Source organism: Prionailurus bengalensis, chromosome C1 (assembly GCF_016509475.1).
Source record: "Prionailurus bengalensis isolate Pbe53 chromosome C1, Fcat_Pben_1.1_paternal_pri, whole genome shotgun sequence".
Taxonomy (NCBI): domain Eukaryota; kingdom Metazoa; phylum Chordata; class Mammalia; order Carnivora; family Felidae; genus Prionailurus; species Prionailurus bengalensis.
The window spans coordinates 105,307,461-105,527,251 of NC_057345.1; the positions used below are offsets into that span (position 1 = coordinate 105,307,461).

At 40.8% G+C, this 219,791-nt stretch overlaps 3 protein-coding genes, 1 long non-coding RNA gene and 1 other non-coding gene across 12 annotated transcripts; 2 read left to right on the top strand and 3 right to left on the bottom strand.

Annotated features, from left to right (window-relative positions):
* Window positions 1–51,056: 51,056 nt before the first annotated feature.
* VPS45 (vacuolar protein sorting 45 homolog) lies at window positions 51,057–119,543 on the top strand. 2 transcript variants are annotated; one of them, XM_043576115.1, is made up of 15 exons: window positions 51,057–52,616; window positions 53,255–53,389; window positions 56,301–56,361; window positions 59,292–59,371; window positions 60,668–60,736; window positions 60,854–60,991; window positions 61,422–61,532; window positions 63,823–63,957; window positions 64,513–64,626; window positions 65,023–65,190; window positions 74,728–74,886; window positions 75,091–75,198; window positions 76,017–76,138; window positions 93,155–93,286; window positions 118,889–119,543. In XM_043576115.1, the coding sequence occupies exons 1-15, from the start codon at window positions 52,524–52,526 to the stop codon at window positions 118,974–118,976; spliced, it is 1,713 nt and encodes a 570-aa protein (XP_043432050.1). In that variant the 5' UTR covers window positions 51,057–52,523; the 3' UTR covers window positions 118,977–119,543. The 2 variants fall into 2 exon arrangements, with proteins under 2 accessions (XP_043432050.1, XP_043432051.1); XM_043576116.1 differs by lacking the exon at window positions 118,889–119,543 and adding an exon at window positions 107,399–108,316 and having other exon boundaries at window positions 52,403–52,616.
* A 5,144-nt stretch (window positions 119,544–124,687) lies between these two features.
* On the top strand, window positions 124,688–133,127 carry PLEKHO1 (pleckstrin homology domain containing O1). 3 transcript variants are annotated; one of them, XM_043576117.1, is made up of 6 exons: window positions 124,688–124,925; window positions 125,500–125,646; window positions 129,824–129,964; window positions 130,661–130,765; window positions 131,134–131,235; window positions 132,339–133,127. In XM_043576117.1, the coding sequence occupies exons 1-6, from the start codon at window positions 124,899–124,901 to the stop codon at window positions 133,041–133,043; spliced, it is 1,227 nt and encodes a 408-aa protein (XP_043432052.1). In that variant the 5' UTR covers window positions 124,688–124,898; the 3' UTR covers window positions 133,044–133,127. The 3 variants fall into 3 exon arrangements, with proteins under 3 accessions (XP_043432052.1, XP_043432053.1, XP_043432054.1); XM_043576118.1 differs by lacking the exons at window positions 124,688–124,925; window positions 125,500–125,646; window positions 129,824–129,964 and having other exon boundaries at window positions 130,662–130,765; window positions 131,050–131,235; XM_043576119.1 differs by lacking the exons at window positions 124,688–124,925; window positions 125,500–125,646; window positions 129,824–129,964 and having other exon boundaries at window positions 130,664–130,765; window positions 131,055–131,235.
* Window positions 133,128–173,669: 40,542 nt separating this feature from the next.
* On the bottom strand, window positions 173,670–181,013 carry LOC122481109. Of its 3 annotated transcripts, none has more exons than XR_006296755.1 (3): window positions 180,935–181,013; window positions 177,950–178,041; window positions 173,670–173,927 (listed from the first exon to the last, which is right to left on the bottom strand). It is a non-coding gene; the product is annotated as an uncharacterized LOC122481109 (long non-coding RNA). The 3 variants fall into 3 exon arrangements; XR_006296756.1 differs by having other exon boundaries at window positions 180,851–180,953; XR_006296754.1 differs by lacking the exon at window positions 180,935–181,013 and adding an exon at window positions 178,773–179,033.
* Window positions 181,014–184,718: 3,705 nt separating this feature from the next.
* ANP32E (acidic nuclear phosphoprotein 32 family member E) lies at window positions 184,719–201,918 on the bottom strand. Of its 3 annotated transcripts, XM_043576120.1 has the most exons (7): window positions 201,414–201,857; window positions 198,188–198,337; window positions 197,591–197,713; window positions 196,436–196,601; window positions 194,523–194,704; window positions 188,212–188,266; window positions 184,719–186,954 (listed from the first exon to the last, which is right to left on the bottom strand). In XM_043576120.1, the coding sequence occupies exons 1-7, from the start codon at window positions 201,465–201,467 to the stop codon at window positions 186,884–186,886; spliced, it is 801 nt and encodes a 266-aa protein (XP_043432055.1). In that variant the 5' UTR covers window positions 201,468–201,857; the 3' UTR covers window positions 184,719–186,883. The 3 variants fall into 3 exon arrangements, 2 of the variants coding, with proteins under 2 accessions (XP_043432055.1, XP_043432056.1); XR_006296757.1 differs by lacking the exon at window positions 194,523–194,704; XM_043576121.1 differs by lacking the exons at window positions 184,719–186,954; window positions 188,212–188,266; window positions 196,436–196,601 and having other exon boundaries at window positions 194,540–194,704; window positions 201,414–201,918.
* Window positions 201,919–204,650: 2,732 nt separating this feature from the next.
* On the bottom strand, window positions 204,651–204,837 carry LOC122482172. The gene has a single exon (XR_006297000.1). It is a non-coding gene; the product is annotated as a U2 spliceosomal RNA (small nuclear RNA).
* Window positions 204,838–219,791: the final 14,954 nt, after the last annotated feature.

Below are 219,791 nucleotides of genomic sequence, written 5' to 3' on the forward strand. Positions count from 1 at the left end.
CAGTTGGCTCCAGCCCTTTGGGGAAAAAGCAGAAAGCGGCGAATAGTTCTGGAAAGGTGAGAGGGGTGATAATACTTTGGAACGAGAACAGTGAAGTTCTAGTTACTCGGCGCAGTCATTCTGGACTGACCAGAGGAAAGTTAACCATACTTCTTCCAGACCAGTCTCCACCCAGTTTTGCAAGTCTCCTTAAATCACTCGTGAAGTGAACATACCCTTCCCTGTGGACATGTCCGCCTCCGACTGTTAGCCCGATGGAAAGAAGTCGAGTATAGCTGTTCTTGATAATGCCCTTTAACAGCATTCCAGCATAATTGTGCAAGATACTGTGTTGATATTGGGGACACAAAAATGTATAAGAAGACATAATTCCAGGGGAGCCTGGGTAGCTCAGTCGATTAGGCATGGCATTCCGACTTGGGCTCTTGTAGTGATCTCACTGTTTGTTAGTTTGAACCCGCCGTGGGGCTCTGTGCTGACAGCTCAGAGCCTGGAGCCCGCTCTGAAACGTGTGTGTAGGGTGTGTGTGTGTGTGTGTGTGTGTGTCTGTCTGTCTGTCTCCCTCTCCGCCTTCCCTGCTTGTACTCTCTCTCTCTCAAAAATAAATATTAAAAAAAATTTTAAAGACATAATTCCAGGCACCAAGGATCTTTCTTACACTTTAGTAAAACACATGCAACTATGTTTTATGAAACAGAACTCACATGTGTGCTCTGTGAGTTACAATAGGTTATGGCTATAAGAGCATAAGCTTTGTTCTTCAAAATATAGAAGCAGACCTTCCATATTTGTTGAATGTATAACTAAATATTAGGAGAGCAGAGCCATTGAATCAATACCTCTTTATGACAAACACAAAATGAGGCCAGCCCCAGCTGTAATCTGACCAAAGAAATCCTGAATTTTAATTCAGATTCCTAACATTGTGGCACCTGATCTGCATATTCAAAATGTTTATTGTCTAAATTGCGCCCATTAGGCCTATTTAAAAACAAACACTGTATTATACTCGACTTTCCCCCTCAGTACTTCCTGAAGTCCTCAGTTTCTAAATGGGAGGGTTGGAGCATAGACCTGTTGGAATTATCCAGCTCCGGACTAGAAAATGGACATCTGAAACAGGAAACTGCCCAGACAGGCAGCTCTATCTCCTGAGGACACCCAGGGTTTAGAGTTGATTCAGGGCTGGGCCTAAGGCCATACCAAGGCCAAGCAGGTCAGAGTGCCTTGCAGGAGGCACACCCAGGACCAACAGTACAAGTTGGCAAGCAGAGCCATTTGGCCTGGGCTTCAAGCGTGCGGGGACTACGAATTTTGGCTACTGTTCAGTGGCAAATTTGAGGAGGAAGGTAGAATGAGACTTGGTCATCTAAGTTGATTCTAACTGAACTCCACTGATCACGGCCACCCCTTGCTGGCTAAATCTGAGGTAGGAGAACAGAGTCACAAAGGAGCAGCCTCAAAAAGGTAAAGCGGTTTTGTTTCACCAAAGTCCTCCCAGGGTGAGGTTATGCTCATCTGTTAACTATTTCTTTCCAGTCTTAATTCCACTACCACTGCGTTATTAGAACCAGGTACGGAGTTCAAAGGCACTCTCCACCCTCATTACAAGGCAGGCCTTTACTTGGCAGTGACCACAGAAAGTTTCCAAATTTGAAAGCTGGGCCAAACTCAATTAAGTAACCACACTTTTTACAGGCTTGCCTGGAAATTTAGGGGCCAGGAAGTGATGGGGTTGCAGTTGCTCTGTGCCTGTTTCTTGCTCTGACCGTCCATCACTCATTGTTGTTTGTGCGATTGCTCAATGGGCTGCTTGTTTTGGGTCAGCCCAGGCTGTGTGGGTAGCGGTGTGGTCAGCCAGGATGGGAGCCAAGCCACCTGGGTTCTGGTCCCAGCTCAGCCAGCCCCTAAGCCATTAAGTGACTCTCTTCCTATTCCCACGTGTCAGGTCCTCACCTCTTCTGTAGTGATATGCACGGCCATTTGGGCAGTCAGTAAGCTGAATATTCGGAAGCAACTGTCTGATGTCACTGTCAGCTGCCAGAACACAGCAGATTATTTTTTGCTGCCAGGTAAAAGAATAGGAAAAAGATGAAGGTAAAAGCGGCAGAGAAAATCCTACCAGTGTACCAGCCACACACCCTCATCTGCCATTTAGTACCAAGTTCTCTTCCATCCTATGGGCATGTTTTTATTTACTCATCTTAGCAATTCACAGAGCTGCTCCAAGGAGTTCCCTGAGCTTTCACTTCACTTTAAGCAAGAACTGAAAATATAGAGCTTTGCATTTCACTGGAGAAACTAAAAGGAAGAGACTGTTTCAATACTGTGGCTAATGGATGGTTGGGGGGGGGGGGAGGGTAATGTTCAGAGAAAGCTATTTTGCAGCTCACCAGGAAAAAAAAAAAAACAGCAATTGTTTGCATTTATATGCTTTTGTGGTGGAACAGAAAACCAAACCAAAATAACTTCCGTTCCACTACCACCACCGTAATTTAGACCAGTGATTCTGTGGAGTTTCAAAACAACGCACAATATATGCCTAGGAACCTCAGACAGACTAACTCAGAATTTCGGGGACTGAAAACCATGAAACTGAGTATTTTTTAAATATCCACAGTTCTTTCTTTTTTTTTTTTTTTTTTTTTTTTTTAGATATATTGTCATACAACATTATAGCAGCTTCGGTTAACAATATAATGATTCAATATCTGTGTATGTTGTAAAATGATCACATGAAGTCTACTAAACATCATCAACACACGTAGTTACATGTTTTTTCTTGCGATGAGAACTTTTAAGATTTACTCTCTTAGCAACTTTCAAATATGCAATATGGTACTATTAACTGTAGTTGCCATGCTTTATATACAGTCCTGTAACTTGTTTTTTAACTGAAAGTTTGTACCTTGTGACCTCCTTCACCCTTTTCACCCATCCCAACATTCCCCTCTCCTCTGGCAACCACCAATCTATTCTCTGTATCTATGAGCTCAACTTTTTTCTTTGTTTTGTTTTGTTTGTTTTGGTGGTGGTTTTCTTTTCTTTTTTTTTTTTTTTTGATTCCACATATAAGTGAAATCATATCATATTTGTCTTCTCTTTGTCTGACTTATTTCACTTAGCATAATGACCTCAAGGTCCATCTATGTTGTCACAAATGGAAAGATTCCATTTCTTTTTTTTATGGCTGAACAGTGTTCCTATATATATATATATATATATATATATATATATATAACAGAGATTTGCATATATATACATGTATGTATGTATGTATGCCACAGGTTTTTTTTTATTTTTTAAATGTTTATGTATTTTTGAGAGAGTGCACGAGCAGGGGAGGGACAGAGAGAGAAGGGGACAGAAGATCTGAAGTGGGCTCCACGCTGACAGCAGAGAGCCCAATGCGGGGCTCGAACTTGCAAACCTAAAGAACATGACCTGAGCTGAAGTCAGATGCTTAACCCACTGAGTTACCCGGGCATCCCATATACCATAATTTTTTTATCCATTCAGCTATCACTGGACACTTAAGGTTGTTTCCATGTCTTGGCTGTCGTAAATAGTGCTGCAATGAACATAAGGTTCATATATCTTTTTGAATTAGTGTTTTCATTTTCTTCAGATAAATACTGAGAAATGGAATTGCTGGATATGATAGTTCTATTTATAATTTTTTGAGGAACCTCCATACTGTTTTCCATACTGGCTCCACAAATTCAAATTCCCACCAACAGTGCTCAAGCGTTCTCTTTTCTCCACATCCTGGCCAACACTTGTTATCTTTTCTTTTTGATGGTAATCGTTCTAACATGTGAGGGGATAGCTCATTGTGATTTTGATTTGCATTTCCCTGATTACTGATGTTGAGTATTTATTCATGTGTCTGTTGGCCATCTGTATTTCTTCTTTGGAAAAAATGTCTGTTCAAATCCTCTGCCCGCTTAACTAATCAGGTTATTTTTTTTTTTTGCTATTTAGTTGTAGGAGTTCTTCATATGTCTTGGACATTAATTCCTTATTGGATAGATGATTTGCAGATATTTTCTCCCACTTAGTAGGTTGCCTTTTCATTTTGATTTCCTTTGCTATGCGGAAGCTTTTTAGTGTTTATTTTTTTGTTTGGAGTCAGATCCAAAAAATCATTAAGACCGATGTCAAGGAGCTTATTACTTATGTTTTCTTGCAGGAGTTTTATGGTTTCAAGTCTTAAATTCTAGTCTTTAATTCATTTTGAGTTCATTTTTGTGTATGGCATAAAATAGTGATCTAGTTTCATCCTTTTGCATGTGGTTGTTCAGTTTTCCCAACATTTTTTTTTTTTGAGAGAGAGAGAGAGAAAGAGAGAGACAAGTGGGGAAGAGGAGCAGAGAGAGAGAGAGAGAGAGAGAGAGAGAGAATCTTAAGCAGGCTCCACACTCAATGTGGAGTCTGGTGTGGTGCTTGATCTGACAACCCCAAGATCGTGACCTCAGATGGTCAACTAACTGAGCCACCCAGGCGCCCATCCCAACATTTATTGAAGAGACTGTCCTTGCCCCCATTCCATGTTCTTGCCTCCTTTGTCATATATTAATTATCCATGGATGTATGGTTGTCTTTCTGGGCTCTCTATTCTGTTCCATTGATCTATGTGTCTGTCTTAACGCCAATACCTTACTGTTTTGATTACAACAGTTTTGTAATATAGTTTGAAGTCAAGGAGTGTGATGCCTCTAGCCTTGTTCTTCTTTCTTGAGATTGCTTTAGCTCTCTTCAGGGTCTTTTGTGGTTCTACACAAATATTAGGATTGTTTTTCTATTCCTGTGAAAAATGCCACTGGAGTTTTGACAGGATTGCATTGAATCTATAGATTGCTTTGGGTAAGTATAGACATTTTGCAATATTAGTTCTTCTACCCCATGAGCATGGAATATCTTTCTGTTTGTGTCTTCTTCAGTTTCTCTCATCAATGTCTTATAGTTTTCAGTGTACAGGTATTTCACCTCCTTGATTAAGTTCATTCCTAGTATTTTATTCTTTTTGATGCAGTTGTAAATGGGAGTGTTTTCTTAATTTCTTTTTCTGAGTGTTCATTGTTAGTGTATAGAAATGCAGCAGATTTTTGTATATTGATTTTGTATCTTGCAACTTTACTGAATTCATTTTGTTAGTTCTAACGTGCATGGTTCTTATAAAGTTAAACACATTTCTACCCTATTATCCAGCAATTCTACCGGGTATTTACCCAATGGAAATTAAAACATATATCCCAAAAAAGCTTATACATGAATATTCAAAACCACTTTATTCATAACAGACCCAAACTAGAAACATCTCAAATGTCTACCAACAGAAAAAAGAGGCAAATAAATTGATCAAGGAATGGAACACAAGTTAAAAAAATGAACTCCCTGTAAACACAACAACATAGATAAATCTCAAATCATTTGTTGACCAAAAGAAGCCATTTATATGAAATTTGAGGATAGGCAAAAGTAATAGATAATAATAGAAATAATACCATGATAATAGAAATACTAGAAATCAAACCATGGTTGCCTTTGTGGGGTGTGGGTATTGAATAGTAAGAGGGCACAGAGGAACTTTCTAGCATGATGGAAATGTGCTATATCTTGTTACAATGTACACATGTACATCAAATTATATACTTAAAATCTGTGAATTTTATCTCAACTTTAAAAAGAGAAAACAAATATCCTGGCTTCCTTTGTAACACTTGACCAGGTTATAAATTTACATTTACTTGTGGATTATTTTATTGATATTTGCTTCATCCATTAGATTGTGAAGCTCTATAAGTTCACCATTTTATCTTAGTATGTAGCACAGTGCTTGACCCATGGTAGCCATTCATTAAATATTGAGTGAATGAATAAATGAATGGACAGTTGAGAGCCGCTGCTTTGGGAGCATATATCAGACTCCTTTTATAGAGTCACATCCAGACTCATAATAGTATAACTGGGTCTCTGTATTCCTAGGCCCTCAATCTGTGCATCATTGCTAGATTATGCTTCCTAAAATATTTCATTGATATTTTCCATCCCCCCTTTTCCTCCTGGCTTGTAGAACACTGATTATGTTCAAGTAGCCACCCTTCAGTACATAACCATGGGCTTCAAGGGGAGATTCGCTCCAATGGAGGACTAGAGGCTGAGTGGGAAGGAGATGGGGAAACACTGATAGATCTAAGCCAATTATGAGGTTCCATTCCCCTTGTCAGTGCTTGGTTTAGGCAGGTGATAAAGTTCTGACCAATGTGAGATTCAAGGAAATCTGCTTGACCTTCTCAATCTTAAAAAGAGACTCAGAGAAATAAGAAAAGATTCTCTTCTGCCGCTGAATCTTGTTGAATCTGGAATGGCTGTTCCAGTTAAGGGACAAGCTGACATACTAAGGATGGCTGAGCAAAAAGATGAAAGGAATTTGGGTCTTGGGCAAACTGCTGATTTAGCCAATCCTGAGTGGTCTTCCTTGAAATATTTATTATATGAGATAATAGATCTTCCTTATTGTTTAAGCCATTTTGAATTTAGTTTTTCTATCACTTGTAACCGAAAGCATCTCAACTAATAAAAACCCATCAACAGCTCCTCAATATCTATAGGATGAAGTCAAAATTCCTTTGTCAGCCCTGTAAGATCCTACACAACCTGACCCCAGACTAGTCCTAACTCCAGAGTGTGGCTTGCTAATTTCCGTCTCTACATTCGTGTTCTACATCCTTTAGCACCACTGGTGTGCTGGTAAATACTAACGACCAGCTTTCCAGAAGGAAAAAATCCCGAGTTAGAACATTTACCAATTTCCATGGTGTAAATATTCCTGCCCCTGACAATTTCATGTGATGTCACTAATGTGATGTCACTGAACACAGAATTGGACAAGAGATGTGCGATCAAGTGCAAGCCAGTAAGAACACACAACCATGTTACCACTCAACTTTCTCTCTTCGGTCCATAAATGTTCTCCCTAGAGTTCAAGGCCCAACCCGTATAATCTCCTTTTAAAGACTTCCTATAAAATCCCAAGCTGTGAATGTCTTTACCAATTGGAATCTGAGAGTTCGGTTGAATTGTTAGTTTTCACAGGTATGTACCAGTAAGTCAGCTATTTAATCAATTAATGAAAAAACCTAGGAATAATAAAATAGCCAGAGAGAAGAGTTCAGTCACACTGTTTTTAAAGGGTTCCTAGCGTTAGGCATTAGGAGAACTTTCTGCTAGAAAGTCCCTGCTGCCAGGCCCTCTGAGCACCAAAGATCACTGGAGGTACTTTGTTGTTAAATAGGACTTATCAGCTCTCAATTATTGCGAGTGCTGGTTCCCAGGAGAGCTGTGTAGGACGTTATCTAAAGGGCTCTTGGCAAGATTGGGTGTGTTCCTATTCTGGTCCTGACAAATCCCCTGAGGATGTAAGAATGGGCTTCGTGTAGCCCTCAGAGGCCTACCAATAGGTAGGTAAGGAAGAGAAGCCAGTTCCTGAGGCTTTGAAGAGAGCAGATGCAACCTTACCTGATCAGAATGCCAGCCAGGTGGGTCAGCTTCATCTCCACTTCACAGGTGACACACCCTCAGGTTTGGAGGAAAAGCAAATAATTAGACAGCCAAAACATTGGCTGAGGCAATGAGGAGAGGCCGGGGAATGGAGTGACTAAGTCACTGTGTCCCCTGACTAGGTCAGCACTGGGAGGCAGGCCAAATTCAGGCTACTGGAAACTGACAGAGCATTCAGGGGATAGAAGATGTTGAAACTGCACCAAACTGCCCCTTTTTATGTGATTCACAGTGCACATTGAGCTCTTTAGGTACTGCATGCTACATTTTTTTTTCCTAAATTATACATATATGCTTTTATTCCTGCCTGACAGAACTCTGTGGTTGAATGACTATATCTAATTGGCATCTACTAGAATCTTCCTCAGTGATGTGCCCTCTGTCACTCTCCAGGTTACCAAGCTGATCAGCATTAGTTCCCACATTACTTATGGTCTATGAACAAGCCTGCGGATCATAGCAACTCCCCCACAGAGAAGTAAACAGATGATAGTTTTTTCAGCTGGAAAAAAACCTGGAATTGAAAAGTGTCGCCACGACTTAGGTTACCTTGGGTTACACTTACCCTCATGTGTTAGGGAACCTTCTCAGTTGAGGAAGAGATGAAGCCCTAAAGGCAGAAAAAATTGGTAGAACGAGACCAAGAACTCAGGAGGGATCTATAAATGAGTAAAGTACTATAGAAGCACCCAAGAGAAAAGTGTAAGACCCAAGGGACATTTCAACAGAAAGCATTGGCTATGGGAAGAGAAAGGAAGGCAAAATTGAAGGGCTGAATAACGAGACCCAGTTAGACAAAGGTCACAAGCACTAATCAGGGATGCTGGCCCTGCCATAATTTCTAAGTGGGCTAGCTCCCCACAGGAGAGCTCTGCTCTTACTTGCCAGTAAAGGATACTGAATAAAGCACCAGACTGCTGGCCTCCTTGTCTAGATCCTCCACAGGAGGGACAAAAGCTCAACAAAATGGGAATTAATACAATTCAGGGAATTCTGTTGATATTTTTAAGCCCCCGCCATGTGTAAGGCATGCAAAGATACAATCATTGCCCTTAGGGAGCTTTCATGAGCAAGACTAGACATTAGTAATCCAAATCATTCTCTGCTTGACACATGTCCTTTACCTTATACAGGAAGAAAGATGGAAGGTGATGTAGACTATAAAAAGACAATGTGACCTTTGACTACAGACATTCATTCCTGAAAGCAGCTGAAAGGGCCAATTATTACTGCCCATACAGTACACTTTGTTGTTGATTTCCTGCTTCCTGCAAGACTTTCCTTTTGATTTTTAGTTTCTTCCTCCCCTCCTTCACTAGATGATTAGTGTTTACAGGCGCTTACGCAGCAAGTAGCTTCTAACACTCAGAAGGTATGATGGTTACTTAACACCAAAGCACAGCCCAGTGGGCTGGCATTGCTCTGGCCTATTCCGGTGGATACCCTACCCACTGGACAAATAACAAAACTACAGTTAGATTACCATGCAGACTCAGCTTGTCACTAGTGTCCCTGCTTAAACTTAGGCTAGGTGCTTTTTGTTTTTTGTTTTTTAATGTCTGAATCCATTTGTTAATACCTCTGTGTTGAATCATTACATCTATTCTCCACAACCACAGTCTTAGCTCATTACCTCTGACCGAAAGTACTGTAAAATAACTCCACAACTGTTCTCTTGCCTTTAATCTCTCTCTTCTCTTACCACCCTTCAGGCCCTACCTAAAAACTATGGTCTGGTCAATCGTTCCCTTGCTCAAAAGCCTTCAATTGTCCTGTTCTTGAAGAAAAATTTATCTACTGCCAATAATAATTATTGTCATAATTATTACTATTATAAGTGCCTGATAATATAAAATAAAATATTTTATAATTACACTTATGTATTGTAATATGTTTATGGTAATAAGTATTATTATTATTATTATTATTATTATTATTTTAAATGTGGTTGGCCCTAAATACCCCTGAGGGACTAAAAGAGTTTAGAGAGATTACACATTACTTTAGGACCATTGTGTAAACTGAGAAAGAAAATACTGTCATTTAAAGTCCAAACTGAGGCACCTGGGTGGTTCAGTTGGTTAAGCATCCAACTTTGGCTCAGATCATGATCTCCCGGTCCATGGGTTCAAGCCCCGTGTCATGCTTCGTGCTGCCAGCTCAGAGCCTGGATCCTGCTTCAGATTCTGTGTCTTCCTCTCTCTCAGTAGGTCTCTCTCTCTCAAAAATAAACATTAAAAAAAATGTTAAACCCAAACTGACTATAGATGCTGCCTTTTAAAGGAGATGATGTAATTTATATAGCAAAGGAAACATTCCTCACACTGCCTCCTTCCCCTCACAGAGTTGGAATAAGGGAGAGGTGGCCATTGTAAGCCTCTGTCAGTTCTTCTGAGTCTCAGGATGGGAACTGAAACAGAAGATCCATAATTCAGAAGGACACATCAGCGGGTCCTTGGCTATAATACAATAAGGAAAATCAAATTATAAAAGGGAAGCCCCATGGTCAGGAAAATGAGAAGTCTTTAACGGAAGAGAAAAGACCAAGTAATACAGCAATATAAAACTTCCCCAGGACAAGTGGGTGGCTCAGTCGGTTAAGCGTCTGATTTTTTATTTCAGCTCAGGTCGTGATCCCACAGTTCGTAAGATTGAGCCCTGCATCGGGCTCTGTGCAGAGCTTGCTTGGGATTCTCTCTTTCCTCTCTCTGCCCCTCTCCTGTTTACACACACACACTCTCTCTCTCTCTCTCTCTCTCTCTCTCTCTCTCTCAAAATAAATAAACATTTAAAACTTCCCCATTGCCTCCAAATCTTCAGCAAAGCCTAACACATACACTAATATCCTGTGTGAGGAGTATTTTATGGGGAAAATTAAAGAAGTTGATTTGCATCTTGGGACAATGTGATATAAAACAGCAACAGCACACTAGAGATAATAAAATGATACATCCATTGAACCAATCAGTAACAAGGAAAAGCATAAGGGACACCCCCTACCCCCAGAATCCCTGGAGTCGGGGAGGGGGCTCTTAACCCTACTGGAGAATGGGTTTCAGGCAGTTTCCTTTGAATCTCATTGTAACCTTCACACCAACATGGGTTACAATTCGGTGAAACGTGTGTATTCCCTTTTTACTCTCTCACCCTGTGAGTATGACAGGGGCCCTGTGTGGTACTCTGTGCCCACTATATGAGTACTAAATAAATACATATGTGGTGATGGTATTGACGTTCATTTTTCATTTTCCTTTCATTTTTTTATAAACTTTATTTTTTTAAGTTTATTTTGAGAGAGACAGAGACGGCATGGGGGAGGGGGTGGGGGGAGGGAGAGAGAGGGAGAGAGAGAGGATCCCAAGCAGGCTCTGGTCAGCACAGAGCCTAATGCAGAGCTTGACCCACAAAGCTGTGAGATCATGACTTGAGCAGAAACCCAGAGTCAGAGACTCAACCAACTGAGCCACCCAGGCACCACTCATTTTCCTTTCATTATAAAGTGGTCTGCTCAGGGGCGCCTGGGTAGCTCAGTCAGTTAAGCATCCCACTCTGATTTCACCTCAGGTCATGATCTCACAGTTCATGAGATCAAGCCCCAAGTTGGGTTCTATGCTGACAGCGCAGAGCCCACTTGGGATACTGTCTCCCCCTCCCTCTCTGGTGGCCCCCCATCTCAAAATAAATACATAACTTTAAAAAATAAAATACGGGCGTCTGGGTGGCTCAGTCAGTTAAGCGTCAGACTTCGGCTCAGGTCATGATCTGGAGGTTCATGAATTCCAGCCCCACGTCGGGCTCTGTGCTGACAGCTCAGAGTCTGGAGCCTGCTTCACATTCTGTGTCTCCCTCTCTCTCTGCCCCTCCCATGCTCATGCTCTGTCTCTCTCTGTCTCAAAAATAAATATTTTAAAAATAAATGAATGAATAAATAAAATAAAATAAAATAAAATAGTCTGCTCAGAGGCCTGGTCCATCATGCATTTTCTTGTCCTCCAGCTGTGGCCAGCAGGCAGGATTCTCCTCTTCCTGTGTGAATGCTGCTAGGGCCACCGCCCCTCTACCCAAGGGGTAGAATCTGCCATCAACCCTGAGAACAGTTCCAAAGGCCTTCTCCTCAGTAAAAAGAAAACACCATGTCTCTGCCCAAGACTTATTGACACGCACACTCTTTCTTCCGTGACAGGCCTCCCATGGGTAAACTTTGCTAATAAGAAAGGTCCCAGATAATTAGTGGAGGGAATTGGAATCAAACAGAGAAATAATGGAAGACACCATTCTTGTGTCCTATTTTGTAAAACGAGTATCTGAGCGGAAGAATAGGTAACTTCTGTGTGTTCTAAGGGGAGAAAGTAGAGAAGAAAAGAGGCAAAAGACAAGGACAGGGTATCAGTAATAGAGTAGAAATTATAAAGGGTGATTCCCAGGTGACAAATCATACCACTCAGGCCCACACGAGGGGCATCTCTGCTCTGAGCCCTGAACTTGAAAAGGCATCATTCTGACCTTCCCCTGGCCATTATCTCTTCCTATAGGTTGAGATGTCCACAGAATCTGGAGACAGACACATCTGGAGGCCAGGAACCCTTTCTAGAGCAGCACCCTCTGGGTGCCTGGGAGTCTGGAATTCTCAGTCCCAATATTCTGAGCAAGCTTCCAGGGCCTATGAGGGCCTCTTCCCTAGGTCCAGAGTCCTAAGGGTAAATTTTATCAGCGATGGGCCAGCTCACCTTACGCTGCCATATTCCTGGCCATAACCCCAGAGCGCCTAGGTGGCTCACTCAAACATCCAACTCTTTTTTTTTTCTTTAAATTTTTTTTTTAACATTTATTTATTTTTGAGACAGAGAGAGACAGAGCATGAACGGGGGAGGGTCAGAGAGAGAGGGAGACACAGAATCTGAAACAGGCTCCAGGCTCTGAGCCATCAGCACAGAGCCTGATGCGGGGCTTAAACTCACGAACCGTGAGATCATGACCTGAGCCGAAGTCGGATGCTTAACCGACTGAGCCACCCAGACGCCCCACAAACATCCAACTCTTTTTTTTTTTTTAATTTTTTTTTCAACGTTTATTTATTTTTGGGACAGAGAGAGACAGAGCATGAACGGGGGAGGGGCAGAGAGAGAGGGAGACACAGAATCGGAAACAGGCTCCAGGCTCGGAGCCATCAGCCCAGAGCCTGACGCGGGGCTCGAACTCACGGACCGCGAGATCGTGACCTGGCTGAAGTTGGACGCTTAACCGACTGTGCCACCCAGGTGCCCCAAATATCCAACTCTTGATTGAAGCTCAGTCATGATCTCATGGTTCATAAGTTCAAGCCCCGCATCAGGCTCTGCACCAACAGCTCGAAGCTGCTTGGGATTCTCTCTCTCTCTGCCCTTCCCCCACTCATGCTTTCATTCTCTCTCAAAATAAATAAACTCAAAAAAAATTTATCTAACAACTTGTTAGTTTTTAAATATTTAGATATATAGTATATGTGTCTCTACTTATACTCTTGCCCCAGGCCCCACAAATGTCAGAGGTGGGCCTATTTAAAATAAAAAGTTCTTGGGTTTAGAGAACCATATATTTAAGGGAAAATATGATGGAGAGCCCCTCTACTTGCTAGGTGGGTTGCTGTCCAATTCGTGAATCACTTAATAAAACCAATTCAACTTTCAAATTAAAAAAAAAAAAAATGACAAGGGCACCTAGGTGGTTCAGTCAGTTGAGCGTCTGACTCTTGATTTCGGCTCCGGTCATGATCTCTCGTGGTTCATGAGATTGAACCCCATGTCAGGCTCTGCACGGACAGCACAAAGCCTGTTTAGGATTCTCTCTTTCCCTCTGTCTCTCTCTGTCTCTCCTCCTCCCAAGTGTTCCTCCTCTCTGCTCCTCCTCTCTCTCTCAACATAAATAAATAAACATTTTTTTAAAAAGACAAAATATTCTTCTCTGCTATTGATTAAAAGCTTTGACTACAAACCTAGATTTTTATTTACAGCTACTGACTTACCTAGAAAATTTTCTCTAAAACCAAGTAGACCCCTGTCAAATGATGATCTGTATCTAAAGATCACACTTTTCCTAACAATGCTTGGTGTAGCAAAATAGTTACTGGCACTTGTTGATTTCCTAGTTTCCAAACAGGGATGTGGATGCTGGCCTCTAGTTGGCCTTGTCTAGTGAAGCTCTGGTCTCTGCTGGGGCTGCTCCTCCCATCCTCCTCCCCTCACCTTGGCCTCAATCTCCCTCCTCCCATTTCCATTGACCAGCCTCTGGTAAGTCAAAAGTAATGTACTTTTTAAGTACATAGTTTAAAAGGTGTTTTATTCAATAGCAAATGAGTTGACTCTTATATTCCTTTCTCTCAAAAGGAAAAAAAAAAAAAAACCCTAATCATTTTTTTTAAGTGGCTCAGATTTTTTCCCCTATTGGCTTATATACTTTAACAGGAAATATGTTCCATTTTGTTGTATCAAATAGTGTATTGTTAAGGCTTTTAATGTCTGATTTTTTTTTTCCAATGGGGGTGGGGAGGAAGGCAGGCTGGGCTCAGGTCCTAGGGGCCAGGAAGACCTGAGTAAGGTATATACTCACAGCAGCTGCAAGGAATGAAGCCGGAGGGTGAGTGTAAAACTATATTTGGGGGAGATGTGGCAGGGGTTAAGTATTAATCTAGAGAAGCAAAATCTTGTCATGAAGTCCAAGGGTCAAATTCAGAGCCAAAAATAGAAGATGACATCAAAGGTCAGGAACACAGTCTATTTCATTCTGTAGCAGTGGACCCTTTCACCTCATACCTGCCTTAATCATTGCGCTGGAGTTTACTGAGTCCCAGAGGCCCTTTTATGGGATGAGCAAACATGGGCTAAGCCCACTAACCTTTCAGGTTTAGTGAAAGAGCAGCAACCTGCTGGTGCTCCATGACGGCACCAGCCCGGTGGAATTCAGACTCTGGTGCTCAATGAATACTTTCCAGATGATGAAATCAATCTATTAATTAGTCGACAATATTAATGAAAAACATGTAAGATTATTAAAACATGCATATTACCAGCAAACTCGGCTTTCCTCAAGAGAGGCAGAAGGGAAAGACGTTTAAATTTTAATTTAAATGTGGACATTTAAAATTCATCATTACAGACACAGTGGTTCCTCTAGACTTTCTTTTGCCACCAAAGACACCATCTAACAGTCATTTTGCAGCAACGACAGTTTCTTACTCAAAAATGAAGAAAAATCTAGCCTCTCTCTCTACCCCCCACCACCCACCCCTCCTCTCTCTTTACTTTTCTTCCTGCTTCCCAGACTGAGTCTAGAATTCAGAATGGAAGTGATGAGTCAGGGTTAGTCCACAGTCTTCACCTGTGACAAATCCTATAAAATCATATGCCTGAGTCTGAAAAACAACCGATCTGGCTGAGGGAACAATTCCAGTCCTTGGTAACTAGGATGGTCTAGAAAAGCCGCATCCACATGGGCTCACATGAGCAGAGCATGTACTTCATTGGTTCTCAGACCGGCAACAGTACATCACCTCAAAGCTCATTGGAAATGCAGACAGTAGACTTATGGGCATAAAGCGACGCCACAGGTCAGGGCGGCTGGCGGGCTCAGTCAATTGAGTGTCTGACTTCAGCTCAGGTCAGCATCTCACAGCTCCTGAGTTCAAGCCCCGAGTCCAGCTCTGTGCTGACAGCTGAGAGCCTGGAGCCTGCTTCGGATTCTGTGTCTCCCTCTCTCTCTGCCCCTCCCCCCACTCACGTTCTGTCTCTCTCTCAAAAATAAATAAACAACAAAAAGAGAGAGAGAAAGAGAGAGAGAGAGAGAGGGAGACAGAGAGAGGGAGAGAGAGAGAGAAACCACAGGCCATGCAATGACGTCTTATCGCCAGCGCTCTAGAACAGACTCTGCAAACCACTAAGGAGGGATGGGAGTCTCTCTGCTGGGCAAGCCAGGAGTCCCTCTCCATTTACCCTCAGTTTTATTCAGCTCTATGATATCTCGCTAGATGATCTTATGTCCAATGGTGTGTATTTTTAAGAACCCAAAAGAAAAAAGAGACATCTCAAGATGGTCTGTTACTGAAAAGTTTGAGGAGTCTCTTATCAGAAAGATCAGAACATTCTCATCAGTAGCAGCAGCAACAGCACGAGCCGCAGCTAAGAACACTGGCGTCTAATAAGATTTTATTGTTTGCCTTTGTTGTGGCACAAGGTTTATCACAAATTAGATGATAGCTGGCAGTGGGGAATTAGAAAAGACAGAGAGACTCCTCTTTCCTGGTCTATGTTCTAAAAGCAGAAGCAGAAAGTACTGACTTTAAATACTAAATGGTATAGAAGACCTGACCGAGTGACATCAACATTTCCTACTTCCTCCTCCACATTAGCGAGTGAAGACAAAATTTAACTCCTTTAGCTGAAAGCAATACTATTCCTTCCTAGATTTTTTTTTTAATTGAAGTGTAGTTGACAGCCAATGTTATATTAGTTTCTATTCCTTCCTAACTTTGACACATCAGTTACTGCCCAGTGCCAGGGATATGAAAGGCATTCATCTCTCAATGGAGCGCCACTATGTAGCATATTAACAAAAGCACTTTTTAAAATCTTTTTAATGTTTTATTTTATTTTTGAGAGAGAGAGAGAGACAGAGTGTGAGCAGGGGAAGGGCAGAGAGAGAGGGAGACAGAGAATCTGAAGCAGGATCCAGGGTCTGAGCTGTCAGCAGAGAGCACGACACAGGGCTTGAACCCACGAACTGTGAGATCATGACCCAAGACAAAGTCGGACGTTCAACTGACTCAGCCATGCGCCTCACAAAAGCATTTTTTGAGCAATGGAATAAATACTCCATTCTACAAATTAAATCTAGTCCTTGCTTAGCTTTTCTAAGACCCTTCAATTAGAGCCATTTTCATTTTTGTTGTTAAGGATGAGACCAGGGCAGGGGCATGTGGGTGGCTTAGTCGGTTAAGCATCCGACTTTGGCTCAGGTCATGATCTCATGGTTCATGAGTTCGAGCCCCACTGAGGTGTCTGTGCTGTTAGCTCAGAGCCTGGAGCCTGCTTCAGATTCTGTGTGTCCCTCTCTCTTTGCCCCTCCCCCTCTCACTCTCTGCCTCTTTCTCTCAAAAATAAACATGAAAAAATTTTTAAAAGAAATAAAAAGAAAAGGATGAGACCAGATCAAGTTATAATGCCTGAGGTAACAATTTTTCTGATAGGAGCTTGTCCCTGATTATTGCCTCTGCACTCCGGGGAATAAAGGATCTCACAGGCTTATGAGGGGACATTAGCTTAAATAGGAAGAGAACAATAAAGAGGATAAGGGTTTTGAGTACAAGGTGATAAAACCTAGGAACAGATGGCTTGATGAAGAACACTAAAGAGAGTTAAAGACATTGATCTATCTGCTGTTTTCCCTGGTTTTCACAAAAGCTAGAAAAATTATTCTTGATCTTTTAGGAATTTAGCTTGAATGACATTATGTGACAAGAGTTGTAAAAATATACAGAACAAATTTCTGTAGTAGAGGGATATAAATCTGTACATACGAGTGACCTCAAGAAGAAGGGACTGACTGAAACCAAGGACTGAAATGTTTCCAGAATTCTCCCAGGCTTCATCATGACTTCTTTCTACTTTTGAGCTTTATTCTCACACAATACACACTGGCTTCTTTCACACAAGAGGTAATAACAACTCCAGAGCCTCACATCTCCCAATGCTCTCCACCAGAGAATCCCTGAGACCAGCTTTCCATGTCTAAGTTAAAAATCTGGAGGAAGGGCTCTGATTGGACCATATTGGGTCAGGTGACCATTGCCAGAGCAATGAAATCTGTCCAGTGTGGGGGATGGGGACATATTATGTTTAGGTCGGGTGTCCAGGCCTAGAAACCACTGTGGTGGGAAAATGGAGTTATATAAGAACATGGAAGCTTCCATAAAAATTACATGGTTGGAGAAGGAGATGTGGTCAAGGGCTTGTGTTCATACTTGGGACAAAACAGCAGAAGGGAAGCAGAGCTGGGAGAGTCTAGTTACAGGCCAGCAAAGGGATCTGGAGAGATCTGAAGCAAGAGTGGCCTTGAGTGAGGCCTTGAGTAAGAGCTTTCCAGCGTTCTTCAAAGGCAAAAAGAAGGAATGAAGTACATGTTCCTTCCTTTTAGAACATTCCCTTGAAGTGGCACACAACATTTCCGTTTTTCACCATTGGCCAGAACTTGGTCACATGACCACATTCAGCTGCAAAGAAAGAAAGCTTATAAATGTATTGTTTATTCTGGGTGGCCATTTGCCAAGTTAAAATGAGAGATTATTTTTATTAAATTTTTTTTTATTAAATTTAAGAGATTATTTAAAAAAAAATTTTTTTTTCAACGTTTATTTATTTTTGGGACAGAGAGAGACAGAGCATGAATGGGGGAGGGGCAGAGAGAGAGGGAGACACAGAATCGGAAACAGGCTCCAGGCTCTGAGCCATCAGCCCAGAGCCTGACGCGGGGCTCGAACTCCCAGACCGCAAGATCGTGACCTGGCTGAAGTCGGACGCTCAACCGACTGCGCCACCCAGGCGCCCCTTATGAGAGATTATTTTACTAGGGCAGAAAGGCAGAACAAATAGAGAAAAACTAGAAATATGTGTCATAGGCCATGCAATGAATATTTATTGTTTTGTCTGGCTATAACAGTACTTGTTTACTTTGGGGAAATGTCTCTTTCCTACTGCAACCCTGTGATTTTGGAGGGACTTGCCAATAACAGTGTTCCACTTCCAATGTCACAGAGATGAGATCCTGACCCAGATTGTTTTAAACATAATATCTTATCCACCTTGACCTCAGTGATTAGCACAAAGATGACACATAACCCAAATTTGACCTATCAGAGCCACTTCCTGGGATTTTCTAACTGGATTTTTCTCAGGTTATGAGGTCTTAAGGGTATAAGCTCAGAGCTACTTAAGGCTGTGGTTGAAATATGTTCAGAGCAACTTAAAAGATTAAAGCCAACACGGAGAGAAGCAGAGGTGAGAAGTGAAGAGAAAGAAATGATACCAAAGTTCTTGCAGCCAGTGATCAATGAGAACATCTCTACTACTGCCCTTTCCATAGTTTGGCATTATGAGCCAATACATCTCCCTTTTTGCTTAAATTCATTCCATTGGGATTTCTATAATTTTTTTAAGCTTATTTACTTATTTTGAGACAGTGAGAGCAGGGGAGGGACAGAAAAGAGAGGGAAAGAGAGAGAGAATCCCAAGCAGGCTCTGCACCATCAGTGCAGAGCCTCATGTAGGGCTCGATCTCATGAACTGTGAGACCATGATCTGAGCCGAAACCAAGAGTCGGATGTTTAACCGACTGAACCACCCGGCGGAGGGGGTGGGGGTGGGGGGCTGGATTTCTGTAATATGCAATCAAAAATATATTTATATTTGAAAATTTTTTATTTAAGATAAACATTTTTAAATTTCTAGATTATATCATTATTTCAAAGCTATGCAATATGTACAACCAATGTATGCCATTAATCATATGTGCTTCTGCTTAAATGAACTTTGACTTTCAGTCTTCAGATAACATAAATCAAATGTATTGTAAATCAAACATATCATATTGAGTGATTTTTATATGTGATAGGCACCCCATGAGCTAGGTTCTAGGGGTACAAGATTGTTGAGGAGGTCATTGTTGAGGAGGTCATTGTTGAGGAGGGAGCATAAGGCAGTCTGAGGGCAAAATACAAGCTAGCACACCCCTCCCCCAGGTGGGGTATGTGTGATAATCCTCAGGCACTCCTGGGTGCCCACAAACAAAAGGAGGGAAAGAAAACAAATGGTTCACTGATAGAGATAACAAGTTCTGCAGGACACATTTACAAATATCTTAGTAAATTGCAAGAAAAAGGCAATCTTATCAATAGCCCAATCTCCAGAAACCTATAGACTCAGTTTCTTGGAGCCCTAATATCACCCTCCCCTCCATAGTGATGTAGGGAACAAAGGCAGAAGGAGATGGCAGGTAAAATTAAACTTCCTTATAACCTGCAGCCCATCGACAAATACTTATTTGAGGCAGGCAGAGTAAAACATTTCTCCAGGAACTCCTTACTGTCTTAATGCTAACACTTTGCTAGAGGGAAAAAGTCTTAGCCTGACAATAGCTAGGCCTCCAGTATCCTGGGGCACTCTTCTTTAGCATATGAAAATCCCTTTGGAAATTTGCTCTTGACTTTACCTCCCTGACCCCCAAGTATATAATCAGTCTCTCTTCAGGGTCCCAGGGCAGCTCTTTCTGCCCACGGGTCCTGTCCCTATGCTTTAGTAAAATCACCTTTTTGCACCAAAGGCATCTTCAAGAATTCTTTTTGGCCGTCAGCTCCAAACCCTACCATCACCACAAAACCTCATCTATTATCCCTAACTTTAAGGTGCTCATCCTCTGAAGGGGAGGCAGAGAGGAAATAAATAATCACAATACCATAGAGATATGTAATAGGTAAGCCATGGCACAAATGTAAAGGGATCAGCTCAACATTACCAGTTTCATTTACTACAGAAGTTTCCCTATAATAAATGGCTACTCGACTAGTATTCTTTAGTGCTAAAAGAAGAGTGCCAAGAAAAAGTGCATTTTCTTAAAATTCCAAATTGGAAATATTTCTTTTCTTTATACTTCCCTACAAAATATATTCTATCATGGAAGATTTCAAGTCGAAAAGTAAAGAAACTTCTTCAACTAATTTGGTAAGTTCAAATTATTGAGATGTTAACTAGCAAAAGAATTTCTCGGACACATTTCCATACAATTTCCTGTATGGACAGAAAATACTAGGAAAAAAATAAGCAGCTTTCTGAAGTAGCCAAAGTAATAGATCAATACCCAAATCACAAAACCATAACTTGACACAGAATTCCTTTAGATAGAAACATCTATTAATTTATTAGATAGTAGGTAATATTCAATAGCATTCGTGTTTTCACTAAATCCACTATACGTAACCATTCTGCCCCAAAGAGTTAATTGTTTTAAATCAAACAAGTTTGGCAAGGATGCAGTTGTCAATGATATCCTTGATATAATAGACACCATAAAATGAAACACAAGCAGGCATTACAAGCTCTAGAGACCCCTGTTTAAACTATACTAACTACTGGATTAAATTCTACCAAGATTATTTGGCCTGATACAAGGTTTTGTGATTCCCAGGAGGACCTGGGCAAAGCCAGATTAGGAGAAAATACTAGGTAAAAGAAAAATTAAGGATTGTACTGTTTTTATGAATTGAAATTATGTATTAGTAATCTCTAGTATCAGGTTTAGTCAATAAATATCATGAATAATTAATGATGAGTTAGGAAACCCAGCTTTCTTCCCAAGTCTCATCAAGATATGGGGGAAATGTATTTGTTTAGGCAGATCATTAAATCATCATTTTTATCAAAATTGTAACAAGTTGAACAAGAAGCTTTCATTGATAAAATAAATTCTGTGGCATGTTGAGAGGGTGACCGTCCACTCACAAACTGTCAATTGATTGATTAAACAAACCCATTGCCCCTGGTTCTGACACTGGCAGGCTCTGGAATGCTAACGATCATGTCTACACTTGTGTTGTAACTTGAGTGAGGTTATTCTTAAAATTCTAAAATCTTACCTCCAGCAGATAAGTAAATGCAACAAATGACTGCAGATATGATCCTATAACTCAAGGTTGTTTTAGATTTGCACTACCCATAGCTCAAGAATGGGCTTACTGAAGATTCCAGAAGTTTTGGGAGTTTAACCCAAAGAAAATCTAGGAATATATTTATTTGCAGCTGCCTACAGCAGAGGTCGTTCATTCTTTCAGGCTGCACAGTCTCTGGGGACAAGCAATTTGGTTGTAGCACTGTCCTGCCTTCCCATTTTTCATATAAAGAAAGAGGGTCGGAGAGATTTAAGTAACTTCTCCTAAACCATATAGCAAGGAAGCCACAATGGGTTCTCCAAAGCCTGTGCTCTTTTTACTGCACCACACTGTCGTCTCTGAAGTCTTAAAGTCTAGTAATCCACAACCTGCAGCAATCTCTTACCCCTCCAGCTGTCCCGCTCCCATACTCTCCACACCTGTCCTTTGCCACCAGAACAGTCTCACATTCTTACATGTCTTCTTCTGCTCTGAGTCCACCTGTACTTTCTTAGCAACACTTTCCCTCCAAGGACCCTGGGTCCCATAATGAAACCATTGGTACCGTGGCTCTCTCTTATCCCTATTTTATATGTAATCCCCAAAAGCTAGTTTCTCTGCTACTACATGTTAAGCATAATGGGATAAAATTAAACTTGTGCGGGGCACCTGAGTGGCTCAGTTGGTTGAGCATCCGACTTCAGCCCAGGTCATGAGCTCATGGTTCATGAGTTTGAGCCCCACATTGGGCTCTCTACTGTCAGCACAGAGCCCATTTCGGATCCTCTGCCCCCCTCTCTCTGCCCCTCCCCTGCTTGGGCACCCTCTTGCACTTTCTCTCTCTCTCTTAAAAATAAATAAACATTAAAAAACAGAGAGAAGAAAATTACACCTGTGGACCATGTAAAGATTTAAGTATCAACTTAAAATTTAGAACTTTTCTCTGATTCCTTCAGTCACTATGCCCAACACTCACCACCATCTTCCCTTTATAACTGTCACCTTGCTTCTTCTCAGAAGATGACCAAACTGCCCACTTCACAGAGAAAACTAACTGAGGCCTTGGTGTGAGTGGAAGGCATTTCCCTCACCTCCAGACCCTGAACTCACAAAACAATGCACAGCTGAATAAATCCTCATCTTAGACAAGTTTCTGGTTAAACGCCTTTCCTTCAGGGCTTAAAGGAAATGCCCCTTCTATTCAAGGTTAATCCCCCTAATCCTCACCCCTCCCACCCCCCCCCACCCCATTTTGTACAAAGTCCCATCCCCTGCTGCCTCCTCAGTGATATTTTACCATTAGTATTCCCTTTCTCCTCTTTCTTCTGTATCTTTCATTACTCTATCTCTCCTGGATCCTTCCATTCAGCCCATATCACCCTCATCTAAAAGCAAACAAAACAAAACCCAGCCCCATAAAACATTCTCTGGACCCTGCATCTCCCTCACAGGCAAGCCTCTCTCAAAGTGTTAACACCCCATCTCTTGTTCTCTCCTTCTTCACCTTCCATTCACTGGCAGCCTGCTTCCATTTGACTTCCCTTCCCACCAGTACATGGAAACTGCTCTTGCAAAAGGCCGCCAGTATCTGCAGTATCCGTAATTGATACCTTTTTTTTTTTTAATTTTTTTTTCAATGTTTATTTATTTTGGGGACAGAGAGAGACAGAGCATGAATGGGGAGGGGCAGAGAGAGAGGGAGACACAGAATCGGAAACAGGCTCCAGGCTCTGAGCCATCAGCCCAGAGCCTGATGCGGGGCTCGAACTCACGGACCGCGAGATCGTGACCTGGCTGAAGTCGGACGCTTAACTGACTGCGCCACCCAGGCGCCCCAATACCTTTTGATGCTTACTATGGCTAATCTATGTGGGTCTTTTTATTTATTTATTTATTTATTTATTTAAATGTTTATTTATTTTTGAAGGAGACAGAGCGTGAGCAGGGGAGGGGCAGAGAGAGAGGGAGACACAGAATCTGAAGCAGGCTCCAGGCTGCGAGCTGTCAGCACAGAGCCCGATGTGGGGCTCAAACTCACAAGCTGTGAGATCATGACCTGAGCCGAAGTCAGAGGCTTAACTGACTGAGCCACCCAGGAGCCCCTATGTGGGTCTTTTTAAATTGTTCTCATATGGGGTGCCTGGGTGGCTCAGTCGGTTGAGCGGCCGACTTCGGCTCAGGTCATGATTTCGTCGTCAGGTCATGATTTCGCGGTCCGTGAGTTTGAGCCCCGCATCGGGCTCTGGGCTGACAGCTCAGAGCCTGGAGCCTGTTTCAGATTCTGTGTCTCCCTCTCTCTGACCCTCTCCTGTTTATGCTCTGTCTCTCCCTGTCTCAAAACAAACAAACAAACAAAAAAAAACGTTAAATCATTTTCATGTTTTCTTTACTTTTGAGAGAGAGACAGACAGAGCATGAGGGAGGGGTAGAGTGAGAGAGTGACACAGAATCCGAAGCAGGCTCCAGACTCTGAGCTATCAGCACAGAGCCCGACAGGGGGCTCGAACTCACAAGCTGTGAGATCCTGACCTAAGTCAAAGTCGGAAGCTCAACTGAGTGAGCCACCCAGGCCCTGCTATGTGATTTTTTTTTTTTTTTTTTTTGTAGGGAACATAGTGGTTACTGCTCACTTAATAATTTCTTTTTTTTTTTTTTTTAAGTTAACTTATTTATTTTGAGAGATAGAGCACAAGTAGGGGAGGGGCAGAGAGAGAAGGAGAGACAGAATCCCAAGCAGGCTGCATACTATCTGTGTGAGGCCTTTTGCGGGGCTCAAACTCACAAACCTCGAGTTCAGGACAGGAGCCGAAACCCAGCCCAATGCCCAACTGACTAAACCACACAGGTGCCCTGCTCACTTAATTATTAAAGTATGTAGATTTAGAATATTAGATTATTATATTATACCTTTTTATATTTGGCGTGAAAGGAATTTTTTTACTATTTCATTTTCAAAGCGACGGCTACTGGTGTAGAGAAACATTATTTTTGTACACTGATCTTGTCAGCCTGGTCTGATTGGTTTCAATAGTTTGCCCATTTCTTTTCTTTTCTATGTAGATCATCATGCCATCTTCAAATAAACACATTTTCTTTTTCCAGTCTGTATACCTCTTATTGTTCTCACATTATTGCATTGGTTTGATTTCTAAGAAACGTTGAATTAGTGGTGATGAATTTTCTTGTCTGGAAATTCTTCTGAAGTTGCACCATTAAGTATAATGTCTGAGTATACATTAAGAACTCAAATCAAGTTAAGAAATATTATATTTCTGGGGCGCCTGGGTGGCGCAGCCGGTTAAGCATCCGACTTCAGCCAGGTCACGATCTCGCGGTCTGTGAGTTCGAGCCCCGCGTCAGGCTCTGGGCTGATGGCTCAGAGCCTGGAGCCTGTTTCTGATTCTGTGTCTCCCTCTCTCTCTGCCCCTCCCCCGTTCATGCTCTGTCTCTCTCTGTCCCCAAAATAAATAAACGTGGAAAAAAAAAAAAGAAATATTATATTTCTGGGGTGCCTGGGTCCTGGGTGGCTCAGTTGGTTAAGCGTCTGACTTCAGGTCATGATCTCATGGTTTGTGAGTTGAGCCCTGCCTCTGGCTCTGTGCCGACAGCTTGCAGCCTGCTTCGTATTCTGTGTCTCCCTCTCTCTCTCTCTGCCCCTCCCCCGCTCCCACTCTGTCCCTCTCTCTCAAAAATAAATAAACAATTAAAAATTTTTTTAGGGTTGGTTGAGCGTCTGACTTCAGCTCAGGTCATGATCTCGTGGTCTGTGAGTTCAAGCCCCGCATCGGGCTCTGTGCTGACAGCTCAGAGCCTGGAGCCTGCTTCAGATTCTGTGTCTCCCTCTCTCTCTCTGACCCTCCTCCCATTCATGTTCTGTCTCTTTCTGTCTCAAAAATAAATAAAACATTAAAAAAATTTTTTTTTAATTTTTTTAAAGAAATTTTCTATTTTTTTTTTTTTGCTAAAAATGTTTATTATTTATTCAGGAATGGCATTGCGTTTTCTCAAATCTTTTTTATCCAACTCTTAAAATGATCTTTCCCTCTTTAGTATATTAATATTCTAAATTCTATGGATAGACTTTCTAATATTGAAACATTCTATAAACTTGAATAAGTCCTGCCTGGTCTTTTAATACATTGCTGGTTCTCTTTGCTAATATTTCATATTTTGCACATGTGTTCATAAGTTAAGAATGCCCTATGATGTTCTTTTCTGGTGCTAATTAGTATGGTTTTTGGTATCCTGGCTTTGCCAGGTTATAATCTGAGCTGGAGCATTTTCTTTCTTTTTCTGTGCCTTTATGCGAGACTGCTTTGTAATTACTTCTCTGTCTTCAATGTTGGAATGTAAACTCTCTGAGGACAGAGACTATTTGTTTCATTATTTGCTATCTTCCCGGTACCTGGAACATATTAATCACTGGCAGGGGGTCAAAACTTTTCAGATAAATGAAGTTCTCCCTGGGGATCTAATGTATAGCACGGGGACTATAGTCAACAGTACTATATTATACAGTCAGACTCTGTCAAGAGAGTAGATCTTAAATATTCTCACCACACACACATACAAATGGTAATTGTGTAAGGTGACAGAAATGTTAACTAACCCTATGGTGGTAAACATTTTGCAACATACACGTGTATGAAATCATCACCTGGTACACCTTAAATTTACACAATGTTGTATATCAATTATACCTCAATAAAGCTGGAAAAAAAAATCATTAAGCTCTCCCCACTGGCAATGATCATATTCTAGTATTCCCTTATTTCCCTTACTAAGTTACAGGTTCCTTATATGATTTTTCATTGCACATTTGTTTGTGCCTAGCAAAGAGGGATCTAATGAATATTTATTAAATAAATTAAAGAAAATGTCAAGTGACATTAAAATGATACATTAAATAATATTACCATATTTTAAATGAGGTATAGGGCCAGGTCCAAACAAAACTTATCTGCAGGGACAGCCACCACTTTGCAGTCATTAACCTAGTCTTACTGTTTCTAGCTCAATGCTCTTCTGATGTCCCACAGAGCCTTTACTGATGTGATCTTCCTTCCACCTCCATAAAATGTATCTGTCCTATTTTTTTTTATTTCCTCAGGGCATAAGGTTTCAGGTAGCAGATCAGACAAACTAATTTTCATTAATAGAGAACAGTAATTGGAGAAGCCAAAGGGAACACCAGCCTAGGCAATAAGTGTACACTTTTCATAATACATGGTGCTTTTTCTGATTATAAAATACATGGTTATTGTAGAAAAAATTTAACCACCAAAAAAAAAAAGACCACATAAAGAAAATAACTATGCCAAAAAAAAAAAAAACCCTCAAACAAGTCAAACCCTTTTGGTTTTAACATAGCATAGTAATTAAGAGCTCAGACTCTACTGCCTCACTTTGAATCCCACCCCTACTTTCAAGCTGTGTAACCTTGGGCAAATTACTTAACCTCTCTGTGCCTCAGCTTTAGCATCTGTAAAATGGAAGTAGTGATAGTATCTATTATTGTTCTGAGGATTAAATGAGTTAACGTGTGTAAGGTGCTTAAAACAATCCCCGGTATGTAGTAAGGTCTATGTAAATGTTTGCTATTATTGTTTTGACAAATATGCTTCCAGATAGATAAGACAGACCAACCAACAGACAGGAGCGGGATATGTCTATAAACACACATACTTTAAAAAAATATATTGAAATCATCCTTTACCTGTCCTTTTCTTATTTTCTTTTGTCACTTAGAAGTATACCATGTAGGGGCCCCCCCAGGTGGCTCAGTCGGTTAAGCTCTGACTTCGGCTCAGGTCATGATCTCACAGTTTGTGGGTTCATGCCCTGCGTCGGGCTCTGTGCTGACAGCTCAGAGGCTGGAGCCTGCTTCAGATTCTGTGTCTCCTTCTCTCTCCGCCCCTCCCCCACTCACACTCTGTCTCTCTCTCTCTCTCAAAAAGAAACAAAAAAAAATTTTTTTTAATAAAAAAAAAAGTATACCATGTATATTTTCCCACACTTTAATATTCCCCACCAGTAGATGTTTCAAGCTGATAAGCCTGTGGGCAGAATTCAGACTTTGCCTTTTGTCAACCAGAATAGTATTGTTTTATAATTTGAATTTTAGTGCCATCAGGTGGAGCAGTAACTGTCCAGTTAAACACAGACCACTCACTAGCGGCCTTATACTCAGATGCACTGCACATTTAGTTTGCTGGCTAAGCACCTGAAGACTTTTGCGTTTTTTACCTCCAGTATGACTTTTAGTAGTTGCATATTCTTACATTCTATGACTAGGCCATATTTTATTTAAGCAATTTCTATTGTTACACATTTAACTCACTGTTTCTTTTTTTTTTTTTTTAATTTTTTTTTTCAACGTTTATTTATTTTTGGGACAGAGAGAGACAGAGCATGAACGGGGGAGGGGCAGAGAGAGAGGGAGACACAGAATCGGAAACAGGCTCCAGGCTCTGAGCCATCAGCCCAGAGCCTGACGCGGGGCTCGAACTCACAGACCGCGAGATCGTGACCTGGCTGAAGTCGGACGCTCAACCGACTGCGCCACCCAGGCGCCCCTTAACTCACTGTTTCTATCTCACTATTATAAATAATGCTGTGAAGAACACCCATAAACACAATTTTGCGTTTTCCACCAGCCCATTTCCTTAAACAGTTACTGGTACTGGCACACAGTTACATTCGTTTCAGGTGTACAACAGTGAGTCAACATGTACATATGTGGGACACCTGGGTGGCTCAGCTGGTTATGTGTCCAACTCTTTTTGTGTGTGTGTGGGTGTGTGTGCATGTGTCCAACTCTTGACTTTGGCTCACGTCATGACCTCAGTTGCGAGTCCCAGCCCCATGTCCGGCTACACACTGGGCATGAAACCTTCTTAAGATTCTCTCTCCCTACCACCTTTTAAACTTTTGCCCAGAAAAGGTCTACTAATCAATACTACGCATATTTTATACAGGGCCTTTTTGAGGACAAACTATTTTTTCCTCCAGCCATCAAACCTCATTCTTTTCCCTGCTGTCCAGACAAGTAAGTGAAATAGTTGGGGGAAAATAAGAATCCTAGCTGTGTCCTCAAATGATATTCAGTATCACCCAAGTGGCTCTATGCCTCAAAGAACTGGCTTGTGGTAAATAACAGGGCAGGATATGAGATATCTTTAGTCTCTGCTAACCCCTATCATTAAGGTATAAAATTAACATTAGGATAATTATTATAGGAGCTGTTGATAACAGAAAACTTTATTATGGTTAGGCACACTTATTATGTAATAAGCACTTTACTTTATTAATCCTCACAGTAGTCCATGAGGTAAATAGTATTATATATACTCTACTGGACAAAACTGAGGGTCACACAGGCTAAAGAAACTTATTTCAAGTTTCTTTACACGATTCTCAGTGGTAAAGCCAGAATTTAAGCCTTGATCAGTCTAACTCCAAAACCACAATACCAAAATGTCTCTAAGCATATTATTATTAATAATAAATCTTTCATTTAACACTTTTCATTTCTCAAAAGGTTTTCATATACATAGTTTGGCACTGATGATCATATGTCTATGGGATTTGATGAGGAGGTATTATGATCAATTCATAGATTAGGTAACCAAAGCAGTCTGTTGAAATATAATAATAAACACAAAATCTTACATTTCCTTTGCTATCCATTAAGGTCATAACCCATACCATACTTGCAGTTAGAACTTAAAAATTGCTCACATAAGCACTTTGGGTTTGATGTAGATGACAGGCCTATAGATCTCCCACATACTTAGGCCTCTCTGAGCTACAGCAGAAATGCCAAGTACAGAATTAAGACAGGAATTCTGGCCTATTCCAACCCATCCTCGTTCAGCAAGCTTGTCCTTTTTCTGTTCTCCGGCTGACAGAGCTACTTTAAAAAAAGAAATCATTTCTGCCAACATTTGAAGCGGCTCATCCCTCTGGCTTTTAGCATAATTGGACTCTGTCAGAATAATCTAGAAATCTGTGTTCCAATGCTTGAATGCAACCTCTTGAGTTTTTTGTATGTTTATGGGGTTGTTACGGCATTAGATCAGGCCAAAAATATAAATATAAATGTAGACTTCGACTTCTTTGCTGTAGCATATTTTGAATACTGCGGTTTCACTGTTTTATATTTACTTAACTGCCTTTAAAAAATGTCACCATGAGGGGCGCCTGGGTGGCGCAGTCGGTTAAGCGTCGACTTCAGCCAAGTCACGATCTCGCGGTCCGTGAGTTCGAGCCCCGCATCAGGCTCTTCTGGGCTGATGGCTCAGAGCCTGGAGCCTGTTTCCGATTCTGTGTCTCCCTCTCTCTCTCTGCCCCTCCCCCGTTCATGCTCTGTCTCTCTCTGTCCCAAAAATAAATAAACGTTGAAAAAAAATAAAAAAAAAATGTCACCATGATTTAAAGTACTAATAGTGTTCATTATGTAATTAATTTTAGCAACTTTCATCATAAGATCAGCATGCAGGGGTGCCTGGGTAGCTCAGTCAGCTGAGCATCTGACTCTTGATTTTGGCTCAGGTCATGATCTCATGGTTTATGAATTTGAGCCCTGCATCAGGCTCCACCATGACAGTGGGGAGCCTGCTTGGGATTCTCTCTTTCTTCCTTTCTCTCTGCCCCTCTCCCACTCTCTCTCTCTCTCTCTCTCTCTCTCTCAAAATAAATAAATAATCTTTTTTAAAAAATTATTGAGGACCTCAAAGAGTTTTTGATTATGTGGGTTATAACTATTGATATTTACCATATTAAAAATTAAAACTGAGATATTTTTAAACTATTAATTCATTTAAAATAAATTCATTATATGTTAACATAGATAACATTTTTTTAATTTTTTAATGTTTATTTATTTTTGAAAGAGAGACAGACAGAGTGCAAGTTGGGGAGAGGCAGAGAGAAAGGGAGACACGAATCTGAAGCAGACTCCAGGCTCTGAGCTGTCAGCACAGAGCCCAATGCAGGGCTCGAACTCACAAACTGTGAGATCGTGACCTGAGCTGAAGTCGGAAGCTTAACTGACTGAGCCACCCAGGAGCCCAAAATGGATAACATATTTTAAGAAAAATAACTATATTTTCCAAAATAAAAAATTAGTTAGAGAATGGCATTATTTTACATTTTTGCAAATCTCTTTAATACATGGCTTAGCGGACGATATCTGGATTCTCTCTCATATCCACTTCTACAATCAATTTTTTTTTAATTTTTTTTTTCAACGTTTTTTATTTATTTTTGGGACAGAGAGAGACAGAGCATGAACGGGGGAGGGGCAGAGAGAGAGGGAGACACAGAATCGGAAACAGGCTCCAGGCTCTGAGCCATCAGCCCAGAGCCTGACGCGGGGCTCGAACCCACGGACCGCGAGATCGTGACCTGGCTGAAGTCGGACGCTTAACCGACTGCGCCACCCAGGCGCCCCTACAATCAATTTGTTGTGATATGTTGTTGGAAAAGGTTGAGTATTCTTCTTTGATACTACCCCAAAACTCAACAAGTAGTAGTTTGTTTGTTTTTTTAATTTTTTTTTAATGTTATTTATTTTTGAGACAGAAAGAGACAGAGCATGAACAGGGGAGGAGCAGAGAGAGAGGGAGACACAGAATCTGAAACAGGCTCCAGGCTCTGAGCTGTCAGCACAGAGCCCGACGCGGGGCTCGAACTCACAGACCATGAGATCATGACCTGAGCTGAAGTCGGACGCTTAACTGACCAAGCCACCCAGGCGCCCCAACAAGTAGTAGTTTTTAAAAGGTTAGTTGCAATGTGGAATCTGAAAGCATATATAATGAACTTTTCACACTGTTACATTAAAACCCATGAGTCCATCTTGCTCTTTGAATATAGATCTTTTAGTCATGCTTATTTTGTAACATCATGCATTGGTCCTGTCAAAAATATTGGGTCGCTGAATTATGCAGATCTTCCAAATGTTAACACATTTCATTGTATAATAGCAAGATAATTCGTTTATGAATATGATCTGATTAGAAAATCTTTTTTTTTAATTAAAAAACTTGTTTTTATTTTTGAGAGACAGAGACAGAGTGCGAGTAGGGGAGGGACAGAGAGGAAGACACAGAATCTGAAGCAGGCTCCAGGCTCTGAGCTGTCAGCACAGAGCCCGACACAGGGCTCGAACTCACAGACCATGAGATCATGACCTGAGCTGAAGTCTGACATCTAACCGACTGAGCCACGCAGGTGCCCCTGATTAGAAAATCTTTAAGAATCAGGAAGGTCTCAAGTTCACAATGGCAGATACAATTTTTCCAAAATTGTTATATTTGAAAGCTCAGATTTTATCATTGGCAACAGATTTGGTCAGTTGTTTACCTTGAAGTGATAGGCTCACTGTGTTCATTTTCAAGAAATGTCCACCATATACCTGTCTCAGCCATAGTCCCATCAGGTGTTCTTTCAAGTAAAAATGGCATCCATGGCCAAAAATGTAGCTAGTTCAGCTCACGATTCAAGCAATTGCACAAAGGCTCTTCCACAAGACAATCATCACACTTTGGTATACAGCAGGAGTGTTTGCGTTCTTATTTCATGCCCCAGAATGTCAAAAACACACCTACCTCAGGGGTCAACATTTAATAAAATAGTTTCTCCTGCTTCATCAAGATCAGTCTTAAGTGAAACTGGCCTTTCTTTCTTTCATTTTCTTCTTTCCTTCTTCCCTTCTTTCTTTCTTTCCTTTTCTTCCTTTCCTTCCTTCCTTCTTTGTCTCTCCTCCCCGCCCTTTGTTTCTGCTAAAGAATACAATGACCACTGCATGGTATAGTTTGGCGCTTAATCTGTTCTAAGAGACTAGCGGTTTTACCTACCATTGCTTTTGCACCATCAGTATAATATCAACAGAGTGGGGGGGAAAGGCATATCATGTCTAAAAATTTGGGGGGGGGGTTGTGTTTTTTTTTCAAATTTTTATTTAAATTCTAGTTAGTTAACATATAGTGTTATATTGTTTTCAGGAGTAGACTAGGGATTCATCACTTACCTATAACACCCAGTGCTCAACACAAGTGCCCTCCTTAATACCCATCAGCCATTTAATCCTTCCCCCCACTCAACTTAAAACTTTTTGAAAATAATTTTTAAACTCATAACTCTCCTTAAAGGGTCTCAAGGAGCACTGCCCCATTTACAGCTTAGTTCAAAAGGATTTTGCTTAACAAATCACATACTAACTCAACACATACTAACTTTTTGGTTGTCATCAGAACTATTTTATCAGAATCAGTCATTCCTAAAATCGTTTCTAATAATTGGAATATTTTCCTTAAATAGCCACTTTTAAAGACCCTTGTGATTAGATTGGGCCCCCCCAGATAGTATTCTTGATATCTTTTTTGAACGGCAAAAATTTTATTTTTATGTTTTCCAATTTCATTGATATAGTTGACAGACAACATTGTATTAGTTTCAGGTGTACAAAATAGTGATTTGATATATATACATATTATAAAGTGATTACCACAATATAAGTCAAGTAATAAGTTTAGTTAACATCCATCACTTCATATAGTTACATTTTTTTCTTGTAGTGAGAACCTTTAAATTTTTTTTTTCAACGTTTATTTATTTTTGGGACAGAGAGAGACAGAGCATGAATGGGGGAGGGGCAGAGAGAGAGGGAGACACAGAATCGGAAACAGGCTCCAGGCTCTGAGCCATCAGCCCAGAGCCCGACGCGGGGCTAGAACTCACGGACCGGGAGATCGTGACCTGGCTGAAGTCGGACGCTTAACCGACTGCGCCACCCAGGCGCCCCTTGTAGTGAGAACCTTTAAGATCCACTGCTTAGCAACTATCAAATATATAATACAGTATTGTTAACTATAGTCACTGGTAATCTTTTCCATCTTAAGTTCAGCTGATTAGCAACCTTAATGACATCTATAATCTTAATTCTCCTTTGCCATCTAACACAACATATTCACAGGTTCCAAGGATCCTAATCCTAATGTAGACATCTTTTGGGAGGGGGGCATCATTCTGCTTATCACAGGGAGCTTCACCCTTGAGTTACTATGTCAAAATTAATTCCAAAGGTCACTTCTATAAGACCTTCATGTGCTTTGTAATTTCTCAGTGACTATTCTTTGTAACTCCCCATAGTGGTTCATAATAACATTCTTTTGTTTTTTTAATTTTTCTTTCATGTTTATTTATTTTTGGGAGAGACAGAGACAGAATGCAAGTGGGGGAGGGGCAGAGAGAAACCCCCATGAAACATCTTTGCCTGATATTTGCTCATCTATTGTTCTTCTGAGAGAATTTACCATGTTTCTATGTTCTTCATCGTTATAACTTTTGAGACTGTTCAATATTCTCAAGAATGAAGCCATCATTATGTAATCAATCATTTTTGTATTGCTGTCATTTTTATGATCCTAAAAAAAGCTGTGGTGAATATGAGAAAAATTGTTTTAATGGAATGATTCACGAGGGAGTGAATCCAGAAAGAAAAATATGAAATTAAGGTATGCTTAAAGTGATTTTCATACTGATTACAATCGTTAATTCATCTTACTTAACAAATATTTGTCCCACAACAATTTAACAATACCCACAGAACTGAAGAATTTGAGCTAATATGTCTTTAGTTCCTTCCTAGAATTGAATTATTCATTAGGTAAGATTTAAATGAAAGCAACATAAACAGTTCTGTCCAGGCCTTTGAAAATAATAGTGAACTGGGGTGCCTGGGTGGCTCAGTCGGTTAAGCATCCGACTTCACCTCAGGTCATGATCTCACGGTTCATGGGTTTGAACCCCGCGTCAGTCTCTGTGCCGACAGCTCAAAACCTAGAAACTGCTTCAGATTCTGTCTCCCTCTCTCTCTGCCCCGCCCCCACTCATGTTCTCTCTTTCTCTCTTTCTCTCTCTCTTTCTCTGAAGAATAAACGTTAAACATTTTTAAATAAATAAATAAAATAAAATATGACCTTTATCATAGAGTACCTTTCCATTTAAACATGGGTCTGTTTCTGTGCATTCTACTCTATTCTAATCTATTCATCTTACCTTTGGCATTACCAAACTATCTTAATTATTCTTGGCAGTCTAATATTTGACACGGCAAGTGCTGGCAACTTCATCTGCTACCCATTGCTCTCTGAAAGTAATTTTTCTTAATTGTCTATCCCTCTCTATATTCTCTCTTCATATGTCAAATCCTCACCCCCCCAAAAAAATTCCCACAGAGGTTTTGATTGAGATTACATTGAATTTACAGATTAATAGGAAAGACTGACATCATTGTAATATTGAATTTTCCCATCCAAGATTACATTATCCCTTTATTTATTCAAAATGTTTTAAATTGTCTTTCAGGAAATATGTACAATATTTTTCATATAAGTCAATATTTCTTATTGGGTGTATATTCTTATTATTCTTATAAATGGGATATTTTTCCCATTACATTTTTTTCATTAGTTATTGCTGGCATATAGGAAGATGTTGATTTATCTTATATGGAGCCATTTTACCTCACTGTTATTAATTCTAATTAGTGTTTCATTCGTTGCCTTAGATTATCTAAATAGGCAATCATATTGCCTGCATATAATAATTTTTGTCTCCTTTCTAGCACTTATTTCTTTTGTTTATTTTTTTTTACATTGGCTAAAACCTCTAGATCACTGTCGAATAGCAGTAGGTATGGCAGCCATTTTCGTCTTATTCATGAAAGGCTTCTAATGTTTCATAATAAAGTGCGATGTTTAATTAAGCTTTTTAACAGATGGCCCTCAATTAAGGTAACTTCCTTTTCCTAGCTTAGACTAGCTTTTATCCAGAAGGGGAGTTGAGATTTATCAAAAGAATTTTCAGTGTCTTACAAGGTTATCTTCTTATTCTTTATTTCTTTCAGTATAATGAACATCTTCCTTAATGTCAACCATACATTTCACATTGCATTCCTGGAATTAAACCTATTTGGTTAATTCAATTCACTCAGTTCAACAAAAATGTGTGTACCTAATATATGTCAAGCATTTGGCATGTATTAGGGACCCGGCAGATTCCTCCTGGAGCTTATGGTCTAGCAGATGTCTATGATCTATTTTCTTTTTAATCCACTGCTGAACTTAAGTTGCTTATATTTGCTTTAGAATTTTTATTTTGGTATTTATAAGTGAGATTGACATGAGTTTTTCTTTTTTGTGTTGTACTTTTTCCTTTCTTTGTCTTGGTTAGGTTAACCTAAGAAATATATTGCAAGTATTTCATTATCTTCCATGTTATAAGGACGTGTAAGTAACAAATGAATTTGTCTCTTTCTTAAACGTTTTCTATAACTTGCGCATAAAACCCTTAAGACCTAAGGTCTTTTCTTCTCCCTTAAAAATTTTTTTTCAATTGCAGTAAAAAAAATATGTAAGTAAAACTTACCATCTCAACCATCTTTAAGTGTACAACTCATTGTGCTCTTTTCCTTTTATTTATTTATTTTTCAATATATGAAATTTATTGTCAAATTGGTTTCCATACAACACCCAGTGCTCATCCCAAAAGGTGCCCTCCTCAATACCCATCACCCACCCTTCCCTCCCTCCCACCCCCCATCAACCCTCAGTTTGTTCTCAGTTTTTAAGAGTCTCTTATGCTTTGGCTCTCTCCCACTCTAACCTCTTTTTTTTTTCCTTCCCCTCCCCCATGGGTTTCCGTTAAGTTTCTCAGGATCCACATAAGAGTGAAACCATATGGTATCTGTCTTTCTCTGTATGGCTTATTTCACTTAGCATCACACTCTCCAGTTCCATCCACGTTGCTACAAAGGGCCATATTTCGTTCTTTCTCATTGCCATGTAGTACTCCATTGTGTATATAAACCACAATTTCTTTATCTATTCATCAGTTGATGGACATTTAGGCTCTTTCCATAATTTGGCTATTGTTGAGAGTGCTGCTATAAACATTGGGGTACAAGTGCCCCTATGCATCAGTACTCCTGTATCCCTTGGGTAAATTCCTAGCAGTGCTATTGCTGGGTCATAGGGTAGGTCTATTTTTAATTTTTTGAGGAAACTCCACACTGTTTTCCAGAGTGCCTGCACCAATTTGCATTCCCACCAACAGTGCAACAGGGTTCCCGTTCCTCCACATCCTCGCCAGCATCTATAGTCTCCTGATTTGTTCATTTTGGCCACTCTGACTGGCGTGAGGTGACATCTGAGTGTGGTTTTGATTTGTATTTCCCTGATGAGGAGCGACGAGCATCTTTTCATGTGCCCGTTGGCCATCCGGATGTCTTCTTTAGAGAAGTGTCTATTCATGTTTTCTGCCCATTTCTTCACTGGGTTATTTGTTTTTCGGGTGTGGAGTTTGGTGAGCTCTTTATAGATTTTGGATACTAGTCCTTTGTCCGATATGTCATTTGCAAATATCTTTTCCCATTCCGTTGGTTGCCTTTTAGTGTTGTTGGTTGTTTCCTTTGCTGTGCAGAAGCTTTTTATCTTCATAAGGTCCCAGTAATTCATTTTTGCTTTTAATTCCCTTGCCTTTGGGGATGTGTCGAGTAAGAGATTGCTACGGCTGAGGTCAGAGAGGTCTTTTCCTGCTTTCTCCTCTAGGGTTTTGATGGTTTCCTGTCTCACATTCAGGTCCTTTATCCATTTTGAGTTTATTTTTGTGAATAGTGTAAGAAAGCGGTCTAGTTTCAACCTTCTGCATGTTGCTGTCCAGTTCTCCCCGCACCATTTGTTAAAGAGACTTGTCTTTTTTCCATTGGATGTTCTTTCCTGTTTTGTCAAAGATTAGTTGGCCATACGTTTGTGGGTCTAGTTCTTGGGTTTCTATTCTATTCCATTGGTCTATGTGTCTGTTTTTGTGCCAGCTCTTTTCCTTTTAAATACATTTCCTTTACTATTCCTATTTTAAATACATTATTTTACTATTCCTTTTACTATTACTGTTTTAAATACATTCCTTTTGGGGCGCCTGGGTGGCTCAGTCGGTTGAGCGTCCAACTTCGGCTCAGGTTATGATCTTGCATTTCATGAGTTCGAGCCCCACATCGGGCTCTGTGCTGACAGCTCGGAGCCTGGAACCTGCTTCGGATTCTGTGTCTCCCCGTCTCTCTGCCCCTCCCCTGCTTGTGCTGTCTCTCTGTCTCTCAAAAAAATGAATAAATGTTAAAAAAATTAAAAAAAAATACATCCCTTTTACTTCCTAATTGCTTCTATGGTTATTGGCCTATTAGATTCTCTATTTCTTTGGGTTTTATGTCCCTAGAAATTCCTCTGTTCCATTTAGATTTTATATGTTTTGCTCCAAAGCATTACACAATCCATTCTTATGCTTTTTATGTCTTCACTATTTCCACGATTATGTCCCCCTTTCATCATTAACATCGTTTTTTTGGTATTTTCTCTCCTTCTCCATCGTTTCTTCTTTTTTGATCAGATTTGCCCAAGACTTGTCTATTTTGCCGGTCTTTCCAAGAGTCAGTTTTGGATACACTAGTCAGTGGACGTTTGATTGTTTTCGACTTCATTTTCTCTTTTCATTCCATCGCTCTGTTTTTTCAGGTTTGCTATTGAGGTTCTTTGTCTAACTTATTGAGATCAACATTTGGTTCATTAATTAACATCAACATCTCGTGTTTTCTAAGTGCATTTCTAACACTGTATGTTTTCTTCTCAGTACTATTTTCTGTATGCTGTAGGCTTTGCTGTGTAACATTCTTAGTGTTGTCTTTAATTTCAATTTTTATTTTCTTTCATTTCAACCCCAAAGTTATTTCTAAGAGTTCTGTTTACCTTACAAGCAGATAGTTTTGTAGGTTTTTTTTTTTTTAGCTACCTTTTGGCAAAAAAAATTAATAATATATATATTATTATTAATATATATACATATACACACACATATATATTATAAACATATATATATATTTCCTCCTACCCCTCCCCTCACACTCATTTCCACTCAGAGAACCATTCCTCCACTTCAGGGCCAACTTCTGCCAAGACCTGCCCCACCTGTTGGCCTAAAGATCAGCATGTCCTCTCCAGCCAGTGGACCTCACTTTCATTTCACCCTGCTCTGCCTTGTAAGGGTCATTTTATACATTTGTCTTTCCCACCAGCTGAGGCCTTTTGGGAAGGAATTCAGAGATGTTAGTATTACATTTTGAAATAATATTTCTCAAAGGGAAGTCCGGAGGCCTTTTGCATCAGAATGACCATGGGGTGCTAATTAAAAGTATAGCTTCCAGAGCCCCACCTCAGATCTATTGAGTCAGAATCTCCATTTTTAACAAGCATCCCAAGTGAATCTATTGTAGCACACTGAAATTTAACAACTACTGCTTGACATGATACCCTGGTAAACTTCAGTAAGTTCAGAGGATGTCAGCTAGGTAGGAAGGCCTTAAGAACCATTTCATATAAAGAATATTGAACAAACCTAAGATGTTCAAAGCTAGAGAAAAAATTAGTTGGTGGGAAGAACCTGAAAGTTGCTACTGATATGAAAGATGCTTAAAATTTACTTCCTATAGGGGCGCATGGGTGGCTCAGTCAGTTAAGCATGTGGCTTTGGCTCAGGTCATGATCTCGTGATTCGTGGGTTCGAGCCCCTTATCGGGCTCTATGCTGACAGCTCAGGGCCTGGAGCCTGCTTTGGATTCTGTGTCTCCCTCTCTCTCTGCCCCTCCCCTGCTTGCACTAAAATTTTTTTTTAATTAAAAAAAATTTTTTTTTTTAATTAAAAAAAAATTTTTTTTTTACATTTACTTATTTTTGAGAGACAGAGAGAGACAGAGCATGATCAGGGGAGGGACAGAGAGAGGAGACACAGAACTAGAAGCAGGCTCCAGGCTCTGAGCTGTCAGCACAGAGCCTGACGCAGGGCTCTAACCCACAAACCGCGAGATCATGACCTGAGCTGAAGTCGGATGCTTAACCAACTGAGCCACCCAGGCACACCTAAAAATTTTTTTAAATTTATTTCCTATAGCTTCTATAATTTTTTTAAGTTTATTTATTTACTTTGAGAGAGAGAGAGCTGTGTGCACGAGTAGGGGGAGGGGCAGAGAGAGAGGGAGAGAGAGAATCCTAAGCAGGTTCCACACTGTCAGCTCAGAGCCTTATGTGGGGCTCCATTCCATGAACAGTGAGATCATGATCTGAGCCAAAATCAAGAGCTGGATGCTTAACCGACTGAGCCACCCAGGCGCCCCTATTTCATGTAGTTTTTAAAGGACAAGGGCAAAGGGTAAAAAGTAGACAGAGATAGATTTTAGCTCTAATATAAGGAATAGATTTTTAGCAATTTGAACTCTTCAAAAATGGAATAGCTTTCTTATAAATTAGTGACATCACTCCTATTTGCACATATCTAAGCAAATAATGAATGATGTTGTGCCAGAGATGAAGAGAGACTTTTACATCAGAGCAGGTAATTTCTACATTCCCTTCTGACTTATAGGATTCTTAAGATTCTCTAATTTTAGGTTCATGAGCTCAATGAGAGTTATAATCATTATAACATTTCCAGATGATACCAGAAGCCCATTTCTTCATAGTGAAGGATCCAGGTGCATTTGGTGATTTAAAACAATGTATACAAAAATTGGTCTGAAGAGGGGCACCTGGGTGGCTCAGTTGGTTGGGCGACTGACTTCAGCTCAGGTCATGATCTCACGGTCTGTGGGTTCAAGCCCCGCGTTGGGCTCTGTGCTGACAGCTCAGAGCCTGGAGCTGCTTTGGATTCTGTGTCTCCAGCTCTCTCTGCCCCTGCCCTGCTCACTCTCTGTATCTCTCTGTCTCTCAACAATAAATAAATGTTAAAAAAAATTTTTTTTAATAAAAAAAATTGGGGGGCGCCTGGGTGGCGCAGTCGGTTAAGCGTCTGACTTCAGCCAGGTCACGATCTCACGGTCCATGGGTTCGAGCCCCGCGTCGGGCTCTGGGCTGATGGCTTAGAACCTGGAGCCTGTTTCCAATTCTGTGTCTCCCTCTCTCTCTGCCCCTCCTCCGTTCATGCTCTGTCTCTCTCTGTCCCAAAAATAAATAAAAAACGTTGAAAAAAAAAATTTTTTTTTTTTAAAGTTTATTCATTTTTGGGACAGAGAGAGAGACAGAACATGAATGGGGGAGGGGCAGAGAGAGAAGGAGACACAGAATCGGAAACAGGCTCCAGGCTCTAAGCCATCAGCCCAGAGCCCGACGCGGGGCTCGAACTCACGGACCACGAGATCGTGACCTGGCCGAAGTCGGACGCTTAACCAACTGCGCCACTCAGGCGCCCCGAAAAAAATTTTTTTAAATAAATAAAAAAAATTGGTCTGAAGAAATTAAATCTCACACAATTATATTTTTTCAAATTTGAGAGTTGTTAAAGGTTTAGTTAGATCATATTTTTGCACATGTATGTGATGGCTAACCCATTCTAAGAGTTAAAAACACAAAACTTATCAAAATCAGGTGTGCAGTGACCAAACTCATTCATTGCTTACATGAAAGTCAAGGAAATGCGACAAAGAAAACTATTTATAACAACCCAATATTGCAATGTCTATAAAATCACTCCTCTACTCTTTCCATCTTCATAAAGGTGAAAAAATGAGAGTTTAAAATGTGAAGAAGAGACAAGATGTATTAACCTGTGAAATGGTTCTTCAGTTGTGTGCCTTTAAATTGGTGGGGGAGGAAACTCAGTATTCAAATAGATAAATTATATATCACTATATTTATGTAGTATTTTTGTAGCCAATATCCTTTAAAAAAATTTTTTTAACGTTTATTTATTTTTGAGACAGAGAGAGACGGAGCATGAACAGGGGAGGGTCAGAGAGGGAGACACAGAAACTGAAGCAGGCTCCAGGCTCTGAGCTATCAGCACAGAGCCCGACGTGGGGCTTGAACTCTCAGACCTCGAGATCACAACCTGAGCTGAAGTCGGAAGCTTAACTGACTAGCCACCCAGGCGCCCCTGTAGCCAATATCCTTAACAGAAAAATTACCTAGTAGTGCCAAGGGGATCAGTGATAATAAGGATTTTTAGATTCAGATTTCAAATTCTCATTGAAAAAAAAGGTAACACTTTATTTGTTTTTATTTTAGAGAAAGAGAGAGCACAAGCTGGGGAGAGGGGCAGAAGGAGAGAGAGACTCTTAAGCAGGCTTCATACTCAGCACAGAGACCAACACAGAGCTCAATCCCACAACCCTGGAATCATGACCTGAGCTGCAGTCAAGAGTTGGACACTCAATCAACCGAGCGAGCCACTCAGACACCCTACACTTTGTTTTTAGACTAAACTCTTAAAATTAGAAATACTATTCAGCAGACACATACCAAGGTTGAGGGAAATTTTTGGCAACGTATAAAAAAAGGCATTGCGAATTTTATAGAGAATTTTGCCAATATTAGAATTAAATGTTTTAATCAGATAGTGATTTACTTGTTTCCTTCTTGTACCCTATACCATCCCCAGTTTGTGTTGTTAAGTCCTGCGTGTTAAATAACAAAAACAAACTAATTATATATCTTGCATAATCAGTATGTTACAACATTAAGATCAGAGTAATAATACAAATCCACTCCACTGCCAATTTTTAAACTTCCTGCAATCCTACAGCAAGTCCTCAAGAATATATAAATGTGAACAAAAAGGCTTTATATTTATCCTACAGAAGGTATAAACATCAATTACAAAGAAATATAAGGTAATATAATTAACATTACAAGCATTTTTAATAAAGCAGAGGAAATAATGGCTGTAGTTCTATTCCGAGTGTATCAAACCATTGAAAACAACTTCAGGGGCGCCTGGGTGGCTCAGTCGATTGAGCATCTGACTCTTGACTTTGGCTCAGGTCATGATCTTACAGTTGGAGAGTTCAAACCCTGCATCTAGCTCTGTGCTGACATCGCAGAGCCTGCCTGGCATTCTGTCTCCCTCTCTGCTGCTCCCCTGCTTGCCCTCTAGCTCTCTAAATAAATAAATAAATACACTTTAAAAAACAACTTCAAAACCAATCAAATACAAAGGCACATCCCTATTACAGAAATACAATACATGCAAAGTATGTTTAACCTTTGAATATTGATGTAGCCTTCGCTTTTCCCCAGTCCAAACAGCCTATTCTTAGTTCCTACAGTGCGCAGGATGGATGGGGAAAGGAAGAAGCTAAACCTTGGCTATTGTAGCATTTTAGGTGTGTGGCATATGTGTCATGCAGTAACAGCGGGATTGGAAGGAGTAAAGGCTGCTTTTCCTCAGTTAACGGCAGCTTCATCCTGCCGGTTGTTTAGGCTAAAAACCTGGCATCTTGCTGGGACTCCCCTGCCACATATCCTTCATCCAAACTCTCAGCTAATGCTGCCTCAATCTCTAGAATCCCTCCCCCACCTTCTCCATCTGCCTGGCTAAGGCCTCCCATCTCTCACCTGGGTTAATGTAAATACTCCTAACTAGTCTCCCTTTTTACCTTTGCCCTCTGCAGTTTTTTCCCAACCCAACAGCCACATCAATCCTCTCCGTGAAGCTCTCCAGTGACTTACAGCTCATTCAAAATAAAAATCAGTGCCCTCCCAGTAGGGTCCTGCACACACTGTTCCCCATTATCTACTTTGCCCCCCACGCCTCAGCTCCAGCTACACTGTCCACTTAGCGCTTTGACCAACAGGCCACTCCCACCTCAGGGGTTTTGCAACCACTCCTCCTTTTATTTGGAAGGTTCTTCACTTAGATACCACCTAGGTTATTCCTCTCACCCCCTTCAGGGTTTTGCTCGATGTCTACTTTTCAGTCAATGATTCTCTGACCATCCTGTGTATAACTACAAACCTTACACATGCCTACACTCCCCATCTCTTTTTTAAAAAGGTTATCATCTGGATAAAGCCATTTTGTTTTCCTCTATAGAATCATCATCTAATTGCCATAAATTTTATGTATTTTCTTTGTCTGATTGTCCTAAGATTGTAAACTTCATAAAATAAGGAAATTTGTCTGTTTTGCTCAATGCTATATTTCCATAGCTAGCACACAGTAGGTGTTCAATAAGTGCTGGTTGAAAGAATGAATACCCTCCACAAAACCTCTAGTAACCAGTGCTGAGAACTAAGTGCCTCCATAGATGCCTTACACGGTGGGGGGGTGGGGGTAGGGGGCTCCATACCAGTGCTAAGGCAGATGCATAGCATTATTAGATTTATATGAATATACTGCTCCCAGAAATTGAACAAGATATATACCATATGCAGATATAAAACAAAGAAGATGATTTCCACATTAAAATCTAAAACTCAGAGATTTATGAACTGAGGTTTTCTAGCCGATTCCCCTCATTTGAAAGACAGAGGTCTAATGAGCTAAAATCATTTCTTTTTTTTTTCTTTTTAACATCTATTCAATTTTGAGAGACAGAGTGCAAGCAGGGGAGGGGCAAAGAGAGAGAGGGAGACATAGAATCCGAAGCAGGCTCCAGGCTCTGCACTGTCAGCACAGAACCAGATGCAGGGCTTGAACCCACAAACGGTGAGATCATGACCAGAGCGTAAGTCAGATGCTTAACTGACTGAGTCACCCAGGCACCCCTAAAATAATTTCTGAAGCTCACCCAGATATTAGTAGTAAAATATACTATAAATCAGATTACCTGGCTCTCAATTCAGTGTTCTTTGCATCCTATCATGGCAAACTTGAGTGTTCCCAGGAATTGAGTCAGTCTATAGCATCTGAATTTAAATGACTATATCACCAGGAAATAAAGAGTCTGATTTCCCAAAATTATTCCTAAATTAAACCATGGTGAGTCTCGATGTTGCTGTATTCTTTCAATAATTACTGGAAATTAAAGGAAAAAAAAACAATTTCACCATTAGTTGTATATTTTGTGCCATGAATAGGGGAAACTGTCGTTTGCAATATAGTATTCTGGCTGTAAGTATGGATGCTGGTGAACCTCCAGGTTCAAATTCCAGTTTTGTCACTTCTTGATGGAAATCTTCTTAACCTCTCTAGGCTTCAATTTTCTCATTTTCAAAAAGAGGGTAACAGCACTACTTACGTCATTGAGTTGTTATCAGAATAATGCACAGAAAGTACTCAGCACATAGCCTAACACATACATATTCATATTGACAGATTTACTGTCAGTTGCAATCAGACATGAAGAGAAGTTGTAATCACTTTTCCAGCCTTCAAATTTAGATATGACTTTATATTTATTAAACAAATCTCCCAAATTGAATGCTTGTTGATTTGAACCCTATAGCAATTACTTTTGTCTAGTTCCTTAAGAAATGAAAAAATTGGAAAGCGGTAAATGTTTGCAAATCTTTCAATAAAATATAAAGCCAAAACCAGATGAAACTCAATACCAAAGCACTTTGTAATCTATTTTGACCAAAACAATATATTTTCCTTCAATCACGTAACCATTACTTAGTGAGCCATCATGCAATGTCAAAAAGCTGCTTTAGTTCTTGATACCTTCTTGGTGGTCCAAGGGTGCCCTCTGTCTGACTACTGAAAAAATTCAAAGCTAAATTAAACACTTTTTGAAAACTGATGCTTTCTCAAGTACTTAACAATTTTGTGAAGTTCATTCTCTTTAATCACAGCTAGCAGCTAGAAAAAAAGCAAAATTCATGTCATTTGTGATTAGAGTGCCAGAACGGTTAAGTCTACATCCTTGTAATGTACTTGGGAATTTAAAAAGAAAACCCATGATATCTTTCCCAGAATTTATTCCGTATCATTCAATAAAATTATTGGCATAAATCATCTGGATAAGTATCTTGATCTCTTTGTTTGGACTGTCCATGTAAAACTCTACACTTTATTTAACATGCCATTGTCGAAGTTAGTCCAGTGATGAGTATCACCAACATGAAATATTTATTGAGTAATTTCTGTGCACAGGACTGCACTAGGTGAAAAGGATGGGAAAAAAACAACCTCTATCCTCGAAGAAATGACAATCCACTTCCTAAAAAGGATGTGCGGAAAGGACATGTACAAAGAAATATGGTAAAATACCCACAGAAAAAGAAATATTTCTTTCAATTTGCTGCTGTGTCACCTTAGAAAAGTTATTTAACTTCTCTGAACCTCAGTTTATCTGTAATATCTAGACAATACCTCAAAGGAAAGTTGCAAAAATTGACTGAGATATTTGTAAAGGTCTCGGCACATAGTAAAAGCACAGTTAAAGATGTTTGCTTTTATTTATTAATATTATTAAGAGATCTTGGGGCACCTTGGTGGCTCAGTCAGTTAAGTGTACAACTTCACCTCAGGTCATGATCTCGCAGTTCCTGAGTTCGAGACCCAAGCCTGGATCTGTGCAGACAGCTCAAGAGCCTGGAGCCTGCTTCAGATTCTGTGTGTGTGTGTGTGTGTGTGTGTGTGTGTGTCTCTCCCCCTCCCCCACTCACGCTCTGTCTCTCTCTCTCTCTCTCTCTCTAAAAAATAAACATTAAAAAAAAATAAATCTTGAACAACCTCCTACATTAAATTTCATTTGTTTCTAATAGAAAGATGTGCAAACAAAATATTTTTTATCTTATTTTTTCAATATCAAATATTCTTTCTAGTGAAGAAAAACAAGTAATCCTAATCAAATGCTTGATCAAGTCAATAATGAGCCATCTCTAAAGGAATTATTTCAATATAAAAAATATAATTAAAATTCCTTTACCACTAATGAAATTTAAGGATTTATAAGAACATGCATTTTCTGGTATTTACTTCACATGGCTTGCTTATTGTCTTGAAACATCTAAAATGTTGAAAATGATTTCGGGGCATCTGGGTGGCTCAGTTGGTTAAGCGGCTGACTTTGGCTCAAGTCATCATCCCCCAGTTCATGGGTTTGAGCCTCACGCCGGGCTCTAGGCTGACAACTCAGAGCCTGGAGCCTGCTTCTGATCCTGTGTCTCCCTCTCTCTCTGCCCCTCCCCTGCTCAAGCTCTGTCTCTCAAAAATGAATAAATGTTAAAAAAAATTTTTTTTAAATAATTTCATCACATTTCATGGTCATTTACTTTTTTTTTTAATTTTTTATGTTTATTTATTTTTGAGAGCAAGAGAGATAGAGCATGAGTGCGAGAGGGGCAGAGAGAGAGGAAGACACAGAATCCAAAGCAGACTCCAGGCTCTGTGTTGTCAGCACAGAGCCTGATGCGGGGCTCAAACTCACAGAGTGTGAGATCATGACCTGAGCCGAAGTCAGGCTGCTTAACTGACTGAGCCACCCAAGCACCCCTGGTCATTTACATGTAATGTAAATGTAATCCAAGAACAGAATCATGATTATAAAAGAGACCCTACAATATTCTGGCTCAATCATTTTTTTTAAAGAAGAACTTATTATGCACCTTCTTAACAGTACACTTTTAAATTCATTTTGTGAATTTTAATAATATCTCAGGAGAGCAAGCACATGACAATGTATTTGTTTATTGCTATTTCACCTTCATTTCTTCCTTCTCTGGTGTTCTCTCTTTTTTTTAAATTGAAGCATCGTTGACATACATTACGTTAGTCTCAGGTATACGACACAGTGATTCAACAAGTCTGTACCTTACACTATGCTCACCACAAGCATGGTTACCATCTGTGTTTCAAGTATTTTTATATTCAGTTTGTAGGTGGGGAAATTTATAAACAGTAAACACAGTGCAAAATATTTGCTAGGAAAAAGTAACTAAAGTTAGGCTAACAACTGCACATATTAACTCACTTCATGCTCACTCCAACCTAAGGTAGGTATTACCTTCTCCTGTCTACAAATGAAGAAACTGAGTCCTGGAGGGGCTATGTAACTTGCCAGAGTCCTGCAACTAGTGTTCAGCAGAATCGAGTCCAGGTTGCCCAATTCCAGAGCCTGCACTCTCAAGTTCTATATATCCTTCCTATTACTTAAAAGCAATTTTCTCCATTTGCAACTATGTGGATGGAACTAGAGGGTATTATGCTAAGCGAAATTAGTCAGAGAAAGACAAATATCATATGATTTCACTCATATGAGGACTTTAAGATGCAGAGCAGATGAACACAAGGGAAGGGAAGCAAAAATAATATAAAAACAGGAAGGGGGAGGGGCGCCTGGGTGGCTGTCTGTTAAGCATCCATCCTCGGCTCAGGTCATGATCTCGAGGTCCCTGAGTTCAAGCCCCACGTTGAGCTCTGTGCTGACAGCTCAGAGCCTGGAGCCTGTTTCGGATTCTGTGTCTCCCTTTCTCTCTGACCCTCCCCCATTCATGCTCTGTCTCTCTCTGTCTCAAAAATAAATAAACATTAAAAAACAAAAACAAAAACAGGGAGGGGGACAAAACATAAGAGACTCTTAAATATGGAGAACAGAGGGTTACCGGAGGGGTTGTGGGAGGGGGGATGAGCCAAATGGGTAAGGGGCATTAAGCAATCTACTCCTGAAATCATTGTTTCACTATATGCTAACTCGGATGTAAATTTAAAAAAAAGTCGTTTTCTTAAATATCCATGAGTCTGACATAAATAAGTGATTGAATAAATAAATGGGGGGGGGGGGAGTATAGCTCTTTTTTACAGAATTCCAAACAATAACGTAGAAGAAATGAGGAAAGTAATTACCATCAGGTAAACACCAATGTTTGCAGGCAAGAACTGTCCATGGATTCCAGTTAAAATTAGCAGGTATGACAAGTATGAGGAGAAATGGGACACTTGCAACACATCATGGCATCTCTCCATATATTTTTGTTTATTTTTGCTTCAAGTATAGATGTTTTTAAAAAGACTTTATTTTTTGCCTGAAGACATCACATTTGGAAGGCAGGAAGAGGAGTTTGGGGGGAAATGTAAGGTTTATGTATTTTATAAAATAAAAAAATAAAATTTAAAAAATAACATAAAAAGATAATGAAAAGACTTTATTTTGAATTTGAATTTCTAAGAAGTCTGCTTAAAACCAAAGGTATTTATTTATTTACTTATATTTATTTATTTATTTATCTTTGAGAGAGAGCAAGCAGGGGAGGGGCAGAGAGAGTGGGGGATTTGAAGCAGGCTTTGCGCTGAGAGCGCTGAGAGCAGGAGCCTGACGCGGGGCTGGGGGCTCGATCTCACCAGCTGAGATAGATCATGACCTGAGCCAAAGTCGGAAGCTTAACTGACTGAGCCACTCAGGCACCCCTAGATTTTTTTAATCGAAGCATAACTGACATACAATGTTATATTAGTTTCAGGTGTACAACATATTGATTCGACAATTCTCTACATTACTAATGCTCATAACGATGTGTCGTCACCATCTGTCATCGTACACGATTACGTTATTATGAACTATATTCTTTATGCTGTACTTTTCATCTCCATGACTTATTTATAACTGGAAGTTTTAACCTCTTAATTCCCTTTATCTATTTCCACATATTTATTAATTACAAGGAGAAAAATAATTTTACAGTGGAGAAACCCAGCAGAGACCACTAACCAAGTGATCAAAGTTAACATCACCATCAGAAAGGTGAAACCATGCAAACTACTCAATGTGCAGACAGGACTCTCCGTGCACATAATTTTTACTTAATGATTTAAAGCAATTCAATGTTTTTGCTGCCATAAAGTTCAGTACTAAACTACCAACTGTGACAAAAACTTAACAAATGCTGTTTGATTTGAAGTGGGGTAATCACTAAGTAACTTGAAGCATACTTATCCTAAGTTTTCTCTCTGTGAAAATTGTATGGTTTACAAATTATGAAAGAGCAGCCCAATTCTTCCCATCAACACTTCTATTACTGTATGATAATGCAAGATAAACTTATTATGGAAATTATATTTGGAAGCTGTCGTTTACAAATTCTGAAATTGACCACATTTAAAAATTTTCTTGTCAAAGGGGAATAAAATACATCTTATGTAAAAAAATAAGCTAAAAGGTATGTTTACCTTTTGATTTCAAATAATTAAAGCTGATACTTACTGAGCATTTAGTATGTACCAGACACTTTTTTTCTGCACATTATTTCATTAAGTTCTCACAATTTCCTAAAGTAAATCATTACCATTTATCAGATGAGAAAATGGTTAGAGGTTAAAGAACACTGCACAGGGACTAGTTGTCTGACACTGGGCAATACTGTCATTCTTTCTCCAAATACTTTTTCAATTGCTAACAAGTAGGAAATCTAATACCTAAGTCTCACTGAATTTCATCTTTACTTCTCTCCTATCCAGGGCTTGTTGGGGAAATGTTAACACACAGTAACAAAGAACAATAGTAGATAATTAACAATCTAAGATAACTAAGAGTTAGCCATACAATTAATTATAATTATACTGAAGCTTATTTACATATCCTTTGTTTTATATCAAACTTTGAGTTCTTCTGCAGGAAAAACATGATTTTAATTAAATATCAAATGGGTAGTTAAACCTCTATATTTTATTATTACATTACATTACACTTTGTAGAAAGTTGGAGCACATGTAATTATTCAGGTAATCATTCCTGTTTATTTCACTTACATATTTACAAGTCTACACAAAATGTACAAATGTAAATACAGTATTTTTTAACTTCCTGTTTTGTACCCTTAAAGCATTGATTTCTTGGACCTAAGCAAAAGTAACTTTTAAGTAATCACATTAGAAATTTTTATATAATTAATGCAATCATAATTGAAGAATGTCATGATTTTTTAATTGAGAAGCCTTTATTATTGAAAATATTTGTTATTACAGTTTACTTACAGTGTAAATTTAAACAAAGAAATAAGTAAGGCACTTCATATTGGCTTCTGAATTTGCTGTGTCTTGCCTACAACCAAACAAATTACTCTGGGTATATCCTGGATGAGTCTCAAAGCAAGAGTTTGGACTTTATCATCGGTGCCAGTCCTAATTTTAGAGAGAGATACAAAGTTCTTAATCTGGAGACATTTAAAATGGCTTTTGTAGTTTTCTTCAGAAAGGGAATAGGCTCTCAAACTTTAGGACTATCACAGCATCCTTTAAATACATCACAACTTTGGTACAAAATGTTTACATTCCATATCTTATCAATGTACAAAATAACAGTGCCACTGATATCATGGAACTTCCTGGGCAATGGAATGAATTGCTAAGCCTTGTCAAAATAGGCATTTTCCATCTCCTTTAAAATGTTAGAATTGTCTAACTATAAATAAAGAATGCAGTTTCTTGCCATGCATTGCCTCCAGATTGACTACTGCCTAATAAAGCACAAATTTCATAGACAAGACTTTCCTTGTTTCTTCTAAAAAAAATGTATAAAATGGAAAACAATCTTATACTGAAGTCTAAATTATAGGTAAGAAAAAACAAAAACCGGGGCGCCTGGGTGGCGCAGTCGGTTAAGCGTCCGACTTCAGCCAGGTCACGATCTTGCAGTCCGTGAGTTCGAGCCCCGCGTCGGGCTCTGGGCTGATGGCTCAGAGCCTGGAGCCTGTTTCCGATTCTGTGTCTCCCTCTCTCTCTGCCCTTCCCCCGTTCATGCTCTGTCTCTCTCTGTCCCAAAAATAAATAAACGTTGAAAAAAAATTAAAAAAAAAAAGAAAAAACAAAAACCAAGGGACACAGGAAAGTGGTGAATTTTCAAACATTGATTAACTTACAAGATTTGCAGGTGTTTCACTGGTTCACTGTTTTCTATATTTTAAATTGTAATGTATTTTAAATATTTAATGTATTTAAGTTTTTAAGTAATATTTTAAATTAATAAATAGAATTTTCATGTTAGATTTTTCTCATTTGTATCCCTTTAAAGTTCACATGTTCATTTTAACTTTTCTTTCAAAACATAACTCAAAAATGGATAAAAGCCCAATGGGAAGTTTTATTTACACGGTAGAAAAGTTGAAAAGAAAATAAGACACATTCTTCACAATTTCAGAAGTGACAAACATCTAGGATATTTCAAGTGGCTTCCCATCTCCCTGAAAGGATTTGATTATCCGATATAAAGTTTTATAAGGTAATCTTAATAGCCAGATTAATGTTAACGTGCTCTGGGTCTAGTTGTAATTGAATCCTTCTTAAAATATAACGAAAGAATGATTGATTTGGTAATGTTGAAACTATTGATTAAACAGACCCCAACAATGGTCATTATTTTAATGGAAATATTGACAAGCAATTATAGTTGTAGATTCGTGTTGTTTCTTATTATCTTCCTGATTTTTCAATTCCCCAACGTAAAGGTGCGGGGGGGGGGAGGGGGGAAACTAACATTTTCCCTCCTTTTCGAGAAATGGCATGATAAAGAGAAGACCTTTGGAGTATAAACACAATTGATGGCTTTAAGATTCATTTTGCTGCTAAGTTTTTGTTTCTTAAATCAAAATGTGTTTTCCCTTACAATCCCCACGCCACTTTGCTGTAGCCCTAGTGCATACGTACCCCCTACCCATTTCTGACTGTTAACTAGGCTCCTGCCCTCAGTGTCAGCGTCACAGGTCCCTCGCTCCCCGCTCGAGCAGGAGCCCGCAGAGTCCAATCCCCCAGGGTGCCGAACCTGGGGTCGCTCGCCCGTGCTGCCAGTCCCCGCGGCCGACTCAGCTCCAGGCCCTCCGGGAGGATCTGAGGCCTGTCCTAAAACATCCCTCAAGGGCATTCCTTTTGTTCCTTCATTCAACAAATATTCAATTTCACGTGCTCCTCACTCTTCGGAAAACCAAGTCGGGCCTCACTTTGCAAGAGTACTGTCCTCGTCTGGTTAAAGACAGGGTGAAGCCGGGGAGGACGAACTTCGGCCATTCCTTAGCAAATACCTTCCCGATCGGCCGGGCGCATTACGCCATCTCTCTTCCCTTAATCCTTCACTGCCCCCAGGAAAATATTCGTGGCAAACAGCGACCACGGCCACACTCTGCTGTTCTTGCCTCCAAGCCAGCCTTACGCCAAGTTCCTCCACCACGCGAGGGGCTACCCTCTCCCCAAGCCAGCAAGAGAGGCTTGCGGCCGCAGCCGGGGCACCCCGGAACCACGGCCGGCAGGTCCGAGTCCAGGCCTCACACACCTCTAGGCTGGCGGTGGGTGGCGGCGAATCACTGCCGAGCGTCGCAGCCCAGGGGTCTCAGCGGGATTTTTCCGTTCCGCCGGGAGGCTGGATCGCCCGCGCCGCGCAGCGGAACTACAACTCCCAGCACCGCCGTTGCCCGGACTTCCGGAAGCCGAAGCCGGGCGGGGAGGAAGCCACCGAGACCCGGCCAAAAGGCCGGGGGTTAATTTAGCCAGAAAAAAGGGGGCGGGAAGGGCTGTGGGGCTAACCTGTCAATTCGCTACCATGAACGTGGTTTTTGCTGTGAAGCAGTACGTTTCCAAAATGATAGAGGACAGCGGACCGGGTATGAAAGTACTTCTCATGGATAAAGAGACGGTGAGTTTGCTTTGCTCAGTATTTGTGAGGGAACCCTCCCTCCCTTACGATAGCTACTCCCACTCCGCTGTAGGATTTAGTATTTATGAAAGGTTTGGAAACGAGGGTCAGTTCTGGATGGAGCTGAAAGGTGGTATAAAGCTTGTCTAGTAGGTTTTCGGTCTAAATGGCTCTACCATCTACTACCAGAGATTTCTTCTTGTAACCCGGAACAATTTATTGGAGTCAGGAATCCTTTTCTAAATGTCTCTGGCGAGAAATAATATGTGAGACAGAGCACTTGGAAGACTTTTATTTCCACTCAGCGTTGTGTTTTTAAAATAAAGCTATTAGTGCTCAAGCTGAGATGACAGGTTATTATTTGTTGGTCACAGAATTATTTTTCTAAAAAACTCTCTAAGGTGATGGGGAAAATTTTTTGTTTTGGAAATGTATGGATTGTGTTCAGAGAGAATATGTTGTTCATCCTGGTACCTTACCTATATGTTTTGGATGCTCAGTAAGTGTTATTATGTATGTTAGTATTTAAGTTATCCAGCTAAGTATTAATGAAAAATAATTTTTTAAGTCTTAAGTATTGTTGCTTGTTTATATTATTTCTAACTAGCATAATATTAGTTGATTCTTTGTCTTCACAGACTGGCATTGTGAGTATGGTATACACACAATCAGAGATTCTTCAGAAAGAAGTGTACCTTTTTGAACGCATTGATTCTCAAAATCGAGAGATCATGAAACATCTGAAAGCAATTTGTTTTCTTCGACCTACGAAGGTACTACATAAACTGAGCTGTCATCTGCCTAAATACAGAACACTATGATCTGAAAGCATTAAGAAGGCAAAATAAATTTGTATTATCGTCATTTGTGGCATCATATTTAACCGGCTTCATCAGAGTTATAACCTTGACTTTTCTCCTTTCCACATCTCAGTTCACTCCTTATAGCCCGTTTTTCCTCCAAGATGCCTTTTAGGTTCTCAGCCACTTCCAGAGCCACTATCCTGCCAGAGACGCACATCACTTCCTGGATTAATTCTTGGATTCACCTCCATACCTATTACACTGAACACCATTGCCACTTAATCTTGCACGCTTATATACCTACACCAGTATCTTGAGTCTGTATCATTTTATTTGCCTCTATGCACAGGAACATATAATGGCTCACTTTTACTTCCATGATTAAATCAATATCGAGTAGCTCCGTCCTTGAAATCCTCCTTTAGCTGGTTTGGTCTGCCCTTATGTATACAGCCTCCTGTGTCCAATCTCTGCTCCTCCACTACGGCCAACTAGGCCTTTTTATCATCCCTCTACATGCTCATTCCTGTTCTCTATTTGTTCCCCTCCCCTAATTCTCCATTTGTTCTTTAGCCTTCTGTCCATCTTCATCCATCATCATATAAATCTAGCTTGAGTCTTCCTGTAAAAATCCTGTACTATTCCAGGCTTATTTTGTATATTTCCCTTTTTTTTTTTTTCAATATTTATTTTTGAGAGAGAGAGAGTCAGAGAGAGAGAGTGTGAGCAGGGGAGGGGCAGAGAGAGAGGGAAACATAGAATCTGAAGGAGGCTCCAGGCTCCGAGCTGTCAGCACAGAGTCTGACGCGGGGCTTGAACTCACGAACTGTGAGATCGTGCCCTGAGCTGAAGTCAAACACTTCACTGACTGAGCCATCCAGGCGCCCCTGTATATTTTCTTTATATTCATGTTCGCCAACTCCAATGAGCTGTTTTACCATGCTTGTTTATTATGTACTTTCTGAAATACAAATCTGCTCATGTCATCCCCACTTGAAATCCTTGAATGACTTTTCATTGTTTTTATGCTAAACACAAAACTCCTTAATTGTGGTTCTGTATGGTCTAGTTCCTGTCATTTGTACAGCCTCATTTCAAACCACTCCCCCTTTTGCTCTTAGATACATTAATCTTTCAGTTCACTTTATTCTGTCATGCCACAGGACTTTTGAACAGACTCTTCTTTCAACCTGGATCTTACTCACTTCTTCCAGAAAGTCTTCCCTGGTTTTGCTGACCAAGCCAAACCCCCCTCTTACAAGCACTTACAGCACCGTCTTCTCCCTATTGCTTGTCATAGTCTAAGTTTCATATGGTTTGTGTGATTAATATCTGTCTTACCTACCAGCAGTAAGCTCCATGAGAACAGAGGTGGTATCTGTTTTTTCACACTGCTATGTCTCCAGTGCCTGCTACATAGTGGACCTCAATAAACAGTTCCTGAATGAATGAATGCTTTAATACTGTATTATAGTCATTTCTAGTTGTTTCACATTTGTAGGTCTTTTGAAATTTTGGTGCTGAGAGGGATCTTAGAGATCATCTAGTCCATTTCCTAAGATTTTTCGTGAGAAAACCTCTTTCACAGCTATATATATATACTCTCTCAAACTAAAAATGATTTATCCTTAAAATTATAAAGTTAACTTTCAATGTATTTTTTAATCTAAACGACAATTTTAAAAACCTTTTTCCCATTTAACAAGTAATGTGCATTGCTTACGTTATTTTTAATTCTTTAAAGAAATGTGTGATTTTTTAAACATTCAATACTATTTTATATCATGTCTAGATTGGGGACTAAATTCATATTGAAATTTAACTTGTTAATAGTTAAATTTCTATTGACAATAGATTAAAAACCTGCATTATGATCTTAAGTAATTGGAATTCTTATGTTTACTTCTAGATTTCATATTTATTTTTAAATAGTAGTCTTAGCCTACTGTGTGCAAATACTTCACAAACATTACAGTTGTACAATCTTAGGTCCCAATAAGTTAAAAGCCAAAGTAAATACAATTAAGTATATTTTCTCTTGAATGTTGGTTTTTAAAGAATTAGCTACATTTTGATAGTCTATATAAGAATTTTGATTAGGGGGCGCCTGGTGGCTTAGTCAGTTGAACGTCCTGACTTCAGCTCAGGTCATGATCTCACAGCTTGTGGGTTTGAGCCCCGTGTCGGGCTTTGTGCTGACAGGTCAGAGCCTGGAGTCTGCTTTTAGATTCTGTGTCTCCCTGTCTCTCTGTCTACCCCTCCCCTGCTCAGTCTCTGTCTCTGTCTCTCAAAAATAAACATTAAAAAAAATTTTTTTTAAGAATTTTGATTGGATGAATAATTTACAGGCCAGCAGCCTGAGGCAAATTTGCAGAATTACTATCAATTTTATGTTGTAGTTCCACATTTGTGTTTTTAATATTTTTTTAATGTTTTATTTATTTTTGGGAGACAGAACGCGAACAGGGGAGGGGTAGAAAGAGAGGGAGACAGAGGATCCAAAGCGGGCTCTGTGCTGAGGGCAGAGGGCCTGATGCAAGGTTCAAACTCACAAACTGTGAGATCATGACCTGAGCTGAAGTTGGATGCTTAACCGACTAAGCTACCCAGGCATCCCTGTGTTTTTAATATTTTTAAATCTTAATTTGGCCAAGGTAATACAGCTAGTTAATGTTATAGTTGATTCCTGAATACTTAATGTATCTCTTTTTCACTGCCAGCCCTCACCCCTGCAATATACAAACACTTAATCTAGACCTCAGCACACAGTAGATTCTCACTAGATACTGAAATAAATCAATGGATGATATTTATTAATTTTTTACTTAAATATATGAGTTCTCCTCATATATTATTTGTTTATTTATTTTTTCCTTTCTAGGAGAATGTGGATTATCTGATTCAAGAGCTCCGGAGACCAAAATACAGTATATATTTTATTTGTAAGTATATTATTTCACCTATTCAATCATGTAACTGTATCCTAGATAGTTTTTTCCTGTTAGGTGCTTCATATCATCAATAAGTTAAGTGAATCCATCTCTATATAAGTCTGATTTTTTTAATGTCCTTTCAAAGTATTAAAAGTCTTATGGCTAACATTCTATTTTAGAAAGCTGAGCGTGACTTTTTTCATCATTGATTAGGTAAAATTATTTTTTAAGTTTTCCTTTGCCTTTCAAGATTCTTTGCAAGGCAAAAGTTGTAAGTAGCCAAATTTCACATCCCACCTCTGCAAAAAAAAAAAAAAAAAAAAGAAGAAGAAGAAGAAGAAAGGGTACACTTATTCCCTATTTTGTACTTTCATGAACTGAGGCACAGAAGCTGAATTACTTGGAGGGAGGATATACTTGAGTGTGTTGGAAAAGCAAAGATTTATTTTACATACCAGATGAAAACATAACACTTCTTGCTACTTTATGTAATGGTTGAAAGAACAAGTTATTCAGTAGATACCTCTTATGTACATAATTTGTGGGGGGGAGTTTGGGGAGGGTACAGTCGTGGAAATAAATTAGGTTTGCAGTTACTATACATTTTATATGATTTTTTATTTTTTTTATGTAATACATTCTGCTTTAGAAGTTACATCCATTCTCCTCTAGATGTCATTATTGATCCTTATAGGATTAGTAGGTATAGTTTATCTGGTGCCATTTCCAAAACAAAAACAAAACTTAATTCTCAGTATGTAGGACATTTGAGAAATTTTAAAGCTTGCTTGAAGGCTTTTTAGGGTTTAGATTATACTCTAAGATATACATACTTTCTATGTAATGATATGCAACAATATGCAACAATAAATAATGGTACCAAAAATTAATATTTGTGGGGCACCTGGGTAGGTCAGTCGGTTAAGCATCTGACTTTGGCTCAGGTCACGATCTCACAGGTTCATGGGTTTGAGCCCTGCATCAGGCTCTGTGCTGACAGCTCAGAGCCTGGAGCCTGCTTCAGATTCTGTGTCTCCCTCTCTCTCTGCCCCTTCCCGGCTCATGCTCTGTCTCTCTCTGTCTCAACAATAAATAAACACTAAAAATAAATAAGTAAAATAAAAAAGAAATTTAAAAATAAAAATTAAAAAGAAATTAAAAAAAGAGAAACTGCTAAATGTTTTCTAGAGTGACTATAAGCCAGATACTTAGGAAAGTGTAGAAACTTGTACTCAATGACATATATATGTATATGAGAGAGATTCCCTGTATTGCTGAATTTAAGTAGACATCTAATGGAGTCACTCTTGTGCTGTCTCTCAGTTAAAAATTGAGTAGGTCACAAGATGAAAGGCTCCCTTTTCCTCTAAAGAGTTCTTTGATACAGCAGTTAAGACTAATAACCAATAATAAATCTACTGCCTAGTCTCTTCGTTCTTTTTTTATTTTGAGAGAAAGAACATGAGTGAGGGAGGGGCAGAGAGAGGCAGAGAGGGAATCCCAAGCAGTCTCCTCGCTGTCAGCACAGAACCCGATGCAGGGCTTGAACTCACAAACTATGAGATCATGACCTGAGCCGAAACCCGAGAGTCGGATGCTTAACTGATGGAGCCACCCAGCCACCCCTCATCTCATTTTTTTATAATTTCATTTTTGCATTTTTATGTCTACTATACATCTTGTATGATAGGGTCCTCCCTTCCTTTATTTAAATAAAAACTATTTCTATTATGGAAGTTTTCAACTATATACAGAAGTAGACAATAATATAATAAATTCCAGTGTACCCATCCCCCAGTTTCAAACATTGCTTTGCCACAGCCTGTCTTGTTTTAGCTATGGTGCTGCCACCTACTTCCACACCAATGGTATTTTGAAGGAGATCTAAGACATATGTCATCCCTAAATATTTCAGTGTGCATCTCTAAAAGATAAGGACTCATTTTTAAAGATACCATTATTATTCCCAATAATGACAAATGATTCCTGTTTTCAAATACTCATTCATTGTTCAAATTTCAAACTCTCTTATTTTTCCCCCACTGTTTTTGTATTTGAATTAGGATCACAGTAAGACCCACACATATCGATTGGTTGATATGTTGTTTCAGTTTCTTTAATCTTCTTTAGATGTTCTCTCTCTTCCTCTTTCTCTCTCTCTCTCTCTCTCTCTCTCTGTCTCTCTCCCTGCCTCTTCCCACCCACCCACCCCCCCTCCGGGCAATTTATTATTGAAGAAACTACATTGTTCTGTTAAAGTTTCTGACAGCCTGCATCTTGGCGATTGTATCCCCATGGGGTGGTTTAACAAATTCTTTGCAGTTTAAAATATTCCTCTGTCCTCTAGTTTTGTAAATTGGTACCTGGATATAGAGGCTTAATTAGGTTTAGATTTGATTTCTTTTTGGCAAGAATATTTGATAGTCAGTGTTGTGTGCTTTCAATGATTATCTCTTACTGTGATAAGAGTTGGTGCTCAGTGCCCAGGTCCATCATTGATTCATTAGTGGTTGATAAAAATGATGGTGTTTTAATTCTATCATTATCATTTTTTCTTTGTTTTTTTACTTGGAATATTTCCATAAAGAGGAATTTCCCCTCGTCTTCTCTCTGGTGGTACAATTTGTATTTGAGGGAAGAAGACGCACTTCTTTCCGTTATTTGTTATTTTCAATATTAAGGACTTGCTTCCTGCTATCCTCCAATGCCTACATAGTGGTCTTTTTTTTTTTTTTTTTTTTTAAGTATTATTATGGACTTATGGATTTAAACATATTTGTGCTACTCATTTCAATTTGAAGGTGTTTGACTTTGACATATACCACAATGTATACCAAACTTCACTTAGTCATTAGGCTTTAACTGTCAAGCCCATTTACGTCTAATTGCAGCAGAGGTGATCTCCTTTGAATCAGCCACAACTCATATGTCTGTTTCAGATTTCAGTAATGTGATCAGCAAGAGTGATGTGAAGTCATTAGCTGAAGCTGATGAACAGGAAGTCGTGGCTGAGGTTCAGGTAAACGTATTGGTCCTCTAACACATCTCTTGTTATTGGCCCTTTTTAAAGATTTGCATCTAAAATAAGAAAAGTGCTGTCTCAAGGGAGGCTGTTGATCAGACACAATAAATGTGCATTGCATCAAACTATTCTCATATTTAGAAAGTTTGTAAGAGGTATCAAATTGAGGGAAAACAAAATTAGAGGAATCAGTGCAAATAAGGAGATTACACTGGTATTGGGTCCCATTGCATGGATAAGGAGGGTTTCATAGGGTTGGGGACAGGGTCAGATATATCTTCTAGTTTTATGAACCACATTATAAGAATGTTCATCTACAGGGCTGTCTGATTGGAAAAGAATAGAAAGTAAAGGATGTGAGTGAGGTTTGTTAAATTTCTGTTTGTGATTATCTTGCTCTGTCTGGGAGGTAAAAGGCATACTTTTGTCATTAGGTTAAAACTTGGTAACTTCTAAATATTTATTCTGCATGGTATAGAATACGTGGCATTAGAACATACCATGTTACCTTTTACTTAAACGCTTTAGTGTTCTTGGATACATTTATCACAAATGTTTGAATACATTTATCACCTAAGCGAAGAATAGGGCAGCAAATAAATGAGTTTTGGATTTTCAGAAGGATGTGCTAGGTGGTAAAGGAATGAAAAAGAATGACCTATTTTATTTTTATTTTTTATTAAAAAAAATTTTTTTTAATGTTTATTTGTCTTTGAGAGAGAGAGAAACAGGATGCAAGTGGGTTAGGGGCAGACAGAGAGGGAGACAAAGAATCTGAAGCAAGCTCCAGGCTCCAAGCTGCCAGCACAGAGCCCAACGTGGGTCTCGAACCCACGAGCCGTGAGATCATGACGTGAGCCAAAGTCGGACACTCAACCGACTCAGCCACCCAGGAGCCCCAAGAATGACCTATTTTAAATCATGTTCTGCCTCATGAGAATACACTGGATTAAAAAAAAAAAAAAAAAAAGAATACACTGAACAGCAAAGTTCTTTTTCATCTGTGTGTGACATTGTATATCCTATAGCAGTGTCTTAATTTTACTAATTGATAAATGTGCACAGAAGTCTCCAGAAATGTAATATTTATACTTCTACAACTTTGTTTTTTGTTTTTTAAAAGATTTATTATTATTGCTACTATTTTATAATTATTTTATTCCCCCACATTGCTCCCCCTGCATTTGCTCAAATTTGATTATATCACATAGTATTATATTACATATGAAAATGTTACTTTATCATCAGTTGGAATTTATGAAATGAATGACTGATCTTGTGCTTCGCTTGCAGGAATTTTATGGTGATTACATTGCTGTGAATCCACATTTGTTTTCCCTGAATATTTTGGGTTGCTGCCAGGTATGGAATGAAAGGATAAAAAAATAAGTTTATCAGGTGGGAGTTAATTCAGCAAGTAATTGGACTTGTAAGAAAAAATTCAAATATTTTCTCTGATAATATATTTTTAACAAAAAGGGTCGAAATTGGGATCCAGCCCAGCTATCCAGAACAACTCAAGGACTGACGGCTCTCCTTCTATCTCTGAAGAAGTGTCCCATGATTCGTTATCAGCTTTCATCAGAGTCAGCAAAGAGACTTGCAGAATGTGTTAAGGTATGGCTTTTTCTATCCCCAGTTCCAAAGACCATTCATTTCCTTATCATATTTCAGAAACTATAGGAATAGTTTATCTATAACCAATGAGGTGATATGTTAGGTTTACTGGCAAAGAGGTAGATATTTGTAATAAAAAACCAAAAGCAACAAATTAGAGCTGAGATTCTAGGCTTAACTCAAAAAAAATTTGCAAGCTATTTAACCTATTTTGATCCAGTTAAGCCATTGGTAAAATAGAGTTTTAAATACTAACCTCTTAAACAGGACGCTACCAGACGTTGTCAAGCTTTTGAATCCTTTTCTGGAAAGCCTATGAAGATGCAAAGAACTGTTGTTAAATGTGTATTTTATGTATTAATTTTATGTTTATATCATCTCTGTCTGTAACTAATTGGTTGACCAAATCATCTTTCTGTCTCATCCACAGCAAGTAATAACTAAAGAATATGAACTGTTTGAATTCCGGCGGACTGAGGTTCCTCCGTTGCTGCTTATTTTAGATCGTTGCGATGATGCCATCACCCCATTGCTAAACCAGGTGCAGAACCCTTTATTAGCATAATACAAGTACAATTTCATGTGGTATTCATCAAAATGCCAATGTGGAAATGAACAATGTCATCCACGTATTCTCCTCCTTATTTTCAGCTTTTCTTTTTTTTGCCTTGTATTTCCTATTATTTTGGTATCAACCACGGTCATCTTCGATTCTTTCTTCTGCTTTATCCTTTCTGTCCCTTTCTACCACCACCTTCACCTCTAATCAAGGCAACTTCTAGGTTCTGTAGATTCTACTTTTCCAGTGTCTGTCTGCAATTTCCCATTCATACTGCTGTGTCACCTTGTCATAAACCCTTAATCTTTTATAAGATTACTGAAATAGTCATCTACTTGATTCCTCACTCTTATTTCTTATTTTCCTTTTTTATAAGAAAACAGATATACACTTTTATTTATTTACTTTTCAGTAAGTTTAAGTCCTTGAGGATACAGAATCACATGGATTCTGTGTCCAATGGCCTTAGCAGGTAGGTTGCTTTGGAATTGACATGAACCATGCTGCTGTTTCCTTGAATAGGAGCTGCCTTTTCCTAGATTACTCTGGTTTTCTTCGTTTCGCCACCAGGAGTCACTGTGTTGTTCTTTTCTTGGTACACATAAGTACATCTCTTGCCTAGATAGAATTCAGTTTCATTCTGAGCATAAACACCTTCAGTTTTAAGAAGAGCTGTATGCTCCCTCTGGTTCTGGAGACCCTGCTTATGGTCAGCAAAAATGGCATTGGACCATAGCCTTCCAGGCATATTTGTCATTTTAGGAATCCTGTTCCCAGCAGGCCTTCACAGGCTCCAAGATTGCTGAAACAGAAGGGGCTTGATTCTCCACTTTTAATTTCTTCCCACTCTAATATATTCCACAGCGTTGTTAAATTACTTTATTTATTTATTTATTTATTTATTTATTTATTTATATGTAGAGAGAGAGCACGTGCGCTAGCGAGCACAAGTGGGGAAGGGGCAGAGGAAGGGAGAGAATCCCAAGCAGGCTCCACACGGCCAGCACGGAGTCCAATGCAGGGCTTGAACCAACAAAACAGTAAGATCATGACCTGAGCCGAAATCAAGAATTGGATGCTTAACCAACTGAGCCACCCAGGCGTCCCTTAAATTATTTTCCTAAAGCACAGTTCTGATCTTTTTACTCTTGACTCAAAAATCTTCATTGCTTCCCATTTGCCTACTGGCTTAAATACAGACTCCTGAACTTGGCGTCTAAGAGCCTTGACAATATAGGCCCAACTTTATTTTAACCTACAGCTCAGGACACTTAACCGACTGAGCCACCCAGGTGCTCCAACTGATAATTTTAATTATAGAGTAAGTGCTAATGGTAGACGCATGCACAGGATGCTGCCTATGGAAGCATAAACATTTTGTTGTACTGAATTTACATACCCCAATGAAACTTGCTTTTTTAAGGATTCATTTGGCAAATATTTTCAGAAATTAAGCACCTTCTTTTATAACCTCTTAAGTTCTTTCTTAATAGATCTATATTGTTTAAGATGAAATGTATAAATCTTTCTAGCATTTAGATTCTAGAGTTAGAGAGTAATTGGCTGGAAAATACTTAGTTTTCTCTAAAGGACCTAGGACTAAAAGTAACCCATTCTCCATAAATGGTGAGAAGGCAAAATTTGGAGTTTCTCCTTTCCATTTTTGCCAAATAAGTTCACATTTTGTAAGAATGGAAACCAATCCTTCTTCACAATTCATGTTAAGGAAAAATAGGAAATAAAATGGATACAGAGGCAAGCTTCTGAATATGTGTGTTTTGATCAACTTACAAGGTTTTTTTCTGATAATATTAGTGTTCCCAGGATAAATATAGCACCACTCAGATCTGCAAGAACACACTTCTCATGCTGCAGAAAACCACAGAAGCGTACAGGAAATGGTACAGCTTGTAACTGCAGTACCAATATAGCCCTATCTGTGAAGCCAAAAATATACTCTTAATTCACGGGCAAAAAGTAGAGCTAATGATAGATCTAATTTGTTTTCTTTCTATCAGGAATATTAATCTCGCTGCCCCTCTTCCAAAAGTGTAAACTCTAAAAGTATTTTGACTTTTAGTTTAACCAACTACAGTAAGTCTTAATGCTTAGTATAACACAAAGTATTAATAAAACTTGAACTAAATAAAGAGCCTCTGTGTAAAGAAGACTAGTTGCTAAGAATGTTACCAGTTTTTATTTGTTTTCCTGAACATTTGCTATTTCCATGTTTTACCAGTTACCAATTTTTCTGTCCTACTTCTTCGTTTAGTGGACATATCAGGCCATGGTCCATGAACTACTGGGCATAAACAACAATCGGATTGATCTTTCCAGAGTGCCGGGGATCAGTAAAGACTTAAGAGAGGTGGTCCTATCTGCTGAAAATGATGAATTCTATGCTAATGTAGGTTAAAATTTTTTTTCATTGTTTTTCATTATTTTTCTGTAAGAAGGCCGGTGTTGACTAATGTAGGTTAATTTTTATGTAAGAAGGCTGGTGTTGACTTGTTCGAATGAAAACAGGTATGGGATTTCATGGGGAAGGTTGTTGAGGCATCCTGTAGATGAACTGCATCTCAAGAGAAGGCAGAAGATTTGGATTCTGACCCTTTAACAATTTTTTTCCCATAGAAATCACATATTTAGTTTTATACTCTCAGAATTAGAACCCGATTTATTTACTTCCTTCCCTTCTGTAGCCCTTTGTGAGAATAGTAATGGCATTCATCACCCGTGTCCTGGCCAGTGTCCAGATTTGGTCATTACAATGGAATTTTCTTGCCTTTCAATTCTGTCTTTGGGATTCTTTCTCACTTCTTTTATTTTATTTTATTTTATTTATTTATTTATTTTTCAATATATGAAATTTATTGTCAAATTGGTTTCCATTTCTCACTTCTTTTAAATGATCTGGAAGTCAGACTCATTGCTGGAACTGTTTCCAACTTCCTTTTCACAGAATATGTACCTGAACTTTGCTGAGATTGGTAGCAATATAAAGAATCTCATGGAAGACTTTCAGAAGAAGAAACCAAAAGAACAGCAAAAACTAGAATCAATAGCAGACATGAAGGTAAATTGAACATGTTCATGGATGACTAACATGCAAGACTTTGGAACTATTCATGTAAGCAATATTTCTAGAATATTCTCAGTCTGATTTCTGCCTACATTCATTTGTTTGGTTTGAAATAATTTTCTGTACTATTTCTCTTTAGGAAACAGTATAGTGAAAACTTCATAACAAGCCATGTACTTTTTTCCATTCTTCAGTCACATTTGGACTATTTAAAGAGTCAGTGTATTGACATATACCAGTTCTTAACTTCTTAAGCATAAACAAAATACCATGTGATTGGTAGATGCCTTAGTCTGGGCAGAACAATTCCTGCTTATTTTTTCCCTTCTTCATACATATCTATCCTCAGTCAAATAACAGAACCCCCAATTGATGTCTTTCCCATGGCAGGCATTTGTTGAGAATTACCCACAGTTTAAGAAGATGTCTGGGACGGTATCAAAGCATGTGACAGTGGTTGGAGAGCTCTCTCGGTTGGTCAGTGAGCGGAATCTGCTGGAGGTTTCAGAAGTTGAGCAAGAACTGGCCTGTCAGAATGACCATTCTAGTGCTCTCCAGGTATCTATTCAGTCCAATTTGATGAGCACCTACTGTGTGTAAGGCACTGTGCCAGGCAGAACAAGAGGTACAAAGGCAAAAGTAATCCTTCTTCACTAACGTGGAATTTATTGTCTAACAAGGAGTTGAGACAAGAACACAGATTAATTTGATTTTAGATACAAGAGCCACAGGAGAAGAATAATGTGCAGTAGCAGAGGGTTCAGGCAGTTAATGAGTATTTAGGAGGGCATCCTAGGCTACTAGAAAGAATTCTAGACCAAAATCAGAAGATCTGGATTTTGGCCATTTGCCACTTACTGGCTTTGTGACCTGGAGCCGTTGGCTTATTTTCTGAGCCAGTTTCCTCATCTGTAAATGATATTTATCTCACAATGTTGTAAGGAAGATTTAAAGATGCAATATATATTAAAATGTATTATCTAAGTTTTTTATTATTGAACACTTGCTCTTCAGTCCATAAACATGTGAATGCCTGCTGCGTGTACATAGTGCTATAAGGATCCAGAGGTACGAAGAGGAAAAAGATACCATACTTTTCCTCAAAGAGCTCACATGATAGTAGGGGAGAAGGAAATTTAAACCAGGAATTACCATATGATAAGTGCTGTTATACTAAAGGTATTTACAAAAGGATATGGAAATACAGAGGAAGGACAACTGTTTTCCCTAAGGATGAGGCTTCTTAAAGAAGATGACATTAGATTGGGTCTGGACAAATAAGTAGGAGTGCACCAAACAGAGTAGAAGTGTACCAACCAGAGACAAGAGGGGAAATTCTTAGCAGAGATAATGCAGGCATGGAGATGGCGGGGGGCGAGGGGGGGTGGGTTAAGGGAACAGAGAATAATTCAATGTAGCTAGTGCAAGGTACAAGATGAGGAGTGGTCTTAGATAAGCCAGAAAGACTGGGGCCCAATTATGGCCACTGAAAGGAGATGGGGCTTTAATCTTAAAATGTTGAGAGTTACCAGAGGATTTTAGAAGAAAAGGGACATAATCAGACCCTGGCCTTAAGAAATTTGCAGCATTGTTGAAGGGACAAAACTAAAACACAAGAAACGCTTAGTGTTTTAAGGTAATATTTAATTAAGTCAAAATTGTGATGCTGACTATAATAAGATTGAGGTTATTGAGAACAGTTCCTTAGAGAAGATGATATTAAGATGGACCATCAAGAATGAACAGAATCTGGAGGAGGATTTCATTCAGGGTTAACAGAAAAGCAAAGATGCAGAAGTATGCAAAAAAGTAATAAGCAGTGTGAGAGTGGGTGTGGAAGAGAAATAGGAGATAAAATTGGATTGGTACACAGGAACCAGTTTATGAAGAAGCCTGTAAGAGGAATTTGCACTTGCTGAGATAAGCAAAGACATCCATTGTGGGGTCATTTGTAGAAAGTCGATATGATGAAAGCAGTATTTTAGGAAATTTAATCTAGTAAGGATGCTTTGGAGGTAAAAAAAAAAAAAACAAGTTAGGGTGGTAGACTCATAGTGATAGTACTAAAAATGTACAGTAAGGGCAAATCTGAGAGACAATTCAAAGGGACAAAACAACAATTTAGCGACAGATTGGATGTAAGGATAACAAGACAGAACTAATCCAATAATTCCAAGGCTCCTGAGAAATGACAATGTGGTATCACTGGCAATAAGTCACTTGGGAATGAGAGTCCTTAGGGAGATGGCCATTTCTAAGGCACTCCCCATAAGAAGTACATTTCCTTATTTATAGGGCCCTGTATTCTATAACTTAGTCTCTCTCTTTCCCGGCTGCAATTCAACTTTATAAAATAAAGCCAGTGTGGTATAATGGAAACAACACAGGCTTTGGAGCCAGACCATCCTGGCTTTTATTCTGTCTCTACATACCAGAGGGTTTTTTTTGAGGAAATTACTTATTTTTCCCAAGCCTCAGGGATAAAGATTTGAAACTTTTAGATTTGTACCAGGATTCAGTGAGATATGCAAAATCCTTCACATATGATAGGTGCTTTGTAAATGTTGTTTCTTCTTCTCTAAGCATGTTTTAAACATATGGTACAACCAGAACAAAGAAATCCATCCACCTGTGGTTGCTTTAGTTATAGCAAAGTCTTTACTGGGATTTATAGTTGTTACTTTTTAGTGTTTATTAAGATTTCCTCTGAAAACACCATCATTTTGAAAATCATAATGATGCTATTTGCTTTATATTTATGAAAAGTACTTCCGTCATCACTTTGAATTTTATCCCTTAAATCTTTTCAAAGAACTTTTAGGCTGGCTTTATTATTTTTTAAATTGTATTAAATTCTAATTCTTAAATAGATAATATAAGTACTTGGTTCACCAAAAGGAGTGTAGTAAAAACTGAGTCAGTTACCAGCCTCACATACACCCTTACAGTTGTTCTGTGGATGCAAGTCTGCATGAGTGAGTGTATCTCTCTCTTTGTTAAATTCAAATGATATCATACTGTACACATAGTTTTGCATTTTACTTTTTCACTTAACCACGTATCTTGGAGACTCATTCTCTTTTTATTTATTTATTAAAAAAAATTTTTTTTAACGTTTATTTATTTTTGAGACAGAGAGAGACAGAGCATGAACGGGGGAGGGTCAGAGAGAGGGAGACACAGAATCCAAAACAGGTTCCAGGCTCTGAGCTGTCAGCACAGAGCCTGATGCGGGGCTCGAACCCACAGACCGCTAGATCATGACCTGAACCGAAGTCGGCCGCCCAACCGACTGAGCCACCCAGGCTCCCCTCATTCTCTTTTTAATCACTAAACAGTATTCCTTCATAAAGATGTATCACAATCTATTTAACTTGACCAACTTCTTTACTTTAAGCAATACTACTAATAATACTTCACAGTTGTTTTGTGGGTCTAATAGAAGTATTCCTATGAAAACTTTTTATTTTTCTCAATAAAATGAATTTTCTTCTCTCATTAAATAAAAACAAAATTTTGTCCTGTAATTAAATTTAAATTTCCTTCTGTTTCTTGGGGCACCTGAGTAGCTCAATTGGTTGAGTGTCCAACTCTTGACTTCAGCTCAGGTCATGATCTTGACTTCATGATCTTGACTTCAGCTAGGGTCATGGGATTGAGCCCAGTGTTGGATTCCATGCTGAGCATGGAGCCTGCTTAACATTCTCTCTCTCTCTCTCTCTCTCTCTCTCTCTCTCTCTCTTTCTCTCTCTTTCTCTCTCTCTCTCCCCCCTTTCCCCTCTGCCCCTCCCCCCACTCATGCATGCTCTCTCTCAAATTAAAAAAAAAAATTAATAAATAAATTTCCTTCTGTTTCTTTATCATTTTATTTTTCTCTTTGAAACAATAGAACCAAACTTAATCACTAGCCAGTTTTAGTATCTTTATTTGTATCTCTCTACCATATGGAAAGCAGTTGGACAAGGTTACTATAATTCCTTGCCTGAAATCTTATTTCTTGTTCACTTTAAGAGATAAAAATAGATACTTTAAAATATGAATTCCATTTGTGGTCCACTTTATATCTTAAAAAGTTATCCTTTGAAGGTTTTCTTGCCCATGTTGTTAGGGTTTTACAGTGAGCAATTGATTTGGACTCCTCCACCATAAAAGATTTCTTTGGCAACATGATTTAAATAGTCTATGAAGGGAGCTTTTGTTTGGTAATGAGTAGATGCCAGGGGCCTGACCCCTAGATGGGTTATAGCATTCCTTGGCTTGACCTTGGACGATAATACATCATGAAGCAATGAATTGAGGTTTTTGAGTAGAATGGGGTTTGCTTTATTGAATAGTAACTATATCATAGTGAAGGAAAAAAATTCATATATTGCTAAAAATTAATCTATAAATTGCTTCCACTTCTAACCAGTTATCCTACAGGCTAACAAAAATTTGATTTAGAAGAATTTTCACTGGAACCAAACTGTAATGTACATCATTGAAACATATCCATAGCCTCAGTAAAGACTCATTTGATTAGTGAGAAAGATTTATTTTCATGCCATGAAGAGAAACATCTTCAGAAAGTAAGCAGTCCTCCAACTCCATGTCTCATATCATAGCTTTCATTTAGAAGGAGGAACTAGTCAGGGCACCTGGATGGCTCAATTGGTTGGGCGACCAACTTTGGCTTGGGTCATGATCTTGCAGTTTGTGAGATCAAGACCCACGTCGGGCTCTGTGCTGACAGCTCAGAGCCTGGTACCTACTTCGAATTCTATGTCTCTCCCTCTCTCTACCCCTCCCCTGCTTGTGCTCTGTGTCTATCTCTCCATAATAAATAAACGTTAAAAAAATTAAAAAAAAAAAAAAAGAAGGAGGAACTATTTTATATCCTTCTTTCCTGACCTTGGGTAAGAGATCTCAGATCATCCTATTACTGGTATAAAGGCTCAATAAATGCTTGTTAGAAATATGAAGAGGACAGTTCTGTTTGAAGCAGTATAGAGTAGTGGCTAAGAGCTTAGGACTTTGATGGCTTGGGTTTGAAAATGATAACCACTCTAAGGCTTAGTCTTTTTGTCTGTAAACTGAGGAAAAAATCACAGTGCTTACTTTAAAGATTTTTCTGAGGGTTCAGTGAGCTAGTACATATAAAGCACTTAATATTGTACCTGGTACTTACAACATTTAGTAAGTAGTAACTGTCATGATTATCAGTATTATCTGATGACACATTCTATTTTCTTTGTGGTATCCAGGACATGTTTTCTAGTCTACTCATCACCTCAGATCTCTCCCTGATTGCAGAAGGGTTTTTCTGCTTCTCATTAAAATCATAAGAAAATTGTTTGGAACACCTTGAGGTGACAATTTTACTTTCACCAATTAAGAATAAAAATGATCTTTTTCTGTATAAACCAACATTTAACTAGTGTTTCAGAAACTGTGGAACAGCAAAAGCTAATTTTTATATTGACTAGATATTAAGAAAAAGAATACTGACTCAGATGTATTACCAATCACTAGAATTGGGTCCTGCCTACTTTCTATCATTTTTCCTGGATAGTCCACAACACTGTTCTCTCAAACAGATTAGACTGATTTTTTTTTTTTTTTATCATATCAGCATGTTGAAGGCTTCTGCCAATTTCATCTTGCCATTCTAATCTGCTGGCTTATAATGGTATTCATTGACAATTTTACTACAGTTTTGTAGTTTTATAGTTACTTGAGTATCTCAGATTTGCTGAAAAGTATAGAAATTGAGTAGATTTAAGATGAAAAAAGAGATAACAAGGTAGAGTTCTTACTCTTTCGGTTAAATTGAAGCAGAAATTAAGGACTATTTTTAGTTGTTGACTTCATCTGTGATTTGTACAGTGGTTTAACATGTAGCTATGCCATTATAAAAAACTTTTCTCATTGTGTTATGTCATCCTAGTTTTGGTGGAAGAAAATGGAAAAGTAGCCCCAAACAATGGGAAGGATCTTTAAATATCAGAAAAGAAGAATTGTTTTTTAATTGATTTTTTTTGAGTGAACATTAGCTACTTTTTGAAACTTGACCTTCAGAGATAGTGCTTTTGCTTTTCTTTTCCTATTCCTTCATTAAACCTGTATGAATGTTAGAATTCAGTGAATTTTATGTTTGAATCCTGTCTTCTTAAGGGGACAATAGTTTTCTGTTTCTCTCGTTACTCAGCCATTGTTATTATGTGATGTATACTTTTCTCTCTTGAAAGTCTCAAGACTTATGGAAAATTTAATAAGAAAAGAGAAACCAGAAGTTCATTATGTAATTCACTCATATTTCCAGCATATAAATACCACCATGTAGCAGATAACCTTCTATGTAATTAGAAGTCTCTCAGAATGTTTTCTCCTCTTCTCTGGTTAGTACCCTGGAATCTCAGTATAGTGTATGCCACTGTCAGTCAAGTTGATGAGTCAAGTAGCCATGAGTGAAATAGTTCAAAATTAAGTCAAAGGGTAACCTGGGATCCAGGCAGACAAAAAGGCCCTGCTTCTTCAAGGACTTACACAGCTGAAAGAGAGGAAAGAGCTGTACCTACAGGTTTCTTCTCATGAGGAAATAGATAAGTCTAGCTGGAACACTGACCTGAGTCATGGGTTGCATCCTAAGGGCTCAAAAGTAAACAAAGTAGTCTACTCAAGTCATCCTGCATCAGATTCTGGCCCATGTCCTCAAGGGAGAACTAAGAGTCAAGCCAGGAACTCTAAATACCAGCACCAGATCTCAGGGAAGAGAAGTGGATTCTTTAATGGGAAAGAGCCAAGAGTCAGGATGCAAGTGAAAGTAATTAGAAAGGGAGCAAGTGGGAAGGGTACAGGCTGATTGCTGCAGTCTCTGTCCCGTACCAGTTCTGTGGTTTTATAGTTACTTGAGTGTCTCAGATTTGCTGAAGGGTATATAAATTAAGAAGATTTAAGGTAAAAAGACAGTGACTGCAAAGGCACAGAGTGAAACATTGGCCTATGAGAAAAGTGACAACAGAGATCGCAGATGGATGTTTTAAGCTTATGCTAAGTTGATTGAGATACATATGAAATTGGCTATTCTTACTTGATGGTAATTTGTACTCTGAAATGTCTTCGTAGTATGGTAGAAACTAGTGGCAAATTTGAACAGATATTCTAAGTAGTCTGTATTCTGTGACAGCTCTGGAAAGGGTACCACAAAAGAAAAAAAAAAAAAGCAAGGAAATTCTTAATGGCTGCAGGGTTTAAGTCTGCAGAAGAGAAATTTCTTCCCTTTTGATCCCTTGAAGATGATGCTAGTGAAATCTTCACACAGAAAAGCAACAATAGGGATCCTCCCCAGAGAACATTCTACTTGGGAGACACCTGGGAGATCCCCCGTGTCATCACAGTCCCTCTTTGGTGTGAACAGAAGAGTTCTTAAACATTAGACCTGGTTGTTGTGAAGTATTAAAAAGATAAGGTATGTGAAAGCATCTCATAAGTTTGTAAAGTTCCATTTGGATGTTGCTATGTCCTCAGAACCCAGTGTCCATCAAGGCTTTTGCCAGATTTTCAACCCAACCCATTTCTTTCTCTGATTTCCTTATTCCCATTAAGAGCATCTCCTCTTTTAGTCTCTCAGACTAATTCCAACACTTACTGATTGTTTAAGGCCTTTGGCAAATGTCACCTCCTTCATGAAGTCTTTCTTGATTTTTCAGCAAGCAGATGTACTTTTCGTCACTTTGTGTCCCCTTCCCCCCCCCCCCCCCCCACTGTGCTGATTCTCAGTTTCTGTTTCTTGTTTTGCTTTTTATATCTGTTTCTGTATTAACAGAAAAACCTCCCACTGTGCAAAATCATGTACTAAAAATAAACCAGTTGGGGCACCTGAGCGGCTCAGTCAGTTAAGTGTCCAACACTTGATTTTGGTTCAGATCATGATCTCACAGTTCATGGGATCAAGCCCCACATCAGGCTCTGCACTGCCAGCACAGAACCTGCTTCGGATTCCCTCTCTCCTCTCACTCTGTCCCTCCCCTACTCACACTTTCTCTCTCTCTCTCTCTCTCTCTCTCTCTCTCTCTCTCTCTCTCAAAAATAAACTTAAAAAAATAAAAATAACCAAGTGTTCTGGGAAAATAGGGTTATAAGCAGGTCACTTAAAATCTGCACAACTAAAAAAATCTATATAACTTTGTAATCAAAGCCCTAATAAAAACAATAACAATCCTAATAAAAATATTAGCACGATTAAATCTCCACAGGCATTTGCACCTATAAATACACTCAGCCCATCCTTTGTAGCTTTCCTTATTCCTGGGGTTCATGATTTAGTCTTCACGACGTAAGGTTACAAAAACTTTTGTTTCTCATACAAACTAGTTGAACCAAAATTAAAAATATAATATGAGGATATCTGTCAGTTTGGGGCTGTTGTTTTGTTTGCTTTTTAACTCAGAGAAATATCTTTGCATCCTTTTCATTTGCGCTTGCCCTTTCCCCAGATAGCTTAATACAGTGGAATGTACAGCAGTCTTAAAGCTACAAACCAGCTACTTCTTGCAGAAAACACTTGTGTAGGATTTACATCCTTTTCTTAACATAGTGTCTTTATTTTTTTTTTTATGAAATTTATTGACAAATTGGTTTCCATACAACACCCAGTACTCATCCCAAAAGGTGCCCTCCTCAATACCCATCACCCACCCTCTCCTCCCTCCCACCCCCCATCAACCCTCAGTTTGTTCTCAGTTTTTAACAGTCTCTTATGCTTTGGCTTTCTCCCATTCTAACCTCTTTTTTTTTTTTTTTCCTTCCCCTCCCCCATGGGTTCCTGTTAAGTTTCTCAGGATCCACATAAGAGTGAAACCATAGAGTATCTGTCTTTCTCTGTATGGCTTATTTCACTTAGCATCACACTCTCCAGTTCCATCCACGTTGCTACAAAAGGCCATATTTCATTTTTTCTCATTGCCACATAATCCATTGTGTATATAAACCACAATTTCTTTATCCATTCATCAGTTGATGGACATTTAGGCTCTTTCCATAATTTGGCTATTGTTGAGAGTGCTGCTGTGAACATTGGGGTACAAGTGGCCCTATGCATCAGTACTCCTGTATCCCTTGGATAACATAGTGTCTTTAAAGAGGAAACTTGTCCCTATTCCTTTCTTAATATTAAAACACTCAAAAAACTACCCATAAAGCAATATGCCCTCTGTGTTAAACTGACACTATTCCCATATTTCAATGATCTCATAGAGTTAAGGTGCTTTCAAGAAAATGCTCCATAGCAGAATAGACTATAAGTGTTTCATTCCCCTCCACCTCCTTGTCTGAACTCACTGAGGACAGAAACTGGGTCTAGCTCTGTATCCCCTCCAGTGCCTGGCATAGTGCCTTATGCTTAGAGGGAGATCACAAAGTATTTATCGGCCTGGATTAACTTATTCTGCTGCATAATAAATATAAATAGATACTATAGGGAAGTCCCTTAATGTGAGCATCAGCAAAACCTAAATGACTTTGTTGAGCTCCCTTTGCTGTCTGTCAGTACCTGCCCTCTTAAAATCCTAAGTGTTCCATTTAAAGATCCCGTGCTCTACATACTTGTATATCTGAAAGCCATGTTGAGATATAGCGTTCATCTGGGCTTGGAGATTAAGCCCAGTCCCCCTAGTCATCTCCATGTCACTGGTCAATCACTAACACTAGGCCATACTTGTTCAAGTCACCGGGTCAGTTCCTTTGTGAGCTGTATTGACTGAAATGGTACAAGTAATGTGTGTTCCTTGTTTCAGCAAGGAAACTGCAACCCTTCCTACCTGAGACCACAGATCAACTCATCAAAGGAAAGAAAGGAAGAACCATCCATTGTTCAATTCACTATTGTCCTAAAGCAATTACAGTGGGAATTTTTTTCTTATTTGCTTCATATCTTAGGCAAAGGCATTTAATTTTCTGTAGTTGAAACAATGGCAGAACCTAGACCTGTACATTGCCATAGTGGTAATCTTAGTCATAAACTCAGATGCATCACTGCCATTCAATAGTTATTAGATCTAAGATATTACACCTGACTCAAGTGAAGGGGAGATAAATGTCAGCTCTCTCTTTTTTCAGAATGTAAAGAGGCTCCTGCAGAACCCCAAAGTGACAGAGTTTGACGCTGCCCGCCTAGTGATGCTTTATGCTCTACATTATGAGCGACACAGCAGCAACAGCCTGCCAGGACTAATGATGGACCTCAGGAATAAAGGTGTTTCTGAAAAGTATCGAAAGGTAACCAAATCTGTATGTTAATCCCACCAAATAGGTAGTAACATTCTTAGCTCTGACAGAGGAGAATTAATACTGTTTTACTTAACAAAAATGTATAATTCTGTCCTCTCATGTCCTCATTTCCTTAATAAAGGTATTTTCTTATGAAATGGGTCTCCTCATCCCCCAGCAGTAAGAGATAGTTTCTCTTTTTTCTCCTTATAGCTTGTGTCTGCAATAGTTGAATATGGCGGTAAACGGGTCAGAGGAAGTGACCTCTTCAGCCCCAAAGACGCTGTGGCTATTACCAAACAGTTCCTCAAAGGATTGAAGGTATGGCATGTCCTCTGGGCTTTCCTAAAGGAGAAACCGTTGAAGCCCCTACAGCTGAGAGCGAATAAATACAATCTTCAAAGCAACTTCAGGATTGTTGCTGACTTAGTACTGTATCAATTTAATGAAATTAAAGCAGACATCCTCCTGAAAGCCTTTTCTTCAAATACTTTCTGTATTGGAGCAGCATCAGCATTGGACCAAACAGCCAAATAGGGAATAACGAAATATTTCTAGGAAATACCCAAGAGTAAAAAGACAGACAGTTCTGTTAGTCATGGCCATTTTACTCCATTTGTTTATAATTCAAGGTTTGTTTGGTATCTTTTCTTTGAACGAAGTTAAAGATAAAGGAAACAATTGTAGATCTTTTAAAAATACTAAACCATTTTCTTAAGATGGTAACAAATTAGTTTTAATCTGCAAGCCTTTCTTAGGTTTCCTGAAGTGTTTCCGTTTTCCTGAGTGTTTCTAGAAAGGAAAACGTGTTTTCCTTTTATTTGCTCTACCTGTCATATAACATTTTCACAAAAGGATGAGAATCACTGAAGAGATGATAAAGGATTTAAACCATTCCATTTTTTAAATTCTTCTTTAATAGCTAGGTTTAAATTACAGTATTTTTATGAGATTGGAACATTTCTGATTGATGAAAAGAAATTTTTTAATGATTTAACCATAGCATTCTTTTAAAATTCCTATTTGAATCTATCCCATGAAAAACCTATTGAATGCATGTCCTTTTCTGATGAGTATTATTAACTCTTATATTACACATTTCCCAAAAATGATATAAGAACCATCTTTCCCTGTCTTAGGGAGTAGAAAATGTGTATACTCAACATCAACCTTTCCTACATGAGACCCTGGACCATCTCATCAAAGGAAAGCTTAAGGAAAACCTGTACCCTTATCTAGGCCCCAACACACTCAGAGACAGGTAAGACAACCAAGATATTCATAATAAAGACCATAAACACTAAGAAAATAGGAAATGTAGAGTGATGTAAGAGACTACAATTAAGATTATATTGTGCCACTCCTCCTCCCTTGTTGTTTCAGTTCTGAGATTCATTTTGGTTTTATGTGTGTCCAAGTTAGCTATAAATTCACTTGCTAGGCCTGAAACATTATTTCCTTTGGAACAAAGAAACAGGTGTTTTAGAGTACCCCAAATACTTGTATTCTGTCCTTTCCTATCAGATGACTGCACTTATGCCATTTAAGGTTCAGTTCCATGGCATTTCACATTTGGACTTTCAAACATTAAAGCCAAAAATAGATTTGCGACTTGATTGCCATCCAGAGCAGGTTGTTACTATTTTGGGGGAGGACTGGACTTTGCCACATGTGGCCAGCATACAAACAGATCTAATTAGCAAAGGCCATTTGTTACATAGAAGAAAAGGATGGCTTGCTTTGGGGGTATTAACTGAAGGAAGCAGTTTTAATCCAGTGGTTTGTTAGTTTTAATAAAAACAAAACTCCAGAACAACTTACTTAGACCAACCTGAAATTTGAAATATACACAAAGTCTACGTTGTTAGAAATTATATTCTTGTATATTTTTTCTATTGGAACTTCATGTTATAAAGAGCCTGATATATGTAATGGAACCCTATTGGATAGATTGATGTGAGAATTGTTACTATTGATAGAATTCTTCTGTTATTTTAGCTAATCATAATCTAAGAGTCTTGGAAGAATAGTGTTTTATAAATACAATAAACTTCTGAAAGGAGAAGAATGTTTTGAGGTACATAGATAACTCTTTTATATGATAAAATGTATTCTTTTTCCATTTTGTTCCTTTAAAATAAAAACTGTAATTTGGTAACAACAGAAAAAAAATCTTTTTAAAAAAATCCAAGATTGAGAGGCAGAATATCTGGGCTTAAATTCAAACAGTACATTCATTCAGATAAAATGTTTAAGGACCTTGACATCAAGATGTAGAACTGTCAGCTAAGTGGAAAGAATGAAAACCAGCCTAAAGCTATTCACCTATCTTAGAGGCTTTCTGAAAAACAGTATAACTCTGGTGCCTGGGTGGCTCAGTTGGTTAAGCATCTGACCCTAGACTTCGGCTTGGGCCATGATTTCGTGGTTCCTGGGATCGAGCCCTTCGTTGGGCTCTATGCTGACAGTGCAGAGCCTGCTTGAGATTCTGTCTGCCCCTCCCTCCCATGCATGCATGCTCGCTCTTGCTCTGTCTCTTTCTCAAAATAAATAAACATTTTTTATATAAAATTAAATTAAAAATAGAATTTAAGATTCTCTCTCTCCCTCTCCCTTCCCCCACTCATGTGCACTCTCACTCTCTCAAAAAAGAAAAACAGTATAACTCTATTAAATAGCTTTCTAATTAATATGATAAAAGTAAAAATACTACTTTTTTAATGAATTTCATATAAGAATTATCAAACAGGAGCGCCTGGGTGCTCAGTCAATAAAGCCTCTGACCTCGGCTCAGGCCATGATCTCATAGTTCATGAGTTTGAGCCCTGCATCGGTCTCTGTGCTGACAGCTCAGAGCCTGGAGCTTGCTTCAGATTCTCTGTCTCCCTCTCTCTCTCTGCCCCTCCCCTGCTCAGGCTCTGTCTCTCTCTCTTTCTCTCATAAGTAAATAAATGTTTTAAAAAATTAAAAAAGAAAAAGAATTATCAAACAAGCAATTAGCTACTTATTGTTAAAGGGACACTATATACCACCAGAACAGTATATTGTGCATGATTAGTTCATAACAGCAAACCTTTCTAATTTGGGTGATTCACTTCCAAACAAAGCTCAGAATGATGTTCTGCCAACAAAATGAACATTTCTGAGTTGTCAGCCTCTGTTAGCATTTGTCACTATTACCTAAATACAAATACAGTTAATAATTCAATTGCTCCATCCTTTTATGTAACAATATTTATTGAGTGCCTTCAATATGTCAAAAACTGTTGTAAATGCCGGGGAAATAGAAGTGACAGGAAAGACAAGTTACCTGCCCTTAAGGAACTTACATGCCAGAGACAGTAAACAAATAAAGAATATAATTTGAATGAGACAAGTGCTACGGAAATGAATAGGGTAATAAACTACAAAGTAACTTTGTAGAGGTGAGGAGGGCTGCTTTAGATGGAGAGAACCTCTCTGAGGCAATGATATTTAAGATTAACTTTGAATTATAAGACAGAGCTAATCACAAAATGATTAGGAGAAAAAGCATCCCAAGCAGAGGGAATGTCAGAGCAAAGGCCTCGAAGAGAGAACTTGGCAAGTTGATGGAACAGAATGAAGCCCAGTATGGTTGGAGCAAAGCGAGGAAGGGGGAAAAAAGTGGAAAAAATAAATGGGGGCTACATGACATAGGGTCTTATAGGCCCTGGTTAAGAGGGGTTTTAAATTTTAAGTGTCATAGGGAACTGTTGAAGAGCTTAGCATGTAAGTGACATGAACTGAATTACTTATTAAAGATCACCTTGTATGAGAATGGATTTTTTTTTTTTGAGAACAGATTCTTGAAGGCAAAAACAGAAGCAGGGAGACTACTTAGGAGGCAGTTTTAATAGTCCATGTAAGGAGTGAAAGAGGTTTGGATAGGAGGCTGGGAGAGAGACTCAATGGACTTACTTAATGGAGTAGATTGATGGGACAAGGTAAAAGAGAAGTCAAGAATAACTCTCAGGTTTTGGGGGGGAATCAAGTTGTTAAGTTGCAGATGCCAATTAGATAACCAAGATGAAATGTTAGATACCAAGTTGGGAGTCAACAGGGTTTTGGTAATATTTAAAGCTACAGGATATAATATATATAAGATCACTTAGGGAGAGAACATAGAAAGAGAAAAGAAGAGAGTCCAGGACTGAGCATTGAGTGGAAGACGTGGAGCCAGAAATAGACACTGAGGAGGAGACAGAAAGGTAGAAGGAAAACCAGGAGAGCATGGTGTCATAAAGACCAAGAAGTAAGTGGTAACCCAAGTCTAGTCTTCTGAAGAGGTAAAGCTGAAAACAGTGAAGAATCCATCAGATTTGGCAACATGAAGAAGGTCTTTGGGGACCTACTCCCCAGTTTCAGTGAGCTTGGAAACCTAATTAGGTTACGGGATATAAGGTAAAATAGAGATAACAAATGTATATAACACTTTTAAAAATTTTTTTCATGAAGGTGTCAGAGAAATGTAGATGGTAGCTAGGAGAGAGTGTGGGCTCAAGGGTAAGAGAGCTAGAGTATTCCTAATGAGATTAGAATCTGATAAGAATTATTCTAAAGAGGCACGCCTGGGTGGCTCAGTCAGTGAAGCGGCCGACTTTGGTTCAGGTCATGATCTCATGGTCTGTGAGTTTGAGCCCCGCGTCGGGCTCTGTGCTGACAGCTCAGAGCCTGGAGATGCTTCGGATTCTTTGTGTCTCCCTCTCTCTCTGCCCCTTCCCTGCTCGCACTCCGTCTCTCTCTCTGTCAAAAATAAATAAACATTAAAAAAAAAAAAAAAGAATTATCCTAAGCAAAGTAGAAAATACAGAAGAGAAAGAGGAAGAGCTGAAATGAAGCCTATAGGGAATCCAGAGCATAAGCAGAGGAGCCTTTGGAAGCAGAGGTACTTTTTTTCTTCTAAGCAGTTTTGATGGTGAGAATATGGGGCCAGCTTATCTGATTGCTTGTATTTTCTCAGGAAAACATGATGTCAGGTGATCAGCTGAGGTAGTGGGTAAAAAGAAAATACTGTGAAACTCAACTTGCAGGATAGGAATAAAATTTACTAGGGAAATGTAAGTAGGACTTCTAGCCAAATTGAGTGCCCATTAGAGTTTTGTGGTCATTAATTTAAAATAGAGTCCATGAGGGGCGCCTGGGTGGCGCAGTCGGTTAAGCATCCGACTTCAGCCAGGTCACGATCTCGCGGTCCGTGGATTCGAGCCCCGCGTCAGGCTCTGGGCTGATGGCTCAGAGCCTGGAGCCTGTTTCCGATTCTGTGTCTCCCTCTCTCTCTGCCCCTTCCCCGTTCATGCTCTGTCTCTCTCTGTCCCAAAAATAAATAAAAAACGTTGAAAAAAAAAATTTTTTTTAAATAAAATAAAATAGAGTCCATGAGGGGTGCCTGGGTGGCTCAGTGGGTTAAGCATCCAACTTCGGCTCAGGTCATGATCTCACGGTTTGTGAGTTCGAGCCCCGCATCCGGCTCTGTGCTGACAGCTCAGAGCCTGGAGCCTGCTTCGGATTCTGTGTGTGTCTCTCTCTCTGCCCCTCCCCCTGCCCTGCTCATGTTCTGTCTCTCCCAAAAATAAATAAGCATTAAAAAAAATTTTTTTTAATAAAATAAAATAGAGCCCATGAGCCCAGTGGTTTTCTCCAGCAACTTTTGGCTATACTAGATTAAATGAGGATAAGGCTACCCAGAAACATATGGCCAACTAATCTTTGACAAAGCAGGAAGGAATATCCAGTGGAATAAAGACAGTCTCTTCAGCAAGTGGTGCTGGGAAAACTGGACAGTGACATGCAGAAGAATGAACCTAGACCACTTTCTTACACCATACACAAAAATAAACTCAAAATGGATGAAAGACCTAAGTGTAAGACAGGAAGCCATCAAAATCCTTGAGGAGAAAACAGGCAAAAACCTCTTTGATCTTGGCAGCAGCAACTTCTTACTCAACACATCTCCAGAGGAAAGGGAAACAAAAGCAAAAATGAACTATTGGAACCTCATCAAAATAAAAAGCTTCTGAACAGCAATGGAACAATCAGCAAAACTAAAAGGCAACTTACAGAATGGGAGAAGATATTTGCAAATGACATATTGGATAAAGGGTTAATATCCAAAATCTATAAAGAACTTCTCAAACTCAACACCCAAAAACCAAATAATCCAATGAAGAAATGGGTAAAAGACATGAATTGAAAAAAAAAAAAAGACATGAATAGACACTTCTCCAAAGAAGACCATGAAAAAATGCTCAACATCACTCATCATCAGGGAAATACAAATCAAAACCACAATGACATACCACCTCACACGTGTCAGAATGGCTAATGTTAACAACTCAGGCAACAACAGATGTTGGTGAGGATGCAGAGAAAGAGGATCTCTTTTGCATTGCTAGTAGAAATGTAAGCTGGTGCAGCCACTCTAGAAAACAGTATGGAGATTCCTCAAAAAATTAAAAATAGAACCACCCTATGACCCAGCAATTGCACTATAGGTATTTATCCAAGGGATACAGGTGTGCTGTTTCAAAGGGACACATGCACCCCCATGTTTATAGCAGCACTATCAACAATAGCCAAAGTATGGAAAGAGCCCAAATGTCCATCGATGGATGCATGGATAAAGAAGATGTGATACACACACACACACACACACACACACACACACACACACACAATGGAGTATTACTTGGCAATCAAAAAGAATGAAATCTTGCCATTTGCAGCTACGTGGATGGAACTAGAGGGTATTATGCTAAGCGAAATTAGAGAAAGACAAATATCATATGATTTCACTCATATGAGGACTTTAAGACACAGAACAGATGAACATAAGGGAAGGGAAGTAAAAACAGTATAAAAACAGGGAGGGGGACAAAACAGAAGAGACTCATAAATATGGAGAACAAACAGAGGGTTACTGGAGGGGTTGTGGGAGGGGGAATGGGCTAAATGGGTAGGGGGCATTAGGGAATCTACTCCTGAAATCATTGTTGCACTATATGCTAACTAATTTGGATGTAAATTTAAAAAATAAAGTTTAAATAAATAAATGAGGGTAAGGGTGATAGCTGGGCCCAACCAGGATTTGGGGAACTGAAAACAGAAGGAGGTTATTGGATGGTGAATAAAGTATTGTTGAGTGGATTGGAGGTCTTGATGACGTCAAAGAATTATTATAGTTGAAGTATTAGTATAAGTGAATTAGAAGTTAAGGAGGTAATTATTGGAGAAACAGATCTTGGATTCAAGATTTCACAGTGCACATACTTGTAGTGAAAAAGTTTGTGTTATCATCATGGATGTTGGATCACTTCTCGGCCTTTTGGTTAAGATCAAGTGTATAATCATGGATGTTGGTAATGTGGGATGGAAGAACAGATCATCCTGGATGAGGAGACCAGGATAGAAGATGAGTAATCCACATTGATGTGAAAGTCACTGAAAATCCTGAAAGGAACAACAGTGAGAAGGAGGACAATAAATCAGAGCTAAAGTCTTTAGGGACTAAGACAGTGACCAAGAAAAGAGGTCAGGAGAAAACACTGCAACTGTATCATGAGCCTCTGGGTCAATGGAAACATTGAAGAAGGCAGGGAAGTTGGTTACACAACAACAGAGGAGGGCGCAGAAGATCCCTATGTCACTTTCTGGCCCCACTTAACAGAAGGAAGACTACAGAGGCCTTAAAAAGACCTACTGAAGGGGCGCCTGAGTGGCTCAGTCGGTTAAGCATCCGACTCGGCTCAGGTCATGATCTCACAGTTTGTGAGTTCGAGCCCCGCATCAGGCTCTGGGCTGACAGCTCAGAGCCTGGAGCCTGCTTCAGATTCTTTGTTTCCCTCTGTATGCCCCTCCGCTGATTGCACTCTGTCTCTTGCATTGTCTCAAAAACAAATTTAAAAAAAAAAAAAAAAGACCTACTGAACAATTCCATGTAGATATATTGTGCAAGTACACAAACACCTATAAACAAGGATAGTTGCCAAAACATTATTTGTAATAATTTAAGGAAAAAAAAAAAAAAAAAAAAACAAGGGGCGCCTGGATGGCTCAAGTCAGTTAAGTGTTGGAATTTAGCTCAGGTGTTGATCTTGCAGTTCGTGAGTTCGAGCCCGCATCAGGCTCTCTGCTGTCAGCACAGAGCCCTCTTCTGATCTTCTGTCCCCCTCTCTCTCTGCCCCTCTCCTACTCACTCGCTCTCTCTCAAAAATAATAAACATTTTAAAAAGGAAAAACAGAAACAAGCTAAATAAACATCAGTAGAGGACTTGTTACCTAAATTGTAGTACAGTGCTATGTGTTCTTAAAAAATGGTGTAACTCTTTTGGGGTAATACAAAAACTTTCTAAGATATATTGGATAGAAAAACAAGATGCTATAATATCCCTTTTGTGTAAAAAAACATATCTAAGCATAAATGTGATTATATACGTACGTGTATATAAACAAGTCTGCTTGGCTACAGGCATGCATAATATGTATGTAATATATATGCTTATGTATGTAGTAAATATTTCTTGAAGAATTAACAAGAAAATGTTAATAGTGGTTACCTCTGGATGTTGAGACAGTAGTTAGATGTATACATACCTATCTTTCCCATTAGATATTGCATTAGGTATCATAATCTTGAAGTAAAAACTATGTTTTATTAATATTGGGTTTTTCACAATATTTAACACAGTGCTTTACAAATAGGTGTCCAATAGATGTTGTCAAATTTCTTATGTAGGCATTTAAAACAGTTGAAATGACAAGATTTACAGTTGGAAAATTTAAACTAAAGGATAAAATTGGTTGATGTTCCCAGAAAATTGAGATTTTTACAGTTTGCCATCAACTGTCCACAGTATTTTGCCTCCACTTGGCCTCATTCTCAGTTGTAGCCACTGTCTTGGATCATCACATTGAGAAGAGTCATTGATTTTAGTCATCTTTATGTAAGTTAAGTCTCATCATGATAGAGCTCCTTGGTTTTGTTGTTATTAGAAAGTATCAAAGGAGATGTGGCAAGAATACAACTTTTTTGCAAAACCAGGAACGCTTGTAGAAATGTTTTAGCCCTTAGCTATTAAATTAATGGTTTACCTGTTTGGCAGTATAGCCATATCTACAAATTGAGTTTTGATCTTTCTTCTGCAGATGGGACTCCCACATAGCCTATTTAACAGGCTCATTTTTCCTTCTCACTCCAGAATTGCTTCTTGTCCCTGATAAAAACAAGCAACTTAAACATTTGGTGAGAAAATGGAGCTATCTGGTCATGCATTCCATAGTCAATTCAAAACGGAAGTACTTTTTCACGTTTACACAAATTTAGTAGAATCTTGTTGTAGCAGTTTATTTTTGTTTCTATAAAGGCAGCAGTCCTTTAACATTGGCCTTTTTTCCAGTAAATGCTCATAAGATCTTTACTATCTGTAAGTGTATTCAAAAAATTAAATTTTAGCCATAAACACAGTGGTCCACAAAGTAGATAAAATATTGCCTCTTAAAAGTTTAAGTTTTTCTTTTTTTTAATTTTTTTTTTCAACTTTTATTTATTTTTGGGACAGAGAGAGACAGAGCATGAATGGGAGAGGGGCAGAGAGAGAGGGAGACACAGAATCGGAAACAGGCTCCAGGCTCTGAGCCATCAGCCCAGAGCCTGACGCGGGGCTCAAACTCACAGACCGCGAGATCGTGACCTGGCTGAAGTCGGACGCTTAACCGACTGCGCCACCCAGGCACCCCAAAAGTTTAAGTTTTTCTACTCAGCTTATTCCTGTATGGAAGTAATGATTTCCAGAAATACTATATGTGAGAATTTTTTGTTTATTTTTCTAATAAAATAAGGTGTAAATTGGTTGAGTTCTCAAGGTATCCTTGTATATCTATATACAGCATGAACTGACTGCTGTTTATTCTAATGTTTGTTGCCTGCATTAATTAATGCTTTTGGTTGCTATGGTGAATTACAGAGCACAGCAAGATGTGTACAAAGAATTGAACCTGTGTATTCCACTTAGCTCTAACCATCATATAAAAATGATTTGTCGTGTATTTTACTGTTGGCCCCATCAGAACATCTACTTTTAAAATTCACCAGGGAAAGGAATGAAAAGGAAAAATGTCAGGGATTTTTTTTTCCGTTGATGTTCCTCCTTAAGCCAGGTTGAATAAGTAGTAGGAGGCTCAGGAAAACATTTATTAATGTTTTCATAACCAAATGTGACATAGTCATCTTTGTTAAGTACACAATTAAGTCAGACTGTAAGAGTCTACCCCTGTATCTAAGTTTTGTCCTTATGTTAATATAACCTACACCCACAGGTACTGTCTGTGACATTTCTTCCCTCTCCAGTAACACGAAAATACTCTGGCACCCTGAAATTGTCAGGTTAAAGGGTGGAATTCTCAGACTCTACTCGGAGTCTGCTTGAGTTTATTCCTTCTCAGTTCTCGCCTTTCTTTTCCATAAGAGACAGATGTACTCTTGAGGTAAATAGAGGGAAGCTATAGAAAATCAACAAATATTTTCCAGGATGATCCTCATTAGTCTGCCCAGCTGCTTTTTAAATTGACTTATCAGATCAGAAGCTCAAAACAGAAGTGTTCCTGTCTGGTTCTTCTCCCTGCAAGGGAGAAACTTCCTTCCCTTCTTCTTAATGAAATAATCTGTGCAATTCATGAGTATTTACTCAAGATAAACTGCATAACAGGTCTAGAGTTGTCCCTCAATGTAAAGAGTCTCACTGTAAAAAAATACTCATTTTTTTGAGAATGGAATTTCATTTCAGCTTTGAGGATTTTATTACTTCTCCGAACAGTGTAACTGCTTTTTTCCCCATTTTCTACCTAGGCTGACCTCAGATGGTTACAACATAGACCAAACAATTGACAGAATGTCTTCTGTCTCCTTGATGGCACATTCTTCCAACACTGGATTTTTTTCCTCCACAGAACTAATTCTTCACTTCCTTTAATGAATATTAAACCAGTAATGACTGTATTTGGGAAGCCATTATTATCTCAGCTCATTGGTACTTCTTGAATCAATATAGTGGGAAGAATTAGAAACTTATATCCTTCATAGTTTGGTGTTAAAAAGAAATTGCAGGGGCGCCTGGGTGGCGCAGTCGGTTAAGCGTCCGACTTCAGCCAGGTCACGATCTCGCGGTCTGTGAGTTCGAGCCCCGCGTCAGGCTCTGGGCTGATGGCTCAGAGCCTGGAGCCAGTTTCCGATTCTGTGTCTCCCTCTCTCTCTGCCCCTCCCCCGTTCATGCTCTGTCTCTCTCTGTACCAAAAATAAATAAACGTTGAAAAAAAATAATAAAATAAAAATAAAAAAAAAAAGAAATTGCATATATCCATGAGGGTAATGCTATGATAAAGGTTACAGGGATTCCTGTCCATATTTAAAATTATATCCAACTGTAGCTTATTTGATCCCCTTAAGAAATCGATTTGTCCAACTCTTGATTTCAGCTCATGTCATGATCTCACTGTTCATGAGATTGAGCCCCTCATCGGGCTCTCCACTGACAGCATGGAGCCTGCTTGGGATTGTCTCTCCCCCTCTCTCTCTGTCCCTCCCCCATGTATGTACATGCGTGCGCTCTCTCTCTCTCTCAAAATAATAAAACAAATTAAAGAAAAAAATCTTTCCTAAAGATCTGACAAGAACTAAACTTGAGTTTTAGCTGTTCATGTTCCCCTTCTGTAGAAGTATTAGTCCGAACTGAAACAGCCCATGTCAGTTGGAGAAAAAGAAGAGAACCTGTATTTTGCCTGAATATTCAGTCCCCAAATAATTAAAAGCTAATCATACTTGGTGAAAAAATATTACTGTCATAATCATACAGCATTTCTTTTTTTTAAAAAATTTTTTTTTTCAACGTTTATTTTTATTTTTGGGACAGAGAGAGACAGAGCATGAACAGGGGAGGGGCAGAGAGAGAGGGAGACACAGAATCGGAAATAGGCTCCAGGCTCTGGGCCGTCAGCCCAGAGCCTGACGCGGGGCTCGAACTCCCGGACCACGAGATCGTGACCTGGCTGAAGTCGGACACTTAACCGACTGCGCCACCCAGGCACCCCAATCATACAGCATTTCTTAAGCAAATGACCTTTCTCCACAAGAAAAAGCTGGCCAGTAACTGGAGGCAAGGACTTGACGGAAAAAACCTTGATGGTATAGAGAATTTTAGTGATTCAGGTAATGCTTTCCTGCAAGTTTACAAAGAACCTCTTTCCCTACAGCCTAAAGCACTAGATTAATACTGGATTAATAACTTAGCCTAAAGGCTGGTATCTACTTCTTTGTGATACTAGAGGAAATAACACAAATTATAGCTTAGTGCCACTACAAATTCATTATTTCTAAACTCACTTGGGCCTTCCAGGACACTCAAAATTTTTTTAAAAATTCTTTTAAAGTTTATTCATTTTTTGAGAGAGAGAGAGGGGAGGGGTAGAGTGCGAGATGGAGACACAGAATCCAAATCTGTCAGCACAGAGCCAGATGGGGGGCTTGAACTCATGAACCGAGAGATCATGACCTGAACCAAAGTCAGACACTCAGCCAACTGAGCCAACCAAACTTTTAAAAGTGTCTTTTAAACATGAAAGATACTCAAACTTTTATGTACCCTTGATTCTCTCTCTTTGTCTCATTCTCCACATCAGTTTTGAATGTTTTCCATTCTCTACAAATCACCTAATCCACCCCAGAGCCCAGCAGTGTTTCCTAGAGAAAAAAATTGAATCTGTCAGACATTAACTCCCTCAGTGTCTAGCCCCCATTTTTATAAACTTATTTACATATCCCTACCTTTATGTCCTTCCTCCACTCTAACGGGAACACATCCTTTTTTCCTATTTGGAGCTAATCACTCTGTCAGCACTCTTGTCTTAAGACTCCTGTCATCTCCTGAGACCTTCCTGTGTTGATTCCCTCCTTCTCTTTCCCTCCCTCCTATATTTTCAGCTTCTCCTTGTCTAACTACTTACCCACAGACTATGAGCATACTCGGGTTTCTCCTATTAAACAAGCAGTAATTCTAAAGCCCTTGAGCCTGCGTTCTTCTCTGTCTCCTTCCTTTCACCGCCAGGCTTCTTGAATGAAATCACTGTCTTCACTTCTTCAATCCATGCAGCCTGGGTTCTTACTCCAAAATAATACACTAAGACTTTTCTTACAAATGCACATCACAGCAGCATGCACCGCGGTCTCTTTCAGTCCTCACCTTACTTACCCACTGTGCATTTGACACTGTTAACCATTCTGTTCTTGAAAGTCACTTGTCCGTTGGCCACTCCCTTCTGGTTCTCCTCCTACTTTTCTGATAGTTTCTCAGTTACCTTTGCTGGCTATTCATCTTGCTTAGCCTGTAGATGTTAAAGATTCCCCAAAGCTCTGTCTTTGGGTTCTCTTCTCATACTACACGACCTCCTTAGGTAGAACTCCTCGCTCCTGGATGAATCAGTCGGTTAAGCGTCCAGCTCTTTGTTACAGCTCAGGTCATGATCTTACAGTTCGTGGGATTGAGCCCCATGTCTGGCTCTGTGCTGACAGCGCAGGGCTTGCTTGGGATTGTCTATCTCCCTCACTCTCTGCCCTTCCCCTCTCACACGCTCTATCCCTCTCTCTCTTTCTCTCCCTCTCTCTCAAAATAAATAAACTTTCTTCAAAAGTTAAAAGAAAAAAAAAGAACTCTATTCCCATGGCTTCAGCTGCCACCTGTATTCAGGGAAATCACTAGGCCTAAATGTCCAGATAGATGTTTAGTGGACGTCTCTGTTGGGATGCTCCACAGGTATCTCCAATACATGTTTTTGTCTTATTTTCGGTAAATCAGTCTTGCTTGCTTTCTCAAACCTAAACCACTATACCTCGTCACCAAAACCAGAAAACTGAAACATATAATGTCCTCTCCCTTTATCCTCATCCTCCACATTTAATCATTGACCAAATTCTGAAGAGTCCTCATTTTTGGTGTCTTCTATATCCAGTCCCTCTCTACACTCCTGGTATTTCTTTAGTTCCATTTTTCACCATGTCTTTCTAGAAGTCTTACAATAGCCTTTTGTTTCCCAGTTTTTCCTACCTGCATCCCCCAGTCCATTCTCACACAACTGCCAAAATTGTCCTTCAAAAATCACATTTGATCAAAGTACCTGTTAAAACCCTTCAGTGACTCCCCCATGGCCTAGAAGACTCAAGGCCTTCCATTGTCTGGCCTATGCTTACTTCTCCCTCTCTTTCTCTCACTATGTCTCTAATTTATCTGCTTCATTCCAGCCATAACAGGGGAGTTAGGATGAATCCAGTTTTTGTCCTAAGCAACTGAAAGAATAGACTGGCCGTCAACTAAGATGGGGAAAGCTATAGGTGAAACAAGCTTGGGGGAGGTTAGGAATTTGAGCATTTGAGTTGAGAAATTTGTTAAACATCCAAGTAGAAGTGTCAAGTAAATAGATATTTAAGGCTGGCATTTAGGAGAGAAGTCTGTCTGGGCTGGAGACAGAGATTTGGGAGTCATCAGCAGAGAGATGTATTTAGAAACCATACAACTTGGGTGTGATCATCTAGGGATAATCAGTAGGCTCAATAGAACTTTCTACAGTGATGGAAATGTGCTCTGTGCTGTCCTGTAAGGTAGTCATTAGCCACATGTGACTGTTGAGTACTTGAAATGTGACTAGTTCTGTTGAAGAACTAAATATTAATTGATTGATTGATTTTTTAATGTTTTTATTTATTTTTGAGAGAGAGAGAGAGAGAGAGAGACTGAGCACGAGCAGGGGAGGGGCAGAGAGAGACGGAAACACAGAATCCAAAGCAGGCTCCAGGCTCTGAGCTGTCAGCACAGATCCCAACGTGGGGTTCGAACTCACACACTGTGAGATCACGACCTGAGCTGAAGTCGGACGTTTAGCCAACTGAGCCTCCCAGGTGCCCCCGATTATTTTTTTAGAAAGAGAGAACAAGCAGGAGAGGAGTAGAGGGAGAGGGAAGAAGAGAATCTTAAGAAGGCTCCATGCTCAGCGCAGAATCCCACACAGGGCTTGATTTCACGACTGTGAGATCATGATCTGAGCCGAAACCAAGAGTCAGATGCTTAACCAGCTGAGCCACCCAGGTGGCTAATTAAATGTTAAAAAACATTTAATTAATTTTTAAATGTTTATTTATTTTGAGAGAGCACGTGTGAGTGGGGGAGGGGCAGAGAGGGAGAGAATCCCAAGCAAGTTCCTTGCTGTCAGTGCAGAGCCCAATATGGAGCTTGATCTCACAAACCATGAGATCGTGACCTGAGCCAAAATCAAAGAGTCAGACACTTAACCCACAGATCCACCCAGGCACCCTTATTTTATTTTAATTAATTTAAATAGCCATATGTGGCTAGTGGTAACTACACTGGGCAAAGTAGATCTGGAGAGTAAGTGTAGATGAAGAAGAAAGGAGGACTAGTGACTGGGCTCTGGGCATTCCACCATTAAGAGGTCAAGGAGATGAGGTGAAGCCATCGAGGAACACTGAAAAATAGCAACTAATGAAGTAAGAAGAAAACCAAGAATGTGATGCCCTGGAAACCAAGTGAAGAAAGTATATTGAGGAGGAACAAGTGATCAACTTAGTCAACTTACAAGGACTGGGCAGCCTGGGTGGCTCAGTCGGTTAAGTGTCCAACTCTTGATTTCAGCTCAGGTCGATCCCAGGTCGTGGGATCAAGCTCCATGTCAGGCTTTGCACTAAGCGTGGAGCCTGCTTGAGATTCTCTTTCTTTTTCTTTCTCTCTCTCCCTCTGACCCTTTCCCCTGCTCACACACACTCTCTAAAATAAAATTAAAAAAAAAAAGGATCAAAAGCCTTGATAATACACGGTACTTGAAAGGTTGTGGAGAAATAGACACTTTCCTGAGTTGCTGGCGGAATGACATCTGTGGAGCAGCTTGGTGACATCTACCAAAGTTTAAAATGCACACTAAAGGGCGCCTGGGTGGCTCAATTGACAAAGCGTCTGACTCTTTGATTTGGGCTCGGGTCATGATCTCATGGTTTGTGGGACCGAGCCCCACATCGAGCTCTGCACTGACAGCACGGAGCCTGCTTGGGATTCTCTCTCTTCTCCCTCTCTGCCCCTCTCCTGCTCGTGCTCGCTCTCTCTCCAAATAAATGAATAAGCTTTAAAAAATAATAACAAAATAAAATGCACACTAGATCCAAGATAAGGGCAAGGAGCAGAACAGTGCACATAAAATGCTTTTATTTATGTGTATGTGCTATAAATATATATACATATATATGTAGTGTGTGTATATGTGTATGTGAATATGTATATGTGTGTATATTTGCATATATACCATAGATAATATCTATGAAAGAACACAGAAGATTCAAGTAGTAGTGTTTGCCTCTACACAAATTGAAGTGTGAGAGCACTCTGGCAGGGAGGAAACTCACTTTTTTTATAGTATTCCTTTTTGTGTTTTATACCATATGCAAACATTTATCTAGGTTAAAATAGCATATTTTAAAATAACAAAAACGATTATAGAATATATAATAGCAAGTAACTCCTAAAGCGTTGTAGTGCTAAGTACATCGTTTCAGGTAAGTAGACTTAAATGAAGTTTATTTTGTCTTAAAAAGTAAATTTAGTATTTAAAGGCATGATTTTAAGTTCCAAGTTCACACAGAAATGTCATGATTGACTCTCTACCTAATTAGTTGCAAAACAACTACCTTTTCATCATCTGGAGCCTCTTAGTGGGTATCTCTGCAATTCAGATTCTCAGAACATTTTTAATTATGGTCATAATATCTGATTCTGTTTCCATGAAGTGCCATAAGAATAAATACTCACTCAGCTAATTCCTTCATGGTGTTTTAGAAAGAGATGAACAGTGGGGCGCCTGGGTGGCTCAGTCGGTTAAGCGGCCGACTTCAGCTCAGGTCACAATCTCGCGGTCCGTGAGTTCAAGCCCCGCGTCGGGCTCTGGGCTGATGGCTCAGAGCCTGGAGCCTGCTTCCGATTCTGTGTCTCCCTCTCTCTCTGCCCCTCCCCCGTTCATGCTCTGTCTCTCTCTGTCTCAAAAATAAATAAACATTAAAAAAAAATTTTTTTTAAAAAGAAGAAAAAAAAGAAAGAGATGAACAGAAAGGAAATGTAGGTCCTCTTTTTCATGATTTATACATAAGCACATATGATTAAAGATGTTTCTGTTTAATTTTGTGCTATAATCTCCAAATGGATGCTTCTGCTTGATGTAGTTTTAAATAATGTGCAGTTAAGTCATTTAATAAAATTACTTGCCTACTGAAATTAAGTAATTGTATCTTCTTTTGATGGCATGAGAAAAAACAAGGCAAACTTTACCAGTTTTGGAATGATATGGTCTCCTTCTTGTGAGTATCTACAGAAGGGACCAATAGGAGGTCCTTACTTTTTTCCCCCCTCCCCACCGAGGTCCACTTACTTTGTTATAAGCCATTCTGATAAAGGTTGGAACACATAAAACTGCACTGTGCTACCCACACAGTGGATAAGTGAGGCAAGTGACTGAGTTGATGTGTCAGTATCTCCAGTATCAAAACCAGACGCAAGAGTTTTTCATTTGTTTGTTTTCAGGGTTGGTTTTTTTTTTTCTTGGTTTTTCAAAGGATTCAAGAACAAAGATTTTACAAAGAGGTAGATTTCCTAGAAGTGTCATTATTTATGTGTCCCAATCTCTTTTTACACTCAAAATACTAAATGTTTCTAGTTTCCATCTTATGGGAACATCCTAATATACCGGTACTTTCCAAAATACTTTAAGGTCCTTGGACAGAGGCCATTGTAATGACACTGTACTAAGTATTTGATAAAGGGCTTATATACGAAAGGAGTTGTGTAGTACAAGCATAAATTACTGCTATATTGATATCATGTCACAGTGAAGTACTCTGAAGCCTCTTGAATATAAAAGAATATTTCTTCATTTGGTTCTAGCAAACACTATTGTGCTATTCTGAAATCCACAGCACAGAAATTATAAGACATCCGCTCATAAACAGAAAGCAAATCACTATTCAGCATTTCCTGCTCTGTTTCCTGCCAATTTCAGATAATTAAAACTTTTTTTAAGCCTTTTATTCTATTCTGCTTTAATTCTGCTTCTTCCACCAAAAATGAAAGATTTAGAAATTAAAACTGTGCATATCATAGTAACAACAAATCTTTGCCTTTTTCCCCTCTTATCCTATGATACTGACTTTTCTTCATTATTGCAGACCTCAGGATATCGTTGTGTTTATAATTGGAGGAGCCACCTATGAAGAGGCTCTAACAGTTTATAACCTGAACCGTACCACTCCTGGAGTGAGGATTGTCCTGGGAGGAACCACAGTGCATAACACAAAAAGGTAAGGGAGAACATTCCATCCTACAACTCTGTTCCCCTTCCTAGAGAATAAAGCTTAAATTCCTTTTATGTAGGAAAGGTAAGGTCAATGTTGAGTAAACTGCGCTAGACCAAAATGCAACAGTTCATAGAGCAATTTAGCAATTTAGACTTGGTGTGAAATGAAGGATCTATACTCTCATTAGGTTCATAAATCACTTAATTAGTTCAAGGGACCTAGAGTATAAGGACTAGCCTGTACTGTTAACACTTTATATTTCTTATGTTCAAAAAAGGAGAAATCTAATAGCCACAGACTGGCACTTTGAAAATACTAAAGCATAATCATATTGAATTCCATGAGTTTTTCTATTTTGTTTATTAATTACATTTATTCAATAAGCAGTAAGAAGAATACAAAGATAAATAAGATACAGATCCTACTTCAAGGAAGTCATTGTCTGTTAGGAAAGATAGAACATGAAAAAAATAACAAAGTAAGTGCCTGGAGAGACAGACTAAAGAGCCATGGCTTCTCAGTGTGACTAAGAAAAATTAGCAAATATTTCATGGAGAAGATAGTGCATAAGCTGAGCCATGAGTAGAAACGGACACGAAGAGGAAGAATACATTCTAGGCAGAGTTAACCACATGAACAAGTTACAGAAGCTGTAGGCAACATGCATAGGAAAAGAAGAGCAAATAGTCAACCAGCTGGAATGTGCACAATAAGTGAAAACGTTGACTGAATGCTATAATTGTGAAAGGCCTTGAATTCCAGGCTGAGAATGAAAATGAAGAATCATTGAAAGTATTTAAGCAATAGAAATTACAAGAGAGTCACAGTATTTTAGGAAGATTAATTTGGAAACTAAGGGTAGGAGAGGCACCTGGGTGGCTCAGTCAAGTAAGTATCCGACTCTTGATTTTGGCTCAGGTCATGATCTCACAGGTTTTGAAATCAAGCCCTACCTTGGGCTCATGCTAACAGGACAGAGCCTACTTGGGATTCTCTCTACTGTCTCTCTGCCCTCCCCCCTCTCATGTACGCTCTCTCACTCTCTCTCTTAAATAAATAAACTTTAAAAAACAAAAAACTAAGAGTAGGAAAGATAGGAGGAGATGGAGAACTGTGGTATGATAGTTGAATTTAATGATGGGGCGCTGAGAGATCTATCCATGCTGAGCCAGGAACACATGGATACATCAGGAGTCATTTAGAGGTGTTTGTGTTCTTTTTTGTTTGTATTGCTGTTTGGCCTTTTAACATAACTTTTCCCCTTTATCATGGAAGTAATATGCATTTATTCTGAAATTCTTTTCATTCAGAAAATATAAAGAGAAAAAAAAGCTTCCATAATCTAACCATTGTTACACTTTGATCTTTCCAGCACGTTTTTTTTCTGAATTAAGTTTATTTATTTATTCTAAGAGAGAGAGAGAGAGAGAGAGAGAGAGAGAAAGAGAGAGAGAAAGCATGAGTGGGGGAAGGGCAGGCAGAGGGAAAGAATCCCAATGCAGGGCTTAAACTCACGAGATCATAACCTGAGCTGAAACCAAGAGTCGGATGCTTAACCAACTGAGCCACCCTGGTGAGACCTTTTTTTTTCTGAGCCTGATTTATGTGAGTGTTTCAGCAGAAAGGGATATCTTATACATTCTGTTTTATGACCTGAATTTTGTAGTCTATGATGTATACATCTTTTAGTGTTAAGTATATAATCATTCATTCATTAAACAAATATTAATTGAAAGATAAGATTACCAGAGTTTGAATCCTGACTTTCCCTCTTACTGTTTAGGCAAATTACTTAACTGCTTTGTCAGTTTTCCAGAGCTTACTGGCCATTTATATAGCTCTTTTTGAATTGCTAGTTCATATATTTTTTTTAAGTTTATTTATTTATTGAGAGAGAGAGAGCGAGCACATACAAGTGGGCACACACAGGTGTGGGGGGTGGGGGGAGGCAGAGAGAGTAGGAGAGAGTATCCCAAACTGGCTTCTCGCTATCAGTGCGGAGTCCAACGTGGGGCTCAAACTCATGAACTGTGTGATCATGACCTAAGCTGAAACCAAGAGTCAGATGCTTAACTGACTGAGCCACGCAGGCACTCCTTTTTTTTTTTTTTTTTTTTTAAGTTTATTTACTTGCCCAGTTCATATTCTTTGCCCATTTTACAATTTGGTTATTTTTTGCCAATGATTTTTATTAATTATATCTGTATAATTAAGGATATTGACCATTTGTTACATATTTTAGCAAATCTTTTTTCTTGTTTGATGATCCATTTGATAGTATTCACAGTATTTTGTATAAAATTTTTTATTATATTTTATTTTTACTTTTATGTAGTCAAAACTACCAGTGATTTCTGCCTTTGGTGCCGTTCTTAGTTCTTTCCCAGCCAAAATTATGTAAATGCTAACCTCTATTTTTTCCGTTTTTAGGACTTGCATTTAAAGTTATAGCTTTATAATCCATCAAAATTTTATTTTGTAGTAAATTGTGCGGTAGTTTCCTTTTATAATTTATAGAAATATATACTTGCATACTTCATTACATACAGAGAAGTGTATGAATGATAAGCAGCTCAATGAAATATGACAAAGTGAATACAACTATGTCACTACTACCCAAACCAAGTCGTAGAATGTTACCAGCATCTCCAGAAGTCTCCCTTATGCCTCACGTCCCCTCCTTGTCACAACTCTCACAAAGTAATCACTATTTTGACTTCTATCACCACAGATTAGTTTTACCTGCCCTTAAAAGATATTTGTTGAATGAATGAAGAAACAGGTTAAAAGTAATCTATTTCTGCCTTTCTCACAAATAATACAAGGATCTTGGAATGATCAGAAGGATCTCTGATCAGCTTCCTCCCAACTGACAAGCTATCATAGTTAGCATTTTGGTTCCATCTTGTTTTTATAATTATGATTAATTTGGTTAATCATCATCATTATTTTTCAGTTGTCATTATGTATTTGCTTCCCCTGCCCCCCAACACTGGCTTTTTCACTCTGCTCCTTCTTTCTAATCCAATTTTCTTCTTATTAAAAACATCCTTGGGGCACCTGGGTGGCTCAGTGGGTTAAGCATCCGACTCTGGCTCAGGTCATGATCTCACTGCTCTTGGGTTTGAGCCCCGCGTCAGACTCTGTGCTGACAGCTCAGAGCCTGGAGCCTGCTTCAGAGTCTGTCTCCCCTGCTTATGCTCTCTCTCTCTCTCTCTCTCTCTCAAATATAAAATTAAAAACATTTTTAAAAATCCTTTAGTAGTTCTTTTAGCTACTAGTCAATTTGATTTTTTTAATAAAAATATCTTAGTTTATTAAGTTTAGAAATCCAGGTTGATAATTTACTCTCAGCACTTAAAAGTCAGAAGAAATGGAATATTATTTTTAATTGTTGCCGTTAAGTCTCCTTTCAATATAATTATTTTTTTGGGTTGTAGGCAATATATTCTCTGATTCTTTTAAGATTGTCTTTGATGTTCTTGTTTCAGTATTATGTATCTAAATGTGAATTTATATTTATAGTAGTTGGCATGAAAACTCATGTTTGGCAAAATTATTGGAAAATTTCTAGTCATTATTTCTTTTAACATTGCTGCTTTTCTGTTTCCTCTGTTCCATCCTTCTGGAACTCCTATGAGATATGTTTTGTCTCTTAACCTTTCATTTATATTATCAATTCATATCTCTCTGTGCTGCAGATCTGTGTAATTTTTCAGATCAGTATTCCATTTCAATAATTCTCTCTTCATCTGTGTCTAATCTGTGTTTATTTTAATTTGTCCATTCAGGTTTTAACTTCAAAGGTTATATTTTTATGTCTATAAGTTCTTTTTGCTTCTTTTTCAAATTTTCTTGATATTTTGTTAATTTCTTCTTCCCTCATGTTTTCAAATTCCTCATTTTTCTTTAATCACATTAATTCTATAACTTAAAATACTTTCTAGTTCCTGAGCAAATAATCTTTTATGTAAAAATAAGAAAGTGGGACATTTTTGCAAAAGCTTTAGATTAGAGTCTTCCAACTAGCCAGATTTGGTATTTCCTCGTCTGACCTAACAGTATGCTAAGCAGTACACTGAATTATGTTTGAGCTAATAGCCTCAGCAATAGAAGGTTCATTAAAATCTTGAACAGGATTGTTTGCTGGCCCTAACCAATGAAACTTTTTAAGAAGGAGGGAGTTACTATGGTAACTACCAACCTGGAAAAAAAATTAATGTTTGCAATACAAAAATGATCCAAAATCAGGTTTTTATCATTTATAAAATGATAAAATCATCAATCAGGTTTTTATCATATATATTTCATAAATATATAACCTCTAGTTAATAGATCGTGAAATTTATCATTATCAGTAAAAAGATAGTAGAATTTGTATTTCAGAGATCAATTATCATAAAGGCCTAAATAATCAAAAGCAACTTAGCTTCAGCTTTTAGTGGAAAGGCTCCATTTTCATGATGAACGTGGGCTACCTTGGGTATTGCTAAGCATGTTGCATAAGTCCACATCTCTTAATATATTTTGAAGTCTTGGACTCTCAGTAAGTGGAAAGGTTAATATTTTTTTAAATCAGTTTCATAACTGGATATAGTAGGGCTACTGTGAGCTGGCAATAAAACCTTCATTTGGGGGAGAGTAAGTTTAATAATTTGTTTCTGTAAATTGTTGGGGTTTAATTTTTATGAAGGGGTGTATTATGCAATTCCCTATGTAATATGGGGGTTATTTCTTAAGGAAGAGTCCAAAGAAATAAGTGACACACAGCACTGACCCCAAGAGTTCAACGGCACAGAAGTACTATTTTAAGAGATTGTAGTGATCAGGAAATAGTATACTTTTAGATGTGAGTGATGAATGCCCTCCTTTTATACTTGGAATCATGTAAAATGTGGTATGGGCTACCCCACAAGGCTATGGATTAATAGATGTCTCAATAAACAGGAAAGAAATCATGTCTCATAGCTGGGAGTGTGATGTGCTGATAGAGGAACTACTATCCCTCTAGAGTGGGAAATGCGTATTGCAGGATATTTCTGGGATACAGGTCACTTGATTTCCCTGATCTCTTAAGTAAAACCTTAGATCAAAGAGGTTTATTCTGTAGTCAGATACCACCGCTTACTAGTTTATGATTTGGGCCAAGATACTTAATGTAATGGTAAGTAGGTCAAAAATGATCTCCTGCATCCTAGAAAATTACATGTAACCTTATCTCTCATGTAGCAATTTTAATAATCTTCATCCTGGGATACCTTCTATTTCTAAAAGACATCAAGATTTTTTAAAACTTTTTTTTAACATTTATTGCTGAGAGACAGAGAGAGACAGAGCACAAGCAGGGAAGGGGCAGATAGAGAGGGAGACACAGAATCTGAAGCAGGCTCCAGCTCTGAGCTGTCAGTACAGAGCCTGATGTGGGGCTTGAACCCACAAACCATGAGATCATGACCTGAGCTGAAGTCAGATGCTTAACTGACTGAGCCACCCAGGCACCCCAAGACATCAAGACTTTAAATGGAGATATACATTAGTTGAATCTGAAATTCAACTTGCCATTCAAAGTTATAATTTACGGGTGCCTCCGTGGCTCAGTCAGTTAAGCGTACAACCCTTGATTTTGACCCAGGTTATAATCTCACAGTTCATGAGTTCAAGCCCCGCATTGGGCTCTGTGCTGACACTGCAGAGCCTGCTTGGGATTCTCTCTCTCTCCCTCTCCCTCTGCCTCTCTCTCTCTCTCAAAATAAATAAATAAACTCTGAAACACAAAAGTTTTTTTAAAAAGTTACAATTTAAGTTGCACTTTCTCAAGTACCTTTTTTTTAATGGAGGTATAATTGATATATAACATATTAGCTTCAAGTATACAGCATGTACATTACAAAATGATCACCACAGTAAGTCTAGTTAACATCCATCAGCATATATAGTTACAAAAAATGTTTTTTCTTGTGATGGGAAACATTTAAGGTTTACTCTCTTCGCAACTTTCAAATATACAATGTAGTATTATTAACTAGAGTTTCCAGGCTTTACATTATATCCCCCTGATTTACTTATTTTATAAAATGAGTTTTGCACCTTTCAACTCCCTTCACCCATCTCACCCACCCCTCCACCCACTGCCTCTGGCAACTACCAATCTTTTCTCTGTATCTGTGAGCTTGGTTTTGTTTTATTTTGTTTTGCTTTGTTTAGAGTCTACATATAAGTGAGATCATACAACATTTGTCTTTCTCTGTCTGGTTTATTTCACTTAGCATAATGCCCTCAAGATCCAGCTATATTTTCACAAATGGCAAGTTTCCTTTTTTTTTATGGCTATTATTTCATTGTATAGATATACACCACATTCTCTTTATCCATCCGTCTATGGATGGACGCTTAGGTTGTTTTCTTATCTTGGCTATTGAAAATAATTCTGCAGGGTGCCTAGATGGCTCAGTTGGTTAAGCATCTGACTCTTGATTTGGGCTCAGGTCATGATCTCATGGTTCATGAGATCGAGCCCCAAGCCCGGTTCTGTGCTGACAGCATGGAACCTGCTTGGAATTCTCTCTTTCCCTCTCTGTCTCTGCCTGCACACATGCTCTCTCTCTCAAAATAAATCAATATTTTTTTTAAAAAGAAAGTAATTCTCCAACGAACATGGGGGTGTGTATATCTTTTTGAGCTAGTGTTTTTGTTTTCTTTACATAAATACCCAGAAGTGGAATTGCTGGATCATATGGTAGTTCTAGTTTGAATTTTTTGAAGAACCTCCATATTCTATTCCATAGAGACTACAACAGTTTACATTCCCTCAACAGTACATAAGAATTCCCTTTTCTCCACATCCTTGCCAACACTGGTTATTTTTTGCCTTTTTGATAATAGCCATTCTAACAGGTGTGAGGTAATGGCTCATCCTGGTTTTGATTTGCATTTCCCTGATGACTACTGATGTTGAACATCTTTTCATGTACCTGTTGGCCTTCAGTATGACTTCTTTGGAAATATGTTTATTCAAATCCTCTGCCCATTTTTTAATCAAATTATTTTTTTTAATGTTTATTTATTTTTGAGAGAGAGAGAATGAATGAGTGGGATAGGGGCAGAGAGAGAGGGAGGCACAGAATCCAAAGCAGGCTCAAGGCTCTGGGCTGTCAGCACAGAACCCAACATGGGCTTGAACCCATGAACCATGGATCATGACCTGAGCTGCAGTCAGATTGCTTAACCAATCTGAGTCACCCAGGCACCCCTAATTGAATTGTTTCTTTGTTTTTTTCATTGAGTTATATGAGTTCTTTATGAATTTTGGATATTAACCCCTTGTTAGATGTATGATTTGCAAATATTTTCTCAATTCAGTAGGTTTTTCATTTTGTTGATGACTTCCTTTGCTGTATAGAAGCTTTTTTAGTTTGATGCAGTCTCACTTGTTTATTTTTTTTTCTTGCCTTTGCTTTTGGTATCAAATCCAAAAAATCATCATCAAGACCAATGTCAGGGAGCTTACTGCTTATGTTTTCTTATAGGAGTTTTATGGTTTCAGATCTTTTTTTAAATTTTTTTATTTTATTTTTTTTTTAGATAGAGTGCACATGCGTGTGTGCATGTGGGCAGGGGAGGAGCGGAAGGAGAGGAGAGAGAATCTTAAGCAGGCTCCACACCCAGCACAGAGCCAAATTCAGGGCTCCATCTCATGACTGAGGCCATGAGATCATGACCTGAGCCAAAATTAAGAGTCGGACACTGGGGCACCTGGGTGGTTCAGTAGGTTAAGTGTCCGACTTCGGCTCAAGTCATGATCTCACAGTTCGTGAGTTCAAGCCCCACATTGGGCTCTGTGCTGACAGTTCAGAGCCTGGAGCCTGTTTCGGATTCTGTGTCTCCCTCTCTCTCTGCCCCTCCCCTGCTCCTGCTCTTTCTCTGTCTCTCAAAAAATAAATAAATGTTAAAAAAAAAAAGGGTCGGACACTTAACCAACTGAGCCATCCTGGTGCCCCATGGCTTTAGATCTTATATTCATGTCTTTAATCCATTTTGAGTTTATTTTTGTGTGTGGTATAAGATAGTGGTCTAGTTTCATCCTTTTGCATGTGGCTGTCCAGTTTTCCCAACAGCATTTACTGAAGAGACTATCCTTTCCCCATTGTATATTCTTGCCTCCTTTGCCATAAATTAATTGGCCATATATGCAAGAGTTTATTTCTGGACTCTCTGGTCTGTTCCATTGATCCATTTGTGTTACTACCATCCTATTTTGATTACTATAGCCTTGTAATATATTTTGAAATCAGGGAGCACATTGTCTCCAGCTGTTTTCTTTCCTAAGATTGCTTTGGTTATTCAAGGTCTTTTGTGGTTACAAATTTTTTTTCTTCTATTTCTATGAAAAATGTCATTGGAGTTTTGATGGGGATTGCATTAAATCTGTAGATTGCTTTGGGTAGTGTAGATATTTTAACGATATTAATTCTTTTAATCCATGAGTATGGAATATCTTTCCATTTATTTATGTCTTCATTTTCTCTCATCAATGTCTTATAGTTTTCAATGTACAGGTCTTTTCACCTCCTTCCTTAAATTTATTCCTAGGTATTTTATTCTTTTCAATATAACTGTAAATGGGATTTTTTTTTAATTTCTCTTTCTGATAGTTCATTATTAGTGAATAGATATGCAATAGATTTCTTTTTATTGATTTTGTAACCTACAACTTCACTGAATTATTCTAATATTTTTTTGGTAGAGTCTTTAGGTTTTCTGTAAATAATATGTCATCTGCAAAAAGTGACAGTTTTACTTCTGACTTTCCAATTTGAATGCCTTTTTTTTTTTTTTTTCTTGCTTAATTGTTCTGGCAGGGATTTCCAATACTATGTTGAATAAAAGTGGTGAAAGTGGACATCCTTGTCTTGTTCCTGATCTTAGAGGAAAAGCTTTTCAGCTTTTCGCCATTAACTGTGATGTTGGGTGTGGGCTTGTCATAGATGACCTTTACTATGTATGTTGAAGTACATTCCCACTGTACCCACTTTGTTAAGAATTTTTATCTAAAATGGATGTTGAATTTTGTCAAATGCTTTTTCTGTATCTAGTGAAGTAATCTGATCATATCATTTTTTATCTTTCATTTTGTTAATGTAGTATATAAGCATCTTCTTTCTTTAAAACAATTCTTTTGTGACAACATTTTTCGATGATTCAAGTACTGGTTACAGTGAAGCAGAGTTCCACAGCCTTCTGTAGTTACAGCGTTTGTTTCTATAGGTCCTGCTCTAAGTGTAATTGTGATCATCTTTGTTTAGGTTTAAACAAGATTTAAATCTTGTTTAAAAGATTAAACAAACTTTTTTTTAAGTTTATTTACTTTGAGAGAGAGAGTGAGAGTCAGGGAGGGGCAGAGAAAAAGGGAGAGAGAGAATCCCAAGCAGGCTCCACATTCAGTGCAGAGCCCAACACACAAGGCTTTATCCCATGAATGGTGAGATCATGGCCTGAACTGAAATCAAGAGTTGGTTGCTTAACTGACTGAGCCACCCAGGCGCCCTGATTTAAACACCATTTAAAATAGAAGGCGTGTATTTGCTGCTAAGACACCAAGGAATTTTGCAGAAGCTAATTATCTCCTTAGCAACATTCTTAATAAAATTGCCTCCAGATAAAGAGAGGCAGTCAATATTATCTCCTCTCCATAGCCATATGAAGTTTAATATGAATTTTGATTTACTTTCTCTTCTCTTTTTTGTGCATAATGAAATACAAAGAAAAAAAAAGATACTAACCGGTCACAGGGACCTCTTTAAAGGCATAATTTTCATGCTTCTTTGCAGAGAACCTGCCCTAAAAAGGATCTGGGTAGTGGATTTAGCAGAGATCTGAACACATACAGGTGTGCTTTCCCTGAATGGTTAGTCCGTTGTGTCTCTGGGGTCCATGCAGGTTTGCAGTGTATACACTGTGGTCTCCTGTCTCAGTGTTTTCCCTTCTTATGGAATTAATTACCCCCCCCCCCACCACCACCACCACTACCAACTTCCTTCTTCATTTGTCTCATTAGTCATACTGACCTAATATACCCTCAATTGCTGGTCGGGGAGTGGGTGGGGGTCAAAATTTCAACTTCTAGGAATTGTATATGACATGAGTTGTTCCATAGCACAACCGAGATTTTCACCAACATCTGTGTGGAACAGTCAGAAGTCTTACTGCCCTAGTTGAGAGTTCTAGAATTCATAAATAAATATATATTGAACACATGAGAACAGCATAAAGTTCATAGTTCACGCACTCATTCAGCAAATAAATTCAGCTCAGTAAATGAGCATGGGAGATACTTCCGTGAATAACATAAAGATCCTAGCCCTTGTGAAAGTTACATTTTAATGCAGAGGGAGACAGAAATAAACAATAAACTTAATAAGTAAACTTGATAGTAAATCAGGTGACAAATACTATGGGAGAAAAAAAGCAAAGCAAGGTAAAGGGCAATTGGTATTGCATGGGGGCTGTGGGAGGTAAGTTACCCTCCTCAGCATGGTGTCAGAAAAGGCCACATTAAGAGATTTGAGGAAAGACTTGAAGGGGTTGAGGGAGTGAACCAAATAGGTGGAGGGAAGAACATTTCGGGCACAGCAGAGCTAGTGTCCTAAGGCACAGTCATGCAGTGTGTCTGAGGAGACAGGAGAGGCTGAGGAAAGGAGAGGGAGATGTGCTGTCAGAGAGGAATCTGGAACCTGACAGTGGAGGTCTTGTCCACTGTCTCGAGCACTGGTTTGCACTGTAAGTTAGCATTGAAGGGTTTGGGTTTTCTTCCCAGTTCTATTGAACTATAACGTATGAACCATACAATTCATCCCTTTAAAGTATACAATTCAATGGTTTGGGTGTATTCACAGATATGTGCAACCATTAGCCACAGTCAACTTTAGAACATTTTCATGACCTTAGAAAGAACCCCTCTCCCCCCCAGGCCTAAGCAACCACTAATCTACTTTCTGTTTCTGTAGATTTCCCTGTTCTGAGCTTTTCATGTAAAGGGAACCATATAATATATATTGCCTTTTGCGAGTGGCTTCTTTTACTTAGTATAATGTTTTCCATGTTGTAGCCTATACCGATACTTCCTTCCTTTTTAATGCTGCATACACTACATTGTATGCCTATACTGTATTTTGTTTATCCGTTTGTCAGTGATGAACATTTGAGCTGTTTCCACCTTTTGGCTGTTATAAACAGTGCTGCTATAAACATTTAGGTACAAGTTTTTATCTGTTTTGTAGATTTTTAAGCAGAACCGTGACATCTGATATTTTATCAGGATCACCCTGGCTAATATGCTTAAAAGCTAATATGCTCAAGAGAGGTATTATTTCTCTTAAATGTTCAAAATAAACATGTGTTAATAGAAAAATGCAAATTCCTAGGTGTATTTAAATGAACCATACCCATTATTTATTCACCTACAATAGACTGATCTGTTGTTCTTGTGTTTCTAATGCACATGATCCTACCTTGCAAATAAATGAGCATCTTGGTTAGGGATTTGAGCTGGCTTGCCTTATCACTTCACAAGTCAATCAATATTAAAGAGTTCTAGTCCCTGCCGGCCGCAATTGACACTTTAAGTTAGCCGTGTGAGCTGAGAGGCCAAGAACCAGATCCATACGGATGGAATTGTTCTCTCAGTAGAAGAAATCCCTCTGTCTTCTCGGAATTCAGGATAGAAGTGGAGGGGAACGGGGAAGCTACGTAGATGTATTAGCCAAAGTGCTGCCCTTGCCTGAACCCCACTTGAACTTGGGTGAAGAGAGCACGGTAGTCTCCAGTGCTGTCAGTTTACTACTTAAGAATTTTAACAAGGAGGAAGACGTATCCTGCTAGAAGGTGACCCCAGATCAACAATCCCTTTACAGCCAAATTCCCTTTCAATCTGATAGTAACGACTACACATAGTAGGTTCTCTGTAATGCTACCGGATTCAGTTAAACCCTCATTAGCTATACGCCTGCAGAATAATTAATGGTCCCATTTTTCAACTATTTTCTAACTAGTAAAGACAAATAAAGAAAAATAGGCTCCCTCCACCAAGTAGTTCATTCTCATTATAATGAAAAACTTAAGTATTAAAGTAAAAACCTTTCATAACACCACAGTTAGAATTAACCACTGTTAGTATTTTGGCATATTCCCTTTGGTTTTTTCTTTACCTAAAGTTCTTTGAGTTTTGTTTTCTTTTTGACATAATTAGGACCATATTGTCTATACAGTTTTCTACTTGTTTTCTTACTTTTAATTATATTGAGAACACTTTCCCATGTTATTAAAAATTATTTAAAATAACCTTAATGGCTATATAATTTCAGTTTTAAGAATATATCTTTAACCATTACTGTTAGATATTTAGATTGTTTACAATTTTTATTTGATATAAGTAATATGGCAATAAACATCTTGTGTATTGAGAAACCCTTGTCCCATCTCTGATTATTTCCTTAAGGTAAGTGTGCAGTGAGGCTGTTTCAGTATTGCTTAGAGATATTACATTGGTAGAACTTTTCCGGAAACCAATCTGTATGTATTCAAAGATACAGGGTTGACTGCAGGGCTCTTGTTGTTGAGGTTGCACTGGTTTTCCTGGCTTTTAAGAAGCCCTGGCCCAGGTGATAGAAATGTTCTGTATCTTGATTAGGGAAGTGGTTACACAACTGTATCCATTTGTCAAAATCATCAAACAACACCCTTAAAATTGGTACATTTCGTGTGTGTGAATTATATATCAATAAGAAATTTAAATTTTAAAAACAAAGTTTTGTAGTATCAAACTGACACTTTTTTCTCGATATGGTCAGAAAGATGAAAAAGTAATTTTAGAAGGAATAGTTTTCTGACCATGTAATTCAGTGTTTTTTAACGCCATTGTTCCAGAACCACCCAATATTAGCTAGTGTTATGATTCACATACTTGGAGAAAAATCCATAGCAATTCCTAAAAAGGGAGTTATGATGATACCAAGAATTAAATTTATTTAGCCATAGTATGTGCTAGATAGCACGTTATACCTGTGCTATCCAGGAAGATAGCCACTAGTCACATGTAGCTACTGAGCGCCTGAAATGTGGCTGGTCTAATTTGAGATGTGCTGCCGATATGAAATATACATCAAATTGCAAAGACTTAATACCAAACAAGAAATGTAAAATAATCTCATTAATAATGTTTTGATGTTGATAATGTTTTGGATATATGGGTTAAGCCAAATATGCTATTAAAATTAATCTCACCTTCCTTTTTACCTTTCTAATATAGTCATAGAACATTTAGAATCCCGTAGCAGTTCACATTTGTAACTTGCTTTACATTTCTGTTGGATAGTACTGCTTTATCCATTCAGTTTTGTTTAATTCTCGTAATGACCCAACGAGATAGATATTTTTATTATCATCAACTTCATTTTCCAGATGGGATTGAGGTTTTAGAGAAGTGAAAACCTTATCCAAAGTCATATAGACCTAATAGGCAACAAAGCTGGAATTGAACTCAGATGGTGTGTTTCCAGTCTGGACAACTAAGCACTCAGCTGAAATAATATTTTAAGATTTATCTAGCTATGATTTTTCTAATCCCTTGCTTACAAATATCACTTATAAAGTAGGCAGAATTTGTTTTTACCAAATTCACAAATATGTGAAGCTTTCTGCCTACTAAGATATGTTGTAAACCAAAGCAGGGGAAAAAATAGTACGAAAGTGAGGAATAATTAAGAATGAGATTTAAGACAGTGTTGCTCTTTGAATAAAAAATGGTTAACTTGATTAACTAGTTATAACTCTTATTAGTTTCATCACTACCTAAGATGATAATTTAAGGGTTGGTAATAATATAATCCTGACAGAGTAAGTAAGTTAGAGTGCAGAGAGTACTTTTTTTTGCAGAGAGTACATTTTAGGGCCTAGAAAACATTTGGCATTTTGGATTTCTGTAAATAAACGTGAAGCTGGGAGGGGGCTGATTATTATCTTCAACAGGTACTTTATAGATTTCTACCTAAACAAGTAACACTAGAAACTTGGACCTTCTCCTGTAACCACAAGTTGGTTCGATCTCTGAATTATTTACAGAAAAATTAGGATCCTGTAACAGAATTTGCATTTCAAAGGAAGAGGAATCCAGAGGACACTCTTGTTCACTTATGGGCATTTCAGGATCAGTTTTTTAAAAGTGTTGGAACCATCACCATCTCCGTAGAGATTCTAGAGGGAGTTACTTTGCTGCTGTGACCAACGCATTAAACACCATTGCAAGAGCTGTGGTGGGGTGTATTGCCTGTCACTGACAAGCATTTATTGAGCACTGATAACGTGTAAGGTTTTGTGAAAGGCGCTACAAAGAGACAAACATGGAGACATGTTCCATATTTTTAAGGATTTCGATGTCCAATGGGAAAATAAGCATATAAATGAATAATAAGATGCTTTTTGAAAAAACTGGATTTAACCAAGATTCAAATCTAGGTCTGTCTCTTGGTTCCAATTTATTTGTGCATTTGGAACATATATTTTTAAAATTAAAAATAGCTTTTCACTGCAAAATCAATGCATAATACTCGTAGGAAAAAAAATTTAATACAGCTAAGCAAAAATAAGATAATAAAAATATCCATACTGCCATAATCCCACCATAGGAAATGTCAACATCTTGATGTATGTATAGCCTTTTGGATCTTTTTCTATTAATGTACACACATATATTTTTAAACAAAAGGACTGTACTATACATGTACTTTCAATGAAAATTCCAACATATGTCATTTTTAGAGTGACTGAATAGCATTCTGTTGTCTGATTGTGCCCCAATTTATTCAACCAACCCTTTTTTGTTCATTCAGCACTTATTGAGTGCCTACTGTGTTCCAGGAGCTATCTTAAGACTACAGTGTTGTGTTACAGTGGTGGATAAAATTGTTTGGTATTAATTGTTTATAATTTTTCAATCATATTAATAATGCTATAATAAACATGATTTTATATGTATCCTTATATACTTGTCCAGTCATTCACTTGGGATAATAATTGAGCATATACTAGATGCCAGACAGTCTGGTGACTTCATTACATATATTATCTCATTTAATCTTTGTGATCCAAGAGGCAGTGTTGTGATTTCAATTTTAAAATGAAGAAACAGGGGCGCCTGGGTGGCGCAGTCGGTTAAGCGTCCGACTTCAGCCAGGTCACGATCTCGCGGTCCGTGAGTTCGAGCCCCGCGTCGGGCTCTGGGCTGATGGCTCAGAGCCTGGAGCCTGTTTCCGATTCTGTGTCTCCCTCTCTCTCTGCCCCTCCCCCGTTCATGCTCTGTCTCTCTCTGTCCCAAAAATAAATAAACATTGAAAAAAAATAAAATGAAGAAACAAGAACATGGAGAAATGAAATAATTTGCCTTAGGTCATACGACAAGGAAGTGCAAACCTGTAAATCAAGTTCAAATTTGTGTGATCCTAGATTCATGCACTGCTAGCAATGTTAAGGTGAAATTACTGCCTCCAAGAGCATAAACTTTTTTTTTGTTTGTTTTTACTTTTTTTTTAGTAAGCTGTATACCCACCATGGGGCTTGAATTCACAACCCTGAGATCAAGAGTCACAGAACATAAATATTTTTAAAAAAAATTTTTTAGGGGCACCTGGGTGGCGCAGTCGGTTAAGCGTCCGACTTCAGCCAGGTCACGATCTCGCGGTCCGTGAGTTCGAGCCCCGCGTCGGGCTCTGGGCTGATGGCTCAGAGCCTGGAGCCTGTTTCCGATTCTGTGTCTCCCTCTCTCTCTCTGCCCCTCCCCCGTTCATGCTCTGTCTCTCTCTGTCCCAAAAATAAATAAAAACGTCGAAAAAAAAAAATTAAAAAAAAAAAATTTTTTTTAGTGCTTATTTATTTTTGAGAGTGAGAGAGAGAGACAGAGTGTGAGAGGGGCAGGGGCAGAGAGAGAGGGAGACACAGAATCTGAAGCAGGCTCCAGGCTCTGGGCTGTCAGCACAGACCCCATCGTGGGGCTCAAATTCACAGGCCATGAGATCACGACCTGAGATGAAGACGGATGACCAACCGACTGAGCCACCCAGGCACCCCAAATATTTTTAAGATGCTAAATTACTAATTTTCCAGCCACAAAGATTTTATTACCAGTTTAACCTTCACGTCATGTCCATGCAACACTGAGGTTAGGTGCACTTGATTCTTAAAACTAAACTTAAAAATCTTCAATTCTTGGAATGCCTGGCTGGCTCAGTCTCTTGATCTCAGGGTCGGGAGTTCAAGCCCCATGTTGGATGAGGAGCCTGCTTAAAAAAAAAAAAAAACTATCAAAAATCATCAATTTGTATGGAGGTTGGTTAAAAAAAAAAAAACTTCAACTCAAATCAGAGAAAGAAGAAAGAAGCAGATAAACGTTGTGAAGTTGAGAAACCAATAAATGAGAGAGACACAAATAGAGACAAGAGAGTCAGAGGGAGATACTGACCCCCTTCTCCCTCCCATCGCTTCAGCTTACCCCCAGCCCCACGCCATCTAATACACCTTTTTCTTTTACATAAGCTTGTTTGAATAGTTTCTGTTTCTTTTAGTCAGGATGTTGCATTTTAGAAAAATGTTCTCGTCATTTACAAGTTTATAGGATATGCCTTTTTGTGTAGTGTGTAAGACCCAATCTGTATTTGCATATTTGTTTTGGGATTTGTTGGGTTAAACAATAGAAAGTTAAAAATAGAAGGAAAAGTTCAAAACTTCTAACTCTGTGTAGTGACACAAAAGTGACCTGTTTACTTCATATATTATCTACATTTCTTTTTTTTTAAGTTTATTTATTCATTTTTAGAAAGAGAGAGGGAGAGAGAGAATCCCAGGCAGACTCCAGGCTGTCAGCGCAGATCTTGATGTGGGGCTCGATCTCAAGAACTGTGAGATCACGACCTTGATCATGATCAAGAGTCAGATGCTTAACCGACTGAGCCACCCAGGCACCCTTATGATCTACAGTTCTGTTTTTTATGATAAAAAATACTGAAATGTTCTACAGATTCTTAAAAGTTATCAATTTGATGTCACTGAGATTATTAAATACTCAAGTAGTTGATTATTGTCAGCACAGCCCTGAGTTGTCTTTCCTCTGCCAAAACTCTGTTACCTTCCCCAGCTGAGTGATGTATCCACCAAGAGACCTGTTCTTTCACAGGGATTGTCATTAGAGCCTCTGGGGTTGAATGGGACCTGTGATTTACACATCACTTTTTGGTACCTTTCATCTTTTAAAAGACAGTACAGGGGTTCCTGGGTGACTCAGACTCTTGATTTCAGCTCAGGTCATGATCCCAGTTGGACTCCGCGTGGGGCTCCACGTTGAGCGTGGAACCTGCTTAAGATTCTGTCTCTCCCTTTGCCCCTCTGCCCCACTGAGGCATGCTCCCTCTCTTAAAAAAAAAAAAAAAAAAAAAAAAGGCAGTTTCGCCTAGCAGTTAAGAGCATGGACTCCAGTGCCAAGACTACCTTTTTAAATCCCAGTTTTGCCATGTGTCCACTTATATGACTTTATGCAAATTATTTAACCTTTTTGTGCCTCAGTGTTTCAGATGTAAAATGGAGGTCCATAATGGCTCTTTCACCTCACTGTGGTGATGAACGGATAATAGAACATATATGAAATGCTTGCAGGAGAATCTGGCGTGGGGGAAGCAGTCAATAGCTGTTACTTGCTGCTGCTGCTGCTGCTGCTGCTACTGTTAACTGCTCTTCTATTTGGGGAACTCTGGATATTCATCATCAACCACCTCTGCCGTCACCCATACTTCAATCACTTGTTTTGAAACCCTTCAAGAGCAGAATTGTTATTATCCCAAGTAGGAATACACCAGGGCAGTGATAAAATTTACTATGAAGGTAGTAGCCCAGCTGCCAGATGACCTTTGTGTTGTGGTCTGTGAGGACAAAAATGTTTAGTAGCTCAGGTTCCGTTTGTGCTCACTTAAAATGTCCCCTTTGAGGCTCCCAGAGTCAGCACCTGTGTAATTAATAGGCCAGCACAGAGCCTTCCACAGCCATGCTTGCTGCAGGCAGGTTATTTGGGGCTTTGCTTCTTGTATTTTTTTGTGGTGGTCCCCATCCTACTCCTGTAGTTGTGGTTGCTTTGAGAAATTGATGTGGTCTTGAATGTTCCCAGTGGTGAGAAAGTGTATCTCTAGCTCTTTTGGTTTTCGGTTGATAACCTCCTTTCAGGCCCCTGTATAACTGATATTACAGGCAGTTGTGTCCCTGAGGAGTGTGTTTTCTGCCATGTGGACTCCAAGGGTAGTCCTTTCTCCTCACACAGCCCTCCAGTGAATGATATACGCACAATGCTGGCTACAGGCAGAATCCCACTGCTGGCTTTTGTCCTCTTTCTTCTCAGTGAGACAATAAAGCCAAGGGCTCCTGTTTATTTGTTTTCTTTTGCTTTGCTTTTAGGGTTTTGGTTTTTTTCCCCCATAAGTCAGATATCTAGTGCTAAGGTGGGAACTGGGAAGGAGAAGCTGTGTTTTTTAATAGGCAGTTACATTGTTTGTAAGAAAGTGTCAATTCCTCAGTGGAAGTGGTTATAATCAAGGAAATATTTTGTCTTAATTCAGTGTTTCCCAAGGTCTGTCCTATAGAAAATGTGTTTGGCATTTGTTTAGTATTGATAGGTATTCCACTAAAAAAGGATTCTATAGCCAACTAAGTTTAGAAAATAAACTTAGTTTATTGGGCGCCTGAGTGGCTCAACAGGTTAAGTGTCCAACTTCAGCTCAGGTCACGATCTCATGGTTTGTGAGTTTGAGCCCCGTGTCGGGCTCTGTGCTGTCAGCTCGGAGCCTGGAGCCTGCTCCAGATTCTGTGTCTCCCTCTCTCTCCACCTCTTCCTGCATGCTCTCTCTCTGTCTCTCTGTCTCTCTCTCTCTCTCTCTCTCTGTCTCTTTCAAAAATAAATAAACAGTAAAATTTTTAAAGAAAATACTGCCTCCAGGGCGCCTGGGTGGCTCAGTCAGTTGAGCGTCACACTCTTGATTTCTGCTCAGGTTGTGGGATCGAGCCCCGCATTGTCAAGCTCACACTGACTGGGCATGCCGCAGAGCCTGCTTCGGATTCTCTCTCTCTCTCTCTCTCTCTCTCTCTCTGCCCCTCCCCCGCTAGTTCCATCTGTCCTGTCCCCTGGGACCAGTGTTCCTAGCCTAGCTCAGCCCCCCTCATAGGCACCCGGTCTTATCCCTCACCTGCTCCAGGATATGACTCCAAACTGGCTCCTCTCTCCTCAATCAGTTTTTCCCACTCTAGTGGATCATTCATAGAAACTTACTGACTTTCCCCCACCCTTAAAAACCCTCCGGTAGCCTCCTATCTCTTTCCAGTTCCCGTATCATTTCTCTGTTCTCTTTTGTAGCACAATTCTTGAAGAACTCTTTATAGTCACTGTCCCTGATTCCTCTCCTGACATATTCTCTTGAACCCACATATTCTTCTAAACCTCACTCTGTTCAGGTTTTCACCCCCATCACTCTCCAGAATTGCTCCCACTATGGTCTCTAGGGACCTCCACATGGCTAAACCCAGAGTCAACTTTTAGCGCTCATTTTACTTGACCTGTCAACGTCATTTGACACAGTTAATAGTCCCTTCACCCGGAAACACCTTTATCCCTTAGCTTCCAGAAACTGTAGTCTCCCGGTCTTCCTGTCTCTCTGGCCGTTCCTGCTCTGTCAGTTTTGTTCATTTTTCCTATTTTTGGAACCCCTAGAACACTGTCCTTAGACTTCCTTAGTGCTTAGATGTCCTTAGTCTTCTCCTCTGTACCCACTTCCTTGGCAGTCTTCTCCAGGCTCGTGGCTTTAAAGTCTCTCTGCTACAGACTCCCAAATGTGTATGTCAAGTCCAAAGTTTCTGCCTCAGCACTATCAATGTTGGGGACCAGATAATTCTTTGTCGTAGTGAACTGTCCTGTGCACGGTGGGATGTTCAGCAACGCCGCTAGCCTCTGGATGCCGGAGCGCACCAGTTACGACAACCAAAAATGTTTCCAAACATTGCCAGATATCCCCTGGGGATAAAATGACACCTCTCTGCCCCCCCTTCCCCATTGAGAACCACTGTTTCTAGTCTGAACTTCTTCCCCAAACTCCAGATTTGTATATTCAGCTGTCTACTTGACACTTCGGTTTGAGTGTCTAATTATCCATATGTAACATGATCAAGACCACGCTTCTGATATATCTTTCTAAACCTAATCCTCCCTCAGACTTCCCACCTCAGTTAATTGTATACCATCCTTCTTCTAGTATGCTTAGGCCAAAAACCTGGGTGTTTCCTCAACTCCCCTCTTTCTCTCACACCTGCATCCTGATTCATCAGTAAATCTTACAATCCTTTGCTTCCAAGTGTGTCTAGAATCTGACACGCTCTTACTACTACTGCCCTGGTCCATGCCACCATCATTTTCTACCTGGATTGTTACAACTGCCTCACCTTCTCTGTATCACTAGAGTGACCCTGTGAAAATTCGTAATTCAGGGCGTGTCACATCTCTGCACAAAAACCTCCGGATGTGAGGTGCCTGAGTGACTCAGTTGGTTAAGCATCCAACTCTTGATTTTGGCTCAGGTCACCATCTCACCATGCATGAGTTCGAGCCCCACATCGGGCTGTGCGCTGACAGCGTGGAGCCTCCTTAGGAATCTCCCCCCCCCCCCGCACCCCCTCAAAATAAATAAATAAACAACTTCCAGATGTTTTCTTTCTTACTCAAAGTAAAAATCAAAATCCTTACAGCAAGCTACCAGGCCTCACGTGATCTCATCTTCTACTCCCATCCATCTCCTTCTGTCTCCTCTCTCACTACCCAGACTTCCAGCCACACTGGCCTCCTCTCTGTTCCCCAGCACACGCGGCCTTGGTTCCTTTGCACTTGCTCTTTCCCCAGATAATCTTCTCTGTTGCTTCATTCAGGTCATGGCTCAAATGTCAGTTTCTCAGTGAGGCCTTCCTTGACCACAGGATTTAAGATCTCACACCACCAACACCACCTCCACCTCTCTTTCAAACCTGCTTTATTTTTCCCCATCGCGCTTTCTTGATCTGACATACCCCAGACCACTGCATCCTGCTTACAAGAATAAACTCTGAAGCCAGATTGCCTAGGTTTGTATCCCAACTCTGTCACTCTCAAGATGTAGGACCTAGGCTTCTCTGTGCCTCAGTTGCTTTGTAAAGTGGGATAGTTTTTATCTCATCAGAACAGAACCTCACCTACAGTGTTAGGAGTTCACCATGATTATTTTTGTTGTGTTATTATTATTGTATTTTACTTATTAACTTCCTTTATCCTCCCCTTCCCTTATTGGAATGTAAATTCCATGAGAGAACTTTTTTACTTTGGTTACTGCTATATTCACAGCTTCCACAACAGGGCCTGGCACATAGTAGGCACTTAACAAATATTTGCTAATCAAATTGTCCTCTGGAAAGAGTAACGGGGAAGAGATGAATCCAGGAAGACCTGAGCTCTATGTGTACCATTTAAAACTTTTACCAAAAGAATGTGTTCATGTATTGTGTCTTCAAAAAGCTTATAGACTTCAGTGGAAAAAAGACATGTAGACAAATGAATTCCTAGAGGATTGATAATATGAGAGTTGAGTTGTAAAAGATGCATAGTTCAGATAAAGTATGACACAGATGGGCAGTCCTCCAGGCAGAGGGAATAGAATGTGCAAAAGCAAAGAGGTACAAGATATCAGAGCAGCTCTGAGCGCTGTAAGCAGTGGAAAATGAGAAGACTTTTCAGTGTTCTGGGCTATTAAATGCTCCGTCACATCCTTCTCTCGGACCCACTCCTATATTCCAGCATCTCTAGTGTTTGGCTGTAATTAGAAGATTATTACTCCATTAAGGCAAACATTTCAAGTTTTTTTCTCATTATTTTCCAGAAAGTCCTTTTCTAGGTTCCTGCTTCCCATAAATTCCATTCATTTTGTTTCATTATTCCCCTTCACATTTGATTCTAGCTTCCTTTGGTGTCTTTGGTTTTCTTATTATTAAGAAACTCATATAGGGGCACCCTGGTGGCTCAGTCATTTGAGCTTGAGTTCAGCTCAGGTCATGGGATCTACCCCCGCATCAGGTTCCAGGCTTAGAGTGGAAGCCTGCTTAAGAGTCTCTCTCTCTCTCTCTCTCTCTCTCTCTCTCTCTCTCTCTCTCTCCCGCTGCCCCTCTCCCCTACTCATGCTCTCTCTCTCTCTCTCTCTCAAAAGAAAAAGAAAAAAAATCCCATATAATTTCTACCTGTGGAATATAGTGAAAAAAGAGGAAGATGTAGGTGATAGACAGTCTTGCTATATAGCTTTAAGAACACAGTTGTTCAACAAAATTACTTTAGTAATGAAAATCTAAAATCCTATAAGTGTTAGTCTCTAGTTCCTTACCAAAGACTAGAAAGTGAAGAAACTCTGTTCTCAATGTGCGATGCAAGCCTTTCTTGAGGTTGACTTTAAAATCGGGGCCTTTGGGGCGCCTGGGTGGCGCAGTCGGTTAAGCGTCCGACTTCAGCCAGGTCACGATCTCGCGGTCCAGGAGTTCGAGCCCCGCTTCGGGCTCTGGGCTGATGGCTCAGAGCCTGGAGCCTGTTTCCGATTCTGTGTGTCTCTCTCTCTCTCTGCCCCTCCCCCGTTCATGCTCTGTCCCAAAAATAAAAATAAACGTTGAAAAAAAAAATTTTTTTTAATAAAAAATAAAAGAATAAAATCGGGGCCTTATACTGCCCACCTTGCTTCTTGCCATAGAGTTGGGAATCATGACAGCACAAACCAAGACGAGCAGTAGCATTAACCTCCTGGGTTAGCTTCTGGAACCTTCTTTGTTTATATCTTGTCTCACATTGAATTGTGACTGTATCTGTCTCAGGCAGTCCCTTAAAGGTAAGAATCCTAACAAGTGGGGCGCCTGGGTGGCTCAGTCGGTTAAGCGGCCGACTTTGGCTCAGGTCATGATCTCACGGTCCGTGAGTTCGAGCCCCGCGTCGGGCTCTGTGCTGACCGCTCAGAGCCTGGAGCCTGTTTCAGATTCTGTGTCTCCCTTTCTCTCTGACCCTCCACCGTTCATGCTCTGTCTCTCTCTGTCTCAAAAATAAAAATAAAATTAAATTAAAAAAAGAACCCTAACAAGTGATCCTTTGTACACCCAGGTCAACACCTACCTCATAACGGATGCTCAGTAAAACACTTGTTAAATTGAATTGAACTGAGCTGAATTGAATTAGATTATAGTACCACAGGAGAAGGGGACTTTTTAGTTTGCTTTGTAAGCGAAATTGATTTAAAACAAAGCTAGGAAAGAAAAATCCTTCTTTTGTTGTTTTTCATAAACATAGTCTAAATTTGGGGTATAGATACCAATATGTTCACCGCCCATAATTTTTTAAGCATTCCGCAGTGACTCATCAAAGTCCTCAAATAGATACTTTTTAAAAGTCACAATGGCCCTAGGAAATAAAATTAGACTTGGCAAATATAAATAGTATTTTCTCTTTGCAGTCAAAAATGTGGGGTCTTATTGATAAGCAGAGGAGGATCATTAAGTATAATTTCAGTTAAGTTACTTCTTTTCTTTGCACCGGTAGCAGAGTCTGAAGGGAAGCAAATAAAGGTCACCACTGAATTCCCGTAGGGTTTCCCAGCAGGTTTGTTTCATTCTTAACCATCACTGACCAAAGACTTCTTGTGCTGTCTTTCAAGAAAGCAGTGCTGCTTCATTTCCTGACACTTGTTTTCTGTCCTCCACGTGTCTCCAGTCCTACTGGCCAGAAAACCAGTCCAGACAGACGTGCCCATATTTCAGTAGCGGAATAAATGAATTTAGCTTCTACTCCTTTCCCTCTACTTCATCTTTTTTTTTTTTCTTTTGCAAAGGAGTTTTCATTTAAATCCTCCAAGTGCCAAATCTGCCAGGTCTAAAACTGCAAAACACTGGTAAAAATAAGGGACCTGGCCATCACCCCTCCAACCCTCTGCTACAGGTCTGTCTCCTGAGCCTGAGTGTGGCACTTAAAAATACCGCCCCCAGAGCTCCTATATCACAGCAAAGGCTCTTTTGCCAACAGGAGCCATTGAGATGAATTCACTTATTCAGTATACCTTTATTGGGTCCCTGCTAGAAGTCAGCATCTGTGCTGAGTGAGCGCTGGAGATCCACCTTGGAGATTGAAGAAGTCTCAGACCCACCCTAAGCACCTCACAGTCTAGTGTGACAGAAATAACCGAGGAGTACCTACGGAATAATCATACAGAGCTAAAATAGCACCAGAAAGTGATTAGAGCCGTGGGAGGGATCCGTCCAGCATGGAGGAGTTTGAGAAGGCTTCACAGAAAAGGTGGCTTTTAATCCTTAGCCTTAAAGGATTTCATCAGGGGCACCTGGGTAGCTCAGTCAGTTGAGTGTGCGACTTCAGCTCAGGTCATGATCTCATGGTTCGTGGGTTTGAGCCCCGCATCAGGCTCCGTGCTGACAGCCCGGAGCCTGGAGCCTGCTTCGGATTCTGTGTCTCCCTCTCTCTCTGCCCCTCCCCCACTAGTGCTCTGTCTCTCTCTTTCCCTCTCTCAAAAATAAACAAACATTAAAAATATATATATAAAGGATTTCGTCAGACAGAGAAGGGGTGTCTAGCATTTTGGACACAGGACCTAAGAGCAAACAGGTGGGAACACACATGAGGTGTTTAGGGGACAGCAAGTGTTGGGGCGCTCCCGGGGCCGCAGGGTGGGAAGTGGAGTCAGACGAGCAAGGGAACAATCCAGTGGCAGTATATGTGGGGCCCGAGGGCGCAGGTTCCAGAGCCTGGGTTTGAGTCACAGCTAAGCCACTTACTGGCTGTGGTGACCTTGGAAAATCACTTCACCTCTCCATAGCTTGATTTTGTCATCTTTTAAATAAGAATAATAGCGTCTATTTCACACATACGTACACATGCACGTATGGCTTAAAACAGTTCTCAGAACACAATAAACACAAGTATGAGTTATTGCAAGGACACAATGTGAAGGGCCTCAAGTTTTAACTTGTGCGTCATTCTGTAAGCAAAAGAAAGGTCTTCAAGTGGAAGAGGCAAAAATATGCAATAGGATATCATCTGTATTTTAGAAAATGAATTCTAGTGCCACTTTGCAGAGGACACTGGCTGAGGAGGAGACTGAAGGGACACAGTCCAAGTTCTGAAGCCATTTCGAGAGTACAGATAAGAGGTGCTCGATGGAACGTGGTTCTCAGTTAATAGAGTAGCCTTGCCCTTAAAACTCCTGGGTTCCTAACTAGAAATTTCAAACGGGAAGTTTTAGCCTTACCAGATCTTGCAGATTTAGTGCTAAAAAACCCCATGAGAACCCTGGGGAGGAGCACCGAGGGAGGGCTCTCCTAGCCGGGATGTCTGAGTGCCCCGCACACCAGGACAGTAATCCTTGCATACTCTTCACGATCTCCTTCATCCAGTCACAAGTCACGGGCAAGATCTTCTAATTTGGAGATGCTTTTCCTTTTCCCCCTTTGAGTAACCTCAAGTCTACCGGTCAGTTTCCTAGAGGAAGTTCTGGCTTCCGGACTGCACAGCAGAAGCAAGGAGAGCTCTCAAGTTACAGCGAGGTCCACAAGCAGACGGTGAACCTGAACCGGCGCGGGGAGAGGAGGCGCAGGGCGAGGAGGCCGGCGCAGCTCGCCCTCAACCTCCCTGCAGGCTTTCCCCACTGGCCGCAGGTGTTGGAGGAGAGCCTTGGGTTTCACGCTTGTCCTTATAACCCACCTCCAGGTAGCCTGCTCACTCCTGAACTGTAGGCACAGACACCCACATCCCAGGGACAAGTTGAGAAGAACTCTGTCCCGGTCCTGACCCACCTTTCCCGTGGTTTCCTTATCAAATAAACAGATATATTCCTTGTATTTGACAGCACAATCACTTTGGTTTCTGATGAATTTTGTTGGGATCTCAGTTGATAAAAGGGTTATCAGAGCTCAGAGGGGTTTAAAAAGTAAACCATTTGATGCACACGCTACACATCCTCCCTTCTCTTGACCCCTTTTACTTTTCATTAACCACATTCCTGCACACCTCATTTTTGAAAACTCATCATGTTTCTGTAGAAAGCCATCCAAAAATTGTTCCTACACTGCAATTTTCTGTGGCACTGAGAAACCATGTATGACTACAATAAAAATCCATTTTGTGAAAAGATACAAGTTTTTATTTCTTTGGGGTTAATGCGGTTTATGGGAATTCGCAAGATGAGGCATGAGTTGGCTTTACACCAAACAGAGAGAAGGCATCGCTTCTATCCAGAGGATATTTAAACTATGTCAACGCTCAGGCGATTAAGTATCCAGCTCTTGGCTTTGGCTCAGGTCATGATCTCACAGTTTGTGGGTTCAAGCCCCACATCGGGCTCTTGCGCTGACAGTGCGGACCCTGCTTGGGATTCTCTCTCCCCTCTCTCTCTGCCCCTTCCCCGCACGCATGCTCTGTTTCTCTAAATAAATAAACTTCAAAAAATTAATGTCAAGGCAGATGATAAGTTCTGGTGTCAATTTCAGTTCTCTTGAAAACAGTGGAAGCTGATGTCACTAATGCCAGATTACGGCATCCTCAGATCATAGCAAAAACACAGCACAATCCCTCTCTGGCTCTCTGTAGGCCCTTTATATGTTTTTTAACCTTTCTTTCATGTGGAACCGAAAATATTCTCTAGCCTCAGATACCCTAGGCTCAAATCTGTCACAATTATCAGACTTTGGGGATGATATATAAATATAAATATAAATATATATGATATATATGTAAAAGTGATAAACTGCCTCATAGGATCGTGAGGATTAGATGAGATAATACATATAAAGCACTTAGAACATTGTAAACACTAAATGAAATTTGACTACGAATAGGACAGTAAGACTGATTCCTATCTCCAACTTGGGGCTACAAAATCACTACATAAAAAGTTTGGATTCCTGTCAACCCTCCCACTGCACTAATCAGCAACTCAAGAAATAAAAGGAAAAATAAAGGTCATTCCCTCCATCCCCCTTTTCCCATTCCTCCTCCCCCCTTTTCATCATTGTTTCTTTAACTTCCAGTCATGTGAAGCCCTAAGGCTTTTGGCTGTAGTATAGCTCAGAGCTAGGTCTTACTTCTCTTTTCTTTTCTTTCTTTTTTTTTTTTTTTTTTTTTTTTGGTGGGTCACTTTAGGTACTTTTTTCTACTTTTCCAATTTTTATAATCCTAAAAAAGGGAGATAGCCTTCGCGTGGGGAGACAGTATTTTATTTTATTTTTTATTTTTTATTTTTTTAATTTACATCCAAATTAGTTAGCATATAGTGCAACAGTGATTTCAAGAGATTCCTTAGTGCCCCTTACCCATTTAGCCCATCCCCCCTCCCACAATCCCTCCAGTAACCCTCTGTTTGTTCTCCATATTTAAGAGTCTTAGGTTTTGTTCCCCTCCCTGTTTTTATATTATTTTTGCTTCCCTTCCCTTGTGTTCATCTGTTCTGTGTCTTAAAGTCCTCCTATGAGTGAAGTCATATGACATTTGGGGAAGACAGTATTTTAAATGCAGCATGTTACAAGTTACACAGTCTTTTCAAATAAACAGAACCCTCCCTCCAAGCAGGAAGACCTGTGCTTCCCTTCATCGAGGCGAGATAACTCTTTGGAATAAGAAGAGTAAGAACGGAGACTTTTCTTAGACCATTGCCCTGAGTATTTGCCCGCTCCCATTCTGCTACCCAGCTGACAAGGCCAAGTCTAAGAAAAGAGCCTTACAGGGGCTCCTGGGAGGCTCAGTTGGTTAACCATCTGCCTTTGGCTCAGGTCATGATACCTCTCTCTCAAAAATAAATAAATAAACAATTTTTAAAAAAGAGAGAAAGAGACAGAGCCTTAACTTCAGGATGTTTGATGCCAGAAGTTGGCATTTCTTCTTTTTTTTTTTTTATGTTTATTTTTGAGAGAGAGAGTGCAAGCAGGGAATGGGCAGAGAGAGAGGGAGACACAGAATCCAAAGCAGGCTCCAGGCTCTGAGCTGTCAGCACAGAGCCTGACGCGGGGCTGGAACCCACGAACCGCGAGATCATGACCTGAGCGGAAGTCAGACGCTTAACCAACTGAGCCACCCAGGCGCCCCTGGTATTTATTGAGGATGAAAGACTTAAATTTTTATTTAAGATTTACAGAGCTGATCACATTATTAGTGGCCTTTCATTTTTACCATTTAAAAAACAGCATTTTAGTTAAAGTCTCATGTGCTTTTGATGCCCTCTCCTCCACAGATTGAAATGCCCTAGTCAAATGTCCCAGTTACTCTACAAAAGACGAGGCTCTGCTTTTAGGCGAACAACTGTTTGGATGACAGTTTTTGCCCAGTAAACTTGCAGGCAGCAACTCACAAATCCTCACTGGTGAGAGCTCCTTTATTCCTCCCTCAAGTGGACTGGCTTATAAAACAGTCAACCAAAGCCTGGGTGGCTCAGTCCGTTAAGCATCCGACTTCAGCTCAGGTCATGATCTAATGGTTCATGAGTTTGATCCCCACATTAGGTTCCTGGCTGACAGTGCAGACCTTGCTTGGGACACTCTCTCTCTCTCTCTCTCTGCCCCTACCCACACTTTCTCTCTCTCTCTCTCTCTCAAAATAAATGAACTTAAAAAAAAAAAGTCAACTGAAGAATAAAAACTGGCAGTTGTATCTTATCCATGGTGATGCTGTTAGTGGGGTAACCCCATCACAGGTCCTCCCAGTATCTTATCTCCAAAAAGAGAAATTAACGTATTTTTGTGGTTTATGTGTATGGCGGTGTCAAGCTCACTGAAGACACAGTGCTATGAAAATGTGCAAAAGAGCCCATAAGTTCTCACTCTGAGATTTCTCACTTAAGAACTGGTCTTTGGAAACAGTCCTAAGTCATAGATCCCAATAGATCCAATTCAGGTGGCGTGAGGATCACCTGGTGGGAGAGAAGCCAGTTGGAGAACAGGCCCCGGAAGAGTATGGCACAGGGGAAGAGGCGTGCATAATAGGACCAGGGGAGACAAAACTGTGGGAAGGCAGGGGCAGGATAACATGAGGCAGTACAGCAGTGCAGGTTAGTGGTGGGGGGAGAAGCCCAGAGATTTATGTAACATCTTAAGGAGCAAATAGGCAAGAAAGGTTCTCCAGCCCACATGCATCTGTTCTGGAATCTGAAAATTACTTTGGAGGGTTTTGATTTCCGAGCAGTCCCTCTGCCTGATGTTCCACAAGGCTCCAGCACCTGCCTGATGCCACACACAAGGACCCCGCTACCATGCATAGAGAAGACACTCAAATATTTGTTGACTAAAAGGAGGGGAAAGAAGGAAGATAGGGCAAGTCATGAATTACATGTTTCCCATACACCAGAATCTACTTAAACTCTGAATTCAGACTGCTCTGATCTTTCTGGCCAGCAAGCCCCCAAAAGATCGTGCAGGCTAGTACGCTGGGACATTTTGCTTCCTCATTATGAAGACACCCCTGGATTCTTATTCTTGAGAAATACAGATGGTGGGAAGGGGAGAGGGACTGTGTGTGTATATGGTGTGGTGTGTGTGTGTACAAAGCCTAAACGGTAGGCTGGAGTCAGAAAACCTGGATTCTAATCCATTTAGCCAGTAACATGCTGGGTAAACTTGGGCAAGCCGATTGATTTGCTGAGCAGTTTACTCATTTTCCAAGTGGGAATAATATTTATTCTATATACCTCACAAGGTGGCACTAAAGATTTAAAGAAATGATGTACAAGAGCATTTTGCAAGGATAAATTTCTTTATCAGCCTAAAATAGAGGAATTAATTAGTATGGTAAATGAAAAGAGGTTAAGAGGAATATTGTTGGATTAGGAGGAAAGGAGGGTGCCAGAAAAAGAGAGAAGCCCCTGTTCATTTGACAGATGCCAGAAAAAGCTGAGCCCACCCCATTCCTCAAACCACAAAATTGGCCAATACTTCCTTTTATCTGGAGACATCTCCGGAAAAAGAGTTCTTCCTTTTCCCTGCTCCTGTGTGCCGGGGATTCGTATTCATTTAGTGGTTATTGCGTGTCTACCATACGCCAGGAGATGTGTCTGCTTGCTATTATTCAATAATTGACCCTAGAGGGCAACACTTGCATATTTTCATAGGACTTTCACAGGTCACCTCTGATAGTCCCCTTTGCTTGTTGATGGAAGTGGCGGTTCATCCCTCATCTTTTAATACATGGAGGCACAGAGGCCTAAAGAAATTCGGTCACTTGACCTAAGGCCACAAAGTGGTGATGATGAAACTAGTGCCCAAACCTGGGTCTCCTGACTCGCCTCCTCCCCTTAAATACGTATGGGGGGGGGGGGGGGCGAGTGGGGAGGAATGAAGTTACTAAGATGTTGGTCTGTAAGCTCTGAAGCAGATCTGGTGTAGGAGGCATCAGCAGCCATTCCCCCAGTCATCAGAGCATCTTCTGGGCATTGAGCCCTTCCCTCCACTGGACTCTGATGGGATGTTTACATGTCAGTGCGGCGGGAAGAGATACCCAGGGTCGTAGGAAGTTTAAGCCTCCCCCGGAGCTTACATTTAAAGCCACATGATATTCTGGACAATGGCTTTGGAGACAGAGAAATCTCTTCCTGCCACGAATTAGCATTTGTGTCTGCACATCCCTGAGCCATCCTGAGTCTCACTTTTCTCTGTGTGCAATGGAGATCATTCTATCCACTTCATCCTTAGGCTCAAAGAAGGCCCGAGGCTTTGTAAACGGGCAGAATTGTGCATTAATATTAATTCCACTCCCAACGCGTCCCCCTACACATCGATACCCCCATGCTCCCGGAACGTAAAACTTTTCCCCAACGTCTGACCTACCCAGGCCACTATCTCTGCCACCTAAGGAGCGTGAATTCCAGATGCCAGTTCCCGCTCTTGTTTTTGTTTTCTGTTTGGGAGGGAGCCAATCTCGATCTGGGTTATCTCGGTCTTCCTAAACCTCTCCCTATTATCCGCTCCGGCTGCCTCCGCGGTCTGTCCGGGCAGGTCCGGCGGGGTGGGGGGTGCGGGTGGGGGTCTCCCGGGCCCCACCTCTCGCTCGGGCCGCAGGTGCGAGCGTGGGTCCCGCGCCCCCCCCCCCCCGCTCCCCGGGGAGCCGCTCTCCGGCTGGGTTTGGGTCCGTCTTCTTCACCCTCAGCGAGTCAGAAACAAAGGAGGGGGGGTGGGGGAGCGCACCATCTCCGGCTCCGCGATTCGCCCTTTATTCTGAACTCGCAACGTCAGCGGGCCGGCGGATGGAACGGCGGGGCGCGGGCCGGGCCGGGGAGCAGGCGGCGGGGGCGCGCGGGGGCCCGGGCCGCGTGGGCGCCGGGATGGAGGGCGCCGGGGGGCGGGGAGCGGGCGTGCGTGTGTGTGCGAGTGCGAGGGAGGCCGGCCTCTAGTGTAACCGGAGCTACAAAGAAGGGGAGCGTCCGGGAGAGGGAGGGCGGAGCGGCGGCGGCGCCGGGGGCAGCTCCGCCAGCCGCCCCTTCCCCCGCGCCCGCGCCCACCCGGAACGATGAAGAAGAACAATTCCGCCAAGAGGGTGAGTGCGCCCGCGCCCGCCACCCACCGCCCCGAGGGCCCCGGCCCCGCCGCCCCGGGGGCTTCCGTGCGGGGACTCGGCTCGGGGGCGCGGACTTGGCTCACTTTCCTCCCGGCGGTCCCCCCACCACGGCGCCCCCTCCCCCGGGCTCCCGGCCGCCGCCTGCGTGCGCTCTGCGGCGGCGAGGAGACAATGAGAGAGAAAATGAAACGCCGTTTCTCCCGGCGCGGCGGGGCCCGAGGCTGCGGGCGGGGGCGGGGGGCCCGGCGGCGATCCCGAGGCCGCCCTCCGCCCAGGCTGGGCCCTGGCCACCCGCTCTCGCACTTGGAGTTGTTTATCTGGGGGACGAGGGAGGGCGGCCGTGGGGGAGAGAGTTGCCCCGAGCGCAGACCTGCCGAGAAGTGGGGAGCGAACGTTGGGCGCCCTGAGTCCAGCCTGGGGAGGGGGTGGGGGGAGGGGGCGGTCGCGGGAAAGAAGGGGCGAGGGGAGCCGAGGGGGGTCGCGAGGGACGGAACGAGAGGAGGGAAAAGCGATAGCCCCCTAACCGGACGGTTCTGCTCTTGCCCGGGGGCAGGGGCCTCAGGATGGAAACCATCCGTCCGCACCTCCGGAGAAGGTCGGCTGGGTCCGGAAATTCTGCGGGAAAGGGATTTTCAGGGAGATTTGGAAAAACCGCTATGTGGTGCTGAAGGGGGACCAGCTGTACATCTCTGAGAAGGAGGTAGGTGCCCTTTACCACCTCTGTCCCCGTTTTCTCATATTCCCCGTTTTGTCCCTCCACAGGGGACTTCCCTATCCCCGTCCTCCCCCTGCCCTCAACCCCCATTTTGTTCCAAAAGCAAGTTCAGCAATTCGGTTGGTCTCTACCCCCATCAGATCTGCAGAGAAAGGTCACCCCTTCTCTAGAAGACCCGGGTTGGAATTCGAAGTTGAGTGTGCATCTTATTTAATGAATTTTCTTTGCAAACACCTTTCTGGCAATGACAATAACCCCCCTTGCAAGAAGTCCCAAAAGTTCTAAGTGTCCCCTGTTGCCCCCTACCCCGTCCTGGCAGCTGGCTGAAGGTAGGATTTTTTCTTCTCTGCTACTGCTGCTGAAAAACTCTATTCAGCTTCTCCTCCACCCCTTCCTGTCCCCCCCAACCCTAAGCCAGCTAGCCTCCTCTTTTCCTGTCTCTAGAAGGAAGGTCTACACAGGTCATCTCACCAGTGCAGCTGTCCCAATCACAGAAAACATGCACAGCCCTGGGTCATCCTCACATGACCTCAGGTAGAGTATCTGTGAGTGTAGTTGTTTCTGTTGAAGCCAAGGCTAGGAAGCCAGTATTCTTCCTAATCCATTTAAAGGGAAAAAAAGGCAAGGAACGTATTCTCCACCATTCCCAACTTCCCCCATTTGTATCAGAAAGGAGACAAATGGAGTCACGAACTCCTGTAAGTCTCTGCAGAGTTAAAATGAAGCCCACAGTCCACATTCAGAACCTGAGACCAGATCATTGAATCCAGACTCTTTTTTATCTCTATAATTCGAGAGACCCGTACCACTTGAGAAACTGAATTGCCCCTCCATGAGTTAGAAGTCATTCCAGCCCCTACCTTCTGAGACTGTGTCAGCATAGCCTGGGAGACTGTCCCTTGCTATGGGCCCTTCCTCCCCCAATCCCGTGTTCCCTAACCCCCGGAGGCTCCTGGGAGTCCACCCTGAGTTCTAACCTCTTCTGCTTTCTGCAGACTTTATTTAGGTAAATAGATCCTTTTATGGTATTGAAACAGCCACACGCACAGTCCTAGAGAAAGTATTCATCCGAACAGAACATCTACCTAGGCAAGTAGGGAAGAACGAAGCTGTGTCAGGGCCAGAGAGAGACATCCCCTTCAGGGTGTTTCAGCCTTACTGTTTACACTAAGCCAGGAACTTGGTGATGGAGGGAGGTGAGAGAAGAATTTGATTGCAGGATTTATTTTTAAGGGCCACTTCTACCCAATCCCAAATCCTATAGAAGGTTTTTCCACAATTGGCTGGCTTTCCAGTTTAAAAAATAATACTAAGAAGCAAGTGTCAAAGTGTATCTCCTGTCTTCCTCAAACTTCATAATGGCAGGAAACTCTGGTGAGCAGTCAGAGAGAACTTCCTACACGTCAGAGGGGAACCATGAGAACAGTGAAAGGGGTAGAAGAAAGAAGACATTTTTTTTTCTTGTTTATGTTCGTCCCAAGAACAGAGTCTGGGTGGCAAAAGAGCATACTTGTTTCTTGTGTGTGGAGGAAGGAGTACGGAGACAGGGGGAAGGATGGAATGACCTCAGCCTCCCATGCCTGGTGTCCTGTGAGTCAGGAGCATCTGACTGGTCACGGGGCCCACTGCTCCTGCTGAGAAAGGCACAGGAGAAGTGGGAACCAGCCTACTGTCACCTCTCTTCTTGGGAGCCTGTCCGTGCCACGACGGGCCTGGGCTGAGGGTGAAGCTGACCCAGGACTCTAGGCTGTATTCTGTCCACTTCCCATAAGCTCCGGAGCTAAGAGATTCAAGATTTGTGTTTGAAATGCAAAGTATAATGTTTGTAACCTATGTGTTAGTGCAAAAATATTCTTAACCCTCTCCTCTTGATTTTTCAGTGGTCTTTTTTTTTCGTTACTTATCATAAAGGCAGGATCTCCCACAACTGCCTGCACCAAGAAATCCTTCTGTATTTGTTGTTATTAATCATTTTCCTCATTCTCAGTCAAAGGGCACCTTATGATCACGGGGTTGATGTAGAGCAACAGGAACTAGATCTTCAGGAGATCTCATGGTAGAGGAGACTGGGTTCAGGGCATCTGTTTTGGCAAGGGAAAATCCCTTTCTGCAGGCTCCGGGGAAAAGAAAGGTTCACTCTGGAAGATGGGAAATTATAAATGAGGCTCTGGGAACTTGACAGAGGAAAAACCGTACAGCAGAGAACAAGGGCCTTGGAGTTACCCATCTTCCCTGGGAACCCCTGCCTTGTCAGGGCCCGACCCCTGTCACTGTCCCCTGCTTCCTGGAGCTCCTTGTCAGCCGTGTTCCTGCCCTTCCCTTCTCCCCTTCCTGTAAGGGAAACAGAACAAGTAACTCTCCTTCCCTGGTTGCATATACACACCCAGCACTTTCCTCTCCAGGGCTTCTGGTCTCTGCTGATAGCCTCCAATCTGAGGAGGGAGGGCAGGTGACCTGATGCATCACCCTGCCTCCCTGCCCCGTGTTTCTGGGAATTGTTCTCGGATCCCCTTGCTGACATCTTCTTCACTTCCATCCACAATCCTCCCAGGCCTCTGGTCACTTCCCAGCCCAAAGCCAGGGAGCCCTGGGAAAGGGACAGCCCTGTGCCAGAGCAAACAGATATACGAGCAGTCATTGACCCGAATGAGGCCGTGCAATTAGCCCCCCTCCTCTGCGTCAGCCGCTTGGCCTGCAGCAAGTCTTAAAACAGACTTTGGGGCTCCTGGGTGGGTCAGTCAGTGAAGTGTCCCAACTCTTGATTTTAGCTCAGGCCATGATCTCACGATTCATAAGTTTGAGGCCCAAGTCGGGCTCCCGTGCTGGCAGCTCAGGGCCTGCATTGAAATCTCTCTCTCCCTCTCTCTCTCTGCCCCTCCCCTGCTCACTTGCTGTCTCTCAAAATAAATAAACATTTTTTTTAATAATGAAAAAATAAAACAGACCTTGGCAGAAATGTTACCGGAATTTGTGGCACTCTGCAAAGGCTAGTTGGGTCAGAGGATATGGATAGGATTGTGGTCTCTGATTAGACCTTCCGCAAGAGAGTTCAGAGCCAAATGCTGGCTACAGCTGCTAAGGGTAGAACCAGGGTGCCAGATAGATACCACATGCAGGAAAGGCTACGTTTAGACACAAGAACTGCCCGGCAGTAAGGGACTTAGGCTCTCAAATTGGAACCATGGCAAGAAGTAGCAGAATACAAGTCTGAAATTTCGTCCTCCAGAGACAGTATAAGTGCATCTTTGTCTAGAGAGAGGTAGAGGATTGTTTTTAATGTCTTATTTACTTAATTTGAGAGAGAGAGAGAGAGAAGAGTGCACATAAGCAGAGGAAAGGGGCAGAGAGAGAGGGAGACAGAGAATCAGAAGCAGGCCCCAGCCTCCAAGCTGGCAGCACAGAGCTCAGCAACTATGAGATCATGACCTGAGCCGAAATCAGACGCTTAACCGACTGAGCCACCCAGGTGCCCAGAGGTGGATGATTTAAATGGCTTTTGAGGCCTGCAGGGGCTAGGTTGGGTTGTCAGAGTACCTTGGAGGGAAGAAGGAGGGTTAACTACAGGTGTATTTTTCAGCATGTCTGAACAAACTCAACAAACTGAACACAGGGGAACGCTGTTTCTGTGGTACTGAAGCTCCTGAAAGGAATGAGGTAGATGACTCTAGAGTAGTGTAGATCTGAGGAGGGAGTCAGGTCAGGTACTAAAGCAGCAGTGCAAATGTTTAATAAGATGGGGGCGCCCAGAGGCGGCCTTTGCCTCCAGACATGCCCTGATGCCAGCCCTGCTGGTCTCTCCTCCCTCTGGATGATCAGCATCCACGTCTATCCAGGTCTTGCTTTCTTCAGGATGATAGGATTAACCTACTAGCCGTCTAAGCCGTGTCTTGAAGGACAAAACAGGGTCAGAGTGAAGAGAGACATCGTGGGGTTCCGGAAACAGTAGCTTAGCTGAAGAGAGTGCCGATAAGGGGTTTAAACGGAAGCCTGCCTGAGGAGTCGGGGCAAGGCCTGCGAGCGGGCCTTGGGTAGGACAGCCCCCCTGTCCTGTCATCCCTCCCTTCTCCTCAGGCTTCTGCTTCCCAAGTTAGGGCTAAACTAACACTCTGGGGAGGCACCAAGTAATTTTCTCCTCAGCACCTCCCCTCTAACCCTCCCCTAGGTAAAAGATGAGAAAAATATTCAAGAGGTATTTGACCTGAGTGACTATGAGAAGTGCGAAGAGCTCCGGAAATCCAAGAGCAGGAGCAAGAAAAATCATAGCAAGTTTACTCTTGCCCACTCCAAGCAGCCCGGCAACACGGTATGTCCCGTATGTTCCGCCCCGGGAACCTCAGCCCGCTTGTGTGTAGGGGGCAGGGGAGAAACCCTTCCCTCTGCGGGTTCTCCCTCTCCACTCCAGGTTCAGAGGCCTGGACTTGCTCTCCTGCCAACTTTTGTTATTTAACCCCAGAATATCCTGGCCATTTCCTTCCCTCCGGGCAAGCCAGCCTTTAAACTGTCCGACCACAAAGATCATATCTCTCTCTCCTCTCATTCTCTCTCTCTCTCTCTCTCTCTCACACACAGACACACACACGCATGCATGCACACACGCACACGCATACATCTCTTGGGAGAAAATCACTTTTCCCTGTACCCTGATGGGTGGTTGAAGTTCTGAATCTAGTTTCTCTTGTCTGAGGGACCTCAGGGAAGTTCCTGTCACATTCTGTTTACTCAGACCTTTAAAGATCTTTACTTTGATACCTGTGCTTTACCGAACCTCCTCTCATTCTCTCCAGCACCATATTAGTATCCATTACCCTTCTTAACTCTTCCCTGGTCATTTCTAAAGCAACCTCTAAGCTGTGGCCCCTTCTAGGAAGAAAGGCCAGTTTCCTTAGCAGAGGCCTCTCCTAGGAGCTGGGTCTGAGGGAATGAGACAGTAACTTCTTCACTGTCATAGTGAGGCACCAACCGCAAAGCCCTGGCTGAACCACGAATGTCTCCCCCACAGGCTCCCAGCCTCATCTTCCTGGCAGTTAGTCCAGAAGAGAAGGAATTGTGGATCAATGCCCTCAACTCCGCTATCACCCGAGCCAAGAACCGTATCTTGGATGAGGTCAGGGGGCTCATCCGGAGGGGAGGAACACCGGCGCAGAGGCAGTGACTCACTAAAGGGGGAGATTACAGGGCGGCCCCCCCTTACATGTTTCCCCCCACCAGCTACACTTCTTTAGCTCCCTTTAAAAACCCCATTCTCCTACCTTCTAAGTCCCTCTGCCACAACTCCTCTTTCCCTGCTTTGTGATGCATGGGGCCAGCCCCAGAGGCCCCGCATGTGCGGTAAATGCCTTGCCCTTGGATCTTCTCAGAAGCAGTTAATGGGGTGGGTTTATTTCCCAGTCCAGGCAGGTGCAGGCCTCAGGGGCTGCTGGGTCAGGACAGAGTCTCTGAAGAGCACCCATGACTCACAGTGCATCTCTTCAGGTCACCGTCGAGGAAGACAGCTATCTCGCCCACCCCACTCGAGACAGGGCAAAAATCCAACACTCCCGCCGCCCCCCAACGCGGGGACACCTAATGGCCGTGGTACGTAAGATTGTAAGAAAGTAAAAGTTGTGGAAGGGCCGGTTCCACATCTATGTCAGACATGATGGTACCTGAGACCGCCCACCAGAGGCATTTGTGGTACCAAGGTCAAAGGCTGGGGCAGTCCCTCTACCCGTCCCCCTGCCTGATTCCTCCATATCAAAAATATTTAGCACCTACTGTGAGTTCAAAAGTCCTTGCCCTCATTTCATCCTTTGTGGGGAAATGAGATATACCCACAAGGAGAGTGAAGGAGTAGAAGAGGTGAATGCTGTTCCAGGGAATGTAAGCGACTGCTCAGCGGCTGGCTGTTGTGGCGGGTGACAGCATTAAGCACTGCAGTCGTCTCCAGGAGGAAGGCTCACCGTGAACCACTGTAACACACAAAGTGTGGTTCCTTTCCCTGTCCGAGCCTTCGGTCTCTAGGGAGAGAGCCAGCCGGGTACAGTAGATCCGGGCAGAACTGGGTTGGGGCCTAGCTTTGTGCTTTGCTCTCTCTGTGTGATTCCCTGAAGCTGCACGTCACCGCCGGTAAAGCGGGACGGTAATCGTGCCCGCCTTGAAGGGTCGCTGTGAGGAAGGATTGAAGCAATTTATGTATCAATCCACGTGAGGTACCGAACACCCCTGTCAGGTTTTTTATTACAGTATTCTGGAAATAGAACAAGTTTTGTTTTAAGGCAAGGGGCTCAGAGTTGTCAGGAGCAGAAGCAGTTGAGGTGCGTGGCTCTGAGGGTACAGGTGGAGGAGGACAGTTAACTTGCTGTGTGGAGTATCCTGAGTGTGTCAGACCCAGTTTGATGCTTAGAGTCCACTAGATAGAGGAGAAAGACACTCTTCAGCAAACTCATAGTAAAGCGGAGAATAGGGGAAACCAGCAGAAGCTACTTTAGATCACAGAAAAATGAGAGAAAGGTTCAAACCACCATCAAAGGAGTAAGAAAAAGTAAAAAAGCCCAAGGGCTTGGTGAGGATGGCGTGCTTCTCATTCAGGGAAGGCACGTGGAGGAGGGAAGTGACCAGTTTGCATCTCTCTCCCAGTCAGTCCCGAAGGGCCCACTGCTGGCAATTCTTCCCCTTCATTCCCGCCCTCTCCCCTCCAGGCTTCCACCTCTACCTCGGATGGGATGCTGACCTTGGACCTGATCCAGGAGGAAGACCCTTCTCCCGAGGAACCCACCTCTTGTGCCGAGAGCTTCCGGGTTGACCTGGACAAGTCTGTGGCCCCGCTGGCAGGCAGCCGGCGGAGAGCAGACTCTGACCGTATCCAGCCCTCCTCAGACCGAGCAAGCGGCCTACCCCGAGCTTGGGACAAGCCAGACAGAGGGGCCACCTACACCCCCCAGGCACCCAAGAAGTTGACCCCCACGGAGAAAGGCCGCTGCGCTTCTTTGGAGGAGATCCTGTCTCAGCGGGACGCCGCCCCCGCCCGCACCCCCCAGCTGCGGGCCGAGGACCCCCCGGCCTTCATTCCACCCCATCCGGGGCAGCTGTCCCGGATCCAGGACCTGGTAGCCAGGAAACTGGAGAAGACTCAGGAGCTGCTGGCAGAGGTTCAGGGACTGGGAGATGGAAAGCGAAAGGCCAAGGACCCCCCTCGGTCCCCTCCCGATTCGGAGTCCGAGCAGAGGCTGCTGGAGACTGAGCGGCTGCTTGGAGAGGCCTCGTCCAATTGGAGCCAGGCGAAGAGGGTGCTGCAGGAGGTCAGGGAGCTGAGGGACCTGTACAGACAGATGGACCTTCAGGCCCCCGGCCCCCACCTCACACCAGCCACTCAGCACAGTCAGTACCGCAAGAGCCTGATGTGAAGGCAGGGGGACGGTGGCTGGGACTTGGGGGGTGCACAGACTCATCTCCGAGTGTTGCAGGATAAAGCTTTTTTATTTACCTCAGTTGAAAAAAAGAAACTCGTTGCGCATGCTGATGCCCAGTCCTCTTCCCACCCTCCTTTCCTTCCCTGTCCCTGTCTCTCTGGCACCTAAATTGCCTCAGGTTTGAGGAGGTGACCTCTACAGCAATGTTAAAAAGCTTTCACCTAGAGGAGAGATAGAGGGGGATACGGGCATAGTCTGGCCATCCACACACACCACCCCTCTGAGGCATGGAGGGGAATGCCTGCTCCCGAGGACATGTGTAAGCTCCTGAGTTTGGGGGAAGGGTTTTTCTCCTATGTCCCATTCCCAGTTTTCTATCGGAGGGTGGCATGTCAGCTACCCAGCTCTAGCCCTAGGGATAGGGAAGCCATTGCCACCTGTGTGTGCACACAGAAGTGACATCTGCCCCAGCCCTGATCAGGGTGTGGGGGATCCCGCCAGACACCAGCTTCTTGCCTCATAGCCTCTGAATGACATTGAGCTGTCTGGATCTCTTGCCGGGTTTCTCCTTTTAATCTCCCACAGCCTTCCCACTACTGACTCAAAGATCCAATGCTGGGCAGATGGCATTGGTTTGGCCTTTTGGTGAGGGGGGCCCATTTCAGGGGAACTAGGGACAGCTGACCCCACAGAAGAACCCCACTAAGAATGAAACTGATTTGCAATGCGAGCTGGGAAGGATTGAGGGGAAAACCAAAAGCATGCCCGTGTTCCTCTTTTTGGCCAAGCTAGGGCTTCTGTAGCCTCTCCCTCTCCTTCCTCAAACCTGTCTTCCAACACTCATCAAGCCCCAACTTCGGCAAAACATCTTTATGCTCATGCCACCACCCTCCTGGTCAGGCCCCCCTACATTCTTAATGGTAGATTCCACAAGCTCCTTGTATTTTGCTTCTTTCCTTTTCAAGTCCCTAAGATCAAGTTAGCAACAGTGACTGGGTCCAGAGAAGACTTGGGAAGGCAAGAGTGGTTTTTGACAAGAAGGGGACAGAGCTTCATGAATCAAGTAGAGGGGTTAGAAACCACTTTGAGGTATATGTGTCCCTTGCTAGCCCCTCTTCCCTACATCTCCTCTGGCCTCCAAGACCTAGAGCCTCTCTGGGGGTGAGAAGGAAGACGGGGTAACACGGGGACAGACTGCCTGTCGGTCTTGGCGATGAGTCTGCCCCGTTGGGACATTCAGGAAAATGGGGTAGGAGGAGAAAAGGAGAGTCCTCTGGGTGGAACACAGACCCTTCAATTCCCATTCTTCTGCTCTGGGATTTGTTCCTCCTATATCCCAAGTAAGCATGATGGGGGACTGTCTCCAAGTTAAATGGTCTCTGTGGAAGAGAAGTTCTTGCTTCTAGCCCTGCACCATGTGATCCTGAAGATTTTCCCTAGATCTAGCCTGTACATCTCTCAACCAGTCTCTTCCCTGAGGAACGTGTATCCTGAGTGAGGGACAGTGCACCAGAGCACCACCTGAATGTCGTCCCCAAGATCTCCCGGGATAGCATGGGAGGAAATCTGCGGACCTGCCTTCCTCCAAACAGGCCTTCCTCTCCTAAACTCAGCAGACCTACCGATTGTCAAATCAGGAAGATTTACTTTCTTTGTGTAGGTCCCACCTTTGTATTAATTTTATCTTACCAGTATTTTTCCTCTTTTTCTTCCTTATTGCTCCCTCATAATGAAGAAAAAGACAAGAACGAGAAGGACATGTATATCCCAACATGCCAATTACCTGTGGCTCCCAGGGGGGCTAGAGCACAGAGGGGGACACTGGGAGGAGAATGACAGGTTAGGAGAGCAGAAAAGAAAGATCAGGGCCCCCAGGAGACTAAGAGCCAGACACTGGGCTCCTGCTGTCTCCAGGCCACAAGGTAGTAAAATCAAGCCCAGCTTTGGAACCAGACAGATCTGGGGTTCCAATTCTGACTTTTCAGTCATGATGCCCTGGGCAGGCATTAAACTTTCTGAGGGTCAGTTTCCTCATCTGCAAAATGGACAGTTATTGTGGGACAGGCAAAGACCGTACATTACGTGGAAAATGCCTGTAGGCCAATGAAAGGCTACTGGCCCTGAGCAAATGGCCACTGTGGCTGCAGCTGCTGCTATTAGTGAAACGACTCCTCGGGCTAGGCACACGAGGGCTAGAAGACAGTTGGAACGAGGCCTGGGGCATGGGGTGGATCACTGTCACTTTGTTCTAGTAAATCAGCTGAGTCCACACACGGTGCCCACACCCTTTCTTCAAGGGGAGAGTGCCAGGGACTGTGTAAGGCTGGAGATAAGAGTGGGAAAGCTAGACCTGTCTTCAGGAACTGCAGAGATTGGCATCAAGCTGGCCTTCCCATTAGAAAACCAGCTTAAAGCACACCCTGAAGGTGGGCACTAGCAAGGTCTCTTAACCCAGAGTGAGCACAGGCAGGACAGGAGGACAACAGCTGGGACCCTAGCTCCCCCTCTCCCAGGACCTCTCTCCCCTCATTCATTCCGTCATCCCAACTTCTTTGCCTGCCGAATTGCTCCCATTCCCTCCCAATTGCTGGGTTCTGGGGTAACCGGGTAGACAGAGTAGGGGATGTGAGCCAACTTGCTCGTTACATGGTTGCCAACATTCTCCAGGATGTGTATTTCTTGTTCCTCCCCTTCTCTCCTCCATCAAGTGTGCTACATCTTTTCTTGCACAAATGAACTGGAAAAGGGAGAATCTTTTGGGATGTCCTAGGATGGGGTGGTGAGGAAATCCAGGACAGAGTCGAAGCCGAGTAAGGAGTAAAGACAGGCGAAGAACCAAATGCCATTTCATATTTCGGTGACATTCCCCTCAACTCTGCCTGTTCTTCTCCATTCACTTAAGTAGGGATTAGGGGAACAGGAGGAAAACATCTGAGGTGTCCACCTGAAGAGTTGATGGGTTCCTGTGCATGCTCTTTCGCATAGCTATAGGATGTTTAGGGTGAGAAGAGACCACCCCATGAATTTCTCTAACTCCTCCAAGCCTTTGGAAACCATGCCATGCCCAGCCTGGAGCTCTGACCCCAGGGAAACAGCTCTTGCCCTCTCTCCCAGCCCCTGTGTCAACAGTATGTTACCCCTCAGCCTCCCCTAAAAACCAGTCCCCCCACCCCAGATCTCTCCCTTTTCTACACCTCTCAGGCAAGCAGACCTAGCCCCAGTCTGTAACCCCCAAGCTTGGCTCCAGCCCCTTCCCCTTCTCACTCCATTCCCCCCAATCGGCTCGCTTCTCTTCCTTTCTTCCCAGCTCCCAGGCTCCTAACCGCGACAGCCAATCTCCAGCCTGCTCTGGAGCCACACCATATAAGGAGAGGTTGGAAAGAAACCCAAGTAAATGCGGGAGCAAACACACACACACACACACCAGCACACGCACACACCCTAGAGTTTGAGCACCTTTCTGCACAAGACCCTGTGTCCCTTCTTCCGTGTGGATGACACCAGCCCTACGGCTCCCTGTCCCCGGCTCACTCACCCCCCCCCCACACACACACAGAGAAGGAGGAACCTGTTTGCTATTCCCCGCCTTTATTCACGCCCCCCTGAGACCATCACTCCAACCAGTTGCCTCTGACCTAGATTTTCTGCACTAATTACAAGCCTAACGAGATATAACAAACACCCAGCTTAGCACAGCTGAGACCCTTGAGGTCAATTAGTGCAACCCAGCTCAGCCCAGGAAATGAGGGGTGGAGCCAGAAACTCTTGTAGGCGCCTCACCCCCACCCCAACTCAACCCTGGCCTTGGAAGCAGGCAGGGGAGAAGGCAAAGATTAGCAGGACCAGTTTAAAAATAGGATCTTGGAGAGTTGACAAACGTGCAGAAAACTGCATTGAAGTTGGGAAGAATACAGATTCCCATCTCCTCTTAAGTGATCAGTAGGGTGGAGGTTGGTGCAGGGCCATACGGCAGGCAGTTGGCAGTTTTCTTTCTCTGGAAGACAATCTGGAGCCCAGGAACTCAGAAGGGCGGGTAGCACTGGAATCTTGGGCCTGCACCCATCTCCAACTCATCATCCCTCTTCCTCTTTATTTCGGACAGGTTGGGGTTGTCTCCCCTATCTTTCCTGCTGGTTTGCAGTAACTCTGAAATCCCCTCTTTCTTTCAGAAATGCTAGATTCCACCTCACTCTTGCTCCTCCTTCTTCCAGATATGAAAACAATGAGAGCAAACAGTTCCTTCCTCCCAAGAAACACGGAATAGGGTAAAACAAAGGCGATCAGGTTTGGGTTAACGAAGTATGGCGATGATGCCCAACTTACTGTCTTCTAGAGGAAGAATGAGAAGAAATAGAAGTGGTAGAATCTGGTTGCTTTTGCAGCTTTCCGACCTGGCAGCAACCTCAGCACCACAGGAAAAAAGATGGAGGGCAATGTGGCCCTCGTTCCCTGGGTTCCTTTCTTTAGGTGGCAAAACAGGGCAGTAGGAAGGTTCCCTGTCCTATGTCCTCTGCGTGCGGGCCAGTTGTCCCAACCCCATCCCTGGCACTTGTGACTGTTGAGATGGGAAGGGAAGGACAAGGCTCTGCCCAAGTGGTAAGGGGACTTGGAGTCATTTCAAGAACAGGTGTCTCTTCCCCCAGCCTCCACCCAGCTCTGGCTGCAGTGGGCTGCACTCGGCTCACACCCTGCCTCATCTACAGTCCAGATTTACGCAGGAACCAGGTACTTGGTGGGCAGGACAACCCACAGAAGCAGCATGTCTATATGTGGAGGACTCCCAGATTTACCTTCCAGGCCCGAACCTGCCTCTGAAATAAAGGCACTTACAGCCACGTGCCCATCTGACATCTCTACTTCAGTGTCTACAGGCATCTTAACATAAATGTAGAAGATCTTTAAACAATGGTTCTTGGTGAATCAGCCTTCCTCCATGCTTTTTTGCAATGTGAGTTTACCATCCTCCGCTCAAGATTTCTCCAACTGCCATTTGAATCTGGGTTTGCCTTGATCTCACCGATGGAATGTGCCATTGTGTAAGTTCCAAAGCTTAGACCCTAAGAGGTCTTGCAGTTCCCTCACTGCATGTAAGAAGCCTGGGCTTCTTAAAATTCAGCTGCATGCAAGAAGCTTGGGCTAGCTCAAGGATGTGAGACCACATGGGGAAAGAGGTCCTGAAACCACATGGAATCATCCCAACATCCAAGCCTCCACACAAACACTGGCTAAATGTAGCACACGATGCAAGACCAGACGGCCAACCTTCCAGTCAATCCACAGAATTGTGAGAAGTTGATAAATCATTGTTGTCTGAAGCCACTAAGTTTGGAAGTGGTTTATTATCCAGCAGTAGATATGGAAACAGAAATTGGTATGCGGAAGTGGGATACCATCATAATTAAAACCTAAAACACATGGCATTGGCATTGGGACCAGGGAACAGATAGAGGCTATAAGGGCAGGCAGCAAAAAGACTATTAGTAGAGGCTGGATGAACAGGGATGAAATTGTTGTTGGATGCTCTGAGAAAGGGTCACCTGTGTTATGTAGTGGTGGAATAATTTATGAAACCATCATCTGTGGTACTTGGAAAATAGGAAATGTACCTAATGAAGTTGGAGGTGGCTAAGGGGATTTCCAAGGAGAATGTTGACAATACCAATATGCTTTTCTTAGCTGTAAATGATAAGGTATTGAAAGAGAAAGGAACTAACAAAGGAACCAGTTTTCAAGCAAAATTTGAGGGGGAAATCATAAAGAGACAGGAACAGTCTCCAGCCAGAAGAAACTGGAGGAATTGAAACCCTTGTGCACTGTTGGTAAGAATGTAAAATGGGGTGTCCAACTATAGAAAACAATATGGCAGTTCCTTAAAAAAAAAAAAAAAAAAGAATTATCACATGATCCAGCAATCCCACTCCTGATATATATCGAAAAGAACTGAAGCTAGATATTGAAGAGATATCTGCTCACCCACATTTATAGTAGCATTATTCACAATGGGTCAGAGATAGAAGTAACTCAAGTGTCCATCAAAGGATGAATGGCTAAGCAAAATGTGCTATATACATATAATGAAATAGTATTCCGCCTTAAAATGGAAGGAAATCTGTCATATACTTACATGAATGAACCTCGAGGACATTATGCTACATGAGCTAAGTCAGACAAAAAAAAATACCGTATGATTCCCCTTACACGAGGTATCTAAAGTAGTCAAATTCATAGAAACAGAAAGTAGACTGGTGGTTTCCAGGGGCTGGGGGAAGGGGGAAATGGGGAGTTGTTTGATGGGGACAGAGTTTCAGTATTGCAAGAAGAAAAAGTTCTAGAGCTGGGTTGCACAACATTGTGAATATGCTTAACACTACTGAACTGCACGCTTAAAAATGGATAAGATGATAAATTTTATTATATATTTATTATATATGTTAACCTCAGTTAACTATAAAAATTTTTAAAGACACTTTAAAAATGCCATGATCTCTTGCCCAGTTCCTACACCTGAAATCGTTTTCAGACCTGAAATCTATTGAATGAAAAAGTGGCTGAACACACCCCCCCCCCCCGCCCCCACCCCAGGAGGAAGGACCCTACAGCAAGTATGTATTGTGCTAATTCCACCAGTCCTTCTCTCAAAGGGACTTACAGGCATTTACTTCGGTGACTGTAAACTAGGGGAGAGGGAATATCCAGTACAACATAAGGTCTGAAATGATATTGGTATTTCGAGACCTGAAATGTCATTGCGGACCCTCACTAGAGTGATGGACTATGGGCCCAGTCAAAATGGAGTCCTGGCTGACATCCATCTCAAGGTGCTCCGTGGGCCCATGGCCCCACCTGGTGGTCATTGCCCCAGTTTCTGAATGTGTAACTGCAATTGATATATTTGGCTGTTAGGAAAGCCCCTACATTATTGGGTCATTGGTTTCTGTAAGAGCTGTCACGGGGGGTGGGATGAGGGGGAGGCCTGGGTGGCTCAGTCCATTAAGCATCCAACTCTCGATTTCAGCTCAGGCCATGATCTGGCTCAGAGCAGGATCTCACAGTCCATGGGTTCAAGCCCTACATCAGCCCTGCATCAGGCTCCACGCTGGCAATGCAGAGCCTGCTTGGGATTCTCTCTCTCCTTGCCCCTCCCCAGCTCATGCACACTCTCTCTCTCAAAATAAACTGTAAGAGCTATCACAGTGGGGAAGCTTCTGAAATTGTGCCTCTCTCCCCACTCATGTACTTTCAAAGCATGATGGCAAATAAAAAACAATATCCCAGAACAAACTCGTGGTTACCACAGAGGAAGAGAGTGGGGGAGATGGGCAAAATGGGTGAAGGGGAGTGGGGGTGGGTGGGTACAGGCTTCCAATTATGAATGAATAGCTCACAAGGATGAAAGGTATGCATAGGGAATGTAGTCAATGGTATGTATTATAATAGTGTTGTATGGTAACAGATGGTAGCTACACTTGTAGTAAGCATAGCATACATTCAAATCACCATGTCGTACACTGGAACTAATATAACATTGTGTGTCAACTATACTTCAATTTAAAAAATATATATCCCGTTAGAGAGGAAAGACAGATCAGCACCACCCTTAAGGATCTCAAAGGATAGTGGTCTCTATCATACCTCTGGTTAATTTGCCAGTCTGGCTCCTGCAGAAAAGAAATGGATCCTGGAGAGTGACAGTAGACTACAGCCAACTCAATTCAAGCCCTGATTGCAGCCACTGTGTTGGATGTGGTCTCATTGCTAGAGCATATAAACATGGCTTCAAAGCACAAGACATGTGGCCAGGGATTTAACATCTGCGTTCTTCTTCATCTCAGTCAGGAAAGAGGACCAGAAACAGCCCTCGCACAGACTGAACAACAACATTCATTTAGTTTTTCCCCCAGGCTGTAACAACTCTCCCAATCTATGTCATGATCTATTCAGGAAAGATCTGGACCACGTGGACATCCTAGAGAACATCACATTGATCCACTGCATCAATAACATTGTGCTGATTGTAGAGAACGGGCAACAGGTGGTTAACACCTGGAGGCCTTGGTAAGACACATTCACTCAAGAGGGTGGGGTATAAACTCTATGAGGATTCTAGGGGTCTCCCCCATCAGTAGTTTGGGGGATCCAGTGGTCAGAGGCATGCTAGGACATCCCCTATAAAGAAACTGCTGCATCTTACATGCCCGGTACCTGGTGGACCTCTTCGTTCTGGAAACAACATGTTCGACACTTAGGAATACTGCTCCAGTCTATATCCTGGGTGACACACAAGGTTGTGGCTTTGAGTGGGAACTGAGACAGGGATATCGAGACTGATCAGCAGAAGGAGGTGGAATGCTGCGACACCTGGGGTGGGAATACCTATGGAACTCAGGTGATCCACATGGGCACCTCTTGGCGCTCTGTTGTCTAATTGTGATGTGAATGGCAAGCACAGCACAGCCCATGAAGGGTGAGGTTATCAGGGGCTCAGACCACCTCGAGAATCAGGGTTAGGGTGACTCCACCAGGTAAGCCATCAACACCAGCCGAGATGACGGTGGATAATGGAGGAGAAAGATAATAAATTACCAGCTGCAGCCCAAGACCCACCACAGCAACAGCCTCTGGTTAAGCCATCCTTTTCTGGGTCCCTTTAGGAAGAGAGCTCACTAGGATGAAGGACTACCCCTCGTATGTGTCTGGAAAGTGGGTCCACACAGTACAAGGGATGGACTGCGGTGGCCATGGAGGTGCCCTGCTTAGATGTGCCTTCAGGAAAGAGCTTGCTGAGCAGCTGCAGGAAGGGCAGTCAGCTATCAGCCCTCTACTGCTGGAAGCTTCAGGCTTGGTCTCAGTTTTCAATCCAGGGCACGCCCCTCCTGGCACCCCTCACCCCCACCCCCTGCCCATGACTAACAGCAGAGTGAGGGGTGGTGAGGGCCTGAATATTTCTGCCCAATGGGAACTCCTCTCTTGAGAATCTTTGCTCTGGGGTTCCCAGTGGGTTGCCCAAGGTTTCATCTGCATTTCAGACCAAGGCTCTCCCTGCCCAAGCCTGCTTCCTCTCCCCTTTCCTATCATAGGCACACCCCCTCCTTACAGCTCTTACACTCCCCACTCCTCAGCATCTACTTCCTAGAGGACCCAACCAACATACCTTTCTTCCTCTTGACCTCCCCAGCGCCAACATGTGCAACATGTGCAACAATCTATGTGCAAGTCTTTTGGCTCTACCTTAAAAGCATATCTAGTATTTGACCATTTCTCTATCTCTCCCCTGCCAGGCCGTCATCGTCCAAATAACTGCATGGTCTCCTGATGACCTCTGTCTCTGCTTCGACTCTTCCCCATTCAGAAACTGGGGAAGCAACCCTTGTAACTTTTTTTTAAAGGAAGGCTTTTATTTACTTACTTATTTTTAAATGTTTATTTATTTGTTTTTGAGAGAGGGAGAGAACAAGCAGGGCAGGGGCAGAGAGAGGGGGAGAGAGAGGATCCGAAGCAGACTCTGCACTGACAGCAGTGAGCCAAATGCCGGGCTGGAACTCACGAAACTGTGAGATCGTGACCTGAGCCAAAGTCAGATGTTTAACCGACTAAGCCACCCAGGCGCCCCTGCAATTCTTGTAATTGGCCTACTTAAAATCGTCCAAGCTTCACAACACTCTTAAAATGAAAATCCAATAAGAATCCAAACTCCTTTCCCTGGAAAATAAAGCCCTTTGTCATCTGACCCATGCACACCTCCCACCTTATGTTATCCTGATCCAACCGCACAGAGCTCCTTCCTATTCATCAAACACACCAATCTTCTTCCCACCTCAGGCCCTTTGCCCCTGCTATTCCTTCTACTTAGAAAACATTTTAGTTCTCTTCCTTAAAATCTTTATTCAAATGTCAGCTCCCCTGAGAGCTCTTTACTGGTCACTCTGTCTCTTCCAGGGGGAGCACCCCTTCAGATGACTTGCTCCATGTCACATTACTATTTGCTCCCTTCAATTCCTTCAACAATTACCACAGTCTAATTATTTGCCTCTTTTGCCTAGGATCTTGACTTGTTCACTGTTCTCTCCCAGTGCGCTGCACACAATATTTAATGCAACATTTGTGCAACGAATGAATGATTAAAGTCCCACGCAAACCTCTGCTACATTCATCCACACCATTTACTTCCATTGTAATGATATTGCTATATCTTGACAGCCCATCAGTTTTTAAATAGCATATTCTTTTACATACTTTATTTATTTATTGATCTTAAGAATTAACCCTGTGTGGAAAATAGAACAGAGATGATACCCAAATTAAGGATAAACACAAACACACACACACACACACACACACACACAACCGAAGCTGACAGAAGTAACCAAACTAGAAAGTGCCAAAATCTGAATCTAAAATCAGGTTTTGGGAAATGCAATGATGTCTGACACCAGCTGTCAACCACAGGTAGGCCAAAATTCATAGTGCCCTCACTTCAGACACTCATCACAAGTTCAAGGGTCCCACTACCTCCTCAAGTTTGATAATTTGCTAGAACTACTCACAGAACCAGGAAAGCACTGTACTTACAATTAAAGTTTTATTACAAGGATACAAACCAGAACCAGCCAAAAAAAAAAAAAAAAAAACAGACAGATGGGGTGAAATCTGGGAAGGGCCCAAACATAATGCTTCTGGTCATCTCCTGTGGAGTCCTGGATGGCATATACTCCTCTCACCTACAGTGTGCGACAATACTTGAGTGTTGCCAACCAGGGGCACTTACCCAAGTCTTTGGTGTCCAGAGTTTTTATCAGGGCTCTATCAGACACCACCTACACTGCTGACCCATAGTCTCCAGCTTCTCTGGAGGTTGGAACTGATACAGCATGTTTCAAAGCCATCACAAATCACATTGTCAGACTGCCCAGTAGCCAGCCCCCACCCCCAGGGCAAAGACACTCCTATCAGGCAGGACATTCTAGGTGCCTAGAGATCACCTCCCAGTAGCAGAAGGCAAAAGCCATGCCTCTCTTTGGGTAAAGTCAATTCTTGGGGTGCCTGGGTGGCTCAGTCAGTTAAGCATCTGGCTCTTGATTTCAGCTCAAGTCATGATTTCACACTTCCTGAGTTCGAGCTCTGCATTGGGCTCTGCGCTGACAGCATGGAGCCTGCTTGGGATTCTCTCTCCCCCTCTCTCTCTGCCCCTCTCCTGCTTGCTCTCTCTCTCTCTCTCTCTCCCTCAAACAAATAAATTTTTAAAAAGTTAATTCTTCACTATACAGGATTGTTTTGCTTTTTTTTTTTTTTAATTCCAAATCTAGTGCTCCAAAGATACTATTCTGTCTAATCTTTGATCTCAAAGCCTTGCTCCACCCCTCCTCTCTTAGAATCTGCTCCAGGTCACATTTACCCTGGAGAACTAAGAAGGTGAGCAGACCAACAAGCAACTGAGGCCCCAAAATAGCAAGAGGCCTTTTTTTTTTAATGTTTGTTTATTTTTGAGAGACAGAGAGAGAGTGTGAGCGGGAGAGGGGCAGAGAGAGAGAGAGAAAGACACAGAATGTGAAGAGGCTCCAGGCTCTGAGCCATCAGCACAGAGCCCGATGCAGGGCTCGAACCCACAAGCCGTGAGATCATGACCTGAGCCGAAGTCAGACGCTCAACCGACTGAGCCACCCAGGTGCCCCCTTCTTTTAAGTCTATTTCTTTATTTTGAGAGAGAGCACGAGTGGGCAAGGGGCAGAGAGAGAGAAAGAGAATCCCAAGCAGGCTCTGCACTGTCAGTACGGAGCACGACACAGGTCTTGAACGCACAAACTGTGAGACACGAGCTAAGCCAAAATCAAGAGCCGGCTGCTTAACCACCTGAGCTACCCCTAAAAATAGCAAAGGGACTTCTATAAGCAAAGTCTTTATTATCAAGCAAGAAATAAGCTGTTTACAAAGGAAATTATTATAAATTCCCCTTTTTCACATGATGTTGTCAAGCTAACATCTAGTAAATGTATCTGTTAGCAAGGAAAAGACCAAAACAATGCTGGGCAGCGACATCAAAGTTAACATAACCCAGTAATCTACTCGACATTCTCTGCCGATACACCACAACACCTCGGCCTGTAATTTCCTACAGATTAACATGCCAAGAAAATGCCACTTACTTCCTGGAATGTAAGATTCGGATTTTCACTGATGGGGTTGGGGTGGGTTGGGTAGTTACACACAGGTATGTGTGTGTGGCTTCTTTCTCCCACTTTTCACAAAAGTCGGCTGTGATTATTACCTTTCGAGTAAAAGCTGTCATCATGCTGTCATTAAAAACCATTTGTGAAATCTCCAAATTGCAAACTTTGTTTTGTCTTTTATTGCAACTCTTTGTTTATTTACTTTTCTCCCAACTAGATGCTGAGCAGTTTACAAAGGTACTCAATAAATGTTTTGTAATGAATGTCTACACAAGGTTATTTGATTTTAAAAGCATAATAAAAGCCTAATAACAATAATGAAAGTATAAAAAGGCATTGAAGTTGTTGACCAAAAACCCAGGTTCCCATTCTGGCTCTGCTCCTTACTGGGTTTTTGACCTTGGACAGGTCTCAATTCCTAAATCTATTTCCTCATCTGCAAAGTGGAATTATTCATGTTTGTTCTGCTTACCTATAGGGTTACTGTAAGAATCAAATGAGTCCATGGATTTTAAGGTGTTTAAGGTGTAAACTAAAATATCTTGCCAATGGTATTTATTTTTTTCAATGAAAAAGTATTTTTTGTGTTTCAAGTTTATATTTAAATTATAATTAGTTAATATACAGTGCAATATTGGTTTCAGAAGAATTTAGTGATTCATCACTTACATGTAACACCCAGTGCTCATCCCAACAAGTGTTCTCCTTAATGCCTGTCACCCAATTAGCCTACCCCCCAATCACCACCCCTCCAGCAATCCTCAGTTTGTTTTCTATCAGAGAACCTAAGAGTCTATAAACATAAGAGTGTCTTATGGTTTGCCTCTTTCTCTTTTTTTTTCTTCTTTCCCCTATGTCATCTGTTTTATTCTTAAATTCCACATGTGAGTGAAATCATATAGTATTTGTCTTTCTCTGACTTATTTTGCTTAGCATAATACACTCTAGTTCCATCCATGTCATTGCAAATGGCAAGATTTCATTCTTTTTGATGGCTGAGTAATATTCCATTGTACATATATATCTTCTTTATCCACTCATCAGTCGATAGACAGTTGGGCTCTTTCCATAAGTTGGCTATTGTTGATAACGCTGCTATAAACATTGGAATGCATGTGCTCCTTCAAATCAGTATTTTTGTATCCTTTGGGTAAGTATCTAGTGGTGCAATTGCTGGGTCATAGGGTAGTCTATTTTTAAACTTTCTGAGGAATCTCCATACTATTTTCCAGGGTGGCTGCACCAGTTTGCATTCCCACCAGCAATGTAAGAGGGTTCCCTTTTTTCCACATCCTCACCAACATCTGTTGTTTCCTGTGTTGTTAATGTTAGCCATTCTGACAGGTGTGAATTGGTATCTCATCACGGTTTTGATTTGCATCTCCCTGATGATGAGTGATGTTGAGCATCTTTTTATGTGTCTGTTGGCCATTTGGATATCTTTGGAAAAATGTCTGTTCATGTCTTCTGCCCATTTCTTAACTGGATTATTTGTTTCTTGGGTGTTGAGTTTGATAAATTCTTTATAGATTTTTAGATACTAACCCTTTATCAGACACGTCATTTGCAAATATCTTCTCCCATTCTGTAGGTTGCCCTTTAGTTTTCTCAATTGTTTTTCTCTGTGCAGAAGCGTTTTATCTTGATGAGGTCCCAATAGTTCATTTTTGCCTTTGTTTCCCTTGTTTCTAGAGACAGATCTAGTACAAAGTTGCCCCGACTGAGGTCAAAGAGGTTGCTACCTGTGTTCTCCTCTAGGATTTTGATGGTTTCCCTTCTCACATTTGGGTCCTTCATCCATTTTGAATTTGTTTTTGTGTATGGTGTAAGAAAGTGGTCCAGGTTCATTCTTCTGCATGTGACTGTCCAGTTTTCCCAGCACAATTTGCTGTCTTTCTTCCACTGGATATTCTTTCCTGCTTTGTCGAAGATTAGTTGACCATATAGTTGTGGAACCATTTCTGGGGTTTCTATTCTGTTCCATTGATCTATGTGTCTGTTTTTGTGTCAGTACCATACTGTCTTGATGACTACAGTTTTGTAATACAACTTGATGTCCAGGATTGTGATGCCTCCAGCTTTGCTTTGCTTTTTTTAAGATTGCTTTGGCTATTTGGGGTAAAAACTGTTTTTAAAGTTGCATACATTTTACTAGGATATAAAATATGATTGGGTAAAATTGGGAAAACAGACTCAGGAATTCCAAGCCTAGGTCGATAAAGAGCAGGGTAGCAACCTCTCACCTTCTGAGTCCTGTAAGTAGCCTAGAGGGGACCTATTCCTGGTCTCCAGTGTTTATTATTTATGTGTCTTCCCTGAGTCTCAGTTTCATTATATCAGTCAATCTGAGCCTCAGTTACACCACCTGCTACATGGGAATAAGACATGCCTTTCTTACACCGGATGGTTTGCTGGGAGGTTCACATTAGGTCACTGTTGCTAAGGTCTCTTTGCCAGCCACAAAGCAATATACAAATATAAAGAAATCTGGTAGTATTTTCCTAAGGTGATGAACTTTCAAGCATGGTTTAAATGAAACACACAGGCTGAGGACTCTTGTGTGGCTCAGTCGGTTAAGTGTCCGACTCTTGATTTCAGCTCAGGCCATGATCTCATGGTTGTGAGATCGAGCCCATTGGGCTCACCATGGAGCCCAATGGGATTCTCTCTCTCTTCCCTCTCTCTTTGCCCATCCCCAACTCATGCTCTCTCTCTCTCTCTCTCTCTCTCTCTCTCTCTCTCTCTCCTTCTCTCCCTCAAAATAAATAAATACACTTTAAAACACACACACAGGCTGAGAGTATGAGAGGCTTACACTGGCCACCAGCAGGCACATCCCAGGAAAGAATAGATTATGCTTCACTGTCTTGGAATGGATCACATATTGCCTTACAAACTCCATTCTGTCAAGTCTTTGGAAAAAAGTACAATAGGCCCTTTGATACCATTGGCTTATTCAACATTCCCAATGCTTGTGCCAACCAGGAATTATTATGCCCACTTTCCTGATGGGGGTACTGACGCTTACAGATGTTGACACTTTCCCAGAATCACGCAAGTGGTAACTAGGTGCTTGGGGAACAAACCCTTCCAGCAGGAGTGGGAGAAGTCAAATGTGCTTAAATGAAAGAGGCGGCCTTCCACAAATGGCCCATTTCTCTTTCCTCCCTGACACAGCTTTCTATCCAGGTCATCACACCTATTTTCTTTTACAAATCCTCCCTGTTTCTCACGAGGGCTGGGGTGCCCAGAGAAACAATTATGCTAGCAGGCAGATTTAGGGTGCAATAGGGTGACAGCTATGGATGGGTAAGAACGCACTTCTAACCACAGGGGAGTATGGGCAGTGTTCCCACAGCGCTCACACCTCCTACCCTGAAAGATCTTTAGTTGGTGAAGAAATGGCTACTGCCTGTTAGAAACGCCCAGCTCTTGGGGCACCTGGGTGGCTCAGTCAGTTGAGCATCCGACTCTTGGTTTCTGCTCAGGTCATGATCCCAGAGTCGTGGGATCGAGCCCCACATTGGACTCTGTGCTGACAGCATGGAGCCTGCTTGAGATCCTCTCTCTCCCTCTGCCCCTCTCCCCCACTTGCACTCTCTCCAAAATAAAAATAACTAAGTTAAAAAAAGAAATGCCCAGCTCTTAAGTCACATTCCAATTCTACACATAGACTTGAAGGTCTGCATAAATGCCCTCTGCTCTCCCACCTCCACCCTCATAAATAGGGCACCTTAAGGCTTAGGCAAGTCAAGAATAGTTCCTCAGTCACAAAAATGTTAGGATCCCCACTTATGTATAAACCTTTTTTCACCACCTAGAATTCTTCCTTTGTTAATTCATGTGGCTGTTCTTATTTAAAATCTAATTTTAGTGGTACCTGGGTGGCTCAATCAGTTAAGCATCCAACTCTTGGTGTTTGCTCTCAAGTTGTGATCTCACGGTTCATGGAATCCAGCCCTGCCTTGAGCCTCTTTGTAGGGCTCTGTGGTGACAGCACAGAGCCTGCTTGAGATTCTCTCTCTCTCTCTCTCTCTCTCTCTCTCTCTCCCCCCCCCCACCCTGTGCCTCTGCCCTGCTCACGCACACATTCTCTCAAAGAAATTTTTAAAAATTAAAAAAAAATAATAATAAATAGATAAAATCTAATTCAAATATCGAAAATTGGAAACAGCCCCAAAGTCCATCAGTTTGGAGACCACTATAAATAAATTATGGCGGGGCGCCTGGGTGGCGCAGTCGGTTAAGCGTCCGACTTCAGCCAGGTCACGATCTCGCGGTCCGTGAGTTCGAGCCCCGCATCGGGCTCTGGGCTGATGGCTCAGAGCCTGGAGCCTGTTTCCGATTCTGTGTCTCCCTCTCTCTCTGCCCCTCCCCCGTTCATGCTCTGTCTCTCTCTGTCCCAAAAATAAATAAACGTTGAAAAAAAAAAATTTTTTTTAAATAAATAAATAAATAAATAAATAAATTATGGTAACACAGGCACTCAATGGACCACAATATAATGTTTAAGTGACTTAGTACAGGGAGAGCAGCATGCATAGTATGTTCCCATTTTATAAAAAGAAAAATATTTTAATATTTCTCTTAATACAAATAAATATTATTTTTACAAAATGTTAAAAATAATAGGCAAACCTCATTTCATCATGATTCACAAACATTGCCTTCAGTCTGTAGACTAAAGGTTTGTGGCGACCCTACATCAAGCAAGTCTGTCGGTGCCATTTTACCAACAGTGTTTGCTCATTTCCTGTCTTTATCACATTTTGGTAATCCTCACAATATTTCAAACTTTTTCATTATTATTTGTTTTGGCGATCTGTGACCAGTGATTACAACTTGCTGAAAGCTCAGATGATAGTATTTTTTAGCAATAATTTTTTTTTTTAATTAAGGCATGCATAATTTTTTTGGAGGGGGTGGTGCAAAAAAGGTGATTTCATTAGAGCATGGGGACAGGACCCGTGGGCAGGAAGAGCTGCCCTGGGACCATGAGGAGAGATTGATTATATACTTGGGAGTTGGGGGAGGTAAAGTCAAGTGGAAGTTTCCAAAGGGATTTTCATAGGCATGTACAATTTTTTTTGACACAATGTTATTACACACCTAATAGGCTACAGTATAGTAGAGACATAACTTTTAGATGTACTGGGAAACCAAAAATTCATTGAACTAGTGCTATTGCATTGATCTATAACCGAACCCACAATATCTCTGCTATGTTAGAGCAGGCAGTTAGTTAGGTTCTAACAGGACACCTGGAGGTCAGCAAAGAGGAAGTGCTGGCCAGCTATTGGCAAGGTCAGAGGCCTGTCCTGGTGGAGGCAGTCCACACAAGAAGCCGGATCAAACCAGACAGGCCCCAGATGGTGGGAGCCAAGATGGGGAAACCCTTGACCAAATTAGGAAAAAAAAAACAAACTGGGAAGCCCTGCTTGCAGCCCCAAGTAGTAAGCGTTCTATCCCCTAGTTAACGACTGTCAATAAACAACAGAAACCCGACCCCAGGGTACATAGCTCTCTCTCTAAAAGCTTGCGGCCCTCATATCTCCAGTGTACTTGTCACTTTAATAAACTTTCTGCTGGTGTTACTCATCTGCTGTGCTTTGTGTCTGTTCTTGAATTCCTTCTTGTGACCAGACCAAAAACCTTCAGAAGCCACTCCTTCTACTCTGGCTGGGTCAAGGCCCCAGGGCCCAGGGTCTCCCCAGTTCACCTGGCAACACCCGTATAAACTTATACTGGCACCAAAAATGTCTAGAAGAGTACACAAGAACTATTCATAGTGGTTGACTTTCGTTAAGGAGACATATTTTCATTGTTATGTCTTTAGTACTGTTTGAATTTTATCATAGCATGTATTACTCTTTCAATTAAAAAACAACTTAAAAAATGAACTCAAATTCTTTATCCCTCAAAAGCTTTCCTTGTCCATCCTACTTCTTAACTATCTCCTAAATCTGATTACCTCCCTCCCTCACCCACCTCTTCTCTAGACTAACTGCTAGGGGTTGACTATGCTTTGTTCCTGGAGACAAAAAGCTACAGGAGGTAGATATTTTTTACATAATTATTTAAAAGAATATCACTCTCAGAACAGCACTAAATACCCAGAATATTTAGTTAAATTGAAAGCTACTGAAAGGCACATTACCAGTCACACCCATTTGCAAGGCATATCTTGAATGACAGAGTTGCTTGAAGGTCAATCTGGGGATGTTTGCCCTGAGAACCAAAATTGCTATTCATGGTTCTGCCCCTACAGGTTGAGGCCCCCTCTCCGGTACTGCGGAACAAGTTTGTAATTAGTCTCACTGATTCCATTGTTTCTCTTCCTCTCTCTCCCAGAAGCCATCCGCACACTGCAATCAGAACTACATCTAAAATTTAATGACACGAAGATTCCCCATTGTCCTTGAGGGAAAACCTACTTCTTTAATGGGGCTTACTGGGCCCTCCAGATCTGGATTCTTCAGCCTCAGTCTCCCCCTCCCAAACCCTTACTAATGCCTCGGGGCCTGCACCCTGCTCTAAACTCCAGTTTAGAGCTGAACTTCCTGTTCCTTGAACCAGCAGTCTACACTCTCTGGCCTCTAACACTCTGCATCTGCTGTATGCTCTCTGGGGACCCACACCTTACCAACTTGACTGCAGAGTAGTGACCAAAATGTGTGTTGCCACAGGCTTTCCTCTCTTATGCATACCTTTCTCCTGTTGGAACAAGTATCATTTCCATTAAAAGCAATAAATCTCTGCTTAAGTGGCAGATCATTCAGATTGTTACTTTGGCTTTCAGCAGTGCTCCAAAAATGGAAAGGAAACCTATATGGCATAGAGGTAAGAAGAGAGCAAATATTAAAGCCAAGAAATAACTTTTCTAGCAGCCAGGCAGAAGTTACCTAATGAGGAAACGACTCAAGTTCTTCACATCCAGCCTTCCACAAGGCTGCCATAGACTCAATGTTCTAATAATCTAGGTTCATCCTCAAAGGTGTGATGGTCTTTCCAAGTTTACTCTGAAATGTGACCTCCCAACCCAGCCCAGTTTTCATTTGGATCCTCACCAGGGCAATTTCCTGGGTTATGTGCACCATCAGATAGCACCTTTAAAGGCTTTGTACTTGGACTGAAAGATATAAATTTCTTCATTCATGTCCCCCAACAACACAGAACAGAGACCAGATTTTTCTGGTTCTTTTGTAATGTCCACACCATACCCATTCCTCAAAATCTGTCACACATCCAGATAATTCCAGTTAACAGTGAACTCTATCAATATACAATGGCAACTGATTATTCGGTTTTTTACACTTAATTATATAATATCTTGAATTGTTCTCTAACAGCTACAAAGCACTTTCAACAACAGAGGAATGGAAAAATACCGCTGGGAGTAAAAAGATCTAGCTTCAAGAAAATCAAGGGTCTGCCACTAACCCTCTGTGTAATCTTGAGGAAGTCACCTTTTTGGGCCTCAGTGTTCCCTGCAGAAGAAGGGTAGAGTACTGATCTCAAAGGATCCTCCAGTCTACGGGTCTATGACTCTGAGCTCCTTAAAGTTCAGGAGCACAGGCCACATCCTTTCTCAAGACACATAATGGGAGCTCTATTAAGACTTGAATGAAAGCCATTGATGAAGAGGTTGCCTGGCCCCAACCCTTCTATACCAAACCAACAGATGACTATGTCTTCCTTGAAGAGCTCTCCGCTCTACATCTACAAGTGAGTCTACAACTCACAAACCTAGTAACTTTGAATATCTTCTTCCACTGGAGAGTTATTCCTTATAATAAACTTAAGTCTCTCCACATCAACCTTCAAGAACACTGAGAAACTATCAATAATGGTTTAAATCATCAGCTTCAGATTTGCCTTATTTCCCCCATTCCAGTACTCCTTTTTGCTACAGCACTTAGATTCTAGTTCAGGAAACAAACACCTGCTAGACCACTAATTTGTCAGCAACACAGCCTTACTGCCTAGACCCCCACTGTTCCCTTTAGGTAAGCCATGTGATTATGGGAATCATTGACTAACACCCAAAGGTCAAAGATAAACAACAACAAATACCTTTTCAGGAATTTCAGTTAGAAAACGAAGTATAATGGGGGAGGCGGGGGGAAACCAAAAAAAAAAAAAACCCCACACACACAAAACACAAAAACAAAAACAATTTTTTAAGCTTTGGGGGATGTTGAGACTTCGGTCTCAAGATCTGGTTTCGGAAAGGCAGTGCATACCAGACAATGCGGTACAAGAGGCTCCCGGCTGTTGTGTCAATGAAGCCTTTCAGACCTTCCACACTACTTCACTTGTTCTCCTAAAGTAGTGCTTTCTGGAAGCTCAGCTCTCAGCTGGTGAGAACAGTGAACCTTGTGCCATTTGTCTATCAACTTCTTTAAAAAGAAAAAACCTCCTGTACAGCTGTCTTGTTTTGCATTTTCTATTCCGTACTTCAGTACACATAATGACAAACAGTGCAGGCAAAGAGGCTCTTTTAAAACTGGAAAGAAAGAAGAAATAAAAAAAAGTACCCAGAAGTCTCTGCTTTCAGCTCCTGGAGAAAAGTTTGCAACCTATAGAAACCAGCACTAATTAAAGAAAAAAGAAAAGAAAAGAAAGTCAGTCCTGAGCACCAGGAATCAACAAGGAGACACTCTTCAGGTTTTGCAATAGCAAAAAAAAAAAAAAACCCAAAAAACAAAACAAAACAAAACAAAACAAAACAAAACAAAACAAAACAAATGCAGAGCCCATCCATCCTTTCCAAATCAAACCATACAGCTTTCCAAAATTTGAATGTAAAAACTTTTTCATGCTGAATTGCCTTTCAATAAATTAGTTTTTTAAAGATCTTCGTGTGCAATCAACCAATTCTGTTGGCACTATGATAGAAGAGCTGGTGCAGATAATCCAAAGTAAACATTGCCAAAGACACTTTTCTCCAAAAGCATTTTCTTCTACGCATTAGTATATATACCTTGTGTACATTTTACAGAAAATTTGTAATTTTCTTTTTCTTAAAATATGGCTTAAGTATAGGTATTATACCAGTTGAGGCCACATCCATTGACAGTATAAGAAACCAGTTCAAAAGAGCACCTAAAAAGAACAGAAACTGAGTGTTTTCTTCAAATAATATTTTAAAAAGCAAAAACCCTACAAGTTGGAAATTGCTGTTTAAAGGAATATTAACTTAAAAGAACAATCAACACTATTCACTTAAACTAACAAGGTCTTAATACATCAAGAACTCAAATGAACTGATAAGAAAAATCTGAGAAAAATGGCAAAGTAAATTATAATATAAATAGAAAATCTCCATCAATATAAGGAACTGTTCATAGTGAACAATAGCGACCAAGCAATTGATAGTAAAGCACCAAAATAACATTTTTTGTCTCCCAAGTTAGCAACTAAAACGCAAATGAGACTACCTCAGCGCTGATGACTGCCATGAAATGGGCCCTTTCACCCACAATGAGGTGCAAACAGGACAACCCTTCCGGCACGTAAGTTGTCAAGATACATCAGGAACCTTACAAATGTTTACATTCTTCAGAATGGCAGTTCCATTTCCAGGAAATGGACCTAAAGACATTAATGCTGAATATGAAGAAGAGTTTGCTTACAAAGATGGTCACTGAAGCATTGAACCCAGGCAGACCTCGTTTTATTGTGCTTCACTTTATGTATTTTGAGATAGAGCACAAGCAGGTGAGGAGCAGAGAGGAGGCACAGAATCCAGTGAGGAGAGACAGAGAGGAGAGACATTGGAGAGTCCAATGTGGGGCTCGAACTCACGAACCACGAGATCATGACCTGAGCCGAAGTCAGACGCATAACCAACTGAGCCACCCAGGCGCCCCTGCTGTCTTATTTTTAAAAATTGCCTCAGCCACCCCAGGCTTCAGCAACCACCACCCTGATTGGTCAGTGGCTGTCAACACTGCAGCAAGACCCTCCACCAGAAAAAAAAGTTGACTTACTAAAAGCTCAGATGATGGTTAGCATTTCTGAGCAATAAAGTATTTTTTAATTAAGATACGTACATTGTTTTTTTAGAGATAATACTATTGCATACTGATTAGACGACAGTATATTATAAACATTTATATGCACTGGCAAACCAAAAAATTCATTTGACTTGCTTTATTGTGGTGATCTGGAATCAAACCCACGATACCTGTATGGAAAAGTAGAATAAATGTCTAGCAATGGAGGAAGGCTGAACAAATTATGATATATTAGACTATTGGCCTGTAGGCATTTTAAATTGTATTTGTGAACATTTTTTTTAATGTTCATAATTTGGGGTTTGCCTGGCTGACTCATTCAATAGAGCATGAGACTCTTGAGCCCAGGGTTTTAAGTTCAAGCCCCACATTGGGTGTAGAGATTGCTTAAAAATAAAAAATCTTTTTAAAAAATGCTCATAATTTTAAGAAAAAAGCAAAAGAAGCAATTATATTTCATGATCCCAAATATTTTTAAAATACATTTAAAAGACTTGGAGGGAAATATACAGAAACTGCTGTGTTGAACATTATGCATTAATTTTTTTTTTCATACTTTCCAAATTTTCAAAGGGTGCTTTTCACAATGGGAAAAAAACAGATTAAACTTAAATTAAAAACCTACTGTCTCAATAATGTACAAATGACAGTATGACAGCTATGATTAACAAGTTGTTTCTGAAATAATCAGATATTTCATTTTAAGTTGGGATCCATGAACTCTCTCTCCCTCCTTCTGCATTTCTGGAACTACGAATTTAGTACTTTGACAGCATAACATTCTAGGATTATAAAGTTTATACTAAATCTCTATACTAACTTTCCCAGTAGATTTCAAGCTTACTGAGAAACAAGATCATTTGGGGTTTTTTTGTAGTAAAACTACCTCCCCATCCCCCATCCCTTCTGCATATAATCAGAACTTCTCAATGACTGTTTCTCTCATTGATAAAGAGCTAAGTCACTAAGTAGAGCGGCTGGTGAAATAATCAGACATAATGGATCCCAGGATCTTTTAATGCCCTGGGATATGTGACAAAGATACACTGTATTTACTGTATGTAGTAATTACATAACTATTCTTGCCGCATTTGGCAGCTAAATGCCCAATAACTAAATGAACCTCAATTCAGAATGGGAACAAGTTTTTAGCCATTTAAATCAATCCATTTTATATCTACCTAGTGGTTCCAGGGGACTCCATATTACTCCTGTATTTCCAAGGGTCTGTCCTGGTCCCAGTCTCTCTCAGAGTTTTAGAAACCCTCGTCTGCCATCACCTGGCACCACTCCCCCCACCTCTAAAAATGGTAAGATTTTTACCTATACCTGTGAATCACCCAACTAATTGCATGACTTTGGACAATTTATGTGCTTTCCCTATAATTTATAGCTATCCCATTCAGTCACAGTAGCTACCGGCCACAGGTGCCTTTTGAGCCCTGGAAATGTGCCTTCTGCAAATTCAGATATGCTGCAAGTGTCAAATACACACTGCATTTTAAAGACTTAGTATAGGGGCAGCTGGGTGGCTCAGTTGGTTAAGCGTCCGACTCTTGATTTTGGTTCAAGTCACGATCTCACGGGTTTGTGGGATTGAGCCCCTCATTGGGCCCTGCGCTGACAGCTGGGAGCCTGCTTGGGATTCTCTCTCTCCCTTGCCCACTGCCCCTCCCCCATTCACACGTGCATTTGTGCTCTATTTCTCACAAAATAAATGAATAAACATTAAAAAAAAATTTAATAAAATAAAAATACTTAATATAAAAACTAATGTAAGACATCTTAATAATTTTTATATTGATTACATTTTTAAATAATATTTTGATATATTAGGTTAAATAAAATTGATTATTTTTTAAGTTTATTTTTGAGAGACAGACAGAGCATGAGTGGGAAAGGGGTAGAGAGAGAGGGAGACACAGAATCTGAAGTGGGCTCCAGGATCTGAGCTGTCAGGATCTCGCTCCAGGATCACAGGGCTCTAACTCACAAACCACGAGATCATGACCTGAGTTGAAGTCGAATGCTTAACTGACTGAGCCACCCAGGTGCCCCAAGAAAATATACTATTAAAATTAACTTGGGGCGCCTGGGTGGCTCAGTCGGTTGAGCATTCGACTTCAGCTCAGGTCACAATCTAACAGTCCGTGAGTTCGAGCCCCACGTTGGGCTCTGGACTGATGGCTCAGAGCCTGGAGCCTGCTTCCAATTCTGTGTCTCCCTCTCTCTCTGCCCCTCCCCCGTTCATGCTCTGTCTCTCTGTCTCAAAAATAAATAAACATTAAAAAATTTTTTTTTTTTTTTTTAAATTAACTTGGGGCGCCTGGGTGGCTTGGTCAGTTGGGCGTCCGACTTCGGCTCAGGTCATGATCTCACGGTCCGAGTTTGAGCCCCACGTCAGGCTCTGTGCTGACAGCTCAGAGCCTGGAGCCTGTTTCAGATTCTGTGTCTTCCTCTCTCTCTGCCCCTCCCCTGTTCATGCTCTGTCTCAAAAATAAACGTTAAAAAAATTTCTTTTAAATAAATAAATAAATAAATAAATAAAATACAATTAACTTAAAAAAAATTTAACTTCACCATGGTTCTCAGATGTGTATAAGGCATCTTTCCCCAGAAACGCTCTTATATCACCATCTCCAAACAACAACAGCTCCTGGCAATATCAGCAGTCCACTAACATACGCGGACCATGGCATACAGTACAAGTCAAGTGAAATGGTATCTTCCTGGACTATAAGTTGGGAGAGGATTCATTTTATAATTTGACTAGCAGGTCATATTTGTATACATTCACTGATATATTTACAGGAAAATGTATGCCTTATTTCTCTGTTGAACGTTCTTCAAAAATCTCTTACAATCTGTATCCTCATAGATGAATGATGAACTGCTCGGAGGACTTTTAAAACTTTTTTAAACATTTATTTATTTTTGAGAGACAGAAAGAGAGAGAGTGCGTGTGCGTGCACGAGTGGGAGAGGGGCAGACAGAGAGAGAGAGAGAGAGACACACACACAGAATCTGAAGCAGGCTCCAGGCTCTGAGCTGTCAGCACAGAGCCCAATGCGGGGCTCGAATTCATGAACTGGAGATCATGACCTGAGCCAAAGTCGGACACTTAACTGACTGAGTCACCCAGGCACCCCAGAAGGACCTTTTTATAGGCAGTTATATTCCTGTGCTCTTGGAGGGTACTGGTAATAAAGATTTTGATTCCAAAAAAACATGAATTTCACCAATTTTTTTTTTTACTTTTTTTAATGTGCTAACTAGAAAAATGTTAATTTAAAATAAGTGGCTTGTGTTATCTTTCTATATAAAGCTTGACTTAAAAGGATTGGACTCCAGGACTTCAAAGATCCCTACTCTCAGGGACACCTGGGTGGCTCAGTCAGTTAAGCATTCAACTCTGGATTTTGGCTCAGGTCATGGTCTCTCAGTTCCTGAGTTTGAGCCCCACATCAGGCTCTGCCTTGGCAACCTACCTGGGATTCTCTCTGTCTGCCTCTCCCCAGCTCACTTGCTCTCTCTCAAAGCAAATAAATAAACTTTAAAAGTAATAACAATAATAATAAAATTTAATTTAAAAAAAGATCCCTACTCCCAGGTTTAAACAGTAAAATTCTTCCAAACTGTTTGATTTCAAATCTCTGCTCTGCCACTTACTAGCTTTGTGTTTAGTTTCTTCATTGATAAAAATAGAGATGATGATAATTATAATACCTACCTCATAGAGTTGTTACAGGAGTATGTACATGTACATGAGTATGTACTGTGCCTAGCACTTACTCACCAGGGTTGGCTATTTTCATTATCATTATTATTCACCATGGAGAGCAAAGTCACAACTATGTCTTTATTGTGTAAAATACCTAGATGAAAAACAAGAAATATCTTGATAATTCCAAACAGTGTTGTTTAGTATTAAATGCTGTATTATAACTATCCAAGTGGTTCAATGAATTTCAAGCTTTCATTCATTGTGTTCTATATATTCATTCATTCAATGATTAAATATTCCTTGAACATTTACTACAAGCTATACATTTTTACAAGTATAAACAAAAACACAAAAATTGCTGTCTTCATGGAGTTTATATTCTAGTAGAAGGCAATAAAGACTGTCCAGATGAATAAAGTCAATCTGAACTATTTCCATCTTTTAATATGACTTATTCTTGGATATTTAAAAGAGATTTTAAAAGTAAGCTCAAGAGGTGCCTGGGTGGCTCAGAGCCTGGAGCCTGCTTTGGATTCTGTGTCTCCCATTCTCTGTGCCCCTCCCTCACTCTCACTCTCTCTCTCTCAAAAATAAATAAATATTAAAAACAAAAAAAATAAAGGGCACCTGGGTGGCTCAGTTGGTAAGCATCCAACTTTGGCTCAGGTCATGACCTCACAGTTCATGAGTTTGAGCCCAGCCTCTGGCTTTGTGCTGATAGCTCAGAGCCTGGAGCCTGCTTCAGATTCTGTGTCTGCCTCTCTCTCTCCCCCTCCTCCACTCGTGCTGTCTGTCTCTCTCAAAAATAAATAAACATTTAAAAAATTTACTTAAAAAAAAGTAAGTTCAAAAATTACATGAGCCCAGTATTTTCCTAGTCTTTTATCCATTCCTAGCACCCTCTCAAAAGAAAGATTAATCTATTCAGTATTCTATAGCACTACACTAATTAGTACCTTCTCCCTAGCCCCAGAGGCAACAATGATGTGTTTAAACTCATTACTTAAACCAAATGAAAGCATAAGATTCAGAGAATTCTCTTCATATTTGTTCAAGACTTTCAGAAAATATGCAATCTGATGCAACAGATTATAGGGTTTTGCATTTTTCAATATTAGATTTAATTGATAAGATAGCAAAACACGAATCGCTTCTAGGCCCTTTTGGCTAAGATCAAGTGTAGATAGCAAAACACGAAGTATGTGCACCAAAACAACTATATATGAGATCATACACAACGTCATTATTTGTAGTAGCAAATATCTGGAAACAATAAAAAATCTATAATGGTAAAGATGATGAATAATTGTTGATATAACTAGAGCTATTTGTATCAACATGGACAGAATGTTGAAGGAAAAACACAAATTACAGAACACTTAACACGCCAGGTATATGAAGTTTTTAAATATGCAAAAGCTATGTATTACTGTGCATATTTAACACACAGAATAAAAGTACAAAGAAATATAGGGGAATGGTAAACATCAAACTCCTCTACCAGGGCCTGAGGGCAGGCAGGAGGCAGGGAGAGAAGGACATAACTGGAGAAGGGTGCGCAGTGGGTTTAAATTGGATTATTACTTATTTTTTTAAGTTGAATGGTTGGTTCATGGATGTCCATTCTTTATATCAAGTTGTATACCTTGAATGTTTAATAATAAATAAAAATGTGAGTTTAGGGGCGCCTGGGTGGCGCAGTCGGTTAAGCGTCCGACTTCAGCCGGGTCACCATCTCGCGGTCCGTGAGTTCGAGCCCTGCATCAGGCTCTGGGCTGATGGCTCAGAGCCTGGAGCTTGTTTCCGATTCTGTGTCTCCCTCTCTCTCTGCCCCTCCCCCGTTCATGCTCTGTCTCTCTCTGTCCCAAAAATAAATAAACGTTGGAAAAAAAATTTAAAAAAAAAAATGTGAGTTTAACATGAGTTTACCAAATGGTGTACCCTGTTTTGGGGAAGTGGGGTCAATCTTTATTAAAATACTTGAAAACTCAGGTTTAAGCCTGGATGTCTCATACTAAAAAGAAAAAAGTTGTTTCATTTTTAAAAACTAGACTGACCCTTAGGAAAAAAAATAGAAAATTGTATCGCATTCTCGCATAGATAGCTTATGTAAATCTTCCAGCAACAAACTGGGAATTATTTTTCTGTCTCACAGAATCAGAGTTGAGTCAGACTCTGAGTTGTCTAATAGGTTCAATCAGCTTTGCCTTTCTAAGTCCCTTGCCCAAGACACAGCTTCAACAGCATGACAGATCCACATGCCCTAGGAATAGTGACTTGGCATCAATCTGCTTCAAGAGAGCAAATAGAAGTGTAAGTGGCAATGACGTTAGTGTTTCAGTGTGTGAAAACCTAGTGTGAATTTTCCCCTTTCTCTGGCAACAGTTCACAAGGTATTATAAAAAGAAGAAAAAAACCCTTCTTGCTCTGCTTTTACTGACTTCAGAAACAGTAATCGTTAAAACTGTCTTTTGATCTAGAATGACTTAAGTAGTTCTTTAAGGATCTTTTACAGTCCCTTATCTTCAAGTTACCTCAATCACAAGCTCCTTTTTTCCTTCCACTTTTACCCACCCCTCCAGAGTAAAGTGACATTAGCCGCAACTGTTGGGCAGGTACTGCCCTCTAGTGCTTATACTCTTATAATAAAATTTTATAATAAAATGTATAATAAAATTAAACACTAACATCATACCACAAAAAAGTCTGTCAAAACTTAAATAACATCCTATTAACCCAGGATTTTTCAACTTCACATTGTTGACATTTTGGGTCAATAAGTCTTCGTCCTGGCGTATCCTGGGTGTTAGCAGCATCCCTGGCCTCTGACCACCAGATGCAGTAGCATCCCCAACCCCAGTTGTGACAAACAAAAAGGTCTCCAGACTTTGCTAAATGTCACCTGGGGAGCAAAATCACCTCTGGTTGAAAACCACTGTATTATACTAAAAAATTGTCCAAAATGTTCACATTAGTCCTGAAAATTATAAGCAGAAAAGGGTCTCCTCTAATTACTCTAAGTGAGATAAAGGAGAATTTCATTTCTGCATTAAATAAAAACAAAAAAAATAGAGAATTAAGGTTATCAGGTCTCCCTCCCTACCCCCCTAAGTTCTGGCTAGTGGGAAATTCTTTACACCTTTAACTTTATACCCCAGTTTTACTTCTTAGATCTTTTCACTTCCTTTCAAAGTGCTTAGAAAACAAAGCTTGCACTTCTAGCTGAATGTAGGGAAGATGGTAGGGAAAAGGGTAGGGGGAGGTATGGTCTGTTCTGTGTTCTAACATAATATGAAACATAATAATTGTACACATAACATGAAAATTCTTATAAATTATCAAAATTTTAAATCTGGATTTTAGAAAGTTACAGTAAGAGGGTTTATTCAGATCTGCCTGCTGTGAATGATTATTCCTCATGTAAGTACATTATGCTTATAAATCCTGATTCTGTGAATTTTAAAACCTACAAATGACTACAAATGAATTTTAAAACCTACAAACTAGATACTTTAAAAATGAAAAAGGAGTTTGGACTGGCCCTGAATGTAACTTACCCCCTTCATCAAATTTCTCACTGACTTAAATTGGTTTTACTAAAGAAAATAAAGAAATAAGAATCAATAAATAATTATTATTTGGTTAAGAATATATCACTTTTACAGGGCGCCTGGGTGGCTCAGTTGGTTGAGCGTCCAACTTCCGTTTAGGTCATGATCTCACAGTTCGTGAGTTCAAGCCTCACGTCAGGCTCTGTGTTGACAGCTCAGAGCCTGGAACCTGCTTCAGATTCTGTGTCTGCCTCTCTCTCTGCCCCTTCCCCACTCATGCTCTCTCTCTCTCAAAAATGAATAAACGTTAAAAAAAAAAAAGAATATATCACTTTTGGGACACCTGGGTGTCTCAGTCAGTTAAACGTCTGACTTCAGCTCAGGTCATGATCTTACAGTCCATGAGCTTGAGCCAGACATCAGGCTCTGTGCTGACAGCTCGGAGCCTGGAGCCTGCTTTGGATTCTGTGTCTCCCTCTCTCTCTGCCCCTCCCCTGCTCATGTTCTCTCTGTGTCTCAAAAATAAATACATTTTTTAAAAATTAAAAAAAAGAATATATCACTTTTTATTAATGTATTCAGATCTACTATTATATTTATGACTTAAATTGGAAATATTATAGCTCTATAAGCAGAACCTTGGGATGGAAATCTATTTTAGCTACACAGAGTAGTATGTGATCACTCCCCAGCCTCCTCTTAGAAGCTACTGCTTTCCTAACTCTGTTTATACTGGTTTCATACTATCCTCTCTAATTAAATTCGATTAGAAATTTGTCTTTTTGGGGCGCCTGGGTGGCTCAGTCAGTTAAGCATCAGACTTTGGGTCATGATCTCACGGTTCATGGGTATGGGCCTGATGTTGGGCTCTGTGCTGACAGCTCAGAACCTGGAGCCTGCTTCAGATTCTGTGTGTGTGTGTGTCTCTGCCCTCCCCCACTTGTGCTCTGTCTGTATCTCAAAAATAAATACTAAAATTTTTTCAAAAAAATTCACCTTTTTAAAAAAATGTATTTTTCTTTGAGAGAGAGAAGAGAGAGAGAGAGAGAGAGAGTATATGTGTGAAGGAGGGGTAGTAAGGGAGAGAGAAAATCCCAAGCAGACTCCACGCTTAGTGCAGAGCCCAACACGGGGCTCCCCTAGGCACCCCTAGAAAGCCTCAACCCAGGCACCCCTAGAAAGTCTTCTAGTCGTATAATAAAGCAAGGTAAGATAGATTTTAGCCTTTGATCTTTTTAAAGGACAGCCAAATGGCTTAGAATGTGTATTTAAAATGATAACACAGGGGTGCCTGGACTCTTGATTTTGGCTCAGGTCATGATCTTACACTTTGAGATTGAACCCCATGCCTGGCTCTGCACTGACAGCTTAGAGCCTGCTCGAAATTCTCTCTCTCCCTCTCTCTCTCTGCCTCTCGCTCCCCTCTTTCAAAATAAATAAACATTTTTTAAGCAAATTATTCTAGAAATTAGTTTATGTATTCATTGTTAATTTCACAGCACTCTAAACCCCGTGAAGGAAATATTTCCTTAGGTTTTCATTTAAAGGAACAGGATAATCACCCACTGTTCCCCAGAAGTCCATGTCCTGATTCCCAGAACCTGTGAATGTATTACCTAACATGGCAAATGAGGTTTTGCAGGTATGCTTAAGCTAAGGATTTTGAGACGGGGACATTAGGCTGGATTATCTGGCTGGGCCCAAGGCAATCACAAGTCTCCGTCTTCAATCCGAAGAGAAACCAGAGTATCATCACAAGTGTCCTTATGAAAGAAGGGGACAGGAAAGTCAGAGGAGATATGATCACGGAAACAGAGGTCAGAGTAGTGCAGTGGCCACCTGTGAAGATGAAAGGGACATGAGCTTAGGAATGGGGGCTGGAAAAGACAAGGATGGGGTTCTCTACTACAGCTTTGCTGACACCTTGATTTAGCCCCATTAGACCCATTTCAGACTTCTGACCTCCAGGACTGTAAGAAAATTAATTTGTATAATATGACTAAGTTTATGGTCATTTGTTATATATAGCAGCAATAGGAAACGAATACAGAAACATTTCATGAACGTTTTAGTATTTTTAATATCCCATTAAGTTGGCATTTCACCATTTGAACAATCACATTTCATCATGTTTGTGTTTTTAAAATGTGTGTTCTCTTTCGCTGGTTGCTAGTAACTATGTTTTCACTAAAATATACTTGCTCTCTACCTTAAGTTAAATAACATTCCCAAGAGCCAAACCTGGAGACAAACACATTCAGTGAGGAGCACCCATACTAACCACCGCAAGACAAATTTAGTGGACATGAAACGTGCATTTAAACACGTGGCAGTAGCTACCCATGAAATCTCAAGAGATTAAATCCAGTAGCACAGCCAAAAAAGTTGAAATTTGATTCAGAAAATAGAAGCTGACTTCAGAAGACAAAATGACAGAGTCAACAATGCTACTTTGGTGTGACCCTTTAGCAGAAAGCTGACCTTTTCAGTAGATGTTAGAAACATGTTAGGTTACTGTAGGAGAGAATTAAGCTTGATAACTTGTGAAAAATAGGCCTACCCCCTTCATGTGGACAGAGGGAACTGGCTGTCAATGTATTCTCATCTCATTTCACTGGTATTTTCACGGTGAAAGCAGCCATTGTGAAGGCTCCCTCCACGGTGCCTCAGAGCCTCATTGTGATGCAGCTCCGGAGAGTCCTTCCAATGGGAAGCATCCATACAACACTCCTTCTCAACTAGAGGTATTATTCAGACACGTTTTATGGAATTATAATTAAAATCTACCTTCAAATAATTAAAATAATGGCACATACTCCCTAAAGAAAACTTTCCTTCCTTTGCCACCCACTGACAAATTTAGAAAGATCCAACTCCAAACATAATGTTCATTATTGCTTATGATTTTGACTTTTGAAACTTTGCAAAGAAAATTCTGTACACATCTTTTCCAAAGTACTTACGAAAAACAAGAATATTTAATACAGATGCTGTTTCCTAAATTGGCCAAAATGTGTTCTTCCGTGATTAGAAATGTAAGAAATTAGTTTAGCTTAGCACTTACAGTTTAAGAAAGTAAGCTTCAGAAATTATCTTGCTTCATCTTCTCTTGTCCTGTTTGAATATCACCTGGCCTTTCAATTAGAACATGGGTTCATTGCTTCTTAGTGTCCACAGAGTAAATTAATTCATTACAGAACATTTCTTTATTTTCAGCTGGCATCAATGCAAACATCAAGATGCTCCTTGTACTAAGCAATTTAACCTGAATTGTTAATATATCGATTAAATATGTATAGTACTGTAGGGATTTAACTGTATTTCTCTCTTTACACAACTTATTTTTTCTCCTTTGATATGGAAAAATGTCTCTAGACAACTTTATGCTTTATATCTAAACAATAAGAACAGTGTGAGGTTATGGGGAAATATTTCAAGAAAAGTAAATTCTAGCCATTTTTAACCTAGCATCATAAACAAGGATTATAAACAAGCATTATAAACAAGATACTGCTACAAAAGGTAGAAAATGCAAATACCTGTCCTCCAGGAGTTTTCCCTTTGGTGATGCTTAGAACAAGAATTTAGTGAGAAAAAAAATGTAACACATTTTTATTTGATTTGTTTAAACAAATTTTATAACTAATTTTTTTATATCAGGTCTACATCTTCCTCATAAAATTAAATTTGTTAATGATAACAACCCATAAGAAAAGACGATACCACATTTTACTTACATCTTATTACTGACTAATGTATCCCTAGAGCTTGGAACACAGAAATCAATAAATACCTATTGAATGAATAAATATGTCTTACTTTTTATTCTTTTAGATCAACTTTAGAAATAATTTCAGTTGCCCCTCAAAACATTCCAGTGAGAATTTAAATGGAAACTATATTAAATTTTTAAGCTGATTTAAGATAGCCTGAAATCTTTACAATGTTTAGGCTTTGCATCCAAAACTTAGCATTTTGAAAAATTAAGGGTGTTTCTATTAGAGGGTGTTTCCAATGTTTTCTTCTCTGGTAATAATTTGATAATTTGGATTATATAGATCAAACACACTCTTCATTAAGAGCATAACTATAAATTGCATTTTTTGATATGGTAAATGAAATCATTTTTCATTACATTCCCTACCTAAATATTGTCAGAATAGTAAAGTGCTTTTTCCTGAACAACTTTATTAATTCAAACATTTAGTCTAACATAAAAACTCCATCATCTACTTTCTGCAACCCCTAGATTAAAACACTTGTTTACTATCTTTTGCATTAGTCAAAAATTTCCAGACAATTTTATTTGTATTCATTTTTATTATTTTTTTAATGTTTATTTTTGAGAGACAGAGAGACAGAATGTGAGTGGAGGACGGTAGAGAGAGGGAGACACAAAATCCAAGGCAGCCTCCAGGCCCAAGCTGTCAGCACAGAGCCCAACGTGGGGCTCAAACCCACAGTCCGTGAGATCATGACCTGAGCTGAAGTCAGACACCGAACCTACTGAGCCACCCAGGAGCCCCATTACGATTTTTAATAATAGTGGCTGAGAGACTAAATGGACAAATGGACAATGGCCAGACCATATAGAAAATATAAACTTGGCCCACAAGCTTCAGCCACCTGCCCAGGAAACCAAACCCTTATCTACAATAAACAACCCAAGAAGCCAGCCTATTACAAGTCAGACTTACAGGAAGCCAGGTTGCTATCTATACTGACAATCCAAGAAGCTAAACAATCACTTCTGTAACAATCTGCCCCAAATGGCCAGGACTTCATTAATAACTGACAGCCTCCCTAATTTTGGTCCCAACTCCCCGTGTGGGACCAACCACAGAAGGATGCCCCACTTCTAGTTAGCCAGTCTACAAACTTCCGCATGCCAACAGTCTCTAGACAGGCGGGCCACACATGAAACCTTCCCTTTTCTCCACTATAAAGCTTCCCCAATCTTCTGCCTGCCTTTGAGTAACTGACAAAACTCCAGTGACAGGATTCCCTTGCTATATCAAACTCAGAATAAATAGTCTTTGTTTTTCTCATTTGGTTGGTCTTCATTTATTTGCACAGGCAACAGCAGACATCCTTAATTTTGCTCCTTTTAATGGAAACATTCTTTTTAATTATTATTATTTTAATTTACATCCAAGTTAGTTAGGATATAGTGCAACAATGATTTCAGGAGCAGATTCGTTAATGCCCCTTACCCATTTGGCCCATCTCCCCTCCCACAGCCCCTCCAGTAACCCTCTGTTTGTTCTCCACATTTAAGAGTCTCTTATGTTTTGTCCCCCTCTCTGTTTTTATATTATTTTTGCTTCCCTTCCCTTATGTTCATCTGTTTTGTATCTTAAAGTCCTCATATGAGTGAAATCGTATGATACTTGTCTTTCTCTGACTTATTTCACTTAGCATAATGTCCTCTAGTTCCATCCATGTAGTTGCAAATGGCAAGATTTCATTCCTTTTGGTTGCCGAGTAATACTCCAGTGTGTGTGTGTGTGTGTGTGTGTGTGTGTGTGTACACATCTTCTTTATCCATTCATTCATTGATGGACATTTGGGCTCTTTCCATACTTTGGCTATTGTCAATAGTGCTGCTAAAACATTGGGGTGCATGTGTCCCCTCAAAACAGCACACCTGTATCCCTTGGATAAATACCTAGTAGTGCAATTGCTGGATTGCAGGGTTGTTCTATTTTTAATTTTTTGAGGAACCTCCATACTGTTTTCCAGAGTGGCTGCACCAGTTTGCATTCCCACCAGCAATGCAAAACAGATCCTCTTTCTCTGCATCCTCGCCAACATCTGTTGTTGCCTGAGTTGTTAATGTTAGCCATTCTGACAGGTGTGTGGTGGTATCTCATTGTGATTTTGATTTGTATTTCCCTGATGATGAGTGATGCTGAGCATTTTTTCATGTGTTGGTTGGTCATTCTGGATGTCTTCTTCGGAGAAGTGTCTATTCATGTCTTCACTGGATTCACCTATTTCTTCACCCATTTCTTCACTGGATTATTGTTTTTTGCGTGTTGAGTTTGATAAGTTCTTTATAGATTTTGGATACTAACCCTTTGTCTGATATGTCATTTGCAAATATCTTCTCCCATTCTGTAAGTTGCCTTTTAGTTTTGCTGATTGTTCATTCGCTGTGCAGAAGCTTTTTATTTTGATAAGGTTCCAATAGTTCATTTTTGCTTTTGTTTCCCTTGCCTCTGGAGATGTGTTGAGTAAGAAGTGCTGCAGCCAGGGTCAAAGAGGCTTTTGCCTGCTTTCTCCTGGAGGAGTTTGATGGCTTCCTGTCTTACATTTAGGTCTTTCATTTTAATGGAAACATTCTTAATTATTTTGCCACTAAGAATAGTATTCTTATTTTGAAAAAGATTTTATCATGTTGAGTTGTCCTTTTATTTCATTGTAATAACTACTTAAGATAGAATGTTCATTTTTATCAGATATCTTTTCAGCATTTTAGATAGATAGATAGATAGATAGATAGATAGATATACATGTTTATTTTTGAGAGAGAGAAAAAGAGCATGAACCTGTGAGAGGGGCACAGAGAGAGAAGACACGGGATCCGAGGTGGGCTCCATGCTGAGGGCAGAGAGCTCTGTGCGGGGTTTAGACTCAGGAACCAAGAGATCATGACCTGATCCGAAATCCAATGCTTAACCGACTGAGCCACCCAAATGACCCATATCTTGTATTTTCAAAAAATGTTTGTTTGTTTGCTTGTTTTTGAGAGAGAAAGAGAGAGAGAGAAAGAGAGCATACATGAGCGGGGAGGGACAGAGAGAGGAGGAGATAGAGAATCCCAAGTAGGCTCCACACTGTAAGCACAGAGCCTGATCTGGGGCTCAAACTCACGAATCACAAGATCACGACCTGAGCCAAAGTCAGATGCTTAATGGACTGAACCCCCACCCAGGCACAACTTAATATTTAATGTTTTAAGATTAGATTTATTATTGAATCATCCTCAAATTTCTGAGATAAGCATTTCTCAGTTATTGAATTATTCTTTCTATATATTGTTGGTAAGACTCATTTTCAGTAGTCAGTATTAATCTTACTTGTGTTTTTTTTTCCAATGGATAATTTTATTTTCAGATTAGGAGGGCATCTTTTAGGTAACTAAAAAAGATAAACCAGAACATTAGTAGCCACTTATAATTACAAGGAATAATAAATAAATGCCTCATCTTCAAGAATGTAACAACAATCAAACGTATTCAAAAGTGAAATGAGGGGCACCTAGGGGCTCAGTTGACCTTCTGACTTAGCTCAGGTCATGCATGATCTCACTGTTTGTGGGTTCGAGCCCCATGTCAGCTCACAGCTCACAGCTCACAGCTCAGAGCCTGAAGCCTGCTTCGGATTCTGTCTCTCTGCCCCTCCCCTGCTCACACTCTATCTCTCTCTCTCTCTCTCTCTCTCAATATAAGTAAACATTAAAAAAAATTTTTTTAAGTGAAATGAAAATAAACCTACTTGCAAATTTCTGCTTTAATCAAGTAGAAAACCATTATTTTAAGCACTGTCTTTATTTGAATATTCTCTACTGTTGAACTATTCAAGGTAGAGAGAAAATCCTACTGATACTAGAGATAGAACTTAAGACTTCTCAGAAATAGGAATAGTAAATACATGTAGTAATGCTTCTTTTTAACTCTAACATACCCTGTATTAAATGATAGTACATTTTACAGATTAGATTAATATATGTTTAAATTTTAACTTCATGAAGTTAATATCCTGATGTTAATGGTACTAACATTTTCAAATAATTAGACATAAGTAAAATACAAAATATAAGATTTAATATATGCTTAAAAAGGTATCACAAATCACTGGCAAATGGATAGATCATTCAATAATAAGTAGTGTTGGAATAACTAACAATTTGAGGGTGTGGAGAGACAACAAAGATTGTCCAAAGAATCATCCAGAATGAGCTGGCTGGTATCTGGAGGTACCTGATCTCACCTTCCCCCAAAATATCCAAGCACTGGGCAGCTAACATTCCCAGCTCCTCTCTAAAGAGCTAGCACCCAAGCTCAGGCCATTTGACACCGAAATTCAGCTCCAATCTCAAGGCCACTCCCATGTTTGACCCTGCACACCTGGTACACTCAAGCAAACACACTACTCTCCTGCTTAGTGAGCACAGGACCCCATGAATCCCGCTGACCTTTCTATTTTTGAATTCCTGCTTGAACCAAATAATGCTTTCTGGTATTCGCCTGAGCCCACTGCTTGAGGAAATGTGTTTAAATTCTGACCTCACATTATGCACAAAAACTAATTCTAGACAGTCAGCAAGTCAATCAAAATAAATCAAGGTATGGAAAAGTTAGAATAAAGTAGAATTAAATGATCATCAAATCTCCGGAAGATGAGATGAATTTCCAGGCTTCATAAGGATAAGATGAATCACAAACAAAAATACTAATTGACTTACTGCATAAATATTTTGAACATTCATATAACCAAAATAAAAAGACGGGGCACCTGGGCGGCTCAGTCAGTTGAGCACCCAACTTCGGCTCAGGTCATAATCTCTGGGTTCATGGGTTCAAGCCCCGCATCAGGCTCTGTGCTATCCCGTCTCCTTCTGCCCCTCTCCAGCTTGCACTTGCTCTCTCACTGTCTCTCAAATGAATATTTTTTTAAAAGAATGGAAGAAATAGTTTTATGTAGTATGACAAAGGATTAAAGTCCCTATTACATGAACAAATTAATACAATTTTATTTTAAATCAAACGGTAAAAGCCCACCTGATAAATGTTATAAACAATCTACAATGGAACTTGCAACCAGTCGTGAAAGAAATGTAAATGAAAGCAACAATGAGGTAACCTATTTACCTACTTTTCCTCCTACTTTCCTGGTAGGTTCTTCTTAGTCTCATTTGCTCCTGTCTCCCCAACTTCTGTGTGTTGAAGTGCTCCCAGAACTCAGTACTGAGACTTCTCTTTTTTTCAATCTCTACTTATTCCCTAATGATCTCATCCAGTCTCATGGTTTTAAATAGCATCTATTTATCAATAATTCCCCAAATTTTTATCTCCAGCTTGGACTGGAATGCCAGCTGCCACTTAACATCTCTCCTCGGATTTTTAACAAGTGACTCAAACTTAATGAAAATGGATCTCAGTCTGAACTACTGAGCCCCCCTCTCTCTCCCAAACCAGTTTCTCCTGCAGTCTTCCCCTTCTCAAGTAATGGCAATTCCATTCTTCCCGTCGCCCAGACCAAAAATATTGGTACCACCCTGACTCCACTTTTTCCTTCATATGCCACATCTCATCGGTCGGCAACTCCTGTCAGCTCCATCTCCAAAACACATTCAGAATTCAATTGACCTCCCCCATCACCACCAGGATGCAAGCCACCATCATCTTTCTCTTGGATTATTGCCATAGCCTCCTAACTGGTGTTCTGGCTTCTGTCCTTGCCCCTCTTCCTGTTTTCAGAATAGCCAGAGTGAACCTCTTAAAACCTAAGATAGATGCCTCACTCCTTTGCTCAGCTCTCCCATAACTTCTCATTCTCATTGAGGGTACAATCCAAAGACCTTAGGAGCCCTACCTGATCTATCCCCTTCTTACCCTTCTCAACCCCTTATCTCCATAAGCTTATCTAATGTTTCCATCCTTCTTGTTTACACTGTTCCAGCCGCATGGCCTTGGTATCCCTCCACCACACCAGCCATGCTCCTATTACCCAGCCTTTACACCTGCTATTCCTTATCTGGAGTGGTCTTACCAAGGAATCAAAGAGTTAGCTTTTCCATTTCCTTTGGGTCTTCACTAAAAATTTTCCTTCACTTTTCCTCCTCCCATTCCCTTCCTTTCCTAAGCAATTCAGTCTTAAAGACATTAGGATGGGGCAGAAAAAGGTAGACTAGCCCACAGTGGTGTGTCAGAGTCAAGAAGGGTAAGGAGGGCACCCTTGCAGAGGGATGGCCTGGCATGCGATGTCAGACCTGAGCGAGGTGGGGGCATACTGAATGAGGTTAGAAAAGGCATGGAGGGGCACGTGGGTGGCTCAGTTGGTTAAGTGTCCAACTTTGGCTCAGGTCATGATCTCACAGTTCACCAGTTCGAGCCCCACGTCAGGCTCTGTGCTGACAGCTCAGACCTTGGAGCCTGCTTTGGATTCTGTGTCTCCCTCTCTCTCTGCCCCTCCCTCCCTCGTGCTCTGTCTCTCTGTCTCTCTGAAAGATAAACATTGAAAAAATTTTTTTAAAAAAAGGCATTGAGTCAGGGAAAGGTGTGGCAGCAGAGGAAGAGATTGATAATACACAGAGGGTTTGATCAAGTAAGTAAATAAATTGAGGATAAGGGGAGCTAATTTCTGTTAGATTATAGAGGTATAAAGATGCAAAGGGGATAAAACTAGAGTGAACACTGAGGTGTTGGATTGAAATTGGGAGTGAACCATGGTTTTCAATATAGATATACAGAGATAGATAGATATGCATATATATTGTGTGTGTATATATGCAAAAGTGACAAACACATACACATATATTCACTGTCCGTTAAGAGGGCCTGGGAGGGGCACCCGGGTGGCTCAGTCAGTTAAGCATCTGACTTCAGCTCAGGTCATGATCTCACGGTTCATGAGTTCAAGTCCTGCTTCTGGTGAGCCCAAGTCCCGCTTTGGGTAAACTCGTGCCTCACTTCAGGTGAGCTGCACTCACCTGCCCCCTCTCTCTCTCCCTTTCTTTCTTTCTTTCTCTCTCTCTCTCTCTCTCTCACTCACTTGGTTCACTTGCACGCTCTCTCTCTCTTAAAAAAAAAAAAAAAAAAAGGGCCTGGGAGGAGCAACTCCATTCAATCCCTGTAGCAATGAGCACACCTAGTCCCCAGGGAATGGCTTCAAAACAGCATTCTTAAGGGCTCCTCAGAGAAACAGCTGATTCCAGGGCTGGGCCAGGAAAGTACAAGATAAGCCTGGAACTTGCTGGCATGCCTGAAAACAAGGAAGTGCTCAAAGAATGATGGGGGCATGTCAAAAGGACACAGAAGCTAAGCTTGAAGGGGTTCCAATGGGAAAATCTAAAAACAAAACACCGAAGAAATGACACTCACTCACTGACTAAAATAGGAAACTATGAGCTCACATACATAGAAACAAACTGAAAGTCTGATGAGGAATGTGATCAAGTTTTTCCCCACAAAACACTTAATTACAAAGAGAAGAGGAACAATTTTACAGTGGACAAGATTGAGGGGCACCTGGGTGGCTCAGTCAGTTTAAGTGTCCAACTTCTGATTTCAGCTCAGGTCCTGATCTCACAGTACATGAGATCAAGCCCCACATCCGGCTCTATTCTGACAGCACAGGGCGCACCTGGGATCATTGGGCTCCCGCTCTCTCTGCCCCTCCCCTGCTTGCGTTCTCTGTCACAAATAAACGTTAAAAAAATAAAATAAAACACAGTGGACAAGATTGAAAGATACTATCTTTGATACTACAATTTTAGTGATCAAAGTAAACATTATCCCTAATGGAGCAAACGGATATTATGTGTCACCTGATAAGATACAATAAGAACATAGCATTGTCTCTGTCATAGTCCCACCAGAAATGAATAACCCTAAGTCTGATCACGAGGAAACAGCAGACAAATCTAAATTAGGGGATGTTCTACAAAATAAGTGGCCTGGAATTTTCAAAAGTATCAAGGTCACAAGAGTTGAAGAAACACTGAGAAACTGTTTCAGCCTGAAGAATACTAAAGAGACATGATAACTAAAAGCAACAATTTGATGCAAAATTGGATCCTTTTTCTATAAAAGGCATTATTGAGACAATTGGCAAAATCTGACTGGGGTATGAGACTAAGATAGTATTAATGTCTCAGTGTTAATACTCTTATTTTGATGGTTACATTTTGGTTGTGTAGGAGAAATATTTCTGCAGTAAAAACACATCAAAGTATTTGGGGAGGTAGAACATTACATGAGTAATTCTCAAATGTTCAGGAAAAAAAAGTTCTTGCTTCTATACTTGCAAGTTTTCTTTGGCCTGTGATTTAAAATATATTTTCAAATTTTTTCAGTTACTCAATGAGACCTTTAAAAGCCACTCTAACTAAAATGCTCACCCCGATGACACCCAATTCTCCTTCATGCTTTATTTTTATCTGTTAGCACATATGTTTTATTTATTTATCCAGGTGATTTTTTTCTCCCAAGAGGATCTGTGAGGGCAGGAACTTTTGTCTGTTTTATTCACTGCTGTGTTGGTAGGACATTGCCTGGAGCATAATAAGTATTCAATAAATATTTAATGAATAAATGAATGTATAAGCCTATTAAATAAGTAAATGTTTTACGACAGATAATAACCATTATGAGTGAAGTAAAACTGTTACTCTCATAATCAATGATAGCTTGTTAGAAGTCCTTTGTTGGGGGGGGGGGGGGGAGGCAGTGCCTGGGTGGCTCAGTTGGTTGAGCATCTGACTTTGGCTCAGGTCATGATCTCACCGTTCGTGAGTTGGAGCCTGGCATCAGGCTCTGCACTGACAGCTCAGAACCTGCTTCAGATTCTGTCTCCTCTCTCTGCCCCTCCTTCACTTTCTCTCTCTAATATAAATAAACATTACTCCAAAAAAAAGTCCTTTGGGAAAATAGGCAATTAAGAATCATAAAAATATTAATGCCCTTTAATCTAGAAATTCTACTTCTTGGAATTCATTCTAAGGAACTATCCTAAAATATGGGAATGCAATCACAGTATTAAGCTGTTCACTACAGTGTTTTTTATACAAAGAGGAGAGACAAAGAGAGAGAAATAGAAAAAAAACATTGGATAAATTAGGCATATGCACAGAGTAAAATTCTATTTCATTTGAAATTCCATTTGTTTCAAAAACCATTTCATTTGAAATTCTAATAATATGGGGGAAAGTTTTTATGTCTTATTATATTAAGGGATAAAATTAACAATATGAATTTATAGTCTATGATTCCAACTAAATAAAAATATGCACTATAATAAACAATTATTGTATTATGGTAGCTTTTATTTGTTTTTCTCTATTTTCCAAAATTTTAGTAATATGATTATAATTTACATTCTTAAAATACATTCCTAATTAAAAATATTTATTTTTAAAAATACATCATGGATATGGGGCGCCTGGGTGGCGCTGTCGGTTAAGCGTCCGACTTCAGCCAGGTCACGATCTCGTGGTCTGTGAGTTCGAGCCCCACGTCGGGCTCTGGGCTGATGGCTCGGAGCCTGGAGCCTGCTTCCGATTCTGTGTCTCCCTCTCTCTCTGCCCCTCCCCCGTTCATGCTCTGTCTCTCCCTGTCCCAAAAATAAATAAAAAACGTTGAAAAAAAATTAAAAAAAAAAATACATCATGATAAAGTTAGCCAATTGTGGTATTAACCCCCATGAAAGAAAATAACTGCGTGGGTGAAGAGATTAGATACATATAAATCAGATTAACTTCTCTGTACTCAAACATGGCCAAATATAAAAGAGGTAAAGAAATTTAAAAACCTGTTTGAATACAAAGTATGTTAACAGAAGAAAGCAGTTTACATAAAATCAGAAGAATTTGGCCATAGTAGTCTCATACTCCTGAGGCAAGACATGCTTAATACAATAAATACTAAACCAATGGGGGCGCCTGGGTGGCTCAGTTGGTTAAGCAGCCAACTTTAGCTCAGGTCGTGGTCTTGCAGTCCATGGGTTCAAGCCCCGCATCGGTCTCTGTGCTGACAGCTCAGGGCCTGGAGCCTACTTTGTATTCTGTGTACTCCCCTCTCTCTCCCTCTCCCCAACTCTGATCTGTCTCACTCTCTCAAAAATAAATAAAATGTTTAAAATTTTTGAATAAATACTAAAACAATGAAAAAGGTATATTCTAATGGGGATCAAAGCAAGTTCCTCCAGCTTGCCAGACCAACAACTTATCCCCCAACCATCTAGCACCTTCAGTTCTAATTCCATGCTGTAATTAACTGGCCTCCCAGTTTTTCTTTTTCTAGGAAGGGGATATCCTAGACCTCCACAGGGCACATGAGTACTTGAAATGTTGCTACTCCTAACTGAGTTGTGCTTAAGTGTAAAATCCACCCCAGCTTGCAAAGGCTTAGTATGAAAAAAAGAATGTAAAATATCTCAGCAATAAGTATATATTGATTATATGTTAAAACAATAACATTTTAGATATACTGGGTTAAATAAAATATATTATTAAAATTAATGTTATCTGTTTCTTTTTACTTTTTTAATATGGATACTAGAAAATTTTAAATTACTTCTGTGGCCCACATTTGTGGATAGTATTATATTTTTATTGGAGAACACTTATCTAGAGCATTGAACAAGAATACTGCAGTTAATATAAATGTACAATATCCCTGAAAACCAATTATGTTGACCCTCAGGTTTAGGCATCAGTCTCTGTGAGCTTTCATGGCACAGGTCTATCCCTCACATCTGCATTGACAAAATCAGATCTTCACTGAGGTGAGTAAGACAAGGTTCTGGCAGCCTCCGCACTTCCTGGGCACAAGTTGTCAGCTCTGCTATTTGTCTACCTTCTATCATTTCTCTCTTGGCTCATAATCTTGTGTTAAGTCTGTGTTCTTCAAACTGAGGGTTGATGGGGGGTGAGGGAGAGGGGAAAGTGGGTGATGGGCATTGAGGAGGGCACTTGTTGGGATGAGCACTGGGTATTGTATGGAAGCCAATTTGACAATAAATTATATTTAAAAAAAAAGACTGTTCTTCAAGGGATAGGGTTGTATATTATTCATCTTTGTTCTCCTAGCACTTCAATGCCTTAAACAAAGGTATTAAAAAGTTCATTAGGGACACCTGGCTGCCTCAGTCAGTAGAGCACACAACTCTTGACCTCTGGGTTATGAGTTCAAGCCCCATGTTGGGGGTAGAGATTACTTAAAAATAAAATCTTTAGGTGGCATCTGGCTGGCTTAGTCCATTAAGCGTCCAACTCCTCTGATTTCAGCTCAGGTCATGATCTCAGGGTCCTAAGATAAAGCCCCAAGTCAGGCTGAGTGTGGAGGCTGCTTAAGATCCTCTCTCACAGTCTCTCTCTGCCCCTCCCTCTCTAAAAAATAATAATGAATAAATAAATAAAATTTTTTTTTTAACGTTTATTTATTTTTGGGACAGAGAGAGACAGAGCATGAACGGGGGAGGGGCAGAGAGCGAGGGAGACACAGAATCGGAAGCAGGCTCCAGGCTCTGAGCCATCAGCCCACAGCCCGACGCGGGGCTCAAACTCACGAACCGTGAGATCGTGACCTGAGCTGAAGTCGGACGCTCAACCGACTGAGCCACCCAGGCGCCCCAATAAATAAAATCTTTAAAACGTTTGTTAAATGAACAATTTTCCACATCTTATGCCTTTGATCATAGCTCTAGACCTCCTTACCTTAAAAAAAAAATGTGGACATAACCTCTCCATTGGTTTTTTCCTCACCAGGTAAATTGGAAATGACTTGTGAAGATTGAACACATAACAACCTGAAAGAAAGTAAATCACAAGCATGTGAACTAAAAATAATGAATCTCTAACATGGAGTGATAGCTTCACAACCATCACAGCACAATGTATCTTACTATGAAGGACAGAGCCTTACAGACAGACCACAGAATTGACATTTCATCATTATGCAATGACCTACATTATACGACCTCTTATTTGTCCCTGAACTCCAACAGCAATCTCATGGCTGATACAGAATAGCGGTGGAAGGGAAAAATAAAGGACACAAAAAGAAAAGATCTATCATCACATCGGTGTAATGCTTTGGCCTCTTAATATAGACCAGATGGCTATAACCTCTTTCTCAGCAAGTAGTTTCTCAGTGTTCTACTGGTTGTAAAAAAAAAAAAAAAAAACTTCATTGCCAACTTCGCCTGTTAATAATTATTTTTTTAGAGAAGATTTTTTTTAATGTTTATTTATTTTGAGAGAGAGAGAGAGTGCACAAGAGGGAAAGGAGCAGAGAGAGGGAGAGAGAGAATCCCAAGCAGGCTCTGCACCATCAGCACAGAGCCCAACGCAGGTCTTGAACTCACGAACCATGTGATCATGACCTGAGCTGAAATCAAGAGTGGGACACTTAGCCAACTGAGCCACCCAGGCGCTCCAATAATTATTTTTGAGTGCTGTGGCAACATCAAAACAATGCTAAAAATACAATTTCTCAATATAAGGGGGAGGGGAGGAGAACTTACTCCTAAATATTCACCTTGTCAAAAGGAAAATCCTTTTCTGAGAAATGCTGTTACCCAACAGAAAATCTTGGCTTCTTAAAATCCAGGTATGTTCTCATCTCTTATTTTAAACAAAGTAGTTGGTCTTCATTTAACCCAATTTTGTGACTGTTTTGTAAAAGCCATTGAAAAAGCCTGAGAAGAGGCACCTTGCTGGCTCAGTTGGTGGAGCCTGTGACTCTTGATCTCAGGGTTGTGAGTTTGAGTCCCATGTCGTGTGTAAAAATTACTTTTAAAAAAATGAAGTCTTAAAAAGAAGAAGAAGAAGAAGAAGAAGAAGAAGAAGAAGAAGAAGAAGAAGAAGAAGAAAGAAAGAAGGAAATGAAGGAAGAAAAAAGAAAAAGCCTGAGACATTATTGGCATTAGATTTACTAGAGTTAAACATTTATAGGGGTGCTTGGCTGGCTCAGTTGGTAGAGTATATGCCTGAAGTTCTGGGTTGTAAGTTTGAGCCCCACGTGGGGTGTAGAGATTACTTAAAAATAAAATCTTGTGTGGTGCCCTCGTGGCTCTTGGCTCAGATCATGATCTCACAGTTCGTGAGTTCGAGCCCTGCGTTGAGTTCTTTGCTGTCAGTGCAGAGCCTGCTTGAGATCCTGTTCCCTCTCTCTCTGCCCCTCCCTGGCTTGCACTGTCTCTCTCACAATAAACTTTAAAAAATAAGTAAAAATAAAATCTTACCAAAAAATGTAGTTGCTAATTCTATAGAAACATAAACCCAACCTTTTTCTCTTAAAAAAAAAAATGTACACTTGCTAATTCTATAGACACATAAACCCATTCTTTAATTTTAAGATTTTATTTTTAAGTAATCGCTACAACCCAAGTGGGGCTTGAGCTCACCACCTAGAAACCAAGAGTCCCATGCTCTACCAACTGAGCCAGCCAAGCACCTCAGCATCCTTTAATATTTTTATAAAAACTGTACACACAGGGGTGCCTGGGTGGCTCAGTTGGTTAAGCGTCCAACTTTGGCTCAGGTCATGATATCTGTTTGTAGAGTTGAGGCCTGCCCTGAACTTTCTGCTGACAGTGTGGAGCTTTGAGCTGCTTGGGATTCTGTGTCTCCCTCTCTAGCTCTCTCTGCCCCTCCCATGCTTATGCACATGCTCTCTCTCTCTCAAAAATAAAAACATTTTTAAAAAATTACATACAGGGGCGTCTGAGTGGCTGTCAGTTAAGTGTCGGACTTCAGCTCAGGTCATGATCTCACAGTTTGTGGGTTCCTGCCCCGCGTCAGGCTCTGTGCTGACAGCTCAGAGCCTGGAGCCTGCTTCGGATTGTGTCTCCCTCTCTCTCTGCCCCTCCCCTGCTCAAACTCTGTCTCTGTCTCTCTCTCTCTCTCTCTCTCTCTCTCAAAAAAAAAAAAACCATTAAAAAAAATTTTTAATTGCATACAAATACTATCTGAAATGAAAGGTGACTTACTAAGTTCAATAAAAAGTATAATTTCATGACAGTTTCTCAATAGTTTTGAGACACTTCTAACTAACTGCAATTTAGCTGCCCTACCTAAAAGAAAACCTTAAATGCTCAGCTTGTTGACCTTTACAAAACTTCTCCAATGGAACCATTCTTTCCTTTTAGGAGAAAGGGAAAAAAACTCTATGTTATATTTCTTTTGTCATTTTACTTGTGGTCTAAGTATCATTTTCCAGTGCTTTGCCTATAAGCAATTGCTTGCTGTAATATTTTCCACAACTGATTCGTCCTTAGGTACCAACCTGACTGAACGAACTTTAATACAGAAAATGAAAACAGGAAAACCACAGGATAGCAAGCTAGCTCCTAGAGACAAGGAGCAAAGTTCACGAACAAACGTCACTCGAATGCAAACTTGAACATGCACAAACAAGAAGCAGAAGCAAAGTGTCCTCAGCTCCAGCCGCATTTCCAGCTTAGAAATCACGAAAACGTACATACAACACCAACTTGGGTGATATTCATGAACCTGAGACTAATTCAAATTTTGAAAACAACAGCTCTGTACATCGTTAAGCGAGAGCTGGAAAGTGTAAAAGAATGAATAAAGTTAAGGTCCTAAGGACCTGACCGGCGAGTGTCCCTGGGTGTCAGCGGAGCGGACCCGGCAAGAGGAAGGAAGCGGGAGAAGGAGCAAGGGCGCTTTTGTGACGACCGTTGGTCCCAGGACTCCCAGCGCGACTCCGCCGCTCGCACAGCGCGTGCGCACCTCATCACAGAAAGTTAAGGGAGAGCGGCCGCCCTCTTTTATCTTGGCGGGGAGGGAAGGGGAGGTGGGGCGCGAGAGCACGTGACCAGGATTGCGACATTTCTGGTCCAATCGAAAGCGTTTCGGAAAGCGCCCTTGCAGACCCTTTCGGGTACCTCCGGTTCGAGCATAGGCCGCTCCTCTTTTCGATCCACTGGTTTCTGCACTCCGGCTTTTGGATCTGAGGGTCTGGTTTGGGGGAACTTTTTGTTGCGCGTCCCGCGAATCAAGTCAGGGTCACGGTCTGGAGTGATTGGCGCTTTTTATTTCTTGTTCTCCCTAATTAGAGTTTCATTTCTCTAATTTCAAGGCCTGGTGTTCTCTCCCCAAGACGCTCAAATCCGATTTCTGCTGGTGGAGACTCTGGATGCCCTAAAGGGCGTCTTGTTGTAAAAATGGTACTCTCAAAAAACAAAAACTGGTTTATCTGTATTTCAGGGGTTGAGGATTGGGGAAATAAGTAAAAATTTAAGGAGCCAAGTCTCCCATAGGACTACGATAGGTAACACCTCAAAAACGTACCCCTAGAAGATTTTATTTCAGTGTAATCATTTAGGTAAAAATCTCTCGCTCTGTTTATTCAAACCTATCAGGAATCTAAAGCAATGATGCTGGGATAAGATTACCTACCGGGTGTGGTAGGTAATCACTCGCCCCAGAGGAGTGTGACAAGCAAAGAGGCTTTAGAGAAACTCAATCTTAAGGCTGAAGTCCTTGAAATGAGAAGGGAGGGCTGACAGCTTCAGCTATATTCCAGGAAACTTGGCAGTGGGAAATCAAACTGCAAAAAGATAAAATATCAGATGTGTCAAAACGATACAAAGGGATATTGCCCTCCACACATCCTATTATAGATACCTTGGTAAAAATAAGACGCCTCACCTGGGATCCTAGTCAGAAAATTTCACTAATTTCCTACAAATTACAAATCCTCAGCCCAGCAGAAATGAATTTGTTCTTAACTTAGAATACTCTCATAAAAGGAAGGGGGGGGGAGGGGATGCATAGCTAAAAGGACCGGACTTGCACGGACTTCTCCTGCCAGAGCTGCAGATAGTTAATTGCTGCTTCCCTTGCAGATGCTAGTTTCCTCTGGTGCTGCTGTCTTTGGTTCTTTTTTTTTTTTTTTTTTTTTTTGGGGGGGGGGTTCTTTTTTTTAAATTTTTTAAATGTTTTTATTTTTTTTTTCTGAAATTTATTGACAAATTGGTTTCCATACAACACCCAGTGCTCATCCCAAAAGGTGCCCTCCTCAATACCCATCACCCACCCTCTCCTCCCTCCCACCCCCCATCAACCCTCAGTTTGTTCTCAGTTTTTAACAGTCTCTTATGCTTTGGCTCTCTCCCATTCTAACCTCTTTTTTTTTTTTTTTCCCTTCCCCTCCCCCATGGGTTCCTGTTAAGTTTCTCAGGATCCACATAAGAGTGAGACCATATGGTATCTGTCTTTCTCTGTATGGCTTATTTCACTTAGCATCACACTCTCCAGTTCCATCCACGTTGCTACAAAAGGCCATATTTCATTTTTTCTCATTGCCATGTAATATTCCATTGTGTATATAAACCACAATTTCTTTATCCATTCATCAGTTGATGGACAGCTGTCTTTGGTTCTTAAGAAGTAAAGTTGCTTCAGCTGTAGTTCTTTCCGTTACACTTAAAGATTCTTCTACCAACCCCAATCTTCCTTAGTCACAGCTGTCTAGATAAGTGACAGCTCCCCCGAGCACACCGTTGCTGGCGTCTCTGTGCCAGCAGACTTGGGAGAAAAGGCCAACAAGTAGAGAAATCCAGTAGCTTCAGTGAGCTAATTCTGGGGCTGGGGAGTGAGTTTATCACACTAAAGTAGAGGCACAGATCATGGCTTTCATCTGCAAGATGCTGTCATCTGAATGTTTAATAGGAGGATGACAAAATAGGGACGTATTCCGTGGCAACGTTCCATCCTGACAGCTAGAATGGGATTTTTTTCCATCAGTGTTGCGTGCCTATTTGATGGCCTGTGTCAATAGACCAGTAATGTGGGTGTGTGCATTTTATGGGTAACCGGGTCCAAATGATGCCTTAGCAAAAATTTACTTGTAAATGTTCATAAATTTGAAGAAATAATTGTTGCTTCTGATTGTTAGTCAGAATTGTTATTATGAGGTAACCCTGCTTGGATCTTACCACCCCCAAAAAAGTGACTAGCTCTGTATGAAATGAAACTATTTTACCAGTATATAAAGTCTTTTTATAAAGATTTTCCTGGAGATCAACCCATTTTGTAATTTCCATTTTGTGGTATAACCTGTTCTTCTTCAAGTTAGGGCTGATCAACAGATTAACACAAGTAGCTGCCTTGGGCCAAATTACCCAAGCCTTGTTTTCAAATCTTAGGCTCATTAGTACATGAAAAAGGAATGCAGTAGTAGAATGCTATTATTAAGCACCAGCTGCAGAGTATCATTGCTAGTACGAGGAACAGAGGCGAAATTTTCAGCAACTGGGAGAATGTCCCTTGTTCCAAAGCCTCTCTTTAAAATATAGAAGGAATAAACAATACTTGTGTTTTGAATCACCATGTCACACAGAATTGTTTCATTACCTAATACCTTCATCAAAAACTTTTAGTGTAGTTATACCATTTTCTGTAACCAAGGGGTAAAACGTTTTGAATTTTTTTTTAAGTTTACTTATTTTGAGAGAGAGAGAGAGAGCGCGCGCGCGTGTGTGCGCGCTCGCGCACAAGTGGGGGAGGGGCAGAGAGAGCGGGAGAGAGAGAATCCCATGCGGGGTTCGATCCCACGAACCAGTAAATAATGACCTGAGCCAAAATCAAAAGTTATGCATTTAACTAACTGAGCCACCCAGGCACCCCCGAATTTTTTAAAGAGGTACAACACACACACAATTTCAATAAACAGTTTCTGTAGTTGAGATACACTCCAATATTTTCCACCTCTCAGGGAGCAGATTTCCGTAATTAAAATACTTTTCCAATATTAAACTTTAAGTAATCACAAAAACATTACTTCACATGCTTGTGCCTTGACTTTATAAATAGACACATGCCGAAGCTGTCTACAAATGAAACATGTTAAAAATCACTTCTCACTGGATAGCCCAGAGAGCAGAAAAAATATTGGTTCAGGTTTGATTTACTCAAGATAAACACGAATTAGGTTTGTATCATATTATCTTAAGGATTCTGAAAATAAACACTATACAGTATAAATGAAGACTTTGGATTCATTTTTAAAAACTACTGGTGTATGACAGGTTTATAATAACGTTAGTTAACTATGGATAGGTTACATCAACTGTCGGAAACAAAGTTATGACTTCAAATCAAAATACAAAACGTACTGGCTCAATTTTCAACTCCAAAAGGAAAGTTAAAGGAACCCAGAATTTTTTCTGCTTCTTGGACAAAAGTGAATAAATAAGGCAGATGATGAGTTAAACTATTAAATTGTAATGTCTCACATGACATCCAAGTGTTTGAGAACTTTCGGGCTGTTTCTGTTTTTAAAAAGACATTCAAAGCCCCAGTGGAGGGTTCAAAAAGTGAATGTCATACACTGAAACTATTAACAAATCTTCCATTTATTTGAAGCAATTCAATTTCAAAAACTTTTAAGTTACAGCAGTCACAGAAGAAAAAAAAACAGGGAACAGTCAGAAACAAAATAATCAGGAGTGCTGCATTTTTTTGTTTTTAACACTGTCATGGCTTTATTCAAAACACAGTTGCACAAAAGTATTAACTTCAAAGTTTTTTAAGGACAGTTTTGAGGAATTTAACACACTATATACATACTGCCATACAAAGAGCATTAAAATAGGACCAAAAACTTCTACAAAATATAAAACCCACCCTTACTTATTTGCATGAAAATACCACCCACAAAGCTAAATAAGTCTTAAAAAAGTCATTTGGAGGCTCTAAATGTTGTTTGCAAACCAAAGAACTCTAATTTTGATTGCACAATAAGACGATTGATAAAGTCAGTATATAGATTTCATTTTAAAAATAAGTATTTTATAGTCTGGCATATACTCTGTGATGAGAATTCTTAGGGACTACAACAGGGCATTTCAAATGTTAAAAAGGAGTAAAATGTTAGCCTTTTGGAGATTCCAATCCCCCCTCAAAACTTATTCCAAGAGTTTTATTTCAGTCACTTGTGCAACGTTTTTAGTTTACCCACAAATAACTTCGTAGTTTTTACTCTAAAACCCAAAGTCATACATTTGAAACTAAAAAAGAAGTTCTTTACTCAGTAATTTAAATGTGTCCCAGTAACTTCAATTAATTTGTTGAATGCTAACTTTACAAAAACTTACAGATATCCAAAACAAAGCAGAAAAACATTTAGATAGCCAAGAATTTCAAAAGCAATTGCCTTGACCGTGGAGCCTCCACAACAAAAAGGGGATGTACTTTTCTATTGTTATTATATTTAGTAGCCATATATAGAAACACACATTTGTCCTGAAATATTTTCGATTTTTAATGGACATCCACTTGAAAATAAAGCTTAATCTTGAATACTGATTTAGTTTCAAATATGTTTCCAACTGCCCAGTATATTCCAATTAAAAGCTATATCTGGTAATACCTTAAAACTATAAGAATAATGAAAGGTTCTACTCAGAAAAATTAGAAATACTTTGCAGTGTGGTATCTAAATCGTTTGGGAAGCTAACTTGAAAATTTGACTTGAATGTCTCATTAATTATCAACAGGCAATAGTTCTGACTTTTGAGGAATATTAATTCTGCTTCTGAAAGCCTCCTCTACTTTTCTTTCTGCATCCTAATAATACGGTCTGTACATCTTGTCAATCAAAAATGATTTACAGCAAGCAGAATCTGTTGCATACAAATGTACTGGTAATAATATTCGTATCTCAGAAAATACTCAATTTCTTTCACTTAGCTTGTTTAAAACTGAGACAGTCTGAAAAGGTGGTTGAGGTATAAAAGACTAAAAGTTTTCCTGGGTATCACATGAGTTTCCCAACTTTTTTTTGAGACAGAGGGAGAGGAGTGAAAAGAGAAATGAAAGTGATTATAAAGGAATTGCTGGGAGGAAAATAAAGAATGCACATTTAAAAACAAAATAACCAACCTACTAGTATGTTGTAATCTTCAGCCTGAAAAAGAAAGGGCTCACCTGCATGTCTCTGAACACATCTCTCTGAACTTCAAAAAGAAAATCGTATTAGTCACCTGACTTTAAAAGTTTTCAGAAGCCTCCACAAAAGCTATGAACTATATTGTTGAGTAGAACCTTTACTATTCTGCTCCTACTTTCCAAGCTACTCAAGTGACAAAAAAGCATCCAAATACCCTTAGCCAAAAAAAAAAAAAAAAAGAAAAGAAAAAAAGTCATTGCCTTCAAACTAAAGATCTCTGGGTCACCTCTAAAAAAATAACCAACTTCTCATTCAAGAGACTTCATTTCATATTCCAGCTGATCGTGATTTCCATTAACTATAAATAACTTTAAAACCTTATGAATGAAATGCACCAAACTACGCCTGTGTAAAAGTGATCATGTTTTAATTATGGGCTAAAAATAACTAATACAATGAGCTTGAATGAGAAAAATGAAGATTCTAAATAAATTGCTAGGGAATTTCACAACAGGGTCAATGAAAATGTTTTCTCTACATACAGTATGATCATTAACAGACTAGTAAATCTTATTTGGAATGATAAGGCAAAAATAGTAAAACCACACTTTTCCTATAAAAAGTTACAGGTTATTTTCCGTAGGGTTCACTATGGTACATGAAGAAACAAAGAAGATGTGATCACTCTATTGCACACCCAGGAACTTTAGGGAATCTGGTCTTAGAATGATCTAGTCGTCTTCTTCATCTCCATCGTCTTCAGCATCTCGTTTCCTTTTTTCCCCTCGAAGACCTTCTTCTTCTGAAGGAAGAGTGAAAGAAAAATTGTAAAGTACTCAATTTTAACAAATGAGTACCTGTTAAATTACAAAGTTTTGAATCTATCTTAGTGAAAACTTAATGGCATAAAAAAAATTACAGGTTTGGGGCGCCTGGGTGGCTCAGTTGGTTAAGCATCCGACTTCAGCTCAGGTCATGATCTCATGGTTAGTGGGTTCGAGCCCTGTGACGGGCTCTGTGCTGACAGCTCAGAGCCTGGGGCCTGGAGCCTGCTTTGGATTCAGCGTCTCCCTATTTCTCTGCTTCTCCCCTGTTCATGCTCTATCTCTCTCTCTCAAAAAGAAATAAACATTAAAAAAAATTTTTTTTAAATTATAGGTTTAAGTTTCCTCTCTGAAAATTTTTCAATTTTAGTGTATTATAAAGGCTTAATAGACAGAAATCCATAAATAATGACAGCTTGCTGTGCACCCTTGTGGCCAAATCATGAAGTACAGATCAAGAAACTAGGGGCTTGTCATTACAAGAATTATTAGCGAATTTTTAAATTTATTTTGAAAGACCTAGATAAAGAGGACTAGAGAGCATTATTTGAGAATTCCACTGCTCTTCTCTTGAGAGATAAGGCTTCACCCTCTTCAAAATGAAAGACCTAAGAAAGTAATAAATTAAGGCTCAAGGTTCCATGATCTCTTCATACCATTTTAAAAATAAATGTTAGAGTGGTGCCTGGGTGGCTCAGTCGGTTAAGTGTCCGACTTTGGCTCAGGTCATGATCTCACAGTTTGTGGGTTCTAGCCCCGCATAGGGCTCTGTGCTGACAGCTGAGCCTGGAGCCTGCTTTGGGATTCTCTGTCTCCCTCTCTGCTCTTCCCCTGCTCGTGCTCTGTCTCTCTCTGTCTCTCAAAAATAAATAAACGTTAAAAAAAAAATTTTTTTTAATAAAAATAAATGTTAGAGGCTGGTTTTTTGTTTTTTAATGAAATTATTGAATGCCCTGAGAACATTACTCTTTTAAAAAGGTTTTAGGGGTGCCTGGCTGGCTTGTTACAAGGAGCGTAAGACTCTTGATCCCAACCAAGGTCATGAGTTCGAGCCCCATGTTGAGCGTAGAGATTACTTAAATCAATTTTAAAAGAAAAAGGTTTCATACTTCTCAAGGTGCTCTATGTTACCAAAATCAATTACAATTTGAATTATAGACTCATTTGTTAAAGTATATATGAATAATAGCTGTAACTTGAATGTTAGGATTTCTTTAATGGCTAATGTAACTCACCATCTTCTTCCTCTTCTTCCCCTTCTTCAACATAGTCATCATCATCTTCTTCATCCTTGAAAATCAAATATTCGATTTGAGAATAAAAAGCCATGACACATATTTTTCACTGTTTGGTAATAATACATTCCAACAAGAGCAAAAAACTATGGTCATTCTACATTCTGACAACCTGTGCCTAACTTACATAGGTGTTTTCTAGGAACCCAACTAAATCTAGATTCTTTATGAAAGTAATTTATGTTTTGGACCAGCACCGTTCAAAAGAACTTTCTGCAACAATGGAAATGTTCTGTATCTATGCTGTCCACATGTGGCTACTGAGCATTTAAAATGTGACCAGTACAGGGGTGCCTGGCTGGCTCAGTCAGCAGAACGTGCAACTTTTTTTTTTTTTAAGTTTATTTATCCATTGAGAGAGAGAGAGAGGGAGAGGGGCGGGGGGGAGGGGAAGAGAGAGAGAGAGAGAGAGAGAGAGAGTGTGTGTGTGTGTGTGTGTGTTGTGTGTGTGTGTGTTTGTGTGTGTATGTGTGTGTGCAAGTGGGATAGGGACAGAGAGAGGGGGAGAGAGAATCCCAAGCAGGCTCTGCACTGTCAGCATGGAGCCCAATGTGGGACTCAAACCCACAAACCGTGAGAGATCATGACCTGAGCCGAAATCAAGAGTTGGACGCCTAACTGACTGAGCCACCCAGGCGCCCCAAAGTGTGCAACTCTTGATCTTGCAGTTGTGAGTTCGAGCCCCATGTTGGGTGTAGAGATTACTTAAAAATAAAAAAAATCTTAAAAAATAAATGAAATAAATAAAAATAAAAAAATAAAATGTGACCAGTACAAACAAGGAACTAAATTTTTCATTTTATTTTAATTTAAATAACGAAATATGTCCAGTGGCTACTATAATGGACAGAGTACCTTTAGACTATTTCAAAGAAAGGTCTTCTATTTTATAGAGTGAGAAAGTAATTACCTGAATTCTTGCCCCAACATAGTAATATGCACTAAATATGTCACTTAATCTCTCTAGACCTCAGTTTTCTTTTTTTTTTTTTTTTATGTTTATTTTTCAAAGAGACAGAGCATGAGTCGGGAAGGGGCAGACAGAAGGAGACACAGAATCTGAAGCAGACTCCAGGCTCTGAGCTGTCAGCACAGAGCCTGACATGGGACTCAAACTCACAAACAGTGAGTTCATGACCTGAGCCGAAGTTGGACACTTAACCGACTAAGCCACCTAGGTGCCCCTGGACTTCAGTTTCCTAATCAATAAAAGAAAGTATTCAGGGGCGCCTGGGTGGCGCAGTCGGTTAAGCGTCCGACTTCAGCCAGGTCACGATCTCGCGGCCCGTGAGTTCAAGCCCCACGTCAGGCTCTGGGCTGATGGCTCAGAGCCTGGAGCCTGTTTCTGATTCTGTGTCTCCCTCTCACTCTGCCCCTCCCCCGTTCATGCTCTGTCTCTCTCTGTCCCAGAAATAAATAAATGTTGAAAAAAAAAAAGAAAGTATTCATCTAGAAAGATCTACAAGTTTCTTCTATATCTAAAAATCTACACATCAAAACAGCAAAAAAAACCACACAAAAAAGTCACAAAACTTGATCCACAACTCTTGTGAAAGAGCTGTTCAGGATACCTAAGATGTAAACATAGCCTTGAAACATCATAACTTTTTTTTTTTTTTACTTTAACCAATTGGGATACAACTCTCTAAAGTGCACTACCATTTTATGCTAACAAACCTTTCCCTTGCATAATCAGTCATCATTTTGACCATGAACATTATACTCATTAGTGTATGCTATTCCCTCAGAGCCTATTAATATACGTAGGATGGTTTTTTCCTTTTAAAAATGACCCTCACCTCTACTTTTAATTGTACCTTTTCCTAGTTTTCGTGCCTTCTCTTTTACAGTAGGTTACTACTTCAATTTTAATCTGCTATGGATTCAGAAAATAGATCAATAAGCTTATTAGAGATTTGAATATAAAAGAGAAAATAGGTTTAGAATAAAGCTGAAACACTGTCCTACAAAGAAAATGTCTTTGGTTACTTTATGTTGGCTATTCAGAGGCCTTTTACACTTACTGCCAAATAGTTGAGTTCTACTATATGTTTGAAAAAAATGAAACCAATCTAGGGTCTCCCCTCCAACTCCACAAAAGTTTACTGCTCCTTAAAAATATTTTAATTGGCAGGGCACGTGGGTGGCTCCATCGGTTAAGTGTCTGACTTCAGCTGAGTTCATAATTTCATGGTTCATGGACTCGAGCCCCATATCAGACTCTGTGCTAACAGTGCAGAGCCTGCTTTGGATTCTGTGTCTCCCTCTCTTTCTGCCCCTCTCCCACTCACTGTTCATCTCTTTCAAAAATAAACATAAAAGAAACACTTTAATTGGCAAATGTCAAGAATTGCTGGGTATTGAAGGAAAAATTTGTACAATCCATCCCTTTCACAGTATCCATAGCCCCATTTGTGTCTAGAAATACTAAACAGAACTTAATTTCCCAGCACGTAGGATCCCCTGAGAAACTCAACTGCACAACACTCATATCAGAAATCAGTCTTATACAATCAATTCAAATACTGAAAAGCATTCTATACCAGAACATCATCAAGCTACAAGGAGCAGAAGAAATAGATGGGGTAGCCAATAGTATAAAAAGGAACCACAGTAAAAATCAGGAGAACCTAAAGCCTTAAACTAAAGAGGAAAAGAAAGGAAGAGAGAAGGGTAGAGGAGAGAGGGGACAGGAAGAGGAAGGAAAGGGAAAGAAATAAAAAGAAAGAAAAACAAGGGACACATTTTAAACATCTCCTATCTGCAAATAAGTGAGGATATTTAGATATTTGCAATTTTTTAAAAAACAGTGGAGACACTAATCACATTTATTCCTTAATTTAGAAAAGCCCAAGTCTCAAAAGCTAATTACTTCTCTGGATTTTGCTTTAAACAAAATACGGTTCAACTAATTGATTCATGGAGTGGCTCAGTCAGTTAAGTATCTGACCTTTTTTTTTTTAATTAACATTTTATTTATTTTTCAGAGACAGAGTGTGAGTGGGGGAGGGGCAGAGAGCGAGGGAGACATAGAATCCCAAGCAGGCTCCAGGCTCTGAGCTGTCAGCACAGAGCCCAGCAGGGGCTGGAACCCACCAACTGTGAGATCATGACCTGAGCTGAAGCTGAGTGCTAAACCAACTGAGCCACCCAGATGTGCCAAGTATCTGATTCTTGATTTTGGCTCAGGTCATGATCTCACAGTTTGTGAGTTCGAACCCCACATCAGGCTCCGTGCTGTCAGTGCAGAGCCTGCTTGGGATTCTCTTTCTTTCTCTCTCTCCCTCAAAAATAAATAAATAAACTTTGAAAAGTTGATTCATGTTTTTAAGCCTTTTTTATTTTTTATTATTTTTTTAATGTTTATTAAGAGAGAGAGAGAGAGAGGGAGCAGGGGAGGGGCAGAGAGAGGAGAGAGAGAGAATCCCAAGCAGGTTCTGCGCTGTCAGCACAGAGCCCAGCGTGGGGCTCAATCTCACTAACCTTGTGAGATCATGACCTGAGCCAAAATCAAGAGTCAGACGCTTAACCAACTGAGCCACCCAGGCATCTCTAAGCCTTTTTTTAAATTGAAGTAGACTTGACACACCATGTTACATTAGTTTCAGGTGTACAACGTGGTGATTCAGCAAGTCTATATCTTATGTTACACTCACCACAAGTATAGCTATCATCTAAGCCTTTAGTTTTTAATGTCATCTATTAGATGATACCCCTCAATAAAAACTCAGCTTTCATCAGTGACTTGTTCAGTAGAAACCATGATCTTTTCCCAATTAATGGGAAATAACGTTTCCTCATTGTACTATGACAGTACAGGGGCACCACAATTCCCAATTCTTCTACAGCCCCATCCCCATTTTTAACGAAATGTCCTACAGATACATCAAGACCTTCTTTATCCATATTAATTCCTTACCTCTAAAGAGCAGATGAAATAAAAATATTACTCAAACCATGCAGGTACTACACTGACTTAACATCGTGGGAATTATCTCAGAGATTTTTGCTCTATACTGGACTGTGTCACTTTTAACATTTCCCAATATTCAGTGGAATGATAAACACAAACATCAGCAGTCAGTTGAAAATCATTTTAATGTTTATTTCTTTTGGGAGACAGTGCGTGGCTCCACGCCACCAGAGCCCGACAGAGGGCTTAAACTCACGAACCACAAGATTATGACTTGAGCCAAAACCAAGACTCAGACGCTTAACACACTGAGCCGCCAAGGCGCCCCAGTTGAAAGTCATTTTTAGGGGCAGGTGCCTGGATGGCTCAGTCAGTTGAGCATCCGACTTCAGCTCAGGTCATGATCTCGCAGTTTGTGAGTTCAAGCCCCTCATCAGGCTCTGTGCTGACAGCGTGAATCCTAGAATATGCTTCAGAATCTGTGTCTCCCTCTCTCTTCCCCTCCTCTGCTTGCCTCCGTCTCCATCTCAAAAATAAATAAACATTATGGGGTGACTGGGTGGTTCAAGTTGGTTAAGCATCCGACTTTGGCTCAGGTCATGATCTCCCGGTTCGGGAGTTTAAGCCCCACATCAGGCTCTGTGCTGACAGCTCACAGACTAGAGCCTGCTTCGCATTCTGCGTCTCCCTCTCTCTGCGCCTCCGCCCCCCCCCCCTCTCAAAAATAAATAAACGTTAAAAATTTGGGGGGGGGAAATGAATAAATAAATAAATAAATAAACATTAAAAAAAACTTTTTAAGGTTTTAAACTACTTAATACTAGGGGTGCCTGGATGGCTCAATCGGTTACGCATCTGACTTTTGATTTTGGCTCAGGTTGTGATCTCATGGTTCATGAAATCAAGCCCCAGGACAGACTCTGAGTGGGTAGTACAGAGTCTACTTGAGATTCTCTCTCTCCCTCTCTACACTCCTCCCCCTCCTTATAAATAAATAAATAAATAATAAAATTATATCAGAGAAAAATTATCATCAGTGATATTACCTATCTAACCAATGTAAAGGTCATTAGGAAAACAAATAATGCTAACAATTCCTAGTCTAAATCAAGAGATATTATTTTTAATAATAAAAAACTTTGAATTATTAACATAAAATAATAATTTAACAACATTAGGAGAAAATAATAATTCCCAGGGGCTGAAGATCATTTGTTCAAGTCAACTGACGTTTTCTGTGAGCTTACTATGTTCCTGTCAACGCACTAGATGCTGAGATACAAAGATAAATGGCCCTTCCCTCAAGGAGCTCACCCTCGAGTAGAAAGTGGCCAAATAAACAAGTTTTTACAAAAGTGTCTATAGGCAATAAAGCCTAATCAAGGTTCAAAGGTAACACAGGAAGGAGTAGTTATCTATGAAAACTTACAGAAAGCTTCAATAATGAAGCAACTCCAAAACAGTTTTTAAAGAGTCTGCAATGCATGATTTGCATAGTAGTCACAGGAGTATATATACATAAGTGGCTTGGTCATGGACTTGTACATAAAATCAGTGTACTTTACAAGCTTTACTATACTTATGTTTACCTCAGTAAGAACAGAACATAAAGTTCACCAGAGAGCATGGGTAGAAAGTCACTACAGATAGAATACACAATGTAGCTACAGTCAGAAAGGCAAGAAATAGCTCGGTGTGACAATTTAATTTGGTACTGAGGGAGAAGAGGCTAGAGGAGGAAGCAGGGGCTAATAATGATGGGCCTTGTATGTCTTGGTGGCAACAGGGAAACAAAGTGATTCATGCAGCCTGGTGACATGATCTCATTTGCATTCAGAGTACCCAAGCACATACTGTGGATGATACACCTTTGTGGTGACACTGTATTCAGAGAGACCATTTGGAAAGCTACTACAAAACCATTAGCAAGACATAATTAGGGGAAAGGAAAGTCTTCTTGAGTGCCTACGATGTGCCGGGGACTAGATACTTTAAGTGTATTATCCTGTCAGTTCCTTAAAATAATCCTAAGAGGTTGGTATAATCTCCGTTTTATAAATGCAGAAGCTGAGGCTCAAAAACTTTTGTAAAATGTTCGCCGTCCCACACCACTGAGGGCTGAGCAGTGTTGAACGATAGCTGGGTGGTAAAATTAATGGAGGTTTGCGATTATCTGGATACACTGTGAGCTGACGGACAGTGGGAAAAAGGACAGGCAGACAGATACATGCAGACCCACAAGTCAGGAACAGCTTTCAGCTTTCCACTCAACTTCCTACTTTAGGACTTGACCTTAGGCCTAAATGGCTTTCAGTGCAGGTAAAAAGTGCCTATTCACCTGGATTTCTTCTTTCATTAAGTAGGAGAGGCCCACTTCCTCTTCTCCCTCTCCCAGTTCTGAGCCTGCCTCCTCCTCCTCCTCCTCCTCTTCCTCCTCCTCCTCGTCCTCCTCCTCCTCCTCATAGCCTTCTGGTGGACCAGCTTCGTCTTCCTCTTCGTCTTCGTCATCTTCATCTCCGTCTTTAAAAATATTTTGAAAGATGAACAAATGGCTGGGAAAAATGTTTCTTGCTAGTATGTCGATCCTATTTTCCCTTGTCCCAATCACCTCAAACTCTTAAGCCAACGGGTGGGTGGAAAGTATCCCAGGGTGATTTTCTTTTTTTTAAGACTTCCCTTTTGTAACATCCTCCTTTACTATTTGAGAAACATGGCTTCTAAATACTGAACTGTTTCCAACATATAGATTGTCATCAAAACGTTGCATGCACTAGGGGCGCCTGGGGGGCTCAGTCCATTAAGCGTCCCACTTCAGCTCAGGTCATGATCTCGCGGTTTGTGAGTTGGAGCCCCACGTTGGGCTCTGTGCTGACAGCTCAGAGCTTTGGAGCCTCCTTCGGATGCTGTGTCTCCTTGTCTCTCTATCCCTTCCCCACTCTCACTCTGTTTCTCTCTCTCAAAAATAAGTAAACATTAAAAAAAATTCTTTAATAAATAAAAAATGAAATGTTACATGCACTAAACTTTATTTTATTTTGTGGACACTTCAAAGCCCTTTTATCTATCATTCCATCATTTTCTAACATTGTTTTTCCTTCAAATTTCTTTTTAGAGTAAAAACTTTTTTTTTAAATATTTATTTTTGAGAGAGAGGGAGTGCAAGTGGGGGAGGGGTGTGGAGGTGGGGGACAAAGGATCCCAAGCAAGCTCCCTGCTGACAGCAGAGAGCCTGATGTGGAACTCAAACCCAGGAACCTCGAGATCATGACCTGAGTTAAAGTCAGACGCTTAACCAACTGAGCCACCCAGGCACCCCGTTACAGAAAAAAACTTTTATGGGGTCTTTTATTTGAGCAGGTCATGATCTCAGGGTTCATGAGAGGGGGAGCCCCGGGCTGTGCTCTGCGGCTGACCCCACAAAGCCTGCTCCGGATTCTCTCTGCCCCTCCCCCACTTGCGCTCTCTGATGCACTCTCTCTCAAAATAAATAAACTTAAAAAAAAAAACAAAACTGTTCAACCAAGAATAATAAACAGTATTCCATAACTATCAAGATCCATTCCATCATCTGTTAGTCACCCATTTATCCAAACATGTATATTCAGTATCTAATTTCAGAACATTTTCATCACCCCCCTCAAAAAAACCCATACACATTTACAGTCACTCCCCAATCTCCTCTCCCCCAGCCCTGGTGACCACTACTCCACCTTCTATGAATATGCCTATTCTGGACATGCCATACAAATGAAGTCATACAAAATGTGGCCTTTTGTGTCTGGCTTTTTTCACTTCATAGAATGTTCTCAAAGGTACAGCATTTATCAGTGCCTCATTCATTCTTATGACAGAATAATATTTCATTATATGGACATATCACATTTTGTTTATCCATCAGTTGATAGGCCATTTGGATTGTTTCCATTTCTTGGCTATTATGGATAACACGCAAGGAATGGTTCCTTTTTTAAAAAAAAAAGGTACTATTTTAAAAGTTACCACTTTTACTAGGTGGTAGTTACACAGTTTATACAGATATAAAATTTTCACGGAGCTTGGTACTACAATAACCATTAAATTCCCCAAGCTACCAGAAATCTTAAAGAAGAAACACAGGATTAGGGCTTTGGGTTTTTAAATTTTTCTTCTTACTAATCTCTTTTTTTTCCCCCCAACACCTAAATATCCAGGCCCAATCTAAATTGCACGGCTAGACTGGAGGCTGTATTTATAGGCATTAAGAATGATTACCCTCATCGTCCTCTTCTTCTGAGTCCGGTGCCTCGTTATCATCCTGGTCAAATCCATCTAGGTAAGTGATTTGCTGCAGCAGTTCAAAAATACTTTCTCTGTAATCCTCCAGGTTTGTGATCTCACAGTTAAACAAGTCAAGGCTTTTCAAATTTTTAAGATTTTGCTGGAAAAGTAAAAAGTTAAAGCTTACATTTCAAGATTTTATTTTATTTTTTTTTTAATTTTTTTTAACGTTTATTTATTTTTGAGACAGAGAGAGACAGAGCATGAACGGGGGAGGGTCAGAGAGAGGGAGACACAGAATCTGAAACAGGCTCCAGGCTCTGAGCTGTCAGCACAGAGCCTGACGCGGGGCTTGAACTCACGGACCGCGAGATCATGACCTGAGCTGAAGTCGGCTGCTTAACCGACTGAGCCACCCAGGCGCCCCATTTCAAGATTTTAAATACTATATTACTTCTTTGTAATTCATGAACCAGAAAACACATATTTGAAATCAGAATGATTTTTGGATCTTTCGCATTTTATAATGAAGGGTTATTGTATCAATTCTCTTAATGAGGCCCCAGGATGCAAGTATCACGAGGGAAGGGGCTTTATTCTGTTCACCACTGTAACTGCAGCACCTGATTAGTGCCTTACTATGGTAGCCACTTAATAGATTCTGTTGACAAAATATGTGCATAGACAATAACAACATTGTGGTTAGCTTAAATCTAGTCAAGCTTATTGTCAACAATTTTTACCTCCTCTTTAAATCAGAGCAGCAGGGGCCCCTGAGTGGCTCAGTCAGTTAAGCATCCAACTTCAGCTCAGGTCATGATCTCAAGGTTCGTGGGTTCAGGCCCCACACAGGGCTCTGTGCTGACAACTCAGAACCTGGAGCCTGCTTCAGAGTCTGTGTCTCCCTCGTTCTCTGTCCCTCCCCCGCTCGTGCTTGGTCTCCCTCTCTCTCTCTCTCAAAAATGAATAAACATTTAAAAAAATCTTTAAAAGAAGTAAAAGCAGTAACCATCTAGATCAAAACATGTAAGAAATTCAGAAGTTTCAAAGAGTGAAATATAAATCAATAATGAAATATAAATCAATAAAACAGAAGCAAATCTCAGAAAATCAACCAAAAAAGAGAAAGTCCAGAGACTTTCCACTTACCAGAGCTTCTACTGTACTGAGATCTTTGATTTTGTTTCCACTCAGATTGAGGTAGGTAAGATTTGGACATTTCTCTGCCAGGACTTCCAAGCCTCCCGAAATTATATTGTCACTGAGTTCCAACTAAATATTCAACATGGAGAGAAAACAAACAATGGTGAAGGCTTAGGGCAGATCAGATTTTCAAAATATATCCATGTGAAGAAGAAAAACAATTGTCATTCTCTCTAGCTTCAAGAAACTGTCACAAATTATTAATTTCCAAATTCCCACCTACAAATGCCAAATAATATATTAGAACCCCTACAGAGTAAGCTTATAACGCTAGTTTGGCTCCAGTCATGTTGTAGTTGGATCTTTATGTTTCAGAGAAAAATATTTGGTAGATATTAAATCCAAATTCATGTCATAAAGCAATTTCATTATTAAATGTAAATTTCTAAAAGCATTAATAGAGCTGATTCCAAAATCCTACATAACCCTTTTTCTTATCTGTAGAAGTTTGGAAACTTCTAATTAGAAGGCAGAATGGTTGTTTCACTTGGCCAAAACCTGGGCCTCAAAATTATGATGATTTCAAGCTTAATGCCAACTTACCTTTCGAAGTTTATTTAAGCTGGGCAGCCGGGCCAGTGAACTTAGTTCCACATTAGCCATACTCAGAAACTCTAGTTTTTTAAAAGTATCATTCAGGCCCTCAATTTCCCCGTTGACACATAGGCAATTATCAAGGACTAATTCTGTCACCTGTAAGACAGAAAATGAATGAGTCTTTACTTTGCAATCTGTTTAGCAAAAGATCTGAGTCTTGACACACTGGAAACATGAAGATAAAACCATCAGTCCTGGGGCGCCTGGGTGGCTCAGTCAGTTAAGCATCAGACTTTGGCTCAGGTCATGATCTCGTGGTTTGTGGGTTTGAGCCCCACCTTGGGCTCTGTGCTGACAGCTCAGAGCCTGCTTGGGATTCTCTCTCTTCTTCTCTCACTGCCTCTCCCCCACTCCTGCTTTCTCTCTCACAAAATAAATAAACTTTAAAAAAAGAATACACACATCAATCCCCTTACCCAGATCCTTTTCATTCTCTTCTCCCCCACCAAAACCTGAAATACAATCTAAAGTCATCATTATAAGTTAACCTTTTAAATTTAAACTTAGACCAATTAGTTCAATGCCTGTTGAAATCACTGATGCAGGGGAAAAAAACTTTGAAAAAGGTCCCATGTGAAACTTGCTTCTGCCCCTGATGAGAAGGACTCTCAACATGAGAGCATATACTTTACAGTGAGGTGATGCCTGGGCTACTGGTAAAGGATTCCAGGGAGCTGCCCTAAAGCATAAGGGAGAAGAAAGGAAACTATTTTATTCATGTTTCCAGTTTAAATTCCTTGATCTTTGGTTGATAAATGCCACCATAACTCCCAAATACCTTATTACCCTTCGTGAAGAAATGTTAGAAAGCTCATGCTGAGAAAGCTGGCTTTTAGAGGGGCCTAACAATGTCACCCAGAACGATACATCCTTGACAAAATGTTATTTCTCTGTAACACCCTCCTAGCATTTTTGTTTCTCCCACAGTGGGGGAGGGGGAGGGGCTGCATCCTCTATTAGGTCACAGTTGTAGAACAAAACTTGCTGCTGTGTGGACCTGGAAGGACTTAATCTTAAGGGGGAGACAGGAGACTCTGGCAGTCTATTCCCAATGCAAAAATATGTTTGAGGTATTTTGAGGGCTAAAAATTAGCAACGAGGAATGCCACGTTCTCTAGTTGAGTATGACTTTGACAATTATTTTAGAGACCAGAGAAGGTATATGATCTGTTTAGAGGTAAGGAAGCCAAGGCCCAAAGGGTAAGAATGACTTGGCTAAGGTCACACAGCAGTTTGTGTGACAGAGCCGTGCCTCACTCTAAATCTTCTGACTCCTGGTCCAGCTGAGCGGGAGGAGAGAGAGCCACAAGATCTGGTGTCAGAAAGCCAGTTCTTCCACTTAAGTAACTTCACTGCCCACGAGGGGACTCCATTTGCTAATTTGGGTTCTAGAACAATACAATCCACCTTACAAGTCCCTCCAAGGAGAAAGGTAAAAAACAAACACAAACAGGTTTTGTAAACAGTAAAGAGCTATACAAATACAAGAGACCGTTATTACACCACAAGGAAGGAAGGAGAGACTGCAAAAGAGCAACATCCGGCACTCCCCAAAACTAGCAAGGAAATTACTACGGACAGGGTAGGTAAATGAAAGGGGGGTATGGAGGAGCAAATTCACTTTTCCAAACTAAGACATACAAAAGCATACTAAATGTGTGTTTCTGTAAGGCAGCTTTTTTTTTTCCTGAAGCCCCCAAAGAGTAGGCCCTAGAAAACTCCCATCTCTCTCTGGGGTGATAGCAGCGACTGTTTCCTCCTCCCCGCCCTTTGCCAATTTCAGAGAAAAAGGGACTTAAAACACACACACACACACACACACACACACACACACACACACACACACATTAAGACCTTGGGTTCCCATTCTGCACGCCACCACAGCCCACCGAACAGAGCCCACTCCTCCCCTGTGCTGGTGTGCGCAGGCACCACCCCCACCCACCCCTGCAGAAAACAACTGTATCCTCATGTTCCACCTCTCGTGTTTATTTCAGAGGGCCGCAATTAACAAGACTCGACGCTTTCCTCGGCGTTCTGGAGTGAGAGGTTTCTCACGGACCACGGGCCCCGCTCTCGCGACCTGCAGCTCCGACCCACGGGAAACCCCAGACGGGGCGGGGACTCCTCGAGGGAACAGAGGGTCGCCTCCCCACCCGCGTGCCCGGCACCTCCGCCCCGGGCGGAGAGGGCTGGGTGCAGCCGAGGAAGCGCCTTCAAACAGGAGGCGGAAACGCCTCCCGCCCGACCCCCGAAAAGTTGGCCGCGACCCGCCTCACGTGGCCCCTCCCAACCTCGTCTCTTTAACTGAGGCGACGGCAGCAAGAGCGCATCATTTAGTTTCGCCGAGCCCAGCTTTAAGGCACAAAACTACTACGGCCCATTTGTTGAGTTCTGTGAAACCTTCTCCCGGGATCAAATTCGGAGTGACGGCCACTACGACACGACACGCCGAGTAGCATTACACCGCGGGGAGACCGAGGGGATTACGCCTCGCGTCCCCTCCCCACCTCCGGTCTCGGCGACGACTCCCAAAACTTACCCGCGGCCGCGGAACCGACCGCTGACCCAGATTCCGCCCGGCGGCGGGCGGCGCGCGCCGCTTCCCGGGGGAGTGGGCGCAGCCGGCGGCAGACGGTACGCGGACTCCGCCAGGGACCCCAGCCCGCGCCCGGCGCGACGTCAGACACCCAAGGGCCTCGAGGCCGCGGGCATCCCCCGAAAAAAAGAAAAAAAGAGTTGGCAGCGTTGCAGAAAAGTTGGACTAACTTCTCAGGCGACGATGGCTGCAGCGGGGGCAAGTGGGACCGGTGGGTCGCCCCCACGCCACCGGCCCCCAGGAGGAGGAGGAGGAGGGGACGAGGCGGCGGAGCGGCCCCCAACACTCAGCTTCCTGCCCCCACCAGGACAGGACTCCCGACTCGAAGAGGGCTGAAGGAGGCTAAGCCCCCGGGTACCCACAAAAACGCCCCTAGAAACTTAAACCTTCGCCATTTTTAAGTAGAAGATTTTAATGATTTAACACTTAAAATTAAATATTTCCCCCAAACCGTAACCTCAGGGTTACGGGGTTAACTCAATACCCCTCCTCAGACACCCACCCGGATCCCTACAAAGCCGATCTTCCCAATACAGGTCCGGTGGGGAAGGGGAGGGGGCTGAGTCATCTCACCTCCTCCGGGGCTCTGTTCCTTAACTCCAGGTTAATCCTCTTCTTCATCTCCATGTCCTCCTCCTGCTCTTCTGCGGCTACTCCCTTCCCTTACCCTTTCCTGCCTTTCCCACTACCCCCAACCCTTAATTTTAAAAGATTTGTAAATGAATGAAAAGAAAAGCAAATATAAACGCCCACCACCACCAGATAGGTGTGGGGAAGAAAGAAGAGAATAGCAAATGGAGTCCAAGGAGTTGGGACTCTAACTCGACTGCCCCCACCTCCTTGTCCACACACTCGCGCGCACTCACACGCACACACACACACGCGCGCACACACACATACACACACACAGACACATACACACACACACACACACACCCGCAGTTCCTTCCCCTTCAATGGCTGCTCTGAGACTGAGCCTCCATGACACGGCACCGCCAACCCCCTGGCCTACACTCCACCCACCTCCCGAATGTATTGGTCAAGTCTTCAGCATCGCACTGTTTCATTGGACTGCACAAATGTCCGTCAGTCTTCAGGGTGGACCTGAACCAGAAGTACTGTGTCTATTGGCTACGACCAAGCGCGCAGTTAACTCCGATAGGTCCAGGAGGGTGTTCGTCCTGGGGAAATGATTTTGAATCCCTGTAGCCCCCCTCCTTTTCTTTGTGTGGTTGGCGCGCTTTCCCTAGGCGTTCGGACGGTTTTGATGCCCGCTGGATTTGTTTGGGGTTTTTTTGTTTTTAGTGTGAAAGGGAGGGAGAAAGCATCTTACGTGCCCAGGTTGCAGGACTGATAATTTGGTACACAGCACGCACGAGCTCTTGGCCTTTTTAAAGCACCTTGCAGCCAAGGTGCGCCGCAACGTGCACATGATCTAAAAAGCGTGCCTTCATGGTACTGCCCTACTGGAGACAGTCTTCTGGTGCAGAACCAGAGCCGGGATAAAGATAGTATTTTAACTTCCACCCTGAAGGACTGAACGATTTTGAAAGAAGTGGGGTGAAGTATGTAAGTTAGGCACCTTTAAACAAAACTACCCTGAAGGAATTGTTACTGGGGTAATTGTTGCTGTAATAAACACTAAGTGTTTGAAGGAAAAACAGTGCTGGACTAATGAAAATCAGACGTCGATTCGCATAGAAATGGTACCCCAAATGCCTCTCCTTTCTAATTTCCCCTCGGTTGGTTTCAATGGATATCTGTAGGTAAAATGTGCCTTTAAAAGTCTGAATGCGAGTATAAACCAGCGGGATGAGTTTTGTTTGTTTGTTTTTTAATTTTGTCTTGAGCAGTCTAACTTTTCTCAGTTCTTGCTTAAATGTTGTCCTTCTCGTTCCCTTACACCATTCTCAGGATAAACACCCAAAGAAATTCCAGATGATTTGGAGAAGAAAGTGGATGAATTAGTCCCAATTCCTCTCTGCGGAGTGCTTGTTGGTTATTTTTTCAGTTTCTCCGGTTAGAGACCTATAAGGGTTTCAAACAAACTCCTCACCACTTTGCCACCACCTCTGCTTCTCCCACGCAGAGACACACCGCTCCTCTATTAGGCTTACATTTTAAATGTAAATATTTAGTATTTTGCATGTTAAGTGCTTTAAGGGGAAAGAAAATAGTGATTATCTTCTCGATAAGTGTTTCCTTTGAAATCTTGAAAAGGAAATTTTGTGAAGACGAAAACAGGGAAAGGGAGAGCTTTTGGTATAAATGACTTGGGGCGTGGGGCAGTCAATTCAGCGTTAGTTAAGCTTGTTTTGTTTTCACACAGGCTAAAGGAAGCCAGGATGATATGAAAACAACCAAATGGATTGAGGAACAGTTAAAGGAAGAGTTTTAAAAGGGGGGGGGGGGCAAGAGTGGTGGAACAAAAGGGCTAAAAAGAAACCTGAAAGTACATTTTAGTACTAGCTTGAGTAGAAGACCTATGGTTGGTCTCATCCCACCAGCCACAGTAGGGTTTGGAACTCTGGAATGGCATCCCAAAGAGTTCAGGGAAGGCGATTCAGATCTAGGAGCCATACACATATGAATAATAGTTGAGACTATGAGAAAAAAAATAATAAGATGCCCACAGAAAATATATTTAAGAGGAAGGCTATCTGGCAAAGGGGAGCAAAATATGATTGAGGGGAAGGAGAGAGGGACTGTCTACCAAAATAATCAAAGAAACTAAGGAACAGGCAGAAAAGAATGAGTTGAGGGGCACCTGGGTGGCTCAGTCAGTTGAGCTCCCGACTTCCACTCAGGTCATGATCTCATGGTCCGTGGGTTTGAGCCCCCTGTCGGGCTCTGTGCTGACAGCTCAGAGTCTGGAGCCTGCTTTGGATTCTGTGTCACCCTCTCTCTCTGCTCTTCCCCCACTTGCGCTTTGTCTCTCTCTGTCTCTCAAAAATAAACATTAAAAAAAAATGAGGTTGAATTTGAGGGCAGGCGATATATGGAAGCCAAAGCGTTTCAAAGAAGAGATGATTACTGAGGTTAAATGGTAGGACTTTTATATCAGAACACAGAATGGGAGAGCATGTTGGAAATAATCAATGTGGGGAAAGGCCATGAATTCGTTTTGCCATTGGATAATAGCTTCAGAAAATACACTGTAGTAAGCATAGACAGGGATCCACCAAAGTGAGCCTTCCCTTCCCCCCCCACCATCCCATAATTCGCATCCACCTGTCATCTCTCATGTGCCTTACCTCACCTCTTTCTAGTCTTAATCAAGAAGCCAGGATAAGAAACTGGATGAAGAAAGAGTCTCCAGAGGATTGGTGCACAGAAGGAAAGGTGTCAGGAAGAGGTTGATGAAGAACATTACCAGGCTAGTAGATGGGTATATGGAGCTAAATGAAAGATGACAAAATAAAATAGGGTCAGGAGAAAAGCCAAACTCATGAACTAGGACACGTTTTAAGCTGAAGTAATACGGCAGAGTTTATTTTAAATGGCAGGATGAAAAATGAGGTTAAGTTATCAGAAGGTGGAGGAAAGCAAAGGAGCAAGGAATTGAATGAATGAGAGGGTGGTTGGGACCACTCCTCTAATCCACCAATAAGATGTACACATCAGGATATTATTTAGCTCAACATGCCTTTAATGTTCAAAAACTAAACTCACCTTCTGCTGCCGAATATCTTCTGTTGCCCCTCTAGATCCACTCTTCACCCTTCTCCACCCTGCTCTGTAACTCAAAACCCACAGAGTCCTGTGACTTCCTGAGTTTGGTGCATGGGAGAGGGCACTGGCAGAAGATCGGAAGTCTGGAGGACTGTGAGGTTGGAGTATTTATTCCTCAACTTCCTCGGTGGCAGGTTATAAGAGAGCTGAGTCTATTTACCAAAACCTACAGATCCTGTTAGAACTGTGGTGACCACCGTGATGTACCATCCAGATTTTCCTTCAGATACTACACTTGATCTTAGCCAAAAGGCCAAGAAGCGATTAGTTTCCCTCAGGAATGAGCGACTTATTCCCCCTGAATCTTGAGTAAATAAAGCATGGTTGTTCTTTTAAACTATTCAGTTTTGAGGTGATTTGTTACAGTGGATAACTAAGCAAGGGTATATACCCAAGGTCCTGCGCTTAGTAAATTGTGAAGATGAATCTCAAATCCAATTCCTGTGATCAAAATTTTTCCAAAGGTGGCCATTATAATCCTGTTTACTTTTTTTAATATTTATTTTATATTTGAGAGGAGGGGGAGAGGCAGAGAGAGGGAGACAGAGGATCCGAAGCGGGCTTGAATGCGGGAGCCCGAATTCACAGACAGTGAGATCGTGACCTGAGCCAGTCAGACACTTAACCGAGCCACCAGGCGCCCCTATAATCCTGTTTAATTCTCAGATGCACAAAATGTTCTTCTCCCTGAAATATCATTCTTACTCCCTACTGATGCCCAGAATGCTACAAATAGATATTCGATATTATGACCCCCGTTGAGATACAAAAACTCTAGGAGAACTAATAAATAAACTTGATTATTCTATTAAAACTTAGTTGAAGATATTTATTAGATTTTTTTTAAGAAAAGGGTTTGAGGGGCACCTGGGTGGCACAGTCGGTTAAGCGTCCGACTTCAGCCAGGTCACGATCTCGCAGTCCTGAGTTCGAGCCCCGTGTCAGGCTCTGGGCTGATGGCTCGGAGCCTGGAGCCTGTTTCTGATTCTGTGTCTCCCTCTCTCTCTGCCCCTCCCCTGTTCATGCTCTGTCTCTCTCTGTCCCCCAAAAAATAAATAAACGTTGAAAAAAAAATTTAAGAAAAGGGTTTGGCACCATGAATATTATAAAATAATTGAACTACCCTGCATTTTCCAGGTGTTTTCCAATTCCATTCTTTCTTTAATTCGGGATCCTTTTCACCTTAGGGGTTGTTAGTAAACACTGAAGTGGGAAGCTGTAATACACATTGTTGTGGTAAAATTTTTATTACTGTTGTGTGAAAACCAAATTTGGTGGAATATCTGCAAAAATTTTTAATTCATGGCCGAGATTTTCCAGTCTGAGTCACCTCTTTATATGTTAACATTGTGCAACCTGGTTTTAACATTAGCCAAAGTCAAACAAAATTAGAAGAGTAAGTCTCCCAAATAAATCCGTATTGCAATGGGAAATACAAATGATTGAGAGACTGTAACCTAGGAATTATTGCATCATTGCATTCTCCCAGTAGCACAAATAATAAATAGTTTTCTTTTTTTAATTTTTTTTTGCATTTATTTATTTTTGAGAAACAGAGCGAGACAAAGCATGAGCGGGGGAGGGGCAGAGAGAGAAGGAGACACAGAATCTGAAGCAGGCTCCAGGCTCTGAGCAAGCGGTAAGTGGTAAGCCTGATGCAGGGCCCAAACCCACAAACTGTGAGATCATGACCTGAGCCGAAGTCAGACGCTCAACCGACTGAGCCACCCAGGGGACCCAATAGTTTTCTTAAAGAAATTTGTAACCTTGGTAGCGAAATTACTTTCTGGGGCCCCTGGGTGGCTCAGTCGGTTGAGCAGCCGAATTCGGCTCAGGTCATGATCTCATGGTTAGTGGGTTTGAGCCCCGCGTTGGGCTCTGTGCTGACAGCTCAGAGCCTGGAGCCTGCTTCGGATTCTTTTGTTTCCCTCTCTCTCTGCCTCTCCCCTGCTCATGCTTTGTCTCTCTCTGTCTCAAAAATAAATATAAACATTAAAAAGCTTTTTAAAATTACTTTCAAAAGACTAACTTAAACTTCTGGTTAAAAGGAAGATAATTTAGGGGTGCCTGGGAGGCTCAGTTGGTTGGGTACCTGACTTCAGCTCAGGTCATGATCGCACAGTTTGTGAGTTCAAACCCCGCGTCAGGTTCTGTACTAACAGCTTGGAGCCTGCTTCTGATTCTCTGTGTGTGTGTCTCTCTCTCTGCCCCTCCCCTGCTCACACTCTGTCTCTCAAAAATAAACATTAAAAAAAAAAAGGAAAAAGAAAAAAAAGGAAGATAATTTAACATACATATTTACTTCCATTTCTTCTCAAACCTTACTAAAATAACTTTAAAAGAATAAGATCTAAACCCAAATTTGTAACTCTGTGTGGTGATGGATGTTAACTAGACATACAGTGAGCATTTCACCATATATACAAATATCCAACCATTATGCTGGGAACCTTAAATTACTATAATGTTACATGTCAATTATATAGCTCAATAAAAAGAAATTTTAAAGACCTAAACCCAAAAGGACAGAGATTGAGCAAAGAGAAGAGAGCTGATGAGAGAGCTCAACAAAATCTTAGCATCTGCAAAGTGATGTACCATTTATTTCAGAAATGCTTCCTTACTTCTGATGTCTGACCTCTTGTGAAAAAAGCTTGGTTAGTATAACTGGGCCTCTCTCAGCCCTTTGTTCATCCAACCTAAGTGGAGTGTTCCACTCTGCTCCTTGCTCTTGGGAGAGGGAGCCTGTTCATCAAAGCACATAATTCTGCTTGGTTTGTCCATACCAAAGTCCACCTCAGTCTAGACTGCCTGGTTCTGGGCACAGTTGGCAGCAGGCCCATTAACTCTCATCCTAAAAAGTACATCTCCTATCTGGCCTCCATCACTTAGTAATACAAGTGATATGTTTGCCTCCATATCTGCCTGTTGCTTTATTTCTCAACTTGTTCAGGACCACTCCACCAAGAAGGAATGCCATTATTGGGATCCCCTCCACCAAGAAGGAATGCCATTATTGGGATCCCCTTCAGAGATCCCTATAGACTAGAGGCAATCATCTTAGAAGAGAGGGGGAAGTTGAAACTTAACTGCTTGCAGGAGATTGAGAGACAAACTGATTTACATTAGAACCACACAAAAATTCTGAATTTGGAAGCACTAAGAACCCCTGAAGATGAGGGGAAGGGTGTGGCTAAAACAGATTTGGTTGAAGTTCACGGTTTTTTGTTTGTTTGGTTTTGTTTTTGAAGTTCATGTTAAAAGCAACTGAATTCCTTCCCAACTCTGAATCACAGAGGTCAAAATAAGGTATTCTAAACTCAGAAACACCTGGTATAACTAAGACCAAGTTAAATGTAATGAAAATTGGCAGGAAAAGTGAAAAATCTATATTTCTTTTTTTTTTAATTTTTTTTTCAACGTTTATTTATTTTGGGGACAGAGAGAGACAGAGCATGAACGGGGGAGGGGCAGAGAGAGAGGGAGACACAGAATCGGAAACAGGCTCCAGGCTCTGAGCCATCAGCCCAGAGCCTGACGCGGGGCTCGAACTCACGGACCGCGAGATCGTGACCTGGCTGAAGTCGGACGCTTAACCGACTGCGCCACCCAGGCGCCCCGAAAAATCTATATTTCAAATAGTGAGAACTCTCCCCCAACAAACCAACCCTTTCTCTCTTCCATTCCTCATACAATTGGGTATACCTTCAGGTAAAAAGTTAGAGGTTTCCTCTCTGGAGAAACTAACCAGAAGAGACAAGTCCAGAGATACTGACAAAACAGTAGGAAATGTCCAGATACCTGTCCCATCCCCTCATTGTACAGTCTACCAGTCAACAAGCTTCCATACATGGTTACACACACCTTTTAAGTGCCTTGCTCTTTTTTCTTCCTGAGAGAGAGAGAAAGAGCACCAGCACACACAAGTGTGTGAGTGGGGGAGGGGCAGAGGGAGAAGGAGAGAGTCTTAAGCAGGCTCCATGCACAGTGCAGAGCTTGACACAGGGCTTGATCCCACAACGCTGGGATCATGATCTGAACTGGAATCAAGAGTCAGAGGCTCAACAGGCTGAGCCATCCAGGTGCCCCTAAATGCCTCACTCTTAAGTGTAAATGGATAGGTAAAGATAGCCAAATATTTCAGAAAATCCTTTCACATAAAAGCAGAGACCAAAAAAGAACAACAACAAAAACCTAACTGAAGAAAAATAATTCAGAGGAAACAGAGACAAGAAGCAGAAGATAATTTTTAGAAGAAAGCCTAAGTTAACATTATAAAAGATAATGTATTTGTGAAAATAAAATAGTGCTATAAAAAGAACATTCATGGAAGAAAGAGCTTATGAAAATTAAAAATATGAATGCAGAAATTAATAATTCAATAGTTAAAGTTAAGGAAATCTCCCTGAAAGAATAAGAAGCAAAAAGATGCAGGTGCCTGGCTGGCTTAGTAGAGCATACAACTCTTGATCTTGGGGTCATGAGTTTGAGCCCCACATTAGGTGCAGAAATTATATACATAAATAAATAAATAAACAAATAAACACACAAACGAGCAAGCAAGCAAAAAGATGGAAAATAGAACTAAAAAGTTGGGATTAGAGAACATTCCAGAAGTTTCAACATATAATTAACTGGAATTTCAGAAAAAGGGAACATATAAAAAAAAATATCAAAGAAAAAATATGAGAAAACATCCCACAGTTGAAGAAAATAAATTTTTAAGCAAATGAGCTCACTGAGTGCTCTTCCAAGAAATAAAAAAGACCTAAACCAAGATATATTATCATGAAATTATAGAACATCTAAGGTAAAGGAAATATACTAAAAAGCTTCTAGAGAGAAGTCAGTCTAACTTCAGAACTGGAGAACTGAGAGTTACAAGAGGAATATTTCTTTAAAAAAAAAAAAAGTTTATAGGGTACCTGGGTGGCTCAGTCGGTTAATCATCCAACTCTTGGTTTCGGCTCAGGTCATGATCTTGTGGTTCATGGGTTTGAACCTCACGTTAGGCTCTGCCCTGACAGCTCAGAGCCTGGATCCTGCTTCCGATTCTCTGTCTCCCGCTCTGTCTGCCCCTCCCCCACTCATGCTCTGTAAAAAATAAATAAACGTTAAAATTTTTCCAAAAACAAAAATAAAGCAACTAGAAAACTAAAGCAAAAGGTGGGGAGGCTATTATCAATTCAAGGGAAGTTAAAAGTTGTACAAGAAAGAAAATATACACTGCTTGGCTCAGCTGTGAATAAATATTGATGATAATCTAAATGCTGCTTTAGCTAAAATTATGATTCAGTAACTAATCACCAAGGAAATGCAAATTGAAACCACAATGAGATATCACCTCATACCTATTAGAATGGCTAGAATCAAAAAGACAAGAAATAACAAGTGTTGGGGAGGATGTGGAGGAAAAGGAACCCTCATGCACTGTGGGTGGGAATGCAAATTGGTACAGACACTGTGGAAAACAGTGTGGAGGTTTCTCAAAAAATAAAAACACGAATTACCATATTATCTAGTAATGCCACTACTGGGTGTCTACCCCCCCACACACCCAAAAAACAAAAACACTAATTCAAAAAGATACATGCACGGTGTGTTTACTGCGGCATTATTTACAACAGCCAAGATATGGAAGAACTGAAGTGTCCATCCATGGATAAAGAAGATGTCATACATGTGGCATACAACACAATGGAATGATACTCATCCATAAAAAAGAATAAGATTTTGCCGTCTACAGCAACATGGGTGGACCTGGAAGGTACAGTGCTGAATGAAATGTCAGAGAAGGATAAACACCATTTGATTTCATTCATATGAGGAATTTAAGAAAACAAATGAACATGGGGCGCCTGGTTGACTCAGTCGGTTGAACGTCCAATTCTGCTCAGGTCATGATCTCACAGTTCGCTAGTTCAAGTCCCACATCGTGCTCTGTGCTGACAGTTTGCAGCCTGGAGCCTGCTTCAGATTCTGTGTCTCCCTCTCTCTCTGCTCCTCCCCTGCTCACACTCTCTCTCTCAAAAATAAATAAAGATTAAAAAAATTTAAAAAAAAAGAAAATAAAAACAAATGAACAAACAAGGAAGAAAAGAGACCAAAAAACAGAACTTTTTTTCTCTTGGTTCCCAAATTTTATTATGAACTCATATAAAATATTCCAGGTAAATGAGTTTTAACCCTCTTCTCCCTCCTCTTTCTGGTCCTAGTTAATCTGGAAGTAATGATTTGTAACTCTGCTGTTAGTAACTGTGCACAACCCATCACGTAGATTAATCTTCTTTTTTGGTTTGATATTTCAAATACCGTTTGGGAAAAGGCACCTCAAAAATTATCATAATCTTGGGGCGCCTGGGTGGCTCAGCCGGTTGAGCATCCTACTTCAGCTCAGGTCATGATCTCACAGTGTGTGAGTTTGAGCCCTGCGTCGGGCTCTGTGCCAGACAGCTCGGAGCCTGGAGCCTGGAGCCTGGAGCCTGGAGCCGGCTTGGCATTCTGTGTCTCCCTCTCTCTCTGCCCCTCCCCCACTCATGCTTCCTCTGTCTCTCTCTCTCTCTCTCTCTCTCTCTCTCTGTCAAAAATAAATAAACATTAAAAAAATTTTTCATAAAAAAAATTATCGTAATCTTGCTCTTGCTCCCTTCAATGGTTATAACCCCTACCCGAGATTCACAGCTTTTCCTCTCCTCACACTCCTCCTCTTTTCCTTCTCCTTATACTTTAATTCATTTTTAAGACATTTTTTTAATGTTTACTTTTGAGAGAGAGAGAGAGAGAGAGAGAGCGTGAGCAGGGGAGAGGCAAGAGAGAAGGAGACACAGAATCTGAAACAGGCTCCAGGCTCTGAGCTGTCAGCACAGAGCCCAATGCGGGGCTTGAACTCACGAGCCATGAGATCATGACCTGAGCTGAGGTTGGAGTTTAACAGACTGAGCCACCCAGGCACCCCCACTTTGATTCTCTCTTAAAGAAACTTCTCACAATTGGCAGCATCCACGATTCCATCTTCTACAGGGTAGTTGCCGTCAAGGGTAAACTTCAGAACTTGCTTCTTTTTTTTTTTTTTTTTTTTTTTTTTTTGTCCCCCTTCACTGGAAGCTTTTCCACAGGCACCGAGGCGGCAGGAGGCAGAAAGGGAGGTAGGCCTACTATGCAGAGGCAAAAAGCCCACCAAAAAACCAGAGTTTTAAATACAGAGGACAAACGGGTGGTTTCCAGAGGGGAGGTGGGTGGAGGGATGAGTGAAATAGGTGAGGGGAATGAGAAGCACACTTACCTTGACAAGCGCTGAGTAATATAGAAAATTGTTGAATCACTATATTGTACACCTGCAACTAGTGTGTGATGCTGTATGTTATTTATACATCGATAAAGAGTATGAGATAATAACTATCAGGAGGAAAGGGTAGAAATATGTGTTGGGGAGGGATACTGTGTCAAAGAGGTAAATCCTCCCCTTTTGTAGTTGCAAGTTAATAGATAATAATATCTGTAACTGAAAAATCAAGAAATAGCAGTATAAAACATGTTTTTGAAAATTTGGTGTTTTACCCTCAAAGAAACCACTAAAAAGTTGCAGTGATCGTCTTAGGAAATACAAGTTGCGGGGGGGAGAATAGAGTGTTATATTATGACTTTTATCACTCTATTTGACTTTTTAAACTATGTACCTGTACTACTTTGATACAATTAAAAAATTAAATTTAAAAATAATATAAAGTAAAAAATAATAATATGAAGTAGGGGCGTCTGGGTGACTCAGTCAGTTAACTCTTGAATCAGTGATTCTTGATTTCCGTTCAGGTCGTGATCTCACAGTTTGTGACTTCCGAGCCCCACATGAGACTCTGCGCTGACAGTGCAGAGTCTGCTTGAGATCCTCTCCTTCTCTCTCTGCCCCTCCACTGCTCTCTCTCTCATTCTCTGTCTCTCTCTCGAAATAGATAAATGTTTAAAAAATAACATGAAGTAGCTAACAACTGACTTGGGGACCTCCTACAAAGATAATAAAATGTATTCAGTGTTTTAGCTATCTTTAAGCCAACGTATGTTTTTCTTATTCTGTGGTAAAAGATTAGAATGTAGGTATATTTTGTTACAGAGAAGTTTAGCATGCCAAATCCAAACTTACAGTTACAAGATAGAGAACTTACTTATTCAATGCCCAATGCCTGTTGACAGGATTTTGGTATACTCTTCTGCCTCGTGTTTTAATAAATGTGTCCCCCTACTTATTTCTTAATACAGTTTAGATTTTTGCCAAGACTGTGTTTGTGTTTCCATTTAACTTTAGTTCAATCACATCAATAGCTTCCACAAAATGCCAAAAGCAAAGTCTTAGTAACCCAAAAGTTTAATGCAATCCTACTGAAATATATTGAAATTTGATAGAAGCTTGGTGACTGGTACAACGTGGTCCATTTAATTCAGGTTTTCTCCTGCTTGGTTATTTGAGCTGTTTTGAAAGTAGTATTTTGCATTAGTATAAATTATTTTGGTGCCATGATTTCTAACAAAATGATGGGTTTACTTTCAATATGTGTCTTTTGTTGTTGTTTTGCTTTTTTTATTCCTTTTTTGTTTCTTATTCATTGTTTTGGTGCGTCTTTGAAGAGCTTGCTACTAATGTAGACTTTACTAGCCTTTAAACCAAAATTTGCTCCAATTGAACATATTTCTCACTTTATACTGAAAATCCACAAAAAGATGGGATTCATTGCACAAAAATTTAACCATGATACAAGTTAATTTTATCTGTGTAATAGCTCAAAGGTCCTGAAGGAGAGAAAAATACTGCAACTCGTGTATATACCATTGCAGGAGTATGACCTTTATGGAGGGCAATATTACAATAAATATAACAAAAAAACTAAAAAGGTACACAAAACCCAGGGCACCTGGTGGCTCAGTCAGTTGAGTGTCCGACTTTGGCTCAGGTCATGATCTCACGGTTTGTGGGTTCCAGCCCTGCATGGGGCTCTGTGCTGACAGCTCAAAGCCTGGAGCCTGCTTCAGATTCTGTCTCCCTCTCTGCCCCTCCCCTACTGGCACTCTGTCTCTCTCTCTCTCTCTGTCTCTCTCTCTCTCTCTCTCAAAGATAAACATTAAAACATTTTTTAAAAAACTTTTAAAGGTACACACCCCAAATTAAAATGAAATATCACAGGGCATGTGGGTGGATGTCTGTTAGCCATCCGACTCTTGATTTCAGCTCAGGTCATGATCTCACAGTTCATGAGTTCGAGACCCACATTAGGCTCAGCGCTGACAAGCATAGAACCTGCTTGGAATTCTCTCTCTCCTCTCTCTCTCTCTGCCCCTCCCCGCTCTCTCTCTATGTCCTCTCTATTTCTCTCTCAAATAAATAAATAAATTTACAAAAATTATATACATATACATAAATATATATATAATTTATATATACATATAAAACGAGCAAGTGGAGTTTTCACACATTGCTGGTAGGAATGAAAAACAGAATAAGCACCAAGACAGATAGTTTGGCCTTTTCTCACAAAGTTGAACATACACTTACCATTCAGCCAAGCACTGGGTGTTCATTCCCACTACTACTCCCACTGAAGAATAAGAAAAAATATGTTCATTCAAAAACCTGTACTCAAATGTTTATAGTGGTTTGATTTGTGGCTGTGAAAAACTAGAAACAGACTACATGGTCTTCAACTGGTAAGTGGGTAAACAAAGTAGAAAAACTCAGCAATAAAATGCAACAAATTTCTGATAAGCAACAACATGAATGAATGCTAAGTGAAAGAAGCCAGACTCCAAAGGCTACATACTGTATAATTTAATACATAAGACATTCTGGAGGGAAAGGCAAAATTACAGGATCAGAAAACAGATCAGTAGTTACCAAAGGATGAGTGTGGGAGGAGAAGCTGACTACAAAGGACACAAGAGAATTATGGTGAGGTGGGGGTGATAAACTTCTGTATCTTGACTAAATGACGGTTACATGGCTGTATGAATTGGTCAAAACACATAGAACTCTACACTAACAAGAATTATGTATATGAGTTATAGCTCCATAAACCTAACTTTCAGTAAAGGGTTGAATTTGAACTTTTTCAAAATAAAAAGTTTTTAAAAAAAGCATCGGCCATCTTGCAATTCTAGGAAACAATTGGACAATGTGTAAATGCGTATGAACGAGGATATTCTCATTGAAGTACTGTTACAGATAAAAACTTACAGATAAAAACTGAAGTACTGTTACAGATAAAAAAAAAGGGGGGGGAGGGGAGGGAACCTAACAGTCCAAAGGCAGAGGGTTGGTTAAATATATTAGGTTATTTCTTTTTTTTTTTTTATATTAGGTTATTTCTATACAATACTATTTCTATACAGTTCTATACAGACAATGCTATGCTGTTTAAATTGATGACGGGGGGGTGGGGGGGGAGGGAGGGGAGGGTGTGTGATGGGCATTGAGGAGGGCACCTTTTGGGATGAGCACTGGGTGTTGTATGGAAACCAATTTGACAATAAATTTCATATATTGAAAAAAAATACATTGATGACAGGGAAGGGGAGAGGGAGCTTCTAGTGAACTTCTTTATCTGACTGGGTTCCTTGGGAAGTATAAACATTTAACTATCAGAATATCCAACTATATCTGGTGCTTAGAGTATCTCTAGAAACAAATGTGAGGTCACTATATTCTGCTTAGTTAGAATATTGATAAATATAAGATTAGTAGGGGGAGAAGTGAATCTAAATTGTAATTAGAGAATTTTCTGATAGTCATAATACTTTGAGGCTCTAGTGAATATGAATATATGCTGGGTTTTATATGTGTTCAATAATTTAAAATGTAGGAGTTCTTTTTTTATTTAAAAATTTTTTTTTACATTTTTATTTATTTTTGAGACAAAGAGAGACAGAGCATGCGCATGGGAGGGGCAGAGAGAGAGGGAGACACAGAATCTGAAGCAGGCTCCAGGCTTTGAGCTGTCAGCACAGAGCCCGATGCGGGGCTCAAACTCACAAACTGTGAGATCATGACCTGAGCCAAAGTTGGACGTTCAACCGACTGAGCCACCCAGGTACGCCTAAAATGTAGGAGTTCTTATTTGGTCTCATTCTTTTTGTAACTCAAGAAAGAAACAAGCCATCTAGTAAAGCAGCAAATGCCTCAGAAAAAGAAGGAAGGAAGGAAGGAAAAGAGATAAATAGTGTCTGACTCTTAATTTTAGCTCAGGTCATAATCTCGTGTTTAGTGAGTTTGATCCCCATATCCAGCTCTGTGCTGACATCTCGGAGCCTGCTTGAGATTTTGTCTTCCTCTCTCTCTGCTCCTCTTTCAATCGCTCTCTCTCTCAAACAAAAGAAAAAAAAATTTTTTTTAATTTGTAAGATATTAGAATGTTAACACGATTTTCTCTAATTGAAGAAATTTTTAAGTGATGTTATTTTTTGAATCTTCTCTTTTCCCTAAACCCATCAGATATTACTTGTACAATTAAAAAATAATAATTAAGAGGAAAAGTGACAAGCCATTGCTACGATCTGATTTTCTCTACGTTCTAGAGGCAACTCCAAGTATTTCCTTTTTATTTTTTAAAAAAGAGCAAAAAAGTCAATTTTTCTCAATGTGCATGGATTTATAAACAACCTGTGAGAGTGCTACTTAATTAAAATATATGTAATACCTGATATAACAAGTATGTTGGATAGAACAATAGAAAGAATGCAGGATCTATGAGCTCAAAAATAGCTGCATTTCACTTTTGCAAATGCTGCCTTAGAAATGACTTGCAGGGGCGCCTGGGTGGCGCAGTCGGTTAAGCGTCCGACTTCAGCCAGGTCACGATCTCGCGGTCCGTGAGTTCGAGCCCCGCGTCGGGCTCTGGGCTGATGGCTCAGAGCCTGGAGCCTGTTTCCGATTCTGTGTCTCCCTCTCTCTCTGCCCCTCCCCCGTTCATGCTCTGTCTCTCTCTGTCCCAAAAATAAATAAATGTTGAAAAATTTAAATAAATAAATAAATAAAAACATTAAAAAAGAGAGATTGTGAGGTTCTTGAGGACAGAGATTACCTCCTGTTCATTTATTTGAAAGAGCGCAAGTGAGCATGAGCAGGGGAGAGGGGCAGTGGGGAAGAGAGAGAGCATCTCAACCAGGCTCCATGCTCAGCATAGAGCCCAATGCAGGGCTCGATCCCACAACCCTGGGATCATGACCTGAGCCAAAGTCGAAAGTTGGTTGCTCAACCGACTGAGCCAGCCAGGTGCCTCTTGTTAACTCTTTATTTCTAGGGTGTGGTAGGGTGCCCAGCATCTAGAAGTCCTCAATACATAACTGTAAACTAGTGAAGCTATTGTGGCTCATCTCTTTAAAGTTGAATGCAAATAACAACGCCAGATGGCTGGAATCCCTACGAAGAATGGTGAACCCCCTACTACCTCCCCTCCTCCAGTTGGTATAGGGTATTGATTCTCAAGTGTGGTGCCTCAGACCACCAGCATCACCTGAGGACCTGCTGTAAATGCAATTCTCTGGACATACTCTAGACCCACAGAATCAGAAACTATGGGAGGGAGGCCCAGAAATCTTTATTTCTCACCAAGCTTTCCAGGTGATTCTGATGCACACTGAGGTTTGAGGACCAGTGGCATTGCAGAAAGTCCAATGGGGCCTGTGCCCTTGCTCTGGTTCAGCTTAGCTGTTGTGTCTAACCATGAGAGAATCCCTAAACCCCTGGAAACTCTGTCTTCACAGGATATAACAAGGGAGTTGGAATGATGCCTGAGAACCCTTCTGGTCTAAAATTCTGTGACTACCAAAGACAGAAAGAAAGTAAACAAATGTTCCAATGACTAGATTATTCATTTGGTCAGCAAATACCAGGCAGTGATGTGGGCACGGAATCAACGCAGGACACAAAATTACTCCTTTTTCATTACAGTTGCGAGATTTGAGACTACAAACTTACCTGTCTTCCGTTTACAATAGTCTCATAGTACATTTGTCATGCAGTGTAAACTGGAAAACTAAGAAAATGATCCAGAGTTCTGATCAACCCTCCCCCAAATTACTTTGACTCTAATTCCTTTTTTTTTTTTCACTTTGACTTTAATTCTTGAAAGCACTAATATGTTAGGAGAAAAGCGTGTGATAATAAATGTGATTATCAAATTAGAATACCTCTGGGTCTACATTACTTCATGGTACAAGGTTGCTTGCTCTTTCAGAAAACCGAATTCCATCTAATTCTGTCTCCTCATTGATTCTCTCTTCTTGGTAATTAGTTATCACCTGTATGCTTGACTAAGTTCCTGGGTTGGTCGTTCTCTTTTCCTTTTGATCTGTCTCCCTCCCACATTGAACTGTAAGGTATTTTAGACTATTTAGGACATTTGTGGATTTTAAATGTCCAAATGTCCTTTTCATGTATGTTTGTATTTATTTATTTAATTTATTTATAGAGAGCATGAGGAAGAGGGGCAGTGGGAGAGAGAGAGAGAGCTCAACCAACTGAGCCGCTTAGGCACCCCTAAATATCCTTTTTAAAAGGACCTCTTAATGGGGCACCTGGCTATCTCAGGTTAGGAAAGCATGCGACTCTTGATTTCAGGGGTCATAAATTTGAGACCAAGTAGGGTGTAGAGATTATTTAAATTTAAAAAATAATAAAATTTAAAGGACCTTTTAAGAAAAAACAAACCAAAAAGTCACCACGCTTGGACACTTGATTCTCTGACCTGTTTACATTTCGCTGCATTTGAAAGGACAGGAGATGGCGCCAGAAGGCAGTGGCATGCGTTAGATTTAGCCCACCCCACCGCTTCCCCGGGTGAGGAATGAGCTGGAGAGAGAAGTGGGAATTAAAGGTGTCAGAGTTTAGTAGCTACTGAGGTGAAGGGAATGCGGGGTGGGGTGGATTTTGTTTTGTTTTAACATAAGGGTCCTCTTGACACTTACTCCAAATTAGCTTAGTGACAACAGAAATATCCATAGTACAGCCAAAGATCAAAATAAAGGCAAGTCCCTGGAGGACGGTGTTTGCCTAGAAAACAAGGCCTTTGTCTATGTGGGAAGCACAAGAGCCTGGAAAGGCTGCTCACTCAAGTCGGAAGGTGCTGATTTGGGACTAAGACGTTTTTTGTGAAACAATGTTTATTTCTGTAGGCAAAATCCCAAATCCCCCCAAGCAGTGAAACACTTCCCTGAAGCAATCACACACTCATTTTAAATTAAAATTTTTTAAATGAGGGGCACCTGGATGGCTCAGTCAGTTAAGTGTCCGACTTTGGCTCAGGGCATGATCTCAGGGTTCATGAGTTCGAGCCCCGCATCAGGCTCGTTGCTGCCAGCTTGAGCGCACTTCAGATTCTCTGTCCCCCTCTCTCTCTGCCCCTGCTCTGCTCGCATGCTCTCTCTCAAAATATAAAGATGTAAAAAAATGCTTTTAATTAAAAAAATTCATAAGACAACCAGGAGGTGGCGCAGGGCAAGACACACTATCGGCCTTGGGAGGCTGAATCACGCTGGAAGGGAACTCTGTCCTGGCAGAGGTCATTCTGTCTAGGCCTGTTCTTTCCTACCATGCAGTAGATGTCTCTGCTTTTCTTCTTTTTTCTGTTCCTCTATGTTAACTATCTTGATTCCCAGGAAGTCTAGTCTATACTTTACGCTTTTTCTTCTTCTTAAAGGAAATGAGTGGGGCTTTGGGGGAACCTCAAAACATAAAACGCTCCTGTGAGGGAAAAATAATTGAGGGTGATGAGAAAATTCAAAGGAAATGACATCTGCAAAACAGTTTTGCTTTGCAGATCACAGGGGACAGAAAGGCACGTGGCTCCTGCCTCGGCAGGCTCTGATGATCCAGCACATGCATTATTCTGATCGTTTGGCTCTTATCCTGCTCCCTTATTTAGTTCCTGCTCCCTTTGTTTTGGCTTTTTCTTGCTCCTTGGCAGGAGCGATGGAAGCAGAGGGAGTTCAAATGGGTGCATCCTCAGAGCTGGGGACTCTGGTGAAGGGCATGGAGGAGAAAGAGGTGTGAGTGTCTGGCTCGAAATTATCTGTGCGTTTCACATTCTCTAATGAGGGATTTAGGATGTACATTCCAATCGGGATTTCCAGTCCCATGAGGAAACAAGCACCAGCCCACATTCCTGAGACCCAGCAGCCTCTATGCTCTACTCATCCAGCTCCCCTGTGGCAGATTTCACTCAGTCCCACAAGTCCTGC

Coding starts and splice junctions, on each gene's coding strand:
- ANP32E (XM_043576120.1), bottom strand. CDS start 201,467: ATGGAGATGAAGAAGAGGATTAACCTGGAGTTAAGGAACAGAGCCCCG. Junction 198,338..201,413: donor GGAACAGAGCCCCGGAGGAG/GTGAGATGACTC, acceptor TCTGTCTTACAG/GTGACAGAATTAGTCCTTGA. Junction 196,602..197,590: donor TCAGTACAGTAGAAGCTCTG/GTAAGTGGAAAG, acceptor TTACTTTTCCAG/CAAAATCTTAAAAATTTGAA.
- PLEKHO1 (XM_043576117.1), top strand. CDS start 124,899: ATGAAGAAGAACAATTCCGCCAAGAGG. Junction 124,926..125,499: donor AGAACAATTCCGCCAAGAGG/GTGAGTGCGCCC, acceptor GCCCGGGGGCAG/GGGCCTCAGGATGGAAACCA. Junction 129,965..130,660: donor CCAAGCAGCCCGGCAACACG/GTATGTCCCGTA, acceptor TCTCCCCCACAG/GCTCCCAGCCTCATCTTCCT.
- VPS45 (XM_043576115.1), top strand. CDS start 52,524: ATGAACGTGGTTTTTGCTGTGAAGCAGTACGTTTCCAAAATGATAGAG. Junction 60,737..60,853: donor ATATTTTGGGTTGCTGCCAG/GTATGGAATGAA, acceptor TTTAACAAAAAG/GGTCGAAATTGGGATCCAGC. Junction 61,533..63,822: donor TCACCCCATTGCTAAACCAG/GTGCAGAACCCT, acceptor TTCTTCGTTTAG/TGGACATATCAGGCCATGGT.